This window comes from Phaenicophaeus curvirostris, chromosome 7 (assembly GCF_032191515.1).
Source record: "Phaenicophaeus curvirostris isolate KB17595 chromosome 7, BPBGC_Pcur_1.0, whole genome shotgun sequence".
Lineage (NCBI taxonomy): Eukaryota > Metazoa > Chordata > Aves > Cuculiformes > Cuculidae > Phaenicophaeus > Phaenicophaeus curvirostris.
The window spans coordinates 39,812,021-40,100,378 of record NC_091398.1 but is presented as its reverse complement, the minus strand read 5'-3'; the positions used below and the strand labels follow the sequence as shown (position 1 = coordinate 40,100,378).

Below are 288,358 nucleotides of genomic sequence, written 5' to 3'. Positions count from 1 at the left end.
TTGGAATTACGTGGGCTGGACACAAGCTGATCCCATTTTTTGCATTAAAAATGTATTTGCAATAAAAACACATGCAGAAATACAAGATAATAGAATTATAGAATCATAGAGTAGCTTGGGTTGCAAGGGACCTTAAAGATCATCCAGTTCCAACCCCTGCCATGGGCAGGGACACCTCCCACTGGATCAGGGGCTCCAAGCCCCATCCAACCTGGCCTTGAACCCCTCCAGGGATGGGTCAGGCACTCTCATAGTGAAGAAATTCCTCCTTATGTCTAGTCAAAGTCTTCCTCTCTCCAGTTTATCCCCATTGCCGAGTCAACCTCGGCCGGTGGGGTGCGCAGGGGCTATGTGGGCTGCTGCGAAGGATGGACACTGCAAAGTTCCACCGTGGTCACTCATAGCTTGCCTAATTAACACAGGGGCTTTGTGTCTGATTCCAACAAACGGAATTTCTCAGAGAGCACTGTTACCTTGGTCCCTGTGCACCCCACCGGCCAAGGTCAACTCACGGCGCGCGGTCGAGTGAAATGAAAAGGCTTCCTGCAAATGTCAACAGAAAAATCAAAGCAGGAAAGAAGTTATCAGCGCTGGCGCAAACGAGGGATTATTGCATTTCTGCAGCAATCACCTAAAGATAAAGGCAAAAATTCAAAGCCAGCTGATAGTTTATGCTGCTGTAGGAGAACTGATGCTGAATAAATTCATCTCTGGCAATGACACATGAAGCAAGGCATGACCTCCAGACTATTTGAGTGCTTACAACAACACAAGGACACTGACGAATTTGAAGTAGACGTCACTTTGACATATGAGAAAATCCAACGGGCTCTGATTACAATATCCCGTGAAGCCATAATTAAGGCCTTTATGGCAACAAAGAAAATTGGATTACATTATTTCAGTGCTAAACAGCTAGAAGATTGCAGGAAAGCCAAGCATACAGAGCATAACAAGCCACAAACATCTCCAACAGCAAACAAAGACATGGGCAATTGCAGGTTGTTTTTTAACAGTCATGTGTTTTTCAGAATGATACAGAACAAACCCACAAGTGGCAGCAGAGGAAATCATTCCTTCCTTTGCTCCTGGTCCCTTCGTACTCCATTTTTCGTAAGTAATGTGCATCATGTAAATCAGGAGCTCTGAATGCAAACCACATGTATTCTCGTTTCCTTCAATGCCTTTGCAGAAAGAACAAACTTTCCCATCACTGCTTTATTTAAATGAATGCATCATCCATGCCACTAGGAAGGTGAGGAACGCTAACGCTCCCTGATAGGCACCACAACCACCCATACTCTGCGTCCCTTAAAACACCAAACCAACTCTGTAAGAACAAAAATCACCTGGATTAAAATCACGAGTGAAAAGCACGCACGGGGCAGCTCTACCAAACTTTGCATTAGGTTAAAACCCTTTCTGTTGCATTAATAAACAGAGTTTATGTGGTGAGGAGGAGCATTTGAGAACCTGCCCATGTTGCTGTTTCACTGCCTTCCTCAACCACACCAGTATCTGCTCCCTCCTCTCCATCATTTCAAAGCAGGTGGTTCATGGGCAGCAATTCTCATTTTCTGCTTGCCATGGTCCAAAACAGCAGTGAATTGGCTCTTACCAAAATGTCCTTGTCTGTGTATGTCGTTGCTCTGAACACAAATCCAAAACTCAGAGCAAAGCTCAGCCCCAACTGCTGATTTTCCTTGATGTTTTGTCAAACGTCACCAGCATTTTGTCAAAAATTCCTCCCAATCTCTGTCAAAACGTTGGCTGAGTTTAGTGCAAGGTCTTAAATTACAAAACTACCTCAAAGCAGGCAAAATGCATAAAACTTTTCTCACAGCAATGAAACAGAACAGTAGTTACGTTTGGGGCCACCACAGTTCAGCTTCCTCACAAACGGAGGAGAAGGAGCAGGCACTGAGCTCTTCTTTGTGGTAACCCATGATAGGACCCAAGGGAATGATAGGAAGATGTGCCAGGGGAGGGTTAGGTTGGATATTAGGAGAAGGTTCTTCACCTAGAGGGTGGTGGAGCCCTGGAACAGCTCCTGAGGGAAGCAGTCACGGCACCGAGCCTGACAATATTCCAGAAGCATTTGGACAACCCACGATGTGAATGTTGGGAGTGTCTTGTGTAGGAAAAGGAGCTGGACTTGACGACCCATGTGGGTCCCTTCCAACTCAGGACATTGTGTGATTCTATGATTCTAGAAACTCCACAATTTCTTTCTCTTCCATGGTCCCTTGGCCCAGGTGACCACCTCATCATGGTGCCACCTCACAGAATCACTAGGTTGGAAAAGACCCACAGGATCATCGAGTCCAACCATTCCTGTCAATCATTAAACCTCATCGTGGTGCCCCCATTCTCTCCATCCAGATGTGCGTCCAGCTGTGCCCGTTGAGGAACACGGATATCGATGGCCTTGCAATGCAACCTCACCACAGTTTGGCTGCAAATCTCAGACACCTAAAGTAAATAAAATTAAGTATTCTCAAGCCACAGAATAAAAATCACCTTACTCTTCAGTTGCAGGATAGATTTACCGCGCACTTCATAAAACATGAATGTAATTTGTTTTAATAAAAGGAAACCCACCGGGGAGCTGGCTTCATCTCAGCTCTCAATTCATCGTTTGTGGGCTGCGTTTTACTGGGTGTCTCAGCTGGTGGTACATCAGTCACATCCCATCAGATCACAAACAAAGGTGGTGGTGTTCCGCTATATCATTTTTTTCTTCTGGTATTCTCCATCCTCTCATACCCTTTCACAAAAACTATGAATGTGTCAAAGACTCTCCAGATTTATATTGATTTGCAGCAGATCATAAACATTTCATCTTCTTCTCTTCCCGGAGCAAAAAGAGCTGTGAAAAATTTCATTCCTACTGTGTTTTATTTTCTCAACAGAAAGAGCAAATATCCAGGTGCCCCCTGAATATCCAGGTTGAAAATAACATCTCAAACACCTCATAAAAAATACATGAATTTTATTAGATTATTTCAGTGGATGGCCCCATAACTGCTCAGATTTCAAGACAGGCTTTACGTCGCTGTGGTTTTCTTTTGTTTGCTTTCCTAGCAGGACTGGGATGAAGAGAGAGGTTGTGTCAGCATGGCACAGGGGGAGATAATGTGCAAAACCTCTTTGAGACCTCCTAGGTGCCATGTCCTGATGAAAGAGAGAGATTTAAGCTGAAAGTGGGGAGACTGAGATGAGATCTTAGGAAGAAATATTTTATGAGTGTCAGGAGGCACCGGCCCAGGTTGCCCAGAGCACGGGTGGCTGCCCCATCCCTGGAGAGGTTCAAGGACAGTCTGGATGGGGCTTGGAGCCCCTGATCCAGCGGGAGGTGTCCCTGCCTACGGCAAGGGGTGGGACTGGATGGGCTTTAAGGACTCTTTCAACCCAAACCAGTCCATGATTCTATGATTTATTAGACTGCTGGAAAATGTCAGAGCTGGAGTTGCTAGGTATATGCGTGGTACATATTAAATTATGTTGGATAAAATGTCCTCCCGTGTTGACAAGCTATGTAAGAATCTTCTTTAATGTCCATAAGATGAAATAATAGGTATTTTTCTGTTTTTCTTCCTGTATATATCCCCTTCAGCCACTGCAGCACCAGAGCTTCCTACTGAGGAGCAGGGATGCAGCATCGCCTGCTGAGGCTTATTCTCTGCATGCACCAGGTCGATGTTTAGGATGACGGCAGTGACTACCAGCAGAATTTATACCCTTTCAGCACATAGTGTTGTTGTCTAGTTCAAGGTATAAGAGCCCAAGATGGACAATAGACCCACAACCTCCACAAAGACTTATGGTCATTGCCTACTGCCAAATGCTGGGGCATCCTGGGAACCCAGGACCAAGACCACCAGAGGCTTCTCTAACACCAGCTATCTCCTCCATCATTTAACCTGGCTTTTAGTGCCTGACTCAGCCCATTTTGGTTACTATTTAATGCCTTTCTTAGTGGTCACCACCATCAAACACATCCCTCCGTGGCAGCCGCTCCACAGCGACCACATGATGCAAGGGGACCAAAAGACCTGATCAAAGAATAACAAATTCCTTCTACCACTCCACGTTTTATTTTTCCAGCTGAAGCTCATCCCTATTTTCAGACCCCATCCATTTACCTCCCCCCCTGCACACAAAACACCCACCGCCTGAATCATCCTCTTCCCTCAGGAGAGCTTGCCCAACCCTGCCAAATCCCAGAAGAGGGTTTCCCAAGGAGAAGGAAGGCAATTGCCATCACTTCATGATTCATTTAATTAACTTCTGTTATGAGGATGATTATATTTGATCCGCACAAACATAGACTCAGATTACACAGAAATTTATTAACTGATAAAAAGGGAATATATTCTCTGTAATTAATGTAGTAGTATTATTATTGTTGACTGATATTCTACTCTTGGGAAGAACAGAAACAAGCCAAATCTTAACCATAGCCATTCTGGGCAGAGAAATTGAGACTGTCCTCTTCCCTACACATGGACCAACATGAAAATCTCTGAAATCTTGAACAACAGGGCTAGGAATGGTTCAAAGCACAGAGCAGCCTTCCCCCACCTGTCTGTGAAGCTTTCTGTTCAAGAGCATTGAGGGGATTGCAGGGAGGAGGATGCTCAGAGACGGGGTGGTTGCGCTCACTTGGCAAATGGTTTTGCTTTCTATTTCAGAACCACTTTCAGGAATCCTTCTGGGTGCAGCTGAAAGCCTTTCAAGCTAATAAAAGACTGATTTGACTTTTACTGCTTCAATTAATCAGTGTGGTTATTCCCCATCCCAGGCTGTTGTTTCTGACCTCTGCATTTCAACCCCGTAGTGGAGAGCTCTACTTTGCAGGAGTGTTTCCCTGCATGTGTGCAAGGACCCAGCAGAGCAGGCTTACAGGAATTTTCTTTTGTCTTCCCCACTGCTTTCCCCTCCCCTCCCCTCCCCTCCCCTCCCCTCCCCTCCCCTCCCCTCCCCTCCCCTCCCCTCCCCTCCCCTCCCCTCCCCTCCCCTCCCCTCCCCTCCCCTCCCCTCCCCTCCCCTCCCCTCCCCTCCCCTCCCCTCCCCTCCCCTCCCCTCCCCTCCCCTCCCCTCCCCTCCCCTCCCCTCCCCTCCCCTCCCCTCCCCTCCCCTCCCTTCCCTTCCCTTCCCTTCCCTTCCCTTCCCTTCCCTTCCCTTCCCTTCCCTTCCCTTCCCTTCCCTTCCCTTCCCTTCCCTTCCCTTCCCTTCCCTTCCCTTCCCTTCCCTTCCCTTCCCTTCCCTTCCCTTCCCTTCCCTTCCCTTCCCTTCCCTTCCCTTCCCTTCCCTTCCCTTCCCTTCCCTTCCCTTCCCTTCCCTTCCCTTCCCTTCCCTTCTCTTCTCTTCTCTTCTCTCCCATTCTAAATTTCCACTATTATTCTCTTCATCCCAAGCACACTTGGCTCACAGATCACAGAAATCTGTATGTTACAGAAGAGCTGGTGTTTGTAGACATCCAACCTTCACACCACACACCAGCCCCAGCAGCATATGCATGAGAATGGATCCAAATGTGCATTACAGACCACAATGTGAAAGAGGACAAGGGTTTGATGGGTTCAACATGAGATGACATACCTATAGAAATGGAAGCAGACGAAGAGAAGGCTGCAGGGAGACCTTAGAGCAGCTTCCAGTACTGAAAGGGGCTCCAGGAAAGCTGGGGAGGGACTTTTTACAAGGGCCTGGAGTGATAGTATGTGGGGGGATAGTTTTAAATTGGAAGGAGGAAGATTGAGATGAGATCTTAAGAAGAAATTCTTCCCGATGAGGGTGGGGAGGCCCTGGCCCAGGTTGCCCAGAGCAGGGGTGGCTGCCCCATCCCTGGAGGGGTTCAAGGCCAGGTTGGATGGAGCTTGGAGCCCCTGATCCAGTGGGAGGTGTCCCAGGGGTTGGAACTGGATGGGTTTTAAGGTCCCTTCCAGCACAAACCATTCAGTGCTTCACCAGTGGTATGAACAACAAGATGGAGTTACCCTCTTATATTCCCACCAAACATCCACTCCAAGATCTTACATTTCTATTCTCTTCCCAAATCTTTCTATACAGCACACAGCAATTTCTGGGCCGCGCTGCAGCAAGCGATTCAGGGCAGCGACTGTGCTCCCTTCAGCTGCCAGATGACAAAGGAGCTGCTCCGCAAGAGCATACAGAGAAGTATGAGCAGATCACAGGCTCCAGGCAGCGACACGGGTTTAATTTGATTCACCGTTGTGCAATCACGGGGCTGGCATAAAAAGACATCTGTATCGCTCAGGCGTACCTCACTGGGAAGCAAATGACATCATTTTCTCTTCCCTGCCAACGCACGTGCCTTGCCCGAGCATCACTTTGCTCGCTTACAGGGGGAAACCACCCGCCTGCCAGCTAAAGAGGGAAAATGAGACTGTAAAACCTGAGAAGATATTACCCGGTGCGACAGCAGCGTGATGGACAGGGACAGGATGCAGGGACCGGCCCTCAGACCTGGGCAGATGAGCTGTGGTCCACAGCAGCATCATAAAAATAATGAAAAAGCTGACAAGCACTATTAGAAACATAACACCGGCGCGCTTACTGAAAACCACATTTATCCCCAATTTCCAAAGCCTCCAGGCAGGGCATCAGGCTGGAGGGCTGGGAGATTTCCCCTGACGTCCACCTATAAAGCCAAGCCAACCAGGCTGCCTGTAGGACTTCAGGCTCAGAAATAAAATTGAAAATCACTAATGGAACACGGTGCAGTTTGTTCGTATTAGGAGCAGTCAAAAATCATACATAATGCAACGACGTCCGTGCGAGAGCAGGCTCACGTGAGATAATTTAACCATGAGGAAATGGTGTTTGAAGTGGTCCCCGAAGAGATTCTGCTTGTTCCTAAGAGAATCCAGATGTATTCCAGAACAGCATTTCAAAAGCACTTTCTAAAATTACACCCCTTCCCAGCCATTACGGTGCATTATGGTGACACTCTGCAGTTGGGATTTCATGGGGAAAATGACTTCCGAGCTGTATTTTTCTGTTAAACACTCCCCCTCCAGTGCCTGAACCCCCAGGCATTTCATTACCCAAAGTACACGTTCCCCAGGCTTTGCATTTTGCAGAAAATACGTCACGGGCTGAATTCTGCCTTTTGTTAATGCTGGGAAGCTCTTTAAAGGCTATGATTAATCTTGACTTCATGGAGGTTACGGTCATAGACTCATAGACTCATAGAATCATTGGGTTCGAAAGGAACTTTGAGATTCTCAAGCCCAACCATACCCATCCACCACTAAACCAGATCCCTGAGCACCTCATCCGCCCATCTTTTAAATCCCTCCAGGGATGGAGCTCATCCAGTATGGTAACTGAGGGCAGAAGCTGGTCTAAACAGTCATGGTTTCACCCCAAAATGTTAATTCATGTGCTTCCTCTCTTGCCCAGTCTATAAGAAGGGAAATTAAGCGCATTATGAAAAGGACTCCCTGGTTTTGCTCTTTGCTGGGGATCTCCCCGTGCAGCCACAGAGCAGGCAGCTTGTTACAAGGGCTTGGAGTGACAGAAAAAGGGAGAATGGCTTTAAATTGGAAGGTTGCCCAGGGAAGCGGTGGCTGCCCCATCCCTGGAGGTGTCCAAGGCCAGGTTGGATGGGGCTGGAGCCCCTGATCCAGTGGGAGGTGTCCCTGCCCATGGCAGGGGTGGCACTGGATGGGCTTTGAAGTCCCTTCCAACCCAAACCATTCCGTGCTTCTATGATCTGCAAGAGAGGGGATGCAGCAGGCATCCACATTTCCCATCAGGATAGGGGTCGCAAGACCTCTTTTTCTTCCCTTTTCTCTTTCTCTTTTTTAAGGTTTGACCTTCAGGAGGAAATTCATGGGCAACCCTAATAATAACCGACTTCCCCATCTGTGTTAAGTGCTGGGGAAAGCTATCAGGCAAAGAAAATTGATTCCCTTTCAGAGACAGAAACAAACCTAGAGAGGGATTTTATTTCCCTGTAAGGTTATTATATTCAATGTTAACATTATTTAAAGGGGTTTGAATGGAGCTGTACTCCGCAACATCTCATTATGGAGTAAAATCATCTTAATGATTATGCTCTGCCAATACCCACTGCTTTATGGGCTGCTTTCATTACCGTTCGAGATGCTCTCAGTCTGGGAGGGAGGTGCATCCATCACAGCAGCTTTGTGAGGATGGGAAAGAAAAGGAGGGCGTCGCTGTGCAATAATTATTAGCGTTTCTGTCTGCAGAATCCCCAAAGTTGTAACGATCCAGCTCAAACACACGGGATTTTGCATTTTCCTGCAGTGCTTTTTAGCAGTAGAAGGCTTCAGAGGGTTTCATACATTAAACATAGGTTCTGTGCTTAATCTATTTGTCCTAGCCGTTTCCTTTCCATACGGAACCTGTCAGGAGTTTTAAATAATCTGAAATGCAGTCCTTTATTTCCACACTGCATTACGCAGCGTCTGAACCGCACTTATCACCCAGTAACACACCTGCAGAGCCGGCACCTTTGCGTTTGTGGAACGGAACAGGTTTTAACAAGTGAATGAGTAACACAAACTCCTGCAGCTTTTCTTAGCTTTAGCCAGGAAAGCTGTTCCAACCTTTTTTTTTTTCTTCCCCTTGAAAAAGTCTTCCAAGAAAATAATTTTTGGATTTTATAACAGCATTGTCTGGAAATGCATTGTCTGGAAATGTTTGCATTTTCAGTGAAAACTCCAAACCCTCTGACCAAATGATGTAAAAACCCCAAATGTAAGAGGCTGGGAAAAGATCATAGAATTGTAGAATCATGGAATGGTTTGGGTTGGAAGGGACCTCGAAGCCTATCCAGTTCCACCTCTGCCATGGGCAGGGACACCTCCCACTGGATCAGGGGCTCCAAGCCCCATCCAACCTGGCCTTGAACCCCTCCAGGGATGGGGCAGCCACCCCTGCCCTATTCAGCCTTCTGTTCTCCAGGCTGAACAACCCCAACTCGTTGTTACTCAGACAATGACATTAAATACATTGTTATTGTGAAAGATGTAGGTTCAATAGATTCTCCACCTCATAAAGGGAAAGGTTAACAGGTGCCTTGGCCATAGCATCTACTGTATCTGTCAGATGTCACTGCAGCCTAACAGGAGAGCACTCTGCAGCCTGGCAGGTGATGTTATCAGAAGTTACCATGGCTGAAAGTCAAAATTTAGTCTGGTATGACTTAAATGAGACAGATTCATTTACAACCTTAAGTGCACTTAATAAAGGGAGCAATTTACCCAGGACTGTGGAGCATCCTGGGCAGCATATATCAGGCATTAGGTCTGGGTTAGCCTTCCCAAGGGCCTGTACCAGAGTCCCCTTCCCTCCCAAGGTCTTCTAATAGCAAAGAAGCCCTGGCTTTCTAAGCCTTTTCCTATTGATTGAATCCCATTTAATGCAAGCACAACTGTATTTACAATGAGCAGGGGAAACATTTCTGCACAGGTATTGGTACTCATTGGAAACACAGTTCTGCGTTGCGTTGCACTGCAACTCCCTTGCAAAGATGTTTTATAGCCCTCAGAAGAAATAAATCCAGTGCACTCTGACCCTACAGCAGCCTTGGCAGGTTGCACCCCACTGCAGATGAACAGCAGTGGGAGATGCCCCATCCCCAGACCCCAAAACCCAGTGCTTTCCCTCCCTCCTGGGCTCTGCATCCCCCCACCAGTGGGAGTGGAAAGAAACAGCTCCAATTCTGACATGTTCCTCCAGACAAATAGACGTTTTGAGCTCCAGTCTGCTATTAGTGTGATTAATGGAAGGAGAGAAAAACTGGATAAGCAGAGGAGAGAGGCATCTTGCCCCTTCGAGTCGTGGCTGTCCGGCCAGCAGTCCAACCCTCTGGCTTGGAGATGGATGAGGTTGATGCACGCTGGGAAGAGGAGCCAACAGGCCAAGCTGAAATCCTATCCCAAACCCATGTTTAATATTTATAGCTGGATTAGAGCACCAGGAGGCTAAATCATACATGGGTTTTGAATTACTTGCGAGTTTTCCCTGCTCTGTCCTCCTCACCTCCATCAGCAGCAGCAGAACCTCCATATGGAAGCATCCCAGCTACTCACCCAGCCAGGTCTGCAGACAGAAAGCAATTTGCCAGTCAACAGATGCATTAACCAGAAAATTCCCCCGGGCAAAATTCCTACATGAGGCTCAATGAGCCGCAGATACCTTAACGGAGTCTCGGAGCCCTCCGACGACTGGATTTTAATAACTTTAATAACCCCGATACTGTGAGCTAAACTTAAAGATTAGGTTTGCAGCTTTTATTGTACTTATTTGGGTGCAGGAGTGTTTTGAAGAGCTTGCGAGCGGCTCTAGTTGTATTCCTTGTCAGCATGTTGGCGCTGGGCTTGCAGTACAATGTTCAACTCAATTGCTTCAGTTTAACAATTTTTCCTTCTCTTAACCGCTTTAGTTCTCAAAATAGCCTGAAATTGAAAACTGGAAGAAAGAGAAACATGGGGGTTTATGGGCATTTAAAGTTCACAGGGAGGGAAGACTCCTCTGCCAAACATTGCAGGCATGAGTAGAAAGCATTTGCGATGTCTCCTTCTGCACCGCTCCTCACCACCCTGCGTTGCTCTGAGGGAGGTGGCGTCCAGACACCCGGCACCTAGCAAAACCTCAGCAGAATTTATGAGCTGATGCCAGCAGCCTCCACGCTTATTAACCCTGCTTCATTTGTAAATCTAACCACTAGAGGTTGGCCTCTTTGCGTATGGGAGATGTGGGTCTTTGGATCCATCGCTGATGGAAGATGTTCAACCACGCCGGCACGCAGCAGCCAGCTCAGGGCTGGTGTTTTGTGCAGGACCGAGCAGCACAGCCAACCCAACTGCTGCAGGTACCATCTACAGGAGGGCTCCCTCCGATGCAGCTGCACTTCATAGAGTCATAGAATCACAGAATGGTTTGGGTTGGAAGGGACCTTAAAGAAGACTCAGTTCCAACCCCCCAGTAATTTGTTGCTTACAGAAGACCTTTTCCTTCTGTGCTTGCTTCTAGCACACCAATACTGCCAGTACCATTCCAGATAGAATCATAGAATGGTTTGGGGTGGAAGGGAAGTTTAAAACCCATCTGGTCCAATGCCCTGCAATAAGAACGGACATCTTCATCTCCATCAGGTTGCTCAGATCTCAATCCAATCTGACCTTGAATTACATTGGAATAGGCTGCCCAGGGAGGTGGTTGAGTCACCATCCCTGGAGGTGTTCAGAAGATGAGCAGATGTTGTACCTGGGGACGTGGTCTAGTGGTGGACTTAGCAGGGTTGGATTGCTGGTTGGACTCGATGATCTTAAAGGTCTTTTCCAACTGAAACTATTCTGTGATTCTGTTTCAGGGATGGAGCATCTACAGCCTCACCCAACCTACAAATATTACCAGCTTTGAAGGAATTATATCACACATCCATGCTGTGCAGAGAAACAAGCAAAGCAAAAGCAAAACTGTAAATTATCTCTTCTCTAACACGAACATGTTGAGTCACAAGTTAATTAATGGTAAGTTACATGAGAAAATGCCATAATAAGCCTCCAAAACTCTTTGAGTCAGACGCCCACAGGTTGGAGGAGGGATGAAAGAGGTGGAGAATAGCTTGTGAAAGGATGCCCCAGGGAGCAGGACCAGGAATAAGCGGCCATCCACTCATCACATAATTCCCAAGAAAGAGTTATAGAGAGCACGACGAGAGATGTCAATGCTTGGAAAAAAAAAAAAAAGAAAAGAAATAAAATGCCAGAACTCTACAAGATGTAATTTGCCAGAAAAAGCAAAACAGCTGAGGAGGAGTAATGTCATCCACATTTTTTTCTCATTTTCTTCATTAATTTTAAATACCAAAACTTACAGGAAGAAAAGATTAACTCTATCTCTTCTGGGTGAACAAGAAGCGCAGATTTTTCTAGTGATGCCTCTGTTTCATTTGAGAGGATTGGACCAGAGACAGCAAGCAGTTTTAGTTTTCAACCTGCAAGTTTTCTTCCTCTCATTTTCCTTTCCCTGCAGGTGGGGGGAAAGGGAACTGGGAGAAAATTGCATGGGCTTAGCTGCCATAATTAGCTGCATCGGGGCTAAACTGTGACCCATAGGCACATTCCTATGGACAAGGGAATTTGGAAAAGCCTCAAAGTCATCAAACAGTTCTGGTTTCCCTTCACAGAGTGGCTAGGAGTGAAATGGATAGCCTTCCTTCCCACCGCAGAGATCAGGACCAGATGCTCTTTGCTCTGATCTGTTCTTTGTCTCCGAATGCCACAGAAATGAGTAATCTTCTGAAAAATTATTTATTCACAAGACAACCTGTGAGGGACTCCGTGGTGCAATCAATTTGGGATTCAGTACAGAGCCTGTCCTTCGTCCGCTCGCCACCCTCCTCTCCTTCTCCTGTCCCTTCTCTATTCATATCCAGAGGCCATCACAGTTTGACTAAAAAAAAATGGATTTATCCTTTCTGCATTTCCAACAGGTGATGGGATAGTTGCTCCTGAAGGAATTGCCACCTTTCTTAGAAAGGCTGGTATGAAACAAGGATGTTATCCATCAGTGGAGACAACCAAGAACATTTGGACCACAGTGCAGCCTGTCACTGCTGTGACAGCTGTTAGTATTAAAAATCCCTCAAAAGCACCAAATCCAAGGGGAACACTGACTCCTGCATCCTCCACCCTGCAGGCACGAGCTCCATGTCCCTCTCCAGCTAGGCAGATGCACAACATCCAGTCTTCCAAGTGCATCACCAAAGGAAAAAGCATTCCTGGAAGTCTTATTGCCAAGAAATTGCTTCACTGGCACCTGCAGTGGCATTTCTCCTTCCAGCTTTGACCCGAACCCTCTTCACCCCTTATTTCTTGTGCAGGAGGATCATCCTGAAGACCCAAATGTCTCCTTCTGGCAGAAAGCAGCCGGCTTTCAACTCACCAGCAAGCACCGGCCAGCCCCTACGTCTCTAAGCTGTTTTCATCCAAACTCTTCTGGACCTGAGTGACCATATCATTTCTGTAAAGGTACAGTGCACAGAGCCTCCCTGAGCTTCTGTTCCAGCCGGAACCCCAGCTTTTTGAGTTTTGATTTCCATGTCCTTCAATTTGAAAGCCAAGAGGAGGTTGAGCAGCAAGGACCCGGTCCTGCTCTCACTAAAACATCTACTCCTGGGTGCTCTGGCTTTCATTTCGGTTTCACTTTTTCCCACCAATGAAAGAGAAAAAGGTAGGAAAGAACAATTCCCGTTCAGTATCTGTTTCCATAGAAACATTGGATTTAAGAGAGAGAGAAGACTTTGAACATCACCCGCTCCATACTCCTGCCAGCACAGATCCAGAGTTTCAAGACCAGTTCACACCTGAGCTGATAAAATGCACTTCCATGGTAATTTTACAGACTTACGGCCAACACTGACTTGACACCTATCCCGAACAGCATTAGATGTTGCTGTGATCTAATCAGGCAGTAAACACTTGATGGGACCATCTCCCAAGGGTGCTTCTCCAGCTTTGAGGACACAGCGACGGGCACGAGACACCCTCACGCTCAGCTCTTGCCTCAGGAGCTCACGTATGTATTTAACTGACAAGACGCATCAAAATCACTGGCTGAGCAAGGGAGTTATTTGGACAGGGTTATCAGGTTTGTGGTATCCAGATGGAACACACAACTCCTCCAAGAATGTGAATATCATCTCTTTTTCTGAGCAAATTAATACGGGCCAGGAGCCAGGCTGTGTCAAGAGGAACGTTCACATACGGGAAGCAATCACACTGCAGCCCTTTGTCCTGAGAAACCGTCATCGTGGTTCCCATTGCTGCTAGGTTTTGAGCTAAAATAAAGATAAAAAGCAGGTTACAGGCTCGTGCCAGACACCAACATTCAGAGATGCCCCTGGTTATGATAAGACATATTCTCCACCGATGGCTAGGAAGGAGGAATTTCATCTTCTCCTTTGCCTGTCACGTAAATGCTTGGAAATGAAAACATATGCGCCAAGAAATCCCAAAGCATTAATGAAAACTGGATGCTACTTCTTGTTACTTTCTAAATTTGATACATAACAGGAACACCAAAAAATGTGCAAAGGAATGTTCTTTGCCCCCCTCCGCTAAACGACAACAAGCTTTTCCCTGGTAGTTTGCAACGCCGTCTGCGTTCCATAAAAACACAATAAAAATCACAGTGAGAAACACTAGAAGAGATTGACAGAGTAAAACAGGAACAAAGTATAAACCCTAAAGCATCAAGAGTAAGCTCTTAAGTCTCTTCTTCCTAATCTTCCCAATGATCTCCTCCGCTGCTCTGTTTTATTACCTCTCAGAAGGGTTTTAGTTTTAATATATATTGGAATTACTGGGGAAAAGAAACATTTTAAACATTTAGGCATCCTAACTCTTTCAAGAGAGGCTTCTTAACCTTTAATCCTCCTTCCTCCACCCGCGGGCCACGCAGGAGACAAGGCAGAAGGTCAGCAAAGTGGACAAAGGCAGTAGTCGGAGTCTAACCCACTTTTCTTCCACCCAAGCAATCTGCAGTCTGGGCACAAACACACATCACTGAGTTTTATTACTGCTAAGGGCTGATGAGCTCAGTTTAAATACTGGCAAGTATTTAAACTACTCGACATCAATGCGCAGCCAAGCAGAAGAGCGTGTGGGCTTACCTGGAAGGGAAAGCAGCACATTAACTCTCCCCAAGAGCTCACAGTCAGCCAAACCAGGTCCTCAGCTGATTCAAATCGGTTCTTCTCCCTTTATCTGCACCTTGGGGTCTTTTGGGGGTGACCAGTCTATCTACAATCAACTCTGGCCTCCCATCTCCACCCCAGAGCTGTTGGCCAATCTCGTTAGAGGCAACAACTATCACAAACACAGTGATGGACACGCAGTCTTTGCTGAGCTGCCTGTCACAGTCCCCTGTCACTGCTGCGCATCGAAACATTTCATCTGTGGTTTGGGATGGTTCCTGGCATGCGTTTCCTAAAGTAAACATCAGCAGCAAAATCAGCTCCAGACCCCTAAGGGCTGGGCAGCTCGACAGAAATGTTTAGCACCGCCACGATAAATATTCATGAGGTGCTCCAGGGAGCTGCGATTTCATTTCCTCTGCCTTCTTGCTGATGGGGTGACCGTCCTGCCCTGCATGAGCTACACTTTCCCTACACTTTCCCTACATCATCGGAAAGACCGGAGGGACAGCCAAGCTCAAAGCAAGACTGCCAGGCAATAATGTGCTACAAAAGAGATGTGCATGCACTACAGCCACCCTACCTCTGTGACCTTTCAAAATATATTTGCTTTATCATTTCCATCATGTCATCCCCTTGTGCCCATGCTAAAAGAAATTCCATTTTCTCCACAAGTGCCTTCAGTCCCCAAAAAGCTCTCCAAGGAATAGCACAGACGTGTGAAATAGGCACAGCCAGAGGGACAGATTGACATGACCCGCCAGCTGAAGGCACCCTGCCCAAAAAGCCTCTTCCTGCTGAAAAAGTGAACACAACAGAAAAGAATAAAGCTTTACAAGAGATTCAGCCCTTCTGCTGGTTTTCCACACCAAACTGATTCACCAAAATGAATATTTGGCCCCTAAGCATTCTTTTCTCAAACTAATTCACTCTAAAGCTCATTTATTTAAGGCAGAAAGGATGGGTGAAGGATGGCAAATGGCAGCACGAGCCTCCCTCCTCCCCTCTCTCAAGCTATACATTGCTATATAGGTCGATCAGAGTTGGATTTCATCCCAGGGGATGCTGCAGATGAGTTTCAGCATGATGAAATGATGCTCTTACCATGACCTCACGGGGCTTCTTTGTCTGTCTACAGAGAAGCCTTCAATGAGCTCATAGCTCATATAGTTTATCACCATAGTTGGTGATGAGCAACTGTGGAACCACTGTGAGGAGATGAATAAAGATGCAAGTTTGAATATTCAAGTACATAGAGATACACTTGATGATGCCTTTTGTTAGACAGTCCAACCTCTGATTTATTCTCGCTGTCAAAAGGAAGCTAAAGATAACTTGGAAGATAGCATGAAGTGTTGGGTCTGCCCTGTGGATCTTAAATAAAACTATATGTTCAAGAAAACCATATGCACACTGCTGCAGCTCTGGGTCTCATCTACAGGTCTGGAACAAATATTAATTCAACTCCAGCTGAAGGATAACCCAGTCAAAGCTATGGCTGTCAAAGCTGCGCATGGACAGTGGCCTTAAACTGTTTAGGAAGTAATTGGAGATGCAACTAAAGATTCAATGGGGGATTAGTAACAGGCAGCAGTAATGATGATTCCAAAGTAGCACTGCAGTTTATCCCCACTAGATCCATTTCTCCTGATCAGAATCATCATCACAGAATGGTTTGGATTGGAAGGAAGCCCATCCAGTTCCACCCCTTGCCACAGGCAGGGACATCTCCCAGTGGATCAGATCGCTCCAAGCCCCATCAAATGTGCCTTTGAACACCTCCAGGGCACTGCAGCTAACTTCAGTCTCCCTCTGATCATCTTGCGTGTCTCATCTCTCCATATCAGGACTTTTGAAGAGGATATCTGATGTTTTCTTCTGAAGTTCCTGTAAGAACGCAAAGAACATTTTCAGTTCACTTTAGAAGGGAGGAGGTTGACAAAAGCAAAATGTAGTCTTTGGTCACTTGTTTTAGTCATTTCAACACATGGAAAGGAATCTGTCAGTGCCAAATCAGTAGGCTGGTTGTTTTTCCTAAACTGGCAACAGTGAATATTAAACCTACCAGGAACATGTTCTAGAAATTTCTTATTCTTTCCTAAAGCATAAATCGTGCTGTGCCGTGGAAGGAGGCCAAAAATGCATTAGCAAAGAAGGAACAAGAGTTTGGCGACAGACCTATGTAATAGCACCTAACCAGATTTGTCAGCAGGAGCATTTTGCTCTCGACAGTAAAGATGCTCTCCAAGGTAATAGGTTTAGCTCTCGATACATGACAAGGCAAAATGCAGTCACTCCAATGATTGTGAGTTCATCTTATTCTCTCTACAGTCACAATTTTACCCCTGAAGTACCGGACCGATGCTGTGAACCCTGAACAGAGAGACCTTGCGCACAGATTCTATCTCACCCAGTAACTCATGATAAGGAATATTTAGGGAATTACTGATATGCCACATATATTAATGTCTATTTTTAATTCCATTTTTCACCAAATGCTTTGGAAGGTCTTCTTCAATGGGTTTTGAATGTGGGTAACAAAAACCCTGATGAGACTTTGCAAGAAGTTTTTTTCTACTGATCCTGAAATCCTGGGCACTACTCGCCTCCCTTCCTCCAGAACAAAGTTGTGGATTTGCTCCTAACACACAGGATGAAAGAGGGCAGGATTTTAGGCATTCCTGCTATCGCATGGCAAGGGCTTGCTTCACAGAGACCGATTTCCTCAAGCTTCCAGCCAGAAGGTTTGGTTAAGCTCTGTAAATTGTTGTAGAAAGCACCTCCAACTGTCCTGATATATAAGTCAAAAGAGATGCTTTACCACAACATCCATCCCATCTCCTCAAAGTGGGAAGTTTTGCGATATCTGGCGTTACGTACAGCCAGATGCTGGGCTCTTTCATTCACTGCCAGACAGGAACAGAGGCTCATAACTCACAGGCAACACACGATGCCATAAACCTTTTTGCGAGACGTACTTCGTAACCAGGAGGGTTAAAACGTATGACCCCATATATTTAAAAAACAATAAATGAGGAATTTAGAGGAGTAAGTAGCCCATTAGGCATGGCACTATGTTTAAACATGAATGTTGACTCCTCAGATTTTCTAAGAGAACACTTTCCAGATGGAAAAATAAGGATCTACCAAAATAGAGGTGCCCTATAAAAACACAGAATGTGCTACAGTTCTGATGGGAACCTGTCTCCTTACCTGCCACCTAGGATATCTGGCACACAGACCTGGAGCCAAGTGTCTGGAAGATCATGTTTGAGAGCAGACACGTGTCTGAAGACCACTGCAGCCAAGAGCCAGGATTCGGAGAGCTTCCAGCTTGCTAAGCCCACTGTCTTTCCTACCAGGAGATCAAGGGGAAGTGTTCTATCTCCTCTTCCTCTTTACAGATGTCTCCATCCAAGACCTGGATCAGGTGGACCTCAGTCAAGCAGAGCTCTGGTGTAGTTCTGATGCAAAATGATTCCTTTTCAAGTTCAAGCTCAATGTGGAACAAATTCAGGTCACACTAAGGTTAGTCCAGGCAATTTGTGGCCTCCAGCCTTGGTGGCAGTCTCAGCATCCAACATTTGATACCTGCATTCCCTGTTTTCCCTCGCAAAGAGGGAGATTCAGACTGGGTCCAGTTGTAAATATAAATACCTCCCGAAATACACAACTTGCAAACACCCCGTCATTACACTTGTGATGCAGAATAACCTCCCTCAACCTGCTGGCCACACTGCTTTTGATACAGGGCTCCTATTCAAAGGAGGTCACCACATCAGGAAATGACACATCCCGTTTGGTATGGTTGATATTTTCTCTCCTTGGTAAAAATGTGCCCTGGTAGTTTACAGATACAGGGGAAGTTCTGCTGGTAGAGGATTTCCAGTGAAGCTCCCTAAGCACCAGCAGAATTAGACGCGGACAGTTATCAGGGAAATGCTTGTTTCCTCCATCTATTCATTCGGATGGATGTTCAAACGGGCAGGGGAGCTGAACGAGACACAGAGCAACGCCCTGAGACAGAGGAGGAAATCCTTTTCAGATTCACAGCAATAGATCTGGGGAGGATGTCTTTCCAAAAAGAAAACAAATCATGCTCAGACTTATCTTGTGCATTTGCACCACTTACTAAAAAGCCTCTTTTTTCAGTGATGGCAAACAAATCTCCCAGCCCAGTGTCTGGAAGTGCCAGAAGAAAGAGATTGTTCATATAAACACGTACATTTCCAGGGGAAGTTTACTCTTCCTATAGCCAGAGGATGTTTACTTTTGTAGAGAAAGAGCATGTTAAAACATTTCTTCCCTTCTACCTCATCACCATTTCACTGGCACTTAGGAGCAGACACTCCTCATTCCAAACACCAGGTTTAGCAGGTCAAGTGGAGGGGGAGCCCCAGTTGTATATGCAAGAAAAAATAAATAGGAGGAATGAAATGAATAAACAAAGAGGCTGAGTTAGAGACTGGAAGTTCCCCGGCCGGGGTAGTGACCCAGGCAGGCAATGTGATGGCTGAAGGCTGTCAACTCAAAGAGCACGAGCCCAGGGTGGACACACGGAGCTCCTAAATGTCACAGGGACCACAGGCTGAGATCCTCCCTCCTCCTTCTGCCAGTGCTTGTGAGGACATCTGAACCACAGGGAATGAGCCCAGTGAGAGCCGGCTGGCTTCGGGGATGCTCAGTTACTGCTTTGCTGTGAGCAGGTTTTAGAGATCAAAAATCAATGTCAACGATCTTAACTCAGGTTTAACGAAGTCCTAATGAAGTTTAATGGATGCCATTAGGTAAATTGCAAGCGCCAGCACTATCCATCGGTGCACACAAATGGAGATACTTTAAAACTCATTTTAAAGTTTCCCATACAAATATAAAGAGAATAAAGAACATCTGATTATTTTTATGACCACTTAACAAGCTTCTGCAGTGCTCAGATAAGCAACTACAAACAAAAAACCCACCACGCTCATAATCGGGAACAACTCTACTGCCTTCAGATGAATCACACCCAATTAACTGATTACAAGTCTGACAGAGGGAACTGGGGCTGTTTAGCCAGGAGGACGCAGGGGGAGACCTCATCACTGCCCACAACTACCTGAAAGGAGATTGTAGAGAGGTGGTTGCTGGTCTCTTCTCCCAAGTGGCAGGTGATGGGACAAGGGGAATGGCCTCAAGCTGCGCCAGGGCAGGTTCAAACTGGACATCAGGAAAAATTCCTTCACCAAAAGGGTTCTCAGACCCTGGCAGAGGCTGCCCAGGGAGGTGGTGGAGTCCCCATCCCTGAAGGTGTTTAAAATACGAGTAGACGAGGTACTTAAGCATATGGTTTAGTGGCAGACAGGAATGGACACGATGATCTCAGAGGTCTTTTCCATGGTGATTCTATGGTGATTCTATGCTGATTCTATGGTGATTCTATGAACTAGGGGGAACTGGGCCATACGAGCAGCAAAGACTCAAATGAAGAATGAAGTCCTGGCTTTGGGGAAAACAGGCAAAAGCTGCAAACTTAATGCTTGCGGAAAAATTCCCAAAGTCTCTATTTGGACAAGCGTAAAAAGATTTGCCTTTTAGAGCTGAATAAAGATGAAGACAAAGGGGGAGTTGCTGACCAACACTGGATCTCTGGAGGTCTTCAGTCCAACCCCAGGACATCTTCAGCAGATCTCCAAGAGTGGGTCTTCCATGGCTTCTCTGGGCCCTGGAAAAGCAGAGTGGGGAAGGGCTGAAAATTCACCCTTTTGCTTGTCATAGGCACCAAAACAGCTTCTCAGAGGCACTTCTGACTGCTCCGCTTGCAGATCGAGGAATCCAGTAAGTGTGGGGATGGTGAAGGAGAACACCAGCTAGGGCTTGGAGCTCAGATTCCAGGCTGATGTGGGTGGTGATTGGGAAGCTCCCTCTCAGATTCCTCTTGCTCTGAAGTTGCTGCAGCTGATGAGACTCTTCCCCACGCTGCACCCTGTTCAAACGTGGAGAGGAAGCCACTATCACAAATAAAAAGACTGATAAGGGAAAAGCAAATCTCAGTAACCCAACAGGAAGAGCTGGTCACACACTTCAGGTTTCACTATTAAAATAGCTGCAGGTTCCTGGACAGAGACCGTTTCTTCCACCTCCATGGAAAGAAGTGTCCGGTTAACTGAACCTACCTGCATTTTTCAGGAAAGGCTTTAAAATAAGGGATTAGGAATGATCTTGTGTGCATTCCTTCCTCTCTCTCAAACTCAGAAAAGTAATCTCTGAGGGAAGAATTTAATCAAAGCCAGCTGCTAATTACTTTCCTGACACCAGGGGAGAAGAATGTTGGCATCAGAAATATCTGGAAGATTTTCATGATTAATATTTGATAAATCTGTAATTGGATCGTTTGATTTCGCAGTCTCCCTTGAACAGGGGTAGAAACGTTATTGAAATTAATCTTTATGAATTCAGGCCACAAACTTCAGGGGATGATAATTCATTGATTGATTTGAGTATCTTGAAGTGCTAACCCTGGAGAGAAGATAAATTGGGATTGCCTACGGACAAGTCAATACAGACTGAAAGTAATCCAGGGTGCTTTCCTATTAGACTACAGAAATTACATTCTGTAAAGAGTTAAAGTTGAATTTCTCCAGCCTTTTTTTTTCTGCTGAAGTTCAGCGATTTGACATGAATATTTAATTTAAAAGTAAACGAGAATTAAGCGTACTAACATTGAATTAATAAAATAGCTGAGGAGCACGCGACAGCAAGCAAATGTTCTCATGGAAAAGTAGGAAAATCAAAATTGCAGCATTACAGCTAGATATTAGATGATTAGACAATTAGCTAGATTAACTGTTAGATAGCAGATTATTTTTAGATAATAATCGTATTGTTTAGAACTAGATGTAAGAGTTTTCTCTTGATCTTAATAAAATAAAGCAGAAATTCTATTAAACACAAGAACAACATCGTAGCGCTGAATATCATTACTGTGAACAACAAAAATAATTTATTGCTCTGCTTTTTCGCAACTGAATTTATGTACTGAAACCTTTTGAGCTGCTTTATGCTAACAACCCAGCAGCCAAGCAAAAAAAAAACTTGCCCAGAAATATCTGGTTTATAACTAAAGTAAATTAAAGGCCATGTGCACATTCACTGGGGGACGCGAACACTCAATCTTTTATTTTGAAAGCGAGAGATTAAAGTCGCCTTTCCTTAACCAACATCCCTGCTTTGAACAGACAGCAAAGAAATGGCAAAAAATAAGAAAGAAGGGTCTTAATCCCAGTATTCCAATGTGGCTCGTGTGCGTTTCCCACTGCAGAGCAAACAGCAACGAAGCCTTTTTAGAGCAGCTTTAAAGAAGATTGGGGTTTGGGCTCCTCTCCCCTGATATCGTTAATGCAGCCATTAAAGAGCTCCATTAGTATGCACAGCGCTTTCCACACATGCAAGTAGGGAGGCTTCTGCCTCAAGAACCCGTGATCTAAATTAAATCACAATATTGGAATACGGACAAAAAAAAAAGCTACCTGAAAACAACCCTGAGACTTAAGCGAGCTACAAAGCCTCCTCCTTCCTTCCCCCTTTTCACTGATGCCAAGATTTATGAGGGGGCAAGGCACGCAGGTTCATCGGCTGTGCTGGGCAAACAAAAAGGACTGAGCTGGAAGACAAAGATGACGAGGCTGAGCAGCACGGTGCCTGGGGAAGGGTAGTTCAGGCTCAGAATTAGAAAATTAACAAAGATAGCTCTGTTAGAAAAACTGGAAAGGCGCAGCACAGAAGAAGTCGTGGATTTGGTAGATACGGCACGACGGGTGAAGTGTTGGAAGTGGAGGAGGAAAAAGGCAAATACAAAGATGAACACATGAGGTCCAGCAAGGCCAAGTGCAAGGTCCTACACTTGGGTTGGGGCAATCTGGGGTGTCAATCCAGGCTGGGGGATGACGCGATTGAGAGCAGCCCTGAGGAGAAGGGCTGAAAGAGGGGAGATGGAGATGAGATCTTGGGGAAGAATGTTTTGCTGTGAGGGTGGGGAGGCCCTGGCCCAGGCTGCCCAGAGCAGGGGTGCCTGCCCCATCCCTGGAGGGGTTCAAGGCCAGGTTGGATGGGGCTTGGAGCCCCTGATCCAGTGGGAGGTGTCCCTGCCCATGGCAGGGGTGGCACTGGACGGGTTTATGATCCCTTCCAACCCAAACCATTGTATGATTCTATGAAAAAGGAGGAGTTTAAGATGATCCTCCCTACAAACTCTTCAGGCCAGAGGGGGACAATTGTGTCATGTTCCAGGTGACATTAAATAACAGAGGAGGGCAATGTGAACCCCGAGATGTAAAAGATTCAGGAGATTGAAAGGGAAAACCAGTACATTTCTGCAAACGAAGAGGGCACATATGCAGGAACGCTACACACGCGCAGGGACGTGACTTTGGAAGCAGTTCTCCGTCTGAGCCTCCCTGACGTGGTGTCTCTATTCCACACACATTCCGTGGGCAGCGATCCGTCTATTCAGCAGGACCCATATGGCCAGCAGGGCTCAACACCAAACATAAGCTGTCTTTGTATCACCCGTTTGTCTTGGAGCAACAAAGACTTGCCCACAGACACAGCTTGGAGCTCCTCCAGCCCCAGCCGGTGAGTGGAGTGGAGTAAAACCATGAGCCTTTCTCTTTGCCATGAAGCACCAAAGGGCTCTTTGCAGGGCTTCCAGCCGCCTCCTGCCGCCAAGCTGCTCCCTCCCCGCACAAAGGAGAACGCTTTCAATGCACACGTACGTGTTGGCAGTAATAACTTCTGCAGTTAATTAACTTTATGCAGCAGCAAGTACAGAAATTAACAGGTATTTAAGAGCTCTGCCCATGGAATTTCTTCAGTTTGGCTCACAACGGAAAAGTTTAGTTTAAATAAAATCTGGCTTTATAGGGAAACCTCACTCCAGCTCCCAATAAGTGGGTGCAAGGAGAAAAAAGTGGAAGAATGAAGCCTTTCCACAATGAAGGGGGGTAAAAGCTTTTGGTTTATTGAAGATTTTTATTATTATTTCATAAAACTGTTATTTGGAGGAACTATGGGAAAGCTGGGGAGGGGATTTTGATCAGGGAGTGCAGGGAGAGGACGAGGGGGAGTGGTTTTGAGCTGAAAGAGGGGAGATGGAGATGAGATCTTGGGGAGAAGTTCTTTCCATTGAGGGTGGGGAGGCCCTGGCCCAGGCTGCCCAGAGCAGGGGTGGCTGCCCCATCCCTGGAGGGGTTCAAGGCCAGGTTGGATGGGGCTTGGAGCCCCTGATCCAGTGGGAGGTGTCCCTGCCCAGGGCAGGGGTGGGAATGGATGGGTTTGAGGTCCCTTCCAACCCAAACCGCTCCATGATTCCATGAGTGCGCCTGGCCCTCGAAGGCTCGGTTCTGTTGGCACCAGGGAAGGTTTCTGCTGTCCCCATTGTCCCCCCTCATTGTCCCCAGGCCCTCGAGCTGCTGGCGGTGCCTGAGCTCCCCCTGGCGGGACAACGACCTGATCTAAGCTAGAATGAGGCTTCCTCCAAGTTACAGTATTATTTGAAAGTTACACAGAACGTCTCTCGGATGGCAGGGGGGGCTTTTTTCTTTCAAACAGTGTTTTTCCACTCACTGTTCATTCTCTGGAGGTGACAACTTCTTGTGTTCAGTCTGGTCTGTGCTGAGCAGAGGTGTCTTCTTCTACAACCACCCCTGGCTGCAGCCTGTCCCTGGTACAACTAGTTATTATTACAAGAATTACTGCAATTCTCTGATCATACGAGTATGTAATTATGTGATTCTGTGTTTCTGCGACTCTATGATTCTGGGATTCCATAATTCTACAATTCTGCGCTTTTACGATTCTACGATTCAGTATTTCTACAATTCTACGATTCTGTAGTTTCTGATTCCACGATTCTGCAGTTCTGCGATTCTGTAGTTTTATGATTCTGTGATTCTATGATTTTTAAATTCTGGGGTTCTATCAAAGAATCATAGAATCATAGAATCACCAGGTTGGAAGAGACCCACCGGATCATCGATTGCATAATTCTGTGATTCTATCATTCTCTAGTTCTGTGATTCCACGACTCTGTGATTCCGTGTTTCAATGACTCTGTGACTCTGGGATTCTGTAATTATAGAATTCTGTGATTCAGTGTTTCTATAATTCTGTGTTTCTATGATTCTACAATTCAGTATCTCTATGATTCTGTGTTTCTAGAATACTATGTTTCTATAATTCTGTGTTTCTGTGACTCTATGATTCTGGGATTCTGTATTTCTACAATTCCACGATTCAGTGTTTCTGTGATTCCATGATTCTGCAATTCTGCAGTTTCATGATTCTGTGATTCTATGATTATGCAGTTCTAGGGTTCTATGATTGTGTAATTCTGTGAACCTATCATTCTCTAGTTCCGTGATTCTACGATTCAGTATTTCTATAATTCTATGTTTCTATGATTCTACGAATCAATATTACTATAATTCTATGTTTCTATAATTCTACGATCCAGTATTTCTACAATTCTATGTTTCTATGATTCAGTATTTCTATAATTTTATGTTTCTATGTTTCTACGATTCAGTATTTCTGGTTTTATGTTTCTACAATTCAGTATTTCTATAATTCTGTTTCTATGTTTCTACGATTCAGTATTTCTATGTTTCTATGTTTCTACGATTCCGTATTTCTATAATTCTATGTTTCTACGATTCAGTATTTCTATGTTTCTATGTTTCTACCATTCAGTATTTCTATGTTTTTATGTTTCTACCATTCAGTATTTCTATAATTCTATGTTTCTATGTTTCTACGATTCAGTATTTCTGGTTTTATGTTTCTACCATTCAGTATTTCTATAATTCTCTATGTTTCCATTCCCCTGTGCTGCCCCCTCTGCTGTATCGGCGCTCCTCGGGGATCCAATCGATGTCTCGGCGATCGTCTCGCTCCGCCTGCGCGGTGCGGCGCGGGCGCCGCGGCCGCCATTTTCCCGGAAGAGGTGAGGGCGGCGGCGGCTCCGGTGCTCCCCGCGGGTCTTCTCGCGTTCTCCCCAAGCTCTGCCGCCTCCTCCCGCTCCTGCCACCCCCCCTCTCCTGCCTCTGACACCCCCGGGCAGCGCCGCCGAGCCTCGCGGGGCCGCTGTCGGTCGCTGGGCCACTCCGGGCCGGGCGAGAGGCGGGAGGGAGGGCGGCGAGGCCGGGCGGTGCTCGGAGGCCACTACGATCGCTTCTCTTGCAGGGGCAGCGGGGCCGTGAGGCGAGAGGGACCCTCCCGTCAGGCATGGCCACCGTGAGTAACGCGGCTCCCGGCTGGGAGGGCGGGGGAGGGCGAGCACCCCCCTCCTGCCCCGTCCCGGCCAGGAGACGACACCTCTGCGCGTTCATTTCCACTTTAAAGCTGCCTTTAAGTCGTAGAGCGTCTCTGATCGCAGGTCTGGGTTGTAGCAGTGTGGCCGCAATCCTCCCAGCTGAGGCTTGGAAGTCATTTTCTGTTGCTGAAGCATCGTGGGATGGTTTGGTTTGGAAGGGACCTTAAAAATTATGGAATCGTGAAGTGCTTTAGGTTGGAAGGGATCTCAAAGCCCATCCAATCCCACCCTTGCCATGGGCAGGGACACCTCCCACTGGATCAGGGGCTCCAAGCCCCATCCAGCCTGGCCTTGAACCCCTCCAGGGATGGGGCAGGCACCCCTGCTCTGGGCAGCCTGGGCCAGGGCCTCCCCACCCTCACAGCAGAACGTTTCTCCATGAGATCTCATCTCCATCTCCCCTCTTTCAGCTTAAAATCGTTCCCCTCGTCCTATCCTTGCACTCCCTGATCCAGAGCCCCTCCCCAGCTTTCCTGCAGCCCCTTTTAGCACTGGAAGCTTTTCTAAGGTCTCCCCAGAGCCTTCTCTTCTCTAGGCTGAACAACCCTAATTCTCCCAGCCTGTCCTCGTACAGGAGGTGCTCCAGCCCTCCGATCATCTTTATTGCTCTCCTCTTGTCCCATTCCAACATGTCCATGTCTTTCCCATGTCACGGGAATAATCAAACTAAGTTGGTCAAGTAGGATCTATTTGGGGTATTTTTCAATGTTATGAGTTAAACTGAAATACTCAGGTTCACCCCAGTGCTTCCTGACTGAAGAATAAAACCTGCTGTTTTGATTTGTTCTTGTCATGGAGACATGAATAATTTATCAATTTCAGGTTATTTTTTTCAGTTGTGTAATGCTGGGTTTGTAAATATTTGCATAAGTGAGCTCAGTCAACGTATCAGTAATTAACGATAGCGTTGCCATGCTAAGTGATCCTGATTATAAGAAAACACGTTCTTTTCTTGTAATTACCTGTCAGCTGTAATTGTTTACATCTGGTTTATCTGTAGCGCAATCATTATGCAAAAATTAATTTCAGTAGGGCTTTCACGTAATAGAGGAAAAACCATTCAAGCGGTTTTTGTTGTTATAGGAGCTTTTTAAATCTAGCAGCGGTTTAGAAGGAGGCAGATTAAGGGCTTAAATGTGAATACTTGATTTCAGTCAGAAAATCAAACGAGCCTTTATGTGTTTGAGTCCTGTTACTCTGAATAGAGTCTTTAGCTTAAACATAAAAACAGTACAATTTTCTCTTTTTTTTTCAAGTAACCTTGTTGCATATTTAGTGGTAGACACATACATAAACTCATAGAATCAAGAACACAGCAATAAAGGAAAATAATTTTATGTCACTTTATTGCAAGAATTTCTTTCCCTCTCCTGGAATATAAACTTTTAAGAAAGCACTTGTGCTATAGCAGATGGGACATTTATTTTCCAGTAGCGGATGCTGTTGTGCAATTGTAGTCAGGAGTGTTAGTTGTGCAATTGTAGTCAGGAGTGTTAATAGTACTGTGCTAGGGTTAAGTAGCCTTTAACTTCTTAAAAATTACATTTTAACTCTGTTTTGAGTGAACAATCAGTTATAATGATTGGTCTGTTCCAGAGCAGGGGTGGCTGCCCCATCCCTGGAGGGGTTCAAGGCCAGGTTGGATGGGGCTTGGAGCCCCTGATCCAGTGGGAGGTGTCCCTGCCCATGGCAGGGGTGGGACTGGATGGGCTTTGAGGTCCCTTCCAACCCAAACCATTCCACGAGTCTATGATTCTTCTGTTATGCGTACGTAAATGCATTGTGAAAGTTGTTGCTTTATTTGTCAAGTATAAAAAAAATAGAACAGGCTCTTCCATTTAATCACATCACCTGGATATTTCTTGTTTAGGAAAAAGAAACCAACACAAAAAAACCCAGTAAAAGTTGCTTGTATTTAAGATCCTGTCACTGGGCCTCAGAGTTAGTTGTAGAATGATAGAATCGTGATTTGGGTTGGAAGACGCCTCAAAGCCCATCCAGTCCCACCCCTGCCATGGGCAGGGACACCTCCCACTGGATCAGGGGCTCCAAGCTCCATCTAACCTGGCCTTGAACCCCTCCAGGGATGGGGCAGCCACAGCTTCACTGGGCAACCTGGGCCATAGTCTCCCCACCCTCATCATAAAGAATTTCTTTCTAACATCTAGTCTAAATCTTCCCCCTTCCTATTTAAAGCCAGTCCTCCTTGTGCTATCACTCCATGCCCTTTTAAGAAGTCCCTCCCCAGCTTCCCTGGAGCCCTTTTTGGCACTGGAAGCTGCTCTAAGCTCTCCCCAGAGCCTTCCCTTCTCCAGGCTGAACAACCCCAACTCTCTCAGCCTGTGCTCATAGCAGAGCTGCTCCAGCCGTCCTGCTGGGAGCTATTAGATCTTTGGAGCCCTTTTGTTGAGTCCATTGGCATGTTCAGGAAGATGATGTTGCATCACCTTCTCTTTACTGTGCGGCTGAATCATTTTCTGAGAGAACTGTCTTCTGCAATTGAAAGTTATGTTGACACTACAAATCTGTGTCATGAAGCAGCTTTTCCAGAGTAGTCCCAAACCATGGAATTCGTAAAGGTATTTTGGTTTATTGGCATTTTGACCATTGGACTGATTTGTTAGCAGTGATATTTGTATGTGTATACTCGAATGTACTTAGTTTGCAAATCTAAATAACACTGCTTGAAGTTTAACACTTGTTAAACATTTATGGGTTTCAAGAGCAAAAGAAGCTGTAATTACCATACCTACCGGTTTTGGTACCCGTAGTTCAAAGCGGTGGGTAGGTGTCCTTTACTGGTCAAGAAATGTGTGTAAGCACTCACATGTGCTACAGGATGTCTGGAGTGATTCTATCTTGTGTCTCCTTCTGGGCTTTGAAGAAGTAGGAATACAGGCTGGGTAACATTTGTGCTAGCCTTCAAAACGTCTGGGATATCAGCATTTACTTAACAATATTTCTAGGTATTTCTGATAATCCTGTGATTGAGTAGTGGCAGTCACGAAAACAATGACACGCGTGGAAATAATAATGGCAACAATCCTCATACATAATTTAGTTTAGATTGTGAGGTTTCACTGGTGATATTTCAGCTTTTCGGGGTTTACTCCTCACATGACAATACCTTTCAGTAAGTGTTTTTGAGGCTTTTCCTTCACTTAGAATGCTATTACTGATAAAATATAGAAGTAATAATAGAATGCTTATTAAACTTGATTTTACAGAAACACGGTTGATCATAATTATAGTTGTAATCATAATTATAATTTAGTTATCAAGCAAGGCTTTCTCTTGCGATCCACAAAGCTGTACTTAAACCAGTGGTTTTGCTCGCTGTATGTAACACTTATTTTGTTTTTGTCTTCTCAGGTGCTCTGTAGAAGAGCAAGGTTGGTCACCTACCTACCAGGGGTTTGTTCCTTAGTCAAAAGAGTTGTAAATCCCAAGACTTTTTCTACAGCAGGTTCCTCTGGCTCAGATGAGCCTCATGTTGCTGCTACACCTCCTGATTTATGTAAGAAAAAGCAAATTCGTGTTCTTTGAGTTTGTGTGCTATCAGAGCTTTGCACCCCATACAAACTTGTTGTGCTTTTTGTCAGGGCCCTTTTCCTTGGGCATTGTGATTACTTTGGTTATATATGATTGTGATGAAATACAGATATTTGTACAGCAGAGGTTGTTTTTCTTCTCCCCTCCCATCCTCCCTCTTTCTTTTTAGATGTGGTGACTAAAACAAGGCCTTGACTTTTGCAGGTCCAAGAACTGTCTGGCCAGATGAAGTGATGGGTCCATTTGGTCCTCAGGACCAGAGATTCCAGTTGCCGGGTAATATTGGCTTTGACTGTCACCTGAATGGCACTGCTTCTCAGAAGAAAAGCCAAGTTACGAAGTGTCTGCCTGACATATTAGCAGAGCCTTCAGCAAGTGAAAGGCATGAATTTGTAATGGCACAATACATAAATGAATTTCAGGTAAGAATAGGTTGCTTCTACGTGAGGCTGGTCCTTGTTGTCTAAGGGAAACATAAATAATTGCTCTTTCTCCCCAAAAAAAAAGATATTCATGGTTTTGAAGGATGAACTTCAGCTGAGGACAGTGAAAGATTCCATAGAACTTGGCTGAAGTTTTTTCTTCTAGGAGAAAGAAAGATTTCCAGTGCGGTTTTTTTGGCTGTAAGTCTGAGCAGTGCTTAATGAAATAATGTTTTAGGAGCAACATAATTATACAGATATGGGGAAAAGAAACTTCACTTTCAAAACTTGCTGTTTGCCCAGTCTCACCACCTTTTATTGACTAGGTCCTTCAGTATTCTGTGTAATGGATCTCGACCTACATAGTTTTGACAGTGTTTAGATCTGCTTGCTTAGTGCTGACAGCCCTTGAATTCACACAGGAGAAGCAGATTAACTAACCTCAATCTCAGGTCTCAGAGTGAGACTGCATTTTGGCCATGGCAGAGCTCGCAGTGAGTCAGGTGCATTATTAACAACAAACAGCTCGATAATTGCCAGAGTAATCATAGTGTTTCAACAAATGCTTAGTGCTGCTACCTGCTGATTCAGCTTTCCAGGCTTTCTGAGTGTGTGACACACTCAGATTTTGGAAATCAACTCACAAATCTCCATTGAAAAAACTCCGTGTAGTGTTTTTTGTAAATGCAGCATTGTGTTCCCAAGTGTTCAGGAAACAGAAGTTGCTGGTGAGCTCCTCACATTCTGTTTTCAACTTGTACGGATCATATTTTGCATAAAAAGCCCACCAGAAAATTCTAGTCTAGTTTGCTTGCTGCAGACCAGGTGAGCTGAATGCAGGTCTGCTTTCTAGCAGGATTACTTGGACAATAAAATGCCTGGTGCAGCTGTTGGTGTCCCTAACGGAAGGGAGAAATCGGAAAGGGCAGAGGCAGATTTTGCAGCTGGTGTTCAGAAAGCTGTCAACAAGAATTGGCTCTGCTTCATGTGGTGTTCGGGATTCCATGAATAGCATTTAGCCGATGAAAACGCTAAACTACTCATCCTAGGAGAGGACCCACATTTGAATGATGGGATCAACTGGATACAGGAACCTCCCAAAGGTTGCTGCAGCGAGCAGGAGGAAAGCTCAGTGCTGCTGAAGCTCATGCAGCAGTCCATGAGCCAGTGAGAGAAATAGCAAACTTGTCTGACCTCTGTGTACCTGAGATTGATGCATTAGTTTTATGTGAGCACAGTAAAGGGTCCTGCCAGCCTATCAGTATCAGAAGGCGGTATTGATCTTTGGAAGACGGCCATCATTTCTTGATTACAGTGTGCCTGGTGAGTGTATCATAGAATCGTAGAACAACCAGGTTGGAAGAGACCCACTGGATCATCGAGTCCAACCATTCGTATCAAACACTAATGCATGTCCCTCAGCACCTCGTCCACCCGTGCTTTAAACCCCTCCAGGGAAGGTGACTCAACCCCCTCCCTGGGCAGCCTATTCCAGCGCCCAGTGACCCTTTCTGTGAAATGTGTATGTACCATGTAAGTGGTGTTTACCTGATAGAATGGGAGCAGCAGGCAAGAAAGCACAAAACTACCATTCTGGTAAGAGAAGCACCCTGTAGTTAGGAAGAAAAGAAGAGTTTTGCAAGTGTAACTGCATGATTTGCCAGGCTCAAAGTACAAACTGATCTGTCCCAGTGACTTGGCAGTCATGCAAGGTACACGTGGAAACATGTATGGAAACTGCAGTTTGTGTCTGTTTGTTGTATTTATTTTTTTGCTGTGTTTTTTTTGCTATTCTTGAATGTTGACTTGTAGAGCAAAAATGTTAGCAACGGTTTTCAGTGTAATAGTTTTCTCTGTGGAGAATTTTTGGGTAAAGACAGGTTTTAGGAAAGACTTAATTAGAATGTTGAGTTGTACATCTCAGTTGTAGAGAGACTGCCTGAAATTCCATGTAAATTCTGGTGTTTGTAGAGCTAGAAAACTTGTATTAAGGCATTCTATGCCTATTACATAGCAATTGCTGTCTCAAAGGAGGCAGCTGTTCTGTTTTCTTTATGGGATTTTAAGCTTAAAATGCTGTATGTCTAACTTAAATTTATATGTCCTACTCCATTTGCAGCATGCTCGCAAGAATCTGTTTTGGTTTGTTTTTTCAGAAACTGTAGAACTAAAAAACTCTAAAGAATAAAAGTGATGTTGTTGGGAAGCTGTTCTGCTTTTCAGGTTACAACAGCTAAAGCTGAAAATATTGATAGTTCAGAGCTCTGGAACTGTTGTGTAACTTTGAAATAAAATTTTTATTCAGCTTGGGTAATGACTGTGTGTCTGAAATCCATCAATTGCTGTAGTATAGAATTCTTAAGGCCATTGTTTCAGGTGGAAATTTTCCAAACATTTCTTTATTGATTAAGGCTTTGAGATAATGTGGTTACTATAAAACGTAAAGCTTAACATTTCCATGTAGGTTTAAGTAATATCTATATCTGTTCCACTTTTCATGTGTGAAAACTGAGGTTTAAGTCTTATTGTGAAACTGCTTGGGTGTGTCAGTGGATACGTGGTCACAAACACAGTCTGGGGTACAAAGATATTCCTATTGTATATTAGTGAATAGGAAGGTTACAGATTTTGCTTTTCTCAGGGTGCTGATGTTCCGCAAAAGCAGCAGATCAATAATGCCGAAACATACTTTGAAAGTGCGAAGGTGGAATGTGCAGTACAAGCTTGTCCTGAGCTCTTACGAAAAGGTATGTTTCCACTTATTTTTTTGACAAGAAAGAAATAGCAGCTATTGAAAATGTAAGAATACATGAGTAAACATTTGGGTGTAACTTATGCCACAGAATATGTAATAGAAAAAGGTAATCCCGAGTTAGTATTGTACACAAGGAAAATACATACTGTAAAATGAAACCAGAAACTTATCTGTTGACAATTCTTTGTATTTCATATAAAATTCATTGCTGTTTGAATTCCAGATCAGCTGGGGCAGGGAGTAACTTCCAGCTGCTTCTGTAGTGTCGGTAAGATTCTGGAGCTGATTTGCAATCCAAAAACCAGTTTGTGACAAAACCAAATCTCCTGGCACTGCTTTTTAATAAAATAGCAAAAACTGTGAGAACACAAAACCCATTGCTTTTGTATCTTTAATTTGTTCAAGAAGGAAACGATTGAAATTAAATCGGGATGAAACTTTCTAGTTGAAAAAGTGATTTAAATAAAAAAAAGGACCTGCAGTAGGGTCAGTCATTTGTCTAAAACTGCAAACCATAAGAGCAAGCCATAACTGGTTTCACTTTTGTTCTTAGACTTCGCGTCAATGTTTCCAGAGGTGAATGCCAACCGTTTAACAGTCCTAACTGTCACCCAGAAGACTGAAAATGATATGACCGTATGGAGTCAAGAAGTGGAAGATGAGAGAGAAGTGCTGTTAGAAAATGTAAGTAGCTGACGTTAGCATCAGCTTGTTTCTGTTTGTAGTTGAATCTTCCATGAGCTGTCTCTTTATTTTGGTCTATTTCTAGCTCTGTATTACTTTTCAGAGCATTTTTGAGCTAATCCTGTGTTCTCTCACTGCTAAAACAGAACTTTTTTGCAGCTTTTTAACCACTCTACGTGTCTCATGGAACTGTTAAATTCTTTACAGTGAGGTGAGTCAAGAACAGGCTAAAATGTTGTGAAATGCTGCAGTGAATTATTAAAGACACTTGATTGTTGTCCTGTTGCAGTTAAAAGGCAGCAACTATTTTCTTACCTTATTTCAGCTTTAATACAAGGCATTTTGTAGGATTTTGCTGCTCTCTTCTTTCTGTGGCATCGCTGAGATTGTCCTATGGCATCTGTCCATGAACGTGTCCTTGCTCGTACAAAGTGGCTGCTCTGGTTTTTTTATTCTGTATATAGTTAATGCTTTTAGCCTGGAAATCAGTTACATTAATTACATCTTAACCATCCCCAGGAACTTTGTTTTCGTGCCCTGTTGCCACTAGAGGTCTCTGAAAATCGCTCCATTTCACATTCTTCACATTTTTGGTGTGTGCTCCAGCAGGTGTCAGTGTTCACCACCACTGCGATTCTTTTCTTCGCACCTCAAAATACAACATCTCTCTGTATTATTTGCTGTAATTTTTTTAAACCTAGTAAAAACCATCCTGTGATATTTCCATATTTTCACATGTACACCAAGGGTCTTATTTGTGTTGGGAAATCATCTGGAATGTCCTTTTGATGCTGGCTGTTGCAAATGTGGCCTGTGTAAAAGAATCTAAGAGTTACTGCAAAAAAGGAAGGAGCGGTCTGAAGGATCAACGTAAAGAGTACACACACACACACGTTAAAATTCCCTTCGTTTTAGCGTGTTCTTCTCTTTGAATTATTTACGGTCTGTTGGTCTTTGGCGTTGTAATCTGGTCTAATTATATGTTAATTGGCATCTTTCTTCCTTGTGCACCTCCCTGTCAAGTCTAATATCATCATTGCGGGGGTGTTAGGATGTTGGATGTAACCTCCTGGCCTAAAGGTTACTAACAGCAAATTCACAAGAAAAAGGTCTGTTTGTTTGCTTCATAGATGGTAGAAGTAACCTTAAAAATGCTAATTTAATGTGAGAGGCTTGTGCTAAAGTAATGAGGGTTATGTATAGTCAAATCTAAATTTTTACATCAATGAATGTCCAGTGTTTGTTAACTACACACACTGTGATTGCAGGGGGATCAAAAGATGTACTGTATCAGAAATGTGATGCCTCAAATGCTGTCTTCAGATGGCTGACTTAGAATTATGACTTTATGTACAGCTGAATCAGTCATCAGTGCCGTCAAAATGCAGAACAGATTCCTGTATGGGATAAACTTCCCTTATTTTGGACCATTCAGGGTCTAAAGCTGGAGAACTATAATAAGATTTCTATAAATTTGAAGCCTTGAGCTGCTAAGCACACTAATTGTGTAGACCATCCAGGTTTTATAACTGAAAGTAAAGTGGTGTATTTATTTTGAAGTTAGCAATATTTCTGTTTTATGAGTTCAAGGAATTTCCTGTTTTGAGGAAACTCTGTGAATTCTATTTGTGCTTTAGCTTGGTGTTTTCAGGTGTTTAGATTTTTGCACTTGGCCATGTTTTTTTCAGGGCACATGGATGGTTTTAGAGCCACCACATCTCTCAATTGGTGTGGGATTTCTTTTTCCTTACTCACCTTTGCGGGTTTCTTCTGAAGTTTTCGACAGGTCTCTCCTGGCCCTCATAACAGAGGTTGAAAACTGCTGGCCTAGGTGATTAGAAGCACACAACTGACATCTGCTGTTTGCTGTTGTGGTGCCAAACTAAGAGGTTCTTTAAAATCGTTTGCAGTGCAGGAAGAATGGTGTGATACTGTCCTGTGGGCTGAGATAAGACCTTACAGCAAAGCTATATATTTTCATATATTTATAACAATAGATTTAAAGCTACATTTAGTGTCAAATTTGTGGAGTTTAGGTGAGATCTGTAATCTCGTGGGAATATCACAGAAATACCTGAAGTAATGGTTGACTACTTAAAGAGGATAACAGGTATGACTGCAACTTGCATGAATAATCAAAGCAATTATGTTATTCCTTGTACAAGTTGTTAATCCATTACTGACTGGCACAAGGAACACTTGTAAATCTCATATGGTTGGAGTAATTTAATGGATGCCATTAATTCTAATCCTCTTAATATTATTAATATTTTTATTGAAGGTATGCTGAATTTCTCATTTATTAGTAGAGGCCAGAAGAAATCTGTGCTTGTTCCTTTTCAGAATGTTACGCATTTTCTGATGTGTGTGTATATATGTAACAAAAATCTCATTTGGTATCCTTCTTTCTCTTATTTCCTTCAAGTTCATTAATGGTGCTAAGGAAATTTGCTATGCACTTTGTGCTGAAGGCTATTGGGCCGACTTCATCGATCCATACTCAGGACTGGCAGTAAGTTATGTGCTGTGTGGAATATGCAATGGCTGCTGCTCTGTCCGAACTAGCAGTGGCATTTACATTCTTCTACATGGGTTAAATCCAAGTTTTTCATATTGCCCAGAATCTGCGCTGTAGTATGATTCCTTTTGTAAATTAAGAAAGGATAGTAACCCTTGGGCAGCTCCATACTGGTTATACTGGTCATTGCTGTTGGCGGTTTGGAGAACATTGTTCAGCAATGAAGTTGAATTTTAGGTAACTGTAGAAGTTTTATGCCCAAAAGCTCTTGGTCCCTGCACAGGAGGCTGGTTGTACCCTCCCAAGGTAACCTGGTAGTCGTGACACCTATTTGTGCAGATGAAGGGTTTTAAGCACTCTTTTTGCATTAATCAATGATGTCTTTGTTACATAGGGAAAATTAATAACTTGTGCCCATTAAACGTTATCAGATAACACCAGTTCTCTGGAGGAGCTGAGAGTTTCTTACCAAGACATCTGTGACACAGAGAGTCTTAAAACTGACAAGAGAAAATTGAGAAAGCTTCTTTCAAAGCATGAGGCTATATGTATTTTTGTCTGAACTGCTAAAAAGCCACATCATAGCTGAACATGATCATGACAAAGCTCAGAGTAGTGGGCTTTTATTTAAAAACACTGTGAAAGGCGGTGATTTATTGTGTCAACAGAGGCAGATGAGGCATATTTATCAGGTGAACAGGCAGTTTGAAGGTGTGTATAGTGCTTAAAAGCTTCCCAGAAATTCCATGCACTTAAGGAATAGTTACAGATTGATGAAAGAATGGTTCCAATTCAGTAGTAACATCCTTACCTGTTCATCAGGAGTAGGCTTTTGGTCAGAAGCTTCCTTCTGAGATAAAACAACTGAAATACCTGTTTCCAGAGGCTGCCCAGGGAGGTAGTGGAGTCCCCATCCCTGGGGGTATTTATAAGACAGATAAATGAGGTGATGAGGGATCTGGCTTAGTAGCAGACTGGTGCAGTTGGACTTGATGGCCTCAAAGGTCTTTTCCAATCAAACGATTCTATGATTGATTCAGCATTCAAACACCTTGATAAGCTTTCAGCACTCTGCCAGTGACGAAGGGAAATCTTTGAATATGGGGTACCAGTATGACCAGAGGAGTTCAGCTTAGATTCCTGTGTAGATTTTATGAGCAAGACTACATAAAATTTCCTCCAACAGATGTAACTGGTCCTTCTGGGCTTGGGTTTTGTTTTATAAAGAGCTAATTCTGACATTTGATGTGTTCTTGGAAATGTTCACATGAAAACTTCTTTTTTTTTTTTTCTCCCCACCTAGTTCTTTGGACCCTACACAAACAACACTCTCTTTGAAACAGATGAGCGCTACTGCCACTTGGGATTTGCCGTTGATGATCTTGGCTGCTGCAAAGTTATTCGTCATAACATCTGGGGTACTCATGTGGTCGTAGGAAGTATTTTCACTAATGCTGACCCTGACAGCCCCATCATGAGAAAACTAAGTGGAAACTAGCAGTTATCAGGGTTTCACAAGTTCTTATGACCTTTGTGTTCTTTTACTTGATGATCCTCTCTGAGTATTGTCAGGAAATGCCACACTTTACTCTTAGATAATAAAGTAGCTGTTATTTATTTTAGTCTTCATGAATATGCGTTCACCACATGTGACTTAGAATATTAATTGGCAACATTTGAACAGACACCTTTGTGCCACATGGATTTTAAGCTGTGAGTTTCCATCATGTTGAATGAGTTCAAACATACGTGTACATAGCAGATTTCTTAACTATTTTGTCTTTCAGCATATGACACATCTGTGCTCTTAGTATTAAAAATCCTGATGCCGCTGAAGTTTCTAGGAATTTTGCCACTTGCTGGAATAAGTAGGTGTCAAAAAATGGAATAGACAATAAAATTGTGTGCCCAGAATATAGAACTTAATAAAAACTGCAGAAGTTAATGCTGGACTAATCACTCACTCTTTTAAAATGAGAGTAATGAGGTAAATGGTCTCTAACTGCACATAATAGGTCAGGAGGGAAGTGTTCACTTGGCTGCTACATCCAGAGACTCAGTAAAGAGTCTTAAATTACTCTAGAATCAGTCATTTCTTAATGTTTTTTTTTCTTCATATTGCTTGGGATTTTATTTTCTCAGTGTTAGCTAAATATGTTTAATTAGTTTATGTATGTAAATATAATTTAAAGTTGCTTTTCTAACTTCCTAGGTCATTAAATACATCAGGTAAAAAAGATAATAGGGCAAGGCTTGAATATCATCATTGTTTTCCTATAGTTGGACACAATTTAGACTTGTCTCTGTGGAATTTTGAAATGCCTGCTCAGAGAGCAATTATGATCAATTATTGCAATTATGATCAATTATAAAAATATCTCAACTGGAAGGTTTCAGTAAACCAGTCAGGTATCATAAAAACAATCAGATCATTTGAAGTTACTGGAGGGAAATAGTGAAGAACATTCAAGGCATCTGGAATTCAAAGCTCTGCCAGCTGCCTTGTTGCAGAGACAACTAACGACGTAGATTTTAATCTCCTCGCAGTCGCCTATCAGGGCTGTTTGTTAATACTCCGCTGCAGTAGCTGTGCAGGTTCATGCAACACGAAGCCTTCAGTCTTGACTCTGTCAAAACCTAGTGCAACTTCTGCCTGGATGGTGGTTGCACAAGACGATGACCTGAGTGGTTTAGCTTCCTTTCAGAAATCTTGGGTTTCTAATCATTGTCTTTTTCCAATATGAACTAACATTTATGGATTTAAAACTTGTTCCAGATTTGTATACTGCTTCTATTCCCTACTCAGGGTGTAAGCCAGTTGTCACCAAAGTCTTTTTATTGGCTGTAATGGGTTTAGAACCAGATCGTTTACCAAGTGCCTGTGTCTGTCCTTGTTGATGACCTGCAAGCCCGTAACTCCGCTGGGTCACAGAGATGGAGATGAGAAGCGTTTTCCACTGGCAAAGTCAGTGCTTTCGACTCCAACTGCACTCACTAAGTTGGCAGTTCAGAGGTTATCTTGCTCACCTACCATCGTTGTTATCACTGTTGTCTCCAGCCTGCACACATCCCAAGGATGAGGTGTATGGCTCTTGAGGCAGGATTTATTTATCCTTTTGTGGTTGAACGTGTGCTGTATTTCCAGAGCCCAAGGACTTGACCTCCACTCTCCTGTCTGAGAAAGCTGTTTTGCTCGAAGTCTTTTATTGGTGTTTTTTTTTCCTCATTCTCATCAAGAGGATTAAAAAATCTTTAGAAGCTGCCATGTGTCTTGTCTGTTTGCAAAGTAGGATTGTTTTGCAGATGTGGTGTTATTTTTTCTTCAGGTGACTTTGCTGTCCTTGCCTTTCTATGTGGTATAAAGGGTAGAGCTGTCAGGCAGCTTGGGATGAAGATGAAGCTTGGGATGCCAGTGTTTGAGTTCCCTTAAAAAGTTTCATCCTTTTAGCTTTTACAGAAACTTTTCAAATGGCTTCAACCTGAGATCAAAGTCTCACTGAAGATAGTGGGAGTTTTGCCTGGACTTCACTAATATGAATGTTTTGTGCCAGAATTTGACAGGAGATAGAATTTCCTGCTATTTTTCTAAAAACAGATTTGTGGTACATGTTGAGTCTCAGAAGAGGCTGGAACTGTTCCAGTTTTATTTCCCGTGCATCAGAAAAGCTGTGCTGTGTATTAATTAACTTGCTACTATGAAATGAACATTCTCGAATACAGTGTAACTACTTCTGATAATAAAAACCAAAACAGCTTTCAGTGTTACAAAATTAATTGCTTTCTAGGGTAAAGAAACACATGAGAAGAATTATTGTATGTAAGGTCACATCTACCTCCTCAGCTTAAGATTAATTGGTTGGAAGTACTATTTTACTTAATTCACAGAGTATATTAATTTCCAACTGTTATTAATTAATTACCAAATATACCAGAGTTGATTTTTTTTTTTTGCAATAAATTCCATAAGAATCTATTTGATGTGGTGATGCTGAGCATCACAAGAGCAGTGCTATCTTTGTGTAGTTAGATTTTCTAGTGCCTAGGTGTACATGGACAATATGCTTTAAATGGTGTGAGTCTAGAAGTGATTTGTAGTAGTTGGAAGGTGAAAGAAATGTAATCAATGAAATATTCGTCACTCAGGTGCTCTAAGATATGAGAAACTGAGCTAAATGTCTGTAGAATTCCTAGTGAAGATGAGGAGGAATTTATGGAGTTGTCTTTATCTCCCCTAAATACCTTCATACTGATCTCGCATGAGGTGTTGTGCGGTTGAAGTTCTACACCACTGTGGTCTCCTAAAAGGCTGCTGGCATCAGTGCTAAGGACACTAGTGGGTGGTGACAGGATTTTAATTTTAAGTTACAAAGCTAAATTTGAAACCAGGCTAGAAGTTTTAGCAGGGCTCAATGCACAGAACAAGACGGAGAAATGGACGGTGCACAGCTGTGAAGAGGTGGTTTTCTGTCTTGTGGGAGACCTTAGAGCAGCTTCCAGTACAGAAAGGGGCCATAGGAAAGCTGGGGAGGGGCTTTTTAGAAGGGCCTGGAGTGACAGGACAAGGGGGAATGGCTTTAAATTGGAAGGGGGAAGATTGAGATTGGACATTATAAAGAAATTCTTCACAATGAGGGTGGGGAGGCCCTGGCCCAGGCTGCCCAGAGCAGGGGTGGCTGCCCCATCCCTGGAGGGGATCAAGGCCAGGTTGGATGGGGCTTGGAGCCCCTGATCCAGTGGGAGGTGTCCCTGCCCATGGCAGGGGTGGGACTGGGTGGGCTTTAAGGTTCTTTCCAACCCAAACCGTTCCATGATGCTATCACTCCAGGCCCTTGTAAAAAGTCCCTCCCCAGCTTTCCTGGAGCCCCTTTTTGTACTGGAAGGTCTCCCTGGAGCCTCCTCTTCTCCAGGCTGAACAACCCCAACTCTCTCAGCCTGTCCTCACAGCAGAGATGCTCTAGCGCTTGGATCATCTTAGTGGCCTCCTCTGGACCCATTCCAGTAGTTCCATATCCCTCTTATGTTGGGATTCCAGGACCGGACACAGAACTGCAGGGGTCTCAAGAGTGGAGTAGATGGGGAGAATCACCTCCCTCAACTTTGTTTTATGTCATTGTTCTGATTGGCTGTGATTTAGTTTAATTTTAGCTTGAAAAGGCATCGGTTGGGAAGGATTCCTATAGCTGTGAAAGGCAAGGCGATGCATGGTCCTTAAAGTATCACCTATGCAATTGCTATGTCAGGCACTGTGGTATTTCCAGCAGAGGAAACTAATGGATGAAGTATTACTAACAGAGTAAAATTCCTCTTTAAGGGATTACCTTTCCTCTTCAAGCGTAACTTCAGCTAATTTTTATTGCAATTAGAGTGGTGAAATACTGAACTTTGGACCATTGGCCAAAGAGCTTCCATCAGCCCTCAAGACCTCACCCACACCTGAGCTCAAATTCCTGCTACCACTAGAACCTGAGCTTTTTATTTTACAACACATTTGGGGGCAGCTGTTCTAAATTATTTCATTGGAGCCAGCAACCCTGCTCTAATTTCCACCAAACGAGGGTGCAGCTCATTGTCCTTTAATGCATCAAGGAAGGTTAAACAGTGCCAGGCGTGCGTGCTTTCCGCTCGCTGCTCCAAGCAGGTCAGTGGAAGCCTTTTGTGCCCTTAAGTTTCCGTGCAGGCTGGCACTTGTGCAGGGGAACTTTTCCTGAAGCGTGGAAGTTGTCCGGGAGCTACATGCCCATATGCACACACGCACCCGAGGCTCGCAGCAGCTGCTGCCCCATAACAACAATAACAGCTTGTATCAGCTGCAAGAATAAGTTGTGTGTTGGCTTTTTCATAGGGTCTTGCTCTGTTAGAATTCTCTTTGTTTCCAGGGGAATAACGGCATCTCACAGGCTGCTTTGTCAGGAGCAGAACTTTTACCAGGGGATGCGTGCAGCGTTGATATCTGCTGCTTAGGTCTGTTGTAGAGACACAAAGTGTATTTTTGCTGCGTGAGGGGGTTTTGTGCCCTGTTCGTGTGCAGGGTTTAATCTCGGGGCACTTACACCAACGTGTGCCTTAACCAGGTGACTGGGACAGAATGATTTGTTCATGATCTCATCCTAAACTTTACACTTAAACACAGAAATTCTTAAAATAGCAAATTCTAGCAGCAGCGCAGCAGAGCTGGGTTTGCTGCGAGCCACCAAACCAACCCCATTTCTAGTTAAATTACTGCCCCCACCTGTCCCCCTCGTTATGGGAGAGGCAGGTTTCCAGCAGGTCAGCAATCGAGGCTCAATGGGCTACAGCTGGTTCCTTCTCAGCCCTGTGGTGGGGTCTCTTTTTAGCTGAGCTGTTGGACTAATCCTGCTTCTTCAAGAGAGGGTTTGATTCGTGTCCTGCCCTTCGACGTGGGGTAAGTTCTGGCTGTGGGGTGCTCTCAGCCTTCTCGGTCTGTGGAAGTGATTTAAATTGCTGATTACTTTGGTCGTGAGGGATTAAAGACTCTGTGGATGTCCCACAGGTTTTTGGAGGGGCTTTTTTCTGGGCTTGTGCTGGGGTGGAAGAAGCAGCTGAGGAGAAGGGCAGCCCAGCATGGTTGCATGAATTGTATAGTTGGCTGCAAACTATTTGTTCTCCCTCCGAGCAGCGGTTTGACAAGCGTGACGTGTGATGTGGTCTTTGCTGAGAGGCTGATGTCACAGGAGAAAAAGCCTCAAGACGTTCAGTGAAGTCAAGCAGTGCTAAAATACTTGGGTGGTTTGGTAGCAGCGTTTGGTGTTTCCCGAGGGCTGGCTTTGCTGCAGAGCCCACACGGCTGCTGCTCAGCCCCAGACCCCCAGCTGATAAGCCAGAGGGTGGCTTAGCTCAAGAAAACCTGAAGCTGAGAAATCTTGAACCAAGTAATTTACTAATTTGAATAGAACTTAAACGCTGTGGTGGAGCTGATGTGTTTATTTTCAGGACAGCTTTGTTTACTTGTAGGAGTTGGATATATTTTTATTTGTATTTTGTCCAATGGTCTTTTCTCCCGTGAAGGGGGAATATTGCTTGGCAAGTGTTTTTTTAAATCTAGAAGTACATAAAGTTTCAAGAATGTGGAAACATAGAGGTTGGTGATGAAGAACAAGATGAGAAGCCCCAGAGGTGCAGGAGTGAAGGGTATCTGTGTAGAGGTGTGGAAATGAAAACCAGTGTGTGAAGGGTAGGGGCAGGATCGTTGCTGACTTGGGGCAGGATGAGGGGTTTTTTTTCTCTTTACAAGTATGCTGCTAAGGATGAAAATGGTGATCTTACCTGGACTTAATCCAAAGTGTGGCATTGGAGTTTTAACCTGGCACCCAAACCTGAAATCCACGTAAAAACTGGGATTAAATAATAGTTGCAGACTGAGTGTGGCTTTTATCTCCCGTGGGCTGCTGTGGTGCCTTTAAAGTACTAACCCTTCACCTGGGCAGTGGCAATTCTTGCTCTTAATTTTTTTGCAGTCCGGCTCAGGCTGCTGTTTCAGGAGCTGCACAAACACAAAGGCCTCATTGGTGTGGAGTCTGATGGGGGAAAGCTAACGGGATTACGAGACTGAAATTTCATGCAGCTGGGTGTTATGCTTCACCGAGAAAGTAATCTCTCCTGCTAAACTTGCAGTGTCTGGCGGACGGGGAAAGCTTTACGGAAAGCAAATGCTGTCTGAGGGCTGGGCTTTTGGGGAGGGGGTTGTTTCTAGAAGAGACACAGCGATGTCCCATAGTGACTAAGTGATGACTGGTAGAAAATGTTGGGAAATTAACTTGTTGGAATGTATTTCCTCTGGAGAAAACCTAAAATTTTGGTAAGAGGGATGTTTTCAGGTGCCAAGCCATCATTTTGGTTGTGAAAATGCCATAGTATTTGTATATTAAGTATTTTTCCATTGTGTTTCCTGCTAGCTTTGCAGAGGTGTGGTGATACCATCTACCAGAAGCAGAGTTGAACTGGCTGGCAGTTTCTTGGGGTTGTTCAGGCTGGAGAAGAGACGGCTCTGAGGAGACCTTATAGTGACCTTCCAGTGCTGAAAGGGGCTCCAAGAAAGCTGGAGAGGGGCTGTTCACAAAGGCTTGGAGTGATAGAACAAGGGGCAATGGGTATAAACTGGAGAGGGGCAGAGTTAGACTAGACAGAAGGAAGAATTTCTTCATGATGAGAGTGGTGATGAGACCCTGGCCCAGGCTGCCCAGAGCAGGGGTGGCTGCCCCATCCCTGGAGGGGTTCAAGGCCAGGCTGGATGGGGCTTGGAGCCCCTGATCCAGTGGGAGGTGTCCCTGCCCAGGGCAGGGGAGTTGGAACTGGATGACCTTTATGGTCCCTTCCAACCTGAACTATTCTATGATGGCACTGATAGATTGTCAGCAGACACCTCACGCATCATCTGAATATTTAAAACATTTATTTATACAAATGTACAGCATTTACAAGAGTTAAAAAATTAGATCTTTAAAAGCACTATTGCATATAGAAAGCCTAAAAATAAATACGGTGCAGCTCACCATTTATGTGCTTTAAAAAACCCCAACATCTCCAGGGGCAGACGGGGCACAGCGACCTGGGAGGATCCTGTGCAGTTACCCTGCTTGCTCTCAGTCACCTTAATTTGCTCTTTTAAGCCCGATGTCCATAACCCTGGTAGCACAACCGGAGGTAGCAGCGCAGTTGGGCTGCGCTTACGTCCCTTTTGAAGAGCAGAGCTGTGCCCACCAGTTTAAAAGATTCGTGGATGAGGTTCTCGGAGATCTGGTTTAATGGTGAACAGGGATGATTGGACTCGAGCTCAAAGGTCTTTTCCAACCAAGCGATTCTATGATCTCCCTGCAGGTACCACACTGATGTTGTGGTAATGCTCCTTGAAGTGCAGCATCTTACAAAGAAACGCCCCCCTTCCTCTGGCTCAGCTCACACATTTATACCTATCTAGCTAGCTCAGAGTTACCACACCACAGCTTAGGCTTGGTGAGTTCTATTAAGTAATAATTAAACTGCAAAATATATTGAAAATAGAGGGAGGTGACATACAGAGAAGCCCAAAGGCACAGGCATAAACCTGAGTGTAGGCTACTGGCCTAGGGAGTCAGCTCAGGTCAGGAGCTTCTCTCTGCTGGCTGCATATCTTATTGACTGGCTCCTAACTGCAGGTGTTTAGCGAGGCCCAACATAAAACTATATACATCCTTATCAAAGCATTGAGCCGCCACCACCAGCATGAGAGAGCAGGGAGCTCCCCGCGAGGTGCTGCTGCTGGTCTGCGATACAGCCAGCAGCCTCAAGCCCATCTCAGGTGAACAGGTAAGGAAGATCTTCCCACATTCCCGTGCTTCCAGATCATGCCGGCTTCCCAACGTGCGTTCTCAAAGCACTTGTCCTGGATCCAGCCCTGATTTCACACAACAGCGCTGCCAACATGCTTGACTCTGCCTCAGGAGAGCAGCTGAACTGCTGAGGGAGGACCTTCCAGGCTTAAACTCTTCCTTTTTTGCAGGATAATAATAATAAATAAATATTTAAATTGCTGTTGGAGAAGTCCTAACACCTCATTCTCCCCCAACCCCTCCAGAGTGAGCGTCTCTGCTGGCCTTCCTCTGCTGGAGAAAGCTTGCAGGGAAGGGGGAAATGCCCCGTAAAGACTGCAGGGTAGGGTTTCTTCAGGTTCTCTAGAGATATTAAGTCTAACTTGCAGAAAATAGCAGATTGCAACTCCCCTCTTAATGCTAGCGATCTGTTAGCAAGTCACAGGAGAGCTGAAATGACGTCCAAACACATGGTTTGTCAGCGAGTGAGGTCACCCTTTGCTCAGGAAAGTTAGTTTTATATAAAAAGTTAAAAGTGAGGGAAGAAACAGTGTTTGCAGCTCATTTTTCACTAGGAATTATATATTCATTTTCAGAAACATCACTTGGCAAAACACGCTGAGGCTTCCAGCGTGCTTTTCTTCCCCAGAGAAGTCACCTGAAGCTAAGCTGGGAGCGCTGCCCTTGGTTCTCCTCCTCCTTTGCCTCCAATAAAACAACTCGTAGTGCAAGTAGAGTTCACTCCAAAGGCCACAGAGCTCGAGACAGCGCCTTGTGTGCTCAGATCTGCAGTTTTCCAGCTATCAAATGTATCCACCACAGATGCTGTGAGATGAGGGCTTGCTGGTCCCTTTCAAAGCACTGAAGGTATTTGCAAATCATTTGGATTCCAGCACTGGTTTCCTTCATTACCCTTTTTCAGAGCATAAGCAGAGCATAACTTGATAAAGCACAAGTTACCTTGGAGCACGACTAGCCAATAATTAATTTGTAAAAGAAGAACAATTTATGACTATAGTGGATTTTTTACAAAAAAAAAAAAAGCAACAAAGAATTAAGTATAAAAATGTTTGGTTTAACTTTAAAACAAGTCTTGGACACCCTGCTTTTATTCCTGACCCTGCAAAACCAAGAGGATTCTTTCTCAGTTGTGATGCAAAATATATATATTTTTTTTTAACGATAATTTATATATTACAGGCTTATGTGCTTGCAAAACAACCATTTTACCAGGCAATATCAGTATTAAGACTCTCTTAAATTCTTTAGATCCTACTCAACATACAAAAATAAATATTGCATACATGATTTTTGAGCAAAACAAGCAACGCCGGTCACCAAAATTCAGTTGTAGGTGGTAATAGTCCATACTCCCTAGCAGGAGTGAATTAAATAAAATAACAGAAGCTGTTCAAAATCAACTTTTTCTCAGGATTTAGGAGTAATTGCCAAGAGGTGAAACCATTCAGAACCCCAAAATCTGGCAGCAAGCAAACCTGGACACCCACTGGCTCTCTTTACGCTTTCCTCCTTGAGAGAGGGGGGTAAGGACCATACGCCCCCCTCCCCTCTCTAATTATGCTCTAACAACAGGATTTTTAGAGATTTTCTGGTTCGGTTTAGAAACCAAAGTGATTTTTCAGTGTGTGTTTTTGGAGGGGGCTCTTCCTACTGCTAGTGAATGACCTTGGAGGAAGCATCTGTGTGTGATGCTGGCCCGATCCAAGCTGCGGCTGCTCCTTTGCCCTCATCCCTCCCTGCCTCACGACACGCTCCTGCCCTCTCCGAGAGGAGGAGGAGATGTGGGAAGACTGCAAAGATAATACAGAGTCGGAATATCTACCCTACGTTCTCAGGTTAAGGAGACACTGGAGTTAGTGCTGTGACAAAGCATAACGAGTCCCAAATGGGTAAGTGATGACAGTAGCAGCTGGCAATGATATAGGACATTTAAATAACACTTCTTCATCAAGGAAAGACACATTAAGAAAAGCCATTGGTCTCAGCGATGGATTTGGGGAACGTTTGTCTTCAGAAAACAGTAGAGAAACTCTGGTTTTTACCCCTTCTACATCCCAGGCTCGCTAGTTCATCGTTTACGTAAAATAAGGAGGAAAAGGAGTCTTTCGAAGACAACTCCAAAGCGCAGGCTCCGGAGGGAGAGGTTGAATGTCCCTGCAGATGTTCTCACCCAGCTCAGCTGGCCGGCCCCGCGGCGTGTGGCAGCGTGACCCAGCGCTGTGACATCAACCCCAGCCAGAGACACGCCGTGGTCAGCAGGGCGGGATGTGAAAGTCTCTGTGTTTTGTTGAGGGGGGAGAGGGTTGTAAACACGGCGTCTGTTGTGTTCCTGGGTAGGGGCAAGTTGCAGATGCTTCCTTCGCAGCAGGAGGTGCAGATCTGGAAGAAAGAACTTGGTTATTTGCAAAATAACAGGCTGAGAGAGTTGGGGTTGTTCAGCCTGGAGAAGAAAAGGCTCCAGGGAGGGCTTAGAGCAGCTTCCAGTGCTGCAAGGGGCTCCAGGAGAGCTGGGGAGGGGCTCTGGATCAGGGAGAGGACAAGGGGAAATGATTTTAAGGGACCTTAAAGCCCATCCAGTCCCACACCTCCCACTGGATCAGGGGCTCCAAGCCCCATCCAGCCTGGCCTTGAACCCCTCCAGGGATGGGGCAGCCACCCCTGCTCTGGGCAGCCTGGGCCAGGGTCTCCCCACCCTCACAGCAAAACATTTCTCACTAATATCTCATCTCAATCTCCCCTCTTCCAGCTTTCAGCCATTCCCCTCGTCCTCTCCCTGCCATCCCTGATCCAGAGCCCCTCCCCAGCTTTCCTGCAGCCCCTTTCAGTCTTGGAAGGAGTACTTCAGTACTTTTACTTTTAACCTGCTGGAGGTCAAAAAGGTCATTTATTTGCCTTCAGCAAAATCTTTACTAAATTAACTGCTGGATTCAGATAGAACGTGTCTGCTCCAAAGGTTTCAGGGCTTTCCCCCGACCCATTTCAATAAGAAAACGAAGAGATGGTTGGTGGGTACCTGTGGTGGAGCAAAGGCCACCAAACACACTGCAGTTCTGCAGCACTCCTGAGCCAGAAGGGAGAGGTTTGCTCCCCTGAGCTGCTGCCAGGAGAGCTATTTAAAGAGGTCATTATTTTGTTCTGAGATAGGTTAGCCCTTTGTTTCTGTAAATGGAAACGAGCTGGATCTCGTTAAGAAGAGAAACTTCATTTTTGGCCACGCTGGTTTACCCACGGAACCAGTCAGACTTCCAGCAGAGGCCAGAAGGTTCTGCCCAGTTTTTGTAGGGGAGAAAAAAAGCAACTTCTTATCCTTTACCTTGTATTCTTCATGCTTTATATACGTGCACCCCGTAGACAGGCAGTCCTCTAACGGCACACAGCGCTTGGTGACGGAGACGCTCTCGCCCGTGGCTTTCATCATGTGTTGGCTAAAGCAGTATCGTGTTCCTAGAAAGAAAGAAGAATGCGTTTACCTATTAAATTCAAGTTTTGTGGGAGCCTGTAAATGGGAAGAAATGTCTTAGATTTCTTCTTAGATCTTAAGATGTAACAGGAGAAATTTGGCATAGTTATTGCAAGATATAAATGTCACTAAGCACAGACACACACACTCCCCTCCAAGCTCTGGTGCAAACCTGAGGTTGCAAAGCACTCTGGAACACGGAGATTTCTTCTCAGTACTCCTCATCATAGAATCCCAAGGTTGGGAAAGACCTTTGAGACCATCAAGTCCAACTGTACCTGTCTGCTACTAAATTATATCACTAAGAACTCCATCTACCCATCTTCTAAACCCCTCCAGGGATGGGGGCTCCACCACCTCCCTGGGAAGCCTCTGCCAGGGCCTGGGAACTCTTTCCGAGAAGAAATCATTCCTGATGTCCAGTCTAAACCTTTGAACTAATCAAAACTACTGTGGGTCTCTGTGTTACAGACAAACACGCACACTTGGATAATCAAGGGAGGGAGGTTCAAATAAGCATCCAAATCTTGCACACTTAGTTTTACAAGGATTCCCTTAATAAAAGAGAATATTTGCAATATCCATTTATGGCTGAAGCTAACCTTTGTTTGTATAGGTTTAATTTAACCTTTGTTTGTATAGGTTTAATTTTTTCCTAGCTTCACACACAATCATTAATTCTTTAGAATTACCTTAAAACACGACCCATTGCAGATGCCCCTTTCCTTATATCCTAACAGCCCACGCAAGCTGTCCTCGATGCTCACGCTCCGCTCCCAGCTCAGAGAAGCTCCTTCACCCTCCCCTCATTTTTATCATCTATAAAATAATGCTGAAACACCAGCAGAACAGTTGGAAGGTTTTATGTTTTTCTGTTTCCCAGTCTTTGGGAAAAGCACCACGAAATGGACTGTCCCCGCAGTATTCCCAGTGCATCTTCTGCACGCTTCTCCTGTGGGCTCCACCATCTCCAAGGAAGACCATTCCCCTCCTTTTTCTTTTTTTTTTAAGATGTTCCTCTCGTGCCGCTTGTAAAACAGATAGAAAATTCAGACCAGAACGAATTGTAAACGCTGTGGTCACCCTCAGGCTTGAAGGAGTTGAGGATTATTTCATGCTTTGGTCATCAGAAGGAAGATGAAGGTGCCGTTCCCTTTCCTAGAGGAAAACTGGATTTTCAACATGGGAAACGTGCCATTATATAGTTCTACTCTAAATTATACCTTGCTTCTTATTAATCAACCTTATTATTAATAAAATCGTTGCTTTCACAGGGGAGTGTAATTAATTTAAAGTGAACATTCCTGTTCAGCCCCCATCTCTGCTGGGCAAAGCCCTTGTGTACTTCTCATCTTTTAGGCATTCGGCCACAGGCGAGCGAGATTGCTGGTCGAACACATTATCTATGAGGCAATAAAACCCCTCAGACATCTGTAGCATCTTTGACCTGCTCTTAACTCGAGTGCGATATCCACAGCAAATAGACTTATCACCAGAGCCTGGAGGTGCTTGGTGTGCTGTCTTCCTTCAAACCAGCCGGGGCTGCAACACACACAGTGCTTAATGACTTTTCCAGGCTCTCCAGCCCTAAGAAGCTCACGGTTTTACCCCAAGGGGAGTAACTCTGGGCATGCATCACTGGAATCATAGAACCATAGAATCACCAGGTTGGAAAAGACCCACCGGATCATCGAGTCCAACCATTCCCATCAATCACTAAACCATGTCCCTCAGCACCTCGTCCATGTGTCCCTTAAACCCCTCCAGGGAAGGTGATTCAACCCCCTCCCTGGGCAGCCTCTGCCAAGGACCAATGACCCTTTCCATGAAAATTTTTTTCCTAATGTCGAGCTGTATTTCTGCTGCAACAGCTTTGTCTGTGCAGCAGAGCTCGGCCCTGACAGCTCCCAGATGGAACAAATAAAGCTCATAGTGCCCTATAACTCTTTTAAGGCTGTTTCATTCTTTCTTCCATGTGTGTTTTTAGAAAATACTGTGCAATCATCATGGAGACGTGTATTTATCCCTGCACCGAGGAACCAAGCATTGCTTCTGGCCATCATCTCCTGCAAGGCAGGGCTGCAGATGCAGAGCGAGTCCACAATAAGCAACAAGATCCACTCATTCAGATTAATATTAAACTTCTGCACTGCTTTCTGGTCTGCCTTGCGTCTCAGAGGAGGGTGGGTGTGATGATGACAGGTGCTATGAGAAGGACTGGCCAGAACGAAGTGCAGAAGTTTAACATTAACCTGAGCGAGTGGATCGTGTTGCTTATTGTGGACTTGCTCTGCAGCAATAACCAAGAAATTCAGTCATAGAATCACTGAGGTTGGAAAACACCTCTAAGATCATCAAGTCCAACCATCAACCCAACCCCATTGTGCCTATTAAACCATGTCCTGAAGTGGCCCATCTCCACGTCTTTTGAACCCCTCCAGGGATGGGGACTCCACCACTGTCCTGGGCAGCCTCTAGCAGTGCTTCACCACTCTTTCAGTATTTTTCCCAATATCCACTCAAAAACTCCCCTGGCACAACTTCAGGACATTTCTTCTCATCCTTGTCCCTTGTTGTCTTTGAGAAGAAACCAGCACCCACCTCACCACAACCGCCTTTCAGGAGCTGCAGAGAGCGATGAGGTCTCCCCTCAGCCTCCTCTTCTCCAGATTAACCAAGCTCAGTTCCCTCAGCCACTCCTCGTAACGCTTGTGCTCCAGATCCCTCACCAGCTTCGTTGCCTTTGTCTGGACGTGCTCCAGCACTTCAGCATCCTTGTACCCACAACAGACCTTCAGTCTTGACCTGCCAGGAGTGATGCTGAACCACAGCACCTTCTCCATGGGGTCCACCTCATGGGCACCCTGCTGCACCCTTGAAGGGAGCACAAATGAAGAAAGCAGCTATTGAATCCAGAAATCACGGTGCAGACAGACAAAGTGTAAGCAAACCAGCCCTGCACACTGAGACCCAGCAAGACTGGTACGTCTTTCCAACCGGAGAAAGTTGTCCTCTTCGATTTAAACCGAGTAGGGAAACACTGAATCTGTTCTTCCAAAGGGCCCAGAGTCACACGTTGACTTTTGAGAGCCTGTTTCCCAGATTACAGCCTCTAACAGTGCTTTCAGGTGCCACCTGCAGTGGCAGGAACGTCACCGTGGTGGTTGCCATCATCACAACGTCAACCTGCCCCCAGGCACTCCAAAAATAGAGCACTGGGAGTATTTTGAGTGCCTTATTTGCATACAAATTGGATCACTAACACATTTTCTGCTTGAGCTGTAGCTAATAAATAACAGCAAACAAGGTTAAAGCTCAGCAGGATGCCTGCTTTCCAAGAAATGCTTCTTCTAATCTCTCTTCAATGCAAGGATTCATGTTTTTACTCTCCATTATAATGTATTTTGTTACACATAGAATGTGGTTGCCTCTAAGTCCTACTTAATAATTAATGAAAATATTTTTGTTTGCTCGGTTTCAATGGCACTGCATTTAAAAATAATAATAATAGCATATACCAGCATGGAATTTTCTCATTTTCTCCCACCAAGCAAACCAAGAAGGGTTCAGATCACTGCAGCGAGAGAGGCAACACCATCATCATGCCCCTCTGGCTTCCAGAGATAAGGTAACTATCTGAGCAGATAACCCTGGCTCCTGGAGTCACTCCTCAAACCTGAGCTTGCATTTCTGTGGCTTCCTTACACACGCTCGAAATCGCATTGGAAAATGAAAGCAACTAAATAAAAAAGCTGAATTAATGAAAGCTTTCTGCTGTGGAGTTGTGGTGGATGGAAAGCTGAGAGATACCAGCAGAAGGTGCAGGGGATGAGGGATCCCAAGGCACCAGGTGATTTCTGCAGAGCGGGGAGCAAGGGCACCATCAGCTTTGCTTCCACTGCCGCAGAATGAGGAACATTTAAGCCACAGTGCCCGCCCCCTTCCCCAGATGTTCTGAAATACGGTGACTGCTCACCCAACAACTTTTCCTTCCTGGCTTCCATCACACCAGCAGCAAGAGGATCCGTGCTGCAGGCAGAGCTCTGCTCCAGCCCCAGAGCAACACGGGGTTAGAGCAGCCTGGGCACCGATGGGTCGTGCTTTGGGTACAACATTATCAAATCCCTCCAGTTTAGGAAGATGAGAAGTCTTCAGTGCTGAGGATTAAAGATAGGTTCAGATTTCCAGCTAGTCCCTTCTCACGGATCAAACTCCAGTCTTGCTTCATGAACCAGCAGGCAGGAGGGCTGGTGACCCAAACTACTGAGAGAGCTGGGGGTGTTCAGCATGGAGAAGAGGAGGCTGAAGGGAGACCTCATTGCTCTCTGCAACTACCTGAGAGGAGGTTGTGGAGAGGAGGGAAGCTGGGCTCTTCTCCCAAGTGACGGGGGACAGGACGAGAGGGAATGGCCTCAAGCTCCACCAGGGGAGGTTCAGGCTGGACATTAGGAAAAAAGGTTTCATGGAAAGGGTCATTGGTCCCTGGCAGAGGCTGCCCAGGGAGGGGGTTGAGTCACCTTCCCTGGAGGGGTTTAAGGGGTGGGTGGACAAGGCACTGAGGGACATGGTTTAGTATTTGAAAGGAATGGTTGGACTCGATGATCCGATCGGTCTTTTCCAACCTGGTGATTCTATGGTTCTGATTCTATGATTCTATACCAGCTCTGGTCAGGATGGACACAGCTGATGAGTTACAGACACACCAAAGCATGGTTTTCCCCTCCCCTCAACAGCCATTAAGTACTAACTTTTCTTTCCAGATTGGTTTATCTGTTTTGCTCAAGTCATTCCTGTTGGTTGTTACTAAAGAGAGATCTTGGAGCGACTCCTGTCTCCTTGCACAGTGACCGACAGGTAATGCTGTCGTTAGCCATTTAATTACCACCTACTCCTATCCAAACAGGGAGCGTCTCTGAACACTGGTGTCGTCTGATGCCAGCCAGCCTCAGCTCTTTTATCATTGTCGTTTTGCTGATTTGAGCTCAAAGAAAATAAATTGTCAGACAGATAACACGCTCAACACAGGCTGCAAACACAGCTGGTTTGTCCCTGCAGTACGGGTTACAGTCTTTCTCTTTCCAAAATAAATATTTTCTGAGGGCACATGTGATGCCCAGCAACAGACCACAGACATCCTGGAGAGATGTTGAAACTCAGACTACAGAAAGCAGGAGGGGAGCGGTGAGCCCAGCAGCATCTCCTGCCTGCATCACCCCAGTTGCCTCCTGCCACACGCTGTTCCCACATCAGTGAGGACACAGTCCACATCCAACCCATGTCCAGGACTTCATCATAGAATCACTTGGTTGGAAAAGACCTTTGAGATGGTAGAGTCCAACCGTCCCTGTCCACTACTAAACCAGATCCCTGAACACCTCATCCACCCGTCATTTAAACCCCTCCAGGGATGGGGACTTCACCAGCACCCTGGGCAGGCTCTGCCAGGGCCCAAGAACCCTTCCTGCGAAGACGTTCTTCCTGATGTCTGATCTGAACCTGCCCTGGTGCCACTTGAGGCCATTCCCTCCCATCCTACCTCCTGTCACTTGGGAGAACAGCCCAGCACCCACGTTGCTACAACGTCCTTCCAAGCAGTTGTAGACAGCGATAAGCTCTCCCCTCAGCCTCCTTTTCTCAGTCCTCAGAGGCTGCAGACAATCTTTAATGCTTGTGAGAGTCTCAAAAAGAGCAGCTGTAAGGCAGTGGGATCTCCGTGATACCTTCACCTGATATTTGGGTGCGTGTACCCCAAAGTCCTTTCTGAGCTGCTCCCAACTACAGATTCCGATGGGATTTATGAGCCCAAAACACTGAACATATCGTTACACCAGACAAAAGGAGTGGGCTTGTACCATAGGGGAGGGGAAGGAACAAAGCAAGAACTGGTCCCGTACTCACCAGTAAGAGAAATACAGCCCTTAACTAAATGTCAGCCTGATTTAATTTCCAGCTGAGCTAGAGGAGCACAAGGAGAAGATGAAAGTCCTAGACTTCATCCACCACAGAGACAGAAAAGCTTAAAGGATTACTCGTATCGCTTACACATCTTTCTTGTCGAGGAGGCTTACGAGCAGGGGCAGCGATCACCAGCATCCCAGCACACACAAGGAGGAACAGGGGCTCAGAGCCGTCCCTGCGCTGGGGACAGCGAGCACTTGTCATCGCGTGGGTTTAAATTAAACGCTAGCATGCAGCTGGTTACCTCTTGGACAATAGACATCCGGAGCCCATCGGTTGCATTCGTAATTATCTGCTGCCTTTTCACAGGTGAAACATTTAAATCCGTGAGGATACGGCGTGGCTGAAAGGAATAGACAATATACAGTTAAATGAGCCAATTAATCCTGTTCTGCTATGCCTCGCAGAGACACACAGCAGCGTTTGTTCTCTTCTGATGGGTCTTGTACAAATACACCTGTCGACTTCATCAAGTTGGTAGTGATTTGTAAAAACCCTCTCACCAGTGGAGGTGCAGAAAAGGCACAGACAGACACAATAAGGACTCAGTTCAGCCCTATTCACATGGCAAAAGTGCCCACTGCTGACTTCAAAGGGAGTTAATGCGAGCAAGGACAACTTACTCTGTGGGTATCAGAGCTCACATCCAATACGGCTACTTTATTATGCTGATAACAAAATATCAGATGGATTAAAATTCTCCTGGAAGCTGTCCCACCAAGGAAACAAGCTGCCCCTTTGGAAGGCAGGCTGGTGTCCCCAAAGGAAAGGAAAATCAATTTGCCGACCCTCAGGTTTTTAACAGCAGACTCCATCCTAATTTATCTTGCCAAGCGAGGAGCTTAACTTCTTAAGTGGTCTCCTGGCAGGGCTTCTGTAGCGCATTCAATCCATCTCCAAGATGCTGCCACCTTCTCAGAAGCCAAATGGTGAACAGGTCACGTTTATCTCCATGGGGCAAAGTAAGATGAACCTCGTCGGTCCTGCAGGCCACGTCTCACCTCTCCCTCCTCCTCACACCCACTGGCTCTGGACCAGGCCCAGTTTGGGTACAAGAGGCAAAGCAAGAGGTATTTACTGCTTGTTGTCCCAGGTTGCTCAGGGTGAGGGCCACCAAGACCCCCAGAGCACCTCTGGTGGGCTCCCACAAGGAGCAGCTCAAGCCTGGACAACACAGCAGCACTAATTAAATTGGCTTGTCTCACCCTGAACCACTAACAGGTTTCATTTATGGCATGAACCCATGCCAGGGGGGTTGGAACAGGATGATCTTTAAGGTCCCTTCCAACCCCAACCATTCTATGATTCTGTACACCAGGAATTTTTGTCTTGCTTGTACAGAATATAAATTTTTCAGCCGAATTCAGAAGGGCAGTGAGTCCCCTTGAGGAGCAGATGGCAGGGAGAGCTTTGCAAGTGCCCTCTTTTGTAGAGTTAATTACGTTTGTATCTGATGAAGTGAATAGACTAGGGCAAGGAGAGCCCACAGGAGATCTGAAGATGCAGAACGTTGCTACAGCATCGCTTCAGGAAGTTACCAAAACAAAGTCAGGAGCAGTCGGTGCCGTAGCCGCAATGGGTTGTGTTTGGCCCTTGCTCACAGCCATAACTGTGCTCAGGCAAACCCTGTGGCTGCTTCTTATGGCCAGAGAGTTTACTGAGGAACAGAAAATAGTGAACAAAAAGCTCCTGACATGCTCAGCCTGTAACCCTATCTGTCCTTTAATCCCTTTGGGAATCATAGAATAATTAAGGCTGGAAAAGACCTCTAAGATCATCAACTCCACCTGTCTGCCCAATGCCATCGTGCCTACTAAAACGTGTCATGTGTGGTTTTCTCTCAGGAAAGACGTTTTTCCTAATATCCAATCTAAACCTCCCCTGGCACGACTTGAGACCATCTCCTCTTGTCCTATTGCTTGCTCCTTGGGAGAAGAGCCCAGCACCCTCCTCATCACAATCTCCATTCTCTGAGCTGCAAAGAGCGATGAGGTCTCCCCTCAGCCTCCTCTTCTCCAGGCTGAACAGCCCCAGGTCCCCCAGCTGTTCCTCATGGTGGAAGCAATAATCTGCTTTTATATTAACTCATTTTATAAGGATAGGGTGTATTTGCTCAGCACTCAGCTCAGCTCTGATATTTCTCCTGCCTTAACACACGCTCGCCCTCATCCTTGCCCCCGCACCAGGGTCGCCTGTGGCTTTGAGCCCGCGCAAAGGTGTCTTACTGGAAGGGTGGAGGTAGACGATGTCCTTCACGGTGAAGTCCTTGGGCTGCACGGCTGGCAGGCAGCCGGCCAGCAGGCTGAGCAGCAGCACCCGTGCTGGCGTGGGCTGCGAGGCCATCGCCGGGGGAGGACGTACTCATGCGGCGGCCGAAAAGCCTCACCTGGGCAACAGCAGAGAACAGGAATGAGCAGAGTAAACCTGCGAGGAGCCCTGACACCACCTCAGCCCCCAGCAACCCCACATCACCAACACCACGATGCTCCCATGAGCCTTCATCTGCCTTCCCATTGGCTTGGAATCCTAGAACCATGGAATGGTTTGGGTTGTAAGGGACCTCAAAGACCATCCAGTTCCAACCCCCTGCTGTAGATCAGGTTGCTCCAAGTCCCATCCAGCCTGGCCTTGAACCCCTCCAGGGATGGGGCAGCCACCACTGCTCTGGGCAGCCTGGGCCAGGGCCTCTCCACCCTCACAGCAAAACATTTCTTCCCAAGATCTCATGTCAATCTCCCTTCTTTCAGCTGAAAACCCTTCCCTTACATCCTATCTTTGCCCTCCCTGAACAAACCCCCCTTCCCCAGCTTCCCTGTAGGCACCACCTGCAAAAAGGACTCAGCAAATTCTCTCTTGGACAGAACTGCAAACAGGAGCTAAGGGGAAGGGCGGTTGGGTTTGTCGCCGTTTACAATTTAACTGGTTGGTGATTGCTTGCAAAAAGCTGAATAGGACATTGATAAAGTCATCAGAAGCTGCACTGTGAGAAGTTTTAACTGCTTCTTTTAGAAAACATTGAAAATTCACAGAATTAGACTGAGAAGAAAGGGAACAGGGTGGCTGCAGACCTCTTGAGATGACCAGGAGAGTCTGTGGGATGGATCTCAAACATGCACAATCCAACACAGGCTCACACCCCATGAAAATGAACCTTTCCAGTAAACCAGAAGCTCCACCTTCTTTTCCGCATATCTCAGGCAAATGAGGAGCTCCAGCTGCTGCAGGTTGTCTCTGACCTCAGCTGGCTGCTGTTAATAACATAAAGTACCACTTGCTTTTCCCTCAGTCATACTCCAAAGTGACTTATTCCCTCTATGACAAATGATGCAAAGTACTTTTCCCACCTCCCCAAATGAAGAGAACTAATTTAAGCAGAATCAAACTCCTCCTGTGATACCACTCGTGAAACCATCCCAAAACCCAGCAGCTTCCAGGAGGATCCCAATCCCGCACCCAGGCTGTGGGGAGCCCCCCAAGAACAGACGATGCTAATGCATCATTCAATACGCAGCTCACGTGATTGCAATGCCTTAAAAATAAGGAAAACATGCCTCAGAAACCAAACAGGACAGAAAAACCCCTACAGGACATGGCTGCAGAGCCAGGCAGGAGCCACTGGTTTCCCTTGGCTGCTGGCATCCACCCAGCATGTGGAATGTTGGGGTTTTTTTATTTTTCCACTCAAACTGACCAAGAGATCTGCAATACCGAGATAGTTCATAAGCGACTTTGAAAGTGTGAGCGCTATTATTTAATACATAGGATTTTTGTTTCTTTCAGGAAAGCTGTTGCAGGGGTGGGGATGTGACCTTCCACCCCTGCCTCCAAAGGTTTGTCTCGCAGCAGAGACCCACGCAGGGCTAGCATCGCCCTGGCCATCGGGGGGCTGTTGTTATACTTGGCTCTTATCCGAAAGCAGCCCTTTTATTAAAACACCGTGAAAGCCATAAAAATAGTGAGGGAAACAGATAACAATGAGGAAAATGCCAATTTCCATTTGGTTTACTTGACAGATGCGTATCAGCCAGGGGAAAATGAAATCCTGATTAGAAGCAGAAAGGAAATAAAACAAGCTTCTCCCAGGCACATGAAAGGTAAAAGAAGCAGGATCAGTGGTTCTTTGTGGGGTCTGAAGGAAGAGCACCCAGCAAAGCGAGCCGGAGCCCACCTTGGTGAGGGAGCAGGGGATAGTGGATTCACTATTCACGTATTTGAGCTCTTCATGGCTAAATCCACATGGATTGGGAGCTGAGCTGGCCAAATCATGGAACCATTTGGTTGGAAAAGACCTTTGAGATCATCATGTCCAACCGTACGTGTCCACTACTAAACCAGCCAACGCTGTCCTGATGGTCAAGAGCTGAGGACAACAGGAGCCACCAGCTCAACAAGCAACAGCAGTGGGTAGACACGCTCCACTCTGGGAGAGTTTCCTTTCAGGACACGTATCACTACATAACACAAGTCACACGTGATGCTCGGCATGAAGAAGCAAGATACGTTTGGAATCCTGAGCTGAGTCCCTTCCTACTCAAGAAGAGATCTGTCCACCCCTACCCACGCACCAGCCTCTCTGCTCACTGCTTCCCCAGAGCCACCCGACAGCAACTGGCTTTCAATGGAAATGTTTAATATCCATACTTTTAAGATATCTAAGGTTTGGAGGAGAGAGGGATTTTTGGACCATATTTTTATCCCAGACAAAACAAGGCAGATTTTATTCAGCCCCATCATTCATTTCCAGAAACCAGCAGTTTGCAGTGAAGCTCTGTTGGTTCACGTGGTCTCAGCAGCAATTCTGCCTTACGCTACAAAAAGATTTGCTACTCTCATCCCAAAGAAAGTAGCTTCTCATAAGTCAAAGCAAACTGTCAGCAGCAACCTCTGATTAACGTCTGTCATCAACGTAAAGGACAAAGAGCAATATTTCAATTTATAACACAGCAATATTAAAACAACGGCAAGAATTCCTCCCAGGTATTGCAATAAATGAATTTGTTGGGTTTTCTCATCACAATAACAAAACCACTTGGATTTACAGTACAGATCAGAGTCTTCTAGTTGAGGACACGAGTTTTCCCTCCACCATACACGCTCCCTTTTATGGGACCAGCTGCTTTTTCAGCCCATCTCCAAATGCCTGGGTAACTGCTGCCTAGTCATCAGATTCAGAATTCAGTCCTGCCTGCAAGAACTTCTCCAGCTGCACGCTAAAAATACATCGTGCCTCTTGTAATTCAGTAGCTTAATTGGCAACACAACTTCTAATGAGCTGCATGAACCACAAATGAATATATAGAATTCACTTCTCCACCTCTATTTTATGTTTGAAACAGATTTAAGCACAGGTAAGGAATTAAAATTTTTAAAAAAAATCCTCTTTGATACAAACCAATCCTGAGTGGACCAGAATGACCAGCCTGGCCACTGTTTGGAACTATGGGGTAAGTCCAGATGGGGCCATGGAGATGATCCGAGGGCTGGAGAACCTCTCAGGCTGAGAGCTGGGGTGGTTCAGCCTAGAGAAGAGAAGGCTGCAGGGAGACCTTAGAGCAGCTTCCAGCACTGTAAGGGGCTCCAGGAAAGCTGGGGAGGGGCTCTGGATCAGGGAGAGGAATGGTTTTAAGTTGAAAGAGGGGGGATTGAGATGAGATCTTAGGGAGAAATGTTCTGCTGTGAGGGTGGGGAGGCCCTGGCCCAGGCTGCCCAGAGCAGGGGTGGCTGCCCCATCCCTGGAGGGGTTCAAGGCCAGGCTGGATGGGGCTTGGAGCCCCTGATCCAGTGGGAGGTGTCCCTGCCCATGGCAGGGGTGGCACTGGATGGGCTTGGAGGTCCCTTCCAACCCAAACCATTCTATGATTCTACAGTTCTATGTAGAAAGTACTTATTGAACAGAATGTTGGCCACCACTGCATCCACTGCTCTTCACCACAAGCACATTCCCCAGTCAGTTCATATGTGCATATATACCCTTGGCATAGACTATCAAAAACATAAAAGAATCAATATATTGACATCAAAAACTATTTTTTATAAAATCGAACGTATTCAAGCACCACAGTTCAGCACACTCATTCTCTATGTTTTTACGCCTATGCATAAAAATAATATGTAAACGCTTTTTGCTTGTAGAGGAAGGAGATACATGTATAGATGCATTGTCTTAAAACCTGCAGATATTTGCCAAAAAATTGGTTTCAGTTCACTTTTTTCCCACAAATGATGCAAAATCATATTTTTCTGCAAAGATACCTTCTCTACATAGACCCCATAACCCCTAAGGAGCATCATCAAAGGCAGAAGAGCTTTTAGGCTTGCTCCTGAGCTCCTTTTTATTCATGTACTGGACATGGTACAAAAATACTTCAGACAGTTATTGCTGACACACAGGCTCCTACGGCTCTAAACCTTTGCTCGCAGAAACGACTCATTCTCCAGCGGACGGGTACATATTTTTTCCTCCTGAGTTATCTCGGTTCCTTTCCAGCCGTGGCAGCATCTCATGCACCAACCTAATAGAAACTGGCATGGCCCGCTCTGAATTTGATACCGGATTGCAGTTAGGGGAAATAGTCACATGGTATTTAGATCATACAGTCTGTTTATAAAAGGTCCTGGGCGCTGACACAGAAATCCTAGTTAACTCAATCTTTCCAGCTTCACCAGCACCTTTCAGATGGAAAGGCATCCCCATCCCCGCTCTGCAGCAGGATTACTTCTTCCTGCCCTCTGCCCCGACACAGCGCTACGGAAATTAACCGTTAAATTCCCTAAGCAGCAGCCCAATTGCCCATTTGTCAGGTCTCATTAAGGCGTTGAGGTCTCATCCTCGTTGTCACCAGCGCTGGGACAATGGAAGGTCCCCATCCTCCAAGGCAGGACCAGGGAGTCCTCAAGCAGAGGCGGTGCCAGACATCAGACCTCCAACTCCGGGAGAGATGTGTTGTTGGAGAGATCAGTTATTTGTGAGGATGTATTTGTCCCTCCTGCCCCTCTCACAAGCTCAGTAGATACCTGCCAGCTGACCTTGACTGAGGCCATGAGCTGGGCTGCTGCCAGGTCACAGAAAACGCAATATTTGAGGAGGATAAAAAAACCAACAAAAGTTCATGCACTAAATCTTTCCATACAAACGTTTGGCCAAAGCCAGATATGAAGAAATTCTTGGTTTGTAGGCATTTCGGGGTTCTGTTCTTCATGCAAGTACAGCACATGCTGTGGCATTCAGTGCCCCTCCTGCAGGAGATGAAGTCTTGCCCTTCTCTCCGTGGGTGTCTGATACAGATAGACATTGCTCAGTCTCACAGGAGGTTGATGCTTCTGCTGGCATTTCAGCTCCACCTGCCTCCTACATGTCCTCATTGTGTGGGAAACATCTCCAAATTTTATAAGTTGCTACCTCGTTTCGCCTTGAAGACATTTGCTCTTGGAAGAGCACCATCTCAGAGGGCCCTAAAGCAACACTTTCTTCACATAAATAAAACAGTAAAAGGAAATCAAAGCTCCCTGTTGGCAGGTATAATCATAGAATCATTAAATAGTTTGGGTTGGAAGGGACCTTAAAGATCATGAAGTTCCAACGCCCCAGTGATGGGCAGAGACACCTCCCACTGGATCAGGCTGCCCAAGCCCCATCCAACCTGGCCTTGAACCCCTCCAGGGATGGGGCAGCCACAGCTTCCCTAGTCAGCTGGACCATCCTTAGAAACATTCAGGTCAGGTTGGATGAGGCTCTTAGCAACCTGATTTGGTTAAAGATGTCCCTGCTCCTACAGGGGGGTTGGACTGGATGACCTACGAAGGTCCCTTCCAACCCAAATAATTCTATGATTCCATGATTCTATGGCTTTCCCAAACAATGTAGGAATTAACTCAACGCTCTTTACACCTCCCTCCTGCCTTTTTTCCTGTTCACATAGAGCTACAGGCTGGAGTTCCCACTAGCAAATCTACAACATGTCTACTCATTTTCCAAAACCAAAGCCCAACTCCTTACCTGTGCCATGTCATCACCATCCAAAGACAAACCTCAATTGCAATGGAAGGTTTCCCATCTACCAGCCGTGCAGGATCCCAGACAGCAATCCTAGAAACTACTTGCAACTAATTGCAATATTCCCCTTCCATGTCGATCCTACTCATTATTTTACACCTTTTATTTTATGTATTCTGTTTATTTCTTGCCTTTCGGTTTCCACCACACACATCAGAAAGGCTTTGAACCAAAAAGTAGAAATTGATATGAATTTCTTCCAAATCCACCTTCTTCCCTCTTGCCATTTAGAGAATTTTCTTTACTGTTTGGCCCCAGGAATGGTTAAATGTGCGTTATTTTCCAGATAATACGGGATGTAGTGAAGCACAGGCAAATTCTATCTAAAGAACCTCTAGCAGTTCTTGCAGGGGGGTTCACTACCTCTCCTCAATCACAGTAAGCAAGAGTAATTAAAGAATCAAACACAATTAGTGCATAAATTACACCCAGAAATGTGGACGATCTAATCGCCTTGCTGCTAATTACAAAGCTGGTAGTTCATTGAGCTAAAAGCCCGCATCCCACGGAAGTGAAGGGGAGGACAATATGTTACCTCTCACACTGCCGTCCCTCGGATGCAATTTAATCTTTAACAAGATGCGACTTCAAGATTGTTTTAGAAGTAGCACGTTGCTTCTATTTTCAACGTGTGTTACTTGTATTTTCAGTTTGATAAGCAAAAATCTAACTTTTCTTAGGTCTTCTACAAGCTCCTCACCTTTTAATGAGTTGTAGTAAAATGTCACTTCTGTTCATGCAACCCCAGAAGACAGTTTGGCTTCAGAGAGACACAGAGGAGAGATGAAACAGATATATTTTTGCTTGAGTATTTCAGATACTTAGTTTTTTGGATAAAGGACAAGAAAAAAAGTTAGCTTATAAATCAGGCAGGCCATGATGCTCATATGAGAAAACACAATTTATGCAAATTAATTATCAAACCGAGAAGGTGAGATATTCAAATTTAGACATAATTCATTCCCAATTCACCTCTATAACACACAGTGCTACAGGGACATGACTGGTTATTTAAAATTACACGTAAAATTCAAGGCTGTGATTATGAACTCTTCTGTACTAGCAGCAAGATAGACACGGACAGTCTAATAAATCACTTCAAGCCCTCTCCTCAGGGTTTTCACATGGTGTACAACAGAGGCAGCGAGTCCTGAACTCAATGGGATGCATTAAGATCAGAATTCAGCTCAGTCTGACCTCAATGTGCAGGGAGACCCCAGACAGCCCGGCTCCACACAGACAGAACATAAGGAAACCATGCGTGAGCAGAGAAATCCTGGGATTTTCCTGCTAATAAGAAGTGAAAAACAGTCATTGAGTTCCAGCAGCCAGGCCCTTCTGCAAAGGGGAGGAGGGGGGATAAATTATTTCCTAAATAAACCTTCAAGTTCACTGGGGCAACTGAAAGGGCTCCTCTCTTCAAGGCAGGGATGCTATTTCTGTGGACCACGCGTTGGGTACGGCTCTTTCCTGCTCCTTATGAATGTCTCATAGAAAAAAGAGGCGCAAGGCTCGACGCGGCCAGCCCCAGGGAAGGGTGCTGGAATTGGATGATCTTTAAGATCCCTTCCAAACCATTCTGTGATTATAGGGAGGCTGCAGCTGCCCGGTGAGGGTTGTGGCCGCACCATGAAACAGCGCTGGCAGTGGGCAGGGTGGTGGTGCTCTCCTAGAGAGGAGTAAAATATCCTGAGCTCATGCATTAAGTCGAATTTTGATGAAGCTCAGGGTGGCAACAGTAATTGGGATCATACTGGATCGTCTTTCCTATTTATATTTAACTCAATGAGCAGGAGCATTCCAGTTAAAACACGAGGAATCGCTAACAATGCGACTGTGCAAGGCATCTGCTGGAAAAAAAAGGGGAAAAAATTGTGTTACCAAATAAAATGTAGCCAAAGAGTAAGAGATGCCAAAGAGACAAGTGAAATCAAACAAAACAGGAGAACATATCTTGTGCTTATGAAGAAATAGCTGGCGAATGAGCTAATCTGCAACCAAGACGTGAACTCTCCGATAAAAACATTTTATGGGCTATGTAGCAGGCTAGCAGATATATAAACACAGCAATTTTAAATGAGATGATCCTGCTGAGCTTTAAAGGTTATATTTTTATTAAGTCTGGAAAACTGGGACAGTCCAGAAAACCAGGGAGATGATGAGCACAAACTCAATATTTCTAAAGGATCAAAGGGACGACTGCTTAGCCTCGGGTCAGACCTGGGTAAGCTCACAGAACACTTTATTTCTGCTACAGCAACGAACGTTTCAAGTCGTAAAAATTTGCAAAGAAGCATTTGGTGGGATTTAGGTCTCCAAACAAACCCATCATTTTTGAACAGGCCGGATTACGGCTCTGGCTGTGAAAGACAACTGTTACACAGAATAATTGGGGAGAGACCAAAGCAGAGAGCCAAAGCCCTGAACCCTTCTGATTACAAAAATGTGCTCTACCCAATTAACCAAGCATGCTTGGGCCAAATTAAAACAAAAAAAAACAGCTTAGTGACATCTCAACATCTAATTGGTGAAAAGGGCATCTTCAAGTGAAAATACTTACTATTTTCCACTTCCCTGCAAAGCTACATTCAGCACTTTTGTGCCAAAAGTATCGACAAGAAGAAACTTCTTGTATTAAACACCAGAGAAGATGTTAAAGAGTGAGCCAAAACACTTGTCCATCATGCAACAAACTGTGCTTTAATAAAACCATACATCAATCTGCACCATTGTGTCCTCGCTCTGCTGATGCCTTCCCCCTCAGCTCTCCAGAGCGATTTGTGACAGTTCTTCTCGGACATCACCTCGCACATTTGACATGCTAGATTAGGCACCGAGTCGCAGACTGCGTGGCATCGACCCAAAGCGAGCTTTGTAGGAGCTCAGAGATCAGCCCTGAAAACATGGTATTGTGAAAATGAGGTTTTATTATTATGAGTTCATTCAAAACTTGAGGTTTTTTCCCCTCATGGAAGAGGAACGAGAGCTTTTTCATCAAAATCAGCGTAAACAGGATTTGGCTATCGGAAAGCGTCCCTGCCCATCGCACGGGGTTGGAACTGGATGATCTTTAAGGTCCCTTCCAACCCAAACCATTCAGTGATTACTATTCCTCATGACAGGCGAGATATTAATGAACCCCCTTGCTTTGCCCGTTCACCCGATAGTGCCATGTTATTTCCCCAAACAATTTAACATATTTATGTAGCAGTTAATGAACCAAGTGGTCTTGTCCCAGCCCCAGACTCGCGTAGATCAGGCTGCAGAAGGGCTCTGTTCTCCTGGCAGTTCAGCCAAAGTTCATGCCAGTTTTTATTTCCCGACCCACACGTGAATTCCCGTTGGCACAAGGCATCAAAAATACCAGGAAGCCACAAAGGGACAGGGCACTTTTGAGGACCGCGTGGCTGCTTTTGCTCATTTCCAAAGAGCCCATCTCAAAGAGGGCTGCAGAAGACGCCGCCTCGATGTCAGCAGCTATTCCTGAGGGAAATAATTGGGAATGGGCCGGCTGCTCCCAGCTATATGCTTTCGGCACCTACCTAAGTTTAATTAACAATGAACTGAGCTTTGCACAACGACCCTTTAGATAATTATAGTTTTCCTCTTGATAGAAAAAAGTAGCTCGTGTTTGTGTGCATCCATATCTAACCAAGTCAGAGGAGGCATCCAAAACCCGGTTTACGCATCAAAATTAATCAGATGTTTCTCCTGCACTGTTTTATTATTTGTATTGCTACCCTTTGCTCTACAAGGACTGTAACAGAGATTTTCCTTGGCAGAATTTTCCATAATTAGTTACGTTTTAAAAGGAAAATTAATACAATTTCATATTTTACATCATGAGATACTGAAATTCAAATACTCCACTGCCACCCCTCCAATTTTAATGCATAATTTATTTGGTATAAACATTAGAAAAGCTACATATCTTTAATGCAATGTAAAAGAAACCCAGATTAGAACTGATCAATTAGTCTTCTTTCAGCTGTCTGGTTAATCCAGGGGGTAAACAAACACTACTGTCACTAATTCATTCAGATTTTCAATAGCTTTTCTGGAAAAACAAAACCTAACACAACCCAAAACAAACAACTCCCCCTTCTTCTTTACAAGGCTTTCAAGTGTTATTTGCATTCAATGGCAAATTAATTATTTGGCCCTTGCCCTCTTAGAAAAAGCCACTTAATTCCTTTTTTTTTCTAACTTGTTGGGGAAAAAAAGCCAATTAAAAGAAAATTATCATCTCCAGTCTGATAGGAAGATATAAAAATGACATCTTCTAGTGGGAGGTGTCCCTGCCCATGGCAGGGAGGTTGGAACTGGATGAACCTTAAGGTTCTTTCCAACCCAAACTGTTGCTGTGGCTGGTTTTACACTTCCAGTGTCACATCAATGGGTTTCAGTGGATGCTTCCGAGATGGAGACCTCAGTATTTTTCTGCACATATGTGGCCTGTAAATTCAGCTGAATAGCTCAATTAATCCTAGTTTTAATTCATCTTTCTGAACCTAAAGCCACCTGAACCACTTTGCTGCTCAGAGCTCAGTTTGGAGGCAACTGCTTGTAAAGTGAATTAAACATAGGCAAGAAAACTCCAGGACTACAGCAGAGACTTATTAATTCCCTGTTGTACCTGTCTCCCTGTGCATTTAATATTTCATTTGGTTTTCATACAAGCTCTGTACCCTTCCTGCATTCCACCTATAGCTAATCTCTGTCAATCATTCCTCCAATTTACCGTGTACAAATCGCATAAGCAAGGACATGAGCATAATACAACGTTCTCATCAAAAGTACTGTCATTATATGACACAGTTAAATGAGAAAATATTCCAAATATTCCCAGGATCATTACTTATCTGCTAACATGTCATAAGGCTAATGTGTATGTATTTATATCATTCTTTTTTAATGACGATAAACCAAGATACTGTACAGAGTTAAATACTTTTGCAATAGAATCGCTACAAACACAAACCCAGGTTCTCATCAGCCTGGATTTCTCACAAAAACAGACCTTAAAAGTACTTCTAACAACTTTCCAGTACATGAAGGGGCTGCAAGAAAGCTGAGGAGGGGCTGTTTACAAATGCTTGTAGTGATACGACGTGGGGCAATGGGGATAAACTGGAGAGGGGCAGATTTAGATTAAACATAAAGAGGAATTTCTTCACTATGGGAGTGGTGAGGCACTAGAACAGGTTGCTTAGGGAAGTTGTGGATCCCTGGAGGGGTTCAAGGCCAGGTTGGATGGGGCTTGGAGCCCCTGATCCAGTGGGAGGTGTCCCTGCCCATGGTAGGGTGTTGGAAACGGATGGGCTTAGAGGAACCTTCCAACCCAAACCATTCCATGATTCTATTCATTTGTAAGCAATGCCAGAAAAAGGATGGATTTTATTCTTTTGAACATTGTTTGGGGATTTTTTTGTTTGTTTTGTGCTCGTATGTTTTTTTAATTCCCCAGCTGTTGCCTCAGCCCTTCAGAAATAATTACCTGGAGACCACAGGTTATTTCCTGGGTTGATTCATGGTTGGCTTCAAATAACAGCAGTGAGTAAGGGTAGAAATAGCGAATCTCCCTGAAACTACAGTTGTCTGGTTGGCTGATATTTTCCAAAGATAACAGAATTGTATTAATTAGTTCATTTTGTCTCATGGCAGAAATAATACGTACATGAATAAAGCTACCTAAACAATGGCTAAGGGGAAGAGGAGGCAGGAAGATCACTCACTGGGAACCCTACATGAAGACTCTGTGGAGTCATGGACCGTCACCCAGTGCCCATTGTAACTGGAAAACCCTGGTTCTGGTAATAAAAACAGAACAAAGAAAACTCAGAAGAGTGAAGCGCACTAAGGCAGGAGCCTGGGATCCAGGACATTGGGAGTGGACATTGCCCAAGATCAGCAGAGAAAAGAAAGAGTAGCTGGGGTGTCAAGAGATTGGGTTGTCTAGGATGGAGAGAAAACCACATTCATTGAACAATTCTACCACATCCCTCTATACTTCAACCCATAAGAGCCCCACACTGAGATGCCTCGTGCATTTGCCCAAACACCCTTGTTAACACCTTCCACCCATCACCTGACACACTCCCACCTCTGCCAGTCCCCATTTCCTTCACTTCAGGTACCATCATATCATCAGTTCACTAGATAGCAAGTATTACATGGGATATTATCTGACATATTTGATTGTCAGTAACGGGGAGCTAAGGCAGATGCCTTCTCCCTCTCCATCTTCAATCTGCTCCATCAAACCTCTCATCTCCCGGAGATCAAGCTCCACTGTAGACTCCTTTGCTTATCTCTTCATCTGCTCTGTCTTTTGCTAGATCCAAATGCCTCATCACCTTGGCATTAGAAAGTCCACTTTCCCAAGGTACAGAGTGTTTATGGAGCATCATCAGTAATTCCAGTGTCTGCCAACTCAGAGATGTTATCTTTGACATAGCTGAAGAATACCTCAAAATCATGCTCCAACTCATCTGCCTTAAGTGCTCACCTACAGAACACGCTAAAAGCAGACCTAGTTTTCAAAACGTGCCCCCCCCCGCCCCAATTTAACCAGTTGCTTAATTTTCACACATGAATCATCTGCCATTCCACAGGCCACAATATATAACTTTCATTATGCCGCCACTGACATTTTCACTGCTGGAAGACCATGATTTACTGGTTTTCAGCAGGTCTGATCTCTGCTCTCAGTCCTACACACAACTTGTTGAGGAATCCATGTCTGATTGGCAAAACGTTGATCTGACTCAAAAATACACCGCTCTTCATCTACTAATTTCTCTAAAATAGACCTTTTCTGACAATTGCGTCCAATGCTGACAGTAAGCACATAGCGCTATAAATAACCAGATTGAGAGGACAGCTCTTCCTCCAACCTTGGGAGAAAATAGGCTTCTAGCAAAGACACTCCACATCCATAGCCACAACACTGTTATATTTTTACCACATAAATACAAACGAATATTTAAGATGAAATAAAACCATTTTCTTTAAAGCATTTGGACTGAAACTTTGTTGAGTTTTGCTTTCCACCTGAGGCACTAGGTCAGTATCAGCATTAGGCAGTGGAACTGATACTCCCAGAGGGGCTGCTTTTTCCCAAAAAGGCATTATTTGTCAGAACTTGTGGGTTTATGTCATCTAAAAGGATCCCAAAGTCCAGAGTATGTGACCTCACATTTTAAACTCCCTCCAAAATTTCTTCAACATAAAAATTTAGATGAGATCTTGGGGAGAAATATGTTGCTGTGAGGGTGGGGAGGCCCTGGCCCAGGCTGCCCAGAGCAGGGGTGGCTGCCCCATCTCTGGAGGGGTTCAAGGCCAGGTTGGATGGGGCTTGGAGCCCCTGATCCAGTGGAATCCCTTCCCATGGAAGGGGTGGGACTGGAGGGGCTTTGAGGTCCCTTCCAACCCAAGCCATTCTTTGATTCTATGATTCAATTTTCCTGTCACACAATTCCATAACGTTCCAGCAATTTTCCCAAAAGCCTCCCACAAATCATCTACCGACTCCAGCTGTCAGGATGCTGCCTGGGCTCCAGCAATTGCCGTGCTTTGTTAGAAGCCAAATGACTCTTCTCATTTTCTTATCTACAAATTACACGGAAATAAACTCTACACATAAACCTTCATGAGCCCTGAAAATTGAAGCGTTGATGGAGTGAGAAAAGCTCAGCTCATGGGTGATCCAAGTCTTGTGCATCTTCTTTGGAGCTCCTGTAAACTCCTCCAGTCCTCCACCACAAGTCCGATCAAGTGACCTGTAGTGGTTGTGAATACCCACAAGTCCTGCCTGTTTAAGAACAGATGAATTGCCTTACACTTCTTTCCTATCCAAGACCTCCCTAAGCACTGAGAAACCACTCTGGAAGGCTGAAGACTCCTTTGCATTAACAAGGAATTGCCCATGGGTCAGCACATCCAGTATTCCTGTGCAATGTAGATACCTGACAACACAACCAGGCCAGCAAACACTGAATCATAGAATTCTTTTGGTTGGAAGGGACCTCAAAGCCCATCCAGTGCCACCCCTGCCATGGGCAGGGACACCTCCCACTGGATCAGGGGCTCCAAGCCCCATCCAACCTGGCCTTGAACCCCTCCAGGGATGGGGCAGCCACCCCTGCTCTGGGCAGCCTGGGCCAGGGCCTCCCCACCCTCATGGTGAAGAAATTCCTCCTTATGTCTAGTCTAACTCTGCCCCTCTCCAGTTTATACCCATTGCCCCTCATCCTATCACTCCAAGCCTTTGTAAACAGTCCCTCCCCAGCTTTCTTGCAGCCCCTTCAGGTTCTGGAAGTTCACTATAAGATCCCAGAGCCTTCTCTTCTCCAGGCTGAACAACCCCAACTCTCTCAGCCTGTCCTTGCATGGGAAGCTCTCCAGCTCTCTGGTTCCCAGGGGAAGACACTTCATCTCCTCTGTTTTCTTCTGGTATGCTGGGCCTGGCTGCACTGACAATTGGATCAGCAGAAAACCTTTTGGAGATGTCCAGCACCAGCTCCACAGGGCTGCTCTGGCACAGCACGGAGAGAGGAGAACCCTCCCGCAACGCCGGAGGGAAGCACGGCCGTGCTCCCTCACCCACCTGGACCTGGCACCTCTGACACCCCCAGCAGCCTCTCACACCAGCTCCTAATTGCAGCCACAGCTCCAAGCACCACAATTATGAATCCACAATAAGAGCAGCTTGCTCACCCGCCCCGCTCCTCCAAGCGCTGGAGCCAAAGCAGAGACGCCGCGTCTGGCACCGAGAAACCATCCCGTTCTCACCCGCCAGCAGCCAGGTCCCTCGTCTGCAGCACAAAACCCCTCGTCATACAACAAGCGCTTTTCAAAATCCACCTTTCTGCAGAGAAGGGAGAGGTAACCGAAGAGATCTAGGGCTGCTGAGATGGGGCAGGATAAGGCGTGCAGTAACCAAGCCTTCCCAACCAGGGGAACCGTATCTCTCTGAACTCCTTATAAAGTTATACAGCAGCGTGAGAAGCACTGGGAATTAATTAGAAAACAAGTTTCCACGTCTGATCAGGTGTCTCCTCTTTCTGCTACAGCTTTGTTTCCAAGGAACACAGGCACCACATCGGACTCCTCCAGCACAAGCTGACACCTATTGCTCTACACGTGATCCAGCAGAAAGCGTTGCTCAAGCTAAAAATGTTAGAGAAATACAGAAAAATAAATATACTGGATAGGAGTTTGTAGAGCTTGCTCTTACATTTACTCTCTGTGCACATCCCTGCTTCCTCCCTGCGCGATAAAACTAACAGGAAAGGTCTCATCCCTCCATAAGTGATCTGTTTCTTCCAGATGCTATAAACCCTAAAGCTTTGCAGACCGTAGACATGAAAATTATTCACCTGAGAAAACAAAATCATCACTAGTTTAACGCTTTGATTTGTAATCTTTCAACTAAAAAAAAAAAAATAATCAATTTTACCCCCCAAACCAAGGTAAAACAAAGTAGCTACAACTCTTGCAGGCTAAACCCCTCCGTGGTCTTATCTGAGGTATGGAGAGGTATTATTTTCTTTTAGCCTAAGTGGAAATGTGCAGTCTTCACAACTACATTTCTGCAGTGAATCATAGAACCGTGGAATGAGATCAGGTGAATTTTCCAGCCTGACAGCAGCAGAGGGGGACGGGGCAGGCACCCAACCCCAGCCCACAAACCATAACTCCATCCCCTGTGCTCTGGTGCCCGAATCGTTGCGGCAGCCTAGAAAACATTGTCCTTTCGCAGCAGAGGAGAAAAAAATAAAACACGCGCCGTTCAACCTTCTCTTGTGGTATTTCCATTTTTGATTTCGCGTCGGGGGGGTCTGTTTCTCTGAAGCTCCAACCCCCGCTGCTGTGCCAGAGATATGATGTCATGTAACTACATTTCTTGATTCCCTGCCAGTTTGAGCAGTAATGTTCAAGGAAGCCAAAATGAGCTTCCTGTGCTAAACTGGAAACAAAAGAGCACTTTTCAACGCTGCCCTCAGGGTTAATAGAAATATTTATGTCCAATTCAAGGCACAGTTGCCATTTTATCACACTATCAGCTGCCACAGGCGTAGAACAAAATACAGCGTGGGCTCTCAACTAGTGTAGCTATATTTAAGTCAATGCAGGCAGACGCAGAGAGGCTTCGAAACCGTGGCAGGCAGCAAAGCACCAGCTCAGATCTGCTCACCACAGGACAGTCCTGCCCAGCTGCTCATCTCCCAGCCATAGAGCACATAGCGTGGAGAAGAAGTAACCTCAAACCCCAACTGGAGACAGAGGAGTCACTGTTTGTTCTGAATTATGAGAAATCATGGAGTGAGTTGGGTTGGAAGGGACCTTAAAGATCATCCAGTTCCAACTCTCTTGCCATGAACAGGGAACTTAATTTAACGTCACTGCCAAGTGGTCATCATCATAGAATCATGGAATGGTTTGGGTTGGAAGGGACGTTAAAGATCATCCAATTCTAACCCACTGCGATGGGCAGGGACAATTTCCCTAGACAACCTGTTCCAGTCCCTCACCATCCTCATTGTGAAGAAATTCCAGTAGAAAGCTTGAGCTGGGCTCAGCAACAGCAGTGAAAGACGGCCAAAGCTCTGGGGATGCTTTCCTTAAGCAATCTTGATGTGTCATTTTAAGAGCCAAGGGATCAAAACATTTCAGCTGACACGAAGTGCTTTATTATACAGTCAAGTCTCATGTCTTACAAAGTCTGGACATGACTTTTCTAGTACTTTTATGGCTCCCACCTGTTCTTCCAGCTACCCAGCAGTGCAAGGCAGCTGCTGCACGCACAGCATGGACCCAAATATCATAGAATCATGGAATCATTAAGGTTGGCAAAGAGAGAGCAGAGAGCGATGAGGTCTCCCCTCAGCCTCCTCTGCTCCAGACTGAACAGCCCCAGGTCTCTCAGCAACTCCCAGAACCCCTGGGCAAAATAAAGATACTTACAGCTCCTGGAGGTACAAGGAGACTTGTTGCCCTGCTGGAGACAACAGTCACAGTCTCACTCCTGCATAATGAATTCATTTTAATGGCACCGTTGTGAGTCCCGGTGCCCTGAGAAATACCAAGTTAACTGACACAGATCTGCAGGTAGTTTGGATTCAAAAAGAACAAGCATATATTAAAGTCTTACTTAGAATGCTTGAGAATAAGGCAAAAAAATCCAACAAACGAATGGCTCTCAGACAGATCCAGCTAAGACTGTTAGTGGTTGTCCAGCCCCGCCAGATGCTGCCGACAGCTGCTGAAAAGCACACACAGTCATTTCAAGACAAATCACCTTGAAAATAATCCTCCCTCGAGAAAGCTTCTGATAGCCAAGAAATGTAAACCCTTTTCCTTCTGGAAAGCAGAGGATTGTAAAGAGCTCAGAAAAGCAATTATATCACATAGACACTGATCAGAGAGAAAAAAAGAGTGAAGACCTCAACAAACACAGTTATCAATTATTCTAGACCAAACAGGACAAAACTCAATGAAACAGCTCAAAAGTGCTCTCTGTTCCTGAAGATGCCGTGTGCAAAGGAGCAGGCAGGTACTGGAGGAGCCTTGGAAATATGAGCATTCATCAAGCTGGCCCTGGGCCCCAAATGCAGAGAGATTCAGGATATCCCGTGTACATCATCCTTTCCACTGTCTGAAGATGCCTGAAGGTTTATGAAATCATAGAATCATGCAATCATGGAACGGTTTGGGTGGGAAGGGACCTCAAAGCCCATCCAGTGCCACCCCTGCCATGGGCAGGGACACCTCCCACTGGATCAGGGGCTCCAAGCCCCATCCAACCTGGCCTTGAACCCCTCCAGGGATGGGGCAGCCACCCCTGCTCTGGGCAATATGTGCCAGTGCCTCCCCACTCCCAAGGTGAAGAAATTCCTCCACTATCAGTCAGTACTCAATCAGTAAGATGCTCTGGGGAGCACTCTATACGCTAGAGGTACCAACACGTCATACAAACACAGTTTTCTGTTCACATTAGCAACACAGGATTGTTGCTCCAACACTTGGAAACCTCTTCCCTTCACATGTTCTGTGAACGGATACCAGATACAACCCCGCTAAATACACAACAGTTTTGAACCAGAATTAACACAGCAATAAATATCTCTGTAACAAAGCAGTATTTATGGTGTTGATTCTATTTTTTGGAACCTCAATCTGATTTTCATTCAGTGTCATCAGAGCCTTGCACATTTATTTGGAGTGCTGAGCCAGGCAAACACCCTCGCAGCAAAAGAATTAAAAGGGAAATAACGTGTCATCTGTAGAGTGCTACACACCTTGCATAGCAACGCTTTGGTGTATGGTCCAAAGCACCAAAACCTGTACTAATCACCTTGAGCTCATTAAATTACAAAGCTCTGGCCCAACTTTAGCGGCTGGCAGATGATCAAGCTCTTAGTTGATGTGACTCAAACTAATCCACTAAAAGGCATTTAGGAGACAGCTAGGAAATAAGTATTTCTATATTATTAGAAGTGCTAAAAAGTTTAAATGACACCAGACTCTCAAGGTGAAGGAGGCAACACCCAGCTCTGCGTATGAGGACTTTCCATCTCAAATCCCACCACCGATCAATACATCCAATGGTTACCCTAACATTTCTATAACCTCCCAATGGAGATGGGCAAAAAGGTAACCTATGTTACTGCATCTCTCCTTTTTTTTTTATCTTTTGATCCCATTTTCAGCACAATTTCTTAGGGAAAGGAGGATTTTGCCATTGTATCGGAATGTGTGTCATTATGCGCCTTCCTGCTCCCTTCTCCTTCCAAAGCAACGCTCAGAACCATCAGTGGCATTCGACCAGGCTGGATACAGAGGTAGAAGCCAGAAAATTAGTGAACACACACATCAAACAACCTCTAAGTCCCCCAGTTAAAGAAATATTGCAGCTTGCATTGGTACCACTATAGACAAAAAAACCTTGCAACCCAAAAACCCACCAGAGAAACATCATCAAAAAAATCAAACCAAACCCCAAGCCCAAAAGAGAAAGAAAGAGTGAAAACTTTGAGGGCCCCCAATTATGGAAAAAGTCAAATTACAAGGCACAAAGACAAGAAAGCAAGCTCCATCAGACCTAGGGCTCATGGTCTCTTTGGAGCAAGGCACATCGCTGGCTGGTTTGTCGATAAACTGGGTCATATGCAAAGATTTTTAATTTATTGGTCCCAGAAAGCCATGCATTCCATGTATGAACACCAAACTAAATAACACCAAATGTTATTCTCAGGTGAAATATTTTCATGTACATAAAAGTCTACCTTGATGAAGCAGGTAAATACGCATTGGTTCAACAAAGCTCTTGGTTGCCTCCACAGAAATGTTGCTCAATAAAGCTGTATGACAGAAAAATGCTCACAGGAATAAGAAACAATGAGAAAGTCTTCTGGCTTTTTGCTTTTGCCACTCAAATATCAGATCTAGAACCAAGGTAGAAGCTGTTTACAAATTCTTTTAGCAGGGAAAAAGTAAGAAAACTACAATAAGAATTATTCACACATTTTAAAACCACAAAACCTAATCTTTATTGTACATTAAAGTACTGTCTTGTTTGGTCTATGCAAGCTAAACTCCTGTTGGAAACATCTTAATAGCAATTAAACTTCATACTTACAGAGCAACTTGCTTAACGCTAATAAAAGAACGTTAAAATCTTTTCAATCCTTGAAGGTCAACTAACACATATATAAATACACAAGCACATATATATACACACACATGTACAAAGAGTCATCATTCAGTGGAGACAGCAGGTAAAATAAGGAGGACAAGGACTCTTCATCTTTTCTTGGGCCAGGAGGAATCAATAAAGTTTTCACTACCCACAAAGTTCTTCTTGTAGTTGACTCCTTTGGATGCTCTGAAACATCAGAATTATTACCCAGCAAATGAACTTGTTCAGAACAAGTAAAACCTACCCAAAGTCACAGCCGTTGCCCCAATGACACAGGGTTCAAGTTCAACATTTCCAGTTGGCTCCACACACCAGACAGACGTATCCCTACCCTACGCTCACCCGCTCTTCCAACACCGCTCGGCACCGTGACCAAAGACACTGGCCACCACCCTCCCCGGCCCCTCTTATCTTGCTGACGAGGAGCCTCGCTGGGGGCTGGAAGCTCCTTAAGAGAATGAACTCATCTCAAGAGATATTAACTCTTAATATCTGCAGACTGGCATCTGCTTCCTCGGCAGTTTAGCCTCAAATGTTTGTCTGGAAACAGCGCCGTAAAACCAGTAGGGATTTCTATGAAATCCAGCCCTGTACTGGTTTAGCTTCAGACTCTTGCTATATTAACACAAGAATCCCAGGAAAACAAACTCCCTTGGCTAAATATTTAAGGCTGGAAAAACCTGAAAGTGCTTTTGATCGTTAGCATCCAGAAAAACATAAAGCTCTATAGATGGAAAAAAATAGAATATGTAAAAATTACTTAAAGTCCACTAAACATTTAACCATAGGCAATGCCACAGTAACAGTATGATCTGAAATGGTCATGAAAACCCACGGACGCTCATATCAAAATCATCTTTACATGAAGGTTTGTCTTGTTTGGGAAAATTCAAGTGACCTATTTTATTTTGTGTATTTAGACCTACAGAAGTGCCATAAAACTTATGTGGCTCCACTCCAGCAAACACCCTGAGATGGGAATTTATACAACATACACGACTCAAAGTCCAAATCAGCTGCACACGCTCATCAGAACTACCAAACCGATTATCCTGCCTAAACACACTTTACTGATCAACCCAAACAAAGTGAGCATCACTGTGACTTTGGGAGGAAGCCTTTCCAAAACAAGCACATGTTATCATGCTTTTCATCCCTGACGTGTGAGAAACAGAGTTAAACATATCACAACGTAGTTGTGATCAACTTCTGCTCACAGATCAGATATTCTTTCTGCTTATTGTGCTCAAATAAACTGTGTGCTCTCACCAGAAAGGTGTGTGCCAGATAAAAAGGTCCAAGCTTATTTGGGATGCTGAAATCAAACGGCTTCTCCTTGGGGGTTGGGTTGGTGGAATCCCACGCGACCGAATGACTTTAGCAACAGATGCCCAGAGCGATATCTTAAGATGCCAAAATTTTAATCAAGGACTTCTATTATTCTGGAGACAAGAGCTATTGTTCCCACACACATCAGCGCTCTTTTGGGAAACTGGGGATACGCACAATTGCCCTGATTAGTTTTTATTCAAAAATAACGTCTGAAAAGCAACCTAAAAATCTACTTTGTGTGCATCAAAATCACCTCCATATGAAAGAACAAACAAATCAAAACTTGCACGAGAAATCTCGGAGCCAGCAAAGAGACACCCAGTGTTTTAAATGAAGGTTGTTTTGGCTTGATTGTCCTTCTCTTCCTACCAACCACGTTTTCAGGTGACTGAAACCTTCATGGCATCGCTTTACCTCATCTTCCAAAGCACAACTCTAGGCACTCGTTATTTACTTAAAAAAATCCATCCTCCAGCTGATTAAACTCCAGAAATGAGCTTGCCAGGCCCCTCCCTCCACACTCAGATGAGAACCCCCTGGTGTCCCCAACAGCCGTGTGAATAGCGCGGAGCACAACAAGCAGCGATCACCCCAACGGCGCTTCAGGACGAGAGCTGGCAAACAGCGGGGACTCGCAGCGCAAAGTGGTTGCATCTGAAAATCTGCAGGAATCAAGGAACAATGACAGTGGAAGGGAACGGGGGCTGGAGTTCGCATTTCCCAGCTACTTCAGGCGAGGACCTTCAAAAACTCCAAACCACAAACACAGCAGCAATTTGTGTAAGTCCCTATGAAAAGCTACTTTTTTGAGTAATTTTTAATTGCCCTTGGACACTTAATAGCTGTATCCAATAACCTTAAAATTAGGGAAGGTCATGAGTATGCAGCTTTCGGCATTTCTAACATAAAACACCAGGGAAATACCCTGTGTGTGCATTTCTCCAGAATTCTTTCTTTTGCTGTACTGCAAATCCATTTCTAAACCCCAATAACTTGGTCCATTAACCTGTTTACATACTCACAGCACAGCCCATAATATGCAAACATGCTGTCAACCCCGTAGTTTTGTAAACTGTCTGTTACCGAAATATTTACATTAACATTTTGCCAGCCAAATCCTTTCAGTGCACAAAGGAATCATCCAACAGCTACTCAGCCGACTACCTACAAGTCATAATTCGTCTCTACAACAGCTAATGAGATGAAAGAAGATACACACAAAAGCCGTAGGCTGACTGATACAAACTAATTGCAAGCAGAATTTGATGACAGAAATTTATGTAATTCTACTAAAGGAAAGGCAGTCGTGTAGGAATAGAGGGAAAAGTCAGATAACCACAGAACTCCCCTGAATTTAAATAGAATGCACAAGAATTTTATATACATGTAAAAGGACACAGTAAGACTTTTACTTACATTTGATCCTATTTCTCCTGCCCCTTCCTATAATATTTATCAGTTTATATAGCATATTTAACTCTATATATCATTTATATACACTTTATATGTCATATGAACACATAAAAAGACACAGTAAAGCTTTTACTTACATTTGACTGTATTTCTTCCATCCCTTCCCATAATATTTATCAGCTTATATAGTGCACTTAACTGTATATACCATTTATATACATTTTATACACCACAAGAACACATAAAAGGAGACACTAAAGATTTTAATTACATCTGACTCTCTCTCTCCCATCCATTCCTATAATATTTATCAGTTTACATTACGTATTTAACTGTAAATAATAAGCCCAGCAAGGCAATCCCCGCAACAGCTTACGCACCGATGGAGGAGCATGCAGGATGCTTTACGTCCTTGTCCTAAGTACATCCCAATATTTAACAGCAAGGTTCCCACAAAGAATTTTCCGGGTATTATAGCAAAGTAAAGTCCTGGCACGAGGCGCAGCTCCTGCTGTACGCATCTGCAGCATCCCCTCGGAGAGAAAGCCAGTCTGAATGCCCTGCCCTGGCACTGCTGCGAGCCAAATAAATAGCAATATTGTGGATTCAGACTGCATCGTGCCCTGCAGCACTGGAGAAGGGTCTGAATGGGAGATCACGTAGGCGCAAAGCCATGAAACGTATGAATGGCAGCACCATTTACAGAGAATTTTTCCACTTTTAACCCATACCAAGAGATAAACTGTTGTTTTATTCGGTATATAAACATCAAAAATATTCAAGAGGTTAATAACGACATAGGGTCTGTGATGAAGCAGTCCTGCCAACATACATCCACCTCCACCATGAAAGTCTCACAACTTCCACAGCAGCTTTATAAAAACTCTGTTAGAGACAACGGAGCATCACGTATGCGCAACAGAGCAAATAGTGGCACTTACGGAAAACGACGATTATTGCTGCGAACATATGGCGACAAAGGGATAAGAACTCCTCTCCTCTCTGAGTAGGTCACCCCACACAACAAAGAACGCGGTAAATTCACTGGGAATCTAAGGTCTACCACAGCTCTTATAGTGCTTGGCAAACAAGGAAAACTAAGAAGAACTATTCACTTTATAAGGGAAGGCGGCTTTCCGACAAGTAGGAAGTCTTGTACAAACTAGCCTGCTCTCCCAAAAAAAAATCATGAAACCCAAAATAATTTGTAAAGACAATGAAATAAACATGGAATATATTTGTGTTCACGCCTTTCCTCACAGATTATATCACAAGAAGATACTGTCTAATGCAAAAATCTACTCGGAGTGCCAAAGATGTGCCAACAATTCTACTTTACCACCTACTTCATCCTGTTAACACTCAGTAAATATCTTTTTATGAAAGGAAGACACCAACCAGCAATTGACATACCCACTGGCCACATCAGCCACCCTAGGATTAAAATAAGAGCTTGGTTTCAAGGCAAATGAGTTCGTTTTAACTGAACGCGTCTTAACTGAGCTTTATTGAACCGAACCATCAGCCGCACCAACACGTACTTGAATCTCTTCGGCAGAGTTCAGCATCGCGAAAGCTCAGCTCTTGTATCACTTGACCCCTTTGAGCCGTCCTGCCTGTTCCATCACATCAATTTGATGGACTGTGTGCAACGTGGGGGCCGGCAGATGCAGGAGGGTTATAGCTGCATATACAGCAATTATTTTAGCACTCCTTAAACCGCTGTACTCGTTGATCAATCCAGTTTCTAACGGTAGTGGGAAGCCTGGATAGATCAAGGGATTCAGGCTGAGGTTCCCATTGGAAAACCCCATTCCCACTCACAAGCAATAATTGAAAATAAATAAGATAATTGTATTTCCAAACTACGTTGTAACTTATACTTTGCCTTTTACACCAGAGAGTTGGAAGAAATCAGGCTCAAGATCAGACACGCGAATGTCAGACAATTAAACGAGCGGATCACTGACGCATAAATAAAGTTTCAGATTTACAGCGAACAAGTCTCCCGCTGTAGAAGAACCAAAGATGACTTCTCAGATGGTTTTTATGTCAGCACTGACCTAAAAAATCCAGTGGAAACTGGAAGGTCAGGTTCCCTCCCCGCTGGCACCTCCCAGGACCGTAGAGGAGGCAGCAGGGTTAGACCCGAGGACAAGCCTGATTAGAAGCCTGTCCTCGGTGTTTGCATAACTAATCAGTTGAGTGTTGGGAGTCATCTTATCTGAGCAGTACTAATGAGCTAAACCATTATGATTATTGCTGTGATCACCCACCCGTAAGCGCCTCGCCCATGATTTATTTTTACCTTGTTCCATGGCAAAGCGAGCACGGGTCTAGTGAGGAAACCTAGTCCTGACATCATCTCTCCATGAACACATGGAGCCTGCAAGCCCAACGCTTACTAAAGCAGAAATATCTACATTTTTATGTCATCTATCCTTCCTCAAGCCCTTGTTACACAGCAAACGGCACCGTTCCATTTTCATAATTTTCATACCAGGTCTGAAATCCTTGTGGCTCCTCAGCCATGAAGCTGGAGCAGGACACAGGAACCAGCCTGGCCTCCTGACCACCGGTCAGCCCTGAGCTCTGATGCACTGAGATAGTCGTATCTCTGTGCAAAATAGGATTTTGACAGCAATAAAAGCTTAAAAAAATTCAACTAAGGTCATTTTAAAGGTATGTTAATGGCTACACTGGGGATCACCCAGTTTTCACTAGGAGCTTTGTTATTTACCATTCATTTCCACAGAAAAAAAAAACCTCTGAAGCAATATAATTTCTTTTTTTTTTTTTAAAAGAATATATACATTGTGCCAGATCTCTGCACTGGAAGCTCCCAGCCCATAATAGCCACCAGCCCTGTGCTCTAGCCTGGCTTTACAATGAATCTCTCAGAGACAAAAAAGATGAACCACGGCCCTTCTGCGCAGCCTGGGCTTCTGATGCTCTAACGATCAAGAAATACACACCGAACGATGCACTATATTAAACACAGTGGATACTCCTGCAGGCGGTCCCACAGTTTGGGTAGGTTTTCATACCTATCAATATCCATCACCAAGGAAAAGTTTCTATACTATAACGGGAATCATGCGGACGTATGAAAGAATTATATTCCCTGCTGTATTGGCAAGTGAGGCAATTTAGTGTTTTCCATCCAATTCTAATTAGGAATCTAATTATAATTCAGAAACTGTTAATATTCTCTCCAAATAAAACCTATTTTAGCAGGAAAGAGTGCATGCACTGGCTACAGTTGGAAACACAACCCTTTATCTGAGAAATTAATTATTTTTTTACATAGTTATATTTTTCAAACGCCAAGGAGGAGTCAGAAACTCTTTCACACCAGTGATTCGGTTCCCTTCTGAAGACTCACAATATATATAATCATTTCATTTGTTCTCACACAGCAAATGATTTATAAAGAACTGCAATTTCTTAAGCAGACTCTCAAAGAAAAACAAAACAAAACAAATCCAGTAACCTCCCCGATTTCCTGCCAAATCCCATCAACATCATCCCATCAATTATGGGAATCGAGGCAGGACCAGCCAGACCTCTACCCATGCCTCACCCGCTCCATCACCTTCATCGCGAAGAGCACCCGGAAAAAGCATCTAGACACACGGATCTCCCCTGGAAGTGCCCACCGCTGGGCTTCAGCCTCGCGGAGCTGATCCTGTAGGATAAGCCCAGTGCCCCCTCCCACCATCCCAAAGAAACGAGGCTGTGGTAAGGGGGGATTCGCAAGAAGGGGGGACTCCAGCCCCTGCCCAGGTGGGAAAGAGAGGGCACCGGTCCTCCCCCACAACTATGGGGTCCGATTCTGCGCCCCAAATGAAGCAACTAATCCATATCTTGAGCTTAAATAATGCCAAATAAACCCCAAAACATCCCCATTTACTTTTTACCCCCCACAACACAAAGTGCAGCTCCCTCAGCACGCCCCAACCGAAGGGAGGTTTAGATTGAAATCCCTTTTTTGCTCTAATAAAGGTTATAAAGGGGAGGTTGTGCTCTACACCCACAGGCTGTACCTTTGCAGCACGTCGGGTCCATCTTGCCGCTCAGGGGGGTTCCAGAACTTGTAGGGGGGGACCCAAAGGCTTCCCCCCCTCCAAGCTGATCCCTGCCCCCCTCCTCTGCCCAGCGCCCTTCAATGGGATCACACCCTGGCACCCACTCCTTGCTCATGGAATAAACACTCATGCTGCTGCTCTCCGCTGCTGGAAAGGGGAGATTAGGATCTTCGCCCGGTGTGGATTGTGCTGAGCTCTAGCTTGCATTTAAAAAAAACTAATTCTGGATTATTTCAAGCGTGTATAAAGATATCAGACAACCATGTTGCTATTCTGCTCTCTTACACGAGTTGTCTTTGTTTCAGGAAGGAAAAAAAAAAAAAAAAAAGTCATGTACAGCTAGGAAAAGCATAAATCCAACAGCACGGGGAACGAGCAGCTCTCGGGGAGAGCCAGAGGAGGAGAGGGGTCGCATCCCATCGCAGCACCGAGCACGTCGCCAGCGCTTTTCAAGCATCAAACAGAAACGCTCCTGGCTGCGGGGTTACCTTTTGTGCTCCGAGGGGCTGATGCCGCCGCTCCCAGGGTCAAGAGTGAGGGATCGCTAACTCCCTGCTCCGGCTGGGAGTGCCTCTCCGGCGCTGAATCACGCCGGGTTAGCCCAGCACGCTGTCACCCAACGCTTCCCTCAAGCAAAACTCCATATATGAGGCTGCGGGTTTTCATCTCTTGCCAATTCCAAGTGGGTTTTGTTATCGTTGGAGGAATGTAGTTACGTAGAGCTCCCTGTATTCCAGCCTGTTTCTCAACAGACTGAACACAGATACCTACATGCATTTAGAGGCGCATGACATCACGTTTCAGCTCAGTTAAGTGGCTTTTAGATAACGAGCGATGCCTCGTCCCGGAGAATGTGGAGATTAGATAAAATACGGGAGAGCGGTGATTTCCAGCCGTTTGTTTGCACATACTAGCGTGAAGTTTAACAACACCGTTTAATTCATTTTGGTACATTAATTAGTCACGCAGAAAGTATTCAAAACAGACCGAGCAACAATTCATCAAAAAGGCATTAGTATTAAATCAGCATTGGCTGCCGGTTGGAAGCTGCTAATAAAGCCAGGAATGCTCTTGCTGATGGGAGAAGCTACACAACCTGTCCCCCACTCCCACCCCGCGGCTCCCGGAGCATCAGTCGGGGCAGGGGCTCTGCTAGGAGCCCAGCCTGGCACCACCGGTCTTTCCTGCTCCACGCTGCTCCCGTTTCCTCTTCCACTGTTTATGGAAATAATATCTACTAAACATAAGCGCTTTCAAATTGTTCTTTGGCACAGCCGAAGATATTTTTTGTCCTCTGCGCTTTGAGCCCTGCCATGTGTGCGTCCTTATGTGTAATTTCATTTTCTAAGAGATGCTCTGCTGATTTAACCATTGTTCACTCACTGGAAAAGCTGCAAAGTCAGACCCAAGTCTTAAATTAATTGCTTATTATTTGCCTACATGGCACCTGGGAGAGCTCTACGCTTTCCTCTTAGGGTTGTTATGGTATAAATATTAATTTCAAAGATTCCCTAGAGTTTTGCAGAAAAAACACTGTGTAACAGAGCACTGGCCCAGGGTCAAAAAAAAAAAAAAAAATTCAAGGACAAACCTCCTTAGACCCCTGTGTGCCACGAGTCAGGTGAAGGCTGAAGGAGGACTTGAAGAAATGACAGGGAAAGAGAGAAATGGTTTAGCAGAACAGGTGATAAATACAGAGGTCTGGGAAAGCTTTTAAGGGACCAAGGGCCAAATATTTGCGTGGGCAGAGCAAGATCCCCTGCCCTGCCCTTCCGCTGGGTGCTCCTGGTCCATGAGGTGCTTGGGTAGGTGATTTGAAAGGCAGATGCCAGCTCTAGGTATGAGACCTTAGTCAGGGCTGGGTGTGGAGGGCTTGGTGCTGAGCAGGCAGTGCTTGGAGGGAGAGGACAGGAGGCAGAAAGCCCGTGCGAGGAGAAACTTATGGAATCTCCAGTTAAATACAAGCATTGCTCTTCCAAGGAGAGACATCTGACTGGGTTTGATCCGCTGGGCTCACAGGCTGCATCAGATGCAGCACAGCAAGTACTGAACGGTCCTCTACCAGCTGAGAACACAGCCAGCCTCACCCCAAAAATAAATGGACAGAGAGAGCACTCTCCTTTTTAGGGCAGGTAACGAGACAACAAGGGGGAAAGTGGAAGAGACACTGGTTAATGCTAGCAGAGAGCAGACACCCTGGGACTGAGGTCCTGATTCAGCTCAAAGATCATCCTTCAGACCAAAATACCCAGCCCAATACACAAGATTTAATAACATACAGGTAACTGTCCCAAGAAGCTGTGGCTGCCCCATCCCTGGAGGGGTTCAAGGCCAGGCTGGATGGGGCTTGGAGCTCCTGATCCAGTGGGAGGTGTCTCTGCCCATGGCAGGGGTGGGACTGGATGGGTTTAAGTTTCCTTCCAACCCAAACCACCTCATGATATTTATTTTCATATTTATTCCTATGAATACCGATAATGGGAACAAAGTCATCTGGCTGGTGGTTTAAGAGTTTGCCAACAATCTCAACGAATCAATTGTAACAACATAGACAAAGAGTTTACTGAAGAGAAGATGAAAGGAGCAGCAAAATTAGGAGGCAAAGATGAAAAGTTTAGAAGAAAAGGCAAGACCTCACACAACAGCACTGGGATCATAAACTCTATGAGTCTATCAGAGGTTACAAAAGCCTCGTGCTTCTGCAGGGAGATTATGAGGTCAAAACGTCTAATTGAAATGGGGTTTATGTGAATCCATTTACTCCAATTCACTCCCTCAGTATCCACAGAAGGAACATCTACCTGACTGTACGCGCGTGTATAACGCAGAGTTATTTCAAACAGCCTGGAAACTTTGTATATAAACCCATTGTTCAAATAACACCTAAAATTATGCAAGTTATGAAATAAACCGTAAAGCATTTTAAGAGCCTCACGCAGACTTGAGGATTAAAGAAATAATTAATGCTAACCATAAAAAAGCTAGGTAATTTATTGTGAAAGACCTCTATTTCTCCTCCTACGAAGGATTGCTCACTACAGCCGAGCGTCATACACTTTCTTTTGCTTAGAAGTCGAGCACTGATGGGATATTTAAGGCAGGCTCGCGAGCAGCAATTAAGCACAACAGTCCAAGCAAGTGCTGCGGTGCCTCATGCCAAGCGAAATCATGTAATCCTGAAGCATCAAAGGGCAGTTATTAATAGTTACTATTAATTCCTTCATTTAAAAGATTGCATGAAAGAGCTATTAATAACAATTGTAGAGAAAACCAGACTGCAACATTAGTTCTTTTGATAGTAAAGCTTGGGTTTGTCTTCATGGTGAATGAATAAGCGACATCTGTTCCTTCAGAAATTATTCGGGGGGCGTGGGGGGGGCCTTAAGCACTGTGACTCTGTCTTTGTGCACTACGTAAAAATAGATTTGAATCTTCACACATCTTCAGACACTTCCAAATCGCCCAGGCATGAAAACACACAATTATTTAACAGTATCTTCAGTGCAGCCCTTGGTTTTTGCGCCAACTCTCAATGCGTTTTATTCATCCACTCGCTTGTGATGAGTTATGAGTGTTCACTTCGTAGCTGGGGAACGTGAAAGCCATTCCTTCAGCTGCACAAAGCTCATCCAAGCAGCAGCGTGCATCTGTGGCTTTTAATACAGCTTGATTGGATTCCTCAAATTCCCCATAAACGCTGGGGAAAGAGCTAAACTGGGACTATTATTGTTTCATTCTGTGTCCATCATGACCTAGACGAGTTTAGGCAAAAGGCTGAACTTTTCATCTGTGTCTCGGAGCAGAAGCTCCCCTATTAAGTGTACCTTATCATTACTATTTATAATTTTCCTTTACCAGCATCAGATACAACTCGTCTGTCTATATTAAGTTTTGCTATATCCTTTTTATAAATGCCTTCCACCACTTGTAATCACATTTACATCTTTGCTGAAGCTTCACTAAAAGCAACCAGCATTCAATGTTTCTGAAAGAACATCTGAGTTGTTGGAGTAGCAGAAAGACCCCAGAAGGCACACGGCGTCCTGGATTTAGACCAAAATTCTCAAAGACACAGCACGAGTCAATATTTAACCTTTGGCATTGGCAGAGTTAGGGCTGCACAGAAGCCAAGGGGTAACAGAGATGCTTGCACACTTCACACCTGCCAGCAGAGCCTCCATCCCACCTTCTCTGGGCTGTTCACCTGGGGCAGAAAAGGCTATGAAGAAGTAGTGAAACACTAAGATGCATCCAGGTATCCTAAGTCTGGATATGCCATAATGATCATGGATGCTCCTGGAGGGGTTCAAGGCCAGGGTGGATGGGCCTTGGGCATCCTGATCTAGCGAGAGGTGTCCCTGCCCATGGCAGGGGGTTGGAAAAAGATGATTTTTAAGAACCCTTCCAACCCAAACTATTCTATGATTCTGTAATTGCATCCAGTCTAACACCCCAATGACCAAAGCAGTATCAAAAAGAAAAGGATTTCAGTCCAGCTCAGCATCCCTTATTTTTCAATGGTAACCCTCAAACACAGCACCTTTTGGACATCCTTTTGAGTAAGCACAGCTTAGTATAACAAAACACAAAAAAAAAAAATTTTTTAAAAAAAAAAATCCTCAGTACTTCAAATAAACAAGAAAATATTGTACAAAAGAATAAGATCAGATTTACTGAAAGGTGGGCAGGTGAAGAAAAGTTGGAGAGAAAACGTAGGACTGCTTCAAGGCCAAGAGAGGAGCAGAGAATGGAGACACAAGTGCACGGGAAAGGGGAACAGGAGATTTTAAACCATCTGTGGTTAAGCAATAGGGAATCCCCCTATATCATACAATGTTAGAATGGTTTGGGTTGGAAGCGAACATAAGCCCACCCAGTTCCAACCCCTGTACCATGGGCAGGGACACCTCCCACTGGATCAGGGGCTCCAAGCCCCATCCAGCCTGGCCTTGAACCCCTCCAGGGATTCTCAAGGAGCTGCCATCCTCTGCTTGACAAGAAACAAAATTAATTGGCCAGTGCAGGTTTCTGTTTCACAGAAGAAGCATGGACATGCCCAAAATCACCTTCTAAGGTTTTAGACCATGGACAACATCAGTCAAAAAAAATATATATAAGAGGACAAAAAAAAATGGCCCAGTTACTAAGGAATACAAGGCAGAAGCTCTGGCCACATAGCGACTACAAAAATATATTGGATGTTAGAAAAAACGTCTTTACCAAAAGAATGGTGAAGCCCTTGCAGAGGCTGCCCAGGGCAGTGGTGGAGTCTCCATCCCTGGAGGGACTCAAAAAGCCTGTAGACGTGGCCCTCTGGGACACGGTTTGGTGGCCACGGTGGGGTTGGACTCAATCTTAGAGGTCTTTTCCAGCCTCAATGATTCTATGAAATACTTGCACGCAGTGACATGACATTGTATTCCCCAGGAGAAGATACTGAAGCCGTGTGGCATGTTCTAACGTGCTCCAAAATTTATACCCCATGGTTTCAGCATGCCAGTTGCACCCACCAAGAACAATAGTTTAGCTAATTAGTTATGGTGTGTTTTTTTCCCCCCTCTCTGCCAAGCATTGGCAGGAGACACCTCTGCGCAAGGGAGGGAATTCTAGGGGTAGATTATCAACCATGGAATCTAGACTTGGGATCCTTCCTGCCAGCTAAGGATGCTCCACACAAAGTGCACTCCTGGATCAACAGCAGCTACAAAAAGCACGGAACCATGAAACACAGGATAAAAAAAAAAAAAAAAGGAAAGAGAGAGAATTCATGGGGAAAAAAGTGGTTAAATATATTTTTTCCACATGGGGGGATTTTTTTTGCAAAGAGCAGGGAAAAAAGTGACAGGCATGAAAGAGACCCTGATTGCCTGTTATTAAGTGCTAGTAGCACCATTAGTTTATCTATCAGAGTGAAAACTAATAAGGAGCCTAATGAGAGGTTTGGTTTGAGGCACCGTGGCGTTTCATTACAGTCTGGTGGAAAATTGGAAATGAACCCGATAGGTCTGTACTCCATTAACTCTTTCTCTCAGATCTGTGTGAAAATGCAAACACACATGCCTGTATTCAGCTGTACTCACTGGAAGAGCTCCTAATGACTTTTGGACAACTTTAATTCCCCTCCAGTAGAAGATTTCTTACTCTTTTTCCTCTCATTGCGGTATTACAGCATTAAAATTCATTTATCATCAGTGTAAGAGTTTATATATCAGCATAATAGTTTATATGCCACTCAAGCCTTTGATCAGAGGCTGTCAAAGCATGGCATGATGTGTAATTAATGAAGGCTCCTGATGCTCCTGGATTTGCTGGTGCGATACAGCAGCATCACTGCACTTCTCCAGCACCCTGCAAAGAAGCATTAATTCCTCCAATAACCTGCTCAATAAAGATAAACGCTACCTCCAACTCAAGAGATAGGGAGAAGATAGAACACAGAATGAAATATAAGCTGGGACTGGGGAAGGAAATTGAATTCATCACCTTTGCTTGATAAGTATCTTAGAAACTCCAGTGTACGTGAATGCAGCAGCACAAAGAAAGTAAGATGTTTTGGAAACTTTTCATGGATACATTAGAGAAATAAGAAGAAAACAGGTAAAATTTCCTATAGTTTAAGATGCTGTCAACAATAAAACTGTTTTAACCAGCTGGATAGTGATAAGGTCATTTAATTCACATTGATAGAAGACTGCCACGTCATCTACCTTTTCACCATGGGCTCATGCACACGCAGCGTCCCTCTGTGTGTATCATAAAATCATTTCTGTTGGCAAAGACCTCCAAGATGATCAAGTCCAACCATCAGCCCAACACAACCATCTCTCCTAGTGGTGGGTTTTCCCTAAATAAAACTACCACAACGTTGATTTGGGAAGGAATATCTGCTTGAATTGACATTGAACTAGCAGCCTTTGCCCCTCCCCAGCCCATGCGTTTCTATTTATTCCCTGGATCATCATGAGAAGATGGGTTTGAGTTACTCATTGCAGATCCTATACATATGAGCACATGCCTGTACACCACGCACTAGGGACCATCCAGGTTATGTGATAAATAACAGAACGCACTCATAAAATGACCAAATGGTTGGACTCGATGATCCAGTGGGTCTCTTCCAACCTGGTTATTCTATGATTCTATGATTCAAATGACCTCTTTTCATTTGGTCTGTCTGCAAAAACACCACAGCATTCAGATGCAAAACCTCTGAGCTTTCTGGAGATGGTCCTCTTGGTTTCTTAGAAGGAAAAAAGATCTTCAGAAGATTCCAAATAAACTTCTGATACTCGTAGCTGACTGCTTATTACAGTTGGATCCTTGATTAAGTACAAGGGAAATACCTGCGTTTAACTTCTCGGCTCTCCAGGAGAATGGGGGAGAGAGCACAGCCAAGATAAAATTTAAAAGTAGTAGTAAAAAAGGCAGATTTAAAAGAAAATACTGAAGGGGACTAAACCAACAGGTTTCCTTTTCTTCCCTCAGGGAAGAAGTCTTTAAAGCAGGTGCAGAGATAAGCAGCAGAAGGCACAGCAGAGTGGTGCAAACATGACATGGAAGAAATAGCAAAAATACCTGCGTATACAATTACATCTCCTTCCAGTGGAAATGGTGCCAAACAGCATAGAGGAGTTAGGCAAAGAAAACCATTCCAATAACACGTAACGTGAACTTCAGCCTCTTTCCTTTGACCATTTGCCCGTGTTACCAAAGAACATCATTAAATTATGTCACCGATCCCAGGCTGGAGGAGCCTGCGTACACACATACACTTCAACTCTTCATCTCAGCTTCCATTAAAAGACTAAAAGGCATTTTTTTCCCGCTAAAGGTTTTTGCAAGATTCTGGAAATGGGAGGAATCTCCTGAAACCTGCCCTTTTACCATCATCATGTGGATGACCTTTGAGTCTAGAGGCACTTCCAGCCTTCATTGGGACCATTTGATCTGTGCAGTGCCCTAAAGCAAGGAGCCCTTCTTCACTTTGAAGCTAGACACTTCACTTTATTAAGCACCTGATCCCATGTCCACTGAAGCTGAATTAACACAAGTAGCCCACAAACTTCAGTCTTGTTTGATTGGGCTGTAAAAAAAATAGTTAAACGCACCCTTTTCCTGTATTTCTGATTAATATTTTTTTTAATCATCTAGAACATCTTGGGGTTTGCCTCTTGCTTTTAGGTCAAACCTCCTGGATATCTACTGCCAGCAACCTAACGGCATTGCCTGTCTGCCCTTGTGCTACAGATGGAGGTGATTTTCAGCTGACCATCTTCTTTGGGCTTATATGTAAGGGGAAAAAATATGAAGTGATGGAATGACAAGCAGATCAAATGTAAATATAAATTCAGCAGTAATTGTCCAGACTACCATACTGGCAGTTTGGCAGAACCATGATGCGATGTTGCCATGTTTCGTGTACTGGATGTTAAAAAAAAAAAAAGCTTTGAGTTTACTAAAATAAGAAATAAAGAAAAGAGGGGAAAGCTATTGGGAAATGCGTTGATTGTCTTTATAGTCAAGATGTTAATGGTCCAAAATCACATCTGTGCTCTTCCTTAAAAAAAAAGCCCCACTTGCCGATCACGTCAGCTTGCTTTGAAAGCCCACAGCAGATTTATTATTTCCTTTGGAAAAAATTGTACTTTGTTCTTCCTACAATATCATTCCCATCAAGTGTAGCATGCCAAAAGAAGCTGCTTTGGGAATAAGCCAAGAAGATTGAGACAATGTGGTGCACTCTAAGCACAGGCTACTCACAGGCTGTGACAGCAAATCCTTTGGTAATTTTTGAAGACCGCATTTGGTGCAAGTAAATGAGAAAGTTTGAGGGACTGAAAGGTCTCATTACGATATGTCACGCCAAGATTGCATCTTTGTTTTCCTAATTTTCTTTTAAGCTGCTCCCAAACTGGCTTAAAAGAATCTTTATGAGACAGGATGAGGTAAACTATGAGACTTTCAATGCAAAGATGGCCAGTCCAGATCAGATCCAGTTTCTCTGCTCTGCAATGAAGCGACAAGTCACCTAGAAGAGAAACTGTCAACAGAGCTGAAACCCCAGCTGTATTTTTCTCCCACTCTGCTGTCATGGTTTTGGGTGGAGAGCTGCTGGTTGCTGGGCACATTGGTACAACCCCAGCTTCACAGTTCATTGCAGGCTGTGATGTTGTTCAAGCAGGAAAAAAGAGTGATTAAGGCCAGGTTGGATGGGGCTTGGAGCCTCTGATCCAGCGGGAGGCGTCCCTGCCCATGGCAGGGCTGGGACTGGGTGGGCGTTGAGGTCCCTTCCAACCCAAACCATCCCATGATTCTATGATCAATACATTTCCTATGCTCATATTTAGAAGGTTATGTAAAACCAGCTCAAAGTATTACCAAGTGCCACTAACCAGTTGTTAAATAACTGTGCTTTTTTTTGTACTGAATTAATAGCAGCAACTTCTATTGAATCTTTAAAATACATCGTGGCATTATAATTGTACCTAGGAATCTTATCTAATGGGAGAACAGGCAACGGTTTGAAGTATTTCTACTGAACCTGAATAATAAACACAACTTCTCCTACCTGTTTACCTCCCAGTAACCAGTTTATGCTGGCAGCCGCGGAGCCAAGCAGTCTGCTTCTCCGCAGAAATCAGAGGAGCTGCAAAATTGCATCAGAGTAAAGATAAATGCCCTCGCCTGGGAGAGACAGGGATCCACAGAGAGCAGAAAAGAATGTAAGATGAGATCTACCGCAAACGCCACCATGATAGTAGCTGGGCAACACACGGACACTCCCCAAACTGCAAAACTCAGGAAACACAACTGCAGTCCAGCCCTGGCCCCATCTCTATGCAAAGTGTTTGCCACCAGGCTGCCGAGCACTGCTTTCCAAATGCTCTTGATTTAGTGGAACACATGGTTATCTTTTAAAATACGCAACGTGCTTGTTTGCTTCTTTCTGGAGTACTGGAAATTCTGATCTTTTTTCTTCTTCAAGTCTCAGTTCTGAATATCTACTGGTGAATACAATACATTGCTCCAGGGGAAGAGAGGCCAAGGGGAGTTAATCCCCTTTTTGGCCCCTTTTTTTCTTTTTTTTTGCATTTTCTTCGAGTTCATTAGCTGCCACTTGAATGATTCTTTCCTTAAAGAAGCATAAGGACAGCTGATCACCTCCAGCCTATTTTTATCACTGATATTACTATGTTTTAGCTAAATCGTCAGTCCTTGTTTAAGAATAATCAATGCTCTGAAAAAAACAGCAGCAGCTTAGCGTCAACTCACGCTGCTGGGAAAGCCAAGCACATTAATCAAGAATGTATCCGAACAAGGACATAAATGCCTTAGGGCCACAAAGCTCTCCAGCTCTTCTGCTGTGGCCCAGCCCCCCAAATGGAATTTAACTCATGTGCTTAAATTTCCACGTGTGCTTAAAATAGTTCTAGATTGGGATCCAGTCCAGCTGGCAACTGGAACAGACTCCTTTGAGGGTTATCTGGACCCACTGAGACGGGGGGAGGAAGGTTCTCATTGTGGTCTGATGGCTCACATGAGAAATGGAGAACCTGGAAGGTCAGAAGGTCCAAGGATCTATAGCTATGACACAGAGCTGGTGAGCATCACACCCCAGGCAGCAACAAAAAAAGGCAACACTCACGGTTAATGCTTCCACATCAGGAGGTTAACTTCAAATAAAGTCCGTTACTCCTAACGGAAGACACTGAGCTGAAGATACAATGCTAGAAATGTTGCGAAGATGGACACCGTGAGAGGATCAACACACAACGGTGGTGGCAGCAGCACCAGGGTCTGCAAGAACCACCACAGCACCATCTCTAGTAAAAGCACAGGTAACCACACAAGATAAACTACACCAAGACTTTGAACAGTAGGAAGGTTTACTCCAGATTCTCCTGTTTCTCCCAAATGTGAGAACCCAACACATTCTCAGCTCGTCCCCATCGACCTGTCCACAGCACACACAGGATCAACCCAGAAGAAGCCCTCATCTCTCTTTAGGCAAGCCAGACACCAATCCTAAGCCAACGATCGTGCTTTCTTGAATGAAATCTGCTGAAGTGAAGTTGCTCTCCAGAAAGGCAGATTTTACAATCATAGAATTACCAGGTTGGAAGAGACCCATCAGATCATTGAGTCCAACCATTCCTATCAAACACTAAACCATGTCCCTTAGCACCTCATCCACTCGTCCCTTAAACCCCCCCAGGGAAGGTGACTCAACCCCCTCCCTGGGCAGCCTGTTCCAGTGCCCAAGAAGCAAACACATCTACTCCAGCAAGAACTACTGAAGCCAGAGAAGAACAAAAATCTAACGGTGAGAGAGGTGAAGAACTGGAAGAGCTTTCCTTGCTCTCTCAGTGGAGGTTCACCAGTCCAAATTAGACAATCATAACTTCTTGGGCACCGAGGTACCAAAATGTCATTTCCAAACAAAGCAAGGGAGGTGATGGCTAAAGCTCTACTCACTTTCACTAAAAAACAGGCTTCTTGGGGTCAGATTTTAAAGCTGCTACTTCGTGGGGTTTTTAAAGCCATCTGAATCCCTAAAGAATTTTACAGCCCTCTTAAAAACCTGGCCAGAAATACCAGAGCCACATTTTGCAGACTGGTCAATAGGCTGCAAGTCAGCCAGCACGCGTGAAAATATCCACAAAGAATAAAACCCATAATCATTTCTATTGCTAATAAATCCTTGTGGTTTTATTGCCTAAAGCTGTCAGAAATGCATTAAAGGAACAGGTTTTTGAGCACTTTAATCTTATGACTAATCCTGGCTGGATTCGAGCAGGAGAGCTAGCACCAACACGCGCTGCTCAGTGCAAATAAAGCCAAAGTCATTTGTCTCAAGTGAAAAGCAGCTTTGCTGGTTTTTCACTCCTCCCTCCACGCTGGTTGTACCAAATCATAATGCAGTAACATGAGTTTCACCTAAATATCAGTAAAGTCTGCTGGTAAGGATCTCTGAGGACTCATTTTTTGAGGGTATTATAACTGAAGGGCAATTAATGCTGATAGGGAAGCACTGAGATGGTCCTGATGCACCCTGTGCTTTGGGTCCGTGCCTGGTAAAGTAACTAAACGTGAAACACAGTCTCCTCTGAAGCCCTTAAGTGCACAGCAATTACATAAAATTTGCTCAACTCCTTCTCATATCCGCTGAAATCTAAGCAAGGAAGAATGCGGCATTAGACATTAAGATTGATAGAAGCCTCGATAGGCTGGAGCAGCTCAATAGCTCTGTGTTTCCTCACTGGATTCCTCCAGTATTCCCATTGTTAGTTTAAACTTGATAAATGCAAGGGGATAGTGCAAATGGAAGGCTGGGTATTTCATTTATCTGGAGGAAAGACGGTGTTTTACCAGGTTTCCTTGTTAGTCAAAATTAATTTTATTTTATCCTGAATATAAGCTAATAATGATTTTCCAGTGAATGTTCGATACGCTGTTACGCCTCTTAACAAACCAAACATCCTCGTTAGGAGGAGGACAATCCAAAGGCTACTTATTTCCAAAAAGCAATGTAACCCTAGCATTGGGCACTGATACGTGTGCAACAATGACGTTATTCATGTTGGTCTTCAAAGATTGAAAATGAGGGAATAAATAGGCTGCACTTCTCGGTTTGAAAAAATTGGGACTGTGCTCTCTTCCACTTTTCTATAGGGAAAGGTATTGGGGGATGGGAGGAGACTTTTGATCCCCCGACACAGAAGGGAAGTCAACTGCTCCCCACCCTCCCTGGAGAATGTTTCTTCCTAAGATCTCATCTCAGCCTCCCCTCTTTCATCTCTGGTTTCCAAAATCCGACAAATAACAATAACTTCTTCAAACCAACATATCCTTCCTCAAAAAAAACAATGTTTATAATTTACCGCAGAGGGAGGGAGATGGCGAAATCAGCGTACACAGCATTAAAGTAGGTTTTGCAGGAGTATTTTGGAGCTGATACTGTAGGAAATACTGAGGTTTGGATGTGCAGTTCACCCTGTGCATCTCCTTCTGGGGCTACAACCTCCATCTCCGGTTCCGTGCGGCTTTGAGCCATCTCAGACAGCATTCGGCATGTTCTGTTTGGTTCGGTCCTGCCCGACATTCGCTCACGTTGCCTTCAGACCCTGCTCCTCACGCATGGTTTTCCCAGGCTCTCCATGGAGCATCTACCTGCCCAGGCCCATGCGTGCACACCTGATGGGTTTGGTTTAGCGCTGCCTTCTTTGATTTTCATAGAATCATAGAATAACCAGGTTGGAAGAGACCCACTGGATCATCGAGTCCAACCCTTCCTATCAAACACTAAACCATGCCCCTTAGCACCTCAAGTGCTCCTTTGCTCCTATTCACGTGTAACTGATCTGCTAACTCTACAACTTCATGCACATGAAAGAGAAAAAATTCCCTTACTGATGTTCTCTTACTGAGAAGAGAGGTTTTATAAGCCTTGCCCTCCAAAATATCTACCTGGATGTGCGATTGTCTTTTTCACAGGTAGGATAACGTAGGACAGAACTCTGAGCAGCTGTGCACAGCTGGGAACAAAAAGCAGGTATATTTGTCTCAAGTTGTGCCTTTCCCCTCCCCTCATCTATTTAAAATTAGGCTTTTAAGAAAATTGTTGCGGATTGCTGTATTCATCACCACTTAAAAGCTGTAAAGGGCTTTGGGCTTCAGCCCAGCTAGACCTGGCTGCGGCAGCCAACGAGGGAGCCCACCTGAGAGATCTTTGCTAGCTCAGAAGGCGAAATCCAGGTGCGCTCTGGGTTCTGTAGGGTTGCTTCTTGGTTTGAAATAAAAGGAAGTCACAAGAATAAAACAAAAAGGGAATATTATTTTTCCTACGAAGCGATTTGCATGCACAGCACTCCTCTACAGGTTATTTTCCAGAGGTTTGTCTGGCAGATGGGTCCTTTTGCTTCATTTTGCAAATGACAGGGAAACCCGAGCATTTCTAGCCTCAGGTCCCACATAAGCATCTATAAAGGATGGAAGAACTTACCTCCAGCTTTTGAGCAGGAAGACAGAATAAAGTCCCCATGTCCCACAGTCCTTGTTGTCACTTACGGCCCATGATATAGAGGCGATGGAAATAGCACCCAGAGCGCGCAAAGATGACATCCCACAAAGATTTCTTTGGGTTACAATTAAAGACGAAGCAGACAGGGGCCACAGGGGCCCTTAAGCTTCACCACAAGGAGATAAAAAATACCAATACCTGTAAATGAAGTGAATGAAGAGCAATGACACTGCCTCCCTGTGCCAGCTCTGGACCCCTGTACCTGAGCTAAGCACGGGACGTTCGATGGGGACCACAGCCCAGAGCAGTGACAATGTAAGGAGACTCTGCTCTCAGCCGTTGAAAAATAAGATATCATGGAGGAAAATATTAGATACACATGTTCCAACACACACAGAGTCTTTGGTCTTAGCACACAATTATTCTATGAAGGTTAAGATCAACACATGATGTTATTAATTGAATATTTAAAGTAGGACCTAAACGCCTTCTGTAAGGTTGAAACCCAAAAAAGGGAGCACGTTCTTCACCGTCATTAAGGCCAAACAGGTTTTGCCCCCACAAACTCCAGGCAGAGCGAAGCAGAACTGTGGAGAAGAGCTTTTATCCTCACTTTGCAGAGAGGGAATGGAAACAAAGTCAGCTGAGGTGATGGAAGACAGGAGCGGGTGCTTCTTGCACTCCAGAGCTGTGCCAAGTCACAAGCCTTTTGCATTCTCATTAAAAATAATCACACATGAACCCATAGGAACTACAAACAGTTTGTTTTCTGGGTCAAATAAGTGAGTAATTTAGCTAACCCACCCATAACAGAATCTTTTCATCTCAATTATAATCAGGCCAGGAAAAATGAATTTAGTCTATCAGCTTCTGAATCCACCAAACATTTGAAATCATCTGACTATTCTTTCATCCATACCCCTTCCATCTTTTTCCAAAGGTCCACCAGGGAGGAGGTGGAGTCCCCATCCCTGGAGGCGTTTAAAAGACTGGTAGATTAAGTGCTTAGAGATATGATTTAGCAGCAGACAGGTGCCCTTGGGCTCGATGATCTCAAAGGTCTTTCCCAAACTAATGATTGTATGATTTTATGAATCCTTTTCAGGTCCTAAGGGATCATTTTCCTCGTGAGCAGATGTGTGCTGGCACCCACTGATTGTACTCCGTGCCTGCCCTCTCTGGAGATAAACCCCTGCCCCATCACTGAGTGAGAACACAGCATCTGGATGTACACAGAAGTATCAGCAAACATATTTCTCTTCTGCATCTTTCTTCAAAGGTCCTCTCCTTAATCTTGTTTCAAGAATAAAATAACAAAAAAAAAAAAAAAAAAAAACCCACTGTAATTCAGTCCCTATTGCCATCGCTGAAATTATCTACCTGTGCTGGATTCATACCAGAGAGATTTACAGGACTTGATGGCAGCAAGGGGTGGAGGTCAGATAGGGAAGCTCTGAAATTACTTGCCTTAGGATAACAAATTCCCCAGCAGCTGCAAAGCACAAGGATAATGAGTGCCCCAAGTGTGCTGCTGACAGATGGAAAGAATCATAGAATCATAGAATAGTTTGGGTTGGAAGGCTCTGTCACATTTGCAGAGCCAAAATCCTACTACATGGTATCATTTTCCTCTTGATAACTTACTTGCTTGAATCAAAGTGTCTCAAGCATCATCACAGCCTGGCCTTGAACCCCTCCAGGGATGGGGCAGCCACCCCTGCTCTGGGCAGCCTGGGCCAGGGCCTCCCCACCCTCAGCATGAAGAATTTCTTCCTCACATCTACTCTAAGTCTCCTCTCTTTTCAGCTTTCTCCCCTCATCCTATCCCTGCAATTCCTGCCTCCTCAGCTTTCCTGTAGCCCCTTCATGGAGCATCCTTAATGAGTTCTAATGGCCAGACCTCACTTTCCAGCTAATCCAAGGTGGAACATCTTGAAACCATGAGTTCCCATCCCACAAAAGGGAACAACAACTGGTTGAAACAAGGTGTTAAGTGAAGGGGGAGGTGCATTCTTTAACATTTTCTGACTTATCTCCTCCAGGTCTAATTTGAATCTACCAACACTAAACCTCCCTTCTCCACGTTTAAAAAACCTGACTTTCAGTGGATTCTTTAGAGAATCTACAGACCTCTCAAGCTTTAGTTCCCCGCTGGCTAACACCAATCTTTGATCTAAAAATATTGATCTGACATTTTTAGTGGAGATTCATTTCATACTTAAACCTCAAAGAAGTTTAATAGAAAGATATTAGGAAAGCTGATAGGAAAACAGAATATTTAAATTAAAAAAAAGCTGATGACGTGAAATTACAAAGTTTACCAATAATCACATTTTATATGAGCTCACAAGTTTTCAGGAGGGTCCACAGAGTTTAGAAAGAGCTTTACAAAGTTGCCCAGAGCAGGGGTGGCTGCCCCATCCCTGGAGGGGTTCAAGGCCAGGTTGGATGGGGCTTGGAGCCCCTGATCCAGTGGGAGGTGTCCCTGCCCACGGCAGGGGTGGAACTGGATGGGTTTATGATCCCTTCCAACCCAAACCATTCCATGACTCTTCCCAAGTTCAAATAAAGAAACTTGAGACACCGCTGCTGGCAGACACAGAAACCTGATGGTCTGACTTACATGACATTAGTAATAACCCTTAACATTTTGCATATGCTTAAAAGTTAGGGGATAAATGATACTTAAACATATGCCAAGACAATGTAAATGCTAACTAATGGTGCTGTCAAGTGTCTCAAGGTGTGCATACCCAGATGTTTCTATTTTTAAGTCACACCAAGCCCAGAGTGGACAACAGCACGAAGCTCCAACCAGTCCTCGCTGCTTTTATGCTCACTTCACTTAAACTTTTAAGATTTATTTTAAAAGAGGGTAAAATTTCAGCTGCTGAAAATTCTGATATACAAACGTGATTTAGAGCCTTCACTCATCAGTAACTCTTAATAGTAAATGTGAAGAAAAGTAGAATGACTGCATGTCAAGACCCAGATGAGGCTTTCTTGACATCTCTTACGCAAGTAAATGGAATATTTATAGCTGCAATAACAGAAACAAAAAAATCTCATTCTGGAAATAATTCACAAACAGAGCGGAGTGGAGTGTGAGTTGAATGTCACTCAACTGAACCTGCCAGCACTGCTGATTTTTGACAATTAGGGCAGAAGCTATGTTAGATTTATATCACTTTGAAAGAGAAACTTAGAAACTTAGATCAGTCAAATAATTTTCTGAGGAAGGAAGGTGTGGAGAGATGAAGCCAACGAAGCCCACTTGAAGTAACACCAAAAACAAGGCACTCTGGCATCTTGGAAGACAACGCTAACAGTTGTACACGGGGAGCAACCACCAAGAGTTTTGACACTGTAATTCCCCAATGAGCCCTACGCATGCCAACCAAGCCTATTAAACATACGCAACTGTCAGCAAAAGCAAAAAAAAGAAAAGAAACCACTTTTCATCTAATTATTTTTAATTATACTAACTCGTCAAATATGGAGTTAAAGTAATATTAAAGAAATGTTAAATTCCTAAGCACCAGATACTTCCACTTAGGCAAGATCCAGCCATTGCTGGACTTCTATAAAGTTATTCTTATGCCTTAAAAAGAAAAAAAGTACTTCTAAGAAATGCATCAATGGAGAACACTTAGAATCACAGAATGATCTGGGTTGGAAAGGACCTTGAAGATCACCCAGTCCCACCCCACCCTGCCATGGGCAGGGACACCTCCCACTGGATCAGGGGCTCCAAACCCCATCCAACCTGGCCTTCAACACCTCCAGGGATGGGGCAGCCACAGCTTCTCTGCAACCAGATGCAAAGTAGTTTCTGGTACAAACTTGGAATCATATAAAGAAACAAGGCTGAAAGGAGCTTCTGAATGCCCCTGGCCAACCCTTCTGCTGTAAGCACGGCCAGATTAGAAGCTACATTACATCGCTTAGGACTTTGCCCAGTTTAGTTCTGAAAAATCTTTCTGGCCACCTGTTTCAGGGCTTAACTGCCCTCACAGGGATAATTTTTTCCCCCTCACGCCTACTCCTAGTTGCTGGCACACAGTTGTTTGCACTCTGAAAGACTAGTTTCTCCTGGTAGTTCACAATAAGGAACACAAGAAGCAGCGTTCATTTCTGATTATTCCCACAAAAGCAAAAAAAAAAAAAAGTACTTAGAGAACTCAATGTTTAAGAGACATCAAGAAGTACTTGGCTATGTAGAGTACATGAAAACTTACAGTCCTACAGCCCGTGATAACAGAGTCCAACTGACAAATCCCACTGATGGATTGGGAAGTACTGAGCTATGACCACAACCTGGAGTCCACACTTATTCTTCTCTTCGTGACACGCTGCTCACAAATTAAAACCGAATACTTTGGGATCAACTCTCTTCCTCCTTTGTTTAATGTTTAATGAGAGTGTGTTGTGGGGACCCAATTCTTAACAAGATGTTGGAACCCTGATCCAGTGGGAGGTGTCCCTGCCCACAGCAGGGGTTGGAACTGGATGGGCTTTGAGGTCCCTACCAACCCAAACCATTCCATGACTCAATGGAAAAACCTAACATCAGTAGGGAAGTGTAACTTTTAACAAGTTTGTGAGATATAGTCACGTGCAAGAGATCACTTCTTTTAGAGGAGGGGGGATCTGTGAGATTAAAACCACAAGGAAACACTATAACAGTTTCTAAGACCCAAAACATACAAATTTTCTTCAAATGACATGATATATTTTGTATAAATTCATGGAAAAGAGTTGCAAATGAACTTGTTTTCACCTTATTTAATTTCTCTTTATCCCATCTCCACTCACACATGTATTTCCTAATTAATATCTTGCCACAGCATTCTCATTCCAGAGCAGCCCCGCAGCACCCCAGTTACAGCAGCACAGGACAGAGAGCAAACAAATATAAGAATAAATGCTAGAACTAGGACAAATTAACACAAGTGGATGGTGCAACGTGACCCTTAAACCTTTCTCCTCACATAAATGTATTCAAACATCTATGCTTTTCCCTCCCCTAGGAGCAGCTTCTGAACACAGCATTGATACCAGTGTTAAAAATAACCTTAACAAATTACCACACAATTTAAGCATTGTAAGTTAATCACTTATGACTACTAAGTAAATTCATTCTTTTCTCCTCTCCAACATTCTCCACCAAACTTACAGCTGCTTTTCTGCATCTCCTTGATGTTTTGAAGGCAACAGCAGAACATGCAAGGTTAGGAGTTCACACAAAGCACCAGGCAGATACTTTCTGCAGAGGCAACACAACCAATTAGCTACCTGGTTCCTGCCTTCTTCCTCGAGTGACTGAGCTCTCCTGACCTTTAATTCACTCGCCTGGCTCTTGCACAGGCTGTTATTGGCCCCAGCTGAGAAACCAACACCACTTCTCCATCAGGGTTGGGCTGATCTGTATCACTGCAAACCCTTTATCTACAACAAGCAACAACGTCTTTACCTTCTCCTCCGAGCTCCACAGCTGATGAGTTCCTTCCCTGGCTGAAAACCGAGGAGACATGGAGACCAGAAAGAACCTCAAGTAGTCGATAAACTATTCCTGCCTCAGGTTATCCTGGCTGGACACACAAACTAGAGCAGCGTGACGAGGGGGAAGCATTAATCTGCTCCTTCTAAGAGCCCACAGCTGGCTTTATTTTCTTAATTTGGAACACCTGCAAAGACCAAGCCCTGCAACCACCACACAGGTCTTAAAGGCAAAGGGAATCTTCACTCCATGAAACACTTGCTGCCCCTGGAAACATCAGCCAGGAAAGCCAAAATGCCAATCTGTTCCTCCCTCCCCAGGGCTCAAGAGCTTTTGTGTCCAGGTTTGCTGACCACAGTGTCTTTGGTCAGCTGCACATCCCTTCCACCTACCTGTACTCAGGATGCCTCCTCTCAGTGAATTTTGAGCACACATCAGAAGAGAAGGAGCAGAAGAATCTGGCCCCCATGCAATTTCAGCTCAAGCACTTCCCCAGTGCCACCACCTGCTGCCTTTCTTTAACAAACTGAATAAAAGACAAAGGATATTTTCCTTACCTGAAATCAACACAGAACAGAAGAATCTTCCTCACAACCAGTATTCTTTTCTTAGGAAGCAAAAGTACTTTCACTTTTTTCACCACAAACAATTTCCACCAGAAAATATTTTAATATTATTTAATTAAAAGTGCCATTTCTGGAGAAGCTTTAAACCAGTAATACAGCAGGAAGACAGCATCATACAAACCAGCACAGAATAGAGAAGAAGCTTTGAAAAATAAACCTGCTTTTTATCTGCTAGTCCGAATACATTTAGTAATGTAAAATATCAAATAATTACTCCGGTATTCATGTAAAGTAATCAAATTACTTGACTTTTTCAGAGCACAGTTTTGAATCTCTTATTAAGATCGAGTTTTAACAATCCATCCTCCCTGAAAAAATATTTCAGGCTAATCGTGATTTTAAGCATCTCACTCAAGATGAGAAAAAGCCATTGGAAATAGATCAGAACAATCTTAATCATATCGGTATAGACATAAACGAATAAAATGGTTTAGGAAAGGAACAAAGGGAAACGCCGTTCTTCAGCCTTGCAAGGTCACATCCTGCAAGAAACAGTTATGGGGCAAACAGGAGCAGCTGAAATTGTTAGGATTTCAGATGGTGTAAAACCATACTGAGAAGTCGTAGAACATCAGTACCTGCTGGCCTCTATAGCTGGGGCATTTGTAGTGCAAAGAACATAGGCATTAATGAATTAATTACAGCAGACACGGTGAGTTAGAGCTATAACGGCTCCATCCATCACAGCCCCGGAAAGCACTGCTCTGCACTAGAAGGAGAAAGTTCATACAAGCAGCTTATTTATGCTGGTCTGCACCTCAAGGTTTGCAAAGGAAAACAAAGAAGGTTTTAGCAGATCCAACTGCAATCCAAACTCCGTAATTTATCAAATTTGCAGCTGTTCATCTAGTCCATGAGCAGTCGCCCAAATGATAAAGGAGTCAGAGTCAAACTAAGCTTATAAACCATGTCAAACCTCCCAATATTGTATTGAAAAACAGAACCTTGGCCCAAACTTTTCATATGGGGGCATCAAAGCTACCTAACAATGATGTCCATGATCTGGGATATCCAACAGTGCTGACATACATGTTGAAGATCCACCAAAGACAATAACGTTTCTGGAAGAAACTTCTGCAGATCAAGAGGAAATACAGCAGATTTCTCTCCTTATTTATACCAATATGCCATTATTTATACCAAGTGCCCACATACAATGTTTACGATAACATAGCTGCAATTTCAAAGACACGGCATTACCAAACCTTTGAACAAGAACACGGAGACAAAGATTCAGATGAGGTGAAACTCTTTTGCAAGGAAATAATCCCTTGGGGCTGGAGGAAAGGAACTTTGATTTGGGTGATCAAACAGTTCATTGTTTTTAGACAGAAATTCTACATGGTTTCACACTCTTAAAATCTGAGTGCGAGAACATTTTACAGAAAAGAAAGATATAAAGTATTATTTTGTATTATTTCCAGTAGAAATGATTGCTCTGTTCGGAATTGAAAAAAAATTCTCTCATATATGTTCTCTATGAAAACCATAACTAAAGATATGCTTAAATACACTTGCTAATCAAGAAAAAACAGTCCATGTTATTTATGCACAGTGAAAAACATTTTAAAACCATTTTTTCTTGAGATACCTGTTGGCACATTGTCCATCAGAAGTCACCACATGGTAAAGTGATTGTCTACAGACACATGTTTTCTCTGTTCAAAGAGACATGTCATACATATGTGCATTTCCATCATAAAATAGTGAATTAGAGTAACTCAAGTTCACCCCACTGCCTTGTCAACCAGTGGATTGTTGTGGGGTTGTCTTCAAATACTGCAGGTCATATGAAGTGTCTCTGCTAAAATATCTAAAGCCACCTTGATGTATACTTGTCTTTCCATTGTCTCCTCATGTTTTAGGTAATTAAGCACTATCAGTGCCTTTTCCTTGCATATTGAAACAATCTTCTCACAGTTTCTTACGGCCCACAGGAAGACAGACCCTCTCAAGCAGATGTCATGGGAGGATGCTCCATCATGATAATGCAATCATCATGACTGATACAAGCACTGCAATGTTGACTGTCCGCCTGCTGCCATCCGATGTTCTCCGGGCGTGCAATACAGCAAATACTGCATTTGTGTGGTTAGTTGGTATTTCTACGTTGCAAATCATGCCTTCACAGCAAGAAATGCACTCCTGTTGAGAAAAAGGAGATCACGGGATGTTGTACTTCAGCAGTGGTTTTTAGAGACACATTTTCTTTCAACTGATTGCAAAGGTTACAGTCAAAATAAATCATTTTATGGTTGCGAGGCCTTGGCCCAGGCTGCCCAGAGCAGTGGTGGCTGCCCCATCCCGGGAGGGGTTTCAAGGCCAGGTTGGATGGGGCAGCCTCTATTTCTATTGTTAAATACCAGAGCGTGTACCTTGGCCCATCCTCTTCAGCCCAGCAGGAAAAACAAGTCCTGAAATGCAAACCTCAAACCCCATCTCCTGCTTTTACACAAAGAGCAGTGCTCACCGTGTGGCCACTTTCTTGGTGATGGTGGCAGCCCACAAAGTGACATTCTTCTCCAGTAGCACATTTTTTGGTGACTGATGTACTCTTCCCACGGTCTGTGAAGAGATGAACCGTCAAACAGTAACGAGTACCTACAAAATAAATTTGAACATGTTTATTTGCATAAAGTACATGTACTTTTACAGGGTTTAAAAACTTTGAATCATAGAATCGTTAGGTTGGAGAAGACCTTTGAGATCACCAAGTCCAACCATACTTGTCTACCTCTAAATCGTATCCCTAAGCACCATAGCTACGCGCCTTTAAAGTACCTCCAGGGTATTCACACAAATTCACACAATTTAGCAAAATATTCCCACAAAAATGACTAATCTGGGCTGTATAAAAAGCCATTTCTCATCTTGACCAAAATACCATTTAGCAAAACATTAATTAGTGATGAAATCTTCAGCATAACAGATCCTTCAAACCCCTAGGAAGGCTGCTAATATTTAAACTACTTATTAGCCCTATAATCTACACATTTATCTTCCACTCCCTGCTCTTTTTTTGCAGCACATTCTTGCCTTCTCTGTTTCTGATCCATTTCCTCATTCCTCTAGTTAATTTCTTCCCTTTTCCCACTGTTACTGCGAATATCACTGTGAAGAAAAATGAGGAAACATATTTCTATTCTTTCTGATATATCTATCATCCTCTCACACAGCTATGATCCCACTAGATCAGGGGCTCCAAGCCCCATCCAACCTGGCCTTGAACCCCTCCAGGGATGGGGCAGCCACCCCTGCTCTGGGCAGCCTGGGCCAAGGCATCTCCACCCTCACAGCAGAACATTTCTTCCCAAGATCTCATTTAAACCTCCTCTCTTTCAGATTAAAGCCATTACATCTTGTCCTGTCCCTGCACTCCCTGATCCAGAGCCTCTCCCCAGCTTTCCTGGAGCCCCTTCTGGCACTGGAAGCTGCTCTCAGGTCTCCCCACAGCCTTCTCCAGGCTGAACAACCCCAACTCTTCCAGCCTGTCCTCATACGGGAGGTACTCCAGCCCTCAAATCATCTTCGTGGCCTCCTCTGGACTCACTCCAACATATCCATGTCCTTCAAGACATTCTCTCCTTCCTGTGACACCCCAATGTCACAACAGAGTAATATTTCTTCCTGACATCTCATTTCAGCTCTAAAATCATTCCCCATCATGCTATCCCTGTCCTCCCTCATAAAGTGCTCCTCTCCAGCTTTCCTGTAGGCATTATATTGTTTTATACTGTTTAAGATGCTTTATACATACATACACACACACATACATAAATATATATATATGTATAAAATAAGTTTCCACCATTTGCTTGCGCTCTTAAACAGTCAAAATATTCACCTCAGCAGAAATCCTATGACTCTGTGTTACTGCTAACAGAGTGAGGGCACCACTGCGCTGGCATGTTAATCCTGTTCAGTGAGACTTTACAAGGTGGCTGAGTCAGGGAGAAAGAAATTTAGCTGTCCAAAAAGAGATTCTTTATTATAAAGGCACTTACTTTCGGGACACCATCTATCTTCAGCCCATCTGTTGCAGTTGTAGTTGTCCACTGCGTTATCACAGGTAAAGCACTTAAAACTGTTTGGGAATGGAGTGGCTTGAAAAGTATTAAAATAGAGTAAGCTTGTAAATATTAAGAAAAAATATTCAAAATAGCACTGTAAGCGCTTGTACACATATCTAGTTATAGAAACATAGAAACATAGAATGATACCTTTTCAATGATACATCATGATTAGACAAAGAAAACCTATGAAACAAATTCCTTAGGAAGCTCTTACTTTCAACTGGTTTTGCTGTGCCTAAACTTTAAAACATCTACTTTCATTCCCTCTCAATCCAAAATACCATTTAAGTAGTGGTGGAAAACCAGGAAAGAGCAAACACCCTACGTATATGCACATGGCAGAACATCCAGAGGTATGTTTGTATGGATACACAAACACCAGCTACACTCAAACAGCTTTTGATTCCCTTGATGAACAAAATGCATCTTCCAAACCAGCTTCAGATCTTGATCTCCAACTCTGAAGAAGCCTGAACCCTCTGACAGAGGGCTCAAGAGAGCTGTTTTAAATTCTTATTTACACCGTATAAATATATAAATGATTTTCAGATGCCCGGTTCCCTACGTGCACAGGGGTGCCTATTCAATCAAGCTGTTTTCACTGCTTTAATGATACATATCATGAAAATCTTCTCCCCTTAAATGAAGGGGTGAACACTTCTGATGCTAGATCAGAGGCGAAAACATGATGCTATTAGTGACAACTGGCTTCACAGGTCTCACGAGGTTTTTAATTACCTTCAGTTCAAGTTAATTGCACACAGCACACCTATTCTTTCCCTTACAAAAACCTCAACAAGATAAAAGACAAAAACATCTGCTCTGCATTATTTATGAGAAATCCAGTGCATGATTTGCTCTGTAAGAAGACACTTCAGAGACAGAAAAACATAATAAAAGCACTTGAAATGTGGAAAACTTGCCCTCATGCACTCCTTTAATTCAGCAATGCACGCAATTGTTCTCATTCAGCCAACTCGTAAAATCTTAGGAACAAACTGAACTGCTGCGGGTTGAAAGGCAAAAGTTTTATTTTGACCTTTTTATCCTTTGTGTTTGAAGAAGAGAAACAAGCAAAGTATCAAAAGAATATGACAAATAAAGAAAATGCTAAGATACAATTGCATCCACAAAACAAGCATCGCTGTCTACTTACGGTCTAGCGGAGGTCGCACATTGTAAAAGTTGATGTTCTCAGCTGAAACCCAATTTCCTGAAAAGATGAAGAAGGGGAGAAAGGCTCCAGCCAGCGTGTGACAGAATAACAGCATGCTGAGTAGTATCGCACATGAAATGCAACACTTCTAGGCCTAGGAAAGAAAGGGAATGCATTATTTAGGGAGAATCAGAAAGAACAGAACATGTGGAGCAGTAAGTTTCCTATGAACTATATCTGAAACCTTGAAAATCCAGTCCGTGGGTGTATATTGTGAAGATGGCTAATGCGAGCAAGCATGCAATGATGAACAAGGCAAAGCTGAGCAATTACTGCCTTCTGCTGGCTGAGATCCTGTACAAAGGACTGACATTTCCACAAATGTACAGAAGCTCAGCTTATTTCTTTCATCTATTTGTCCTTCACAGCAATACCAATCTAATAGATTCCTTGTAAGTTCCTAAAAATCAACACTAAAATTAAGAGCTCCTTCTCTGCTTGAAACAGATAGGATTGCAGAACCATTAAAGAAAGCAAAATGCAGATAAATGTCATTTTTTACACTAACAGCCTAGAACCCAAGATCAATTCCTTCTCTGACATAGATCAATGGATATCTATTGACTTCAGCTATATAATCTCAATTATAAGTGCCCTTAGCAGTGGCGCAGCAGTAAAGATCATGAGTGCGAACAAGATTTATATATTTTTAAAGTGCACGCCAAAGAAATGCTAAAGAGGAGGCTACACAGATGATGTTACACAGGTTCTGGAGAACTGCAAAGCAGAACATTTGGAGAGATGAGATACCTGGTTTAGGCATGCTTTGCACATGTATTTGGGGCCCCCTTTGGTAAAGCTTTGCAGAGAAGAACCAGTCGACGAACATCTTGGTCAGTTTGTTGCATGTATGGCAGGGGAGCTGGAACTGGATGATTTTTAAAGTCCCTTCCAACCCAAACCATTCTATGATTCTACATACGGCAAATCACAGCGATAATGGAAACCTTGGTCAGATATTAAAAAGCAGAATCAGATGAAATGGCACCCCGCCCATGCAAATTCCTAGCAGGAGAAACAAGCTTGAGTGGAGACTCCCGCCGAACCAGAGGTGCTGCTTCAAGCTGCCAAGTGTGTTCATTCAGAAACCTCTCTGCACACCCCTATGTAGATGTGCACCTCGCCTGGGAAGGAAGCTCCCTATGGATCCAAGCATGGAAAACACTGCTCAAGACGATGCCAGAGAAGTTGAAGGACTTCCTTTTTTTTCCTGTTATTTTTTTTTTCCCCCGGTTGACACAGACAAGAATTATTTGACAGATGCTTTATGCATTGGGAGTTCAGCAATCCTACTTAAGACTCGGGTTTTAAACCACATCTTTAAATCATGAATATACCTCAGTAGATAATGAGAATGTCACAGCATACCTCTACGTGCAGCTCACCTCCAAGACTATTCGCTGTGGATGGTCCAGATATCTTCTGAAAATAGCCCAGGGTCTAAAGAAGGATTAAGAAAAAGAATCTGTTGCAAATAAACAGCAATCGAGCTTCATAATTCTGTACTGTATGAACTAATTAGCTTAAATACAGAAAATGAAGATGGAAAACTGGAAGTGTGGTGGGTTTTATAGCAAAATACTCAAGGAAGCACCTGAACTTCATGGCATGGCTCTGCCTCATTGAGTGCTATCCTACTGCAGATACACAGATTGACAGACTCATAGAATGGTTTGAGTTGGAAAGAAACTTAAAGATCATCCAGATCCACCCCCTGCCATGGGCAGGGACACCTCCCACTGGATCAGGGGCTCCAAGCCCCATCCAGCCCGGCCTTGAACCCCTCCAGGGATGGGGCAGCCACCCCTGTTCTGGGCAGCCTGGGTCAAGGCCTCCCCACCCTCACACCAAAACATTTTTTTCAAAGATCTCATCTCAATCTCCCCTCTTGCAGCTCAAAACTGGTCCCCTTCATCCTATCCCTGCACTCCCTGATCCAGAGCCCCTCTCCAGCTTTCCTGGAGCCCCTTTCAGCACTGGAAGCTGCTCTAAGGTCTCCCCAGAGCCTTCTTTTCTCCAGGCTGAACAACCCAAACTCTCCCAGCTTGTCCTTGTACGGGAGGTGCTCCAGCTCTCAAATCATCTCCATGGCCTCCTCTGGACTCGCTCTGACTGATCCATGTCCTTCCCCTGCTGAGGACTCCAGAACTGGACACAGGGCTCCAGGTGAGATCTCACCAGAGCAGAGCAGAGGGGCAGAAACATCTCTTTAACATACATTTTCTGCAGTTTCTTCTAGGTTGAGGAAAAATTGCCTTTATGGGGAGCCTGGGCTGTAACTTGATCTGATGCACCTGGACAGCAAATAAAAGGCACAATTACCCTGGTGCCAGCTTTCTACAAACTCAAGTTTTCCTCTGCTCCCCTCCTCCAAGTTCCTATTGCTTTCCTCAGGGAAGCTCATGCCAAATAGAAAATTTTAGAGAATATATATACAAAAAAGCTACTCTTCAGTTGGTGTAAAGCACAGTAAACTGACCTCACAATTCGCTGTAGTCAAAGGTATCCTTGTTTGCTAACTGGGCCAATAAATAATGGATGTTGTTTGACAGAGTCTTGGTTACACAGCTGTGCCAGAAGTCATTCTCAAATAAGACAGGAAAATACTGGCCATAAAACGACTTTCATATCTTATCCAAGATCTTCAAAATGCTTATTTTCTTCATAGCCTCTTATCTCTACTGCGATAATACCGTTTCATTTAGTGTTATTAGTAGCACAAGTGAATATTTCATTATGCCCAAATAGGAACTCTCATTAATGAAGGAAAAGCCTGTCAGCATACAGAAGATTAATTTATATAAACAAGAGCAAACACGGAGACATCACCTTCCCGGAGAGAGGGACAAAGATCTGAGAGGGAAGGGCTGTTCATGGATGCTCTGTAAAAAACTTGTGGCTATGGTGCATTTTGAGAAAGCAGTGAGGAATAAAATGGCCAGAACAATTAATAGATCATAGAATAATGGAATCGTGGAATGGTGTGTGTTAGAAGGGACCTCAAAGCCTATCCAGTCCCACCCCCTGCCATGGGTAGGGACACCTCCCACTGGATCAGGGGCTCCAAGCCCCATCCAACCTGGCCTTGAACCCCTCCAGGGATAGGGCAGCTTTCCTGGAGCCTCTTTCAGTCCTGGAAGATTTTACACTGTATCTTGCAGCTTGTCATAGAAGAAAAGCAAACAGCGTCCTTGACTTCTGATTTTAATAAAACTCAGGTCTGTCTCCACTGTTCTTCCTGGCAGCCTCTGTGGAGGATTAGCAGATTTAACATCAGATATGGAATGCAAATGAAACTTCCTCCTGTCATTTAGTAAGCAATTTTCAGGTGCTAGAAGATAATTGCAAATACTTATGTTAAGCTTGTTAAACACCACTTCGGGACATCAGAGTTAGAAGTACATATGCAGACAGGTATGTATGAAAAGGGCTGAAAAAGTTATCGCCAACAGCTGACACCATCAGGTGTTCCCTACAATGAATCGGAAAGGCCAAAACTGACACTTGAAACTGTTGGAACTGGTCCAGAAGAGGAGCATGAAGATGATCCAAGAAGATGATCCGAGAACTGGAGCAACTCTGCTATGAGGACAGGCTGGGAGAGTTGAGGCTGTTCAGCCTGGAGAGGAGAAGGCTGCTGGGAGAACTTAGAGCAGCTTTTTTTCATTAAAAACCTCCAAAACACTATTTCAGATCTTGAAATAAAAACTATTTGTTACACAGTTCTACCTTTTCTTTCCTACCAAGTAGAAGTCTGTTATTTTCAGTGTTTTTTTCCTTACAGCACATTAGCATCCATACAGAACAGCAGAGGAAAAGAGATTTGACCTTACACTGACAGCCATCCACAACTCGTAACACGGACAGAATAAAATCTAAGTTATCAGCCTTATTTTTAAACATAACACATTTCTTTATCTTCTCTTCCAGTACTTAACCATGCATGGAATTAGATTTGATCTTAAGTACAAGAAATTATCAAGTTCGTTATCTAGGATCTTACAAAAGTAAAACACGAACAGATCTGGTAATGACAACATCGTTTAGCTCGGGGTATAACGCTGGCGCGGGGAATTATGATGCAAACCAACTGCGAGACACGGAGGTGTCTTGGCTACACAACACATACAGCTGCAAGGACTCTGAAAAAATGAATGTACAATTGATGTGATAAATCTGAGCAGACCCACCAAGATGTAGGATTTGCAAGGATAAAACATGTGTTTGTTTTTAAGCTCGTACAAAAGAGAAGATCCATGGAATGAAAATTGCATTACACGATGTTGTATCTCATTGCTTTCACAGCCAAAACTGCTCAGCACAAGCTAGTCTTAAGCATTGATGCTTAATTTTAAAATGCAAAGTTCTTGATCATCTTTGGAAAGTAATTTTTTTCTACCTAAAAATTCATTAACGAGAGATAAATCTCCTATTTCCTTCTGCAAGTATATGATTTCTTCAGAAAAGAACTGCAGTTCGTCAAAGCTATGAATGACCAAAAGTTTTACGTATCAGCTTGTAACAGCTTCTACAGATCATAGAATCACAGAATCATGGAATGGTTTGGGTCGGAAGGGATCTTAAAGTGCAGTTCTGACCTCGCCGCCATGGGCAGGGACACCTCCCACTGGATCAGGTTGCTCAAAGACTCATTCAACCCACTTTCCCAGTAATGAGACAATGTTCAGCAATGCCCTTCCACCACCAGTTTCTGCCAGGTTAAGACAGGAGCACAAATGAATCTGCACTGCAACTGAAATAAACCACACACGGAGTCAGACAGTGGTTGGTACTGGCAGGGTTCATATGTGAAATTCATAGCGCTGGTACTTGTCTGATACTATCTTGGCCTCCTGGTAAATCAGCTTTTCATTCCCATGCAATCCTTGAAATCATAGAATCATTAAGGTTGGAAAAGACCTCTAAGATCATCCAGTCCGACATCATAAACCACATAATAGCTTCAAATGCACCAGGAAAGACTGTAAACGCTTCTGGGTAGACACTGGCGGTTCTAGCCCTGCCGTACTATGTCCAGGGAATGGGAACAACAAAACTATTGCTATGGAATGCATCAAGGTTAAAAACCAGTTGTGAAGAACAAATAGTCTGTATTCATATTGAACTCACTGAGAAGAAGATTGTGTTCAGAAACACCTCATTCCAAGAGCTGGTAAGTCCCTCTTCTAAGAAACACATGTATCTGAATTAAACACCTTATGGAACACATAACTAAAAGCAGAAATCTTTTGCAGGTTATATTTTCATGGCCTACATGATGTTGATGTTTATTTAAAGCAGTGATTTGCATTGCAAATGTGATGGAAGCAGGGACAGAGTGAAATTCTGGTTATCCTCCAGTCAACACAGTCTCCTACCAGAGTAACTCTCCCACTGGCACACAAATACCTCCCCTGAAATCACGCTGCCGACAGAGCAGCACTGCAGCTCCGTGTCATAGATCCCATCCAACATTGCCACCAGTGTAACCTAACCAGTTTTGAACAGAAAATTAATCACAGTAGTCACCGATTTCACTTATGAAAAAATGAGTTTTTTGTGCAAAATCCCACCTTTTCCACATCACTCTTCCACACTTCTAAGGCACATATTTCCAGTCGCTGAAAACCGATCAAGTTTTTGAGTAGTTCCCATTCTTCTGCCTCTCCCTCACAAGCTGACATGACAGCTCAAGAAAATAGTCTTGCAGTCCTAGTTCTCAGCAGATGAACTCAAATTGTGCCTTTCCCCCCAGTCTTCTCTCTGAAATTTCAGACCGCTCTGCCCTGAAGCAATGGATTCTTCAAATACAGCTTTCTAACTTACAGATGAGGCTTGAAGCACCCTGATCCAGCACACGGTTTCCCTGCCTATAGTAGGGGTTGGAACTGGATGAGGTTTAAGGTCCCTTCCAACCTAAACCATTCTATGATTCTACAAAAACCCTGTTTCCAAGCCAAGGTTCTCTGTTTGCAGTGCTCTGGTTTCTACAGCTCCTTCCAGCTGAGCTTTTCACTCCTATTCTTTGCCCCCAAAGGGTCAATGGAGAAGATATATGTAGAATATATCTACATGCATGCTTTACAGCTTTGTTTTCTTAAGGAAATAATTACTTTGAAGGCATATTCAGCGGTATGTGAACGCTGCAAAAGCAAGAGAGGAAAGGGGATAAGGAGAAAAGGTACTCTCTGTTGGTACTTCTAAAAGTACCAACAAAGTCTGTTTCGATTCCTTATGGTTACAAACACAAAAAGGCTTGAGAGTCATTTGTTTGTTTTGAAATGCTTTAAATTATTGAGGCTTAATAAATTGCTGTCCCACCCAATGTGACCTAGTGTAAGATGGCATTTACTTCCAGTCAACGCTCCAATCCAAACAGCTGAAACCAGCAAAAAGCAAATCTCCACTTTGACTTGCCAGGAACCATCACCCACGAGCAGTATTTGGCACAGTCTGTTATTTGAACAGCCTCTGTCATCCTCCTGTGGCATCAAGAGAATAGTGATTTGCCTTCATTTCAAGGGGAGGGACAATACAAACATAAAAAACTCCCTTTCACAGGTTCACAAAAGCTCCGTTGACATATACGCCAGATCTTCAATGACAAAACCCTAACGCTGCACTGTTTCTTCCTCCAAGGCTCAAATTTTCAGAGCAGAATTATTTCCACTCAGTACCATCTCAGCTTCTCCCCATCCTCTCCAAGCAAGGCTGTTTACCCTTTCCTCCTCCACATCTCTGAAGTCCTCTCTGCGAGGAAATCATCTTCAGCTTCTGGATATTCCTGCAGAGCAGAGACAGGCTTATATTTCTCAAAGCCTCGTGGCTTACTCCTGTCAGTCCAGTCAATGGAATAATAAAACAAAACATGGGAAGTAATTTATAATCTCAACTTAAAGACAGTTTTCATCCAATTACAAGAGCAATAGAAAGAGACAAAATACACGTCCTACCTCTGTGCTTATCTGCCCAAGCGACAAAGACACATTCTTAAATAAACTGGCAGAACGCTAAGAAAGCCTCTGGGCAGGGAGATTTATTTACTGTACCCATGGGATGGGCAGGACGTAATCTGAGAAATTAAAGTTGGCAAATCTTCTGTTTCCTTCACTTCCTGAACACAAATCAAGAGGAATGCTGAAGAGGAAAGCACTACAAGTGGAAAAATATAAATCCTACTTCCCTAAAAATAATAAGGCGACCTGAGTAAAAACATAGAATCACAGAATTGTTAAGGTTGGAAAAAGCCCTCCAAGCTCCTCCAGTCCAACCATCAGCCCCACACCACCGTGCCTGCTAAACTGTGTCCCTAAGTGCCACGTCTACAGGCTTTGTGAACCCCTCCAGGGATGGAGACTACACCCCAGCCCTGGGCAAAACCAGCCTTGTATTTTAGAAAAGAATGCCACTTTCTGCAGCAGAATTTCTTCAGTATGAGTGGAATGAGCTCAAAATCAAGAGCCAAATTTTCTTTTTTTTTAAATTTCAGCTCCTCCCACGCGTTCCTACCCAGCCTGGCAGTTCTCCCCTTCCCATCGGAGCAGACACCTAGTGCTGCAACCACTTGCAGCAAACTAACTTTGACTATTGATAAGGTTTACAGCTGGAACATATATCAAATACTGAGTGCAACCCATGCAATATTTGCACACTGTGTTCCAGAACAGGTGCACAACTCGACGAAAAGGGTGAATAAATAGCTTCTTGTAGCCTTCTCCCTTTATTGCGCTTTTCATATGCTATAGGCCAGCTCCAAGAACTATCAGATGCCATTTGAGTAAGCTGCCCACTTAAACGAACACAGATGAAAACTTGCCTTACTACTGTTCCCCTCGCAACAGAACACAATTCACCAGGGGAAAGACGAAATCTTATTCCTTTTGTGTACAGGAGCTCCCGTTCTGACTCTTCACAATCAAAGGCACCATGTGCTTTTTCCTAAGGTTACTCCGAGCCCCGCAGGAATCCTTTGTGCAACCTTGGGTGTATTTTAAGCAGAGAGGTCATGATCAAGTTAGTGCAAGGATAAACCGGGAAGAAAGACACAAGAAAAAGAAATCACTGGTAAGAAAAATAAAAATCCACAAAGTAGTAGTGGTAAAAAACCTCAAACGCTATTAAGAAAAATCCCCAAACATGAGTAATGGAAAAAAAAAACCCAAACTCAAACACTACTAAGAAAATCAACAGTAGTAAGAAAAACACTGCAGCTCCTCATAGCACAAACTATTGCATACCTGTATTTATGAGCCCCTCCAGGTCTACATTCTTTTCCCAGGCTGAACAGGTTTCCCTCAGCACTTGCAAACATCGCATGAAAAGGGCAAAGAGGAGGAGTATAAGGAAAACCAGGTGTTAGGCCACTTCATTTTGGGGGATTTGTAGGATTTCAGTTGATTTTTAACTATTGTCTCTTTAGACTGACAGCAGGTAAGTATTTCACCACGTCTTTGGATGCTTTCACTTAATGGATGAGATGATTCACTTGATTTTCTCCCATTAGATAATACAGTTTAAAAAGTTATTGCTGTCTGTATTGAAGGAAACATTTGTCTGGGAGACGGCTCTGACCTGTGAAGCAGTTACGAAGCAATTTTTTCTTCAAAACTGCCCAGCAACAAGTCATTTCAGGGAAGAGTACACAAAAATCTCAGCTTAAAGGGATAATTTCTCCTCTATATATTCACCGCCACTTCCTGACAATCTGCAGTTCCAGAGATTCCCAGGCAGAGACGACGCACACACCTTGGTGTTGGATTGCCCGTCCCCGGCGTGGTGAATTGAACTGTCCCTGGGCGATTGCTGCTGGGGTTTGAGCTTTGGCAATCACAACCTCCTGCGGCAATAAATCGCAAAGAACAAACATGTATCTTTTGAAAACGCGCTTCCTTCTCTTTGTTCCCAACCAGCTGCCTGCTTCATTTTATGGCATCAAGTCCTCGTGCTGTGACAAACCACGGGTGCCTATTCTCACCCTCCTTTCCCAGCACTCGCCGTGATTTAGCCGTTGTCCGCCACATACCTGACTCCGTTGTCTTTTTCTAAGCTGAAAAATGTAACCCTTTTCTTCACAGACACTGAAGATCTTGGCTTATCATTATTGCTTTCTGCACATTTTTTGGTGCACGGTATATTTTCTGAAATCAAAGGAAATGCAGCCACTAAACGCAACATGGGGACGTGGCCAGGGGAGGAGAGGACACACACAGACATACACACACGTATAAGCCCAATATTCCAACCTACTCAAACTTCATACCTAAAATGAAGGAAAAATTACATTTTTATTACTGCTAATAGCATACTAAATTTCCCTTTGTTTACTATGTTCATTTTCACACAGTAGGTAACGTGACACACCAATTATAGTTTGGAAATATCCCCTTCTAGAGGTTAATTGCCTTTCAGAAATTGTCAGTTGAGAACAAGTTCTACATACATACCCAGCAATTCCTCAAAACATATTCTAGGAACATATTCTGCCCCTCTATTCCTCTCTTGTGAGACCTCATCTGGAGTATTGTGTCCAGTTTTGAAATGCTCAACATAAGAAGGAGATGGAGCTGTTGGAACGAGTCCAGAGGAAGCTACAGAGATGATCAGAGGGCTGGAGCACTTCCCATGCGAGGACAGGCTGAGAGAGTTGGGGTTGTTCAGCCTGGAGAAGTGAAGGCTCCAAGAGGACCTTACAGCGACCTTCCAGTACATGAAGGGGCTACAAGAAAGCTGGCAAGGGGCTGTTCACAGAGGCTTGTGGTGATAGGAAGAGGGGGAATGGCTTTAAATTGGAGAGACGCAGATTTAGACTAGACATAATGAGGAATTTCTTCACCATGAGAGTGGTGAGACACTAAAACACGTTGCCCAGGGAAGTTGTGGCTGCCCCATCCCTGGAGGGGTTCAAGGCCGGTTTGGATGGAGCTTGGAGCCCCTGATCCCGTGGGAGGTGCCCCTGCCCGTCCCAAGGCGTTGGAACTGGATAATCTTTGAGGTCCCTTGCAACCCAAACCATTCTATGATTCTAAGAACAGATGAATAAAGAGCTTCAGAAGGGAAACTTACGACTTCTTATCGTTCTGATACTTCTAGCGTGTCGCATGGATTATGCAGAGGTTGACACAAACACAAAATTAATTACCTGCTTCAAGGACTTACAGCTGCGTATAAACAAAACAAGAACAAAACTGAAACATTCTCAAACTCAGATCTTCAATTCCAAGTGTCAGCCTGGAGCAAAATCTTCTGTCTGAGCTGCAGTATTAAATCCCTCAAACACGGAAAGCTTCAAAAAGAACATCCCTTCAGAATCTTAATTATTACTGCTCTGAAAAACAGAGGCTAGCAAAAAATCTTCACTGTGTGGTGACAGCAAGAGGAAAAACAGCGAAAAGGAGAGCAGCATGGGCTGTACCAATAAATCTTACTAGGACAATTAAATAAAAATACAGGCAAAAGGGCTAGGGTAAATTAATGCGAGGAGAACCTAGAAAGAGACCTGAATCAGCAAATTTTAGAGCTCTAAGCGCAAGCTGAAGAATTCTACAGAACTAAATTACCCAGCAAGGGGAAAGCGATCCCTGCCATAATTCCAGGCAGATCTATAGGAAGCAATAAACTTTATTACAGGATAAAAAGAAGTTCAACAGTCTTTGAAATAAGAGAACTTTCTTGCTGCAATTCTGTGCTCTCACTTATCTGCCATGAATGAGTTTCAGCGATTGAAAACCGGCAGCGGGGAACAGAAAAAAAAGAAACCTCGTTCTTGAACAGGTCTCACCTGATGCTTTCATCATCTGTGTTATCAGTATAATGGGATGCTGCAGCAGAAAAACCTTCTCAGTGTTTTCAAGCAGTATCTTCATACATTATCAGAGAAACACTGCAATATCTACAAAGACGTGGATGCAGCAGCAGAAGGGAACACAGCTTAGAACAAAAGGGATTAAAGGTCTCTAACATCACTGCCTGATGAACAGAAACAACCATCACGTGTATCTGGTCACAGCCTCTGTCTCGGATGGAACAGAATTTCATCTTTTAAGAGTTATATTGGTACCTGCAGCTATATGTGCTACATCAGTATTAAAGGTAACTGAATATACAATACTACATGGCATCTGCCTGTACAACAAGTATAAATCTGTAACGGAGCTCTGCGATCTTCATAAACATTAAATAGACCATTTGATCACAGCAACTGATTAGAGTCCCTAATCAGCTTTGTTTGCTTAACAAAACAAATCAGTCACTAATGAATGGAAAGGTGCCAAGAGAAGTAAAAAAAAAAACATTCTAGAGAAGACCTCGCTGGTTGCTGGAACAAGCAGGGTACTCATCTGGATAATTATTGTTATCCACTTATGATATTGCTCACACATATTCCTTCAGTCAATAAAGATTTATTCATAAGTTTGCTTGTCTAGCCTTTTATGTTGAAGTCCCGAGGGTTTGACCCTCCAAGGGTTTTTAAGGTGACAGAGCAGCAGGACGTGCAGCCAGCAGCATCACCAGCCTGCCGGGACATGTAGTTATCCAGCAGAGTTCAAGTTCTTCCCTAATCCACAGCAGAACAATACAGAACAGAAAAGGAGAGACCGCTTTCCTCTCTCACTGAATTCCTGCAAGCCAGAAAGAACAAGCAGCAGCGTTAAGCTTGGCAGATAATTGTAGCTGGATTTCTCCAGAGCCATAATTTCTTTCCCCAAAAAACCTCCTTCCACCAACATACCAAGAAGATAAACTATGATGAGGTTTTTAATACAAAATATGATTAATGGTTAAATACAACAACAAATCTTTGGAGAAGGACTTTTTACAAAGGCTTGTAGTGATAGGACGAGGGCAATGGGTATAAACTGGAGAGGGGCAGATTTACACTAGACATAAGGAGGAATTTCTTCACAACGAGAGTGGGGAGACCCTGGAACAGGGAGGCAGCGGCTGCCCCATCCCTGGAGGTGTTCGAGGCCAGGTTGGATGGGGCTTGGAGCCCCTGATCCAGTGGGAGGTGTCCCTGCCCATGGCAGGGGAGTTGGAACTGGATGATCTTTAAGGTCTCTTCCAACCCAAACTACTCTATGATTCAGAAAGCGTTTAAATGATGGATGACCCTCAACTCCTTCCAGCTGCAGGGAGCGCGGCTGATCTGGCCGGAGCTGCTGAGATACAAAGGGTGAAAAAGGAGAGACTTCAACTCAAATACCTGAGAGCACTACGCTGATTTGCAAATACTGTCCCCATGTCACCTCCTGCACTTGCCACACCAGTGAAAATTACCTCTTTGATGTGCCAGAGCTTTACATCTAGCAGCATGTCACCCCACTCGCTTCAGCCTGTCATTCCACCATATGAAATGTGTGTGTCTGCGCCTCACCTTTAATTTGAAGGATTTACCATGGCCTCGAAGAGCAGGTAACAGGTTTGAAACATGGCTGGGTGATTTCCAGGTTATAGTTAGGATCCCAGCCCGCAGACAACACTAAGGGAGTCTCCTCCACCAGGAAGGCCTCCAGTGTCTCCTACGAAGGACATCTGGTTGCTCCTGCTCTCACCACAGGTACAAGGAAGTGGCAACACACTCATATTACCCCTTCACCATGCAAATCACATGCTTCTACCATGTCTTACACAGAAAGAAAATAGCAATTTGGAAAATGCAAACACAAAGCTGCAACAATGATTAACACATAGCAAGCAAAGCACATCCATCCTTCAGTTCTTCCAATCAACAGTGGAGATAATACCTATAGGATAAAGCCTATGTGGGGACTTCTCCTCAATTTCCAGACCTAGAACAGTCCTTAAAAGAAAAATCCAGTTTAAATACTCATAAGCTATTGCAAAGAACTCAAAACACAGCCAGGCAATTGCATCACGACAAAAAATAACTACAGAACTACACTGGAATTATTTCTATAGTAGGTAAAAAAGAAACTCAATGGCCAAGCAGAGAATACAAAAGATTCTAGTTTTCCACACAGGATAAAGTACGAATAAGGGAGAAAAATGTAATGTATGCTTTGCCTTGTCCAGCAACCTAAGTGGGTTTTTTTTTCCTACAAAACAATTTTGTATTGAACACAGAGAAGTGATGCTATAATGGGGGGCAGAATTCCTCCAGCTCTTATCAGACACAGAGTAAACACCATAAAGTGCCATGGAAAGATAAAGTTCTCCATCTGCTGATGGTTGCTACTGTTAGCAAAATGGGGTCAAAAGTTAACTTGTCCAGCTTATGCATGAGGGTTTTATAGCTTAAGCCCTTAAGAATGAAGCCATGTTGCTCTCCGTTTGGAGGAAAAATAAATTACTCTGTACCTAGGAGGAGACTCCACCAGGCAAAGACGAGAGATAAGGCAGGTAAGGGGCTGGTTAGGCTGAACCAAGAACAGCTTACTCAAAGCAGTCTGAGTAATCAATAACTAGAGACAAGAAAATTAATTAACTGCTACAATCCTCTCCAGTATTGATTCCAAAGGCAAAAGATCACATGTAATTATTCTTAGTTTTAAAAGTTACTCATAATCAAATTTAAGTACCCTCAAAAAGATCAATTGACTGAGCTTTTAGCAGCATATAAAGCAAGGAAAAATGACTGTATTATCACTGGCCTAAGACCTGGGAGGGATGGGCTGAGTTTCTCACTCCACTACAACCATCTATCACCTAAGGCAAGCCACTAGCCTTTGCATTTTTCCATTATAAACAGAACAATGGCATACACTAAACATATTAAATCTTACACAAATCCACGAGACACTGGGTGGTATTTGTACGGCCATAAATGCTGCATTCTTATCGACAGAAATTCAATTTTACACTTAATAATCTCAAAGGAAGCAAGTTTCTTGGAACTTCCAGTTAAACCTTAAACATCAGACTATTCCAAGATCAAGTATAAAATTTAGAGCAATTACTTCTCTTCCTTAAAGAGGAGAAATAGCCAGGACTTAATCAACACACTGAATAAAAGGGAAAAGGATTGCTTTGTCTGCTGTTAAAACGACAGAAAAATTAAGTACCAAGAGGGCTTAGAATCGTATAATAGTTTGGGTTGGAAGGGACCTTAAAGATCACCCAGTCCCACCCCTGCCATGGACAGAGACACCTCCCACTGGATCAGGGGCTCCAAGCCCCATCCAACCTGGCCTTGAACCCCTCCAGGGATGGGGCAGCCACCCCTGCTCTGGGCAACCTCTTATCACACACAAACAATAAATCCACAGCCACATGTACACATCTCGGGAAGACAGTCCATCCTTGCAATTTTGGGTTCCATCTTCCGCTTAGGAAACCACATGAGTTTGTATCTCTGCTTTCTTCTGGTGACACGGAGAAGAGCAGTTCTCCTGCAATGATCATCTCGTGGTCCCTGTTCCATAAAACTCTCCAAGCTGCAAGAAATCTCTGACACTGGAAGCACTCCAGAAACAGGAGAACTATGACAGATACGCCAGATGGCTGGCCGCTCTTCAAAGGCTTGGAAGTGTAGGGTGGGGAAAACAGGAGTGGAGAGGAAAAATAATCCTAACTTAATTATAAATACAGCTTAAGAATCCCTTCCACGTGAAAGTTCTCCTGCTTTGTATCATGAATACCTCCAGGGCTTAGAAAGCTGCCTTGAACAGAAAACACTTAGAATCATAGAATCATAGAATAACCAGGTTGGAAGAGACCCACCGGATCATTGAGTCCAACCATTCCTATCAAACACTAAACCATGCCCCTTAGCACCTTGTCCACCCGTGCCTTAAACACTTGGAATGGTTCTGTTGTGATTGGCTCCTAAGTGGTAATATATATGAAGAGAATAGGGAAAAACTCCTCAGAAAGTGCTCATTCAACAAACTGGTAGAACCTTTTGTTGTTTTGCTCCAGCTTGGAGGGCTGCAGACCATGCCAGCCTACAGCCACCACTGCTGGAATCCTGGTGAAGGAGAAAGTATGAATATGGTGTGGTTCATAAAGCATTTTGTGGGCTTCCCATTGGCATTTGGCTCTCCCAATGTCCAAAAGCTTCCTCCCCTTTTTTACTTGACTCTGCCATCAAGCTGCTTGTGCATTTTGATGTCGTTCATCTCTTCCCAATATTCTTCTTGCTCTCCCTGAAAGCCAGACGTCACTATTTTCATGTTGCACTGTTTGAACCACTCCTGTAATGTACAGGAGAGGAGAAGCAGCAATGCTTCCTTTCTCTGTCTTTGTGCAAGATACAAAGAAATATAATGTTATAATTCCCTATGTCAACTGTGTTAAAACACATCCCTCACATTCAAATGGAACCCATGACTTCCCAGCAGAAAGAGAAAATACTAATAAATCTATTTACTGAATAGCAAGCAAAGATCATGGTTGTATTTTGAATCAAACCAGAGAAAAGCTAAAGGTGCTGTACAAAGCTGTTTTTACTAAAAAACATATGGAATCAGTCCTGGAAACACCAACTGCTACTTCAACCTTGAGAATTGTTATAAGGTACACTAATACCCGACAAAGCCCACTCATAGCTGTGATATAACTGTAAATGAACCCAAAGGAAAGCTTTATTAGACAGGTTTTCTTGAATTGAGAGCACCTGCTATTAAGTAAAGACATGGTGACCTCTCAAGAAGTGTTGAGACACTTCTGAACCACACATACAAAGTGTGACAATGGGAGTTCTCCATAACTCACAAACTGGATAAGGAAAAGATCACACGCCTTGGAAACTACCCTGCTTCTTCATCTTCCCGTCAACACTTGTCACTGCAGAGACATGCTACCAACATCAACCAACACATCGACTTAGGTGATAAGGGGTGCCAAAAGTGTCTGCAATAACTCCACGCCACCTACGCAGGCTGCAGAAGCTCTCAGGGTTTCTAAAGAGCTGACTATTTGCAGAGTGTTAACATGTGCAAACAGAAAAATGGCATTAATTTTCACATAATCTTTTCAGTGTCATCTAGGTTGCCCAGAGCAGTGGTGGCTGCTCCATCCCTGATCCAGTGGGAGGCATCCCTGCCCATCGCAGGGGGGTTGGAACTGGATGGGCTTTAAGGTCCCTTCCGACCCAAACCATTCCACCGTTCTATGACATTAGTAACCTGTAGCGACCTCAAATATGACATGGAACTGCATAGATCTAATTTACTGAATTATAGAACTGTTTGGGTTGGAAGGGACCTTAAAGATCATCCAGTTCCACCCCCCTGCCATGGGCAGGGACACATCCCACTGGATCAGGGTGCTCAAAGTCCCATCCAACCTGGCCTTGAACCCCTCCAGGGATGGGGCAGCCATGACTTGCATGGGTAACCTCTTCCAGTGTCTCACCACTCTCACCATGAAGAAATTCCTCCTTACGTCCAGTCTAAATCTGCCCCTCTCCAGTTTGTAGCCATTTCCCCTAGTCCTCTAAAAACTCACCAGTTTCAACAGCCGGAAACTTCTGCTTAGCAGCTGCTGTTGAATACCATGTGTTGTGAGGGTTTCTTACTGTCTTTTTCGAAACATATATTGCATATCTTCCATTTCGAGAGTCACTCTAAGCTTATTCTTGTACATACAGCATGAAAGCTACTATATCTCATCAGTCTTTGCTTATTCAGGCTTGACAGTATGAAAATCAGCATCCAAACGCCTGCATTTCATAATCCCCTCACTTACAGATGTACAACTGTTGGCAGAGCTCCCCACTTTAAGTGTCATGTTCTGCTTGTAAAACCGCTGAACAGAAGTGTCAAGTCTTTAACGATCTTGATCACTGTCACAGCTGCTAAGATACTACCACTCACTGCTGCGTGTCTTGGACATCTGGGACACTCCTCCCCTTCAGTGACTGACAAAGTTCTTCTCCTGTCTCCAGTATAAATATCTCTTAAATATTAGATTTCCTCTACTTCTAAATAACCACTCTGCAAATGCATTCACACTTCTCTGTTTTAGGGGGTTTTTTTTGATCCATGTGTCTTAACACAAATTATTCCAGTTTTCCGTCATCTAAAGAAACAAAATATAAACCCAGAGAAAACAGAAAGAAAAAAGAATTCCAGCATTTTATTCTCTGTTACACCACACTCATAACACCATTACTACAGCCGAGGGGGAGAATAAAGCTTTCTCCCAGGAATTTAGATTTAGATTAGATATAGATTGAGATGAGATCTTAGGAAGAAATGTTTTGCTGTGAGGGTGGGGAAGCCCTGGCCCAGGCTGCCCAGAGCAGGGGTGGCTGCCCCATCCCTGGAGGGGTTCAAGGCCAGGCTGGATGGGGCTTGGAGCCCCTGATCCAGTGGGAGGTGTCCCTGCCCATGGCAGGGGTGGCACTGGATGGGCTTTGAGGTCCCTTCCAATCCAAACCGCTCCATGATTCTATGAAACATAAGAACCAATTTGCTCACAGATTCCTAAAAATCAGCATAACGAACTTTTGACCAAAAAGTGGCTGGGTTGAGAATTATTCAGCACTGCCCAGACTCGCAGAATTTTAGTATTAACACAACCACTTTATCATCCCGATACGCTGAGGTGAGACGTGTAACAGGGCCAGGCCGGCAGCTGGGAGGCCAGGGAGGGAATTCGGAAAGGCAGCTCCACTTTGGAGGCCAGTAGCAAGGTGGTCGCCCCTCCCGAGCCCGCAGGTGAGACCCACAGCAGCAATTCTTTTTACACCCATTCAGGCAGCAGCCACCTGCCAGTCCCCCACCGCTCGTTCCCACCGCCGTCTCGCCCCCCAGAAGGCGTTTGCGGCCACACCACCGAACTGAGGAATCGCTCCAGGTTAAAATAAACCCCGAAAAGAATGCTTTTCAGCCACGTCCCTTTCCCCGGCTCAATTCACTGTGCAGCTGTATAAATGCCTACGCAAACACGGCGCAGGAACAGACAACGTGGTTACTGTTTTGTGCTGTCGGAGAGCTACCTGTGAACTTCACCCCCCAAGCAGTCTGTCTTAAAACAAATGGTGTTCGTTCCCGGCCGGTCCCTGGGTAGCCAGTTTGCATTCCACACGTGCTTTGGTAATAGATCAATAAATACTCAGCAGGTATGTCCGTGTTTAGACACCTCAGTGATATAAATACTAGACCCAAATGAATGCAAACTGCCCTATACAAAACCCTCCGGGGTTACGGCTGCACATTTATGGATGGCTTTGTGACTAGACCCAGGCAAACAGTTTTGGGAGGCACAGGCTTGTGATTTCGACCTAATTATAGTGTAGATGCTGCTGCTGTTGAGCACGAGTATTGTCATTAGTCCACCTGCAAGGAAGTAAACAGGCTATTTAGCCCAGCAGAAACAGGGAAACAGAGAAGAAACAAGCCTTCCAGTTTAGTAACCATCCAGTAACACGAAGATTTGGAAAAGCAGCCAACGTGAAAAGACACAAAACCCAGAGAGAAGAAGTAGCAACTCAACAAAAGGTAAGTCAGGAAGAACCAGGCCATCTCAGGGACCCAGCAAGCAATAAGGGATGCTGACACCCACAGTCTGCCTGCCGAACCCCATTCGCCAGGGCCTCCCCACCCTCACAGCAAAACATTTCTTCCCAAGATCTCATTTAAACCTTCCCTGTTTTACCTTAAAACCATTCCCCCTTGTCCTGTCCCTGCCCTACCTGATCATGAGCCCCTCCTCAGCTTTCCTGGAGCCTCTTTCGGTACTGGAAGCTGCTCTAAGGTCTCTCCAGCACCTTCTCTTCCCTAGGGTATGAGAATATGCTGGTAAAATAGGCAGCTACCAATGAAATAAGTTCAAATACCCTTGCTGCATAAGTTATCCCTTTTTGCAGCTCATGGCAACACTCATTTATTAAGCGAGACTGAAGGTGATATGACCAATAAATCTGTCTATCACTGTAGATTAATCTTCTTTGCTCAGTGCTCATAAATCACAGGTTCCCTGAAAGGAAGTAGTAGGTCAGATATTCTTCTAAATGGATAGATTGTTTCCTTGGTACCATTTTATCTTCTGTAATCTCCTATCTCCTTTTAATAAAAACATTTGTAATGTTTTACAGCAAAATACAGCATCTTCTAGGGCTTCTAACATGATGCTTCTTATACGATACTGTTAATTAGTAACTTTTTAGATGGGCTTTTAAAAAACATTAAGAAATTGGAACTTGACAGCCCCTGCTGCTGCATTTTCATAGAATCATAGACTCATAGAATCACCAGTTTGGAAGAGACCCACCGGATCATCGAGTCCAACCATTCCTATTAAACACTAAACCATGCCCCTTAGCACCTCGTCCCCCCATGCCTTAAACACCTCCAGGGAAGGTGACTCAACCCCCTCCCTGGGTAGCCTGTTCCAGTTTATAACTAAGAAAACAGAAATGTTACACTTCAAATGCACACTGACTCTATAGAGTATGTTCTATCGCACCAGCAAGGCCAAGGGGAAAGAAAAGATGCTTAATTCTCTTGTAGTCTTAGAAATCACTTGCAGCAGCGAGAGAAATGTTTTAAAGTTGATGAAATATCTAATTTCTAAAATCAGAATGCCCGGGGCACGCAGGGAGAAGCGTTCACAATTGCCATCTGAAAAGTATTGCAACCAAACATCAGAATCAGACCTGAGGGGCGCTTCAAGGCGGTGTTTGCATTGAAAAGAAGACAAGGCCTTTCCGAGGGTTCAGCAGGCTGTTTCCAGTTGAAATTTTGGCCAGGCTGGGTGTAATCCAGCTGAGCTCCCTGCTACAAGCCTTTGCAAACTGTCCCTCCCCAGCTTTCTTGTAGCCCCTTCAGGTCTCACCGAAGCCTTCTCCTCTCCAGGCTGAACAAGCCCAACTCTCTCCGCCTGTCCTCGTACGGGAGCTGCTCCAGCCCTTGGATCATCTTTGTAGCCTCCTCTGGACCCGTTCAAACAGCTCATTTCCCTCTTATGTTGAGGATTCCAGAACTGGACCCAATACTCCAGCTGAGGTCTCGCAGGAGAGGAATAGAGGGTCAGGATCCCCTCCCTCCCTGCTGGCCGCGCTGCTTTTGATGCAGCCCAGGACACGGGTGGTTTCTGGGCTGCGAGCGCACGTTGCTGGCTCATGTCAAGCTTCTCATCAGCCAGCACCCCACGTCCTTCTCATCAGTTGCCACAAAAGGGCACAGAATGTATGTCTTTTTGTACCATTTGGGGATTTTTTTTCTTGTTTGTTTGGATTTTTTTAATACTAAATCAGTTTCCTTAGCAAGTTCATCCCTGCGGAGCTGGCACGTTGATGTAGTGAAAGCACCACTCCGCGCCTGGGAAATGCAATACCAAGGGTGACAAATGGATACCTGCCACATACAAATGCTTAAAAGGCCCAGGAGTGAAAAATCCCATTTAACAAGTGTCCTCCCGTACACCAGATGAAACCATTAAAAAGAAGTTAAAAGCAGAATGAGCTTTTCTCATTTAAAAGGACTCCTGTGAAATGAAAGTCAGTAATTGTCAGCCGTTCCCGCACTGCACTGCGGCACCTCTTGACGAAGGGGGCTCATTACACCGCATCTGATAAGCTCTTGGCAGAGTTTAATGATAAACAATGGGACTCTGTCTGGAAGTCTGCTAAGGATCAGTGTCCTGCTCAGCTCCTCACTGCCAAGGAGACACAAACCAACGCATTTGCAATTTTCCCAGCGCGCTAAAGAAAGCAGGGTGGCTAATTTAATGGATTAACGCCAAGTGGAATTACTGCATATTCAACACCTGTAGGTTGTACACTTTGCACTTGAAACACATGGAGCATAAGGACCCTCTTTTCCCAGGAACACAAATCCCATTTCGTTTGAAGCGCACTTCTTAATTGGTTATTATTTTAAAGAAGCGCTTCGTTATTTTTTTTTTTAATTTAGAAACAAGGAGAATATAATGAGAATTCAAGAACAATCATTTCCTATTGTGCTATGAAAGAAGCAGCATACTAGTTTCATGCAAAGGAGAGCGAGATATCCAATGCTCACTTAAAGGCAAACAATTGTTTAGGCTTGGAGAAAAACCTTACACATTAAAATAATCAACTTCTCAATTCCTCTGACTACTATAATGAATACAAAGACAATAAACAAGCACATACTTTACATCAATCCCTGACACATCAAGAGGGTAGAAACTACAGATTAAAGAATCTGAGAAGTCTTTGCAGGACAGCTAATCCCTGGGGAAAGATCGCTTTGGTTTTTGTAATCTGGAACCACCTTTTGAAGCAGACAGCTGAAGGAGAGACAGAAAATGCTTTCTTTGTGAAGCAGCACCTCACGCAGTTACCTAGTGAAAGGGATCAATATTTGCTTGGGTTTTAAAGTGATGAAAGCATGAACTCTGTAAAATATGTTGAGATTAACAGAAGCCTAAAAGAAAGCATCACCAGGTACAAGTTGAATTGTACTGGTTTGGTCTGGGATAAGTCATTTTTTTTCCTTAGCAGCACATGTGGTGGAGGTTTGGATTTATGGCTGAACAAGTGTTGACAACACACCCAAGTTTTTGTTGGTGCTGAGCAGTGTTTGCACAGCACTGAGGCTTTTTCTGTCTCTCACCGTGTCCCACCAGCAAGTGCTGAGGGGCACAAGAAGCTGGGAGGGGACACCCAACTGACCCAAGGGATGTTCAACAGCACATGATGTGGTGCTCAGCGATAAAAGTTGTAGGGCAAAGGAGGAAGGGAAAACATTCAGGGTGACAGCACTTTTCATCCCAAGTAACCACCGCAGCTGATGGAGCCCTGCTCTCCTGGAAACACCAAACATCTGCCTGCTGGTGGGAAGCACTGAATGAATTCCTTGTTTTGCTTTGCCGATATTAATAATTCATTAAATAAAATACACACTTCATTAACAGATTATCCACAACACAGGGGTGTGATTATGGATGCAGAGTGCTCTGCAGCGCTGATGAATTGGAAAAAGGGCAAGTTACATCTCATTTCCCAGAAAAGAGAAGAATCCACTTACATCCCATGTGCATGTATTTTAAGAAACTACAGGGTGCAGACAGAATCTTAGACAAACGTTTCTCCCTCACCTACCTTCTGATCACACCTTTGGATGTGGACAACCTGCCAGGCTCACTTTCTCTTCCCACCTTCTGTCAGTCACTTGTGTGCATTTCCTAGGTCACCAAGTTTTTGTCCAGATCTGTGTAAGCATCAGTAGTTTGATGCTTCCAGTTGGGAGAGGAGACGGTGTAACATCCCCAGTGACCTTGTCTGCTCCTGGCTGAGCAAACGTGGGTGTCTCAGACTCTCCCTGCCCATCTCAGACACGTCAGCTGGACTCGCTGCACTGTGTCAAGTGCCCTCCTTGTCCGGGGTGTACAGAACTGGTAACATGTGTTGTAGTCTCACAACAGCCAAAGGGGAAGGATCACTTCCCTCCAGCAAGGCTCTCACAGCCCCAGAGCTGGCTGCGTTCCTTGCTGCAAAGCCACCCTGCTGGCTTACACTCACAAAACTACAGAACCATTGAGGTTAGAAAAGACCTCTAAGCTCACCTGGTCCAACCGTCAGCACAACGCCACTGTGCCTGCTAACCCATGTCCCAAAACGCCATGTCTCTCTGGCTTTTTTTAAATCCTGGGCATCCTGTTCTTCTTCTCCAGCTCCTTCCCCAGCTCCACTCCCTTCTCCAGACGCGCTCTAGCCCCTCAATGTCATTCTTGGAGTGAAGGGTCCAAAACTGAACCCAGGATTCGAGGTGCAGCCTCACCAATGCTGAGTCCAGCGGATGATCCCGTCTCTGCTCCTGCTGGCCACCCCACGGCAGATCCAAGCCAGGATGCTGTTGGCCTTCTAGGCCATCAACCATCTGCCCCCCCCCCCGTTGTTTTTCACCTTACAGCACACTAAGTGTGCCATTTCTTTATCAGTAGTTACAAAACCCATGGTAGTTCCACGTAACAGTTTCATCAGTACATTGAGCGGTGCTTCTAACTCTCTCCACTACACAATATCAAGACTATGACTGTTTTCAGCATTTCAGATCAGCAGAAATCTGAACACAGTGAAAGCAAACACAGGGCAAACACACTGAAAGGCTGAGTGTGGATTTAAACAACTGAGACCAACATTACTCACTTCATCACGGCTTCAGCGAGCCTCTTTGATAGACTTCAGAGAAGGCTGAACAAGAATTGTGTACCAGAGACATGAGTTTGATTTTATTTTGGTTTCTAGTGCAGGGCGCCGTGTACAAAGGCTGCAATCCTACTTCAAACACGTTCTGAAGGCTTGCACTCAGGATACATTAATTTAGAAAGAGGGTTTCAGCACATGCTCTCAGATGTCTCTCTGCATTTCACAGTCTCCATGCGGATGCTCGCTGCGGGCCATTCACCCTTGGCAAGCTCCCGTGAAACCTCCCGGTTCCTAGTTTGCACGAAAATGAGTTTCACTGCAAACATGTTGTTTAGTTCCAAACATTGTACTACAACAAAATAACATAATTGAATGCATGGGAAAGATTTCCTAGCTTTTCAAAACAAAAAGGTTGTTGCTTTAGTTGTTGACGGGGTTAGTTCCATTAAAAAAAAAAAAGCAGGCATATACTTAAAATACTTAAATTGCCCCAATTCACTTCTATGTCCATAACACAAATTAAGGCATGGAATACTGAGAGGATTCACATAAAATATCCCAACAACCATGCAAAATACTTTCAACGTTGACCTATAAGAGGCCTGGGAAGACCACAGGGAATGTAGTAACAATAGGCAGCTCTCACCAGTGCAGCAGTTCAGGAGCAGGCACAATACTACACAAAAAGGCACTTTGGTTTCTTCTGGATGGGTAGAAATATGTAGTAGAAAACTGTATTAAAAAAAGAGTCATCTAAGAGCCAGGTATTCTAAGTATTTCTGAGCAAGTTCAGCACAACTTCAAACAAAGAGAAAACCCTCAAACCCCTCCCACTCCGCAGATTATACATATGCAAAGCGTTTTTGCCACCATAGGCACCATAAAAGCAAAGAGTTGTAGCCCATTAACACGCCATGTGCCTCAGGGGCAACCACCTCTGCCACCTCCTCCAATTCTATGAAATACTGCACAGCAACTTCCAAAAACCAGCCCACAGGAGCTGCTGGTCTGTGCCAGCATCCCAGCCTACATCAGCTGTTCTGCTGCACTGGTGGCGTGAGGCCATGCATGGTTCCTGACACTCAGGAGATAAAAACACATGAAAAACCCCCTTTTCCACGTTAGCCAGTGATGATGCTGGTAATTAATTACTCAGTGTTGTATTATAAACAGCATTTGAATTTATTTGAACTATACTTTTGCTCTTTTACACTTCCTTAAAATAAGAAAACATACAAAGTAGATTATTTACATCTCCTGTACTGTTTCTTCTATCACATCTTCTCCATCTCTGCTCTAGATGGTCTATCCTTTTTGTCATTCAACATGTAAACTTGGCTTTACATCAACCACTTGGTTTCTCAAGCACCAGCTCCTCTTCCATTTTTCCATCCATTCCTGCCCCGCGCGCTTTTTAACAATATGCACTGAGCTGCAGAAATATTGGTATTGGCTGAAAGAACTTAAAGGAAATATCCAAAGCTAAGATGGAACCTTGCATGTGGTCCACCTTATAAACCTTCTGGAGAGAAACTAGGTGTTGTGCTTTCAAGGGGAGAGAAGCACAGAGTAAAAGCACTGCTTTCCAATATTGGTTCTTGCTGCTAAAAGAAATCAAGCTCAGGATATATTATACTACCAAGCCTGATGACATGCCTAAAAGCTACATTTATTGTCATCGTTCTCAGTCTTTTCAAGTCTGTTTCCATGTCAGGAGCTTAATGAGCAGAAAACCAAACAAGAACTCCAAAGAAGATCAATGTCATTCAACAAAACCCTCTCCTTTTGGCTTTTTTTGAACATTGCAGGCATTCCTGAGGAGACAATGCTGACAGATTGAATGTCAAAACCTTTTAAAACGTTTTCTAACCTTTTAAATTCTTTCTATAACTCTTAAAAATAAGCATTGCTGCTTTCAGATTATGCAATGTCAAAGCCAAAATCATGCAATAAAAGTTACACTTTGCCTTCATCTGGAGCTAATTTAGGGAGTCTTATTTCTTCCACAGGTCTAATCATATTTTATTGCAAGAAATGCCTTTCTTTATTATCTTTAGATAAACATTAAGGTGTTTTATTGTGGTAATTTCTTTGAGAGAGGGAATATGGTGCTGACATGATTCAAATCAAGTGCAGGAAGACAGAGCTCTGGAATTCCCTTCCCAGCATCACTCCCGGCTACTATTTATTTTTGGGAAATCATTGCCCTACTCTGAGGCCCCGGCTTCACTCATCTATAAAATATTCTCTTACCTTCAGGGTTGGTGCTGATGTGTGTCATACAAGCAAACGCTGATTAACGAAAACATAATTTCATCTCAAGTGAAAATTTCCAGGATGTTCTTTACTCAGCCTCACTCGGATCCACTGACTTTAGCAGATTTATCATAGAATCATAGAATGGTTTGGATTGGAAGGGATCTCAAAGATTTCAGTCCCAGCCCCTGCCATGGGCAGGGACACCTCCCACTGGATCAGGGGCTCCAAGCCCCATCCAACTCCACTGATTTTAGAGAAAACAGTGATTTCTTCTTTCACAGTAATGCTTACTATATTATCAAAGAAAGGTAGAAAACTCCATGGACAGCATTGACCACCTACCAGATGGAGAAAAAAACACAGAACCCGAATAGGCTTTCCCTTTCCACAGGGAGACTCTGACTTTTATCGTATTATTAACACTCTTATCAGGAGAGAAACAGATGTGGGGACCAGGAGGCTTTTGGGGTTGCCTAACTACAACTTGTATCTGCTGTCTGCCACCTAATACCTGTCCTTAAATATTAACCTTCCGAGCAACCACAGATGAATATCCATGTGCCATTCAAAACATAATATTATCAGAACAGTAATTTGCTGCTTTTAAATAGAACCGATTTCTCAAGACTGGAGTCACAGTGGGAAACAGGAACTTACATTTTGAGTTGTTACAAGTCTCAGCAATTAAATCTCATAGAAAAACACATTAATGTGTGCACTACAAGTTGCCGAGGTGAGGAAAGATTAATAACCCTGGTATTACACACCATTATAGCTACCGGCACAATGAACTTCCCCTGTCTGGTACGCTATCGGGTGTTGCATTGCACGATGCATATTCACAGCCTCAGGCTTCCCGATGAAAGCAGAATATAGAAATTCCAGCTATCCAAACCACTGGTCACTGCACTGACAGGTCAACCCATCCGGCAGAGAGACATTTGTGGGATCTGTCAATGCTCAGGATGTGAAAATGCATCCAAGCAGAACCTGCTAATCCTTCGGTTTAAAGTCTTTCTTCACCAACAGAGAGACTGGAAAAAACCTAACCATTCCCGTGTTAGACCGGGGATTAGACATAACTGTATGGCATTCATATACATAAACCCACCATCCAATATTATTTTTGCAACTGGATTTCAGAGACTGGCGCTGATGAGATGGACTGATGTGATATTTTTCCTGCAGCGTTTTCAAGCACCTTGGTTTAAATCAACAACAGGTATTTATGTTTAAAATCAATAATAATTAAGACAATGAAGAGAGAAATGAAGAACTGCAATGTTCACCTTCGCCCTCTCAGCTCCTACCAGGCTTCCCCAGGCACCACAATGTTTTCCATTCTCTAATCGCATGAAATTCTGCTTTCAGGCACACCCAATTTTGGCAGGTCTGAGCAGCTTACCACCCTATCTCACAGCTCAGTCTCGCGCTTGTACTCACAAGCCCTTCTTGAGGGCTTCATCTGAGGGGTTTGATCCAGATGGCACCCAGACCAAATTCCTTCACTTGTGGAGAGAGGCTAATGGGGTGATGAAGTACTTGGAGGTAGGGCTGCTTTGCCCCACTCAGGAGCTCCATTCAGCAGGAGCTAAGTGGCATGGTTATCATGGAATCATGGAATGGTTTGGGTTGGAAGGGACCTTAAAACCCATCCAGTTCCACACCTCCCACTGGATCAGGCTTCTCAAAGCCTCATCAAACCCAGCCCTGAACACCTCCAGGGATGGGGAAGCCATGACTTCTCTGGACAACCTGTGCCAGGGCTTCCCCGTCCTCACAGCCTCAGATGTGGGAGATGTGGGTTAAGTCTTGCTAGGATGCAAACCACCATTTCTCCAAGGAAGTGTTCTGATCGACAGGCGACTTGTTCCTTTACAGTGGGAAGCTCTTGATCTCTCTTCCTCAAACGGATACACCTCGCAGGGGACTTCAAAGATCCATCCTGCAGGCACAGAGCAGATCATCATCTGGGAGGAGGAATATCTGCATTCCAGGCTTTGTCTCAGTTATCAACTCTTTTATCCAATGACTTTGGCATACAAAACATCTGAATTTGGAGTGAAGATAAACACCTCTAGTAAAACAGAGGAAAGCTCTGCATTTCCAGGAGAGTTGTGGTTGAAAAGCCTGTATTTCCCAGCCTCCCTGTTCTGCATACCTCCAGGCATCTTCCCACAGGTAGGACACAGCAGCTGTGAATTCCCGTATCTTAGCAAGACACAGAGGATATAACCACTGTTCCACCGGTGCTGGGCTTCCATGCAGCATTTCCTCGATTTCAATACCATTTTAAGGGCAATTTTTGAAACACATATCTTCGTTTTTGTGGATTTAGCCACACACAGAGGCTGTAAAACCAGTGCCTCAGACTCAAAACCAAGCAGTATTTGCTGCTGCAGGGAAATGCACTTCACCAAATTAGTTCAGACACTTCTCAGCATTGTTGATAGTGATTAACAATTAACCACCTTCCAAGCAGACTCAGAAGTTGATGAACTACTGCATCCTCTACACAGTAAGGAAACAATCCAGTTAAAGAAACCCAAATCAACATAGTTTAAGATACTCCTAGAAGAAAATAACCATTTTAGGGGAGCACAGTAATTAGGAGAGTCCTGAAGGGATTTCCCCTTATCTGCTTCTTCAAAGAATATACAGTGCATTCACAATACAAACCAATGTGGTTTACGTGTGTCTACATTACAAGTGTTTCCCTGCAGTAGTAAAATGAGTAAACCTGAAACTTTCAAAGTAATTTTATTGCTCATTTTATAGATTTTCCCAGCCCTTTGATGAGCTGCCATTCCAGAAGGCAATCCCAGCCTCATACCTTTGTTGCTGCTACTCGCACCAACCGCGCCCATTTCCAGGTTGTCTGTGGGAACAGTATGCACTGGGAATTAGCCAGGCATCTCCCGTCAGGAATCCTCACAGCACAACACCGGATCCCATACAGCACCACAAAGACTTTCTTCATCCCATGCATCTCAGCACAAAGTCCAATACAGAGAGAAACAAAACATAACATATGACACAGAAGCCACCAAGGAAACGGTCTTCAAGAAAATCCAACCTCACCAACTCCATTTTTTAAGTAACCTGAAATAAAGACTGGATTGCTTTATCTTGTATTAATAAATACATAACTAAATCTTAAGTCAGGCTGTATCCAAGTGCCAGAAGAGCTAAACATCCTCCTCCAAGTAAAGCAGCAACTAGAAGCATATAAATACTCTGCAAGTGTGATCTCCAATGGGTCAGATTCCAGTGGGCATCTTTCAAAACAAAGAACTGTACCCATCACATAGGACTTTGTTTCTAGGCAGAGCAGAAACAGTTGAACCGGGAGCTGTTCCATAATCACTGTATGCAAAATATTCCCTCCCCTGCGCAACGCTTGTCTCGCTGATGCCTACATCCTCCTCCAACCACAGAGTTGACATTAAAAGCATCGATCAATAATGCTGCTCACAGTAGGTACGGAGCCACGAGGCTCTCCAGGAACACACAATGGTCACCTCAGACCGAGGAGAGCAGAAATGAGCTGACTAAAGTGATGCAGACCTTGAACCCAGTCCTAGTCGATGCATCTGGCATGACAAAGCACTAGAAGGAGAGATGAAAAGAGCTATAGCCATATAGATGGAAATGGAAGTTACTTGCCACTATCCACGCAATTCCTATTACTGCCATTGTTTGGGGGGAATAATCAAATATTTAGGGTGCTCATGACAAAATTTCTTTAAACTCTCAGTTTCAAATGGAAATACATAAGAACTACACTCCACAAAAGATTCCCGAGAAACCCAGCTGCAAAGATTCTTTTTGTTCAGGTTTTTTCCTGCAAAACAATTCTGCCACGGTCTGCAGCCTTGCGGAGGCAAACCACCCATCTTCCTGGCTAATTGAATGCTACCAACGCATTTCTCAATCCATTTTATACTATATTTTACACATATTTTATATATTTTTTTTAACATACACACACAGACATAGACACACAAGGATCTATCTGGTAAAATACGTAGCACTAAAACACGATGACCCTGGTGGCAGATCCCAAATGCTCCAGCTCAAATATCTCTTTTTGCCTAGTAAATGTTAGTGAAAAGGAAAGGCGACTTATAGTAACAGCTGAGACCAGGACCAGGTTAAAGTAGGACCTCAAATGAATTCTCTTTGCTTTCCCATGACAGCTGAGAAACAGGAACAACAGCTGAAAAGATGCACTGTAGCTCCTTATAGCCCTGTTGACTATAAAGCATATAAACGACCAAGTTTCATGTTTCATATCTTGCATATGTCCAGACATGCAACTCTGCACATTATCAGAGCAGCCGTAACCACTGAAGCCTCTTCCATGGACACACGACATGAAAACTGCGTGGTGTAGGATTACAGAAGGCCAATCCTTACTTTTCTAGTTGCAATAGATTATTCTGAGAAACAGCTTAATAAAGTGGTAACATTCCACAGAAAGCTGTTCTCAAAGCCATAAACAAAGAAAACAAAGCACAAAGAGAACTCATTTAAATGTGAAGTGTATCCTCACTCCTTTATGCCTTACCACTCCCAATAAGACAGTCCATGATCTTATCTAGTGGTGGTTAACCACAGGCAAGGTAGTAAACATGGATTTAACTGGTTAAGAGTGCATTCTGAAAATTCAGAGCCCATCTCGGTTCACTTTATTTTGGCAACTAAATACACAAGCAAAGATTCCTTTTCCAATTACACTCTCTTCTTAAAGCAGTTTACCACATAATTATTTTACCATGGTGGTCAAACTACACTGACGGCTTATAAAGCCACACACAGAAGTATGTTTTTAATAAACACAAGCCTTCCACCCGTCTGGGCATTATATATCCACACACAATAAATGAAACCTCTGTGAGAAAAGCGATACAAATTGGACTTTCTCATCATTACAGAACAAATGCTGCATTCTTGGCAATATTAAAGAAGATGGAAATATATTTTTAAAACCCCCAAACCCTAGAAATAACTAAAGGATTAACTAAACTATGCTTTAAAAGATCAAAAGTCTCCAAATGTACACAGAATCCCATAATTAAACACACGCAGGTAGGATATTAACACCATTAATAACATTAGAAAAAAGCAATTTGGGAATAGTATGCCAATACAACAACTCTTTCTTGAATACACATCCAGAGGAACCACATGTTCTCATAGTCGTCTGTTGGTCTGAACTAGAGGCACTAATGTCCCGGTTTCATGGTTTATAATCGCCATGCTGTAATTTACCTGATAAGCAACCAAAATGGACCCAAAATGCATCCTTCTCAAGATCTCCAGGCCTTGAAGTCAACTCTAAACCCATCTGTGCTCCCTCATTTCTGAACACTGAAGGCAGAGCTGTCCCCAGAAATAATGCAAGGCTGCCCAAAGCAAAGAAAGGCAAAGTCAAAAAAAGAAAAGAGAAAAAAAGCTATACAGATTTTGGTTAAATTAGCAGGCTGGTTCAAACACAACCTTACTGCTCTGAGCACCTTACAGTCCCTGATTTACAGCAGACACTTCACTCAGACCCACACATGACCATCAGAAAAGGTGAGAACCGTTCTCCACACCAAAGCTCTCATTTCCTACAACCAGCGAAGCAGAAATCCTCCTTCAATTGTCACATCTTTCTTCTTGTCTAATTATACTGTAATTATTAACTCCATTTTGTTGCTCCATGAAAAGAGTGAGTTTCAAGCCTGTGCAGATGAGCTGTGAATCTGCAGCTCCTGGTTACCTCATGAATAGTTTAAACACCTATTTTCAGGTTAAACACCTATTTCCAGGTTTTCCACACTAGACATAATTTGTGGCAGTGCAAATTCTTTTTAGCTGAGGCCTCAGAAATCTGGCAATCTCTCCAAATGTGAGATTCATTGCAGGGAGGGAAAGGAAAACTGTGAATTTTGATTCTGCAGAGGTTTATTTTGAACCCGGATCATTTCAACAAACCAGCTTGCAGAAGAACTGTCCTGAATCGACAGAGCAGAGGCAGGTGGGAACCACAAACCACTTTTAGGTATGCACACACACCCTCTCTTCCACAGATCTCACTAGGGATGTTGGTAGCAGAGCCTGGTCAGACTGCTTGGGCTGCCAAAAGGTTTAGTACTGAGGAAGAACAGAAACTGCAACTTTACTGGAGGTGAGTGGGCTGAGAGAGAAGAAACAAAGCGGTCAGCATTTACTCCAGACTGCTTTGGTTTTGTATGTGCTGACAGGATCTGCTGCTCCTCATCCCTTTGGCCAGTTCTCCTCCAAGGAGAGCAGCCCATGGTGCAGTTCCACCTTCTTTCCTACACCACAACTGAGGCCAAACCATCAACTCCAAAATGTCATAAAGAAAGAGGTAAGCAAGTCCTCCTGAACCTAACAGTGATGCTCTTTGAAAGCCTAACACCTGATCAAGTTGGAGATGTCCCTGCTCACTGCAGGGCAGTTGGACCAGAGGGACTTTAAAGATCCCTTCCAACTGAAAACATTCTGTGATGCTATGATTATCCCTTTTTGTTTTGATCTAATGAACGAGTGAGAATTTTCAAATCCTGTCCTACTATTTAACAGTAGTTCCTGTAAAACTCCAGTACAAACCTCAATGAATTATGGTTGGACTCAATGATCCAGTGGGTCTCTTCCAACCTGGTGATTCTAAGATTCTATGATTCTATGAATACCATTACAGTACGTTTGACTCGTGTTTTGATAATAATAGGCTTTGGGCAGCCTGATCCAGTGGGAGGTGTCCCTGCCCATGGCGGGGGAACTAGATGACCTTTAAGGTCCTCTCCAACCCTAACTAGTCTATGATTCTATGATGATAATAAGTACATATTAAAGCAATAAATGCCGGATTTATTTTCTTAAACCAAAACATCTCAATACGAAACACAATTCTTGATGCACAGAGTATTGATTTCATGGCATTGGCCAAATAAAATTCATTATTTAAAAAAAATGAAAAGAACTTTAAAAACCCAGAGAAGTTATTCATTAACCAAATGATATTCATAGCAACATAGAATCATGGAATGGTTTGGGTCAGAAGGGACCTTAAGGATCACCCAGTTCCAAACCCCTGCCATGGGCAGGGACACCTCCCACTGGATCAGGGGCTCCAAGACCCATCCAACCTGGCCTTGAACCCCTCCAGGGATGGGGCAGCCACCACTGCTCTGGGCAGCAAGAGCCAGGGCCTCATCATCCTCAAAGCAAAACATTTCTTCCTAAGATCTAACCTAAATCCACCCTCTTTCTGCTTTCCCTCTGTTTCATAAGCTTTTAGCTCCGTTTCTCTGCATTAAGCTGAGCTCTGAATTAGTGCAATTTGCCGCAACAGGTTTATTCACATCGAGACAAAGCTGGGGCAGCATTTTTCAGAAACAGGATTAGATGACTGTAACTGCTACCATCCACACTTATGCGTGTTTAGACTCCGAGAAGGGTAATCACCACACTCCAGGGCATGATCTGCAGGGGTCAGGGAGATAATCTTACCCCATCTTTCTGTTCTTGACATCGCCCAATTGGGTAGGTGTGGAAGAGAGGATATTAGTCCTCCCTGAAGCGCTGGTTATTCATCATTGCCAGAGGCGGCCTTGCAGATCTGAGATTATGAGCCGATCTAGGATGGCAACCTGCTCTTTCAAAGGCTGAACCGCGCTCTGCAATCCGGAGCTTGGCAGCTACGCTGTGTTTCAGATACAAATAAGAGATAATCTGCGAGTGCATCATGGACCAGTTTTGTAAGGGATTATTATTACTACACCGAGGGTGTACAGACCACTAAAGACAGTATTTTATAGAGGGGTTTTGTTTGTTACATTTCCGTAACAGACAGAAATCATGGTATTTCTGTTAGTTTTCAATCTATATAACCCAAAAGAAGCTGAAGGATTTCAGGCTTAGCTGCTCTATCATTTGGAAGTAGCAGTGTAATATTTTTAGGTGACAGGGAAGTCAGACATCTTTCTATACAGAGACACAATGAGGCCACTTAAACCAACACAGCAAACAAATTGGTTCTTACAGATACACTAATTATGCACAGAACAAAATAAGAGTGTGAAAACAGCTGAATTTCCAAGTTTTGAATAAGCATTAAGTGCAATCTATCTAGAGATCTGATTTTTCACCCACTTACTGCAAGCATCTCTTCCCATTTTGCTATCAGCTTGTACTCCTGTTGTAAAAATGAAGGATAAAACTTCTCTCCGTGAAGAGACATCCTGCAGGATGGAGTGGACCTTCCTCTGGCTTGAGAGCTGCCACTGGAAACATCTGTTGGCCCTGGGTTCCAGGCATCTGTCCTGGCTGGAGCAGCCACCTCCTCCTTTCCCCAGCTCAGACGCACACCTCGGAGATGATGATCTAATTGTTCTGCAGGTCATTATCATTCAAACAAGCTGCGTTCACTTAAAACACTGAAACAACCTTGGCCAAGGCAGCTCATTCAGATTGCAAGGGTGCAGATTGTTTGGAAACAGGGAATGTTTCCAAAATGCAGCCCTGCCACTAGACCTGAGTGTCCACAGTTCTCCAACCAGAGCACTGAGGGCAGGGGTTCAACCAGCAGTGAACGTGTCAAACTTCAAAATACCATCTGTGACCATTGGCAAGGTCCCAGCCCCCAGCACAGAGACTTTACAGAACTCACAGGTTAATAAACAGCACTGCTAAGGTAAAATGGTGGGGTTTTAATCTCAGCATCTCAAATAAGCAGACAATTTTTTGTCACCGTGCTTCTGAGAGATGGGATTTGTTCTCAAACCATTTTATGGACTGTGAGGAAAAAAAAGCAGAAAAGGAAATAGAGTTCAGAAATTCTTTAAAATGCTCTGATAATTGAGTTTAGAGCTGGAGTACTCAGCACTGAAAATAATATTTTCTAGACATGCTGTAGGATTTACAGAAACTTTCAAGTGAAAACCTTCATCCTGGACTTTCCCATCACCCCCACTGGACTTAGCACCATCTTAACAGGAGAGAATTCCACCTTCCATGCAGGACATGGTTAGACCAAAACACAGGGAAGCTCAATGTGCTTGACTTTCTTGGGATGGCATTCACACCCTCAATAAGGCTACTCCTGCAGTACTGTTCGCACTGAGAATTCTTTACAAACTAATTAATTTTCACAGCAATTCATGGAGACAGAGAACTCATCATTATTCCCACAAGAATTAGGGAGAAAGAAGACAAATGACTTGTCTAGAACCATTCAGCAAGTCAGAGCGTAGATGCAGCCTGGTTCTTTAACCAAAGACCCACATTCTAAACCTTCACTGCCTCATTTCCAGATCTGCAAAGTGATATTAGCAACGGGGTTGGTTTGTCAGTGTATTTCAAGCAGGTTTCACCCAACAGCTTAGGTTTGTTTAAATATCAAAGCAAAATCCAGACAAAAACCACCAAACGAACGCTGTTTTACCCTAGTTTGGTTCCTCGCCAAAGCTTGTAGTTCAAACCGGGCACAACAAAAAGCCCTGGAGGCTTCAGGCAAGAAATCCCAGTCTGGTTTTGTTGGTGTAGCAAAAGCGGTGCCGTTTCAACCTGAAAACGGATCCCAGCTCGTGCCGTGCATTCTGGCTTCTCACAGGCACTAGGTTCTGAGTAGGAAAACCAACAGATGCAGACAGATTTCCTGAGCCTTCATATCGGCATCTGGCACTCGGGAAAACCAGTCCGGTAAGCAGATGTTTGCTGAGAGTACATGCAAAGTCTGGAAGATGAAGCCTCTTACTTAGACTAAGAGATTCTCACAGCACTTAATGGAAAAAGAACTGCCAACCACACGTGCATCACACAGCTCAGTCCTTAATGAAAGCTGCAACCCGCAATTCATTCTGAAGTTTACTGGCGTGGCACTTTGGTGCGGACTTTTTCACCACTTCTAAACTGTTAGACACACACCTCATCCAAAAGCCCTTTGAGCCACATGCAGGGATAACTGAAGCATTCCTTTCCTTTGAATCTAAAAAAACCCAGCCAGTGGATGTGAAGAAAGCCAAGAAAATATGGAGGTATTTAAACTAAAAAAACCCACAAACAAACCAAAACTAAGGGGAATTTTCCAAAGTATCAGAGTTTATCCAGGGAAATTTGTTTCAAGACGGAGGATTTTTGTTCTAAGGACCCTTTTGGCCCATTTGGGCTGAAAAATGACAGACAGCCCTGGAAAATGCCTCACCTTTAACCACCGGAGTCTCCTTGAGAGACATTAAATGTCCGTGATATGTAAGGTGTTGCGTTGTCTTCCTCTCACCTCTGCTGCCAAGTTCCTTCCCTGCTGCCTGCACTGGGAGCCTCTGGCAGCGGGTCAGGTCCATTGTACCATGCACAGCAACCCTGGTGACTTCTGGTTTGGAACCTGGGCTTGCAATTCCTGACTTCAGAGCGGGCTCTCCAACACAACTTGTATAAACAGTATCAAAGGAATCATTCCTTATCTCCTCTCCCACAGCTGACTCTTGGGCAAATGGAAAACAAGACAAGAAGGGGTTGCGATAAGTCGTGTGCGTGGCAGGAAACAGCCTTGGAGTTCGCACGGTGTCTTCCACAGAGCTCCCAAGGGTGCAGGAGAAGGTTCCCATTCTGGTAACGCAGCTTCTTTCCCCTGCAGCACCTCGCACTTGCCAGCTGCGTGCCTCCCCGGCAAAGAGACCCTATCTACCCCACCTTGGCTGCGCTTTCCCTCGTTTCCTTCTGCCAGATAAAGCATCCAGCATCTGGTGCCAGAGGATGGAATTCATCACAAGCGTTTCAAGGATCAACACACAAGATCCATCCTACGTAAGCTGATTACAGGATTTAACAGACTCCTGACAGTTAACACGGCCGGGCCAGAATGCCAGATGTCAAGCGTAGGAGATGGGGCAACAACAAAACCAGGCTAAGGCAAAGGGCCCTGAGATTATCCGCTCTGGAAGGGATGTCACTGAGAGGATGCGACTGGCTGTGAACAAGAGCGCTGCAATTATCATGCTGGGAAATGCTAATTGACTTACAGCAAGGAATGCATGACGACAAGAGGGAAAAGACTCTCATCAGCAACACTGGTAGCTAAGTTAATTGTGGACTGACTAGATGAACAAAGTGTTACCGTGCAAAGACTGATGAATCACCAAGCTGAACCTGCTGTAAAAACCTGGACAACTCCCTTCACCCGTGCTATAAAACATCCATCTACAATTACCTCTGGAATTCACCTGCAGGATGGTACTGTGGTACCCAGCCTGGCCATGCTCAGCGGGATCCAATTGGGACCGGCCACGTGAGGCAGAAGCACCAAGATGAGGTTGTCCCCTTTCAGCTTTGAATTCCCTTCCTCCCAGCTGGTGTCTGTGCTGTCAAACACGAGGAACGACTTTCTACTATGTCATCAGAAACCTTTCATTTGTCCTAGAATCAATCATAGAATCATAGAATGGTTTGGAAGGGACCTCAAAGCCCATCCAGTGCCACCCCTGCCATGGGCAGGGACACCTCCCACTGGATCAGGGGCTCCAAGCCCCATCCAGCCTGGCCTTGAACCCCTCCAGGGATGGGGCAGCCACCCCTGCTCTGGGCGGCCTGGGCCAGGGCCTCCCCACCCTCACAGCAAAACATTTCTCCCTAAGATCTAATCCTTCTCTGCTATCAAATATCTCGTCCTTTTCTTAACATCTCATCTAGTGAGAGGCAGAATAAGTGCAGCAATCAGGAGTTTCATAGCCAGGAAGGAAGCTGAAAACTCTAAACTTCAAGGTTCAAAACCAGCCTGAGAAACAGCAATCTCAGCATTTCATATTTTATGATTTTAAACAAAACCATGTTTATTGAGGGAGGGAGTCTTGACTCACTATCTGAGCATCTGGGATTACCAGTACAGTATTTATGAAAGATGTTGCAGCACACGGCTCGCTGCAATTGCTCTGATCTCTGCATCTGCGGTTCCAGGCTCTACCCGCGTTGCCCTCTGAGAGAGGGGAAATCAAATGAACCTGTTTTCCTGAGATTGCCCTTAGGAATCAACCAGCTGAGTCTTGCAAACCAGCTCTATCTGTGTGAACCGCATACACTCATCAACCCCAGGACTGTTTTTATTAACCTGAGCACCCATGGGCCTCGCACAGAACCAAGCCCTCGGCGCCCTCCGCACCACACAAGCTGCTGGGTGTCATTCCAAGGAGTTTACAGTCTAATAGAACACAAGAATAGGAAACACGTCCAAGGAGCCTGCATCTGTGCTCAGGAGCCTGCAGAGCACAGCACCTCTGGCCCAGAGCCTCATGTGCACCTCCAAGGCTGCTGTTTACTTCTATTTGCTTCTTTCTGTACATGTTTTAAATGTTTTCTGACTTTCTACGGTGAAGCCTAACGCACTTTTTAAAAGAGTGAAAATCTTGCTGCCATAACTGTGAGAAAGGAAGAGCAATTCCATTTTTACGGCTGTATAATCACCACAACCGCAGTTTTATAAGGTGTCTATAAAAAGCGGTCGGTGTTGGATCGCAGCACCTGATGCCAAACACAATCACAGAATCATGGAATCATTAAAGCTGGAAAAGACCTCTAAGCTCATCCAGTCCAACCGTCAGCCCCACCGCATCGTGATCACTAACCCTTGTCCCAAAGTGCCACATCCACACAGCTTTTAAATCCCTCCAGGGATGGGGACTCCACCACTGCCCTGGGCAGCCTCAGCCAGGGCTTGATATCCCCTTCCATGAAGAAATTTTTCCAAATATCCAATCTAAACCTCCCTTGGCACAACTTGAGGCCATTTCCTCTCATCCCACCCCTTGTTACCCACCTCACCACAACCAGGAGCTGCAGGGAGCGATGAGGTCTCTCCCCAGTCTCCTCTTCTCCAGGCTGAACGTCCAGTGCTTCCCACAGCCTCGCCTCTGCCACAGGGAGATTTGGGATCAATCCCCTGCCCCTGGCCAGCAGTGAAGGACAAGGGGCTCAGCTCCCACCCACTTGGGATCAGAGGGATGGGACAGGATGGGATGGGTTGGGGTGAGATGGGGTCAGTGGATAGGATGGGGTGGTATATGATGGGATGGGTTGGGGTGGAATGGGATGAGGAGGCACAGGAGAGGGCAGGATGGGTTGGAGTAGGATGAGGTGGGATGAGGTAGGGTGGGATGAGGTAGGGTGGGATGAGATGGGGGTCAGAGGGGGTGGGATAGGATGGGGCGGGGTGAGATGGGATGGAATGGGGTGGGATGGGGTTAGTGGAGTGGGATGAGATGGAATAGAATGAGATGGGGATGGGATGAGATAAAATGAGATGGAGATGGGGTGGCGTGGAATGGGACGGGATGGAAGGGCATGGTGTGCGGTAGGTTGGGGTGGAACGGGATGGGATAGAGCAGAACAGGGTAGGAAGGGGTGGAGCGGGACAGGATGGAATGGCATGGGGTGTGGTGGGATGGAGTGGAATGAGGTATGGATGGGATGGCACGGCATGAGGTGGGTGGTGTGGAACGGGATGGGGGGAGGGGGAAATGGTATATGGTGGGGTGAGATGGAATGAGATGGAGATGGGGGGCCACGGCATGGGGCAGGGTGGCACGGGATGGGGTGGAACAGGATGGGATGGGGTGGAATGGGGTGGAACGGGACGGCGTGGAACAGAATGGGGTGTGGTGGAATGGGGTGAGATGGGGATGGGGTCCCCCCCCCCTGCCCACTCCTCCCTATGCTCTCCCCATGGATTCCTGCTCACTCTGTGCCTCACCCGGCTGCTGGAATGGGATGGGGTGGGATAGAGTCAGCAGAGTGAGATGGGGTGAGATGGAATGAGATGGAGATGGGGTGGCATGGGGTGGGGTGGAATGGGACGGGGTGGGATAGGGTGGAATGGGACAGGGTGGAATGGCATGGGGTGGAACAGGACAGGATAGGGTGGAATAGGATAGGGATGGGGTTGGGGGGTAATGGGGTGGGATGGGATAGGGATGGGGTTGGGGGGTAATGGGATGGGATGGAGATGGGGTGCGATGGGGTGGGGTGGGATGGGACAGGGTAGAATGGCATGGGGTGGAACGGTATGGGATAGGGTGGAACGGGACAGGGACGGGGTGGCACGGCATGGGGTGGCGTGGAACGGGATGGGGGGAACGGGATGGGATGGGGTGAGATGGAATGAGATGGAGGTGGGGTGGGACAGCATGGGGTGCAGTGGGATGGAGTGGGATGGGGTGGGATGGGATGGAGATGGGGTGCAGTGGGATGGGGTGGGATGGGGTGGAGATGGGGTGCAGTGGGATGGGGTGGGATGGGGTGGAGATGGGGTGCAGTGGGATGGGGTGGGATGGAGATGGGGTGCAGTGGGATGGGGTGGGATGGGATGGAGATGGGGTGCAGTGGGATAGGGTGGGATGGGGTGGAGATGGGGTGCAGTGGGATGGAGTGGGATGGGGCGGGATGGGATAGAGATGGGGTGCAGTGGGATGGGGTGGGACGGGGCCGGGATGGGGTGGGACGGCTGGGGGGTGGTGGAGGGGGGGCCGGGATGGGTCTGTGGGGCTGGGAGGAGGTGGCACAGCCCGGGACCCCGCTCTCCCCGCTCTCCCCGCTCACCCGGCCGGCGCCGCCGCCGCTCTGCGGGCAGGGCCGGAGCCGCCCCGGGGCGGAGCTGCCCCTCCTCGCTCGGGAGGGGCTTTTTCCAAGGGCCTGGAGGGACTGGGAGCGGGGAAAAGGCTTTAAATTAAGGGGGAAGGTTAGTCTCTAGGAAGAAATGCTTCACAATGTAAAATCCTTCACCTAGGCCAGCCCCCTTCCTCACAGGAGGACGTTTCTTCCTTATCGCTTATCTTCATCTCTCCTCTTTCAGCTGAAAACCATTCCCCTTACCCTCTCCCTGCCCTCCCTCATCCACAGCCCCTCCCCAGCTTTCCCGGAGCCCCTTTCAGCGCTGGAAGCTGCTCTGAGGTCTCCCCAGAGCCTTCTACGAGGAGCGGCTGAGAGAGCTGGGGGGGTTCAGCCTGGAGAAGAGGAGGCTGAGGGGAGACCTCATTGCTCTCTGCAACTACCTGAGAGGAGGTTGTGGAGAGGAGGGAGCTGGGCTCTTCTCCCAAGGGACAGGGGACAGGACGAGAGGGAATGGCCTCAAGCTCCGCCAGGGGAGGGTCAGGCTGGACATTAGGAAAAGATTCTTCACAGAAAGGGTCATTGGGCACTGGCAGAGGCTGCCCAGGGAGGGGGTTGAGTCCCCTTCCCTGGAGGGGTTTAAGGGACGGGTGGACGAGGTGCTGAGGGACATGGGTTAGTGACTGATGGGGATGGTTGGACTCAATGATCCGGAGGGTCTCTTCCAACCTGGTGATTCTGTGATTCTATGATTCTCTTCGCCAGGCTGAACACCCCCAACTCTCCCTGACGCTCCTGCTGGAGGAGGGGGAGCCTGAGAAACAGCCTCAGCAGCTCCCAAACCCCCCTTACCTGCCAGGCTTTCTCGGTGCCTCCTCGGCCTCAAGGTCACACCAAAGGCCACTGGTACCAGACGAAGTGTGAGCTGATAACGTGTGACCACCAGCCAAAAGCACTGAGGAGCCTCACTTTAGGATAAATTAACTCCATTTGGAGTTCAGCCCTGCTGGAACATGAAGTATTCAAGTTTTAGCCAAGAAGTATTTTCATAGAATCGTGGAATTATTAAAGTTGGAAAAGACCTCTAAGCTCATCCACCTCAACCATCAGCCCAGACCCACTGTACCTGCTAAACCGTGTCCCCAGGAGCCACGGCTACACAGCTTTATATCCCCTCCAAGAATGGGGATGCCACTGCTCCTTTGGGCAGCCTCTACCGGGGCTTCACCACTCTGTCAGTAAAGAATTTTTCCTAACATCCAATCTCAACCTCCCCTAGTGCAGCTTGAGGCCATTTCCTCTCTCCTATCACTTGTCACTCGGAGAAGAGACCAGCCCCCACCTCACCACAACCTCCTTTCTCTGAGCTGCAGAGAGCGATGAGGTCTCCCCTCAGCCTCCTCTGCTTCAGGCTGAACAGCCCCAGGTCTCAGCAACTCCCAGAGGGTAAGCGAGAGTCTTCCTGTCACCCTCCAAGCTACTGAAAAGAGTAGAATCGTAGAATAGTTTGGGTTGGAAAGGACCTTAAGGATCATCTAATTCCAACCCTCCTGCGATGGGCAGGGGCACGTCCCACTTGATCAGTAGAAAGATTTCCTTGGAAAGGTATCAAAGACACCTCAAAACCCAAACCCCAATCCTGTGTTGCCTTCCCAGCGAGGCATCCGAGCCTTTTAATTGCTTTCTATGGATTTAGAAAAAGAGCTAAACGCTAGACGGTGTCCTCAGCTGTGGACTCCGGCACCCTCTGGAGCACGGTTCCACAGAACAGGTCACTCCGACATGACCCAGGCACAGCACCCACCTAGCAGAGATGCTCTCCAGACGTGTCACACGACATGCACACCGCAAAGTTTAGTTCAGTTTTATTTTCCACTGTAACGGTTTTCGAATGATACATCATGCAGTCTGCCAGTGTATCCATCCATCTCTGATAGGATTTTAGAAGGAAGATAAAAGACTTATCTCCACGGGATGGGGGAAGGAGGGTTCAGATCTGCTCTCAAGAGTTTAATACATTTCAGCATCGTTTGATGCAATGGCAAAAAATTTCCCCTTGTTACCAGCAAAACGTGTCCACAATTTATTTTTTCCTAAATTGAACACTACTGTAAAGATACATAGAGCCCAGAGAATACACATCTGCAGTACACGTTACACACTTTACAAACTAGACATGTATAATTCTACAGAATGCCTCAACCCCCGTGGTTCTCCCACAACCAAAAGTGTTTCAATGGACAAGATTGTGAGAGCGAGAGAGGAACCGGTGGAGCGGTGTTCCAGCCTGCACGGCGGACGTCCTCCAGCGCGCTTCGCAGTTCTGACAGGCACGGTGAAGACAAAAACCAAAGCAAGGGCAGATTAAGATTATCCTGCCAATTTGTTTTTGGGTTCCTTCTGTTTCCAATCAAGATGTACTTCGTTCATGCTTACGCGTGGTCCTCCTTCTCCATGGAAATTTGATTGGCCTTTTCCTTCTGGACCCGCATCACCACTTGGGTTTAATACCCATTTATCCAAATGAAACAATGCTTAGCTTAAAATTCTTTATTTCCTATATTTCCAAGCCTTCTTTATCAAAATTTCAGGCAAATGCACATCTTAGTCCATTAGGCTTCATAAAATGAAATTTAAAAGTTACTCGTAAGGCAGAAATTATTGTAACCAAGGTTTTTTTGTGACTTAGTTTTCACTATATTCAGGATAATCCACTCTCACCCTTGTTAAGTAAAATACAAACTTAAAAATGCACCAGCCAAGATCTTTCCAGGTTTAACACTTTCCTTGCTTATGAGCAAACAAGTCGATGAAACGTGAACTCGAGGACAAACACAAGATATTTGAACATATTGTTAAGAGAAGCTCGAGTGAGCAGGAAATACCTTTTAATTAATAGCGCAAAGAACAAGATGCACTTCAGTTCCACCTGGAGTACCCTTTCCATTTGGGAATGGTATTCCCACCAAAGTTTGCCCCACGCGATGACATCAGAGATGTGAAATTTAATTTGCGCTACACAAATCACAACTTTAAAATCAGCCTGGAATAAATATAACACACCATTCAAAGAGCAAAGAAAGGAAGGTAGCGTCGAGCGGTGGAAACAGCAGGAGACAGGTTTTGGTGTCTGCAGAGCAGAGGTGCGGGTTTCATTTCCATGTATAAAATGTGTAAGACTTAAAAACGGTACAAAAGTTGAATATACAATACACAATACAAACTTAAGCTGCCTAATTAAAATAGGCTTACAAACCAAGAATCTGTATTTGGGCAGAGTAAATTCAGTTGATAGGATTAATGATTTCCAATTGAGTAACTATTTTCTTTTTGAGAATTCTAGCCTCGGGCATCTTTTCTGCGTTTCAGGTACAGAAAGCCCTCCTAGTCTTGATGTAAAAGTTAACTTGGAGAATCTTACATTGGTTTAGCTCGGTGAACTGACTGGCTGATCAGCACCAGCACAATTAAGAGATGTCAAAGCTAACTTATTACTCAAGCTGAAGAAAGCCATCTAAACGCAACTAATGGCAGTGATGTGAGGAACTGAATACATTTTTTAAGCTAATGCTGCATCTACACTGTAATTCCATATCAAACTTCGAATTCAAGAGACAGAACTCAAGTTTTACTACAGCACAAAATCTCTGACAGCAGTTCAGTTTGGTATCTTTTCCAAGACAACCGGTTTAGAACCAAAACAAAAGGATCATTAGTTCATAGTAGAAATTTCAGCTCTGAACAGCTGATAAGATAGCACAGAGTAGTTCTGAATTAGCGATTTTATTAAAGATTGCATATGGCAAGTTCACAGTTCATTTTTCTGGCAGTGCACATGCACATGAAGAAAGAAAATATAAAACTCTGAAAAATACAAAATAAATTAAATACATGCAAATTTGCAACTTCATTAAATAGTTTTTAGCAAAATGCTCCCCCAAATAGTGCAACATTAAAAAAAACCAGTTAAATTAAGTCCAACTTACTTTGCAACAACCTAAATAGTTTCAGTAGAAAAAAAATCACCTAAAGTCAATTCACAATCCTTCAAAACGCTCTACGGTAACTAAAGCGTACTACGTCTACCGACAAATACATCCAGAAATGAAAAGAAAAAAAATCAATCTCAAATTAAATAATAGCAAATGTCTGCAAAACAGGACTCGATGGCTACGCTCAGCCGTAACCTTCCTAGAACCCACGCTTCAGTCGGAGGCCACGCCGCATGCCATGCACAGCTGAGCAGGGAGATGTGTGCGGCACAGAAGCGGGAGGCAGGGAGGAGGAGCAGCAACTTCTGCCTGCCAGCCGAACCTTCCCAGAACGATTCCAGTGCCCCCTTGCTGAGAAGATGGAAACCTTCTGTCTGGCACGAAAGAGAGATCCAAGAAAGGCAGGCGGGCTCATCCTTACCTCCGTGAGCACCGTCCCTGGGACGACTTGCGAACCGTAACTTAGACATTCGTTTCCCCTCGCAATACGCTCTTCACCTCCTGAAAAACGTATTCCCAAATTTGGTCTGCGCAGGAGAGCTCAAGCACCTAACTCTCGCCTCCTTTTGGACTCTCTCTATAATATTTTAAGGTAGGATCTGTGGTTTAAGGGATTTTGTTTGTTTCTTTAAGGTCGCATCTGTTCTGGCAGGGACTGTTCGCTCCAATATCTGAATTCCAGTGCGAACAGATCGGGACTTGCCGAAGGGGGAAAGGGAGGGGATGCTTGTCGGCTTTTCCGAGACCAGATTTTCACAGCATTCTGAAAGCCTTCAAAACTTCATTGAGATCAACAACGCTCACTAACACGTGGCTAGCCATCACATTCCAGGAAAACCCACCACCACAGGGAGAGCTACAAGCAGATCGGATCTTAATTTTTAAAACAGGTCACACAGCTATATTCCTGTAACTACCAAACTTCAAAACCTAGATCTATACTAACAGATTTCTCTGCATCCCGTTTGATCTTTACCAGGTACTGCAATAAAGGTTATTTTATACAGTCCAAAGATTTTATCTGGATATTACAAATGGTTCTTTGGGGAAATTTACTTCTGAAAATGTAAGCAGTAAAATTAAACCATATAGCAGCACATTTTCATCCCCTAAAAATATAAAATAATATGTATATTATACAGTAAATCAGTCATGACAGAGCACAATCACCTGCCTTTGATGGCACTTGGTCATTGAATAATTAATTTTTTGATGCCAGAAGTCAGGATTTACTGATGCAACAGAGGACTTCGAAAAAGCATCAATCTGAGTGTAGAAGCCTCAACCTAACCAGCGCCAAGGGGTCAAACGCAGTCAGTGAGAGATTCTGAGTGGCAGACTTCCTATCGTTACTTAGATGGTTATGTTAAATACATTGTACAAGTATCTGTAGAAGAGTTGAGCTGAACACTTCTGTACACGTGGAGATCCTACGAAGCTCGAAATACCTGGGACCAGTGCATTGCAGATGGCTGTAGGAAGCGCAGGATGAAGAGGATGTGGATCGGGTTGAAGAGGGGACAAAAAGAAACTAGTGATTTAATGACAGTCCTTAACATGCTAAGTGGAATTGACCTGCCAAGAGAGAGCAAGAAAGGGAACAATAATTAGTGGATGTTTGAGATTACAAAGCAGATATGAAATGCAATCAGTTGATACCTACACTCCACAGAATCCCAAGACACAGCAAACCAAGAGCCACCATAATAGCGGAAACGAGTCACATCAAACCCAGTTTTAACAATTCATGAATGAGAGTCTCTCTTACCAAGTCTTGGAGAGAAGTTTGGTGCCACCTATCTTAAAGTTTCCAATGCACAAACTGGCACAGTCACAATGAAACAATTCTCCTGATGGAATTTCTTCTTTGCCACCTGTAGCACAGCATCCTGTCCCAGCTAAACACACCCCTAAGCACTATCCAGAGGTCTCTTCTGTTTTCCTTTCATAGAATCATAGAATAGTTTGGGTTGGAAGGGACCTTATAGATCATCCATACTATAAAAATAGGCTATTTATCTTATATAATGTATATGCATATTATAGAGGCATCTCACTCACTAATTTAATATAATTCCGCCAGAAGCAAAGCTCAAGGCCTGTTATCAAGTGATTTAAGCTTGATTATTAAACATCTGAAATACAGACTTTTAAAAACTTCTGGGTTTGAATTTCGCCCTGCCCCACATTCCTCATTAGCCACATGGGAAGCACCACGTCAGTGACTGAATGTGCCTAGCACATGTTTTAGTTAGCTAATACAGAGAAATGTGTTTTCCTTAATTAAGCATTTTCTCATCGTTATTTAAAAATACCCTTGTCTATATTCAAGATCAAGTCATAAAAATAAATACATAAATATTAACGCATCAGTGTTTTGAAAGTTACTCTAAATTAACGATGAGATTTGTAGTTAGCTCCTAATTGTCATCCTTATGAGCACCTTAAAGGAAACCAAGATGGTTATTAATTTACGCATCTTATTGGCTTGATGAACTGTGGTCTGGCTAGATGAAACAGTTACTCATCCTGCTCAAGGATGGGGAGGTGCTGGGAACATACCAGAGACTTCAGGATAAGGAACATGCTCTCAAAAGCCTGATGCTCAGCGTATTTCACAAATTCAGATGGCAGTGCAGGTTGCTTTAATCCTTTCAGCAGGCCAGGATGGAGCATCGCTGCCATCGTCAGCGTATCATGATGTCAGTCCTGTCCTCCTCTTTGGAAAGAGGCACTGGACAAGCTTAAGCTTGTGCTGCTCTGTTCCCTGTGTGCAGGGCCAGCTGAGGTCCAAGGTGTAAATAAAGCAGACTCACAGATGATCTCTGCTCCATCTGGAGAAAGTCTTTATTAAATCATGAGCTGCAGAAGCGTGGCACCACCGTGGCTCACCTCTCCATGAGCAACCAGAGGAACAGGAACCTGAGGAACAGGACCTGTGCCCTCCAGACAGAGGGGTTCTGAGCAGGTCCCTTTCATGAATTTGAGGACAGAACTTCAAAATGAGCTGATCTGTATGCACTAACGTTGATTTAGCCACATATTTTAAGCATGACAACCAATTCAATGTAGATTTCTATCACCTGATGCATTTTTCCCATTGTCCACTTCAATCCAGCAGTTACCAACCAACACGCTGCAAGGGACATTCAAGTTTGCTCAGACACTGCCTTTATGCCATTCCATTTCTAAAACTTACTTTTATTATATATTTTCTTTAATGATTTAGAGAAACACAATTAAAACTAGATTGTGCACAGTGACTTTGATAATTTTGTGCCAGTTTTGGCCTAAACTTCATAGAGCAGCAGGAGAAAGTCAAAATCATTTAGGTTTGGTGCTTTTGGTCCCATCAAAAGCAAAACACATACCGTAGTGTCTGCTTTTTTAATTCCTGGTATGATTTGAAAAAGAACTTCAATACAGACCTTTTTTAAAACCTGCACCGTGTGTGGTTACATTTAGACACCACACACAACGTACAACTAAGCTCTGTGTTTGGCCAGCAGAGAAATGAGTGTACAACCATCCTCAGGACATGACGGGCAGCTACACATACATGGGGAATATTGTTCTTTAAAGCTTTGTCAAAATTCTTCTCTCCACAAAACTCCAAACCTTTGTATGATTTTGCATTGAAGAATGTATTTCAACTATTTTTCTGAAACCAGAAAAGATTAAACATAAAATCATAGAATCATGGAATGGTTTGGGTGGGAAGGGACCTCAAAGCCCATCCAGTGCCACTCCTGCCATGGGCAGGGACACCTCCCACTGGATCAGGGGCTCCAAGCCCCATCCAGCCTGGCCTTGAACCCCTCCAGGGATGGGGCAGCCACCCCTGCTCTGGGCAGCCTGGGCCAGGGCCTCCCCACCCTCACACCAAAACATTTTTTCCTAAGATCTCATCTGAAATCTCCCCTTTTCCAGCTGAAAACTGTTCCCCCTCATCCTATCCCTGCACGCCCTGGTCCAGAGCTCTTCCCCAGCTTTCCTGGAGCCCCTTTCAGTGCTAGAAGCTGCTCTAAGGTCTCCCCGCAGCCTTCTCTTCTCCAGGCTGAACAACCCCAACTCTCTCAGCCTTTCTAATTTCACAGCAGATGGTCTATTAAAAGCAGTTTAGGCAGGTAGCAGCTTTTTTTCCGCTATAATACATGTTTGCAAACATTTTACGTGCTTCTCTATCACACTCTTTTCCCTTCAGAGTCTATCTTGTCTGTGAGATGGAAAAGCCAATCTCAGTTTAGGATAAAATAATGCACAAAAACACTCAGCAAAGACTTGTCCTAATTCATCCACGGCACAAATACATTGCTTGCAGCTACAGGGCTCATGGAAAACACAATGATGAGAAACAATCCGCACAACACAATAACAGCTTGAGTGCGACATGATGGATGGTTTGCATGCAGGCATGACATGAAACAGTCACAAAAAAAAAAAAAAAGAAAGAGAAAAAAACAGCCAGGAATGCCGAGTGCCTAAAGGAAACCACGTACTCTCAGAAATGAGTCACAAGACAGAGTTAATCGTCAAGGAGGGAAAAAAAGTGAAACTTCAATGGACCACTTCGCAGTCCACTGGCTGTTTTTTATAGCCTCTCGCTACCATCCATCTTAGTGTGCTTGTACTATAAAGTTGGCATCTAAAATAAGAGCAGGTGTGAAATCTCTGAGAAATACTGAGCATTTAAACAAATAGAACCATGGAATGGCTTGGTTGGAAAAGACCTTTGAGGTAAGTGATTCCAACTGTACTTGTCCACTACTGAAGCAGATCCCTGAGCACCTCATCTGCCCATCTTTTAAATGTCTGCAGGGTTGGTGACTCCACCAACTTCCTGGGCAGCCTCTACCAGTGCCTGAGAACCCTTTTGGTAGAGAAATATTTCCTGATGTCCAATCTGAACCTGCCTGGCACAACTTGAGGCCATTTCCTCCCATCCTATCGCCTGTCACTTGGGAGAAGAGACCAGCACCCACCTTGCTACAAACTCCTTTCAGGCAGTTGTAGACAGTGATGAGGTCTCCCCTCAACCTCTTCTTCTCCAGGCTAAACAAGTCCAGCTCCCTCAGCCACCTCTCATAACCCTTGTTCTCCAGTCCCTTCCCCAGCTCCAATCCCTTCTCTGGGTGCGCTCCAGCCCCTCAATGTCCTTCTTGTATCAAAGGGCTTGAAACTGAACCCAGGATTCAAGGTGTGGCCTCACCAATGCCAAGTCCAGGGGCAAACCCACTTCCCTGGTCCTGCTGGACACGCTGTTTCTTACAGAGGCCAGGATGCCATTGGCCTTCTTGGCCACCTGGGCCACTGCTGGCTCATGTTCAGCCACTGCCAACCAACACCCCCAGGTCCTTCTCTGCCCGGCACCTTTCCAGCTGCTCTGCCCCAAGCCTGGAGCTGCATGGGGTTGTAATAAGAAAGGGGAGGGGAGGGTACACGAAGCAGGCCCATGGGAATACGCCGCTCATCTTGCAGGATGAGATTTTTGCTTAGGAGAAATCCTCAAGCCCTTGCCATTACACATTGACATTTTATTTTCTGAAGAGAGCTTAGTAAGAGCTCAAAGCAAAAGATATAAGAGTAAGGTTTGCCAACTTGTGACACTCAAATTTGGAGAGCTCTGTGCTGCTGCCATTACAGCTGCACTATCCTTGTGCCAGGCTGGAATATCACAACGTGGAAACATATTCCCTACAGAAAGCACAAAGTTATATTGGCAGAAGGAACCTCTGGAACTCTATTTTTACTACATGAGTTTCACACGTCTATGTGTGAATTTCAGTATAGATTTACGAGAGCATTTCAGTTTATTAAAAAAGTTTAAGTGCTAAGTAATTAAAATAAAAACTCTCAGCAGCAGCTTGTAAAGCATTCTAACAAGGCACTTCTCACTTAAATTACTGGATTTCACAGTTAAATTATCAGCAAACAAATCCTACTTGACTAGAAAAATACACTGTGGCTCTTCTCAAAGCAAGACTGAAATACAAGAGAACTGGGTGATGAGTGAAAGAACACGAGTAAGTTACTTTGGTCTTACTTCTCGTCTATTTGGTGTTGTGATAGTAGCTGGAGTTTGACATCCCTCCCCCTCGGATGGCATGGACAGCCGTTGGAGAAGATGCTGGGTAGTGACCAGGGCGGATGGGCTTAGCTGCGGAGTAAAAGTAAGAAACCAAACAAGACACTTAGCTTTCACATAAGGATTTCTACCTCATCTTCGCCTCTAGTACAAACCCTTTTTACCCAAACAAGGAGCTGTGCTTGGCAGAGCAGTCGGTAATCCAGCTCTGTGGAACACAGCATTCCTGTACATCGACCAACAACAATACATCCATGTTCTGTGTGTGACAGAGCCGTTTAACCATCCCATACTCGCCTCTCATCTCTGCAAAGATCAGGGGCTGTCTACATAACAGAGGGACCTCCCAATCCACTGATATGCTCTCTATGGATTATTTACATCATTCCAGAGGATGCCGAGACAAGGCCATCAGTGGCTTTCTACAAGGAAACGCTGTGTGCTGCTTAATTCTCTCTCAGGTTTTAAGGCACCACCATTCAAAACATTATTCTCCTACTTTGGCAACTACAACAAATAATTGCAAACCCGCCCCATCGTAAACACCATTTGATATGGCGCGTGCATTCAGATTGCACGGCATCAAGCATCTGCAATTATATAGGAAGAATTTTGACTCTCCACAGCCCAAATCAAATCACAAGGAGGAGTAATCAGGGAAAAAGAGAGGAGGGGACAAGGTCCAGAAAGGCAAAGAAAGCTTGAAAGCAGGAGACTACGTGGGGGAGGAGGAAGAAAGTGAGAGATTAATTTAAAGAGACAAGTTTTCAGGTCACTAGAAGGGCACACAAGACCCATTATGCCATTTATTTTCTGAGTTAAATAGCAGAGGCACTTTAAACTTTAGGTGGGGCAGATTCTATTAAAAAGTGAAGCCTTTGAAGATCCCTGTGCAGCCGAGAAGCAGAGAGCGTGGTTTATCCTAGACTGCTGCTTTCAAAGCTCTCTCTATTTAAACACGAGCAAACAAACCAACCATGAAGTATGTGAGCAACCGCTAACCCTTTAGCTCCATGTCCTTACCAATTTGAGCAGAGTGTGCTCTCCGTGCCATGTTTTTGGCTCTCACAGCCTCCTTAATGCGATCTACCTCCTGCTGGTAGCGCTTGCGGTCTCGCATGGCATTCTCCTTGGCCTCCTTCAGTGCGCTCTCCAGGGCCTTAACTCTCTCTGCCGTAGCTCGAAGTCGTTTTTCCAGCTTAGGAAGCTCACAACGAAGATCTGCATTATCACGTACCAACTGCAAGAAAAGAAATGTCAAAAATCTCCTATGAGAGAGTTTATTCCATTCAATGGAATCTCACCCTGAAGGGTGAGGGCTCTGGGACAGACCCTGCTACTGCTGCTGGAGGGCATTCGTCATCCCTGCTTTTCCCGACTTGAGAGCAACTGTAGCAGCATCTGCATTTCTTCAGAACAGAGAAATAGCACTTTGCAAATACTCGATCACCTCGTTATTTGAGAACAGCAAAGCTGAAATGTATTACAGACAACACTGGGTATCATCAAAAATTCATCATCTTCAGCAGTTATGGCATGCTTACCTACTTGTTCCCTACTCAAGCATACAGGGAAACTAGAAACTTCAATGTCTAGAAATCACTCTAAAGCCTGCAGGTATAAATGTGATGATATACGCGACTTCGAATTCATACACTTCCTCAATTAAATATGAACCTGAGCAAGGTCTATAAATTATCAGAATAACATCTGGCTTTACGTGGAACAACCAAAGAGAGGATTGACTTGTTGATAAACAAAAACCCAATGTAAACAGATAGAAAATCCAGTACAATTTCTACTGAGCAGATCATATCGCTGCTAGAAGTCAACAGAAAACTGTTCCAAATTCTCCCTTTTCTGGAATGAAGGGAACAAAGTGGTTTAACTACCACATTAATAATACAGGAAAGCAACATTCACACGTTGTTTGACAATTGGAATGCTTTACACCTGCCAGTCCAGGCTTAGTGCCAGATGAACGCAAAGCTAAAAAAAATGTGTCACAAAGTGGTTTTTCTGCACGTGTTGAACCCTTATCCTACCAAAGAGATTTGATATGAAATAAGAGCAGGATGATACCACATTCAGGTCAAGTCCAATGTAATTTTTCCCTCTAAGTTTCTTTTGAGACGTGGACTCCTGGCTGGCTTTGAGTAAATACACGTTAATGAGAGCTATAAAAATCCATATCTGAAAACCCAGAAGATGTGCAAACTGAGTGAAAAAAAAAAGGCAAAAAAGTAAAAAGAAAAACATTTCTAACATGTCCCGATTTCCCTATTTAGAAACTAGGTCTTTACACCATCTGTTCCCTGCGACTCTCAAAATACTCAACCTTAGCGGACGCTTGTCACGGTCCAGCACCGCTTGCTTTTTAGGCACTTCCACAGGAATAAATAAAGCAAATCTCGGAGAGCACTGTGTCTCACTAATAACGGGTTCAGAAAACAGCACTGAAGAATACTATGTCATTATTAAAAATTGAAATCAAAAGGATCTTTACTATTTTGTGCTCTGCACCTGAACGGTGGGACAGTTCAGAAATACAGACATCTGACATCAGGATAAAACACATATTTACAGGCAGAAATGATCCAGTTTTACCTAACGAGGTGCTGTCTAGATACTCACACCAGCTTCAGATCAGGAGTCAAATCTGGGGATACACAATCTGTCTAGAAACCAGCAGTGAGTACACAAGGCAATAACAAACAATTCATTTTGATTTTCATGCATTACACCAATACAGTTACAACTACTCTTGTCAAAACTGCTGGAGTCTATTTTCACAGAAAAAAATAATAGCTCATTTAACACATTCATAAGAGTACGGATAGTGGCAAGAGCAGCTCTCATACCAGCCCCTATTGCCAAGAATTTAGCTGAGAAAACCTTCAACTATTTTCTTTTTAAACATAAAAAAGTGTATTCTTTTCAAAAAAAAAGGTAATTCGTGATGCTACAGAACAGTGACACACACGAAGTTTTTCCTCACAGCTGAATTTTCAGAAGCAATTGCTATTAATCAATGAAAAACAGACAAAAGACTTTGATTTAACAGTCACCAGGCAGCAGCAGGCAAGCGGAGCCCCTACCTGTTTGTGAACCTTTGTAAGCTGTTCCAGGTTGTTCTCAAGAAAGGAAATTTTCTGCTTCTGCGCGGCGCTTCCACCTCCGTCGTCGCTGTCAAGTTCAACGCTCTGCACAGGGAGACGCAGCAGTCAGCAAAGCCAGGCAGAAACTCAAGACGAAGCTCAGGTCTTTTGTGAATTTAAGTTTCCCAAAGGCAGAAAAGTCTTCCGAAGCCCCAAATTAAAAAGAATTTATTTTACCTGTTGATTTTATATTTAAAAGCCATGTTTCCCAGTACACAAAACGTAAACTATAGGCATATCTCGGAGACACTGGGGGTTTCAGAACACCACAATAAAGTGAATATTGCAATAAAGTAAGTCACATGGGTTTTTGGTTTCCCAGTTCGCTTAAAAGATGTTTACACTGCACTGAAGTCTATTAAGTATGCAATATCACTATGTGTAAAAACATAATGTACACATCTGAATTAAAAAATACTTTATTGCTATAAAATGAAGCAAGAGAAAAACCACAATATCTGCAAAGCACAGTAAAGAACAATAAAACAAGGTATGCCTTTATTCTGACTGAACAGGGGGATCCTGAATAGAAAAAATAATAGATTTTAGTGGGGAAACCCCCTTTTCCTCTCTTTTTTTGACACCTGGGAGACATCTTTAAGTAATATGGGGTCTCAACCTTACAAAAACAAATATAAAACCTCTTCCCAAAATTACTCTAAAGGGCTGAAAAGTATTCCAAAGCCTTTGACTATTTATGCAGCTCTGACTCTTCTTCAAGAGTTAAAAACGCATTAATTTTTGCCAAACAAACGCCTGGTCTTACTTTTTTAACGCGGGTCGTGAGATCTTGCACAAACAGTTTGCGCAGGTTGTGAAGAGTCTGAAGTTCTCTTGCCTGGAATCAAAACAAAAAGGAACCAGTAAGGTACGGTAGAGACTCCGGTGTAAAAGTTCTCAGATTTGTGTTGATACAATGATTGTTGTGATTTACTGACAAGGTACCTGCCTGCAGGTGCGTGCAGCTCACAGCAAGGCAGTGCCCACGCTGTTTAGTGTTTGATAGGAATGGTTGGACTCGATGATGCGGTGGGTCTCTTCCAGCCTGGTTATTCTATGATTCTATGATTCACTGAAGAGCTCTTCCACCTCCCAAGGTGTTCACCACACCAAAGCTGCTTTGGGAAATAGGTCGACACTGTCTTAGAGCGTGGGGAAACAACAGCAGAAGCTGAAGTCTCACAAGTTGGTCCTGGTTACACACATCTAGTGACGTGGAAGAGCTCTGGATTCCCTCTCTAGCCAACGCGTTGGCCTGCTCTTAACACTTACTCACAGGCACTTAGGGTGTTTAAGTGCTTTTTAAGTTTTGGCAAAACCAGAGGATTTCCTGGCTCTTTTTATACGCATCAACTTCTCAGGCTCAGTGAAAGAATCACCTGACTCCAGAGTGAAGGTGTGAGCCGAGAAGTGGCAACCCTGCACCCACTCCCAGAAGGATGAAGCACTAATCCATTCACAGGAAAGGAAACTGTGTGGATATGCAGCTCACCCCAACCCCAGACTGCAAAGTCAAATCAAAGAGAATTGTCCTTCCCAAGTTGGTAAGAGCAACCTTAGCATTTCCATTGTTTGCTTATCTCCCATACTGCAATTTAAACGAATCGGCTCCACCACGTGAACAAGTTTTGAACTTGAATTTTTTATCTTTATCTCTCAGAAGAAAAAGGCAAAACTGCCTCGGAAATGAAAAAGAAGCTTCCTTCATGGGACTACTGGAAACCACACGACAAGCAGAGCTGATATACACGAGCGATGTGGTACCCAGGAGAGGCACTGCATGCAGAGCAGCTGCGAGCTCCCCTTTGGGGTGTTGCCCCAGCAGACCTCCACCCCATAATTCCCTCCCACAAGTCCCCTTATTTTGTTTCCTCATCAGCCCAGAGCTGGGAAGAACGAGTCAAAGAAAAGGCAGCAGCCGTAATCCAACCTAAACTGTTCTTCACCTCTTTCTTCTCAAAGCAACCATCCAACGGATACGTGGCACCCAATGTCCCCCCATACCAACAGGGGACATTGATATCAGTGACATTCATATCAGCAAGGTTGATTACACCTCACCCTTGCAGGAGTTTATTTTAACAAGGCTTATGTCTGGTGGAACTATCAGGAGCCAAAACTGAAAGGACCTGAGTGGTTCAGCTTCAGGTTTTTACAGGTAATGAACCCAATGGCTCCAGAGGCCACTATAAGATTGATTTTTAAAGCATCACACAGAGGAGAAAACGCTGTGTTTGAGTTGATAACTACGTTAACATCAGCGAAAAAATCACTATATGGACATTTCCAACTAGTGTTGAGGGACATGGTTTAGTATTTGATAGGAATGGTTGGACTCAATAATCCGATGGGTCTTTTCCAACCTAGTGACTCTATGATTCTATGATGCTCCTAAACCAGCTGTGGTTTGGACCAATGTCTGAGATCTTGGAGAAAGCTTGCGTTATTTTAGAGACAGATAAAAATGCAGCTTCCAACAAAACTATGCAGCGTCAGCTTCTAGCCAGAAGCCATCCATAACAAATTGCATTTTTAACATTGCATGCACAAGTTCATATTTCCTTGTAAGCTGTTACACCGGTCGAGTTAGAGGCGGGTACGTATCACCCAACTGAGCTACACTGGGTTGTTCAGCCTGGAGAAGAGAAGGCTCCGAGGATATCTTATAGTGACCTTCCAGCACCTGAAGGGGCTACAAGAAAGCTGAGGAGGGACTGTTCACAAAGGCTTGGGGTGATAGTACCAAGGGGAATGGCTATAAATTGGAGAGGAGAAGATTTAGATTAGACATAAGGAGGAAATTCATCATGATGAGGGTGGGGAGGCCCTGGCCCAGGCTGCCCAGAGCCGGGGTGGCTGCCCCATCCCTGGAGGGGTTCAAGGCCAGGTTGGATGAGCCTTGGGCAGCCTGATCAAGTGGGAGGTGTCCCTGTCCTTGGCAGGGAGGTTGAAATTAAATGATCTTTAAGGTCTTTTCCAGCTCAAACCATTCTATGATTCTATTCAGTAAGCTGGTTATTTCAGGTGATTCAAAGGAACAAGGACCGTGAAAGAGAGTACCAGTCCACTTAACAGTGATTGCTTATTCAGAGAAGGCAACAATAACAGCCTTTCATCTTAAATTTTAAAATTTAGTTTCATAATTTGGCAAAATTCACAAAGTTAGCCTACTGTGATATAAATTGGTCATTTCCTTGGGCACAGATACAAGTGTTTGATAATACATCAGTGATAAGGACTTGGGGGGTAAAAGCTCATTGAAGTATAACGCCAACATACCACTGTTTCCTCCAGTCCCTTAAGATCTTCTCTTGCTTGTTCCCTTTTATCATTAAGCAGTCTAGAAAGATCACAACATTAATGAAAAATGCTGCAGTCACGTAAGACAGAGGAGAATCAATCAACATTGAGCTTGAGTAGAACATCTGCAGATGTGAGCAAATTGTACATCTCTGAATCTGTAATTATGCTTCCAACTCTCCCAAATACGCCAGCTTCTCACACGGAAAGGCTGAGCCAGCATTTCCATGTTTTGTGTTCACACATGAAATTTTTCTCTCCCATTTCCAGGAAAACCTGGAATGTCAGATGTCTGATTTATTACGAGCCCAGCCCATCCAGACCTCACCTTCTTTCTTGTTTGTTTTTTTGCTGCGCTTGAATAACTGGGGGATTTAACCCTCGCTATGATATTTCTAAAACTAACTAAATAAATAAATACTCTTTTTGGGAATTATCAAATCCACCATTAAAAAGCGCACAGTCTAAAGAAATAATTGGTGATTATTTTAATGCTCTGTGTTGGCTTCTTACTGAAATGATATTTCTAGTGTGAATATTTTAACACAAATGCTTCTCAGCAGACACTTCCCATGGACACATAAAACCCCACTACATTCAAGGACACCAGATGAGAAAACTGTTGACTTACATGAGCTTTTCCAGTTTCATTTCTCTTTCCTGGTCCTCAATTTTTAATTTATCGTAATCGGCACTGAGTTTCTCTTGTTCCAGTTGCAGCTTCTGGTTCATACTGGAATAGGAAAGAAAAAGTCAGTGCAGCTCAGTCCTAAACCCCATAAAAGTGGGAGGGCACATCTCCATAAACAGAACTGGCTTAGACAGAGAAAGTGAAGCTGTAACTCTCTAATGAGAAATTTGGAAAGAAATTAAGCTCCAAGAAATAGCTTTTATGCAAAAATATTGGAGAATTAAATACACTGCCTTGCTTCCTTTATCTTAAAGGACAAACCATACTTCCAGTCTTTCTGTCCTGCTTCCTCATGTCTCGCATTTCCCTGTTATCACCTTTGGCCACACAATAAATATGAGGGAAGTATGAACACTACATTGGGATTGCCTAGATTTTATGAATAGTGATAAAAAGAATTTTATAGGAGCAAAGAACACCCTTTTCCAAGTGCTGGAATACCTGACTAACAGAGTTAGGAAGCCTGTGGCAGCACTAGTAGCTACAAGAGGCTCTAAAAACCTTCATCTGTTCTCCTCCAGGCTTCTTTTGCCTAATGACCTGCAGGGGTAACATTCTTTTTCCTCTCTAGAACCTTATGGGCTTGTTAAAGCTCCACATAAAGAACTAGGCACTATAATCCCCCGTTCAAAGTAATTAGAGGGTTGGCAGCGGCACCTACGTTCTGTATAACACCAAAATATGTAGGTATCAACTAAAACTAATAAAAACAACCCCAAAACATCCCTACAGCATCACAGAACAGGACAGGCACAGAGAAAGCGATGGAGCGAGTGAACATACTCTCTGATTTCATCAATTATTTTCTGCTTCTCTTCAATTTCATCCCTCAGCCTGGACAGCTGCTTCTGGTGGGCTTCCCTGTGGCTCTCCATCTGCTGCTCCAGGGCCTTCTGCAGAGGGCAAAAACCAGAGCCACACATGAAACCCAAATCAAGTAGCACACAGCTGAGTGTCCTACGTGTCAGCCAAGTCAACCTCTCTTTCTGGATGTGAGTGAGGTTCATCAAATCAGGTTAATTCAGGAGTCTGCCTGGTAGATCTTTCCATGATTACAAAACCACGTAGCTACCCATCCAAGCATTTAATTCAGACAGTTTCTAGCAACAGATGGACACCAATTTCTACTCATTTTCTTGTCATAACTACTGCACGCGAAAGCCAGGGTGTTAGCACATCAACTGCCAAGAACAACACTGTTTTTACCAGTCCTCTATTATTTCACCTGTTTATTCACCCAAGAAAATTGGACAGCTACACCTGTGACAGAAGTGAAACCCAGAACACCCTCCCCATCTGAGAAATGAATCCCCACAGCCCTGTTATTTAAATTCCAGATTAGCTATATCTCAAGTAATAAGAAAAGCTCAATGCATCCCTTTAGATTGTTAAGAAAAAATTTGCTTTTTTCCTTCCAAGTATAGGAATAACCGTTACAACCGCTTTAATAACTTTTTGTAATGGGGTAAAAGTTGCGAAGCTGACAAACCTCTAGTGATATTTGTATCACTAGATACAAATCTTGTAAAACTGTATTTTTTCCTTTTCTGCAATTTGCAATTATTTCTAGGAGACAGTCAGAATTGTTGCCAATTTATTTGGGAAAGCGGCTTCTTTTTCATCAATTTTTTCAGTACCTAAGTTCTATTCACCCCTGTAGCCTCATTCACTACTTCACAAATTGACTTTCAACAGAGTTCCAGCAGCAGAAAATCAGAGTAACACAGAGCTGAAGCGATATCAATTTTCAATCACATATAACAAAACTGTTCTCAACTACGGACGCAGTATACCGGCTCCTATATTTTGGTGCTCCATTTGTGTGATCTGAGGAAGCCAAGCATCTCCAGTTCAGCAAACACAGTCCACTGAGCCTCTCTGCTCTTTGAAGCTGGCTCAGCTTACAAATAGCTCTCAGAAGACGCGCTCCCCTCCAGTGTTCAGACTAGAATTTGCTTTTTTCTATCATCTAGTCAACAACCTCAACACTAGCAAGTTCTCTAATTTCAGGTTGCAAAGGCTGCTCAATTACACGAGGTCAGGTTTTCTAACAGAGGCTGCAAGTGTTTTCTAAAAGCACACAACGTGTACGGGAAGACAAAATTACACCCTAACTATCAGCATAATGAACGATGGCGCTGAGAAATGCCCTCTAAAATTGCAGCACACCCTCCTACCTTCATCTCCTCGGCGTCCTGAAGCCGGGTCAGATGCTCCTTCTCCTTATCCTGGAAACTGACTTCATGCATTTTTTCTGTTTAAAGTTGGAGACAGTTGAGAATTAACCGCACGTCCAGCCATTTGAAAACACAGTTCCTCTTACTGCAGGGGCAGCAGGAGCAGGGGAGGCAGCTTTGGAGGGGCAGAAACAGCCGTGGTTTGCAGTACCCAGGCTGTGACCACACTGCCCAAATCCCCTTTTCCTTTACTAACAGGCCACACTGTTTTCAGCCCACCCAGCACCTTTCCAACCTACCCTTGTCTCCTTATAGAATCATGGAATAGTTTGGGTTGGAAGGGACATCAAAGCCCATCCAGTCCCACCCCTGCCACGGGCAGGGACACCTCCCACTGGATCAGGGGCTCCAAGCCCCATCCAACCTGGCCTTGAACCCCTCCAGGGATGGGGCAGCCACCACGTCCCTGGGTAACCGGTTCCAGTGCCTCAGCACCCTCATTGTGAAAAAATCATTCTGAATCACAATTTTACATCTTCACTGCAAAATATTATAATAAAGCAGGAGTAGGAGTTTGTACATATGATACTGCAGCCAATACTGTTTTTTCCAAGATACAGCTGGTGACGAAGTGATGAGCACAAGACCCCATCTTTTACCTTGGGCACGTAACTTGGCCAGTTCTTCATTGAGAGAGTCCTGTGACTCTTCCAGCTGCCTTCTCTTCTGCTCCATATTTTGCATGTAGTCTGTCAGGGACTTGATCTTTGCTTCATGCTTTAAAGAGAAGGGGAATGGCATGAGATGTGAGCACCACAGCTTGTTACCTAGGAATTCAGGTACTATCCTACAAAGAGGGAGAACTATAGAGATCTCTACACATCCAGAGCTGATGACCGGGAGAAATCAGAGCCAAAGATCTGAGAAAGAGCTCACAGATCAAAACAAACTGCGTTTTTAAAGGTCACATGTAGTAGCCCAAGACACATACTGGGCAGCAATTCAAAGACATCATTGGAAGCTTATGACTTGGTGTTAAACAAACAGCAGCAGCTTTCCAAAACCAGCTAAACAGCCTGATGGCTTCTGAGGTGGCTTCCTGGATGCTTCAACCTGCAGAAGCTCAGATTGACCTCCCCGAGCCAGAAGCGTGCAAACAGCTGTTTTGCGAGTTAAGCCTTGATCTGCATTCCTAAAGCAAGTTCCCAAGGAAAGGGAGCGGCACAGGCTGACAGGATAACTTCCTTCAGTGGCCATGCCAGTCCAGGCTCTACTTGAAGCCAGGATGGAAATTAGAGTTTTTACTTAGCATTCTTGGACAGCCAATATCCTCAGGACTCCAGCCTCCCTGAAACTACGAAGCACACATCCAGCTATAGCTTTATTGAGCAGAACTTAATAAAGACCACCTCCAGGCAGCTGAGCATGTTGAAGCAGTGAGCCATCTCCAGCAGCAAGCTTCAGTGCTTCTAACCGCACGCGCTACAAAGCCCTCCTACCATCTGGGCTTCTATCTTGCATAGCAATGTTTTCCATAATGTATTATTTCATATATTACCATCTAGTTATCTTGGTACCATTCTAAGAGACCAGGCAACAGGTGGTTCTCTGACTGTTTTGCTGGTGAACCATACAAACACTGCTTTCTTTCTCTGGTTGCTTTTAAATTGAAGGTGTAACAATACAAATTCATGCTAAAGAAATGGCTCCGAGGAGGATTTTCACTACTCTGCCATAGACCACATGCAGGATCGACAGCAGGATGCAATCTTGCCACAGAATGTGCTGAAAAACACTGAGGGGGAGGAATGGGAGAAGAGAAAAAAACCAAACCAGACAAGAGAAACACCACTCTGCTCCCTTAAGTCTCATTTCTCACTCCTAGCACACAAATTTCATGTGGAAGGGGGCTGGGAAAGTCATCAGACCTTGCTGCAAAGGGACAAGGAAGGAACAAACGTACTTGTGAGATGAGGAGCTGGCAAGCTGCAAGCTCCCTCTCGCTGGCGTTCATCTTCCTGTTGGAGTCTATCTGGGCGCTCTCCAGCTGCTTGCTGCGGTTCACCAGAGACTTCACCTCAGACTTCATCTTGCTGATGTAAAGCCGCGCCATGGTGAACTCCTCCTCAATCACACCATTCACATCTGCTAACTAAACACACAAAGATCGTGATCTTTAAGGTGCGGTTCTTACAGGTGAGTCAATGCAAAACAGTCTTCCTGCTGTGAAACTCTTGTTGAGAGCCAGGACGCCTCTGTGAAAGCACAGCAGCACTCGAGAAGTACCACAGACCTTAGATCACCTAAAAACATGTTTTAGCACTCAGTTTCATACAGTCTTCACTGATAAGCCACAGAAGTGAGAAATTAAGGCTTGCACTCGCAGGGTGCTTCATCAGTTTAGTGGTTCGACACCTAGAGTAATCAAGCCCACCATCCTGGCAAAAGCAGGTTGTGGTGAAACCTTCTCACATCACCAGTACATTTCATTCTTTCAAGCAGCTAAAAGCTGAGAGGAAGTTGCATAGAATCATAGAATCACCAGGTTGGAAGAGACCCACGGGATCATCGAGTCCAACCATTCCCATCAATGTCTAACCCATGTCCCTCAGCACTTCATCCACCCATGCCTTAAACCCCTCCAGGGAAGGTGACTCAACCCCCTCCCTGGGCAGCCTCGGACAGGGACCAATGACCCTTTCTGTGAAAAATTTTTTCCGAATGTCCAGCCCAAACCACCCCTGGCAAGGCTCGAGGCCATTCCCTCTCGTCTTGTCCCCTGTCACTTGCGAGAAGAGCCCAGCTCCCTCCTCTCCACAACCTCCTTTCAGGTAGCTGTAGAGAGCAATGTACTCCTTAAAGAAATCTCCTCTTGAAGGTTTGTGCTTCTTCAATAAGGAGCTGCATGACAGACATAGGTCTGGAAAACTCACCTGGCAAGAGGAAAGTAACCAATCTCATCTCTAACTATGAGCATCTCTCTATTTATATCTCATTTCCTTCCCTGGTTTAATGTGGTGCCTTTTATTCGCATGTTTTTCTCTTCATGATATTTCTTCCATTACTTAATTCATGAAACCCACTGACAAGCTGTGAAGGTTCTCCTCCAGCGAGCATATGGCTACCAATTTCATCTGCTTTTTGCCTTTTTCCCAGCACTGCTGAGGGGAAGGAAACATGTGCTGTAGATTCTCCCAACATCCTAAAACCTGCAACTATTTCTCAAACCCTCAATTTGGTCTGAAATTAAACACACTTTGAGAAGAGGCTAATTGCCAACAAATTTGAAGTTCTTCTTCTAAAGGCTTGCCGATCTGGCCTTATTTACACCGACAGCTGTCCTGTAAAATGCTGACATCTTAGTTACTATAAAAATTTGTATCAAACAGACTCCACCTCCATTTTCATAGATTTCCTCCTATAGTTCCATCCCAACGGCCAGCAGAGGTTGCTGTAACATCTAGCAAAGTCCAGTCTTGTCTGGCATCTGCATAACCACGCCAGACAGAGGGACTGTGACCTCTACAGCACAAGCAGGCTGGAGCATCTGCTGATCCAAGGGGCCTTTAGCAGAATATCAACAACTCCCAGAGTCTCCAGCTGCATATACTCACCTTTACCTTTCACCTCTGACAAAGTTCATGTAAGATCATCGCTCAAGAGCTAAAAAGTGAAGGAAAAGCAAGAAAACGGAGTGCACTGCAAGTAAGATATGGGATTCTTGAGTATTCATTTCTTAACCGGTTTTAGCAATTGTTCTTTTTCACGTGGTGTTGACATCTTATCTGGCCCTTCAAAGTCACCAAGAAGGTTCTCCAGGCCATGAAGTTTCCATCAGAGATGAGCCAGGCAGCAATGACTATACAAGCATCTTGTGTGAGGCTTAGCATGTTGTTCATCTACAACACAAGAAGGATGATAAAGCGAGTAGCTACCTCCTCTACCGTGTCTCTAAACCCAAGAGATAGACAGGAGACGAATTCCAAAGCAAAGCTGGCCAGAAATTGCACCACCTCCAGGCACAGTCAGACACCAAGATCTCCGCTGCTTCAACCACCTTCGCTCCCATTCTTATCTCAGAGGGAAACAATCCTCTGCAACTCTTCCTCTCTAAGTTCATCAGTGAATGATGACTGACAGAAGTTAAGCTGGTCCTACCATCATGTAGATGTTTATGTGGTATCCAGCACATAATCTGTGCTGGAAATCAGCATGTTTAAAGCAGCATGGGTTCTCTGATGAAGCCAGATACTGTTGAAAGGCAATAAACACCAGAATGCAGAAAACACCATTTCCACGCAGATCTTTTCCTTCAGGTGCCCTCAGTTCAGATCTCTGGCTTAGAGAACTCTTCATCTGCAGCCACACAACAGTTCTAGGGCAAACTTCAAACAAAAAGGTAGCCACCCAGAAGCCAAATCTCACCAAGAGAGATTCTTCAGATTCTGGGAACGCTGGATCATGCCAGCTAATGAAGGAGCAGGGCTACATGTGTATTGTTTGGGGGAGAACTCTGTCCCACCCCAACTAATAAATGCATCAACACACAGATGGGCTGCATTTGTCTGGCCTCAAACACTGAAGGAGGAATAAATGTAGTGAATGTGTGCACAGACACCGACCATCTCTGACCCAGACAAAGGTCTCTTCAGTATTTTACTCTGTGCTCTAACCAGGATTTAAACTGCAGTGTCCTGGGAGGAGGCCTAATGTATCATAGAATCATAGACTGGTTTGGGTTGGAAGGTATCTTAAAGATCATCCAGTTCCAACTCCCCTGCCATGGGCAGGGACACAAATACGTATCACACATATTCCACATCAAGTGTGTTTGTATTGCAGGAGGTGTCGGGGGAGAAACAACACAGACAGCCCACTTACTGTTTTAACATCATTAGTACCAATGATCCCTCCAATCTCCCCCAGGTCCTTAAGCAGCAAGTTCAAGATTTCCGTAGCTCTCTTCTTCTGATGGTTACTGAGCTCCTGCAACTGGCCCAGCTCCCTCTGCGTTGCGGTCAGGGCACTCTGAAAAGGTTTAAAAGCAAAAGTTACCTTCCGCGCTGCAGGCTGGACATCAGTTCTATTACGATATCCAGTGTACAAGGCATTGTCTTGGATTTTCCTGAACACGCCTACTGGCTCGATGCACCGACGCAAACCATTTCACCTTGCTGTAATCCACTTTTACAACTCGCTTGCTAACGAGGCTACTTTAGATCTATTAAACGCAGTAAATCCTCTAAGAATCTTATTTGCATAATATATGTCAGAGAAGGTTAATCACAGAGAAACAGGTATAGAAGGAGATAAAACTCTTTTTCTTTTCACATGGATTTCATAGTAATCTCTTTTACTGAAGTGGATAACAAAGTATTCCTTTTACTGAACTGTATAATGAGGTCTTCCACGGAAACAGATCTGTTAATAACAGCTTCCTCAGTTTGTATAAGGAACTAAGGAACAAGGATGTATTAAACTAGTAAGTCAAAGTTGATTTTTTCCTTAAGATCAGTACACATAGGCTGAAAAAGTTGATTTTTTCTCTGATTCCTTCTTTGAAATTCTGACTTTACACAAAATCCCTGCTCCACGGCAGAGTCCAGAGAAACACAAAATGCTGCAATTTGCATAAAGCAGTTTATTTTTCTTGGCCTCATATAGTTTTTAAATTACCCAAACATGGAATGGCCACTTCTCCCATTCAGTCGAGTTGCTGCTGTGGTGTGCAAACTACAGAGGCTGCAACAAAGCCATCAGCTTCCAGAGAGCAGTTTCTGAGTCATCTTAATTCTATTGTTTAATTAAGATGGAAGAGAGAAGGTAGCATTACAAAATATGGAACTTAGAACAACTTCCCTGCTACTCCAATTTTTAACCTACACTGTAACGTACTTGGGAGCAGCACCTGAAAGATTCCCGCAATGGAGTAGGGGAGCAGTTATCTGGGAACCCCTATGGAATTCTTTAGGGGAGCTGTGGAGGGAACAAGCACGATAAACCGCTTGCTCTTACACTCTTCTGTGCCAGCTCGTCAGCCAGCTGCTCGTTGGCTCGTGTTTTGTCCTCCACTTCTTGGGATTTCTGGTCATAATTGACAGCTAACTCCTCCAGAGCCTGAAGGACCTCCTTCACTTCATCTTTCGCCGCTTCGTTCTCAATCTGAAGACGGGTCAGCTCCTCTTGAATCTTCTCATAATCTCTCCTAGTGGAGGCCAGAAGCTGGGAACCAGATATCACAGAAGCGTTAGGTCACCCAAGAACTCATTCAAAAGACAACATTGAAAAGGACAAAACCAGACAAAGAGAGAAAGAAAACACGAGCACACAAGATAGAGAAAGCAGAAGAGAATAAATCCTGTTACTGCACCAGAAACAGCATCAGTTTCAGCATAAATGTATTTGAAGAAAGCAAAAAAGGCTCCAGACTTCAATGAAAATCAAAATCTAAAAATCAAATCCTATTATGACACAAGACTGAGGCAAAGAAATTTATTTTATCATGGCTCCAAATACATTTTCTGCCCTCAATCCACTGCTGCAGCTAGGACCAAAAAAATACCACAAAGGACACTGTTTAAACGCAGACTCACAGCTTTGAACTGAACCAAGTAAAAGGCTTCTCTGAGGCAGCCTCAAAGTTCTTGTGGCACTAGAGGGACACTGTGATACGCAAACCTATGATGATTACTCTGAGTTATCAGCTGAACCGTGATGCTGAAGCCAGATTAGCTGCTCCTATTTGCTGAGGCTAAAAAATAACTAAAGAAGAAAATACATACTTCATGCATACTAGGGAGTATTTCCAGTTTATAAAACTGATTAATTATAGTCTTTGCGTGCTACTAAGAGAGATGCTGAAGCCTTGAGTAACAGTTCTGATTGTAAGAGGTCAGCTGCACAGCCCCTTGTACCACTCTATCTTCATTCAGATGCTGAAGTGTCCAAAATTCAGATATTAGGTTTTTAGCACAAAACCAGACTCCACTGCAGCCATTTACTGCAGAACAACATGAAAATAAAAACAAGTGCCACCTAAAACCTATTGATAATATTACAGTTCTGGGAATACTAGCAACATCAGGACTTAAATTTGCATAAAAACAACATGTAGGGCAATAACATGTAAAATTAAGTGCGCAAGATGGTATTCATGCTCACAGATCATCCTGCCAGCAAGGACTGGACATTTCTTTACAATGTCCCCTTATTTCCAAGCCTTCCAATGTATGGATCAGTGTAACATCACTGTGCTGCAGCTTTCTCAGACAGCAGAACACAGTCTGCTCTAATGAAAAGCTCTGGATGGACCTCTCCTGCCCTGCCCCACCACCACCCACTGCGCTTCACTCCCAAGCCCCGAAGAAAGTCAGTGTGAGACCCCAGGGCAAAGCAGAAACGTCTCTCTACAACAGCCCACCTGAAAGGAGAGATGGCAGAGAACACGCCGCCCTTTTTTGGCTCAGAAAATGGAAAATAGGAAACCAACCAGGCAGCTCCAAACGCTGGCACGTGCCCAAAGTGGCCAAGAGAGGATTCAGATGTAAGAGAAATTTATCTCACTGGTAAAGCTGCAGCCTCAGAAGTGCACTCACGTTACAGAAAAACCCGCTGAATTGCCAAAGCCAGATGGCATGTAAATATTTAAACAACAAAATAGCTTAAAATAATCTTTCTACTAAAGACAGATGGAACTATTATTTACATTTGCTTAAGAAAATTTCTGTGTGACTATTCCTGCTTTCAAGTAAAGGAAAGTGTTATGTATCACCTAGAGCACCAACATAGCTTCCCAGAAGAATCTTGTTGATGGAACGTGGAAAAACATACCACAATTTTAAAGGCCATTAAGAACACATCACACTCATCAGCTGTAGACAAAGGGCAGGAGATGAGGTTGCAGGGCTTCGCAGAGCTGCTTGCAGCGTGCAAGATGCAGGGGTAGAAGATTCAGAATCCCCTCCCAAAAAAAACCCACAAAACACACACCCTGAGAACCAGCCAGTGGTGAAAAGGTGCCAAGAGATACCACTATCAGCACAAGGCCATCTGTGGCGGGCCTTGGATTTATAATTAACCTGCTAGCTTAATCAAGCAGAAAAAAGTATTCTGGTTAATTAGGGGGAAGCAGAGTGAGGCAGCTGCTCTGCAGCTACTGTATCACAGAGCTAACCACAGCTCTGGAACAGAATCCATCGCTCCTGCGGCACAGGTGAAGCTTACGTGGGGAAGCCAAAACCTCAAAAAAAGGAATGCAATTCCCTTGAAGGAATCAAAAATATTGCATTAGCTTTCAAAGGTAAAAGATGGATAAGCTTCTCAGACGAACCAGCTAAACCTCCTGAACACGTGATGCGACATCAGCTGCAGAGATGTCAGTAAGTCAGCAAAGCCAGACTAAAAGATGGGCAAAAAGGAGGGGGAGAAGGGATCTGAAAGGAAAGGATTAGAGGCTGCTGAAAACTTGATTCATCTTCCAGATGTAACACTGAATAAGGGACACAAAGAGGGTGCAGCACAAAGCAGCGTACAGCATGCTCCCAAATATCTAACGCAAAGAGGATTCTGACCCTCTATTCCTCTCCTGAGAGACCTCATCTGGAGTATTGGGTCCAGTTCTGGAATCTTCAACATAAGAAGGAGATGGAGCTGTTGGAACAGGTCCAGAGGAGGCTACAAAGATGATCAGAGGGGTGGAGAACCTTCCCTATGAGCACAGGCTGAGAGAGTTGGGGTTGTTCAGCCTGGAGAAGAGAAGGCTCCAAGAAGACCTTATAGCAGCTTCCAGTGCTGAAAGGGGCTACAAGAAAGCTGGGGAGGGATTGTTCATAAAGGCTTGTGGTGATAGGACAAGGGGGAATGGGTATGAACTGGAGAGGGACAGAGTTAGGCTTGATATAAGGAAGAATTTCTTCACCATGGGAGTGGTGAGACACTGGAAGAGGTTGCCCAGGGAAGTGGTGGCTGCCCCGTCCCTGGAGGTGTTCAAGGCCAGCGTGGATAGAGCCTTGGGAATTAGAAGGCTCAGATACCTCACTAGGAAGGCAACACAGGATTGTTTTGGGGGTTTTGAGGCATATTTTGTAATATCTTTCCATAGAAATCTTTCTACTGGTCCAGTGGGACGTCCCTGCACATGGCAGGGGGGTTGGAACTAGAGGATCTTTAAGGTCGCTTCCAACCCTAACTATTCTATGATTTTCTGAATGCACATCTCTCACGAAATAAGATACAAGAAAAAAACACAAGAGGAAAAATAAGCTTTAGATGAGAAAGCTGATGTAAAAGAGAGAGAAAGTGTAAATAACACACATCAGAAAATAATGTTGCTGAGAACACACAAACTTCTCTTATATTTATACAGCCAGGGACAAAATACACAGAGTAACCAAGAATAAGTTGTGGCAAGCGAATGGAGAGCTTAATCCTGGAGCAAAATAAAAGTGGTAATTTCTGCAGTGAGGATAAGACCCCGAAGGTGGCAGGTGCGTCATGAGTGATGAGTAAGACATTTTCATCCATTGTTCTCTGTCTGCTACGGAGCCAACCTTGGAAACCCTTCCTGAGGGCTTGGTTAAGGATTAAGGCAGAATCATTTTTCAAATACAAGGGAGTTTTCACACCCAAAGCAAGCAGCCAGAATAATGCTGTGCTCCAACTGAAGCAGCTCGGCAGCCAGGAGGGGCTCCTAGGGATTCACAACAGTGTTTCATGTAGGGACCAACATTCCGGATCACTAGTGATGCGTGATGTCCCACACCAGGATTCTATTCATGGTCTGAAAGGTCCTCCTCCACTTTCCCACAGTTTGAAACCCAGTATAAAATGACCTTCTAAGAAATATCACAGTGACTTCTGGTAATTTGGTGTTATTACCAGATTTAGATATTCAGAACCTCTTGTAAACAAATGACAGGTAAGGAAATGACTGTAAGTCTAGTGATCATATTCCTCATCTTCAAAACAACAAACATGCATGTTTATGGGCAGAAACAACAAAATAAAATGTTTAAAGTGAGTAATCAAAGATTTTAAAGCAAATCTCTGGCAGCACCAATGTCTCAGGCTCACAGATTTCTCTCAGCACTGCCTCTAATTAGAGGCCCATGCCAAAATAACGAATGTAAGTGATTTATTACCAGGAGTAATTGTTCTACTGTCGAACCAGGAAACCTGCTCCTACCTTGGTATCTCCCAGCATCACTTCCCAGCAGGACGGTGTGCTATTATAAGGAATTATCAAGCCTTAATGGTCTTCTGAGGATATTGTGAAATTTGAAGCTTAAACCTAGCTGTCATGCAGGCTTCTCTCACCTATTGAATTTTAGTCTGTCAGTACAAGAATATCCAGCAAACAACCCTAACGGAATTAGCAAACGAGGGTCTCATAAGCAAAACCTAACTGGTTTTTGTATGTGTTTAGTTTTTTACCTCCTCTTGATCCAACATTTGTTGCTTTAGTTTTTCAGCCAACTGGCTCTGCTGGTTGATTTCATCATCCTGCAATGAAACAGGGATGGAGATTTTTAGTTTGCTTTCACAGTTCTCATTTGGTCACTTTTATTGCCTCTTTCTAGAAAAGAAGGAAGAACAAAGCCATCGCAAACCTTGTGCGTGACTGAGAGGTAGGAGAGGAGAGAAAAATATATGTACAGAGCTACATAGTAAAAGTAATGCAGTTGTCTCTAGTATTTACCTAAGAGAGTATCCCTGAGGATAAAGACAACAAGGTGGGGTCTCACGAGAGCAGAGTAGAGAGGTTAGAATACAATATGAGAGTATAAAAGAATATATACAATAAATATATTAAATATACTAAGATACAGTCTCTCTTTTTGTCTCCTTTCTCCTGTGACTCTGAGTTTGCTGAGGGAGCACAGTTTTTAGCAAAATTGCTGAAGAAAGGAGGGCTGAAAAGCCTGTCTTAAACCCTTAAAATTTCATGGAGAATGCCCACAAACAGAGGGAACAGAAACAGATAGCTGCCATGACAGGACAAGATCTGTTTCTATCATGATAACGTTTTGAACTTTGGGATATTTCCAGTTCATGGTGCTCAAGGAATAGAGATACACCCACCCATTTTGGCTTAGTTTTCCATTTACCCTCAGAGAATGGAGTCAGACCCAATGGTCACACCTTATCATCCAGCTGTCTGTAGAGACTGGCGATCTCATCATCGTATTTCTGCTTCTCCTCTGTTGAGATGCTGGCAACAACCGGTGTGATGTTGTCAATAATCGGAGTGTTATCACAAGGCTCCAGGTTCTTCTGGTCCTTCGCACTGATCTGTTCATCTTCAGGCACAGCTTCTCCTATAAGAACATAATCTATGGTCATTACAAACCAAGGGCAGCCTGAAACCATGGAAATTCCTGGATCCTTCACAGTTGCCAAGAGGTGTCCAACCTGGAGAATAGAAGGCTCTGAGGAGACCTTATAGTGACCTTCTAGTAACTGAAGGAGCTACAAGAAAGCTGGGGAGGGACTGTTCACAAAGGCTTGGAGTGATAGGGTGAGGAGGAATGGCTTTAAATTGGAGAGGGGAAGATTTAGATTAGACAAAAGAAAGAATTTCTTCACTATGAGGATGGGGAGGCCCTGGCCCAAGTTGCCCAGAGAAGCTGTGGCTGCCCCATCCCTGGAGGGGTTCAAGGCCAGGCTGGATGGGGCTTGGAGCCCCTGATCCAGTGGGAGGTGTCCCTGCCCATGGCAGGGGAGCTGGAATCAGATGATCTTTAAAGTCCCTTCTAACTCAAACCCCTCTATGATTCTATGAAAAGCATTGTACGTTTGGCTCCCCTTTTACTCAAACCCTCTATAGATGGGATTCATTCCATGGATTAACAGAAGTGTAAATAAGGAGGAAAAAAACTGACTTTTGGCCTAAAGTCTACTGGCAATTAAACGTCTCTTCCTCTGAGATTTCCAACCACCTTATCCACTCTCCCTCCCCACAAGGAACTGCCAGCACAGGACAGCGGCACTTAAAACAATCTCCACCTTCTGCCCTGTCGTATCTCAAATTAAAGAGCGCAGCCCAATTTTCAGTTGTTGCTTATGCATACCAGATAGGATGTTCTCCCTACACGTTTTCTTTCACAATCATTTTCTCTGAGGAATATTTTCTTCGGTAACGCCAGCGCATTGTAATTACGAAGCCGGTGCTGCTCAGTGAAGAGGGACAGGCAAGGCGCTCATGCCAGAAATTGAATCGACTCTCATTAGAGTCTGGTGAGAGACTGCGAGCTGCTGAGCGCTGCACACAATGCTCGAGGTGCAGGAAGGTTGCGTTCAACCCTTCAGTACAAACAGGTTCTTTCCCTTTCTATGAAAAGCTACAGCATTTCAGTCCCATAAAGCTTTACTAGCCTTTCCTCTGGCCAAGCCTGTGTCAGCACTATTCATCTTCTTGGCAGGGAAACAAGGAAACAGGACAAATATATCAAAAAAACAACAAAAAAAGGCAGGTTAATTCAAAGCAAAACAAAGCAGGGCATGAAAGACCACCATGAACTAATGGAGAAGATAATTTTTCAAGCTTAAAACATGAAAAGAGTAACTTGACGTCATGCACCACGAGCTCTATAGAAGTACAGCGCTCAAAATACTTTTTTGCCCTATTGCTAACAGCTCGATGCTATTTTATATTATTAATGAGAAAAATGTCAATTGATTTTTCATTGTTGCTTTTCTCTGGAGCAGAGCAGGAAAAATGGGCCCTTGCACAGTCACCAGTGCTCCTCAGGCTACAGGGGATCCCTTGGGAGCCTCCCAAAATGAGTTGTTAGATTTTCATTTCCCTGTGATGTTTAACTGGGGAGCTTTGTGTGGCAGGCAGGTGAAAGGAGGCGGGACACTCAAATTTGATCGAGATGCTTGGATGAGAACATCCTCCTACCTGTCAAACACAGAGCAAATTGTGCACTTGGATACGAGGCTGCTGAAATCCTGCTTCAGCGAGAACCGAGCACACCCATTTTCTGCCACGATTTTCTTTTCTAATTTCTAAACGTATAGAACAAGCTGTGCCGAGCGAGTATTTATGCATCTATCTTGCCTTTCCTATTCAAGACACGGGGCCTGTGACATATCCATTTGTAAGGAGGCTCCTTTGACAGAATATCCTTCCAAACAATGCTGTTTCAGAAGGTCAGACAAGAAATCAATAGGATTTTGAATGCATGGAATGTATTGCTGGGTAACGCCAATCAGAAGAGCAGGACAGATGGAGGGGAAGGAGCGCTGTGTATATTTAGACAAAACAATAGAGGCAGCATGTTGTGAGGCTTCTGTACGCGGCATATAGAAAGGATCGGTACGGATTTTCTAACAAAACAGGTTCCTAGAACAGGAAGGAAATCAAAGCAGTCAGGTTTTGCAAACACAGAGTGAACCACGCAGAAGAGGAGCAGGTTATAAAGCCCCAGCACCCCTCAACGCCACCAGCAGAGCGACTGTCTCCATAGCAATCGCGCTGTGCTGATAAGGGAAATATTCCCCGGGCTGGAGTCTCCAGAGAGAGACACGGAGCACAATCATTAGGTAACGAACTCATCTGAAAGGCAAGCAAACAGCACAGGGAGCTGAAAGAGGAAATGATTTTTTGTACCCATAAAGGTTAGATATTATCTTCGACGTAGTGATTTCACCCAGGATGTTCAAAACCAGACGTGACTGCACGACAAATTGTGACTAATAATGAAATTGCAGATTTGTTCCTGCTTTAGATTCTCCACTTCTGCACGAGTTACATCCTATTGAACTGCTGGATGCGCCAACACGTACAGCCTGGATGACAGCAATTTAGAAAATAATAATGCCTCCAAAGAAACAGCCTTGGGGGTTGGGGATTTTCTGGGATTTCAGGGTGCAAGGGGTGCAGGGTTGGTTTCTTTGGGGCTTGGGGGGTTGTTTGCTTGCTCGTTGCATCTTAGGGGGTTGGTTTGTTTGTCTGTTTGGGCTTTTTTTAAGGATACACAGAATAGAAATGAAAAGCAAGGACAGTTTCCCTAAAATTACTTGTCAACGATCCAGTTAATTAAGAATTATTTAATTAGTATGTGTGCATTGAAATAAATTTCCTCCCTTGCCAACCTGCACTTGATCTTACAACCTACCCTGAATGGCAATTCCCCATGTTTCTAAACAGAAAATTGGCTGTTCTCAACATAAATTTCACTCAGAAGCCATAGAAGGAGACAAATGCTGATTATTCTCATCAGACGACACTCCTAATCGTTGCGCTAAAGGACTAATTATTCCAATGCTAGATTCAATTATAAAAGAACACCCCAAGTATATAACAGAAAGTATAACTGAACTGATTCACATGCAGAGCGCTCTCTTAAAATATCAACATCGTGATAATATTTTAATATTTTAATATTACTACCATTATTAAAAATTATTGATGCCTTCCTGTATTCACAACAGCTGCGATCATGCTAGTTTGGGCAGTTAAAATGGGATCTTCTGTGAGTGGTTGCTGCTGGTTTCCCTGGGATTTGCTTCTCCATCTTTCAGTTATTATCATACAGCATGAGCTACATCTCTGGATGGTGAGCTTAGCATTAGTGTGACTTTTGAGTTAAGGCAAGATGTAAACATACGCAATTTAAAACCACGAAGACACACGCATTCCCATTTTCAGATACGCACCATTTCTCCACCTGTTCAGTTCCAGCTCTAGGTGCTGGATAACATTCTTTAGACTCTTGTTTTTGTCTTTCTCTTTCTCGTACTTCTTCTTCCACTCCTCTGCGGTCAGCTCCAGGTTCACGGAGACCGTGTTCTTAATCGTCTTAGCTCTGCGCAACAAGACCAGGGGTCAGTGCAACTTTTATCTCATCGCAACAGTGAGGATTCAGAAATTTTTCCATAATACAACGGGAAAACTCTAAACATTTGCACTTCATTTTCTGAATGCAATGCCACAATTCCATTTTCTCGCCAGCCCTCAGCAGAATTACTACCTGGAAACCTCGACAGAAGTTCTTCCATATCAAAGTCCAGCAGGCAGTGATAGGCATGGATCTGCCTCTTCTGACTTCTCCAAAAAGAGCAGCCCTGGAAACTGCTCTTAGATTTAGGACAAAACCAAGTCCTGTCACTATTGCTCTGCGAGGTGAGACGTCACCTCACAGCCTCTCCTGGCTTGGGACCCAGTGCAGAGCACCCCACACCATCTCCACCAGCAAAGCTCAGCCAGATTTCAAGCATCACAGCGTGAAGGACGTCAACACAGCAAAGCAGAGATATGGAAATGTCTCCTTCTTGAAAGCCGAACAGCCCTCTCAAATACATTTATGGGGGTGGAAGGAAGGGGATGAGGAGAACCGCCGGTCACCACCAGGTAACTGGGTGCTGCTGGGCTGAGGAAAGCTGTCAGTGGGATGGGAACCTCGACTCCTGCCTCTGCCACCGCGAGCAGGCTCGCCCATTCCTGCCTCTCTAGGCACATATATCACAAAATTTAAACCCTTCTAACAACAACCACCCCTTTGTTATTGTGAAAGGGCTTAGCTCCAGCCCAACCTAAACAATCACGCTAGAAAATGCAAAGCAAGCAGGAAAAAAAACCCCACACAGCATCTACTCTAGCAAATCCACGTTTAAAAGGAAGAACCAAACAAATCAGTACGAATCAAGAAAACTTCGGATCTTTGCCCTTTGCGGCTCGGACTCGGAGTGCCAACAAATGACTCCACTGTCAGCAAATAAAACAGAGGCTAAGGAAAGGAAAATCAGACAGACCTACAGGTTTGGAAAGCACAGGCTGAAATGTCAAGGCAGGAAACTATGCCTAGGAATGGGCTTGGATACACAGGTTAACTCTGCTTTGGAAAGAGAGCACAGGAGTATTATCTTTAATACAAGATATATCTTTAATACAAGGTACAGGAGTATTATCTTTAATTATCACACAAAGTATTATCTTTGCAGCTCCACTTACTGATTCTAAAGAATCCTTTAAATGTGGCCAACCACTAAAAAGCCTGAATATTGCTTTGTCAGCAAGAAGACACTCCCATATCAGTGCCTCATACTCCGAACTGCGCTCCAGTGGTTGCACCACGAGGCAAACAGGAGTTTTATCACCTTAGAAACATTTTTAAATAACCTTGTACTTTTAAAATACGCAGATGCCTAACGATTCGCTTTTACTCCTTGTCCCTGCCAAAAGCACAGCTCAGGTTTCCACTCATTTGACTGTGCCAGGGCGAAGGAAAAGCCACACCATAACGTTTACTGGCTGCATTACTCCAACGGTGGATGAAATACTAGCAACTAAAATGAAAAAACAATATAAAAACACAATAAAAGATGGAGCAGAAAGAGGAGAAACCAGCTCGCTACTCACAGAGGAGCACACGCATGTGTTGATCGCTATAAGTGGGCCTGTGAAGATGAATTTTACTCCTGACACTTATTTTAATGGTGATATAATTCTTTTTTGCTAGGAAAAATGGAGGAACCAGTCATCACCCATGACTCGTTTACCCTCCCTTTAATGTTATTCAGGCCCTAAATACCGTCAGATCAGAAAAATGAAACACCACAACTGAAAATTAAGAAGAATCTCTTCATGCTGAGGGTGGGGAGGCCCTGGCCCAGGCTGCCCAGAGCAGGGGTGGCTGCCCCATCCCTGGAGGGGTTCAAGGCCAGGTTGGATGGGGCTTGGAGCCCCTGATGCAGTGGGAGGTGTCCCTGTCCATGGCAGGGGTGGGACTGGATGGGCTTTGAGGTCCCTTCCAACTCGAACTATTCTATGATTCTACAATTCTGTGATTCCAGCAAAGAGAAATGAAACACAAAGAAATGTAACCCAGATTTCCTCTACACACCCTTCCTCAAGTACCCAAGAATACAACTTCCCAGAGGTCCTGGAGTGCTGTTACACACTACAGAGCAAAGCCAAAACCCTTTTAGCCTAGATTTATAATAAAGAAGATGATACTCTACCTTTTAATCCCCTTAATCTGACCTGTTATATTTTACTGCTTACATTTCTTTTAACCATCCCTGCAGACAGAGAGATCAGCAGAACAGCAAGCAGATTGAAACCTAACACAGCACCTACTCATCTATTTAAAATGCAATGTCCCCTTGGCTGTGTTACTGCCCTGGAGCCTTGTCCCAAATTAATTACCAGGAATTTTGGGTCCACTTTTCTGTTCTACAGCTGTGCAAGACTCACACTTATCTGTAATCACCTGCAGTCAGAAAATTGTACGTGGGGAGGTTTAACTGTGAACCATCAAAGCATTTAAACTTTTACTATCCACATAAAACTGTGCACCTCATCATACTTCAGAGTTGTTAAAACTTTTATTTAATTACTACATCTTAATATTTGCATTTACTGAAAATTGCGGTGACATTATAATATATGTGATTTCAGTAGAAGCTTTCTTTACTCTTCGATAATTTATTCTGTTCATCGTAGAACAGTGAATAAAAACTGCATGGCAACCCTTAACCTGATTGTATGTTAATGACTGCTTCCTCCTTTTATAGTCCTCATCCATAAAAACTTAACTACAGCATCCCTTGAAGCTCCCTTTGGGGAGTTTCTCCTGCATGCTGGGATTTAAGCGAGTAGCTTACAGTTTGGCAGTGAAGGAAGGAAATCATAGAATCACCAGGTTGGGAAAGACTTCTGGGATCATCGAGTCCAACCATTCCTATCTGCCACTAAACCACGTCTTGAGTACCTTGTCTACCCATCTTTTAAATACTTCCAGGGATGGTGACTCCACCACCTCCCTGGGCAGCCTCTGCCAGTGCCCAATGACCCCTTCAGTGAAATTTTTTTTCCTAATAACCAGTCTGAACTTCCCCTGGTGCAGCTTGAGGCCACTCCTCCTTGTCCTATCACCTGTCACTTGGGAGAAGAGCCCAGTTCCCTCCTCTCTACAACCTCCTTTCAGGCAGTTGTGGACAGTGATAAGGTCTCCCCTCAGCCTCCTCTTCTCCAGGCTAAACAACCCCCAGTCCCTCAGCCGCTACTCATAAGACTTATTCCCCAGCCCACATGTGGAAGAGACATCTTCTTTCTGAATACTTCCAGACTTATTTTATCCTTGCTTGTTTCTGAGGACTTCTTCCTAAATCATTAAGATCCTTCAGACACAAAACCATCCACAGCTATCATGGCAATCTCTCAAAGTTGTCAATACTACAGAGTCCACATTTTTCACTTTTCTTAATGGTTAAAGCAATATTTTTTACAACTCTAGCAATAAACCCTGAGATGCCAGTCAAGAAGACACATGTAAAGCATCAAGAGCAGTATCAGATGAAGCAAAATTAAACATTTTCCATGGAGTCAGTCAACCATCATCTTCCCCCCAAAATTTCAAAGAACTACTGTAACGCTTTATACTTTCTGCAGGATAACTTATCAGAGCTTCTAAGGAGCACAGCTGCTGGCCAACATTAACATTTATTTTTCCAGTGCCACAGGGAATAAAGATACGGTTCGCTCCAGTTCTCCAGCACTATTTTTTAACAACTTCAGAAAACATAACCTCCCTGCTTTAGAAGGCCTGCTCATCTCAGTCCCAGCTGGCTCGGAACACATGAAAGAGCCCACGTCACTGTCATCCAGCCTCATGCCAAGTGGGACTCACCGCTGCCCGAACATCAGGGTCGACTTTGTTTCTGCTTCATTGAAGACAGAAGGAGAACAGCAAATCACGATGGTGGTTCTGCAGTTCCCACCAAGGGAATCCTGAAGTATTCGGGTCATTTTGCTGTCTCGGTATGGAACGTGGGTTTTCTAATCAAATGTAAGTGAGAGACAAGAAGAATTTTTTAAATAATGATAACGTAATAAGAGAGAACGTGAGTTGACAGCGACCTTCCGGTACCTGAAGGGGCTACAAGAAAGCTGGGGAGGGACTGTTCACAAAGGATTTTCGTGATAGGACAAGGGGCAATGGGGATAAACTGGAAAGGGGCGGATTTAGACTAGACATAAGGAAGAATTTCTTCACTATGAGGGTTCGGAGGCCCTGGAACACGTTTTCCAGGGAAGTGGTGGCTGCCCCATCCCTGGAGGTGTCCAAGGCCAGGTTGGATGGGCCTCAGGCAGCCTGATCCAGTGGGAGGTGTCCCTGCCCACACAGGGGGGTTGGAACTGGATGATCTTTAAGGTTCCTTCCAACCCAAACTATTCTATGATTCTATCACAGGTTTCATGGGTTTGAAGCACACAATCCTGAAGAGTCATTGTTTTGATTGTGCTAAGACGGGATAACCACTCCAGTGAAATCACTGAGAATTAGTTTATCTTTAGCAGAATGGCCAAAGTGTCACTGGTTTGTGGTTGGAAAGCTAATATTTTCCTTCTGAATTGCAATGTTAGCTTAATTTTTTTATGCGCGTGGCAAAGAAACCACTAGATAAAAAGCCATTCTTCAACAACAGAAAACAGGATTACTTACAGTTCCTTCTGCCAGAGCAGATATCACATTGCCTAAAGCAGACAAAGACTTATTGATATTTTTAGCTTCATCGAGAACAGCGCCCTCCGCTCCAGTTTTGCTGACCTACCAAAGAGAACAGGCAGCAGTCAGGCTCAGCTATCAGCCAGCATCTGCACAAACACAGCTACAACGCAGATAGCGCAACAGCTAATGACGCTCTTCGAAGAAAATCAAAGCAAGCTTATCAGCATGAAGAAGAATTATGTAGGCACTTTTTAGTTACTGGAAGCCTGTCGTTATTCAGCCTTTCTTCCAGTGAAAGAGCAAGTTGACTTTTTGTTTGGGGAAGAGCTGGTAAGCCTGGGCTCGCCTGAGGACACCTGGGGACCACCTCCACGACCACACGGAGCGGGAACACCACAGGTCTGTTCTCAGGGCACACTGAGTGGCACAGCGCACGCCAGCAAACAAGTGTCTTAGCTTCGTATTTTCCTTGCATGGACCAAGAATATGAGGACAGGAAAAGTGTGATCGCACTATCTCACTCATCCTGAATGCAAGATTTACTGGTTCACACCCTGGATCACGTTGGCCCACGCAGGAAGCTTGGTGGCCTGGGACCAGCACTCGTTTAGAGAGCACCAGAGTTTTATAGTTGTTCCTCTCTCCATTTTGCGGGTCAAGGGGTGGGGAAGGGCACAGAAATGTATAATAAATGTATAATAAATGTATAATAAATGTATAATAAAGCCATATATTTTTCTCTACATTAAAACTACAGTATCTGTACTTTCCTTCAAAAATGACACATGACATAAAAGAAAACACAATTGCATCTTTTAAGCAGACAATCCACCATGGGAACCCTCGCTTCAGGTTTTCTACAAAATGTCCAAGCACGCATAATGAACCCCAAAAGTGCAGTTTTCTCAGGGGGGAATAGAGCTTGACCACACATCCATGTTCTAAACACCACCAAAGAGTTTTTAATTTAACATTTAGTATTAATATGCAATAATAGAAGTTAACACAATTAATTACACTGATGGATGGCTTCCACACTGTAGCACTGTTCTATCAACTAGTGTGTCCCAATGAGAAACATCAAAGCCCTGCAGCCTATCAACACGATCTTATCCTTCTCATTTCTGGAAGGAAACAGAAATCTACCACTACAAGGAAAGACATTGCTTCACCATCACTAATTATTTTGCTATGCACAGTAGTTGCCAAGGATCCAGGTTGAATTCCATTGCACTGCAGATTAATGACGGAATTTATAGTTTATTTATTTCATTTATAGTTGAACGATTTTGAACCCTCCAGAAGATGTTAGAATGAGAACTGGGGAACAATGACACTTTTCCATTGCGGCACTGTTCTAGACCATTACTTTTCAGTAAATTGATACAAGTTCTTTTCTTGTCAGTGTTTTTATATACTGGAAAGCAGAAACAGTCACCAAAATCCAGAGAGTCATCCAGGGAGCTTCAAACAGACTTTAGCTTTATGACTGCATTAACTGCCATTATTCCATTGATCTAATACATGAAACAATTACAGAAAATCTAGAAATAGGACACGTCTGGATATAAGCAAATTAAAATACCTGTCTAATTTGACAAATTACATAAAAATTATATTACTTTCTTCAAATACTCATAACTAAACGTGAAGCTAAATGATAATACACTGATTCAATCCACCTCATTATAAATCTTGCAGGTTTTAGGGGGTTGTGTTTCCTACCAATGGTTTTGATCACCTCTTTTTCTCCATCCCACATAAAAATCAGATTGCCATACTGATGATAACCTAAGATAAGACTTCTGTAAAGCCTAATTTAATTTTGCATTGACATACATTCACATGATTAGTTTAGGGATCACACTAGAAGAACTCAGCACTTCAGGAAAGGGGAAAAATTACCTTCTCGCTTCCAGCCAAGTCTACCAGGTAAAGCTTTCCACTGAGTTTCTTCTCAGTTTCCACATTCTCTTGTTTAATATTAATAAGGAAGATGCTGTGGCTCCTAGAGCTGTGCTCATTCATATCTGCAATCACATCAGAAAGGTTTTGTTTAAATGACTTTAAAAGCTGACAAGAAATGATAGCCTATGGCTAGTAGATTCAAAACTACAAGATCACTCCCTAGAGAGCCCAGACCACTGTCATGACAGCAGCGTCTGTGCCAAGAGCTGCAAAAAAACCTACAAAATGAGCTCTTAATTTCTCCCAACGTGAGCAAATTAACTAGATTCATGATAAATGACAACCTTGGGGAAAAAAAAGCACTTTTTCCCCCCTCATTTTTCTTTCTTTTTTGATAGATTTTATTTCCCTGAATCGATAAAATATGACCAGAACTAGCAAAAAAATCTCATCTGTTTTCTCTGTTACCATAAACCCCACCACCTTTCCCCAACACGTTTATCTGAGCTCCCTTTTTCTCCTCCACCTCCAAACTCAGGTTTTCAGTAACACTTCCAAATTTGCTCCTTGCCATTTCAGTCTGGGTCAAACTCATTCGCTGTCAACTTTGGTCAGAGCTTTTCTGTATGCACCAAGTGCAACAGGCAGCATCACAAAAAAAAAAAAAGGTGTATTTGGATTTTTTTTGTTAAATAGAATAGCAAACAATGGAAGGAAACATTACTCAGGAAAAAGTGAATATATTTCTATTAGTATGATGAGAGAGGCATGGGAAAGATAAAGCAAGTGCTACAATTAGTGCATCATTACATCGTTCACACGAGTAACTCAAAATACTTTGTGAACATGAAGAATCCATACCAGAAGCTACAATCACCCACACTTTATAGCCTTACTATACTTACTTGTGACGGCTACGTGACGGTTGGCCTTCCCTTCATCAATGACATCCAAAACTTCTTCAGGACTAGATACAAATCTTTCTGTACAACCCTAGAAAAATGCCAGTTGAACACAGGGAAGTTTAGGAACTGCCCTAGTACTCTGAATGCCAGCGAGAAGACTATTTAGCACTGATGAACCAAATAATTAAAAGAACCATCAACATCCAACATGATCTGTGCGAGGTAATGGACCGAAACGTGCCTTGGTATGACCTTCAGCAGGAGGTAACTCAAGAGGCAGTTTCCTTTCACAAGATTAAAAATTTAACCAAATCTAAACATGCAGCAGAAGAGTTTCTATACTTAGTAGACATGGAGGGATATAGCATATATTCCCATTACTAATTCGGGTTAGATTACATACCCAAATTAGTTTTTCTCCTCTAACTACAAGCCCAGATGCACAGCCCTTTGTTCTCTGCCTCAGCGCAACGCTACTGAAAGAAGGAATTATTTTATCAACTCTTTTTTTGCCCTCCCCAGAATGAGAATAAACAGAACGTTATTATATCTGTATTAGGAATGCTCACATATGTTCATTAAAAGCATCCTATATTTATCTGAGGGCCCAGGAAGTCATAAACCAAATTCTTAACCCAACAAATCTGTTCTAAAATATTGTGAAATTGCAGCACCTACACAACAAAATGCTAAACAACAAAATTCTTCAAGATGTTCTGTTTCATATCTGACATGAAACGCGAACATGAATACTTCAAGTTTAACACGTTACCAGCCAAATGTAAATGTTTAAAGTCACAAAAACAAAGCAAACATGATTCAAGCCCATTAATATTTCAGGAAACTGAATATTTGAATCCAGAGACCGATACTACTTGAACATTCAAGACTGAACGTGAGTTGAATCATCTCAGCAAATGCACTGGGATACAAATGGGAATATGTAAAGAAATGCATATGTGAGAAAGAATGAGAAAACAAGCACCAATTTTTCCTTGTACCTTAACATATGGGACTCTGTTTTTGTCTTCATGTACAGCGAGGTTTGTCTTTGACACTAGAGAAAGAGATGGAGATAATTAGGAATATTCCACATGTAATAATGCGTCAGCTCTAGGTGTGACAGTCAAAGACCCTGAAAATATTCTATTTGCAATGGGGACTGCAGTCACTTCCTACTCCTTATTCACTACCTGTACTTCCATTACGTAAAACTTCTTTCTTGGTCAATAAATCTTGTACCCGATTCTTTAAAGTTACCCTTATGAGAGCTTTTGTTCATTGCTTGCGATTATAAAATAAAATAAACACAGACCAATCCAGATTTTGCCAAAGCAGCAACTATTTCAAAAGGAAGAGAACTCACTAGAAGTCAAAAAAGCTCAAATACAGGTTCCTCTTTGCTATGATCACAGCATATATTTTTCTGGCTTCAGACTGATTCACGATCACAATTCTCATTAACATGCAGCATGCAGATACAGGGACACAAATTGTAACGGGGACAAAGATGCTTCCCAAAAACCTCTACCTAGCAGAAGCAAGGCAAGGAATGACTGGAATCAAATTTATTCTCGATTTAACCAAAAAAATCAACAAAATACTACCTACGTTTTAAAATTAGAGTTTGGCTTTAAGAATATACATCATCAATGAGGCTCAGATATGTCTTCAAGTCTGTTAAATTCTCTGTGCCCGTATCTTCTAGCATTCTGGTACCTGAAGTGGCTCCAGGAAAGCTGGGGAGGGAGTTTTTCCAAGGGCATGGAGCGATAGGATGAGGGGGAATGGCTTTAAATTGGAAGGGGGAAGACTGAGATGAGACGTTAGGAAGAAATTCTTCACACTGAGCGGGGGGAGGCTCTGGAATGGGTTCCCCAGAGCAGGGGGTGGCTGCCCCATCCCTGGAGGGGTTCAAGGCCAGGTTGGATGGGGCTTGGAACAACCAGATCCAGTGGGAGGTGTCCCTGCCCATGGCAGGGGTGGAATTGGATGATCTTTAAGGTCCCTTCCAACCCAAACCATGCCATGATTCCATGATTTACACTCTGGCTGTGTAGCACTGCAGGGGGAGGTGCACAAGTCACAGAACAGGCGACTGAAACTGCCAAATTCTCTTTCAGATACTCAGTCACACAGCTGACACCTAAGTTACCCTCAAAGAAAGCAACCGTTTCCCCTCAAGCACCGATTCAAAGCCCTGCAGCAAGCCAAGAAACACTCAGTCACGTAAGAAATGCAGAACTTACCATCAAGTAGGTCCCTTATTTTGTCCAAATATATCTCGAAGTAGGAAACCTAATTAAGTAATCATAAACATTACCAATTTAAACTTTGGTGATTTAAGAATCTCTGTACCTCTATTTCCATATCTGTCAAAATAAAAAGCACCAAACTAAAAATAAAACCCGCCTCCCACAGAGTTTCAATTACATCTTTCCTGTGAACATACTTGTACTTTGAACGATTTACAAGTCATTGATCTTCCTCCGTTTATCAATGATTCATCAGTAAAGCATACACAAAAAACTTCAGACAAATCTTATCTTCATCTTTTTTTTTTCTCCCTTTTACATAGGCAAAATTGACAAAAATATTGAGCGGAGTCAAATCAATTCAACCATGATCATATCAGTACAGCTGCATCACGAGGAGGGTACTAAAGTTTTAAATGAAGCCCATGTAAAAACTGTGGCTTAAATCAAGTCCCAAAGAATAGAGTGAAAATAAGCTTTTTTGTAACAAAGAGACGGTTGTCCTCAAAAAGAAAGGAAAAAAACATTAAGGAGAGCGAGAATGAATGAACGACACTGTAAATAAAAGGGTATTTGACTCACAGAAGAAAACAGAGATGGGTTAGGAGGAAGGTGTCAAGCCATACCCGAAATAATCTTTACCCAAGGATTATTTGGCTAGGACACTAGACAGCTAAATTCTGGGTATCAGTAAACTCTACCTATTTAGTAAAGTATAATTTTATTTCATGTATGAATCAAATTCTATCTTTTTTTTTTCAGACTGATGGGCTCCTCTTCCTATGTGACAACTGCTGTTAAATACAGCTATATTTTGCTTCTGTGCCTTTATTTCACCTGTGCCCCACTCAAAGCCACCCTCTGGACTGGCTCATCTCAACACTCTGGGTCACCCAGGCTCACCTCATGTGCTTTACGTGACCCTGCTCACACACTGCTGAGGATACCAAGTTCCCTTCCCTGTTCTTAAACACCTCTCTATTAAAGAGGGAACGGAAAAACAATGATACTAATTGTCAGCGTTGGCTCAGCGACTAAAAGCGTGTGACAGCTGGTTAAATTCTTGCTCCCAATGACAGAACACGCATTTCTCTCAGCGACAGCTCCTTGTATAATCACTCACTCATTCATTGCTACTTAGGCAGCTTTTCTGTTAAGATGTTCATAAATGTCAACTATGCTAGGAAACCATTGAAACAATTCAGTGCTGGCAGAGCATGATTTATAAGCGATAATCTTCTGCCAGGACAGGAATTTACTATGTCTCCTCCCCATCTGCTGATGTCCAAGTGCTATCACAGAATAGCAACGGCCACAGGAGAGCTTTACGGATGATGAGAAGCAATCAGTGGTGCTCCTATGGAAGCCATTGCTATGAAAATTCAGGTGTTTCTTCTTAAAAAGCTCAATATTTTAGATTTATATATAGAGAGAGTAAAATATTTAGATGGTTTCCATGTACATCTGCTTTTGCCTGTTCCTCCTGAGCACACCCACAAACAGGCACTGCTGAGAAGGCTCTCACTACTAAATGACGTGGTCCTTCCAGGACATTGGTACCTGCTTCAGAGGTTCTCTGCTGGATTACTGGGGGAAAAAATCCATAGATTTATATATCCCATCAGAGTGCTTCAAGGGCTTTAACAGTGCAGCACTAAGAAGTCACTCATGTTCAGCTTTTAGGCAAAAGAGGGACAGAGGAGGAGAGCTCCGTTGTCCAAGGCATCACCTGGTCACAGGAGGAGAAGGAGCGATGTTTTCACACTCTACCAGTGCTCAGCTGAAAATTGCTTCTAAACAGCCTTCCGTAAATTGCACAAAGCTTATTTCCTCCATTAAACACCCACATATTATGAGGGACCATTTGCATCCTTGCGCTGGACTGACATGTCAGCATTCTCTCCAACGTCACGCAGATCAATGGTATTTCTGATCACAGCTAGTGAGGCTGAGGGACAGTCTTTGGAGAGGCTGCAGTGAAATCTGTGTGTTATTTCTTACCAAGCTGGCTACCAGTCAGCTGTGGTGGCGAACAACACGGCAATCGATGGACTAGCAAGGCTGAGCTGAAAACACACTCCAAAAAATTGTCTATCAAAGGCCAGTAACTGCATTGGTTTATTCTAGTAAAGGTTCTCGGTAAAATAATGGGGGGGTTGAGTTATAGGAGAAAGAAAGGAAAAATTCTGTAGCACGATGCTAGAGCACAAATACAGCCTCCCCATCCAGCTCAACTTCCTTCCACCCGACCCATTACATAACACATCATCCTGCATTTACCTTTATATGAAACTCCAGGTTTTCATCCATGGAGTAGATGTGATCAAAGATGTCATGTGCAATTCTTGGAATGATTCCCATGAGCTGAGGGTCGTGCAGCTTCCCCTGCGGACACAAGAGCACATCGTAACTTGGAAAGCCCTCCTCAGGCACAGGAGAGGAGGAAGCCTTGTCCAAACACACCTTCCTCCAGTGGGTCCCTGCTCGGGGTGGGGGGATTTACTGGATGTAAGCGCACAGAAAAGGTGGCAGAAGGACTCAACATGTTAGCACGCGTCACCTGACAGAGCTTCTATCTGTTTTGTCAGCTCCTGCCCTGTGCCAAGCGTGCTGTCCTGCTGCTCTTTGCAGACTGGAGAGAGAGGAGTCAACACAAACACACACACATCACAGCACGGTTCTCACAGCTAAATCAGAAACAAGAAGCTAGAGGCTGAGAGAGTTGGGGTTGTTCAGCCTGGAGAAGAGAAGGCTCCGAGAAGACCTTATAGCGACCTTCCAGTGCCTGAAGGGGCTACAAGAAAGCTGGGGAGGGGCTGTTTGCAAAGACTTGGGGTGATAAGACTAGGGGCAATGGGGATAAACTGGAGAGGGGCAGATTTAGGCTAGATATAAGGAAGAATTTCTTCACTGTGAGAGTGATGAGGCCCTGGCCCAGGCTGCCCAGAGCAGGGGAGGCTGCCCCATCCCTGGAGGGGTTCAAGGCCAGGCTGGATGGAGCTTGGAGCCCCTGATCCAGTGGGAGGTGTCCCTGCCCACAGCAGCAGGGTTGGGACTGGATGGGCTTTGAGGTCCCTTCCAACCCAAACTATTTTATGATTCTATGAGTATTAAAGCATTTGTTTCTTTTTCACCACTCTGTTAGAAAGCTAAAGGGAAATCTGGGTTGCGAGGATTTGGGGATTAGAGTAATATATTGTGATCTGAGCTCGCTGGGCCCGTTGCCAGAGAATCATGCCTACAAACACTGCTGTTCTCCATGTTCATTTGCACAACGACATTCCCCTGTTCCTCAAGAACTGAATATTAACTAAAATCAACAGCCTCCCTGGCTATGCGGCTCCTTTTAGTTGCATCACTGGTTTTGAAAACACCAGACACGTACAGAAAAGCCACATCACCTAAATGGAAACATCAACTTGAAATAAAAACCTTTCTTGACTACACTGGCTTTTTATTTCCAAATGTTTTATGAAACTGCTTAAATAGTCAATAACTCCATCAGAAAAAAGCATCTAGAAACCCTAATATAACTTTGTATACATCTTTGGCCAAGGAATATTCCCATATCAGCACAACAAAGCATCTCACTCCAAATAGTGATAGGGAATTGATTTTTTGCTTTTAAATATAGTAGGTAACCAGAAAATTCCAAAGTATGGGAAGTCAGATCTGATCTGTAACTACTAAAAAGTATTAAACAATAAACATTTTGGCAAAATAGGAAGAAAATCATACACATGTACATATGCTCTGGAATCCTCAACATAAGAGGGATATGGAGCTGTTGGAATGGGTGCAGAGGAGTGTTCAAGGCCAGGTTGGATGGAGTCTTGCGCAGCCTGATCTAGTGGGAGGTGTCCCTGCCCATGGCAGCGGGTTGGAGCTGGATGATCTTTAAGGTCCCTTCCAACCCAAAATATCCTATGATTCTACATGTTTCAATATTATACACGTTTGTGAATGAGTAGTGGGTCACACTGACCTCTTGTCCTGGTTTCTCAGCCTTTCTTAGAGTACTCAAGTACAGTCCTCCTAGACATCACTTCCTTTACGCTAAAGCTGGAGCAATGACAGTCAACTTTAAGCATCAGCATAGGATGCAGGAAATTTGACACGAACTGACATAACCTCTCTCTGTATCTCAAAGCCTGTATTTAAAGCAGTTACCAGGTTTCTGTCCTTGAATTCCACACACATCTTGGGGAAGAAAAGGAAGGGAATACAGGTAAATCGGTGACATTGCTGATTGCCTTCCCTATAAAGCAGCATCGAGCTGTATCAAAACCATGAATATTTTATTTATATTATACAAATAATATTACCTTCTGCAGCAGAAGCAAACGCTATACCACAGCCAACACCCTATTAAGCCTCTCAAAACATAAAAAGTCCTTGTCTGAGGATACATATTATTTCAGACCATGAGAATGCAAATGAGGGTGATTCAATAAACTAGATCCCTGATGGAGGGGAAAACGTGTTTTCACAAACACACCCTTAAACCAAACCCCACCACTCTGTTTTCTCGTGCTGGCACAGCGCTCTGTTCCATCACAGAGCAGTGGTCCTGAGCAGGGGCTCAGTGCAATGTTCACACTACCCACCCCTTCTCCCTGGAGAAGACCTTGAAAAGCTCCCTGAAACCAACCGACTACTCTGTAATTCTGCAAGAAGAGAGCGTTCTTGAAGAGGGGAAAGGATAAACAGAGAGCGGTATTTAAAAGATGGGTAGACGAGGTACTCAAGGACATGGTTGAGTGGCAGACAGGAATGGTTGGACTTAATGATCCAAGAGGCCTTTTCCAACCTAGTGATTCTATGATTCTGTGGTCGTTATTTCTTCAGTGCACACAAATCCAACCAAAGGTTTGTCTACACTATAAAGTGCTGCAAAATACACAATTCTCAAGGCAGCAAAAGCAGCTACAGACCCAGAAACACTAGAGCTATGCAGAAGGATGCTTTGAGTTCAAAATTTTGTTGCAGAGACTTCCGTCTGCACAGAGGTGCATCAGCTTTGGGATCACTGCACCCCTAATAATTGTGGAGAAGTGGCAACTTATAAAAGCATTTAATCAAACATCCTCTTAACCCCAGCAAGCCCTGCAATAATTATGCCTTCCTTTACATTGATTTTTTCTAGCTCAGAAGAAAAACCAACCAGTAAAACATCTGTACGTAACTCAAATGCTGCATCTACAACTTCTTGGGCTTGGGCTTTCTCACTATTTAAGTCAGGAGAAGCTTCAGTGAAGCAAAATCACATTCAATGCTTCAAGAAGAAAAAGTTATGCTCTTTATAGTGCTGTAACACCAGCAGTCTGCCATGCATTGAAAACCAGTAATTTTTACTGTGTTATGGATTTTTATTAAAACAAGAGATGATTGAAGCAAGTCCCACTATAATTTATGGAGACTATATACTGGAAGGGAAGAGAAAGGTAAAGGCTACTCACTGGAAACCTGAAATCAAAAAGAAAAAAACCAAATCCCACTCTCATGGATTTAGCTGCAACCTAAGAAACAGTTTGGACAAATGTGCTGCTGCTGCCATGCTGACACTGCAGTTAGCAAACTCCCCCAAAGCAGCAGGACAGAGACTTCTCTGCTCATTAAAGCTGCTCATTTTAATAAGAACATTAATTTCCACATTTAACCGTCGCAGGCAGGCAGTGGCTAGTGAAGTGTAACGGTTGAGACACTGCTAGCTGATTTCAGCTGTTGATATAATAACTACAATCTATAAGGACCTCACATTGAAAACTCTACTGTAAGGTCAAAGCGGAGCAAGATAATCTTACAAGCAAAAATAGACAATTTTTAAGAAGGATTCTGTTATAGTCTGCTATACGGGTTGGCAAATGTTTTATCTAGCACAGGAGAAAGACCTGGGTACACCTGAAAGCCTGTCCTGGCTATATTACACCACCGTGTCCTGGTTAAACTTAACACTAACACTATGAAGCATTTCACAGAAAATCCTCCATAACAGCTTTACCAAGAGGATTTACTATTTCTTCACCTTCAGACTATTTTTTTCTTCCACAACATACTTTAAGAACTTCACAAGAGGATGTTCGGTTAAAAGGGAGATTAAAACTGAATATAGACTTAATTCCACTTTAAAATGACAGCTCTTCCTTTATAAAAGAGGTAAAACAGCCATTTTTCTACAGTCATTTTCTTTATCGCAGCTTGTAATTCTGAATATAAATTGGCTTTAAGAGATCTTTCCCCATGCCATGTGGAAGCACCAGCTCAAGCCCTGCAGACATTTTGATTTAATTACATTCAGAGCTGGTGGATTACTCAGTCATTGTGCCATCTGTGAGGGCTGAGCTAGTGATTTCCCCCATCCTCACAAGGACAGACTTAATTAGACATGAGGCATCAGTTATTGCATCCTCCAGGAAAGGAGCAACTGTGGCAATCGAACAGCAATTCCACCAGGGCTTGTTGGCTCGAGCGAATATTGCCTTCCTTCTCCTTTAACCTTCAGGTTAGGTAGGTCACCCATGTTAATCGTGCAGCAAATCTGTCTGATGCTGTTAAACAAATGAAAGCTCGTTTTCTTCTTCCTTTCATTTAGCTAAACTTTGCTGCAGCCCTCCTGTTTAAAAGTTCAGAGTAGAACCACAGTGCTCCCAGCCTTATACACCCAGCTTGTACAGGGTTGTGATGGAACAATCCGACGCAAGGATTAAATCCTTGAGTGATCCCTCTCTTTTAACACAAATATCTGAATGTCTTCTAAGTGAATGGAAACCACAGGAAAAAAACCTACCCTGTCACACTTCACGTAGCAGAAATATCAACAGACCAAGGACTTCAGCCTCTGGAATTTGGTATCATTAGCTATCCTCCTCCTCCAACGCAACAATTCCCAAAGTCACCCCTCCGTGCTGCAGCATGTGAGTGGTATTCCCAGGAGGGGAGTGCAAATGAGAAAACCAACAACCTAGGTATGAATTTTCATAATTCTGCGTGCAAGGGAACTCTGCAGACCTTTATTAGTGGTTTTACTCGTGGATTAACAAGCCTCACTCAAACCCTTTAAAATATACACATACCTAAACAGTGATGACAAACACGTAGAAGCTATACTTGATTTTTTTGACTCACCGTTTATTCATTTAGCTAGATATCTATAGACATCTCTCAAAAAAAGTCCACATTTAAAGAAATACTACATCTTAAAAGGCAGCAGAAGCTAAACATACCCAGATCTCTTTTTATGTGTCACTCACAGCTGAGTGCTCCAGATAGCTGGCTTGTTCAGGTAATTGGTATATAAAATTCTACTGCTGCTTACAAACTGATTGAATTTTGCCACTGTACCTCCATAGTATGTGTTTTTCCTGACGATGTCTGTCCATAAGCGAAGATTGTGCCGTTGTAGCCTTCGAGAACATCTACAAGAGGAAGGAAACCAATTAAAAATCATATTGACGTCTTAAAGCTGGATTATCAGCATTTCATAAGTCTTACACAATGTTGAAGTTCAATTAGAAAACAGCTGGTGCAATAAAGAGTGGAAAAAGTATGACATAGCTGGCTATCTTTAGGCAAAAAAAAAATCATAACTAAATCTAAATTGAAGAATTGTAGAATTATTGACGTATCTCTTATTTTCCTGGATAAAAACCCCTCTCAAACTAGATTCTATCCAATATACCCGTGTAATATGGAAATGCATTTTAAACCATCATGTAATATAGAGGAAATTAAACAAACTCTTGCTTTTTCTGCTGCTATGATACCCTCAACAGTTCATGGCCTCATTAATTTCCAAGCTTGCCTGCAAAGCAGGAGGGCAAAGCAAGAAGAAAATCAAACAAACAGGAATTTGCTTTATTGAAAATAAACTTCTCCCCAGGCAGAATGAATGATTTCTTATTGTGTTAAGATATAAAAATATCCATTTTTAACTTTGCAGTGTTTAATGTCCACACTAGCTTTCAGAAACCAGGAACACTGTAAACCAGCTGGTTCATGGATGTTGAAAGGATCACTGGATGGACTCACTCCAGGCAAGGGAACTTGAAGTCTAAAGTGTGTATAGAAGGAACCATCTTCATTACCCATCAAGGGAAGAAAATATTTGTGTTTGGACTTCTTTTGTTCTAGACTAAAATCTAGCTGAAAATTGGAAAAGAAGGAAAGTTTGTTTTACTCTTTAGATGACCACCAACATGGAGAAGATGAGCTAAAGTGTCCTGAGGGTGTCTAGGGGCCAAAAAACATAAATAGCATGAACACATGCAACTCCTTTTTGTTGCTGAAGTATCACCTGGCAGCAAAATACCATTTAAATTCCACCCCATAACAATTAAACACATTCTAAGGGTTCGCTACTGCTATTTCTTCTTTTCGCCAAACTTGGTTAACATGTTTTTTAAAAACTGTTTAAATTTCAAAAGAGAAAAGGTTTATTAATTCCAGGTGAATTCAAGGTCCAATGTCAGCTTCACGCTGGTACAAGGCCTGGGGGGAAATAACCTGATTAATCAGCTGTTACATAAGGCAATTGCTCTGAATTTGCATAAATGTATACTAAGATACCTCGCTGCTTGAGGAAACACAGATGAAGTAATTTACGTTCCCAATTAGCAAAAACACTTTATTAAAAAGTAGTCTTTTGCATCACCTGCAACTAAAAAGGTTGGTGGCCTCAGCCCTAGAGGAGGTGATTATTGTTGGAAGGCTATTCAACTTAAGATGGTTAATAAACCATCTGTTGACTGAATAAAGAGAGAAGACAGTCGCTGCCAGAAACAGCCTCCACAAAACTTAAGAGTGAGGGAGATGGGGGGTAAAAAGGAGATGTAGAAGTGACCGAGCAAAGATCAGCTGGGATTTCTCCGTAACTCACAAGGAACAAAATAAGCCCAAGTGTTTTTCTCATTTCCCGGTCCAACTCGCTCCACAATGATGTTTCAGGGTGATTTACCCTCCTCACAAACAGCAGCTCCTCAGCTCAGCCAGGCAACTGCTGCCAGGTGGCTCTTTCCTGACGAGGTTGGACAGGACAGGTAGCGACAAGTCTAAGACCACAGCGCTCGTGTTGGAGCTACGACCCAGGCTCGCCCAGGTTAGGGACCCAGAACGTCTCTCCAGCAGCACCACAGTGTCCAGCCAAGCTCTGAGCAGCTCACCAAGGGTGGCTGTGGACTGCAGACCTTGCAGACGGACCACGGACGAGTAGAGGAGCCTTCATGGCAACAAGAAAGACCCAACAGGTTTACAGAAGTCCCCTCAGCCTCATTTCTAAAACCAAGTTTCATAGAATCAGAGAGTCATTAAGGCTGTAGAAGACTCTAAGATCATCAAGTCCAACTATCAGACCAACATCACCGTGACTGCTGAACCATGCCACCTCTACAGGGTTTTTTAACCCCCTCCAGGGATGGGGACTCCACCACTGCCTCGGCTAGTGCTTCACCACTCTGTCAGTAAAGACATTTTCCCTAATATCCAATCTAAACCTCCCCTGGCACAACTTGAGGCCATTTCCTCTCGTCCTATCCCTTGTTATTTGAGAGCCCAGCACCCACCTCACCACAACTTCCTTTCCAGGAGCTGCAGAGAGCGATGAGGTCTCCCCTCAACCTCCTCTTCTCCAGACTGAACAGACCCAGGTCCCTCAGCCATTCCCTGGGCTCCAGACCCTTCCCCAGCTCCGTTCCTCTCTCCGGATGTGCTCCAGCTCCTCGATGTTCTTCTTGGAGTGAGGGGCTAAACCTGAACCCAGGATTCAAGGTGCGGCTTCACCAGCGCTGACTCCAGGGGGACAATCCCATCCCTGCTCCTGCTGGCCACTCCATGGCTGATCCAAGCCAGGATGCTGCTGGCCTTCTTGGCCAGCTGGGCCACTTTTGTTTGCCTCAATACTTCTCTTTTCCATCCCTGACCGTTCTAGTTCTGCCATTCAGCACCCAAGGCATGTATTTTTAAACAGAATAAAGTCAATAAGCTACCCAGTGAGCGCAACTCCACACCCCAAAATCATTCAAGCCACTTTCTCCTCTTTACACGATGCACAAATGCACGGACACCCACGTGCACGAACACGTTCACAGCTCCAGTGCTCAGCAAGAGCTCAGGCTCTCCCCTCAATGTAATTGTAGGAAAGATTCAAAATCCAGATACAGAAATCCATCAGTACGGACTGAGAAGACAAAGCTGCTTTCTGAACGGAGAGCAGTAGGAAACAAAGCAAAACTGGTAGCAGCCACAGACTATCGTAGCCTTTCAAACACAGCGATATTCCTTAGTTGGGTTAAGAAGACATGAACACAAGTTCCCAAAGCGTGGTTTGATGCACCAGTGATGATTCCCCATCCACTTCCACTACTGGTACCTCTGCCCTTGGGAGCACCTTGAACAAACACCATCCCAGTGCCCACCCCGATTGCTTCTCCTCCTCTAAAAGCTTCCTTGTTTCTCGTATTTCTCATGTATGGAATGTTAAATACTTCGACTCAGTCATTGAGCTGTTGACTTAAACCTAATCCAATTTCTTCTTTAGTGAAAAAGACTCATTTAAATCAGTCTTATTGTCAACTTAGTTATTACAACCATTGGTTTAGAGGCTGTTAGGCCAGCTGGCATTTTCTGTAATAACATTAATCGCAATGAAACCATCACCCATTTCATGGGAGTATAATGAAATCTGATAGCAAATGGTAACCTTGAAAAGCTATCCTGAAAAGTCTCACAGATTTAAATAGTGCTCCAAGTTGTAACACACTCAGCTCATATTTCCATGTAGTAAATGTCTTTCTTCCAGTCTATCAGAAACAGCCCTGTCCGTTTCACATTCTTCACTTTATTAGGCTTTAAACTGGAAATTAAATGCAAGTAAATGCATGCATAGAGCTCAAGAATCTCACTCTAGTAACACTGTGTGCTCTCTCCCTCCCTTCCTTCTCCCTGCCTTTCACTCATTCTCTCCCCTCCCTCCTCATCGCTCTCCTTCTCACTTTCTCTTTCTTTCCTCCTCTCTTTTTCCCCATCTCTCTTTCCCTTTTCCTTCCTCCTACACCCGTTCCTCCCCACGTGGATACTCTGTACTCTAATATTCTATATTCAAATAGGACCATGGGAAGTATTTGCTTGTGGATCTGCACAAGCAAATGAAGAAGCCCTGGTCACTGATGTAGATTCTCCCGAATCATTCTTAGACAGGATTTTATTTCTCTCCCCATTTTCAGAGCAAGCCAACTTTCACAGGGAACAGAAATACCCTTTTTCAAGTCTACAAACCGCAATATACTGCTTCTGTCGGCACACACTGTAGTACTGAAATAGTTGCCCAAACTTCCTAAAGCCAAGTGGTGTGTCAGCAACCCAAACTAATAATTTCTCAGCTCTACAACTTGAATCCCACCAGTTTTCATTAAAGGCTTACCCCTCTGAAGTCAGAATTGCTGTAATTAGGCTCCCCTCTGAGAAGAGGCAACTGAAGTCTTATGATTCATTTCCTCTCTCCAACATCAAATAATTTAGCTTCTGGTCCTCACCCCCTATCATGTAGACCGAACACGTGCTGGTTCGCTTGAGGCTGTCTGAGTGAACCAAGCAGTTCCACCAGAGCAAAACCCAAGGTCTGCAGCAGGGCTGCTCACCCCAGGGACCTCTCCCCACCGGCACATCCACAAGCTCTCAGCGGATCCAGCTCCACGCCTGAAACACTATCAAGTCTTTCAACACTGCCTCAGTGGCTCCTGCAGCTCTGAGCAACCCTTAATCTCTCATGCCACATAAATCCCAGTGTTCAACATGCAGCTTTGTGTCGCCATAAAAGCACAACTCGGATGAGCTCTGTCACCATTCCCACTGTCTGCACCCTTGGAGTTAAAAACAAAAACTGAGGAATGACTCTTGGCAGGCACAGGGACACCATACAAGGCCAGAGAACAAGTAGACCAGGTGCTACCTGTGACCCCTGGGACGCTGTGGTAGTTGTAATACCAACACGGACGGATTATCCAGCATCAGAAGCAAGTGGGAGGTCTGAGGGTGACTTGGAAAGTGTGGGAAGTGTGGCAGGCAATCAAAACGTACCCAAAAAAATTGATTCTCAAGTTAAAATCTTGACATTCCAACAGTTTATGAAGGGTTTAGTTTAAACAAATAGGGTACTACCCAACAGGCACTTGTGTTCCCATTTCATTTTTAAATGCAAGCTATTGGCATGCAAAGCAGCTACAAAGCCAATGACTTCTGCGTTTTCCTTTAATGGTCCATCCTTCCACCCAAAGACACGGCTGTTGCACACTTACCCCATTCTGAACACACCCTGAATGAAGAACATTGTTTGTGTTGCTTATCAAATCACAAAAAGCAAGTATTTGTGCAGAAAACCATCCCACAGGAGGAGAAAGTGGAATAACAGTCCCACCCAAGGAACAACTACGGCAATTCCTGCAGCAATTTTTCTTTTTTTTTTGTTTGTTTGCATTATTTTTTAGTTTGTTTGGTTTTTTTCACAGAGATGAGTCCTTAAACGAGGAGCTGCTTGGAATTACTAATTACTAAACTCCTACACAGACATCTAAACACTTATTATCCTGTCTTTAAATAGCTTGAGGAGACAGGGACGCATCTTCTTCCCTTCCCCCAAGTAGGAATAAACAAAGACAGCACCTACCTTTAACGATCTGCTTGGCACAGGCGTTATAAACTTGTTCCTGGGTTGTATTAGGAGGTAACACTCTATCAAAGACGTATGGCTTCCCTTGCTGCAAAAAAAAAAAGAAAAACTCTGTGAGTTAAAGGACATTTAAAACAGTTTCCAGACCCAATTTAACAGGCATCCTGAGATGCAGCATTTCTTACAAAGGAAGCCATTCAGTCCAATGGAGACGGCACTATTTTGTTGACTAAACAGATGTGACATCTCGTGTGCTCCAAGTCCATCTTTTCTATAGCTGGCAAATAAAATGCAGCATATGTTTTCTGTGTGATCACATTTGGGTCAGCAGCGACAGTTGCAGGAAACAATGAGCTGAGATATCAGGAATCGAAAGCTGGTCATTTTCTCCCTCTCCTAGGAGGGAAGGGGGAAGAGCCATATAAATATTTGCAAAAGAATATTTGCTGCTTGTTACTGTCATCGAGCTGTGGTGGAAGGAATAGCAGTTGGAACTGAGGGGACCAGAAGTTTGCAGGTGCTGAGGGTTGCCTCCTGCAGCGGGGTGCAGGCATAGAATGGTTTGGGTTGGAAGGAACCTTAAAGATCTCCCAGTTCCATCCCCCTTGCCATGGGCAGGGACACCTCCCACTGGATCAGGGGCTCCAAGCCCCATCCAACCTGGCCTTGAACCCCTCCAGGGATGGGGCAGCCTGGGCCTCCCCACGATCAAGGTGAAGAAATTCCTCCCGTGTTCCCTCAGCAGAAAGACCCCGATTTCATTGCTTGGCTAAACACACAAACGCACAGGGTGGAGCCAGGAGAGGCAGCCCAGCCAGACTGCTTCATTGCCCTAAGCTTAGATTTTTATCCAGATATTGTCACGATTTTTATCCTTGACACAAACAAATCGCAAGCTGTCGTGCGGAAAGAGCTCCAAAATGACCTTTGGAATGGGATCGGGGCCATTTCCCGGCGGTGAACCCACCGCAGACACCAAGCTGCCCTAATTCCCGTGTGACACCAGAGCTGACACCTCTTCATACGTGCACACGGCGTAGCGCGACCCACACACCCCCTCCCAGACAATTCCAACTCCTCTTTGTACCAAGCGTAATTGCTTACAAGAGAAACACATATTAGAAATCCTAAAAATAGGTTTACATGACACTTGAAAGGCAGTTCCTAAGACAGCAGTTCAGCTCCTTACAACTCAAAACCAAGCAAAGCATTTGCCTTTAAAACACAATTCTTTTATTTAGGGTTGCACTAAGCAGACGTGTAACATCTTTCTCATCTTCTGTAATATTTCCCTTCGAAGACGTGACACCTGCTCTGAGAAAAGCATAACGAGGGCTTCAAAGCTACCTGCGAGGTGGCTGGATCCCCAATGCAGGAGCCTTTTTCCACGGAGATGACGTGCCACATCTGCCAGCTGCAGCCAGCTGTTCAATTGCTGTGCTCAATTAGCCATTTCTGTCACACTTTGATTTCACTTCCAGCAGATCACAGGCTTACACTTGCCTGCTCCTTAAACGTGGGGACTTAACAGCCACAGGGGAAAACCAGAGAGGGAGGCGTTCGCCTGCGATGCACGTGTTCTTCGTGGGTCCCCCCAGAAATTCAGATCTCAAGGATAAGGCGGCGATTTATAAATTGTTTAGTAAATAATCCGTGGTCTTGTGCCAGCACAGGTTGAACGCTGGGCCACCCAAGCACCCTACTTGGTAAGACACGAGCCCCAAGAGGCGACTCAGAGCAGCACCCCCACTGTAGCCCCAGCCCCTGGAGAGTGGTGGGACTACTGGGAGCACCAGCTGGCACCTACCCCAAATGGGAAGGGCTGCTCTGCCCTGCTATACCTACTCCAGAACAATTTCTGAAAGGAACTTCTTACCTTCTTACCCCTATTTTTGTTTATTCCAAGCACTAAGGCAATAAGCTCTAATGCAAGAGGCCAAACCCACACGGACGCAGAGCCTCAGCCATCCACTCATCCCCTTTATCTCCTTCATGCCTGAGGTGAGGTTTGTAAGCTAAGAAATGTGAGAGAGCAGCAGCGAGCGACGCCAGCCCATCATCCCACAGCACTGCAGGCAAACACTGCTCTGGTGCGATCACTCCAGCTCCACTCAGCAACTATAAAGTCAGAGAGCCCCGAAAAACAATCCCATCACGGGGCTCCAGGTGGGTCCCTCAGAGCGGAGCAGAGGGGCAGGATCCCCTCCCTCCCTGCTGGTCCCTCTGCTCTGGATGCAGCCCAGGACACGGGTGGTTTCTGGGGTGCAAGCACCGGATCCCAAGGTTTTGCACCAAAACAGGAATGGAGGGTGAACAAGCACAAACATCATCTTGTCTTCCCAAGCAGCACCTTTTTCCCTATTGTCATCTTCAGAAATAACACAACTGCTTTTGTATTTTTCCAAATGCAACTCAGCTTGAATTAAACACCCAAATCATGAAGATTCCAGCCTTATTAGAGCTTATTCAAGGAAGCAATAAACAGCTAGAAATAAAGTGTGATTTTCTGAGGTGATGCTAGCCGATGTATCTCTGCACTGCCTCCATACATTATTTTTCCAGCCTTCTCATTATATGCAGCGTATTATCTCTCATACATAAATCACATCTTCCTTCCTATGCCATTACTTCCTACAGTCCCCCTGACAATCTGTTCCATTAACTTATGCCACTGCTGCATAATGGCTGGGATAAGTGCTCCAATCCACCCACACAATTCCTGCTGAAGCTCTATTGACAGCAAGACAGATTCTGTTCTGGCCCTTCAATAGCACGAAGAACACTATTCGTGTGTATTGCCAATTACTGTCTCACCAGCTCAATGTTTACAGTTTCCCATCAAGCTTACAGCCCTGGCATTTAAAAATCCGAGGATTTCACAAGCACAAAATGAATCCTGACCATAAAAAGCACGTGCCACGACAGCCGTCACTCGACAAGCAACGTCACAGGGCGGTGCCATCATGAAGAGCTTAATTAAATATATATATAAAAACAAAACCATAGAATAGTTTGGGTAGGAAGGGACCTCAAAGCCATCCAGTCCCACCCCTGCCCTGGGCAGCAACACCTCCCACTGGATCAGGGGCTCCAAGTCTCATCCAACCTGGCCTTGAACCCCTCCAGGGATGGGGCAGCCACAACTTCCCTGGGCAACCTGCTCCAGTGCCTCCCCACACTCATCGTGAAGAAATTCCTCCTTCTGTCTAGTCTAACTCTGCCCCTCTCCAGTTTATAGCCATTCCCCCTCGTCCTATCACTCCAAGCCTTTGTAAACAGCCCCTCTCCAGCTTTCTTGTAGCCCCTTCAGGCACTGGAAGGTCGCTATAAGGTCTCCTCGGAGCCTTCTCTTCTCCGGGCTGAACAACCCCAACTCTCTCAGCTCTCCCGAATGCTACAGAGACAGGAAATGAGAATTGCTCGGTGCTGAGAGCTGCATGCAAGAATTAGGAGCCTTAATGCAATTTCACCATGAATTCCCTGCAGGCAGACGGCCGGCGTTGACTCCACCAGGGTCTCTGCAGGTTATGATGCTAAGCAAGGTGACACCTGACTTTCAGGCGTCTGAGCTCGGAGGCAGAATCCACAAGGTCGATCCTGAAAATGCCTTGTAAAATTCATGGGGAAGATGAGATGACTTGGAACAGCATTTCCAACAGCCAGCACGTAGCTCAGATATGGAATCGCTAACGGAGGAAGGAAGATGAGAGCATACAAAATGCTGGGTTTCTTCACTTTTTTGAGGTTGTAAGGAGACATTTGAGTCAGATGAGGAATTATAGCCTGAGACCATCACCTAGAATTGAAGATACCATCCAGATTTATCACAGGATCGATGCAGGTTTGTTCTGCCTGAGCAGACTACAGCTGTGAGCAAGTTATATGATGACTGGTGGTTGTGAATGTGCCTGGTACAGTTTTGACCCCACCACACACAAGCTTTGATGATAGCAGAGGTGAAACTTCTTCCTACCTGCCTGCAAAACACCGTGCCAGCTCCTCCAGGGGGACATTATTTTGAACAATGCTCAAGGAGAGGTCCCACGTTCATTTTTAAAAGGCAGAAAACCCCCATCAGTCCATCCAAGGTTCATGTCCACAGGTCTCGAGGAGTGCAGAAGCACAAAGCAGGCAGGGGAGCCAAAGGGCAGAGTCCAGGGAGAGGGACTTGGACAGGGCTCTGGCCCAGGCTGTCCCTGGAGAGCATCTGCCCCACGGGCTGGGTGTGAAAGCCATCAAGAAGGCTCTCAGCATCACCTTCCAGACTGCTTATGGGGCAGCGCAAACTATGGGGTGCAGGTACATTTCAGGACTGCACAAGACTTAAGGGATGATTAGGAGAGGACCAGGACAAGGAAAGCGAGGGATGTAGATGATTTGGGGAGGCAAAAACATGGGATGAAGGGATAAAACCACCAGCCATGTGAGCTGGCTGCTGGTCACTATGCTTGTCCAGCCGTGTCCCGGACCTGGTCAGCGCTGTCCTACCTTCTCATTAAATTCCTTTCTAACTCTCTTTCCGGGTGAGGGGGTTCATTCTCTGTGCATCCACATGTACCACAGGTCACAACAAGGTCCACGTGTCTGCGCTGCCAGCTTCATCTCTGTGCGAGGAGATCCAGAAAGGGGTTCAGCCTCACCTCTGCTAGGTTCAGGTGCTCCTAACAGCCAGGTGTCAAGGAACCCAGCTGAAATGGCTGAGATCATGCAGGTAGGGTCCTTCTCATTCGTCTTGGTCCTCTGTCCCCTCAGAAGGCAGGAATGTTCTTTTCTCCACAGCCTGGTCAGACAAAGGCATCCTCTTTCCCCCTGTATAAGTGGTGCATTAGTCACGCCGTCGCCAGCTGAGAGCTCGGGGAAACTTTCGGTCCCTGCGGAACTCCAACGGTGCCAAACCACGTGGCCCCGTTTACCAGATGAATCATTTGGCAAACCGTGACTCTGCTGAAACTCTGTCATTCTTATTCGGGCTCATTATTCAAGCCAAAGAGTTTTCCTGATGCAGCCGGAATGCATGATCTGAGTGGGTTTCACACGCCACGCAAGGTGCCACTGCCAGCACACACAACCAATAAGTGTACAGATAAGAGAATTGTGTGGTGTGTAGGCGCCTAATTAATGGGGAATTATTTCCCAGCTGCTTGTCACTACCATAAGTGCTCTTGTAGGAGAGGTTCTATAAATAAAAGACATAGAAAAGCACACCTGGAAGATGGATTTTTTCAAAGAGCTGAAAGTAAACTACTACCATCGGCGATTCAGTATTTCAGTCGAGGCACATCCCGCGTGCAGTGTGGAGCTTCTCCTTTGGAAGGTGGCATTCAACAGCAGTTCTCTCTAGCCTACAGGAGTATTAATTAAAGTTTTTACTCCCTTTGAAAATGCGGAGGCCACATCTACTGACTGCCACATCACACTTGCTCCATTTGTAAGAGGGATAAACAGCTGGCCCTATCTTTCCCCTGGAATTGGATAAAACCTAGCATGCTTTCCTCTCCCTATAGAGATTTTGCAACTACTATATCTATATCTAGCAGAGAACTGAAAACATGACTAAAGACAGAGGGAAAAAACAAATGCATGTTAGCAAAAAAGTTACATTTAGTTATATTTTCCCTTCATTTACTCCTACTGACTAAGAAAATGCTACTGTCACCCTGGTTTTGATGTCAGCTTGCCCTTTAAAAACATCAGGGCAGTCGCAAGCCACCCAGTTCACGGATGAGAATTCAGAATACTTGGGATAAAAAAGAAATTAAGGAAATGTATTCAGGATAAACTGCATACACTACATAGTCAAACCAAACCGTCCAAAAGAACTTCTTTAATCTTGTTAATACTCCTAAAAATCAGTCGGAAAATAAATTAAATCAAGCAGTCACATGTGAGCAGGCACTGCAGAACAATTTGAGCCAAACACAGCATTACTTTTGCATAGCGGGTTTAATTATTGATCTTCTTTATAAATATTTCTGTGGAGCTGACAGAATTTGGCTCATGGCCAGTGATCCACTTTTAGCTTTTGCTCCCAGCAGAAAGAACCTTTAACTCCTTGCACCAAATCCTCTTTTCAGAAAGCATTATTTTATTTTTGTATAGATCTGCAACTTAGGAAACCAAACCTTAGCAATTATTTTAAAGCTTTTCTTCTACTGAGCTGCACGATCCGGAAAATATACTCCGTAAGAAACTTTATATGAATTTTAAGTATAAAGATCTCCCAATACAAAGCGAACTAATAAACAACACTCCTTAGAAGCATTATTTTATGCTTCTGACACAGCAACGATCAGTCAAAGCTCTCCATTAATTACTTGCACTGGTGTGAGCTCACCACCACTGCCCAGAAGTTGAGATGGACCCAACATCTCCGGCTACCATGGATGCCACAGAAGTTTTACCCTCTCTCTGGCACTCCTCAGCCATGGGATGCTATCAACCCAAGGCTAATCACAAAGGTAAGAAGCCGTGCAGACTGTCTTCCAGCCCCCAGGCTGGCCGTCAGATGATAAACCGATGCTGACACACTCCTTGAAAAGAGGAAAAAGGCTAGAGCGAAGACCTGGAGAAGCCACTGCTGGTGGCTGCAACCCAGCTAGAAACACCAACCAATATAATGGAAAACAGGTCGTCTTCTTACTTCACGATAACCGACTCACTCCTCCTTCTCTTCTAGGACACCCCAGTGCCGTGAGGCTCGGGAACAGGACAGGGGTGTGGAAAAGCGTCCTCCAGTTCCTTGCCATCATCCTCGCTTTGGAGGCAACTGAACACCCAGCAGCACCAAGCGTCGTGTGTGGATGCTGTGTTACCAGTTACTGCTCCCACGACACAACCTAAAGCCATAGGGATTAGCACCATCCTTCCAGAGCTCCCCATGCCACGCCGTGCAGAGTTAAGTTACTTAACTGCTTATGCAATGGCACAAACATGGGTACCTGGAGAGCGGTGTTATCATCCTGCAGGTAAATTTAATCTCACAAAAGATGAAGCTGTGCTAATGATCGTGGAGAAAAGGGTTTCATTTGGTGCTCTGTGCAGCACCAATACAGATCATAGAATCATGAGGCTGGAAAAGACCTCTGAGATCAAATCCAACTGTCCTGTCCACTACTAAATCGCAACCCTAAGCACTTCATCCACTCATCTTTTAAATACCTCCAGGGATGGTGATTCAGCCACCTCCCCGAGCAGCCTCTGCCAGTGCTTGCGAACCCTTTCTGTGAAAAAATTCACCCTTCCTGAGGTCCAATCTAAACTTTCCCTATCATAGAATCATAGAATAACCAGGTTGGAAGAGACCCATTGGATCATCAAGTCCAACCATTCCCATCAATCACTAAACCATGTCCCTCAGCGCCTCGTCCACCCGTCCCTTAAATCCCTCCAGGGAAGGGGACTCAACCCCCTCCCTGGGCAGCCTCTGCCAGTGCCCAATGACCCTTTCTGTGAAAATTTTTTCCTAATGTTCAGCCTAAGAGCCACTGCTGGCTCACGTTCAGATGTTCACCATGCCCTCCTTCCTGGGTCTTTAACTAAGATAACTTTTTCACACTCCCTCTCCACTTTATCATAGGTATAAAACCACCAGAGCAAGGAATTAGACACAGGCTACTCCAACAGTCCTCAGGAAACCAGGAGAACCTTGTCCCCAGCACCATCCCTCTGGTTTTCAGGAAGCCTGCGCCACTATATTATGGTTAACAGATACCACTGGTTTAATTTGATATGCTCTAACTAATTTAACAGACCTCTTCAGGCCTACTCAAAGCTACCTTCACAACCTACCCATTTTATTTCAGCCAAACACCGATCAGCTTAATTAAATCAGCTTCAAAATGCTGTCACTTGCATTCCAGATAAAGATCCTCTGTACACCAGAGGTTCTTAAATAAACAGGAATCACGTGAGGACACTCACTACATAGCAATCCAACTACAATCAGCACATAATGTCCTTGCCTTACCAGCTTTTGATAGGTTCCACCTCCAACACACACCTTCCAAATCCTCCTAAGCACAAAGCACTCAATGAGCTCTGCAATTAAGCCAGGTTCAGAGTTATCCCAAACATCTCCAGTTTTAACAGGCTCCAGCATCTCAGCTAACCCACCCTACCCCTCACATCAACAGGATAAGAGAATCTGATAATTTCTTTTGTATATAAAACCATATAAACTAACGATTTAGAAAGAAGAGAAAAAATATTCTTTGTAGAAGAAAAATCACAGAATCATGGCATCACTGAGGTTGGAAAAGACCTCCAAGCTCACTCAGTCCAACCAACAGACCAACCCCACCATGCCTGCTAAATCATGTCCCAAAGTGCCACATCTACAGGCTTTTTGAACACCTCTAGGGATGGAAACTCCACCCCTGCCCTGGGCAGCCTCTGCCAGGGCTTCACCACTCTGTCAGGAAAGGAATATTTCTCAATATCCAGTCTAAACCTCCCCTGATGCAACTTGAGGCCGTTTCCTCTCACTCTATCACTTGTTACCTGGGAGAAGCGACCAACACCCACCTCACCACAGCTTCCTTTCGGGGAGCTGTAGAGGGCAATAAGGTCAAACCACCAGAATTATAGAAGCCTGAGACTCGTCTGACTAAAGTTGTTGTGATTTTAGCAGCAGCTGAATGAAGAGAGAATAACGTGTTGATTTGGTTTAAACTATTGCATTTTTGTTATTTGAAGAGTGCTAGTATTTTAATAGAAATTAAAATGTCATAGTCAGAAAATAATGTAGTAAAACCCATCCTTAGGCAACTCCCTGCAGCAGCAGTGGAAGAGGAGTCAGACGAGCCCACATCTTGGATGGGGGGCTGTGGGAATAAGTTCTGCGTGGAGCAGCATCTCTACTTACCATCAATGTTTTTAATATTCCTACAGAAAGCAAAAAAGCTAAGCAGGTATTTCAAAACATGAAATGAAACCGTTTTGGTGACGTGAAACCCCCAGGTAAGATGCTGACATTCAGCTCTGCCAGCAGGAGAGAAGCACGACGTAAACCAGCCCTGGTTCAAGACAGAACTACATCTCAATTCTGCCCTGGCAGTGTGGTGCTAATCCCCACTTTGTTAAACATATCACTTGCAGATTTATGGGGCAACTGGGTGGCTCAGCAGATTAGTAACGGGATACTGAGCACTGTCAGTTGTAGATTCAAATCCACCGCGGGTCAGGAGAGGTCAAAATGAACCGAGAGGGCATCACTGGTCCGGAGAGCAGCTTTCTTTTCAACATGCTTCACAAAACCAAGGACTGAAGGGGATCAGAGAACAAATTACAACAGCGGCCACAGAGCGTCCTGTCAGGCTGGATATATTGGCAAAAAGAAACAAGTGAGATGCTTGCACCCCAGGGCCTGCATTGTACGGTATTTGTTCTGCAGAGAAAGCATTTCACAAGCATAAACTGTCACATTTGCAGCAGGGCTATACACTCACTCAGTCTCCCGGGGATTAATCCAGAGCCACTAATTTATTGTGTGCCTGAATCCTGAGGGAGGTGCTCCTGGAAGGTCTCGAAATTGTCCTGGCAATCACAACAGAGGCGAGTCCACACCCCAGCAGCCAGCGTACTCATCGAGCCCGGGCACCCCTCTGCTCCCTGTGAGGAGCCAAAACATCATCTGCGTGCCGGCACCCCATGGTGAGAACGTGGCTATAACACAGGGGACACACTCCACCCAACAGGGTTGAATTGTTCTCGCTCCATAACCACCCACAGCAAACTCTAGAGCAACAGCAACTCTGTCTTCAAGAACTGAAAGATCTCCTGTGCTCCAAAGCCCAGACCAGGAGCATCCAAAACAAGTGAGAGAGGAAAATGCCATAATCTATAATATCTATAATCTATAATATATAAAAATATATATCTATAATCTATAATATCCATAATCTACCAGAGTAACTGTACTCCCAGGGATCAGGAAACAACCCTCACCCCTTGATACCTTGCTGGTTGAGCATGTCCCTGATTCACTGGGAGACCAATAGCAACATCTTTGACTCGCTCCCCCATTTACGGAGATACTAAATGCTCGGAGTGTTGGGAGCTTGAATATTTACTGACTCAAAGCCGTGGCAGGATTTTAAAAGCCTACAATATAACAGGAACATTGCGACTAGGCTGCTCCAGCTTCCTTTCACACAAAGGAATTAAAACCACATGCACTGAAAACACATCTGAGAATTAAGGAAGAACAGCAGCACCACGGCTTTTGTTCTTCCCTCTACTTTTTCTTCAAAAGAAGAACTGAAAGGGCAGTGCTGTATCTGGGTTTATCTGTAGAGATATTTAATGCACAGCTGCCCTCTTATTACCTTTTATTTTGCTGCTTGCCTTCCTGTAGCCTAGATTCGTGTTGTATACTGGAAATATTTTGCTCTGCATCTCAACGGCTGCGGTAACAGCTATGATCTGAGCATGGAAGAGCCTTCGCAGGAGCTCAGATGTCGAGGCAGGCAGAGCAATTACCCTGTCACCGAGAAACGCAGACAAGTTGCTCCTGGCAACAAACCTCTTCAAACAAGGACGGAGAAGAGCGTTCACAGAACAGACCCCATGCACGAGTGCAGCCATTTCGACCCGCTCCGGCGCTCCAGCCATTTCTCCCTGTCCTGGTCCTGCGGACTCGGCAGCACCTGGGGCAGACCCACTGCCGAAACACACACCTAAAAGCTTATTTAATAAGAACAGAGAGCGATTAGATCTTCCAGGGAGGAACGTGCAGGAACTGCAGTGTTTCATCCGGCATTTGATTCCCACTACGAGATAGCTGACCTCCTTTCACTGTGGTAGCTCTTCTATTGATTTCTTTTACCTTTTCTTCTGATTATTATCTCAGTTTGCTCAGATTCTTATCCTCACCCCATTTAAGCCAAGCAAGGGTGGGGGACAGAGGAGGCAGCTTCACCTTGGGAGGAACAAAGCCACTTGGCACAAGCCTGGTCCCTTGGAACCTCAGCTCTAGCTCCAAGTTCCAAGAGGAACCAATCCCAAGCGGCTTTGCATTTGGTAGTGAGACAGTCTATACCAGCTTGTCCCATCCTAAGAAGTCCGCGGTGACAATTTGTGCTTTCCTGGACAACTGGCAAAGGAGTTGATTGTGTTATGACACAGGACGTAGCTCAAACCGTTACAAAATTAATATGGATAAAAGTGATGTTATCAAGCTGGTTAAAACACACCCACCCAGACACACACACAGCAAAACATCCTCCTGAGAACTTGGTACGAATGAAAAGCTGCAGAATTTCATTTTGAAATGCGCTCCTTGGACTTCCTTTGGTAATCTGGGGGGCGAGGTAAGCGTAGAAATAGATCTTCTGGCCCATAACCCCTCCCGGTGCCTTCCCTGCAGCCAGAAACATCACAGCTTACGCACAGAGCACATCTCATCTCACAGCGTAGCAAGGAGATGAGCAGACCAGCCCTGCTTTCTGCTAAATTACCCAGAAACAGGCAGTGCTGCCTGCAATTATCTGACCCTAATTCTATTATCAGATTTAGTAAAGCTGAGACACATTCCTTCGGCATTTCCCAAATCTTCAAAGCAGGGCACAATCCAGCCTGCCACGCTCCATTCCCTTATAGCATTCAGGAGGCATAAAAAAGTGATGGTGTTTAATGATCATACACGTGAGTGAAAGCCCTTGTGATGTTTCTTGACCCGTCGTAGCAAGGAAGATGGAGAAAGGACTGCGACCTACAAGATGACAATCATCTAAACACAGTACCTGTCTCTCATGTAAATCATAGAATCACCAGGTTGGAAAGGACCCACTGGATCATCGAGTCCAACCATTCCCATCAGTCACTAACCCATGTCCCTCAGCACCTCGTCCACCCGTCCCTTAAACCCCTCCAGGGAAGGGGACTCAACCCCCTCCCTGGGCAGCCTCTGCCAGTGCCCAATCACCCTTTCTGTAAAAAATCTTTTCCTCATGTCCAGCCTGAACCTCCCCTGGCGGAGCTTGAGGCCATTCCCTCTCGTCCTGTCCCCTGTCCCTTGGGAGAAGAGTCATCCTCCTGTTTCATGAGTCATCCTCCTATTTCTCTTTAGCAGAGAGAAATAAAACCTGCAAGACATGGGACTGTCAAGTAGCAGAAAATAGGGATAAGGAGGGTGCATGCAATCTTTAAGACCTTTTATTTGCATCAGCATGAACAGCTGCTCTTCCTGTTAAGCCACAAGTCATTCTGATGATAGACTTCAACCTGCTTACCTTTAAGCTCATCATTTGGCACCATTTCCAGAAAAGAAAAAAAAAATAAACCAAAAAACCCCAACTCCTTAGTTCTGAAGCCACAGAGATCTCTCGCTTTCCCCATCCTTGATGATTATCCAATTTACAGCTCCAAGACGTCAAAGTCTCTTACCCCACGCCACTCCAAATGGCAGGTTTTAATAATAGCAAAAAGCAAGCAGCTCTTGTTACCCAGACCTGCTCAGACTTGGAGATAACTGGTAAAGGAACACAGACTCCTTTCCACCTGGCCCTTCTTCCCACCACCCCTCTCAAGAGGAGAAGTGACTTTTCCCAGGCACGCTGGGAGCACAGCGAAAAGGAGCTGCTGGGAACTTCAGCGCAGCTTAACCAGAGAGGCTGACCAGTGCCTACTGCGAGCATCCAGGGCAACGAGGCATCTGTATCAGCAATGCTCCACTTCAGTGATCGTGAAAGAAAAACCCCAGGGCTGGATTAAAGCTGTACTGGCAGGACAGCGCTGCCCCGACACGGCTCTTGGCAGGAGCTCCGGCACACATACTGTGTTCACAGCTCAGCCACTGCACGCAGTACAGATATATCGATATTTACACCGTTATCGATGGCTCTTTAGAAAAGGACAGATACAGCAATGGAATCCAAATCCTGAAGAAAGACGGTACTTCTCTCCAGGACAGAATAATTACTCTGAGTTCTCATGTCCACCAGCCAGACTACAGCCGCTTCAGCTTTCATGCTTCTTGCATTTCAAAGAGTCTCAAATGACTTTCTCAAAACGAAACCAGAGTGCATACCAGCAGCTACCACAGTCCCCAAACTCAGAGAACCCTGAAATTCCAGCCACCAAGCCCCACCACAGCTTAAGAGAAAAGGAAAGAGTACTGTACAAAGACCAAGGAGCTGATGAGCCTAAGGTCATTTGCAAGACAGGACAGGGAAGCTGTGGCTGCCCCATCCCTGGAGGGGTTCAAGGCCAGGCTGGATGGGGCCTTGGGCAGCCTGGTCTGGTGGGAGGTGTCCCTGCCCATGGCAGGGGTGGAACTGGATGGGCTTGGAGGTCCCTTCCAACCCAAACCATTGCACGATTCTATGAGGTAAAAGCCAGGTTTGTTCAGCTCCAGCACAAAGTCTGAATCCCGAACAGGCCAAACATAAGCTTCTCTTCTCCAGGCTGAACAAACCCAACTCTCTCCTCTCCTTGTACAGGAGGTGCTCCAGCCCTCAGATCATCTCTGTGGCCTCCTCTGCACTCCCTCCAACAGCTCCATGTCCTCCCTGTGCTGGGGACTCCAGAACTGGACCCACAGCTCCAGGTGGGTCTCCCAGAGCGGAGCAGAGGGGCAGGATCCCCTCCCTCCCTGCTGGTCCCTCTGCTCTGGATGCAGCCCGGGACACGGGTGGTTTCTGGGCTGCGAGCACACATCACTGGCTCACGTCCAGCTTTTCATCCATCAGCACTCCACGTCCTTCTCCGCAGGGCTGCTCCTCATCAATCATCCCCCAGGCTGTGAGTGATACACTACTGACCCATTCTGATGAAAGTGACCACTAAAAAAAAAACCAACAGCAACAAAAAAATCAAACTCCAGGGCAATAGCTCTGAAAATCCACCACCTCAGTGAGCCTCTCCGCCAGCTCTGCTCCCAGCCAGCCTTCAGAAGCCTTCAGAAAGCTTCCCCCGTGGGAGCCCCTGACCTTCCCGAGAGCCAGGAGAGCTGCTGGAGGCAGCGCTTCTCACCGCTCCGACCGAGGCAGCCAGCTCTGCACTTACAGATATTCCTACAAGCAGCCCTTCAAACACCTCGATGAGAGGATGGAGACAGCTGTGACTCATCTCAGCATTTTTCTCCCCGAAGGGAGAGTTGGGTGTTTCCCAAGCCAGGCACTGACAAGCAGGGTTTTTCACATCTCACTCTGTTCCCCAGCTCTGGCACTGGCTCATACAACACACCCAGGGATGAAGCCACCTTAGGTGCCTCCACGTCCCTTCAGCTCACCGCAGCGGAGTCCTCTCCTCCCCCTGCACGGAAGCAGGACAGCAGCTCTTACACAGCGCTTCACAGCTCCACAACCACACACATTAGGATTAAAATGAAGTGTTTATGCTGGCAACAGTTTTGTTTGAAGTTTATGGCTCAGGTTATTCTATAATACTCAGAAAATCTGGGCTGCACATAAAGGAAGCGATGGACAGAATAAATCCTCGATTACCAATACAAGCAAACTCTATTCTCAAGTATAAGGAAATGTGCTTCTGCATAGCAAGATTAACTTTGCTTTAGGATTTGTTTGCATCGTTGAACTATTTTGCTTTGAAGTTAAATGGTAAGAGGTACCATAAAGTGAAAAATAATCAAGCCGACATGTTTATCAAATGACAGCGGAGTTTTCCATTGGGTATTTACGGATGACCCAGAAGCAATAAGAAAATAAAAAAGCATACAGATGGGTTCTAAGAGAAGAAAAGCAAATGAAATGTGATATAAAAGGGGAGAGGGAAAGAAAAACAGTAAAAAAAGGGAGAGAAGTAGAGGATGGATGTGGCATGGGGGCAGCAGTTTGGATCTAGCAGGTCAACCTGCAGTAGTGGCATTTTGTGTGATTTATGTGGTGATAAAAAGCAGTTTTGGGCTATTAAAGGGGAATGAACGGGCACAGACACAGTGCGTGCAGTGTAACCAAACAGCTACTAGGAGCATCAGCAGGAAAACCTGGGAGCAGCGTGGCCTCCCAGGGTCAGAGAAGTCACTGCTTTCCAAAAGGGCACTGATCAAGCCATCAATAAATCCTGACAGGTACAGAGTGAGCAAGACAAGACCTATTGATGTGCCTACTCCAGCTGGAGGAGCCACAAGCACCTCTTGATGGAACATCACTGTGTGCTAGGAGCTAATCCAACATACATAGAGATACAGACACAGATATTTATGTCCTCCAACTGCATCCCGTGCTTCTCTCACCGGGCTCCGGGGCACAGCTATTTGTACTACAGAATAAAGTATTAAAAGCAAAGCCAGCTGACTTCCCTGAGCAGATTTTTGGAACAGATTAATACTAGGTGAACGACATAAAGGCTCAGAGCTCTGTGAGGAGTTGCGGCATTATCCACACGTTGTTGCTGGCCTAAATATGAAGATCCAAGCAAGTCAGAGGAACGGCACAGGTAAGACAAGAGATTACAACTGCAGAAAAATCCAACTTCTCTTAACAGCTTTGCTAAAAATATTCCCTAACCCAGTTACCCCAATTCAGAGAACGGTCTCCTGCACAGCCTTTGCTAGGTAAGGGAATAATTGAACAGTCAGAATGATATTTGGGTATCAGAGACTCCACTGCCCTGTAGATTCCTGACATGACTTTAGAAGTCAATTTGCACCCCCAAAATAAGAGGTCCTCTGGACCCCACAGGGACGACTGAATAGAAAAGACTGTCATAGCAACAATATCTAAGGAAATACAGGAATATGTTGTTCTGGAGTACAGAACATTGCAAGCTGCTGGACATAAAAGTGTTTTTCAGTATCGCATCCTCCTCACGCACAGAAATGTTTAACAACAGCTTCAAAACAACCGCAGTTTTTCAAGAATCCTCCTGTTCCCTGACCCAGAAGAGTCTCCTACACCAAGAGCATCTCCCATCCATCACTACGACTAGGAAGCACAGTAACTTTTCTTTTAGCGAAGACTGAAGCACTGAAAAAGTGAACCACTTTTAGCAAAGACATCCAAGAGGACTGCTATGAAATATTTAAGTTCTTATCTCTGAATACTCATTTCTCATGGGGGAAAATAATCCAACATTCTTGCTTTCAATTGGACTCAGTCTCCTAATTTGAAAATAGGCATTTCCTGAAGCTGTCATGGGACCAATTATTGATATTATAATGGTAATCTAGTAACAATCACATTCATTTCAGGCCATCCCTTAAAATGTCAAGAAACAAAGAGGCAATGAATACATAGAAACGCCCTGGCTCTTTCCAGAAGATGAATAAAACCAGGAATCCATCAGAAACGCCACACCTGTCACTCCACACCTTCAAGATTCTGACAGATCCCACTTGAGATATTTTGAGGTAAAGGTTTTCCTGCTGTTGTGTTGCTTTCTTTAGCTGAGGGTTTCTTTGGGTAAGTATGCGATACCTTCACGCTCTGAAATCCTCCCCAGTTCTCAAAGCCAGCCCTCAGACAAGCACCATTATCCAACGTTTACCTCCCAGTAGAGCTGGAAAAGCAAACACTGGCAACACCGCAGCCAAGTCAGAAGCGTCGAACAACTACTGAGCAACTCTACATCACTTTTCTGCTTCTACACCCGCAGCACCAGCTGAAGCACACACTACCCTGTCCTGCACAGCCAGGCTGCTCTCTCATGATCTGGATCCAGTGTCTGTTCACTCCTCAGCCGAGCACAGCTCTGCTGTCTCACCCTGAGCATCCTGCCTCTCAACCACAGAACGGAGAGCAGACCCTAAACCAAGACTCATTCCCACACAGACACCGGTTTTCCAGTCATTTGTGCATCTTGGCAAATAACCTTTCAGAATGAGCCTTACCTTGGCATGACCTCCAAGTTTGAAGAGGCTGCAGCAACACAAAAGCGAACAAAAGAGGGAAAGCAAAGGGTCTGAAAGCAGATGGGAGGCTTTGTGGTTCAACCCCAGCTGGCAACTGAGCATCATGCAGTTTCTCGCTCCCCCAGTGGAACGGGGAGGAGAATGGAAGAAGAATCAAAGCTCGTGGGTTGAGATAAAGACAGGTTAATAGGACAACAAAGGGAAAGAAAATGTTAATAATAATAATGATGATGATAAAAGACTACACAAAACAAGTGATGCACAATGTAATTGCTCACAATCCAGAGGCCGATGACCAGCCCCAAGCAGTGATCACTGGCCCCCAGCCAGCTCTCCCCAGTTTATACACAGACCACGACGCTGTACATTATGGAATGTCCCTTTGGCCAGGCTGGGTCAGCTCTCCTGGCTGTGTCCCCTCCCAGCTTCCCGTGCAGCTCCCTGCTTGCAGAGCACGGGAGGCTGAAAACTTCTTGACTTAGTATAAACGCTGCTTAGCAACAAGTAAGAACATGAGTGCGTTATCAACATTATTCTAATACTAAATCCAAAACACAGCTATTAGAAGGAAAATTAACTCTATCCCAGATGAAACCAGAACAGTAGATAAATGTGTTTGGTCCTGTTTGGGTACGTTAAGAAACAACATGTAAAGCTCAAAGGGATCCAAAAAATAAAAAACAGACACGAAATATTCTGTGCACAGGACTGTTGCAGACATAATAGGAATGGTTGGACTCGATGATCCGGTGGGTCTCTTCCAACCTGGTTATTCTATGATTCTATGATTCTACGATTCTATAAAGAAAAAGAGAAAAACACCTCATGCAAATTCTCTTGGATAGATGAGATTTTTTGATGAAAACATTCATGAAAATTCGAAACACACTTCAACTAAGCCACCCAGAATTTTACAAGAAATGCACCAGCAATCAGACCATCCCAAGCTATAGAAGCTAACAGGTAGAAACTGGATTGTGTGTCTTGCTTTTCCAAGCAGAGAACAGATCCCCCCATTCATTTGTTTCTTCTCTGCCCCTGCAACACGATTCCACATCCCCCCATTCCCAACGCCTACGGTGTTATTGATGAACAACACAGCTTGTGCACACTGAAACCTTCAAACAAGAGAACTGGCACACACTGATAATACAAGATATTTAACATGGTCCTCGGCAGAAGGGAAAACCCACCTTTAAGAACACCCAGTTGTGGGTGTTACAGCTCTGCAGCTTGCTCCAAAACGCTGCTTACAGATTTAGGAGCGCGTGTCACTGCCTGGAGACACATTAGGCATTTCAGAACAAGTAAATTTGGAAGAAAACAAATCCTAAGGTGACTCATTTTCATGATAACAGGAAGGACACCAAAGATAATACCCAGGATGACAGTAGCCTGGCTAAAAACTGTCAAGGAAAACAAAATTAAATGAAAAAAATCTCTCCTCAGTTTTTATGGAAGGGTTTCTTCCCCACTTCAGCCCAAAAATCATGCTACAGAGAAAAGCATATTAATATTCAAGATTTATAAGCAGCATCTCATCCTTCATTTTATCTTTTGTAACAGCTTTTAGTCTTCCAGCAGAGTTTGAAACACTACAACAATATGTGGAGACGTAAGTACACATCACCCCCTACCACCTTCCTCGCTGCACGTTAAGCCTTCGTTTAGGGCAGGGAGCTTGAGGAGAAATCATCTCCAACGATGCAGAAAACAACAGCACGCTCAGATTTCCCCAAATACCCATAAATCTGACTGTACCAGACTGAGAGTCGTTTGCAAAAATGACTCCAAACACCAGTGACTAAGGGCTGCGTCTCAGGGGAGGGAGACAAAGGCTGCAGCAAGCTGGAACGATGAGCACAAGTGCAGATGTTGAAAGGTCTAAATCTTATGGCCCTGCAGAAGCTACCAAAGGAAAAAAGACAATGATGAGAGTGACAGGAGAGCAGTTTTCCAGTTATTTGACAATCTGTCTTGCTAGAACTTTGAGCTGGTTCTGTCTAAGATCTTTATCCATGATCTGGATGAGGGGATTGAGTGCTCCCTCAGTCAGTTTGCAGGTGACACCGAGTTGAGCAGGTGCGTTGGTCAGCCTGAGGGCAGGTCAGTTTGGGGCTCCTCACTCCAAGAAGGACATCGAGGGGCTGGAATGCATCTGGAAGAGCTGGGGAAGGGCCTGGAGAACAAGGGTTCTGGGAGTTGCTGAGGGACCTGGGGCTGTTCAGCCTGGAGAAGAGGCTGAGGGGAGACCTCATTGCTCTCCGCAGCTCCTGAAAGGAGGTTGTGGTGAGGTGGGTGCTGGTTTCTTCTCTCAAGTAATAAGTTATAGGACAAGAGGAAATGGCCTCAAGCTGCACCAGGGGAGGGTTAACTGGATATTAGGAAAAATTCCTTCACTGAAAGGGTTGTCAAGCCCTGTCTGAGGCTGCCCAGGGCAGTGGTGGAGTCCCCATCCCTGGAGGGGTTTAAAAGCCAGGTTGATGTGGCTCTTAGGGACAAGGTTTAGTGGTGGAGTCGGCAGCGTTAGGTAAAGGATTGGATTCAATGATATTAAAGGTCTTTTCTAACCTAAGCAATTCTCTGACTCTATGTCATCTACATTTTAAGTTTCAAAGCTTTAAGTAGGAATTCCTGTCTTTGACAAGATGTGTATGTGGGTTGAAAATATTTATTAGAGAAATATATCCAAATGGGATTAGAAAAAGATAAAAAAGCCTTCAACGGCCCAAGGAAGCACAAAAGGGAAATTGCTTTGCTGAAAAATAATAAGCTTTGTGTATTGAGTAAATCATCCTTCTAGCACCAACAACAATAAACAGGAGCTATTTTCACACCTTATTTCTCACTACATTTTTAGACAACAGAAAAGCCAATACAAGTACAATTTCATCCAAGAAGCACTCATTGATTCATGTTGAATAATGTTCCCGCAGTTCAGCACTTCCAGACAAGCTTGCAAGAACATCCCTTCCAGAAGAGAAACAGCAGAGGATTCAGAAAAGAAGCAAACAGAGGCCTAAAAGCCACACTGTCCCCACACTTCAATCTCATGCAACTGTGCCAAGCAGCATTTATCAAGTCGAGGATTTTACTTTGAACCTTAACTAGGAGGAAAGTATCTCAGTCTCAAGAGCATCTTAGAAAAACTGGTTTGGTGCCAGCAGAGTCCCTGGTGCTAAATCGGCTGCTGCTCATCCTGACACCTGGGGGGCAGCCGGGAGGAACCCCCCAGAGCATCGCTACCCGTGAGGCTCGGGCAAACACGAGGGTGTTGCACATACAGCCACTCACTGCCCTCTAAACACCATCACACTCTGCCCCCTCCGATGTCTCAAAGCTCTACACGTGCTGAATCACTGTGCAAAGCCACAGCGTCTCCTTAGGAAAGCCACCTCCCCATCCCGACCCAGCGCAGGTGATGGGACAGGACAGACACAAAGGCTGGTGGTGGAGCAGGAGAATGTCTGGGGTTTGGAGAAGCTTGGAGACAATGTGCAAGCCCTTATCAAAACAGATTTTTCCACTGATTCACATTATGGGAGAATCAGTAATACTGTAGTTTACATTTGCTTTGGTGCTTTATGGAAGCGTCACTGTGTCGAGAATTAAATGGATTGTATTCTTCATAATGCAATCCAGAACAGTTTCAGTCTTTAGCCAACACACTGTAAAAACAGAACAAAACAAACGAGTCTACCCATCACTTCATCTATCCCGTGATTTTAACCTTCTATGTGTGAAGCACAGCATTACACCTAAGAAAAACAACTATTCTCTTCATAAATCGAGCTCCTGAGCAGCTCCCTGAATGGCCACCACAGCATTTCATCAGTAGACGAAATAATTCCTTCTTCAAGGCACAGAAAAACCATCCAGACTCAGCAGAATCTTCTTGTATTTGTTCTTTCCCAAATGACCATAGCAACGTGCTACGATCTACAGGCTTCCTCTTCTTCCCGAGACACCTACTGGCTTAAGCTACAGAGAGAAATCACCCCCAGAAAACCAAGTGGTGCCAGATCTGTCAATCTTCTGCTGCTGCAGCTCTGGAAATAGCCTGACCTGAAAGCAGCACAGCCCAAACCCACAGGGGAACGAGCACAGCACATCGTGGTGCATCTCATCCGCAAAAAGAGGAAAACACAGCAGGTTAGAGACATTCGCAGCGTACGCCGAGGTACAGGGTAGTCTTTGGGAGGGGGAGAATTAGCAATTAGAATTAGAATTATCCTTTTGAAAGGATCAGCTCCCGCAAAGGTGTTGTCAGCTCCCGGTGTCTTCACACACCATCAGTTCCATATAAATGCTAAACTTAGCTACACGTATCTCGCAGTATGAACCGTGCTCGGTCTTCCCTGGAATAGAAGTGGCGAGCAGAGCTGGAAAACACACCAAAGCTGCTGGGAGACAAAGCACTAGGGTCCCAGGCTAAGCCTTCTGACAGGAAAACATCATGCTCTGTCCCCACAGACCTATTTTACACCGAGGCAGGAGTCCCACCTTGCTTCCCATCCCACGTATCACAGAATCACAGAATCACAGAATAACCAGGTTGGAAGAGACCCACCGGATCACCGAGTCCAACCGTTCCTACCAAACACTAAACCATATCCCTCAGTCTGTATCGAAACAGAATGAGCTTTTTCCACAGGTATCTCTACAGACACAAACCCTTTGCCGGCAGAACCGCGGTGCGAGTGGAGGCTTGGCTTTTGTTAGAAGCACAAGGTACCACACCCCGTGAAAAAAAAGCCACGCAGCACACCGTGGGGTTTTAATTTTGGGGATTTATAAGTATTTATCTACTATTGCAGGGTCCCCAAGGGACAGGGGACAGGATGAGAGGGAACGGCCTCAAGCTCCACCAGGGGCGGGTCAGGCTGAACATTAGGAAAAAAATTTTCACAGAAAGGGTGACTGGGCACTGGAACAGGGAGGGGGTTGAGTCCCCTTCCCTGGAGGGGTTTAAGGGACGGGTGGACGAGGTGCTGAGGGACATGGGTTAGTGATTGATGGGAATGGTTGGACTCGATGATCCAGTGGGTCTTTTCCAACCTGGTGATTCTACGATTCTATGAAAAAAACCCTGTTCAGATCCCACCCAGCCCGCTGCAGAGGAATTGCCCATCAATTTGTGTTTTCTTTTACTTGATGGTATTTTTTTTCTTTGCTTTTAAGCCCAGTAGTTAGCTCTGCGGCCTGTTTCATGGCCGAAACAACAGCATTTCCCCCCGTTGGAGTGAAGCACAACCCCACGGGGACCCTCCCACTCACCCCGCTGCTCTTCCCAGGGGGAATTTGGGGTGGCAGCGGGCAGGGTGCGATGCTGGAGGCGCGAGGGGCCGAGGAAGGCTCCGCGCTGCCCGCCTGACACGGAGCGCTCAGCGGAGAAGTGCAGCGCTCAGCAGAGAAGGGCTAAGCCAGGCTGCACACATGCCCTCACGCTGCGGCTCCGAAAGCAGCTGACAACCAGAATGAAGAGGCTTTTATCCTCTCGCTGGAGGTATTAACATGAGGTTTCCCAGCTGCCTAGAAAGATTGGGTTTAGACGTTCTCCTACGAGGGACTTTTTTCCAAGGGCCTGGAGTGATAGGATGAGGGGGAGCAGCTTTAAATTGGAAGGGGGAAGGTTTTAAATTATACATTAGGAAGAAATTCTTCCCGATAAGGGTGGGGAGGCCCTGGCCCAGGTTGCCCAGAGCAGGGGTGGCTGCCCCATCCCTGGAGGGGTTCAAGGCCAGGTTGGATGGGGCTTGGAGCCCCTGATCCAGTGGGAGGTGTCCCTGGGGTGGGACTGGATGGGCTTTGAGGTCCCTTCCAACCCAACACATTCTATGATTCTAAACAGGAGATATAAGCCTGAAAACTCAGCTTCAGATCAGCCTTGCACTAAAATAGACACCATCACCCTAGTCCTAACAGAGAAAGGAGGGGAAAACACTCCCTCACAAGCCAATCCCTCTACTGTTTTCAACAAGGAAGGAGTAAAAGGGCTCGAAGTGCTCTCCCCTCTGAACCTAAACCAGAAAAGTACCCTAGGGAGAGCAGCCCAGCAGGTCCCGAGCCCCTCTGCATCCTTCCTTTGAAAATCCTCGGGCATAAATGCACTCGGAAGAAGGAAAAAGATGAAGAAACCACACACCAGAAGACAACCTCGCTTGCTTACTACAGCAAACAGCTCCACACACTCCAACTAGGCTGTAAGAAGCAAGCCAGGTAGAAAAACGCATTTTTAGGTATGTCAGCCAACATAAACACTCAGAGTCACCTTGGAGCTGCAGAGGAGCCGAAACATCAAATAAAACTGCGGTCTGTTGAGGCTGTTGGGTAGGTGACTGTGAAAGACAGTGATGGATTTACCACCATCGCTTTTTCCTGCCGTGGTTAAAGACAAGATGCATCCACAAGGCTCTTGTATATTAAACGCAAAAGTCAAATCAAAACACAGTGGGTTTTCTCTGGTTTAACCAAAGGAAAATTTAAGGTAAGACATTTTAATCTTCCATCCTTCGCTGCGTTGCGCATGCAAAGAAGATGGATGGAAGAGGACAGGACTCAATGATCTGGTGGGTCTCTTCCAACCTGGTTATTCTATGATTCTATAAGACGCTGAGACAAATGCCCCCTTTGAGGGGTTTGAATGAGTTGGGACGTTGCCTTAAGACCTCCCTGAGCAGAAGCTCCGAACCACGCAACCGCAGGCATCGTAGATACAGCTTTAGAATCATAGAATCACAGAATAACCAGGTTGGAAGAGACCCACGGGATCATCGAGTCCAACCATTCCTATCAAACACTAAACCATGTCCCTTAGCACCTCGTCCACCCGTCCCTTAAACACCTCCAGGGAAGGGGACTCAACCACCTCCCTGGGCAGCCTGTTCCAGGGCCCAATGACCCTTTCTGTGAAGAATTTTTTTCCTAATGTCCAGCCTGAACCTCCCCTGGTGGAGCTTGAGACCATTCCCTCTCGTCCTGTCCCCCGTCACTTGGGAGAAGAGGCATGAAAGATATCCTGGGGAAACTCAAGCCTAAGTTGTTGAACTTCCCTTCCTGCTGCTCATTTGCAAGAAGTATCATCGAGTCACCACCTTTAATTTGTGTTCAGAAAATCTGCTCAAGGCCCTAGGGAAGGATAATGGGAGGAGATGGAGGAGGCTCAGAAAGAAAGCATTTTCCCCACAACTGTTTCTTGGGAAGGATAAGTAAAAGTCAGAAAAAAACAGACATTTCCTTTAAATCATTAATATTTTAAGTTCTCTTACGTGATGACAGAATTCCTCAGGGTGGGGGGTTAGTGGTTGGGTTTTCTTTAAATTTTAATGGAAACCCTTTTTTTTTTTTCCAGTATTTTATGGACCAAAATAAAAGCTGCATTGCAGTGTTTTCCAAACGCTATAGTAAAACTTAAAAAAAAAAAAAAAGTGTGTGGTTTTGGTTTATATTTGCTTTCTGTGATGTTTCTAAGAGCTTTTGAAGACTCAAATCCTGCTCTTCTGGAAGGAAGTCTGCTCCTATAGTGCCTTCCACCAGAATTAAGCTCCTTTCTTCCTCCCAGGCATTATTTGTTGGAGCTAAGCAGTCACTCTAAAGCAAGAAATAGTAACAAACGGTGGGGCTTTCTACCACCACACTGCAGGGGCAGCCACCCTAGATCAGGTTACACCAAAGCTCAAGGAGCTCAGTGCTGCAAATAAATTATGGAAAGCTTCCCATGTTCATTTACACTTACAAAACTACAACTATCCCCATGGACCACCCCAAAATGATCCTGAATTGAAGAAATAAATATATGTATCTATGTATGTATTCACAAAACTCTGTTTCCAACTATTTTTTTTCCAGCTTCCACGGTAGGAAATTAACGGTTTATGTTATTTTTCCTTTTTACCTTTACTAAAGGAGTTAAATACCTTTTTCAAAGCACCACAGTTACTGTTTTCTCAGACAACAGGGTCTAGACAGCAGTGCACTAGATACCAAACCATCCGCTTAGGTGGGAGAAAAGGATGCTAAGTTTTACTTCCCTTAAAAAGATAATGTTGTTAAGAGACTTACATTTTAATCTACTTTTAATGTCTGTGGGTTTATTTATTTGAAGGGGGAGGGGAATTTGCTGACATTTGTTTCTTAAGCACCCAAATGACTGTGCTACCCTTCCGTTCCAAGTATTTATCGACCAAAGACAACTCTCCACTGCTGACTGGGGTTGATAACCAATCCGATCTTTCTGTACTTCGCAGGTTGTTGCGGGTTCAAATATAGCGAATTAATTTGGGTGCCCAGAAAACAAACTAAGAAAAAAAAATAAAAAAAAATTTGCCATTTTATGTCCAGAATTGACTGGTTTTTCCCCCTTACTTTTCCACAACTTCCATGAACAAAGTTTCCAATAAACTCAAGGTTTTAATAAGACAAAACATGCAAGGAATTGCTCGTTCTTTGTATTATTAATTAGTTCAAGATCTCCTTCTCACAGCACAGCAGGGATCGCATTATTAGCTTAACCACAGCAGACCAATCTATAAATCAAAGCATCGGACGTGAGCTGTTAGACAGAAAACCAAAAACCTGAGCCAGGTTCACCCACCAAACACCCTAACCAGCAGAACCCAGAGCACAAACCCAACCAGGGAAGCCGCAGCTCCCAGAAGGGAAAGGAAAGGCCCTTCCCAGCGCTGAGCCACGTTCACCACCAGCCAAGGAGCCACATCCCAAGCCATGGGAGACCCAGGTACACGCATGCTTTGTTTGTGTTTGAAGCCTGTGGACAGCCAACCCCTTACCAAGCTCAGAGAAACACACCTCAGGTATTTTGCTGCTGCAAGCCAGTACTGATTTCACATTTAAACTACTTAAATTTTTATCTATAAGATGAAAACACGCCACTTTGTGTAAGTCATTTTAACAGATCACGCCTATACGGTTGTTCTGCAGGGACCCAGCAGCACAGGGGCCTCAGCACACGCCACCAGCAGCCGTGGGGGACGAAGGCAGCAGCACCAGCCCGGCACTGCGGGGGCAGCTGGGCTTTGTCTTGCCTGGCAGGGCTCCGCACCCACGGGGGATGCCACACGGGGCGAGGGAAGGATGCTGGGGATGCTGTGTGGGGACCAGGGATGCTGCACGGTACGGAGGATGCTGCATGGGGACCAGGGATGCTGCGTGGGGCCTGGGGGGTGCAATGCTGCACTGAGCCAGGGATGATGCACGAAGCCGCAGATGCTGCTGGTACAGAGGATGCTGCACGGGGCCTGTGGGCAGGGAGGGAGGACGCTCCACGGTGCTCGGGGATGAAGGAGGGAGGACGCTCCACAGAGCTTAGGGGTGATGGAGGGAGAATGCTCCATAAAGCTTAGGGGTGATGGAGGGAGGATGCTCCAGGGAGCTCTGGGGAGATGGAGGGAAGATGCTCTACAGAGCTTGGGGATGAAGGAGAGAGGATACTCCTTGGAGCTCAGAGATGAAGAAAGGAGGATGCTCCATAGACCTTAGAGGCAAAGGAGAGAGGATGCTCCACAGAGCTCTGGGATGAAGGAGGGAGGATGCTCCACAGAGCTCGGGGATGAAGGAGGGAGGATGCTCCACAGAGCTCGGGGATGATGAAGGGAGGATGCTCCACAGAGCTCTGGGATGAAGGAGGGAGGATGCTCCACAGAGCTCGGGGATGAAGGAGGGAGGATGCTCCACAGAGCTCTGGGATGAAGGAGGGAGGATGTTCCACAAAGCCTGGGGATGAAGGAGGGAGGATGTTCCACGGAGCCTGGGGATGAAGGAGGGAGGATGTTCCACGGAGCCTGGGGATGAAGGAGGGAGGATGCTCCACAGAGCCTGGGGATGAAGGAGGGAGGACGCTCCACAGAGCTCTGGGATGAAGGAGGGAGGATGCTCCACGGAGCCTGGGGATGAAGGAGGGAGGATGTTCCACGGAGCCTGGGGACGAAGGAGGGAGGATGTTCCACGGAGCCTGGGGATGAAGGAGGGAGGATGCTCCACAGAGCCTGGGGATGAAGGAGGGAGGACGCTCCACAGAGCTCTGGGATGAAGGAGGGAGGATGCTCCACGGAGCCTGGGGATGAAGGAGGGAGGATGCTCCACAGAGCCTGGGGATGAAGGAGGGAGGATGCTCCACAGAGCTCGGGGATGATGAAGGGAGGATGCTCCATGGAGCTTAGGGATGAAGGAGAGAGGACCCTCTGCGGAGCTCGGGGATGATGGAGGGAAGATGCTTCTCCGCGGAGCTCGGGGATAACGGCGAGGGGACGCCCCGCGGAGCTCGGTTTGGGGGTCGGGGCGCTGCCGCAGGGCCCCGTGCGCGGGTGCCGGCGCATCCCCCGCAGCCGCGGGGCGGGCGGTGCCGCAGGGGCGCGGCGGAGCATGCCCAGAGCCCGGCATGACATCAGCCGCCGCTCCGAGACCCCCGCCCGGGGACGGGGGCAGCGGGGGGGACCGGGCGGGGGGGACGGAGGAGGAGGAGGAGGAGGGATGCAGGGGCCGGGGGGAAGGATGCAAAGGAGGGATGCTGGAGCCGCGACGAGGGGGAGGGGGAAGGAGGGATGGAGGGGCCATGGGGAAGGAGGAAGGCTGGAGGAGCCATGAGGAGGGAGGGAAGGAGGGATGCTGGACCCATGGGGATGGAGGGATGCGCACCATGGGGAGGGAAGGAAGGAGGAATGCTAGAGCCATGGGGAGGGAGAAAAGGAGGGATGCCGAACCCATGGGAAGAGAGCAATGGAAGGAGGGATGCTGGAGCCACGGCGCGGGGGGAGGGAGGGGAAGGAGGGATGCTGGCCCCATGGGGAGAAAAGAAGGGAAGGAGGGATGCTGGACCCAAGGGGAGAGATGCTGGAGCCATAAGAAGGGAGGAAGAGAAGGAGGGATGCTGGACCCACGCAGAGGGAGAGAAGGGAGGATGCTGGACCCATGGGGAGGAAAGGAAGGAGGGATGCTGGACCCATGGGGAGGGAGGAACGAAGGGAAGGAAGGATGCTAGAGCCATGAGGAAGGAGAGAGGAAAGGAAAGAAGGATGTTGGAGCCATGGGGAGGGAGGGAGGGAGGGAGGGAAGGAAAGAAGGATGCTGGAGCCATGGGGAGGGAGGGAAGTGGGGATGCTGGAGCCATGGAAGAGAGGGAGGAAGGGAAGGAGGGATGCTGGAGCCATGGGCAGGGAGAGCTGGCGGCCCCGGGGGAGGATGCGGCAGACTCACCCCGATGACGACGGTCTCCTCGCCCTTGAACTTGGGGATGAATTTGTCGCCGCGCAGGATCTCGGCCTCGTTGAGGGGTCGGAAGCGGCACATGACTTTGATGCTGCACTCGGCGGGATCCGCCATCGCGGCGCCCGCTCCCCGGGCAGGTGCCGCAGCCGCCCCGCTGCCCGCAGGCCACGCCCCCTCCCGCAGGCCACGCCCCCTCCCGCAGGCCACGCCCCCTCCCGCAGGCCACGCCCCCTCCCGCAGGCCACGCCCCCTCCCCGCCAATGAGAGCAGCAACGCCAGGCCGCGCCCCTCCTCTCGATTAGGCCACGCCCCCCGACGCAAAGCCCCGCCCCCGCCGCGCTATGAGATCCGCGGCGCCAGGCCACGCCCCCTCCGCTAGGCCACGCCCAGTCAACATAAGCTCCGCCCCCGTGCGCGGCCACGGCCCCTTCGCGCCAATGAGATCCGAGGGTGCGTCGTGAGGCCACGCCCCTTCCCGAGCCACGCCCCCCTCCGCGCCAATGAGACCCGCGGCCGCAACGCCAGGCCACGCCCCCATCCGCTTGGCCACGCCCTCATCCGCTTGGCCACGCCCCCTCCACCCCAATGAGATGCGCGGCTGCGACGTGAGGCTCCGCCCCCTCCGCTCAGCCCCGCCCCATCCGCGCTGAGGCCACGCCCATTATCACGTGCCCTCGCCCCCTCTCGTTCGGCCACGCCCCCTCAGTACCTACGCCCCGCCCCTTCCCGCCAATGAGCGCGGCTGCACCTTGAGGCTCCGCCCCCTCCGCGAGCCCCCGCCCCCTCGCTGCCTGTGAGCCCCCCCTCCTCTCGGCCCCCCCCCCCCCAAAATCCCAGAATCCATTCCCGAATCCATCAATCACGGGATCCCAGAGCCCCAGAGTCAATCTCAGAAACAATCCCAGCATCGTTTTATGGGAAACGCCCTTTGAGACCAACAGGCCCAGCCGACCCCTGCTAAAGCAGAGCCCCAGCACCTCATCCACCCTGAGCCCCTCCAGGATGGGGACTCCACCACCGCCTCCCTGGGCCGCCTCTGCCAGGGCCTGAGAGCCCTTTCCGTGAAGAAACGCTTCCTGCTGTCCGACCTGAGCCTGCCTGGTGCAGCTTGAGGCCCTTCCCTCTCATCCCCAGCAGGAGCAATGGCCCCAAAAGCTCCCACAAGCAGCAAGCAACGTCTCCCACAACAAACCACGCCAACGGCTCCCCACAACATCCCCAACAGCTCTGCTCAGAAGCACGATGGTCTCTTCTCTGTGATGCCAGCCGCCTCACCGGCTCCATCAGCAGCCCCAGAGGCTCCCCTCAGTGGCACCAAGTGTCCCAAAGGCTCCTCCCAGCAACCCCACCTCCACAGCCCCAAGAGTTCCCTTCAGAAGAACAAACAGGTCCCCTCAGCAATCCCTCTCAACAGCCTCAACATCTCCCCGCCACAGCCCCAAGGGTTCCCCTCAGGAGGACCAGCAGGTCCCCTCAGCAGTCCCACCTCAATAGCCCAAATATTTCCCCACCGCAACCAAGGGTTCCCCTCAGAAGAACAAACAGGTCCCCTCAGCACCCTCCTCTCAACAGCCCCAAAATCTACCCCCCACAGCCTCAAGGGTTCCCCTCAGGAGGATCAGCAGGTCCCCTCAGCAATCCCACCTCAATAGCCCAAATATTTCCCCACCACAGCCAAGGGTTCCCCTCAGAAGAACCAACAGGTCCCCTCAGCAATCCCCTCTCAACAGCCTCAACATCTCCCCCCCATAGCCCCAAGGGTTCCCCTCAGAAGAACCAACAGGTCCCCTCAGCTTCTCCCTCTCAACAGCCCCAACATCTCCCCCAGCCCCAGCTTCCCTCAGGGCCATGGAAGGGAAGGAGAACCCCCTTTCCCAGGCACACAGCCCCCCTCCACCACCGCTGCTTGTGCTCAGCCTTGGTATCAAACAAGCGCACAGCACGGAGCAGGTATTTGGTTTCCACCTGGCCTCCTCTGCTCCCTTTTTAATGGATGAGACACCTCCAGCTGCTGCTGCTGCTCTCTCCGAGAAAACAAGAGGGGTAGGAGGAGAGAAGGACCCCAGACCTGAGCTCCTTTTTCTCCCACACAAGCCACATTTATAAGCAGGCCTAAGGATATTCATTCATGGGATGTCACACCAGCACTTTCCTTCATTATATTACCCTTATTTTCTGTGAGAGAGAGCAGGAGCTGTCTGGGTGACGCTCATCGTTAAATTTACAAGAGGTTTGTCATGCTGCAGCCAGTGAATCAGCATCCGGGAAAGAGAGTCTGGAGCCTGTTCCTGCACTTGGGGATCGCTGTTCTCTTCTTTCCCCTTCACTCTCTGACAAAACTTCTTCTTTACCTGCTACAAAGTCTCCTGTCCCAGCCCTGTGCCCAGCAAGTTGATTTTCCTCGATTAGTTATTGGAAATAGGCTCAGGTACCACATGGGATTTCCTCCTCCATCATCTTCCCCCTGCAAGAAGCCAGGATGCTTAAAGATAGAATCATAGAATAACCAGATTGGAAGAGACCCACCGGATCATCGAGTCCAACCATTCCTATCAGATGAAGACAACAACTGTTGATGTCTATTCTGGAGAGTCTGCAAACTTCAGCAACTCCAAGAAGCTCCTGAAACTGGTTTCCTCCACGGGCCAGTTTAATTAGATCAGCCCCAGTCCTACAGTTAAGGTGACAGCAGTGGGTGGCTGGTTGGACTTCATGATCTTAGAAGTCTTTTCTAACCTCAAGGATTCTATGATTGGTTCTTCAGCATTTCCAGAGAGGTTTCCCTTTCTTCTAGCCACACGGGTTGTCTCCATTACCTGGCGTGGGTGGGACAGAAGCAGGCTGGCTACAAAGCCGCTGCATGAGGGAGGGTTCACAATGTGCAGCGTGCGATAAGACATTGTTATATAGTGTGAATTATTCCCCTAGATTACCAATTATCCAGCCCTTTTATTCTCTACTATATTTCAAGCAAATTTGCTGAATAGAAACTTTGTAAAGTAGGGGCTTAGTCATAAAAGACAACTGTTTCGATGAATTAATCCTCTTTTTCTCCATTATCAAGGGCTCATTTTGGAGAAAGACAGGAAAACCTCTCTTTTTTTTTTTTCTCCTTTTTTCTTCTGCAATCAGGAAGAATGCATAGATGAGCCATCTCTTCCCCTCAGTTTTGTCACTAGCAATATTGCATTGTCTCTGTTGTAGACGGTGGCATCACAGAGCTGCTGCTTTTACTACTTATTAGCAGATTACAGAGTTCAGCAGCCCAGTAGGAACATTTAGTTTTCAGGCAGATTCAGGAGCAATCAGAACCTCCTTGAGCTTGGGAGCTTCTTCCAGGCTGTTCTGGATGCTTGATGGAGGGGATGATTTATGGTTTACTGGGAAACTGCTTTGCATAAGACATGAGCTATCAAGATGCAGAAAAGCAGTCGTACTCTGCTCTTGTCATTAATAATTGCTTCCATTCCTGAAGGCATCGCTTTTTTCAGATTGTGTGCTTAGGAGAAACATCTGTACAGCTACACTCGGCTTTATTGAGCTACAGGACAGCAGAACACACAGAATCATAGAATAATTCAGGTTGGAAGGGATCTTAAAGATCATCTAATTCCACCCCCCTGCCACGGGCAGGGCCACCTCCCACTGGATCAGGGGCTCCAAGCCCCATCCAACCTGGCCTGGAACCCCTCCAGGGATGGGGCAGCCACCCCTGCTCTGGGCAGCCTGGGCCAGGGCCTCCCCACCCTCATAGTGAATAAATTCTTCCTTATGTCCAGTCTAACTCTGCCCCTCTCCAGTTCATACCCATTGCCCTATCACCACAAGCCTTTGTGAACAGCCCCTCCCCAGCTTTCTTGTAGCCCCTTCAGGTACTGGAAGTTCACTATAAGGTCTCCTCAGAGCCACAAGAGAATTTTCTTCCTGTTGGTACCACAGAAATAAAAGAAAGTGAACCCTGACGTCATCCTATTTTCCTACAACGACGGGGCAAGTTCTCCAGCTAGATACTGAGTCACGGTTTAAATCACCCTAGCAAATTAGATATGGTTTGAATGCAAATTCCGATTGTTCCTGAAGAAGTTTTCAGGCTGAGCCAGCCTCAGCTGGCACTCAACAGCCCGGGATGCTGGAGATCTCCAAAAGGAACAACAAATCCCCTTCTCCAAGACTGGGGTGCGGAGGGAGGGGCAGCTGTAAGGGAAGGATGGGATTCTGTTTCCCTGTGGATGAGCCATCGCCGTCCCCCACTGGTCAGGCTGCAGGAAAGCCAAGGCGAGGACACGTGATGGAAGTTCTGAACAGCAAAATGCGGATCCTCATGGAGAGGTGGGTCCCACAGAACTGACACCTGAGCATTTCAGAATTGAAAAAACAAGCTGCCATCCAGAACATTGCTTCCTTTCATTGCTTCTGGGGTGCAGGAACAAGCTTTGGGGCCAAGAAAGAATGGAAGGGCTGAATTTCTGCTGCCTTTAAGCATCCAGTGCCACGAACAAACACCAGTACGGTTCAGGTGAGTAACTTACCAGCAGAGAGAGTGGCTTTATTATCAATTCCATGGGTCCTGGCACCTCAGCAGCGGCCATCGAGATGAAATTTGATGTTATGCCTGTGTTGTCAGTGCTGAGGTACTTCTGTGGGTAAAGGGTTGGGATCCCCAAGACAAAAAGCAATTTCAAACGTCAAGGGTAGTTCATGTTCCCCAAACAGCAGGAGACACTGTTAGGAGTGCCTGGGGGGAAACGTTTACAAGGGCACTTAAGAGGAATAAAAATAAATGAAAGAAGCCAAAGAGGCAGCAAAAGGAGCTAAAAAGTGCTGAGGCTCTAAGCTGCCGAGCCGCGCATCACCAAAGGCAAGGAGACAGCTCAGGGGAGCCTGGGCTACCAGACCATTTGTCCAGGCAAAGGAGAAATTTAGTAGCAAATGTATAGGATCTCTGGTCCCCGGAAGCACGTTTCCTTTGGTGAGACAGCTCATGATTTGTTCAGTCATCAGGGGCCACAGGGGCTCCTGTCTTGCTGTGGAAGGTCAGATTTGGAAACAGAATTGCTGGTCAGAAGATGCTCCATCAGAGAGCGTCTGGGCTACGCTAACAGGGAGCCGAAGAGCACCTATTGCGTCTGGTTGGCAAAACACTTCAGTATATGCTTGCTCTGAAGTTATACAAGCGTGCTAAGTATGCACATAAAACTCAGCCTTCATATAAATTATTGACATTGTGGCTCGTCCTTTAGATTGTCAGCCCACCTAGAAAAAATGGGTTTGCTAAAAATAAGTAAATTGATTTTTACCGCTTTGTATAAGACAAAAACATTTCAGGTGATGACTCAATACTCAAAATGTTTTTTCCAAATTCCTTACTCAATAAATAACTCAAATGACAGGACTGTGACTTGGGGGAGGGGGAAGCTATGCCTGCCTTAATTAGAGGAAGCTATAAAGCAATCATAGAAGTGCCAACTAAAAAAAATACACAAGCCTCCACGCTGAATTTCATTGTGAGGAACATGTCCCTCGTCAAACCTCTACGCGTGCAGATCCAGAAAGAGTTAAAGAGCATTGCAGGCAGATGATGCCATCTTCTGGTGTCACTTACCGAGCTGGGGACGAGGCTCATCAGATCATCACCAGGGAGATGGGGGATGATGTTATTTTCAGCGTGGCTCCATCCCCAGGGCAAGGTTCAGCGGTTCATGCAGGCAGAGGCAGCGAAGCGGGAACCGGGGTGGTGGGAAAGCGAGCGCCAGGCTGCCCAGCGGTTCACAGCCAGCGGCCAGCAGCCTCTCCCCGGGGCCGCTGAAGCTGAGCCTTGCTCCCGAGTTACCCCCAGCACCTCCATCGAGAATCTGTCTGTGCTGTTGGTGTTTGGAAAGGGGAACGATTCGTTGCACACAGCCCTGGTCAGTCGATCATCTTCTGCCCCATGAATCACAGGACAGAGAATCACAGAATTATTTCACAGAATCACCAGGTTGCAAGAGACCCACCGGATCATCGAGTCCAACCATTCCTATCAAACACTAAACCATGTCCCTTAGCTCCTCATCCACCCGTCCCTTAAAAGATCTTAAAGATCATCAGCTCCAACTGTCAGCCCGACACGGCCAGCTCCACCACTGAACCGTGTCCCTACGCTCCACATCCACACGGCTTCTAAATCCTGTCAAGGATGGGGACTCCGCCACTGCCCTGGGCAGCCTCGGCCACTGCTTGACAGCCCTTCCAGTGGAGAAATATTTAATATCCATTTGAGATCAAACATAAATTGCTGGAGATAAATCGCCTTCAACCGTTGTACCCGAACAACATTCCCTGGTAATAAACACGATCTCTCTTCCAATCCTTCTGCAGATACAGAGGATGCACAGATCATGGAATCACTGAATGGTTTGCGTTGGAGGGACCTCAAAGCCCATCCAGTGCCACCCCTGCCACGGGCAGGGACACCTCCCACTGGATCAGGGGCTCCAAGCCCCATCCAACCTGGCCTTGAACCCCTCCAGTTACAACAACTGTCCTTTCAAAAAGAATTCACTCACCCTCCGGACTGCACTGACCGCAGCTGCTCCCAGAAACGATCCCTGTTCTACAGAACCTTAGACACACAGGAAGAGATCGTGCACACACAAAGAACCATTTACCAGGCAGCAGCAATTCCGATGAGGGCAGGAAGAGCGATGGAGCAGGGCGTGTTTGCGCCGGCACCCCCGATGCTGCCATCGCACCCTGCCCAGCTCCTCCGCCTCCTCTGCTCTCAACACACACACCCTGTTCTCGCCTCTCCTGGTGGAGTTCAACTCAATGGAAAGAAAGCAAACATTAAGCCAAACCACCTCATTTGAGAGAGTAAACTCGCAGTATTTAAAGCTCTGCAAGGGTCTGTAACACTAACTTTTATCTTGCGGGCTGTAAGACAAAACATGCTTAACCACTTAACCACATGCTTATTACACTGATAATAGCTCTTCATAGAAAAAGCCAAGAGGAAAATTGCACTGACTGACAACATACGGGGAAATTGTATCCTGATGGGGACAGGACGGATGGGGCTCTGAGCAATCGGATCCTGCCCATGGCCGGGGGGGAACTGGATGGGCTTTAACAGCCCTTCCAACCCAAACTGTTCTATGAAATCCAGATGATTTGCCCAAGGTAATAGCTGCAGGTTCTTTGGCAGAGCAAGAACCTCATCCTGGTTATTCCCAGCTCTCAGGCCATCCCTACCCTACCGCATCCTGTAAGCGCAGCGAACGATCCCAGAAACCAAAACCTCTTGGATAAAAGTACACATGCTGCGGTCAAAACCGTGGAGAGAGCATTAAACTCCTCCAAAATCCACTTGCACGCTGTGAAATAACCACATAGGCAACGTGTCCATGTTTTGATATGTATTTTTATTTCCCTGCAGGTTTCACTTACCAAGAACAAGTAACAGGGAAAGTTGTCTGAACTAGTGCATAAACAAACATCCGGAAACACCACTACACGTATCTAATTTACAAGAACCGTATAAAAAAAGTCACTAAAACACTACGCTACGAAGGTGTCCAACGCTTACAGTCAGACTTTTTCCAACCCGTTACTTGCCTTGTAGCCACAGGAAAACGCGCCCAAATTGAAAAGACAATCTTGCCACAACCCTCCCTCCCCCCTAACCGCCTGGGATGGCTCGATAGCTCGACATCCAATAATTAATTATTGCAATGATATAGAACGCAATACATACCTGGTAAAATATCCTTTACGTGGTTGTGTTACAGTTTTAAAGCCGGTTAAAATGCGCAGTCTTCGGATAAAATGGAATCGGGTGAAAATGTTCTCGTATCTGCACAGTTTTACGTGTGCGAGACGCATAATTTCCCTAGTCTGTTTGTTTTTTGTCCTGTGTAATTATTTTTTATAAACTGGTATTATAAATAGAAATATACATTCAAAATATATGGAAAAAGTGAGTTACTACATTAAATTTGCATGTATCGATCCATCCCTTTCCCCTGCACGGTAATAGAAAATACTATTTTGCCTTGAACTTCATATTTGACAGTGAAATGCCACTAAAGTATTTACCAAAAAGTCCATCTAGTCAAATTGTGAAACAAAATGAACCAAGTGAAAACTTTACATTTCCTTTAGAAAAAAATTACAAGAATTTTGTTTCCTAGCTATGAATCTTTACCTTTTTTCTTTTTTTTTTTTAGACACAAAGTTGGATTTATTTGTACAAGATACAAAATGTAAACATGGCAAAATAAATAGTTAAAACAAGTGATGCAGGATCCCATTTCATGCTCATGATCCCATTAAAGAATTATTTTTTAATCCATTCAGTTGCAAATTCAAGTGCAAAAGCATGATGATGAATATCTACTATTCAAGTAACAGAAATAATATTGATGATACAAATAAACTATTTTACAAGGTAGTGATTTCCCCAATTTTACAAAATTTACATTATATATCGACTTGATACACGATATAGCGATAGTCCTTTTAGGTCCGTTTCAGTTCTCTGTGCCCCACAGAGCGCTGCGTTTTGCATTCAGTCGGAATATAAACGACTCCGCCGCTGGCACCGGCTGAGACCCCGCTCTGAGGTTATGTCACCTCCATGGCGACTGTTGTCTCCGCGATGCCGTTCAAACCCAGGCGCTCTGGCTCGTGGTTCTCTCTGCAAGGACAGGAATGGGCAGTGGTTACGGGTAGAACAGAAGCGCTTCTTTATGCAGCTTTGATTTCTTACACGTGCTGCGATTTCTCACAGCTGCCACCCGGCCCACGGAACATCCTTAACGCGCACACAGGACGCAGATTATTTACAACTGAACACTGGCCTTTCAGAACTGCTTTTATTCCCTGACAGTGCAGTCTCCACCCACAGTCCTGTGTCCTGTTCTGGAATCGTGGATATAGAACTGTTGGAACAGGCCCAGAGGAGGCTACAAACCCAATCCAAGGGTCCTATACAAGGACAGGCTGAGAGAGTTGGGGTTGTTCAGCCTGGAGAAGAGAAGGCTCCAGGGAGACCTTAGAGCAGCTTCCAGTGCTGAAAAGGGCTGTAGGAAAGCTGGGGAGGGGCTTGGTACAAGAGCCTGGAGTGACAGGATGGGGGGGAATGGCTTTGAATTGGAAAGAGGAAGATTCAGATTGGACAGGCCCAGGTTGCCCAGAGCAGGGGTGGCTGCCCCATCCCTGGAGGGGTTCAAGGCCAGGCTGGATGGGGCTTGGAGCCCCTGATCCAGTGGGAGGCGTCCCTGCCCATGGCAGGGGTGGGACTGGATGGGCTGTGAGGTCCCTTCCGACTTGAACTATTCCATGGTTCTGTGATTCTATCCTAGCACAGAGCTGGGCCCTTCTCTGGAGCCGTTCACGAAGCACAAGTGTAAATTAAAGGTGCCAGACGCTCACCTTGCTATACTGCTGATGGCACTGCTCGGAGTTACCTTTGGCACCCTGTCCATGCTGGCAGCAACTGTGGCGAGTTTTAAGGCTGTTGGCGACGGGGCTGAAGTCCGTGTGTTGATGTGCACATTGACTGGAGAAACAACACTGACGTTGTTGAGGTGCACGGCGTTCGTCAGGCAAGAATTGTTCATGGGAAGCGTTTGAGGGCTGCTTGTGCACAAGGCTGGGATTAAGTGGTTTGTGGTGGTGTGGCCAACTGTCCTTACGAGCTGTACAGCTGAGATCCCTGGGCTGGATGATAAAGCCATGTTGGTGGAGTACAAGGTTCTGGAAGTTCCTGTTACAAAACAAAACGTCGTTCATTAAAAAATACGCCGTTCCTTAGGTTCAGAGCCAAAGATTAACCCCAGAGCTCTCAGTGTATGCATCAATGGAGTCATGAGCAATCTAGTTTTTAAAGATTTACAAAACATTATTTCCCCCCCCCCCGTTATTATTATTTCATTACAGCTGTAGTTTTAGTTTCACACCAACAAGTCTTTTCCAGTCATTTCCCTTCCCCTGTGGGTGGAAGCAAAGGGAATTGGGAGCCCAACTGCTCGGGTTTAGCTGTCAAAATTGGTTAGGCCAGGGCTGAACCAGGACAAGTTCCTTCAATAAAAGGGACAACATTCTCCTTAAAAGGAACGGGGAACAGCTGAGCTGGGCAGCCTTGGAGACTGACTGTGAAGCCAAACTCTGATGCTCCTCATCACTTCCTCACTTCCTACCTTGTTTCGCTTGCAACATAAAGAGGTTCTGGGGATCGGTTTGCCTCAAGCAGCAAAACTAGGGATTTCACACTAGGCAAAGCAGAAAACTCCCTTCAGATTACGCTGCAGAGCTCTGTTTGCAAGCTGAGTTGTGAGAAACCACAGGTCTCAACACGTATTCAGACTAGAGGTTCTTGAATCACATCGTGCACAGATTCTTAACTCTGAAAGAAGCCCTGCTTTCAGCTCACACTTTCTAATGTACAAATCTGCTTGTCCTCAATAGGATTCGCTCTTTCACATCGGTGCCACTTTCAGCTTTCCCACAGCAATACAAGTCTTATTTTACATGCATGATATTTATGCATATTTGCAATGGCTTTCAATTGATCATAAAGCCGTGTCCTCTACCACGTACCCGATCTTAGACCCCTCAAAACATTCCCCTCTCAGATCAAGTCTCAGAATTATACAGAGATCTCTCTCTCTCCTGGAACTGTTCCAGTATATTGATTTTGTTCTGCTGTGGGTTTCCCCTCCCCTCTATTCATTTCATATTCTCATTAACCCAGCCTGGCAGAAGGTCTATAAAACTAATCACATCATTAGCTGTTAAAACAGGGAATTACTCTAAAAGGCTTTTATTTGTTATAGCGCTCAAATTCCAAATGACATTTCTCCCTCGGCAACACGGCTGCTGCAGCAGCACGGCCGGCACTGCTGCCTCCTGGTTCAGAGAGGGGCGGGAAGGGCAGGGAATGCCACATCCACACTCCTGCCTGCATTTGGGAGGAACCTTAAACGCAAGGAAAGCTGAAGCTTACAGTAATAGCAAAAAAAATGCTGGAAGGAGTGGATTCGTATGGTTTTGCCTGAATACACAAGTGAGATAATGACCAAATAATGCACCAGCTTTTCTATTTCCTTCTCAAAGCGCTTAATGGTTTAAGCAATTGATTTTTTAAATTGCACATTCACACTGTTTTTACAATGCTGTCACTTACGCTTTTGATCATAACAGATGATCAAAAAGATAAAAGCCTAGAAAAGACAACAGAAAAAATACTTTGCCAATGTAGAAGAGCATTTGGTGGCTTATTACCATACTAACCTCACCTACCTGCCAGGGCACCTACCTAAAGAACAATGTTTAAAACTATCACGATTAATATATCTGGTTTTTTTTCTTTTATTTATTATATTTTAGAAGTCTGAAATAAGATCAGTTGACACAGCTCACGCTAGACGAAGAAGTTGTAAGAAATCCTCACCTGAAGGCTGGACAACACCATTAATGTTGTTGTGGCTGGGGTTCTGCTCCTTGGGAACCTCGCTGCGACTGGGAGCGGGGGCACTGACCACTGCGGATGCAGCAAAGTGGGCGCTGGCTGAATCGAGGGTTTTTGACATGCAGTCAGAGGTGCTGGAGCCCTGTGGGGAACACGAAAATAAAGCTTTCCTTTAGAATTATCCAAGTACAAAATTAAATACCACATTAAGATTGCTATGATGCTCAATTGCCAGCAAATACATAAATAAGTCTTCTAAATGTGATCTAATGCACCGCAACATTAAATATTTCTGAATCACAAGCCTGATGAAAAGTTGGAATTGGTGTCCAAATGAGTGTTGAGTGAGTCTGCCTGAAGTCAGCCAATGGCAAATGCTGTTCTTGGCATGAGAGATCACTTCCATGATGGGGCTTGGAGCCCCTGATCCAGTGGGAGGTGTCCCTGCCCATGGCAGGGGTGGGACTGGATGGGCTTTAAGGTCCCTTCCAACTCAAACCATTCCATGATTCTATACATTCGAGAATTTTCCTCCAGGAAAACAATGATGCCTGAAGTTTTCTTCTCTGTTCTGTCCAGGCTGCAAATACCCTGCAAGTCCAAGTCTAAGAATTTCCCAGTATTTATGCTGCATTCATCCTCATGGAGCAGTTTGTACCCCCCAGCATCAGCACCCACCACAATCTGGAAGCGCACATCTGCTATTAGACCAGTCTCTCTGAAAGAGCAGTGGGGATTAGGAGGACACCCTGCAACAGCTGAAGGTACCACTCTGCAATTTCCATTTCTGTTAGCTAAGAAAATGAATTTCCATAGACACCGAGTGTCTTAAATATAAAAAACTCATTGCTTTTGTTTAAATATTCTACTATTGGGTCTTTACACTTACAAAAAGACATAACCAGTAACTGCCAATACAGAATTCCTGATTAACTCAAGTGGAAAACACTGAGGGAAAGAAACAAACAGCACTAGCAATTAGATATAATGTGCTCAAAATAAGTTTTCCCAGCAACAGCTTTTATATTTTCTCAGTAAGAAACTAACAGAAACCAAGCTCACAGAAAAAGAGACATTCTTCCCTTGCAAGGCATTACAGACAAAAAACAGGACTCTCTCAGAAGACAGGAGTGGTCACACCTGGCTTAGAGAAGGAATCAAATACATACAAGTGTTTTTCCTCTTAGAAGCCACCAACTTTTAGTGTTTCCTGAACACCTGTTCCTAACAGAACACATCACCTCATAAAGCAGTTTTAAGAAAGTCTCTTTGGAGCACTTACACAAAGAACAAACCCAGTGAGGACAGGATGGCTCAGCAAAGCGCTACATGTTTCTGCACTGATAACTCTGTGGACACAACCAATACATTAAAATATGAAGTCCCTCACTCAGCTTTTAAAACACAGCCAGGATATATAACTTCCAAACCGCCCCCCATATATTTTGACGTTGAAACTCAAAATATTATCTCATTTCAAACAGAATAACGGGAGCAAGGTCTCCATACAGGGTACAGCCTAAGTTGTCTCCTGGACACGATACGAGAAACTGGAAAAGCATCTCAACAAAACTCATTCTACATTCATTGTAAAATGTAACGTATTTATTGAGGTGTCATATTTACCATGTAAGAGATGAAAAATACAGCAAGCAAAAAGGAAGACATCAGCATATGACAATGTTTAAGGTGTTACCTGTGCTTTCAGATGTGTCTGTTGTGAGGAATGCTGAGACTGCTGTTTCTGCTGAAGCTGAGCAAGTTGTTGCCTCTGCATCTGGACTAACTGCTGTTGATGTGTCTGAAATTGCTCCTCAGTGATACCCCCTGTTACTACAGAAAAGAAAGAGAAGCTGCCATTAAACACGCAGGCACAAAGCAAAATACAGACAAAATTCAAGATTGTGTCCACGTGGGATAACAAGTGGTTGGAGACAACATACACTGTGTTGCAAACATCTTCATACTCTTACATACAGGAGAAACCAAGCAAAATTTGTACAGTGTGTTCTTTTAGCATTGAATCAACTTATAACAAGAGAATTCACAGCTTTCATTGCTTTTATGCAGTCAGTTTTCTCCCCAGTAACTTTAAGCAGGAGCTTAAAGAAATTCTCTTCCTGGTTTGCATGTCCTAAAAATCCAAGCTGAGGACAAAGGACACTGGGCTGGGCGTCTCCTCTCCCAGTAAAGTTTATTCCTGTACAGCTTTCCTTCCTACAGTCCCTTATCGTTGTTCCTTTTTCCGACACCACAGAGGGCTCTGCAAGGAAAGCTCTGGCAGCCAAGAACACCTACTTCAGCAGCACAACCAGGATTCGTAAGTTTAAACAGCTTGTACACGTTATACCAACCTCACTAGAAAGGGCTATAAACTGATACGCAACAAAGCTGATCACCAGGTCTGACACTCAGTAAATCATTTGGTTTGAGTTGGAAGGGGCCTCAAAGCCCACCCAGTCCCACCCCTGCCATGGGCAGGGACACCTCCCACTGGATCAGGGGCTCCAAGCCCCATCCAACCTGGCCTTGAACCCCTCCAGGGATGGGGCAGCCATCCCTGCTCTGGGCAGCCTGGGCCAGGGCCTCCTCATACTCATGGTGAACAATTTCTTCCTAATGTCTAATCTAACTCTTCCCCCTTTCAATTTAAAGCCCATTCCCCTCATACTATTACTCTATGCACTTGTAAGAAGTCCCTCCCCAGCTTTCTTGTAGCCCCCTGCAACTATCCCACAGCACTCTATTTAGCAAACCCGTGTCACCTTCCTATTTCACTCTTTCTCCCCCTCCCTCAAAGGAAATGCTTAAGTTTCACCTGAATGGGATTTTCCCTGCTAATTAATTTTTTTAATGGCATAAGTTTATAAGTGCCAGAGCGAGCTTGTTTATGTATGTGAACCAGGTTAGTGCAACCACAGTAGTGTCAGCCTCTCAATGAGCGAAGGGAACGGTGAAATCAGAAATGCTGGTCTCAATATTCTCCCCCAAAGAACCCCACATTCGATGAATTGCAAATCCCATCTGGTATTTCATATTAAACCCCGAGTTTTGTGCAGTTGATGCCAACCTGTGAACAAAATACTTCTGGGAAGAAGGAGAGAATTCTCTTTTCAAAATTCCCATCCCCTACATTTCAGCAGTTTATTCCGAACTGTATTTCTCAAAGACTGAAGCTGTCTCAAAGCAGTTCAAATGTGGACTCCGCAGGAATATCAGCTTACCAGGAGATGCTGAGGTATCATTAAAATATGAAGCAAATCTATCTAATCTGTCAGGGTCTGGCTCTTTCACTTACTGGCTGTAATAGGTGTGGTTGTCCTGAAATTCCACGCAGGATAAATACCAAAACGGAGGCTGTGTTCGTTTAGGAACTGGTACCAAAATTTCTTCTCTATGAGGGCACTGACAAATCCAATGACTTATACAGCTACTCCTGTTCGATTCTAGGGACTTTATTATCATTTCCAAATATAACCATAATACTGGAATAATCAGTTGTTCTGCCTTTACACATCTGAATTATACTCAGTTCCCAAGCTAGAACCAGGTATTGATTCAATGTTCGGACTGCACTCTGCTGTCAGCCTTGCTATAAGCCAGCAGATGTTCGTTAGCACATTCAGTATCGTTTGCTTCGGCCAACCCAAACAACTGAAGGGTCATCGAAAAAAACTGGCAAACCTTTATGATGTTCCAAAATAGCCTTTTCAGGTCACAGTCATATACATGTGTTCTACTTCTCATAAAAGGTTCTGTTTACCACGATTTTAGCTTCCACTGCCAGTATTTTGTTTTACCATAGCCTGACTACTGAAAGATCACAACAGAAGATGGTAAAAAGTCAATGTGAAATTAAGTCTTCCAGGCTCCTCTCCTTCTTGACAGCTTTGGTTTGGATTATTATGTCACTTCTCTTAGGATTTAAAGGCTTTAATCAAAGATCATCTTTCTGGCTGCCCCAAAAGTGGTGTTTCATTAATCTAATTACTTCTGCGTGGTATTTAATTCCAGAAGAAAATGCCTCCTAAAGGAAAAAGCTTGTTCCATAGGCAAAACCATTCCAGGGAGAATGCCATCATCTGCAGTTGTCTTTTGTACCTGGGGACCTGGTAACTAAACAGGTAGCTATTGAGCCGGTGGCTGGAGCTGCAGCTGAAGCAGCCTGGGAGCCAAACACACACAGCAACTGCACCCAAAACTGTGGAAGACTGTGCCTGAAGCCTGCTTCTTCCTTTAGTCCCCAAAACGAGGGAGCTGCACTCCAGGAATTCAGCAAGCAGGTTACATATTACTCAGCTCCCCTAAGTAGTACCACCTACAAATTCCTTGTAACATCCTCCCTCCCCTCTCCTGACAATCAGCTGGATCCCTAGCTCACCAGTTTACCTCATTTGCCAGAGCACAATTCTTCTGCAGGCAGCTCTGGCAAGGAGACCAGCTTACTTTTCCAGACATAGTGTGTAAGACTACACAAAGCTTACACAACTGATCAAATGGATCAGATCCTTTCAGCGACCTTGTCTTTTAAGGTTCCTCAAATTCAGTTCTCTCACTTGCAATTCTTGTAATGCGAGCAAGAGAGTAACTTAGCTTGAAGCAGTGGTTCTTTATTCACGCACAGGTTCATTACTCTCACAGCGGTCAGGCAGTCACGTGTTTTAAAGTAAGGCTGTCTCTCTGTTCATACAATGCCTGGCACTTAAGGAAATGCCAGACTAAGAGCTACTTGATTAATAGAAGAGAAGAATAACACAGAGGTAACTAAATATTCTTGGGCACCAAAACCCAAAGCAAGCAACCCCAAGTCTTCTCTAAACTAAAAGAAAACCAAAACTGATCCGTTTAACTACTGTCACTGCTTCCTCTAGAGACACCTTTATGCTTGCAGGCAAGTGTGCTATAAAATCAACTGATTTCTGTCTCCAAACAGAATTAATTCAGTAAGCACTGTTACTTGTACCTGTGCTCATTTAATGCCTATCCAGGCTCTCACCAACCCTTTATAAATTTACTCACTATTTACTAATAATAAAATCTACCCGCATTGCCTCTTGCTGGCTCAGTTACTTGGTGAAGAATTCGTTGCCTATTGCAGCTGACCCTTTACCAGAATTACAGGGTCTGGTTTGCAATTTAAATCTGGAAAGAAAAAGGGCTTCCATAACCATAACTGCATAATGTACTTCAGCTACACAGCGATCTCTGTTCTGATCTGTGTTCTTGAAACTATATCTAAATTCTATTAGCAGAAGTTAATATCTATAACTCTCCAAAGCAGCCGAGATCCATCACATCCATTTCAATGCATGTTTTCAGACATTTCTCTCATGTCTCCCATCACTAAAATGCATGTTTCTGTCCTTTCCTTTTTCTCTGTCCTTTCCCGTAGGTCTCTTGCCTTAACAGTGCAAACCCTGATGTACTTCGTTGCCAGTCTACATCCGTGTATCAGATCCATCACCAATTTGCCATGTAGCATCAATAATTCTGGGGTTTATTCTGTATTACCTGAATTAGAAAGTGCTGATGTTTTTTTTCTTACGTATACACAGTTCTGTACCAAATCAAACCCCTTTTCCCTGAACACGCTGCTCAAACACTGTTCTCATTTTGCTTTTCTTATGATGGCCCATCTTTCCTCTACCAATGGAATTGTCTGCTGCCATCTTCATTTAGACTCAAGCCAGGTATGGAGATGTGACAAATCTCTTCAACTTTTTTCCTTCACTCACTTCTTCATTTACTGTTAAAATCCGATATATCAGCTTCCATTCCAAAATATTCTCCTAGTTTTGTAAGCAGACTCCACCCTCAAAGGAAATAAAATTCAGCTCAAAGCAGAATTCAAAGCCTTTAAAGTTTCACATCTAGCTGATCCTTAAATAATCAACTGATATTTATTGTATTGTCATGAAAAATTCTATGGAGAAACAATCAACTTAGCCTATACCTCTTTAAGCAACTTTCCTGATGTCCTGGTTTCTGCAGGGACAGAGTTCATCATCTTCCTAGTAGCCGATACAGTGCTGTGTTTTGGGTTTGGGATGAGAATAACATTGATAACACATTGATGTCTTAGTCGCAGCTAAGTTCCCAAGCCAAAGACTTTCCAGCTTCCCAGGCTCTCCTGGCTGGAGCCGCACGAGAGGCTGGGAGTGGGCACAGCCAGGAGAGCTGACCCAGCCTGGCCAAAGGGACATTCCGTGCCGTGCACCATCATGCTCAGCACATGAACGAGGGGGAGTTAGCCAGGGGAGGATCACTCCTCAGGACTGGACTTTGCATTGGCTGGCGAGGAACTGCGTTGTGCATCACCTGCCCTGGATACTCTATTACCATTATCATTCTCTCCTCCTTTGCTGTCCTATGAAACTGTCTTTATCTCAACCCATGAGCTTTACTTCTCCTTTCATTCTCCTCCTCATCCCACAGGGAGGGGGGTGTGAGCGGCTGCCAGCTGGGGTTAAACCACGACGCCTTACCTTGGTGTCATCACACAAACAGAAATCCTGCAGCACTACTGGCTCTCATTATATAGAGCTACCAGCAAACTCGTGGTTGTTCCTTACAGCTTATGGTCCATGTTTCACCTCCTGAACTGACAAACAGTACTCGTACTCTTTTCCACTTGCTGCATTTGCTTTCGCAAGCCATCTCGTGATGTTTAACAACCCCATCACACACAACTGCCCCTTCCTGCTACAGGTGCAAATCTCCAGCCCTTCACGTTCCTACCAAAAAAAGAATTATACAAAATATGACCATTGCACATTACGTCCGTCCTCTTCTTACAGCAGAAAAACATTCTTGTGCAAATCTTTTATGTGAAAATATATAGGTTGCAAGGACTACACTGAAAAGTACTTTATCAAAGTGAATTTGCAGTGCTTACGTCAGTGCTGCGCTGGCAGTGCTCAACAAGCTCACGCACAGTCTTAAAACCATAATGTAGAGAAAAACGCTCTCATCTTCAAGAAATTTGACTTCTACACGTGAATTCTAGAGGTATGTCATTAAAGATTAAATACCCAGCCTTGCAAGTGGCTTTAAAAGAGATGGACCATTCCGCACCCATGTAAAGTTAATTATGGAATTCAGAATCATATATCCAATATAATATATAATCTATATTAGAAATGCTTATATATGATATATATAAAATATATAAAACACAGATTATATAATAGATATAATATGTATATCTAATCTATATCTAAATATACCCAATCATCTTGCTTCATAATACCGAATTCTGTCTGTACACAATGGAGCAGGAAAACACTCAGGTTGTTAGTAGCTCTTTCTGGCATTATCTCAAATTCTCCAACTTTTTAAAGAACCACACATGCTCTTAAAATCATAAAGGAGCGACACTCCCGATACACGAAGCAAGCGATGTAAAGATTAAAGCTTGATATGAGCTTCAAGCAATTTCTTCTTTTTGTGGCTTTTATTCCAACTTTAGTGCTTCTACACCCAAATTGCTAACAAAGGGTCTACACAGATCAGAAGGATTGCGTATATTTTATATTCTTGTGAAGACACTACAAGAAACTTGTTTTGTTTAACGCCAAACCGTTTCTATGTGACTGGCTGTCTTGCTCGTCTGCATCTATCACGCCACAAAGCTGAACGGTAACAGGTGGCTGCAGTGGCTATGAGAGTTAAGAGATGACACTTAAAGGGAAAGGCCACCTCCTATTGCACTTAATCAACAGCCGATGGTTTCCTGAAAAATCAACAGAGAAGGTGCATCATTGGATGCTTCCACTGCGAATGTCTTGGCTATGACAGACTACGAACAGAAAGCGCTGTTTGCAGACTCTGGCACGCCTGCTCGGTGCGCTTACTGACTCACTGCTGCTCTAATGAAACGCTTTGTCAAGTTTTAAAAACTCCAACGACAAAACCAACATTGCTCCCCCTGAAGCCAACTGCTTTTCCTTGGCATTTACAGATTTCTTTTGCGTTTCTTCTCTCCCTCAACACAGTCAGACTAATTCAGGTCTGTAAGACTCCATCACACCTAAGCAATCCTTAAACAGGAGCAGAATCTCTCCTTTAAATAAACATAGAACGGCTTGGGTCGGAAGGGACCTCAAAGCCCATCCAGTCCCACCCCTGCCACGGGCAGGGACACCTCCCACTGGATCAGGGGCTCCAAGCCCCATCCAACCTGGCCTTGAACCCCTCCAGGGATGGGGCAGCCACCCCTGCTCTGGGCAGCCTCCCCACCCTCACAGTGAAGAATTTCTTCCTAAAATATAACCTAAACATTCCCCCTTCCAATTTACAGCCATTCCTCTTTGTGAATGATCAAGTCCAGCACTTCATCAAGATTCTGCTCAAACTGTAATGGAAGTCATAGGAAGGGGACTGTTTGCGCAAAATCTCTGTACATTCCAAGAAATACAAAACGATTAGCTTGTCTCGTTGGTTTAGGCAAGCATCACCGCTGAACACATTATCAGCCCAGTTCCAAACCAAAGATGTTATCAGCCCAATTCCAAACCAAAAGCACCAGAACTCAATATTTTAAGTTGCAGAGCAATCCAAACCCTTGCCTACCTGATATGCCATTCCTGCTGGTGTTCAATAAAGCTACAGATGCCGCAGAGACTCTTTTATTATTCACAGTCTGCCCTGGTTTCCTTGAGGTACATTCTTCGCTATCGCTGTCCTGTAGATTTAGTAGCCTTGGCTGAAAACACTGAAGTCGACACGATCGGATATTGCTTAATATTTCAGAAAGGGACAGTCTGTTTTCACAACATCTACTGGAAGCATTGGTCCGTGAAAAATTAGAAGAAAAGTCTAAAGTCTGGGAAGAGCTTGAAAAACTGTTCAGCATTTCTGGGTCAATCTGCCTCAGGACAGGATCGTGTTCTGTGGATATTCGGTCCATTATAACCCTGAATAAAGAGGATGGAAATAAAAGGTGTTAGTTTAACTGTCTCTAATACTTTTATCCTTTGAAGGGGAATAAAGAGTAAAAGTAATGCAACCATACCTTCCACCCCTGCCAATTCGTCGTCTTGCAAATCCTATACATCTTCTTGGAATTGTAAGGGTCGTAAGGCAATGCCTGAACCCCAGTTTGTCCAATTCTGCCAATTCGGAGTTCTCATACGAAGAATTAGTTTGGTCCAAACGAGGCTGTAGAGAGAAAAAGAAAAGGTCATTTTGCATTCATTTGCAGGTCTTCTCAAGTGGCTTCTGCAAGCAGAAGAACTCTAAAAGGCTAACGAAGGGTATTAAATAACGTGTTTCTCAACAACAAGAAAAACAAATAAAAATGCAAGTTTTCAGTCACCTCGACTTCTGCCTGCCACAAAGTCAGCTCGCAGGCCATAGAAAAATGAGTAGGATAAACACTAAGCAAGAGAAACTTCAACTCGCTCTTCAGAGCCAGGCAGAAAAGAGGACTGGATTAGCAATCAACAGGTGAAAAACTCACCCAAACTGAAAGAACAAGTAAGTTAGGAGGCCACACAAGAAACAAGTGGCAAATAGACAAGTACAGCTGAAATAACCCACTAGTAAATCTCTCAAAGGAGAGAGTACAACGAGAAAAACTCTCCTGTCATCTCAAAACCACTTCCTCTTGACTCCTCAAATCAAAGCTTTGGTGGTGGAAGTGGGAAAACAAGAAACATTTCATATTAGCACTGTGTGAACCTACATCTGAAAAACTACAAGCCCCAAACCACCACACTAACTCTGACAAGCAGACAGCCTTACAGCGTAATACTGGCATCCTGCTCTTCTCCTGAACGCGCACGGTCCGTCAGGGTCATTTTCTTCCTCTGCTTCTGACACTGGTGAGGGTACCTAGACCAGAAAGCGAAGTCATTCACCCAACTGCCACATTCATGTGACACAATCTTATTATGTGAATTTGTATAATAAATAAATATGACCTATATTTATATATTTAATGCAAGTGGGATCTTGCTCTCTTCAGATCCCACCTGCAATCCCTGACATAAGAAGGATATGGAACTGTTGGAACAGGTCCAGAGGAGGCCACAAAGATGATCCGAGGGCCGGAGCACCTCTGCTCTAAGGACAGGCTGAGAGAGTTGGGGTTGTTCAGCCTGGAGAAGAGAAGGCTCCAGGGAGACCTTAGAGCAGCTTCCAGTACTGAAAGGGGCCCCAGGATATCTGGGAAGGGACGTTTTCCAAGGGCCTGGAGTGATAGGATGAGAGGGAATGGCTTTAAATTGTAAATGGGATGATTTAGACGAGACATTAGGAAGAAACTGTTCACAATGAGGGTGGGGAGGCCCTGGCCCAGGCTGCCCAGAGCAGTGGTACCTGCCCCATCCCTGGAGGGGTTCAAGGCCAGGTTTAAATCTGGCTTCTGGAGTTTGGAGCAACCAGATCCAGTGGAAGGTGCCCCTGCCACAGCAGGGGGCTGGAAGTGGGAGGGCCTTAGGATCCCTTCCAACTCAAACCATTCTATGATTCTATGAAGTTTCCCCAAAGCATAGCTGAGAGGAAAACAAACTCCTAGTTTACGCAATTATCTTTATATAAATCCACTGTCCAAAGGAGTTGTTCTCCATTTCGAGCAGGACTGGCCACTAGAATCTCTACCTTCTGTACGCTTAGAATCTGTAACAGAGTGTTACCTGCGGGAACTCATCTTCGTCTGAGCTGTGGAAGTCGTACTGTTTAATATCGCTCTTGCTGATAACAGGCAAGGGCTCAGCTGACGGCTGCTGCGGAGTGACTGCACACTCTGTTTTAGCTTTCTTTAGGTACTTCTTCTTTTGACGTACAACGTCAGATACCTCCTCCTTTAGAGATGAATGATGAGAATGCTGGTTGTGGAAAAAAAAAAAGAAAGAAATTAAGAGAAATAATTAACCTTTGTCTCACGCTTAAAGACATGACTGTTTAGCTTCAAAACCCCTCAGCCTGCACATGCTGCATGTTATTTCAGATGCATAATGCACAAGTTATTCAAAACTTGTAGAAACCCCAGAACTTTACCTCTGAAAGTCTTCACAGATATTTATAAATAAACTACCTGACAGCTTTTGAGTCATGCAACTGCTGAAGAGGTACCCTGCCCTACAGTGCACTCAGATTCCAATTGGAAATCCTGTTCCAATTATTCTCCAGAATCTGTTTTCTATGGCAGGCAATCACAACTGCCTTAACTCCTCAGATGCATTCAAAACTACTTGATTTGTTTCATGCTTGCTAGACAGTTTATATTTTTTAAAAGATGTAATGTTATCCAGTTTTGCCATTTAAGACCTCATTAACAGAACCCCTCTGCAGTGAGCAGCTCCATCCACACAAAACCGTTCATTTAGACACAAACACTGTTAAACCTCAAAGCTTTAATTCAAAAGCAGGATGACTTCACGTATCACCTTCTGAATTACAACTAAAAGCGAGTGTAGTTTTGAATAGTGTTTAAATTCACCCCAAATCACCACTGACAACACCTGCCTGGCTGAAACCAACTCCACGCACGGAGCTCGGCTTCCCAGGGGGAGGAGAACAGCTCAGACCCCGCAGTCACCGCTAGGCGTCGCGGCTGCGAAGGGCAAACTCCAAAGGGGACTCGCATCCCAGCGTTTGGTAACTGGGATTTCGGGTTATGTCTTCGAAAACACGCTGTTATTCAGAGCTGGGTGCATTTTTACCCTCTCACACTAACAGCACAACATCAGGCTTTATCCCTTCTCTGTCCAGGACCCTGCATTCAGTGAGTTTAAACACAATGATGATGTGCAAACTGGTTTGTTTGGGGTTCTGTTTGTTAAAACAAAGAAAGCTCCTAAAAGGAAGAAAAGATGCTTACGGCTTAAAGAACAATTAAAGGAAACAGGAGACAAAGAAGTAGAAACAAGACAAGCAAACCAACCCTTTGCAATAACAAAATTACACTAAGATTGGAAGCAGTAGGTTTTGCAATTAATGCAGGGATTAACTGCAAAAACCCTAAAAATTACTTTGTAAGAATAAGGTTAACAACATTAAATCTGCTTCTCCAGATGTTACTGACAAGGCCAATTATAGAAATAAAATGTGATCCACTGGGTTTCTGCACAGATTTTAAAAAGCCCAAAGGAAGACTCTGTCAAAGTAGCATCAAGTGCCACATTCCAAAGCTTTGTAGGATTTAGAGTGACACAAGAACTGGTGTGGGACACACAGCAATACAGGCCTTGCATCTTTCTACACTCATCCCCTCAGCGCAGTTTTCCATCCCCTACTGAATTCAGCCACCCTTTCTTCCACCTTCCTACGTTTGCTACTAACCTGAGGACCAAGCAGTGGGAGATACGAAGATGCCTACTCAGTTGACTGAGAAGGGTCCAGGCCTTGGAAATAACAAACCACTACAAGTTCCAATAAGTGGTTTCTAAAACATTAGTTGCTTGCGATTTTTTTCAGCTGTCAAGGTGATTTAACCATTGCATCCTTGTGCCTGGAAGTGTTGCTCAAAGATCACTCACACAGTTCAGAGCAGCTTCTCGAATCCTTTGCCATTCTAGCTGTAACTCAGTCAAATCTTGCATTTTCAGGACTGTATTTGCAGCGATGGCTTACTGGTACTCACAGACAACACTATCAGAACAACTCCGTGCTCCAGTCTCCCTTTGAAGGGAGAAGGAGCGATAACTCCCTATATGTTGCAGTCTCATGGAGGCCCTGATGTCCACCTAACACACCAGGTTTACATCACCTTAAGAGGAAAGAGAGACCTGAGAAGGAAAACGAACACTGGTATGGTGCTGCTTTTCAAAGAAACAAACAGCAATGCCAGCCAGCCCTTTCCCAACTTAGGTGGGAAAGGCAACAAACATTATAATGGAAGCAAGCACAGCTGTACCCTGCTCTCCTGCTTTCTCCTGCTCAGTTTTGCAATGCAAACATCCGCAGGGTAAATCCAAAGGAACAACGAAACCAGTAACAAGAAGCTGACAGTAGAAGGCTTACCTTGACTTTACATTCTTGAACTTTATGATGGTTTCCATTATGAAGAGTGGATGGAGTTGTGCTCATCTCTTTTTCTGGTCTATTAAGCTTCACTTCATTGAGGATCTCTCCTCCGTAATCACCCAAATGGTACCTTAAAATACATGATTAAAAGCATAAAGCTGCATTTCCACTGGGAAGTGTTTGAAAGACACAAAACAGTCACACAATCTGCAGAAATCCTCTCTGTTCCAGCTTCTGAAGTGAATGGTGCTGTATAAGCCTTCAGCCCCAGGCACGTGCAGAAGACAAACACTCACAAAGCAACAAATTACAGGATGCGTTTTTAAACCTATCTGATGAAAACAAAAACCTTGGTGTTATCAAGGACTTCTCACAGATAAAATCTGCAATTTTACCTTTTCTCGACAACTTCTAACGTCAGATGCAACAGCTCGCGTTTTGTTTTCTCTCTTCTCTTAATCATCTCCAAGATAGTTATGGCTCTGCTAAACTCTCTTCTTAACTTCAACATCTTCTCATACGACGCTTCATCGTTCTTTCGATTCTAGGGGAAGATTAAACAAATTTTGACTCCAAAGCAAAACCTCTAAGGCATAAAGAGCAAAAAAGTTACAGAATGCTGCTGCAAGTGAGAATCGCACGAGTAGCTCAGAAGAAACGTAGAAGAAACCTGTCGGTAGAGATCCACAAAAAGCAAAAAGCTTTTAAGATTAAGCTGAAGAAGAACTTTTCAGTCCTGTCCCTGCCATGCTTTCTCTGCTCAGATTCCATCCCAACCTGGTGGCAGTTTGGTAGAACAAAGAATTCAAGACTTGGTTCCTAAAACCACTCCACTCGATTCCTAAAACTCCTTCCACTCGATTCTGCACACAGTAGGGTGTACACACATGTACAAGGTTGACGTAAGATATTGAGTAATTACAGACTTTGTAGTTGAAATTTATGCTACAAATACAAAAACTGAGTTATTTACTCCATGGCGAATGGAAGATTGTCCCCCCCTTTTTCACAGAAGTTTGTAATCCAGCAAGTCCCAGAGCTGCTTGTTGCAATACATGCCAATACCTAGAAATTATCCCGCGAGCCTCAACTTTCCAGGAAACAGGCAGGCTGTAAATTGCCTATGAAGACCTGATGGATTACAACCCAACTACACCATTCAACAGGCTTGAAACAGCAGTGTCATCCAATATTGTGACTATTAAGAGACAATCCCATCAGTAACTGTAGATACCACAGGACGAGATGCTGGACAGGAATCAAAAGGATTTCCTATCACTGCAGGATTCAAAATGACAAATTGAAACCAGCAGAGTTTGATGAGCTACCTTTCTTGTCTGCATCTTCTCAGTCCTCCTGCGGAAGGCAACGTAAGGGTCGTTGTTGGTGGAGCCATCCCTCTTTTCTTGTTTGATTTGGGGGATGAGAGATGGCCCTCTGCAATTCTTACGCTTCCTTACCCAGTAGTCATACACAGCCTTGATAAGGTAGTCATCCTCGTTTAGCAGCAATTTCGCTTCCTGAAGTGTTACAAGCTGAAAGAGAAAACGCAAAAGGTGTAGTTGAAACGGGGGAGGGTGGTAGCACAGGGACAAAGTCGCCACACATTCACACCTCTTTTGTACCCCTCGTAGGTACACTGCATTCTTTTCTAGCACAAGACAGCAAGGGGAAGAAGCGATTTTGATCTAAGTTGAAGTACTTCAGCCACCACCAGTTGGTGTCCCGAAGCCACGTATATAGTTCTGACCTTTCTGAACCAGAAGTGCCATCTCTCAAACTTTCACACAACAGCCTACAACTTCCTCAGTTTTCATGAAACGTGAGAACAGTCTGAAACAACGATGAGCACAGGACGAGCAGTTACTACAGTCTGTAGGTCATGACTGAGCTATCACTTTAATTTTACTATTTTTTCCCTAAAAAAATAGTTTCTTTTTCGTTAGCCATTATTTATGTAAGATTCTTTGCAGTTTAATGCCAATTCCCCATGAAGATATGTTACTGTAGACAGAATATACTCTAAAACAAACTAGTTTCTTGAATTTTCCCCCAAAATGTTTACTTTGTGATAGAAAATGACGACTGTCCCTGTTTATTACACAGAGACACAATGACATTCACCTCTTAGGTCAGGCATTTCAGCAGGAGGCAGTTAAACACAAGCAATTAAAAGATAACATTTTTTCCTTCTTATGTTCAGCTCTCTATATGGAAATCAGACTCTAGATAAATGCAAAACCCATCATTTACTAACTAGTACATTCGTTTAACATGCTCATATCACCTTAAACCTATACATTAAATAAAAAGAAATCTGTATCATTAGCAGCACTTAAAATAGAAGTCAGACAGCACTTCAGCTTCCTCCTAATTAGGAAAATACCAACTGAACAATTTAAATTTGCAGTTTTGCAACATGTCAAACTTGTGAGGATAAGCAAAAAAACCCCTATACATTTCAGAAAAACAAGGATATCCTAAGCGTAACCACTGCTACTACATAAGTATTAATTCCAGCCAGAACAGAATAAAGCCCCTGCAATCTACAGCAGCACTAGAAAAACATTAAACTGTGTTGAAAAGAAAGAAAGAACAAAAAGGAGGCGATGAACCCCTCTGTGATTCTGATCTCCTGCAGCATTTAAACTGTGACACTGCCCTGCTCTGTCTCGAATGGACATGAGCCTAGTTCATCTATCACTCACCAGCCCACCAAGACTATAGGCAGGAGTTGGTAGGACTGTGTGTAGCTAACACACAACTTAATATCCACAGCGATGGAACGAAGTCTGCTTCAAAACAATCTCAGTCTCGTTTGGCCTTTGCTCTCTTTTTTCTATTAACTTATTTCTTATTAAAAGAAATCGACTCTGCCTTGAGCACACAGAGAAGCTAAAGCGTGACTCCAAGTGCTTGCTTCTGCAAGCACCACCGGCAACACTGATGCAGAGTCCCTACGCTCCTTGCTTAAATCAGGTTATAAAGGTGTCCAAGAGGAATGCCTGGAACCCTCTCCTTGGTGGGGAAGGCATTCCCACCACTATCTTTTTATATTTCAGAGGGAAGGACTGTAAATAAGTGAATTCCACAGCAGCCCCATGTGGGATTTGAGAGCTTTATAACCCCTTGCAGGGAGGGAAACTGCTAGGCAGGCAAAATCCTGTCTTTCCCAAGCTCCAATATCCTGCAAGAGTTGTTTCATCTTACTGTTCCAAAGACAGAGTTCAGGACACAGCTACTTGATGTCAGCTGAGAATTTTCTGTAGCCCAAAAGCAGGGCAAGGAACTTGAACGCAAAAACCACAATCCCTGAAGTGAGGCACAAAGTACTGCAGTCCCATAAAAATTTCACCTTCAAGAGGGAGCCCGTGGTGTAAGAACCAGGTACAGTGCTTCCTGTACACTTGACATCTTTTACGTCATGGGCTTCCTTAAATGAGCACTTTCGGGCTCAAAACACTTTTCACCTCTCTGTAAGGCTTCAGTGACCTTTACATATAAGGGAAAGAGAAAGGGCTGCTGCCTAAGGAGAACTATCCACATCCTTGTAATATCTTAGGAAAATATCTTTCAGTTCTTAAATTCAACTTCATGATTTGCGCAATGAAAGATGAAATCAACATTAAAAGGATGCAAATTCATCTTGAAAAGTGGCAACAAGCGCTGCTTTAACTGTTAGCTATAACACGGGTATCTGCAAATCTCATAGATCCTAGTATCACAAATTCCACAGGTACCACTCAAAAGCAACTGCTTTTCCTCACATCCCACTGTCTTAACCTGTTAAGAAATCTTTACCTAATCCTTGTTAAAGCTTCTCTAAGATGCAGAAAATACAACATTTTGGCCTCTTAACACACAGCATTGAATGAAATCGGATTAAGTAACTGAGGCAGAGCTGCAGATACTGCAAAGGACTCTTCACTCCCACAAAACATCCGTCTCACTGAGAGATAGTTGTGCCTATTTCAAACTGGCCTTTCAGAAGCAGACCATTCAGATATCGTTTGAGTTATGTTCTTGGCTTTAAGGCCCTTCAGACACCTCAGGCACTGACTATTAACACAACACGTTACCCTTCTAAGCAACACAGAGCACACGAGAATTTGAATTCTCATCTACATTCATAGCCAAATCTACACTCCTGCCAACCACTGCAAACTCCTTCCATATCAACACAAGTAAAACAAGATGTTATAAATTCTCCTCTCTAACACACTGCGGTTAGGAATTAAAGTTTAAAACCAACTCCCTCCCAACCACCTCCCCAAGCTCCCTCCTCACCTGTTTTGTCTAAGTTACCAATTTTGACAATAAGACAGCAATGTGATTTCTGTATAACTGCAGACTCAAAAACACACTTATCCTGTTAGTAGGAAATAAAACAAATTGAAAAACAAACACCAAAACCACCCAGAGCCACCCCACCAGAGAGCTCAGCGCTCGCAAAGCCTCATCCATCTCTTCACGCGGTACCATACCTGACTAGAACTGGCTTTTTCAAGTCGGTCAACCATTATTTCAAACTGCAGCGGCTTGATTTCCATCTTCCGATTTAGCCTGTTCAGCAAGGCTTCATCCTCAGAGTCCATATCGTAGTCTGGCTGCTCATTGTCCAGATTAAAGGCTGAAACAAACACACACACACAGAGAAAAGGTGAAACCATTGGTAAATAATGCACTGTCGAAATAGAGACGCGTGCATCTGGCAAACAGAAATCAAAAACCATTGATAAAATGTCTCTGCTGTCACGTTTTTTTCTTTATGCTACAAAGTTCCACATAACAGCTGCAAGACAAGTGTTAGAAGCTGCTTATCTTGACTTCTAGTGTGTGGGGAACCAAAAGAAGTTTCATTTTATTTTAAGTGGCTCAAAGGACGGCAGAAAAAAGTGCTTTAGTTTAAAAAATTACCACAAAGACATAGAAGAGTCGATGTATCTTTGCAAAACCAGAGCAAAACTGCTTCCTTGTGCTGTTGCTCCTCCAGAATATTATGCAATCAACATCATTTTCAATCAAATCCCAGACTTGGAGAAAAAGAACTTAAACTGAAGTTCCAATGTAATTTCAGTTGCCCATTTTTTGAACAGTTTAAAAGATCCAGAGGTTTACAGTATTTAATAGGAATAACTTTTCCATTCCCACACTTACACGAAGCCTCTTGCCCTACTAAAAGCAGAAGGCAGTTATCATTCAAATAAGAGAGCAGAAATTAAGCCTTACAAGGATGAACAAATTGCATACCACAGCCAGAATTCTTAATATGAAACATTATTTGTACCTAAAAAAGCCTTAAAGAGGTGAAACAGCTACAACTCTCCAAATAATTCAGAACTGAGTTACTGTATTAACAGCAACGAAAGCTTCTTGAAATATATTCTACTCTTGTCTTGATGCTTCTAAACTCGTGGCTGTTCCTGAGCACTAACTTAAAGAAAAACTCTGCTACCGAGCTTCACAATGTGCTTTGAGAGGGCCTCGAAAAAAAACTTGGAACACCAGGAAAGACCAGGAACAGAATAAGAACACTTAAAAATAATCTTTAAAGCGAATTATAGCATTTTCTCTCCTGCGGTTTGACCAGTTAGTGAGCAAGTGGTAAGGAGCATCCTTTTCACATCTCAGACCAGCCTGAGATCACTTTTTCCATATTCCCACGCCGTAAGTTACCTAAAACACTACCAGCATCTCATCTATTTGGCTGTGCATGAAAATGCAGTCAGATACAGCCGAGAAGTGCTAACAAGCAGCACCTTAGCATTTCTAGCTACAACCTACTACCTCTCAGAAGAGTCAGCGCTTGACTGCAGCCCCTCTGACACCACCACCCAGACAGAAGGCTGCTCTGGCCTAACACACACACACTGTAACCATACTATAAAGATTCATTTAAAGAAGTTGTTAATAATAATGGGCTGTAACTATGTATTAAGTGGAATTACTTATATTATTAATTCAATAACAGAAGTTGCACAGCACTTGACACTGTTACTGGGCTCCTGACCCCCAGCACTCCCTCTAACCGTTAACAACTCTACACGGCTTACAACATCAGATCCTGCTTCTTCAGTTCTGGACCGTAGGAATAAGAAGTTCCAAGATAAACACTGGCCAAGGGCAACTGTCACACGATCCAGCTCAGAGCTGGACAGCCAAGAATCAATGAGCCAGCTGCCAAGTATCAGTGCGGGACTCGATGAAACCAGCCTGCCACATCTCACCTGTGGCTCCTGTAACCCTCACACTCCTTCACTCCATTCCAAAGTTTCCCTCCCAGTCAGCACCGACCACTGCTCAAGCCTGGATTGAGTATGTCCGACTCCTCCTGTTATTCCCCAGAGTTTCAAAACCCTTCAGAGCCCTCCCAGCCAAGTCAGACCTTGGCAGTCTTTAGTCCTCTTGCTGCTATGGAACGATGCCTGACATCGCACCTCCCCTTTACTACCATCAATTCAACCACCTGTTAAACACTTTCACCAGAAAGGACACTGCCAAGCTTCCCCCACCCCAAGACCATTCCCAGAGCCTACAAAGCTACCACAAGCCTCACACACACCATGAAACCACATTCAAAAAACGCTGCTCAAGGGAAGTGGTAAAAGCTTTCTAGACCAGATACTCCCATCACCTTGGAGGAGCTCTCCTAACAATAAAGGAAGTGTCTCCACTCCAAACCATAGGGTTTTAACTATGTTCTCACTGATGATGAGAACATGGAGAGGAATCCACTGAAGTCAAAATAAATCCATACAGATAAAGCCCAACTAGCAATTTAAAAGACCAATTGGCCTCAGGAATGCATTAGGAATATTAGTGATAACAATATAGCGGCCTTCCAGCACTGAAAGGGCCTCCAGGAAAGCTGGGGACGAACTCTTGATCAGGGAGTGCAGGGATAGGAATGATTTTAAGCTGACAGAGAGGGGATTTAGATGAAATATTAGAAAACAATGTTTACCCGTGAGGGTGGGGAGGCCCTGGCCCAGGTTGCCCAGAGCAGGGGTGGCTGCCCCATCCCTGGAGGTGTCCAAGGCCATGCTGGATGGGGCTTGGAGCAACTTGATCCGGTGGGAGGTGTCCCTGCCCATGTCAGGGGTGGGACTGGATGGGCTTTAAGGTCCCTTCTGACCCAAAACATTCTATGATTCTAAGGTGAGACGACTGCACTGCCAGTACCTAAAATGACCCCATGATGCCCTTCAGATGAGTCTCCCCCCTCTCACTGCTCCCCGTTAGCAAGCCGAATTGGTTTGCTAATCCAGTTCAAGACACGAGTGTATGCAGACAGAAGCAGAACAGGGAAGGAAAGCAGAACCTCCCCTTCTGGCTGTTGCACTGGTTCATCCACCCCTGTGAACTACAGCTCAGTAACATGTCAGGCCATGCAGCTTCACATATTGTAGTGAATTACTCACTGACAAAACATCCGCTCCCTTGGCTGTCATTTGGAGACTTCATAAAAAACAAACAGAGTGCTGTAAAACTGAGAAAAAAATTAATCCTTAAAGAAAAACAAAAAATGAATCTACACCGTGGATTTCAACTCTATAAAAATATTCTGACAGATAATCAGAATGACAAGATAAAAGCTCTGCGACAGGTACCTGCCAGGAGTGACATCGGATAAAGCCAGTGTTTGGTGCTGTGCGAACAGCGGCAGCCCTTGTCACAGATTCTGCCCTTCACACCTTCTAGTACAGCTTTGCTTTCACTAGCAATGCTTCACGCTACCTGTCACAACCTGCTTTACTTTCACTAGGAATGCTTCACGCTACCCGTCACAACCTGCAGTTATGGACACCAAAGAGAGGGGGTTTACACGGAGGCCACAGGTTAGCGGCACTGTGGAAGTGGTGTTTCCATTCCAGCTCCTGTTTCAGTGCAGACAGGAAGGCCACAAAGTCCCAGCAGCCAACAGAGGTCTAGAAGCCTCAGGCAATGCAGGGGAATCTCCTCCTCTAACTGCTGCATGGAACCATTAGAAGCTAATCTACTCCCAGCTGGCTCACACCTCTGGAACACTCACACCTGTGCCCTCCCTTCCCTGAAGTCTGTCCACTCCTGTTCTTTGAAACATACTTTTACGGACATCCTTAGCCACCAGCTGCCATCTCCTCCCAAGCACTGAGCGAACTCTACTGGCTCCAGAAAAAGCCGTTCCTCACCACGGAGCTTGGCCATCGCAAGACACAGGGGGTCTACAAAGGTGCTGTGTGAGGTAACTATCCATCACCACATTCCCTTCCTGCCCCTGCCACAGGAACGGATGCAACTGCCCATTCACGCCTGCAAGGATGAGTGAAGAGCCAGGTTTGGCCACAGAAAGTACTGTACCTCAACAACATACCTAGCAGGAGGTCACCTGAACAACCAATCTGCTAGCTCATGTAGTTTAAAATGGGTTATCTATACCTCTTCCTGGTAGTTCCTAGGAGGTTGGATGGGTGTTAAGGTCCCTTCCAACCCAACCCAAACCATTCTACGACTCATGACTGATGAACCCATTTTCCTCTCTGAAACTTCTGTATTCCTTCCACAGTGCCCCATTGATCTCAGCAGTAAAGATAACCTCGTGTGAACACTCAGAACTTGTGACTTGCTAACTGCTGCTGCAAAACCAACATCCCAGTTCATATCCTCTGCCACTTTAACCACCCCCAACGGCAGAACCTGTCCCAAGGATTTGCTTTTGTTTACTTAAGCTCCCCAGGGAATCAAGTTTACACTGAATTACAGAAATGCAATTTGGTTTTAAGGTAGGTTACATTAAATTTGGTTTAACCTAAGTTAACTGATTTCATTTCGCTAACGAAATTAAGGCTGTGGTTCCAGTCATTTTAAGCTGACATGGACATGAGGTATGACTAAAACAAGCAGTTCCCCAGCAAGCCACGTGCCTTCCACCACACTTGTGCCAACACCAGCAATCACACAAGGGGCCGAGACAGAAAACTGATAAACACAGAGGTTCCCCTATCAAAAAAAAAAAAAAAAGATAATCTTTCTGTCAGATCACTTTCCAGATCAGTTCCGCTCAGTGTGAACACAGCTGCCACCAGAAAGGTGCTGGTGGTAAGGAAGGAGCGGGCAGTGGCGATCCTGACGGCAGCAGATAAAAGACCATGAGCAATCCAAGAACCGCATGTGGTAATTATACCCACAGCAGTAACACAGCAGCAAAACATCACCTCGCAGTGAGCCCACAGCACCCGAGCAGAGCTCCCAGCACTCCCCACCTCAGCAGGGCAGGTACCACACAAGGACCCATTTTACACGGCCAGGCTGCAAGCCCACAGCCTGAACAGATCCCGCAGCAGCATTCTCTAAAAACAAGCAACACAATGAATAAAAACCTGGGAACCCTCAATTACATGAAATGCTCACTCCACTATTTTTTAACTTGGAGTGACTAAAGTTCATCCCTCACAACTTGATGACTTTCGACCTTTATCTAAATTATCTGGCTGCAATACTTTGGACAAACCAACAGTTTGGCATTTTACACACAGGTAAAATTTATTTATTAACAACAGGGTTTTTTGCTCCATTCCCGTTGTTTGTTAGGGATGCTAATTTCCTTACAGCCGCTGAGATCACTTAGCTTAATTCCAGCACAGGTAGAACTGCACTAACTCATTCTCTTTGCTGCCCAGGAATAACTTCAAAGACATCTCCATGTTACTGAAATGACCATGGTTATGGTTGGACTCAATGATCCAGTGGGTCTTTTCCAACCTAGTGATTCTGTAATTCTGTGACAAACATTCTTGCAAAACTATTAAATACACTTGAAAAATAAGAGTAGTTCAAGGCTTTTGTATCTATATTCAGTTCAAAGTCACCTGAATCGGTGCTACCCAGGTCCAACAATGCCTGGAATCCATGCTTATTCACAAATTCTATGCCTCGCAAAGAAATTAACTGTTCCCTGTTTGGAACCACTGGTCTAAATAAAAGAATTATACCAGTAAAGCTAAAAATATTAAAAACTTGGGCTACCAGATTAACTGCAGAATTATTTCAGCTTACTCATCACTTTCTAGTGACCACAACTAAGAATGGATTCCAGTATGTGGCTTTTGGCATCCATCAGTTTACCCAACTTCCCTGACCAAAGTAAGTATCGTTGCTTTCTGTGCTTTTAGCATTAAAACAGAATTTCCAAGCAGTTTATGTAGCATAAAGCTGCTTTTTATCACACCTACTCAGAATACGTGGGGCAAATTATCTTGAAGCAGGATCTGATGTTTATCTTCAGCTCAAATACCTTCAGTAATCCTGTGCAGAAAGACTGTGAGCCTCAACAAGACAAAGCACATTTTGGCATAATAGATTTAACACTTTCAGACATGTTTATTAACAGTATTTGCAGTGTTTCTGGCAATGTCCAACAAAGAATAAAATACAGTCCTTATTTAGCAGCTTCATTTCAGCCAACTCAACCTACCCAGCTCGCAGGTTTGTTCCATTTACTGAGCAGAGAAATACTTAATCATAGAATGGTGGTTCGGGTTTGAAAGCACCCTAAAGCCCATCCAGTTCCATGGGCAGGGACACCTCCCGCTGGATCAGGGGCTCCAAGCCCCATCCAACCTGGCCTTCAACACCTCCAGGGATGGGGCAGCCACCCCTGCTCTGGGCAACAATTTCCTTTGGCTCATTTCTCACATTACCAGTACGATCTCTACTATATCAGAGAATCTTGAGGCAGCTGAAAGTGTGCAAGGAATAGGCTATCAACAGGCTCTGCTTGGCCAGATTAAGTTCAATAAAATCAATATTGCCTGCACAACCCCCCCGACTAACATCTGAGGACATACTCCTGTTCGAGGTGCTTCAGCACATCAATGTCAGGGTCTTTCCAATAACAGCAACATGTGACGAGAGGAGTTTTCTCTGCAGAGATCCAGGACTGAACTTGTGCTTCACTGTAAGCACATGACAAGGCTCTGCTGTGACTGAATCTAAGGCTTTGCTACGGAGATGACTCCTGGGAGAAATCCCAGTCAAAAAATAATCACCTATAACTACATCCTGCAAAGGACAAGCAATTCATGTGCCAAGGAACAACTGAACTATAAACGTCTGTCCCCTGTCAACAGAACATCAACAAAAAAAAGTGGTATAATTAATCCAGAGACCACTGTAATTAACTACAAGTTCAGATTAATTAATTAGATCTTTTAAGACATAAGAAGCTAGACTCATGTAGAAGAGTATTTCCTTCTGTCTGTACAATAAGCTCAGAGTTCCCTACAGAAACGGAATTCTATATAGGTTTAGCAAAATAACTGTCACCCACAGTCCCGAACACTCCCATGCTACAGCCTGGACTCCAGTGTTAGCACAGCAGAAACAAAACCTTCAAGAACTCTACTACAATGAGTAGGACAAAAGTTAATTTGCTTACAAAACCTCTTCTGTTTCGCTGAACCTCTGATTTCACAGGAGTTCCAGACTCATTCAGCGAGCTAGACAACCCCGCTCCCACTCCCTCTGTCAGTATAAGCAATGGGGAGGCAGCGAGGCTCGTTCTGTTACTTTCAGAATTAGGAGGGACACAAAAAGCATGGCTTGATCAGCAATGCTGGACGATCGACAGAGAGGAGGAGGCTTGGCAGCCACTGTACGTACACATACAGCACAAAGCCACAAACAAACACAGCAGGAAAACTCTCACACTCACTGCACCTCCAACCTCAAAATCTTGCGGAACTTAAGAGAGACTGGAATTTACATATACATCCACCTCGGATTTTTGAGACCACCCACCTTCTGAATATTGCACCAACTTTGAAGATTATTCAATTTAAACAATAGGGAGGCAGGAACAAGCGCAACATTTGTGAACTTACGCTGAATGTGAATGAACTGCTTTGGTTGCTTAAACTCTCCTTTATACAAGCGATTGTAATAGTTGACATTGCTCTCTGCTTCAGGGACCGGGATAACCATGCTCTCTTTCTTTTCTCTGAAGACTTGTTGTGCTGAGATGGCCCGTTGTAAATGATGTTCCTGCAAGAGGAAAATGTAAGAGTTTATTTATTCAGGCATCAGTACATGGAGGTATGCACGAAAACAGTCATCCTTTACTCCTACAGTTGCCCTGGTGTTCTAAATGAGACACAGATAGAAGAGTTGAGGTTTTACTGTCCTTTAGAGGACAGCAGGACGCTTGCTTCCAGGCTAGAGGCAGGGGAAGATGGATTCTCCATCACTTAGTAGGCCATGGAGTTCCTAACCAACAGGAACCTTAGAGCTCCAAAGTGCGTAAGGGGATGAAGAGAAGCCTTTGTTCACCTCAGGGCTGGTGTAAGCCAAACCGATCACAACTTGTCAGAGAAGCTTTATGCAATAACAGATGTTTAGCAAGTCCTTGAAAGTATTATAAGCAGCAGATGCAAACTGAAGGAATACCCAACTTCATCATTCCAGTCTGCCCCACAATTCCATGCTTTAGAAGCTCAGCTAGTTAAGAGCAGCAGCGAAAGCCTTCCTCCCAGAGAAACACCTGAAAAGCACGGACTTCCTAAGCAGGTATCACTGCATTGGATTCTTACAGGAGCCAGAATTCCCGCTGAATCACTCCAAATTAATTAAAAATCCTCTACCTGTTGCTACACACCTGACTGCTGGCAGGAGTATTTTTATTCTCCTGTTCAGAACAAAAAGATCTTGCTGCTCTATCTCCTCCTTTGGTTTTCTGGAGTGTCCCTCCCCATGATCGACACCAGTGACTACTCTGCCTCACAAGAGGCCACGCACCAACACTACAAAGAGAAGAACCAGCTGGCGTTGCCATAACTTGGTTGCACCACAGACTGGCAGATGCAGCAGCCTCGCACGCAGAGATTGTGCACTACACCCTTGCTAAGTTCTCTCAAGAATAGGGTTTCTTCCTCTTCAATTCTACAGAAGATTATTTAAGAAAAGGTAGCGAATGAAAGCCAATCTTGAAAAATAAGTAAGTCATATTTAATAAATTACACACTCCTAACTATTAAGATCTTGCAGAAAGGTAAATAATCCAATTCTTGCCAAATTAGAATATAACAAATCAGCAACTGGAAGAGCGGCTTGGGGAATCTCCTGCAGCAGATGAAGCAATGTTAAATCAAACCACCAGGCTCCCAAGTGAACGCTATTAGAATTAAGACGAGCGTGCAATCAAATATCTGGTGTGATCTGCTTCAGCTACTCCACACTGAGTGGATCTGTCATTCCATTAAAACGTGTCTGGAGAGCTTCACAGCCCAAGTTGGTAACTCAACTACAAGATCTATGTTGTTGCTGTGCTGCTTCCAGCTGAGGTCCCTGGAGCTGTCTCCTAACCGTTAACGCTATCACACAAGGAGGAATCACAGAAATGCTTTCTGGAAGGACTTGTTGGGGGGTCCAACTCCCCCTTGAAGACAACGATTTCCTAGATAGATCTTTTTCAAGTCCTGAAAATCTCCAGTTTCCACAGTCCCTCTTTCAATAACCAATCCTCTTTGGCCAGAAGCAAGAAGAGCAGTTCCTTCACACCCTCCTCAGAGTAGCTGTGGTCCATGCTTTTAGCCACTTCAAGGATGGGGCAGCCACCACTGCTCTGGGCAACCTCGGCCAGGGCCTCCCCATCCTTATCTTTCTTCCTAAGATCTCATCCCCATCTCCCTTCTTTCAGTTGAAAACCAATCCTCCCTGTCCTATCACTCTAGGCCCTTGTAAAAAGTCCCTCCCCAGCTTTCCTGGAGCCTCTTTCAGCACTGAAAGCTGCTCTAAGGTCTCCCCGCAGCCTTCTCTTCTCCAAGACGAACAACCCCAACTCTCTCAGCCTGCCCTAGTACAGGAGGTGCTCCAGCCCTTGGATTACCCCCATAGCCTCCTCTGTACTTGCTTGAATAGATCCATGACCTTCCTTGTGCTGGAAGAACTCATAGAGAAGCCACACCAGTTCACAATGGCCTAAGCAATGAATGGGTAAATAAAGTTTACTTCCAGAAAACGTAACAACCAAAATTCCCTATCTTTTTTGGTTTCACAGCTCATTAGGCAGCACAGAGGAGTAATTCCAATTCTCGGTTCTTGTAACTCTCTGCTAGTAAGCTTACAAAGAGTTCCAAGGAAAATCTGACAATAGGTGCCAGTACTCACGTCACTATTAAAAGCCTTCAAGCATAACACAGCTTTCAAACGGAGGAATCTTAACAGCGTCGCTGTCACTCAAACAGCAGAGCCTCAAGAAAGAGGCAGGCGATGTATTAAAACTGGGGGAAGAGGAATCTTTCTGCTGAACATGACGTTAAGGAAACTATAAATTTTAACTTCCAAAACAGTTCTGTTTAAACAAACTCTGACAAATTTTATATCAAAGTTGGTCTCATTAAACAGCTTTATCAAACTTGAAAAAGCATTTTTAAAGACAGATTTAGTAACTGCTATACCGTTATACTTTTTCGTCTATTTTTCACCTTTTCTTGAAAGACATACACTGAATTTTAACTTGTACTTGGTTCTGAAGCAGAGGAGATAAAAACATTTCATACAAAATAACTGAACATCAGAGGAAACAGTGATGATGGCAAACAGAACAAGCTGCCATGGGAATAAAAAGGAGTACCTGTCAAAGAGCTATTACTCACTAATTCCCTAAAAAGCACATCCAAATCTTTCTCTCTAGTATGACTACAAAATTCAAACACATACAGCTTCGACAGTCCCATATCTTCAGCTGACAGCATAACAGAAGCACCTCCGTGTTTAGTGTATGTAATAGTGCTGCATTAGCATGTCTGTTCTCCAAGTCAAAGATGCACATTAGCCATGCGGGTCCCTTCACTGTACAATAACCACACTGACAGCAGTTTACAGCAAACTGCTCAGGCCATTGGTTTTGTATAATCCAGAATCTTTTCCTCAGTCTAGAGAGCCTGTCCTGCCAGCACGGAGCGGCACAGCAGAACGCGCTGCACCCAGCAGTCTCCCACTCCAACCCAAACGAGTTGACAGCCTTTCACAACAGGGCTGGCAGAGAATAGGCATCAGCTTCAGTCCAGAGCGAGACGTGAAATCACACCTCCGAGCCTGTAACGAGACACTACAATCCTGTCTCTCTTTTGAATCCTGTCTCTACAACTGAAAATACTTAGTATTGGTTGCACAGGTTCAGAACCAGGCTTGAAGGCTGAAACAGAGCAAGGAACCTGCACTGCCGTGTCCTTTCCTATCCAAGAAAGGCCATGAATCTAGTGGTATTTTGAAACCTTTTATCTGGGAGTTTCTTCACTAGAAACGAAGTTCAACAACAGCAGGATAACCAGTCAACAGGTAACATTCTCCTAAGGATTGCTTCCATCAAGCTTTAAGGGAAACAAGCGATCGATCCTGAACATTATCCTTACCCATCAGAACTACAGTTACCAACACACTCCCAGTTATTCTGCTGCTGCAGAGCAGAACACTCAGATCCTACAGAGCACTTTGGTTTTCTCCTTACATTCACACTCCTGGAGACATGAGTTTATCACACTTTAAATAAATGTGCTAGTTTTCAGGATGAGTGTGTTTGGAGAGGCCTGCAGTTGAATACCACCCTCACACTGAAAGCTGATCCCTGTCTTAACTAGGAAACTGCAATGAGCAATTCCATATTGGATACAGAAACTTAGAGGGTGAAGCTTTAGGACTAAACTTATCTATTCCCTTCTTCATTCACTAAAATTGCATTATAAGAGCAATGGCACAACTCTTTAAGAGGTTATTTCACCACTTTAATTCACTAAGCAATAGTTAAGTTTACCCTGTGAGGCAGAAAGTAATGAAACACGTTACAGTTTACTGCCACTCTATTTAAGGAAAGATTTCCCTCTCTGCCCGTCCTGTCACCCCAGAGCTTCAGGCCACACAATTCACAGATTTGCAACACTGCAGCCTTTAATGAAAATAATATCTTGAGTGATGTTAAGAGACTTAAGGAAAACAAAACATAACACAGCACAGCTTAGCAGTTAAAATCAAGTTTCTTAACAAGACACACGGCTTTAACTCTACAGCGCTGTATGTATAATGAAAGGGAAAAGTGCATTTATTAAAGCTTTACCTAATCAAAATAAACTATCTTCAGGCCAACCTAGAGCCAGCCTTCCAATCTACCTGCAATCAAGTAGTGAATCAAAGCAATGAAAACAAGGAAAACTTACTAAAGCCCAGAGATCCTATTTGTTTAGCATTACATTCAAATTATGAAATACAAAATAACTGACATTTCGTATTTAATTGGAAGATTCAGAAACAAAATGTATAGAAGTTTAGCATGAAATGTGCAGGCTCGTCCTGCAAAGCCTGGATCTCAGCAGCATCGACTGCTGACACCACTTAAGAGAAGCTGCCAGGAAGCTCAGGAGCTGCTTTGATCTAAAGCCTCTCCCCCCTTTCACAGCCCTGTTATCATTCCCCCTGGTTTTTTGTAAGGACTTCAAGCCTCAACTCAAGCACTACTTTTTGTTTCCTTCCGTGGTTAACCCTTTCAGTCCTTAGCAGCCACAAAAACAATGGCCAATGAACAGTCATCCTCCTCAGTACAGGAAAAGCTTGGTCTTTTTTCACAAGGTGGATCCATTTGCCTCCCACGCCACCAGTGGGATGCACCTCTCCTTGAGCTGCTAGGAACCTACTGCCACAGCGCCGGACACATCAGCCTAGCATGAATGAAACGATAACCACTCATCTGAGGTGTCTCTCAACTGAGAAAGGAGCTAAGCAGCTGAAGGGCTCAGGGCGGGAAATGAGGGAGAAGGAAGACACCTACAGAGCTGCTTTCCTTTCCTTCCCTTCCCTTCTCCTCCCTCTGTCCTGGGACAGAGACCAGTTGGCCAGAATAAGGAATCACACACAGAGCAGGAAGCCTGCTGTGCACCACAGCAATTGTCACGCTCAGGACAGCAACGAGGATCTTAGGAGGCACTCACTGCTTCATTTCCAATTTAGTTTGAAAAGCAAACATTTTAATGAACGAACACAGTTGATTAGGTATTTCTAGTGACGCAATGGAGAATTAATCTATTGAGTAATCAGATCCATTCCCTCTCACTACCTGGTGTCCTATTAAAATGTTGTATTAGTTATGATGTAACTCAGGGCACTGGGCAAATGACAAAACCTCACAGGCTGCGTTCAAACCAACATGCCCAAAGCAAAGCTGCTTTGCAGGACTGAAACTCCTTCCCATTTCCCTCTCAGCGGCAGGCAGCTCAAGAGAACCCACATGAAGCAGGAGGAGGTATGGCAAACAGCCCTCCCTGCAAGCGCAAAAGGGCACACGGTACCACTTCTCACTCACTTTTGCCCGTATTGCTTTCTTCCAACGCAACAACTCCTATCCTTTTTTTAGTTTTAAACAACCACAAGAACTGCTCCTCTCACACTTGCCTTCCTTCCTGCTAAATTATGAAAACAGGCAAAATAACAAAGATACCTATATACAATAATGGTGGGCTGCTGTGACAGACAACTCAAACTGTACCACTCCATCCTAAAAACTCAAGCAAGTCCTCAGAATGGGTAAGATTTTCTTAATTTAGCTACTACAGAGCAGTCCCATTATTTCAGAAGTTAATGAACTAATACGTCAACAGAAACTAAACCACTTTGCTGCCACTTTCTTCCCTTTTCTAGTTCTTAAAACAACTGTAATTTCACACAGCAATCCCAGAGCTGTGTGAACACTGAGGACAAGTCACTCTTACTGTGAATTTTGTTACACACAAATCATCTGATTCCACACAAATCACCTGAATATTCCCTCAAGAATGCTGTCACAGGCTTAAAGAGCACAAGAGAAGGGTCACCAGAAATACCTAACTGAGCCCAACATCCTTGGATGACTGGGTGCCTTCACAGGCAGCTCTACATGGGAGCTATGTATCTAAATGAAGAAAATACAATTTGGAACAAAAAATGCCAAAACAGGCCTTCATTTCCTCTCTGCCACTCTTATCTCCCAGCTTGCCCGTAGTCATTTCATAGTGCTTACACGGGCTTTAGTCAGACTATCAGCCAGCTCAAGACAAGGACAGAGGTCCAGGTGAAGCGAGACAGCCAGAGAACATAGCCATCATTTCTGTATTTCTTTAGTTACCCTGGCAGCACAAAAAACCCCTCAAACAAAACAAATTAAATCTCCAAGTACGTTTAAAGCAGAAAAAGCAAGCAATGCAATTTCTATCATCCCATGTAATAACAGACATGGAATGCCAGCGAGACATCCCAAACGTTACCCTGGTGAGTGGGACAGCGGTGATGTGTGAGAACACGAGCCACCTCTCACTCCTACAAATAATGATTGTTTGCTATTTCTGAACACATCACTGACACAGAACTGTCACTGTTAATGAAATGTCAAAAGGAATCTAGAGCACCACATTTTAAAGCTAAACTTAATTAGTTAAGTTAGTAGTTTCCCAATACGTGAATATAAAAGAATTATTAAGAACAGAATCACTGCTACAACAATGAATTAAATTGAAGTCCCTTTGGAAAGGCTGGACATGGTACTTCGAGAAGTTTATATTTCCTGAAAAGCGACCCTTTATCCCCCCCAAGATGCCTTTGAGCACCTTAAGAGAGCAGTTACAAACACTGTAACATCTGGTTAAAAGACACAGAAAGTTGTCTCACCTCCTCCCTGGGACACATTTGTATCACTCACCATCTAACAAAGGCAACCCTGCACAGACAAGACGGGTAACAAATTGCATCTGCAGAATTCCTTTTCATTGTCTTTACAGTTGGCTTTAAGGCTTTAATCAGCATAACTTGGCTGTCCCCAGTCAGACAGATGGGGATGGAAGGGTACACACCTACAGATATAAATATTCTCTCTCGTTTTCATGTCATTAACCTCACAATGCATTTTAAAAGGCTGGGATTCCACAACAAGCAGTTTTCCTCTTTATTAAATACGGTAGCATGCACAGATTGTGAATTCCTGGCTTCACACCTCAAAACCTTCATGTGAGCACGAGTCAAAACTGTGCTCCTTACAGGAGAGGGAAGGAAAACACTGGAAATTCTCCAGCAGAAGGTGGTTACAGCTCCCCACAGGATCCGTCTCCCTGCTGGGAAGCCACAAACACCAGGGAAAGGCAGAACAGCTGCTGCCTCACTTCACCCCACAATTAGAGATATCATTACCCAACAACTTCATTACACATGCTGGTCCCAGCACAGACAACTCACCTGAAGCTCCTCAAGAGCCTCACCTGGCCAAGATGTTCGAGGGTACTTGCTCTACAACACTTTTAGCAGAGAAAAAGCATCACATTTGTATTAAACTCAGGTCTTTTGAAACACCAGTTCCCACTCATGGCAAAGGGGGTAAGAGGGTCTTGGTGTTGTTGGTGCCCAGTTATGACATTTGAAGATCAAGAGGTTGGGAACATGCCCTGCTGCCTAAATGAAACGTAGGCATTAAAACCAAGTTCCTATGGCCACAGCAGAACTGGCTGCCTTAGCCCCAAAGTTACCAAGAGCCTGAGTACCAAACGAGCCCGTTAACTTCATCTTCATCAGCAACGCAACGGCCTGGAAAGTCTCAGCAATAACTTCTACATTTAAGAAGAACGTGCTGCTTACAGTACCTCTCCCTCTCTCAGTGCACTGTGCAGTTAACCTGCTGACCCATGCAAATCAGCCTCTTTCCAGGAGTAAGACCTGAAGTTCTTACTATGGATTTTTATTCAACTCAGTTACACACACCAATATTATACAAAATTTTTAAAACAAATGTCCTCATCAAAGTGATGTAACCTGGAGTGCTGAAGATCTGATGAACAACTCAGATATCCATCGTGTCACAATAAGAAAGAGACAGCAGAGGTTGGTTCTAAAGTTAGAAACTTTGAACAAGGATAGAAAACAACTTAGAAAAAGGATTAAAAATAACCCTCAAGAACACAGAGTAACTGGTAGGAATTAAAATGATTAAAAATTAACTACAAAATTCCATTTTAACTGAAACACGACTTCAACTCAAAAACACATAATTACATTTTATCTTTCTGTAATAAGGGTATCTCTGTCTTACTTATCTGGTCACTGGATACCAGTGCGAGACACCCAGTGGGTTTTTTATATCTATCTAAGCTTATCACAGGGTAATCAGAGGTTACCAGGATGCTTCAAAGGACAAATGGTTTCTATTCTGCAACCCAAACTAGTCAAAGGGATAAAAAGCGTGAGTTAGAGCCACGAAAACGGCAAGAACTGCACCAAAGTAAATCAGGAAAAATAACTCTGATTCTCTTCTTCAAACTCCCCATCCCTTGCATTTAGAGCAGTTCTGCTCTGGACAGGGATGGTACTGTAGTGCAACGCCTTCAGTTACACTATACAGTGGCTTTTAGATATTAACAAGTAGGAGTTTGCAAAATGGACTATAAGAGAAATTTTAAAACAGCATACTCCAAAATACTTCAGTTTTTTTTCCTCAGAACTATTTGACATTAAGTGCAAAACTACAACAGTCTATATTGATAAGACTTTCAGTGTCACAGAATTATTTTCCCTCCTTCTCACTCCTTTCCATAAACAGTAATTCGGTTCTGGTTCAGTTCTCAATGTTACACCACCAAAGGCTTTTGGAACACCTAAGGTTCAACAGTGATTTGTTTATGTTAAAAACTAAATGTGTTATTTATCCTTTAAAAAGTTGAACAGTTAGTGATAAATATGCTAGGGCATAACACCATTCCAGTAAGTACAAGCAAGGTGTAGTTTATTAGCCTTATTGGCAAAAGAGATTGCAAATACCCTTCTGAATGTCCAACACCAATAAAAATGCTCCTTTTTATTAAAAATAATTAAAGCCAAGATTAACACACTGTCTGCTGAGCTGAATTATCCAAACGGGACATCTCAACTGATCTCAATCAACACAGGAACTGCCGCTCAAGTCTGCCAAGGAGGAGCAATATGAAACCTGACTCCACGTAAATCAAAGCACAACGGAAGCTGCCCGAGGTATATCTTTCCAAGATTTTAAGTCGAAGGAAAAGGAAAAATTGCTACCTACATTTGAGATGTTCCAGAGCTGAGCAACACAAGCACAAAGAGGCAGATTTCAAAACATTCTCCTAAGCTTTCCTCGCGGAATTACACGTCAGCTTGAGGAAACCTACCCATAAGGGAAAGTTCCTGCATAATGACTGGAGGTGTGACTCTCAATTAGCGTCCCCGCAGATCCCATTGTTCTCTGCTACACTCAGGCACCCAAACAAGCCAGGGCAGATTCAACAGAGGGGTGTTAACTGACCCGGTGCAGACTCTGGCCTGCAGCAAAAATGCAGCTTTATCTAAATGGCAGTGTGGTCTTCCGATAGCGCTGAACCCTTCTAACCTCAAGGGGACACCAAAAGCAGAGCAGTTTCCTGCTTCTCTGTTCCCAATCCCCACACGCTCAGTGCAGGATGCTCCGCTTCACCACGGTGGGCTTCCACCTCCCATGGTGGAGTCAGATGGGCCTCAGGACACGCCTAGAGCCGCAGATCACAGATCTCAGCCCTATCTTAAAATGACACTCCACGAGAAGTGACCTGACCTGTGTCACAGGCTAAGCCTGCACTCAAGTCATTACAGGTGAGCCGATGGGCATTAATGTGATAAGCGCTAATAAACTGATAGGGAATTTGAGGCTTAAGAGCAAACCTTTGTGTGCTTTAATTTTAGCCACATAAATACAGAAGAATAAAATCTAAAGCTCCTCAGTTCAGCAGTTCACCGTGCTCAGCTGCTCTAGCATTTAGATAGGGTCTACTCCCCATCGATGCTCACCAACAGCTTGTTTTCACTCCCACTGCGGCATCACGCTAACACAAGCCAGCCTACTCCGTGATAATTCTGATACACCACCACCAGACCGGACATTAAAAAGTACCAGGGAAGGCCTGGAAGGAAGTTTCTGTTAGCCACAAAAATATCCTGCAGGTGAGAGCACAGGAAGGATAGAGGATCACAGCTGAAAATTGAGATGATGGCTGGGGAACGGAGCCAAACCGTGCATTTCTGAGGAACCTCACTGTGTGATGCAATGGGGCTCAAAGGGAGGGAGGAAAACACAGGACCTGGAGGCAGGGGAAGGGCTCAAACAGAACTGAAGATTCCGTGAATAATAAGAGCATTACAGTACCTACTACCAAACTGAAGTGACGCCAGCACAGATACCTCAAATAAGTAAACAAATGAAGGTTCTGAACTCAAACTGAGAAATAATCTTATACTGGGAATTCCATTTCCTGAACACATAAGCTATTGATTTTAATCAAACCAACCCCATGTCTTCCCCAAGAAAAAAGTCTGCTGTCTGGATTTCACTTGGTTTTGCATGGAAGTACAATCTTTTAAGTTTCTTACTCAGATTTTCATAGTCTTTTTGAGGAACTTCTGTTTTACAGATTATTTGCGTGGTCTGAACTCAAGTTAACCTCCGTTAACTTACTTTACACACTGGTGTCCTAGCTTCTTCCTTGCTCTACAAAGCTCCTCACGCAACTTTGCGGGACCAACCACACATTAAGAGTGCATATCCAAGACAGAAATCTCCAATTACAACACATTTTGCCCACGTGGGGAGTCATTTATGTCTGTTTGTGTTTTCAACCTAAACCTGAGCACATCAGACAGTACCAGCAGATACTTCTCATCAACAGCTTCAATAAGTCCTCCCATCTTGGAGATATTTCCAACCTAGTGATTCTATGATATTCAAAAGCCATCTGCATGAGGTCCTGGACAACTGGAGGGCCTGCTTGAGCAGGAGGTCGGCCAAGATGATCTCCAGAGCTCCTGCCAACCTCCCCCTTCCTGCGAGTCTGTAGTACTTGATTGCATTTATTTAAGTACCTTCCCAGAAGTCATGGATGTTGACAGCACAATAACAGAACTTCACCTCTCTCTAAAAGAAAATATCATCATCAAAAGTAAGCTTATTGTTTTAAGGCACCTGTTGTTTAACAACTATAATTTAGTATAACTATTTATTGCTAAATTGGGACTAAAAGAAAAAAAAAATCTATTTATGCTATGAAAGTGATTATCTATAACATTTTCCACAGCTTTAAAAGACTTAAGCTTCCAAATAAAGACGGGGAAGTACAAAGAGGGGTAACTCGATCACTGAACTCCAAACTTCAATTCCATTGAAGAGAGCAAGACAGTAGCATGGATGCATTTAAGACAATTCCAGTGCGCAGGGTAGGTATCAAACAAGACTGCACAGAACTAGCTGCAATATGCAATCAACTCCATTCATCTCCTTATAAAACAAACACCACTATCAGCTAATACAACGCACAAAATCCCAAATGATCTGTAAAACGTGTCCCATTTCAACATCGGAGCAAAGGGGCAAATGCAGAGCGAGCCTCAACCAACACCAATGTGGTTGTGCTCACACATGTAGGATGAAGCCCCTCCAAGAAAAGATTAGGAAGTGACTATTATTTGATCTTATAAACAGAAAGCACACACAAAAAAAACCCAACCCAACATTCGGGAATAAGAATATGTGCAAAAAATGCGACTATAGGCCTGGATCACAAGAGAACATTTTTTTTTTAATAAAGGCAAGTATGTAAGCGTCTCCATAAAATTAATGATATTTCTGTGTGTATGCACATATGTCAAAGTCCTGCTTGAACTCTTCCAGTTCACAGTACCAGCAAAAACACTGAGTATGTTATACCTTATCGGCAAAAATATCCAAACAGAAAACTGACTTGTGCACAGCTTATGTTCTCTGCTTTAAAAGGAGAACGCACGCTGCTTCAAAGCATCACTAGCTCCAGGATGCCCTGAAAGCCAGATGCTGAGCACTTCATGTTCCCAGTGTTACAACAGAAACTGAATGAACCAAGGGATGCAGAGTATGAACAGGAAAGCAAGGAAAAACATCTTCAAAGTTATCCACTTCCAGCACGTCAAAATACTCAAAACTGAACATTATATTTAACGATCGGTGAAAGATCATCCCAAGGTGATCACTCAGGGACTGAGAATGAAAGTCACTTTTCATTCGTGCTCTGTCAGCATTTTATTAATGTTAAACCATGTCCTTAACTTGCTATTCATGCATTTTTCCCTCTATAACCCCAGCCTTGCCATGCAGTGTCAAACTTTGCTATAAATGAACGTACGTTCAAACAAAAATTTTGAGATGAACTTGCAGATAGCTTTGACCAGGCAACCCAGGCTTCCTCAATTACTACCACACTTTTAGCTTCCTAACAGCTCGAGGGAATTTACTGCTGAAAGCCTTAAGCCTGAACTTGCCTCATTACCAGGCACGATTCCCCCCACCGCGTGCACCTCTACAATCTACAGTAATAGGTATTCAAATAAAAGCACACAGTTATGTGATAAGACACAACACCAGGGCTTATCTACTCTGCAACTTTCCCCTCTCCCAGCCAGAACAATTCATTAGCATTAGGAAACACAACTCTTACTCATCAGAGCAAAAAACAGAGTGTTCCTGCTCAGTTTCTGAAGCTCACAAAAGGGCATCTTCCTGCTTTTCCTTAGCAGTGCTCGCTCTCTCTTACACAAGTTTAAAAACAAACAAACAAAGCAACACAAAGAACAAACCCAGCAATTTTCTTCCTCAGGTTTAATTTAGGGTAGATTATAAACACTTGCCAACATAAATATGGGACAAATCAGAGCCTAATTCTCTTACAACTGGGATCTCCAAGTGAGGGAAATGAGCTGCCGATTCGTAAAATGCTGCAGTGGATATAAATCTCTAAGACACTTAAACAGAAGTAGCTCCAAAATATTGATCAAGATCAAATCAAAAGAGAAGTCTAGTAAAGGCGCACATGCTGACAAACCAGGCAGTATAATTTTCTGCAGCAGGATGACCTGCAGTTGCCCAGCCTGGAACTACATCAACTGATATTTCAATATGCAGTCCAAGTAACTTTAGTAGTAGAAAATGAGTGATAATCATTAAACTCCCCCCAGGCTTTGAACTTTCTTCTGTTTTGAACAGTAGTAGTTAAAAAAACAAACAAAAAACCCCACCCACCACAAAACAAAGAGGCAAAACACACACAAACCCCCCCCACATTAAAAACAAATGGACCACAATTTGCATCTTTGTATACACAAAATATCAATCATGAACAAAGCAAATCACAAAATGAGGTTGTGGAGAAGAGGTCAGGCAGAGGAGTCGATCTTAACCACTTTAAACCTTGCCAATCTGTAAACGCTGTGTTATTTCCAGGGAAGGTCAGCCCAGGAGGATGCGTGACCCCGTGACATACTGCACTATGAGACCTGCGCAGGGCAGCGCGGCATGGAAAGAGCGTACGGGGCCGCAGCGACGCTCTGGGCCTCTGCACAGCACGTGTAAATAAATCATCAGCCACTGGACGGCTCAAATGCCCTCCAAAAGGTGCACGCCTCGCAAAGGTCTGGGCTAAAAAAGCCCTTGAGACCCCCAAGTAATTGAGATGTCAGGAATGAATATGTGGGTCCTCTCTCACCCCCCAAGAATCCCTTTCAAAGTACACCGCATCGATCACAGCGATGCTTACTGTGAATAAAAGCTGATTAAATACTTCTCAAACATTTAGTCAGTGCCACCCACAACAGCTTTTCCTAGAAGGGCTTAACACACTGCTACCACAAACACTCAGGCTTACAGAATGATGCTGCATGAATGAAACTGCCACTACGCTGCGAACATCCTAACAGGCGATTAACAGCACGGTTCATAACCTTGTCTAATACTGCTTCGACGACCGGTTCATTTTGAGACTACTAAACAGCATCTCGAATACAGCCACGTTTCAGCAAAGAGAAAATAAATCTCATTCTTACAGAGAAGCAGCATTTCAGTACAACACTTAAGTACGAATCTAATCATCTTCACAATCATTCAAGCAGCCCACAAGCAGCCTGCTTGCTTGAACTCGTACAGCAATTTCCCACTAACAAGTTTATTTAAAACATGATTTATCAAAACAACACAGCCATTGTGAAGAATACTGCTTGTTTTATAAACATTAAATCCAAACACAGCACTACAAGGTATATTTTAAAGACTGAGAAAAACCAAATTACCCTCCCAAGATTGCTTCATTTGTACCACACCGTTTTTAAAACACATTCCCAGATTCCAGAGGAAATTTACTCCACGTTGGAAGTTTTAGTCAGTGCATTGCACGTTATAAAATAATGGGGGAAATGGAGAGAAACCCACAACGGTAAGACAGAGGGTTCTTTTATACCAACAATCAAGTGAGAAACTCAATCAGGGAGACATGGAGCCTCCTTTGACAGCTGCAGCCTGGGAAAAGCCAATCCACACACACAGAGGTTTGGCCAAGGCGGAGACACGGATTCATTGAAGAAATTCTTGAGATTGCATTTACTATCAGCTCAACATCCAAATACAGACGTGAAGCAACAGCCACACACGACTGTTTGAGGATGCTTAAAGCTCAGTAAGGCAAAGCAGTAATTTATAAACAACACCAGAACCACGGGTATGTATTTTCAAAGCGGTTCTCATAAAAAAAAAAAAACAAACCAAACTCAGAAACTTGAGTAAAGATAAGGTTTTTCAGGTGGGCAAAAGCTTTCCCCCCATAGCCCTACAAAAACAAGCATCACATCTCTAACACTTGCTGGTTTATTTGGAAATCACCAAAGTGCCTAAAAGCCCTACACTGAATGCATCCCCTGCAGCTGATGCTGGATGTGCAGGACACCTCGTTTGGAAAAGCAGGAGTGGGACACATCTTGGTGACAACCACCCCGAGCTCCCCTGCCACCTCAGCAGTGGGAATGTGCTCTGCAAGCCATCGTTAACCCCCCTCTTCTCCAGCCTTGACCCACACGTGGACAACTCAAGCAGCCACTCGACTCACATTCCTGTTCCCCAGCTCCGGTGCCCCAGGCACACAGCAAGCGGCGGTGGCAGCAAAGCCACCGATAGTGAAAATGCCAGTAAATAAACTCTCTAAGACTCGTTTCAGAGTTTTAAAAAGCAAGCACCCTTTAATCAGGCCTGGGAAACCTGAGGCAGTGATCTCCATCAGTCATGTGCAGCGAGACAAGAGCTGGGCACAGAATGTATTTCCCACTTACATGCACGTGTATAAATTGTCCCAGAAATCTTATGCTTATGCTGTTACTCTCCAAGGACTCATCTTAATGTTATTAGGAACTTCACAACAGCCAAGTCTCTTGCTAATTTTAGAGCTAGCTCCAGCTCCACGTCTGACCTTGCGTTTGAGATAGGGAAATGTTGCAAACAGAGGCGATTATAGAAACAGACACATCTGTTCAGCACAGATCAGACTGAACACAAGATGTAACGGTGCCTGGAGAAACACAACTTCAAAAAAACATCATATTAAAACCCCCATGCTGTCAGAGGAACATTCTGTCTAACTTTTGGATAAAAAGAGTTACTTGGAAGAACTTGAGCTTAAATCAAAGTATTCCAGTTTTTCTAATAGTCGCTGCTTTTTGTATCAGGGAAAGGCTGCAGACAAGTGATTATAGAAATAGACACATCTGTTCAGCACAGATCACGCTGAACAGAAGAAATTACCTTCTCCAAAGAATGAGTAGTGAATGGAAAAGCATATGCTATCCGAGGGGCAGTCTGTCTACCTTTCAAAAAAAACACTTACTGGGATAAACTCTACTTTAGCTTAAATCAAAGTATTCCGCTTTCTTCATCAGTCACCACTTTCTGTATCAGCACGCTACGCCGACTCCGTAACCACAGCGCCCGCCCGCTCATTCACAGACGCGGCTTACGCCTTCCTCCTGCCTTACGCTAGCGTAAAGGCTTCCCTCTTTACGCTAACGTAAAGTCCTCTCCGCTTACGCTAGCGTAAGGGCCCCCCCCGCCGCCCACCACCACGAATCAAAACAGTCGCGCGCCTGGACGCCAAGAAGATGGCGGAGCAGGGCCCGCTTACGGCGCCGGGCAGCAGCTTACGCCACGCTCTTTGCGCAGCGCCCCATAGGCGCCGCGAGGCGCTACGGCGGGGAGCGTGCGTAGTTGCGCTTGGTGAATGCCGAGGGCCTATTTCCCCGTGCGGGGAGGCGTCTGATATGGTGCCCCCCCTGCGCGGCTCCCTTACCGATTCCTCCTCTTTCTCCATCCCCGTGGGCATCTGCGGCACAGCCCGGTTGATGGAGACGCAGTCGTTGAGGTCGGGCATGTCCTTGCCGCGGTAGATGGGCAGCGGTTTGGCGGCGTCTAGCGCCCGGGCTCGGAAGGAGAGTTTGCTCATTGTCTCCCCCTCACAATAACAACCGCGGGCGGGCGGGGGGGGGGGGGCCTTCAGTGCGGCCTGGCCGCCGCCTCCCAGCCGCTCCCGCGCCCGCACCGGCCCCGCACCACCATGGAGAGTCCCGCCGGCCCGGAACAGGTCTCGGCGGGGCCGCCCGTAGCTCACAGCGCACGCCCCGCAGCCCTTAGATCCGCGCCGGGCTCGCTCGATCCGCTCCCTGCGCCATGGCAAACATGGCGGACATTAACCGCGGCGGGCAGCGATCCCGGCAGCCACCGCGGCGGGGGGGGGGGGGCGGGGGAGGGGGGAGAGGGGAGCGCGGTGCGCGCGCAGCCGGCGGGGGCGGGGGGGGGGTGAGAGCGGGGAGCGGGACGGGATAACTGGGATGGGATGGGATGGGATAACTGGGATGGGATGGGATGGATGGGATGGGATGGGATGGGATAACTGGGATGGGATAACTGGGATGGGATAACTGGGATGGGATAACTGGGATGGGATGGGATGGGATGGGATGGGATAACTGGGATGGGATGGGATAACTGGAATGGGATGGGATAACTGGGGTGGGATGGAATAGGATGGGATGGGATAGCTGCGATGGGATAAGTGGGATGGGATAAGTGGGACTAGATGGGACAACAGGGATGGGATGGGATGGGATAGCTGGGATGGGATGGGATAACTGGGGTGGGATGGAATAGGATGGGATGGGATAGCTGGGATGGGATGGGATGGGATAAGTGGGACTAGATGGGACAACAGGGATGGGATGGGATGGGATAGCTGGGATGGGATAAGTGGGACTAGATGGGACAAGAGGGATAGGGTGGGATGGGATGGGATAACTGGGATGGGATAGCTAGGATGGGATGGGATGGGATGGGATAAGTGGGACTAGATGGGACAACAGGGATGGGATGGGATGGGACAAGAGGGACAGGATGGGATGGGACAAGAGGGACGGAATGGGATGGGATAACTGTGATGGGATAGCTATGATGGGATGGGATAGCTGGGAAGGGATGGGATAAATGGGACTAGATGGGACAAGAGGGATAGGATGGGATGGGATAACTGGGATGGGATAAGTGGGACTAGATGGGACAACAGGGATGGGACGGGATGTGATGGGATAAGACAGGGTGGGATAAGTGGGACAGGATGCAATGGGATGGCACAAGAGTGATGGAATGGGATAAGTGGGATGGGATAAGTGGGACAGAATGGGATAGGTGGGACAATATGGGATGGGATGGGATGAGATAAGTGGGATGGGGTGGGACAGGATGGGATAAGTGGGACAGGATGCAATGGGACGAAATGGAATGAGATGAGATGATGAGATAAGCAGGATGGGATGAGATGGGAGGGAATGAGGGGGTTGGGATGGGCAGGATACGACAAGCAGGACAGGGTGGGATTGGACGAGCTGGACAAGATGGGATGGGGTGGGATGGGATAGGACAAGTGGGATGGGACAGTGCCCGCTGAGATGGGACAGAACAGGATGGCACAAGCAGATCAAGATGGGGAGGGATGGGACAGGACAGGAGAGGACAGTGCCCATGGAGGTGGGATGGGATGTTGCCTGCTGAGGCAGGATGGGACAGACGGTGCCAGCTGAGGCAGGACAGGATGGCAGAGGGGTCATACTGTCCCGCGAGGTGCTTGTGACTGCAGAAAATCAGTGCTGAGGCCCTGCTGCTGCCCCACAGCAGGTGGCAGACACCAGAGTGACCCTGTGGAGACCCATGTGGGGACTGTGTGGCAAGGAGGATAGGATCCTTCTCTCCCAAGCCCACATCCCACCCACGAGCTCTTCTCCTCAGCCCACAGCATGCAGCGTTAGCTATTTGGGGATTAAAACATTTTAGCAATAGAAAACACCACCAAGAGAATTAATACTCGTTGTTGTTACAAACCAACACTTCAGAAACTAACTCATAATGCTCAATTTTTCTTTATTGCTTTCCTCAGTGATGTCCTGTGTTGCTTGCTGCATGGACCGGGCCTTGAAGAGATGTCAAGTTCTGCGTACCACAAAATTACGTGCTTTTTGTGTGTAAAAGAACTGTCTGTAGGTCTAGATTTACTCAGGGGTAGCTCCGTGGTGTGTGCTCATTGATGCTCTTCAGCACTAGAAGTGCTTTGCTTCTCTTCAATTCTCCTGCTTTCAAAGGATACAACACTAAACTGGAACAAGGCATCCAACTTGGAAAGAGTAATCCACGTGGACAAAGCCAGAGTCCTCTGCTAGTTCAGAGCTTCCCACATCAGGTTGATGTATTTAAGTCTGGAAAGCTCTTCATCAAAGAGCTTTAGTCCTTCAAACACCTCGTTGCTTCCACGTTGCTTTGT

The 288,358-nt window shown here is 44.7% G+C and overlaps 5 protein-coding genes across 13 annotated transcripts; 1 reads left to right on the top strand and 4 right to left on the bottom strand.

Annotated features, from left to right (window-relative positions):
• Positions 1–25,841: 25,841 nt before the first annotated feature.
• On the top strand, positions 25,842–39,248 carry MMADHC (metabolism of cobalamin associated D). 3 transcript variants are annotated; one of them, XM_069861597.1, is made up of 7 exons: positions 25,842–25,975; positions 29,427–29,571; positions 29,811–30,028; positions 32,670–32,775; positions 33,337–33,467; positions 35,893–35,979; positions 37,289–39,248. In XM_069861597.1, the coding sequence occupies exons 1-7, from the start codon at positions 25,967–25,969 to the stop codon at positions 37,481–37,483; spliced, it is 891 nt and encodes a 296-aa protein (XP_069717698.1). In that variant the 5' UTR covers positions 25,842–25,966; the 3' UTR covers positions 37,484–39,248. The 3 variants fall into 3 exon arrangements, with proteins under 3 accessions (XP_069717698.1, XP_069717697.1, XP_069717696.1); XM_069861596.1 differs by lacking the exon at positions 25,842–25,975 and adding an exon at positions 28,604–28,633; XM_069861595.1 differs by lacking the exon at positions 25,842–25,975 and adding an exon at positions 29,060–29,307.
• An 8,033-nt stretch (positions 39,249–47,281) lies between these two features.
• LYPD6 (LY6/PLAUR domain containing 6) lies at positions 47,282–92,910 on the bottom strand. Of its 5 annotated transcripts, none has more exons than XM_069861824.1 (5): positions 92,886–92,910; positions 56,955–57,115; positions 54,974–55,072; positions 48,625–48,755; positions 47,282–47,690 (listed from the first exon to the last, which is right to left on the bottom strand). In XM_069861824.1, the coding sequence occupies exons 2-5, from the start codon at positions 57,070–57,072 to the stop codon at positions 47,487–47,489; spliced, it is 552 nt and encodes a 183-aa protein (XP_069717925.1). In that variant the 5' UTR covers positions 57,073–57,115; positions 92,886–92,910; the 3' UTR covers positions 47,282–47,486. The 5 variants fall into 5 exon arrangements, with proteins under 5 accessions (XP_069717925.1, XP_069717921.1, XP_069717924.1 ...); XM_069861820.1 differs by lacking the exon at positions 92,886–92,910 and adding an exon at positions 83,806–84,137; XM_069861823.1 differs by lacking the exon at positions 92,886–92,910 and adding an exon at positions 83,276–83,375.
• An 11,638-nt stretch (positions 92,911–104,548) lies between these two features.
• LYPD6B (LY6/PLAUR domain containing 6B) lies at positions 104,549–202,174 on the bottom strand. Of its 3 annotated transcripts, none has more exons than XM_069861703.1 (5): positions 202,142–202,174; positions 108,693–108,846; positions 107,468–107,566; positions 105,934–106,064; positions 104,549–105,608 (listed from the first exon to the last, which is right to left on the bottom strand). In XM_069861703.1, exons 2-5 carry the CDS (start codon positions 108,805–108,807, stop codon positions 105,444–105,446), a joined length of 510 nt encoding a protein of 169 aa, XP_069717804.1. In that variant the 5' UTR covers positions 108,808–108,846; positions 202,142–202,174; the 3' UTR covers positions 104,549–105,443. The 3 variants fall into 3 exon arrangements, with proteins under 3 accessions (XP_069717804.1, XP_069717803.1, XP_069717805.1); XM_069861702.1 differs by lacking the exon at positions 202,142–202,174 and adding an exon at positions 110,121–110,397; XM_069861704.1 differs by lacking the exon at positions 202,142–202,174 and adding an exon at positions 108,937–109,112.
• Positions 150,506–233,415, bottom strand: KIF5C (kinesin family member 5C). Its single transcript, XM_069861674.1, has 26 exons — positions 233,264–233,415; positions 205,240–205,330; positions 199,926–199,999; positions 194,865–194,969; positions 192,579–192,627; positions 191,331–191,386; positions 190,330–190,417; positions 189,422–189,546; positions 187,511–187,615; positions 186,695–186,843; positions 182,721–182,869; positions 179,199–179,374; positions 178,491–178,559; positions 174,075–174,281; positions 172,941–173,087; positions 170,023–170,211; positions 168,719–168,836; positions 168,060–168,136; positions 166,666–166,775; positions 165,823–165,924; positions 165,171–165,231; positions 162,658–162,729; positions 161,832–161,936; positions 159,757–159,973; positions 158,692–158,805; positions 150,506–154,223 (listed from the first exon to the last, which is right to left on the bottom strand). Exons 1-25 carry the CDS (start codon positions 233,387–233,389, stop codon positions 158,699–158,701), a joined length of 2,874 nt encoding a protein of 957 aa, XP_069717775.1. The 5' UTR covers positions 233,390–233,415; the 3' UTR covers positions 150,506–154,223; positions 158,692–158,698.
• Positions 233,416–241,260: 7,845 nt separating this feature from the next.
• On the bottom strand, positions 241,261–286,250 carry EPC2 (enhancer of polycomb homolog 2). Its single transcript, XM_069861675.1, has 14 exons — positions 285,845–286,250; positions 269,555–269,714; positions 262,178–262,323; positions 259,022–259,228; positions 258,089–258,237; positions 257,691–257,823; positions 255,362–255,553; positions 254,469–254,558; positions 253,738–253,883; positions 253,296–253,639; positions 246,421–246,557; positions 244,707–244,866; positions 242,687–243,020; positions 241,261–241,949 (listed from the first exon to the last, which is right to left on the bottom strand). The coding sequence occupies exons 1-14, from the start codon at positions 285,995–285,997 to the stop codon at positions 241,877–241,879; spliced, it is 2,424 nt and encodes an 807-aa protein (XP_069717776.1). The 5' UTR covers positions 285,998–286,250; the 3' UTR covers positions 241,261–241,876.
• Positions 286,251–288,358: the final 2,108 nt, after the last annotated feature.

What these genes read in the sequence shown, in the direction of transcription:
- KIF5C (XM_069861674.1), bottom strand. Translation starts at nt 233,389, where the DNA reads ATGGCGGATCCCGCCGAGTGCAGCATCAAAGTCATGTGCCGCTTCCGA. An exon ending in ACAGAGTCCCATATGTTAAG is followed by an intron (nt 190,418 to 191,330) that starts GTACAAGGAAAA and finishes GCATTTTTCTAG; the next exon opens with GGTTGTACAGAAAGATTTGT. An exon ending in GCCAGCTCCTCATCTCACAA is followed by an intron (nt 168,837 to 170,022) that starts GTACGTTTGTTC and finishes TTCTCTTTAAAG; the next exon opens with CATGAAGCAAAGATCAAGTC.
- MMADHC (XM_069861595.1), top strand. Translation starts at nt 29,221, where the DNA reads ATGCTATTACTGATAAAATATAGAAGTAATAATAGAATGCTTATTAAA. An exon ending in GGTTGATCATAATTATAGTT is followed by an intron (nt 29,308 to 29,426) that starts GTAATCATAATT and finishes TTGTCTTCTCAG; the next exon opens with GTGCTCTGTAGAAGAGCAAG. An exon ending in TGCTACACCTCCTGATTTAT is followed by an intron (nt 29,572 to 29,810) that starts GTAAGAAAAAGC and finishes TGACTTTTGCAG; the next exon opens with GTCCAAGAACTGTCTGGCCA.
- EPC2 (XM_069861675.1), bottom strand. Translation starts at nt 285,997, where the DNA reads ATGAGCAAACTCTCCTTCCGAGCCCGGGCGCTAGACGCCGCCAAACCG. An exon ending in AAAAAGCCAGTTCTAGTCAG is followed by an intron (nt 259,229 to 262,177) that starts GTATGGTACCGC and finishes TTTCTCTTTCAG; the next exon opens with CTTGTAACACTTCAGGAAGC. An exon ending in GCCATCAGCAGTATAGCAAG is followed by an intron (nt 241,950 to 242,686) that starts GTGAGCGTCTGG and finishes CTGTCCTTGCAG; the next exon opens with AGAGAACCACGAGCCAGAGC.
- LYPD6 (XM_069861824.1), bottom strand. Translation starts at nt 57,072, where the DNA reads ATGGCCTCGCAGCCCACGCCAGCACGGGTGCTGCTGCTCAGCCTGCTG. An exon ending in CGTCTACCTCCACCCTTCCA is followed by an intron (nt 55,073 to 56,954) that starts GTAAGACACCTT and finishes TATTCCTTTCAG; the next exon opens with CCACGCCGTATCCTCACGGA. An exon ending in GGATGTCTATTGTCCAAGAG is followed by an intron (nt 48,756 to 54,973) that starts GTAACCAGCTGC and finishes CTTTCTTTCTAG; the next exon opens with GAACACGATACTGCTTTAGC.
- LYPD6B (XM_069861703.1), bottom strand. Translation starts at nt 108,807, where the DNA reads ATGCTGTTATTCTGTCACACGCTGGCTGGAGCCTTTCTCCCCTTCTTC. An exon ending in AGATAGATGGTGTCCCGAAA is followed by an intron (nt 106,065 to 107,467) that starts GTAAGTGCCTTT and finishes TTTATTTTGTAG; the next exon opens with GTACTCGTTACTGTTTGACG. An exon ending in ACCAAGAAAGTGGCCACACG is followed by an intron (nt 105,609 to 105,933) that starts GTGAGCACTGCT and finishes TTTTCTCAACAG; the next exon opens with GAGTGCATTTCTTGCTGTGA.